Raw genomic sequence first — 288,358 nt, 5'->3', positions numbered from 1 at the left:
TTAATGTAATTGCATTAAAATAACATTACACAAATAGTCACATGAGAGAAATAATAGAAAAGCATACAAACCTATGCAAATGGTGAACAAAACTACAGTTGCATTGAAGTAGGATAATGGCAGACTGCATCTTTGAGGAAAATAGCATCCCAATATAGCTATTATGTCGATTTAACACTAGGCCAAAAGCCATTGACAAAGTTTCTGTTTTTAAGCGGTAACTGATCATTAAGGATACAGCTCCAGTTATTGAAACTGCGTTTAAAAATACGAAATTTCTCCGACAAGCCCACTTTAAAGTCATTCTCCTTTCTAAGGAAAATAATCATGTCTTACAGCATAATAGGGTAGTGTGCACATTGCATGAAATGCTCGGCGTAGGTAGAGGCTTAGACATTACTGCCTCCTTTAACCAATAAATATTCTTTGAATCTTTGACTGATCTCCCTGTCTGCCCTATATAAGGACAGGGCAATCTTTACACCTTATTTTATAGAAGCCAGAATGAGAAGATGGTTCATCACTACGCATTAAGTTTTATTCCAAGGTGGCAACCATATTTCTTAGTAAGAAGGCGGGTTATCTTATATGAAATGTTTCCTACAAATGACATGGAAAAGAAATTCCCTTTCTCTTTACCTTCTTTTTCCAGTTTCTACTCTCCTAGAATGGAATATTTTTGCGGTTTTCCTATCCAATATTTGGACTACTAATGATGGTTTGTAGCCGTTATTACTGGCTATAGCTTTAATCAAATTTATCTCTTCCCTAAAACTCTCCTGGCATAACGGAGTAACCGAAGTACGATAACGGAGTAACCGAAGTACGATAGATACGAGAATGAATAATGGCCACTTTTTGTGCTTGGGGAGAGCTCTGTATGCTTGGAGGAGAGCTCAATCAACCGGGGTACTTTCTGTCGGAAAAGTTTTACTTAAAACATATTCCGAATAAATTTTATCCTTTTTTGTGACAAAGTAAAATCAAGGGAATTCAGCTCTACTTGTGACGAGCATCTCATACAACTCGCACACTCCGCTACTTCATTCGAAGAAATGGGAAGAGAGCGATTTTAGAATGGACTTGCTGTAGGAATCTTAAATTCTTAAGCACAATTTCAATTATAGGGATATTATTCTTAATGACCAATTACAGCATAAAAGGAGAAACTTTTTCGATCGCTTACGGCCTGTTCTTAAATTGACATAGCAGCTATATCTGGTGTTCCGCGCTGTTTCGAGATGTTATTTTCCTATCTTTCATTATCCTTCTTTAATGTGCACTGTAGTTTCTGCATAGGTCTATATGCTTTTTTACAATTTTTGTTACTTACTATTTATTTTATGTTATTTTAATGTAATTTCATCAACTTATCAGGTGTTATTTGTGGTTGTTACCGCTTCTTATCTGAGCTCCACACGGGCGTAAGTTTCCAGCTGGCTTGTCCTCTCCGTCCTGTTAGTTGTCTGTGTGTGTGATGCACGTCTGCCTTAGATTTTATATGGATGATTTTTGTTGCAGACTGAGTCTTATGACTACCCTATAGCATTTATAAGAAACATTTACAATTAACTAAGCCTTACGAATACGTTTATCCTTTCGCTCAACATGTAACACTTAAGTTTATTTTATGTTTCCTCAGTATGTAATTTTTGATGTTTCTATTTGCTGCACATATTACACCCATGTGCTGTTTGTCATATTTCCTGTTTTTACGTATTATTGCTTATTTTGAGAAAGACATATGTATTATCCGCCGAAACCTAGGTAAAGGTTTGAATAAACTTTTGACATGCAATTTGTTGGCTGTATGATTTCCACGGTATCCGTGTTACTATTGCTGTTTTTGTGAATTGTTTATGTGAATAACAGTTGATGTGTTCAGTGTCTCTTATTCGAATATTCCTGCCAGTCTGTCCAACGTGGAGCTTGAGCAAGCTATACATGTGATTTTGTGAATTCCTGAATCTGGGAATTTATCTTTTTATATTTTAAAGTGTGCACTAATCCCTGTTGTAGTTCATTGTTTGTGGAGGAAGCTACTTTCACTTTATGTAGCCCACGAAAGTATTCTGTACTTTGAGAAATGTTACCCACATAAGGTATTCTGGCCATGCATTTGATTGTATTATCGGTTCCTTCTAAAAAAACGTGAATTTCTTCCTTTTTTATTATTTTTTCTGTATTTTTTCCACCATTGAGCTCGAGAAGTCATTAGCCACAGCAGTTTGCTTAATGGTGTCTACTTCTTTCTGTGCGTCCATTTTCTTCAAAAGAATTATTTTTGCTACGTGACTTCCTTGTGTACATCTTGGTGACATGATGTGGCAGGAACTGTGTTTCTAGAGTTACCTTTTTTCTGTATGTCTTGAAATTCTGCCTGTGACTGTGCTTTTATATGCTCAAATCTAGAAAATTGATGCTATTATTTTTTGGTATTCATCTGTAAAATTTATTTTCTTGTTCGCCTCATTAAAAAAAAATTATGATGTTACTGGCATCATTGGTGTCACTTTCGACTAAAATTTAAGTGGCATCTACACTTCTTTTGTAGTGCACTATCTTTTTCAAACAAGGTTCGTGGCTGCTAAATATTTTCTGGTCAAGGTGGTTCACGAAAATGTCTGCTATCGTCCCAGATATGAATGCATCCTGGCTGGCACATCTCGTTGGTGAGAAACATTGCGATTGAATGCAAAGTGTTTATAGAGGAGGTTTAGTTGTGGAAACTATATAAAGTCAAGAGTTTAGGCTTATGAACACCTCCTGTGCTTTAGTGAACTGTTCTTCATTAATGCAATGGCTTCTTTAACACAGATACTGAGGTTTGTGTGGTATAGCGGTATAAAATGGTCAACATAAAAAATGGTTCAAATGGCTCTGAGCACTATGGGACTTCACATCAGAGGTCATCATTCCCCTAGAACATATAACTACTAAAACCTAACTAACCTAAGGACGTCACACACATCCATGCCCGAGGCAGGATTCGAACATGCGACTGTAGCGGTCGCGCGGTTCCAAATTGAAGCGCCTAGAACCGCTCGACTACATCGGCCTGCTGGTCAACATCTGTACTGTTTATTTCCTTTATTTTAGTGGCTAGGGTGGCACTCTTCACACAGTATATGTTATTTCGTATGTGAAATACTCTTTTAGAAACTGATTGGTTTTGTGATGTACTTTATATATCTCATTAGACATCCTTCTATGTAAGCTTTAGGTTGGGATATTGATATGGGCGCCTTGGCGTTCATCCTGGTGATGTATTTCTTTTCATATTTTGTAAGGAAGAATTGTGTTTTTTAATAATTCTTGCCCACCGCTTACTAAAATCACGTACAATGGATTTAGTGGTGCTGAAGATTTTGTGCAACACAGAAAGTAAGGTGACAAATGATAAACTAGATGTTGTTGTTGTCTTCAGTCCTGAGACTGGTTTTATGCAGCTCTCCAAGCTACTCTACTAGATAGTGTATCAATTATTTTTTTCAAATATTTATCCTGTATATGAGAATTTTAGTAATTTACATAAATATGTTCATTTTCTCGTAGACTCTACTCTACATCTACAACAAAATATATTATAAACATAACCGATGATTTAACAGTCAGTGATTGTAATATAAATTTTATGGCCTACAACTTTATGTAAGTAATGTAATCCACAGAATGTGTGTAACAATACTCTCCTAATATTTTTGTAATACGTTTTGATTACAAAACCAAATAGTGCAAGTGTCTGGAATTCTGTGACTGGAGGAGGCATATTATTCTTAAGAAGACAAACCAATATACTATTTCCTATTTTTTATTATTCAAATCATGAATCACACAGTTGCATGCTCTCCAAAAATATCGATTATGATGAACACAATTATGTTATCAGTTTCCCAGACTGTGACTTTATTTCATCGCCAGTTTTCTGGAGTTCTTTGATTGAATTTCTGCATCTGTTGCCGTTTTCCATGTCCTTTTATTTGCTAAGAGAATACCTTTTGTTGTTCCTCATTATGCCTTACAGTTTGAATTTCCGATTTCACTTCTTTTTCTTTAAGACGTTTTTATCCGTTGAATTTCTGATACGTCTGTCAGTTTGGGAGAAGTTTTGCTGTTGACTTTAAGCCAACTTCCGGATCAGCTAGACACTTCATATTTTAAACACAGTTGAGAATTTCAATGCTGAATTAACTCGTTCTATTGAAAGCTGTTACTTATGGGTGAGGATAGGGGTGAAAACGGATGTTACACCTGATATCTACCCTGCACTGCATGATTTCCATGTTGTGCAGATAGTGTTGTAATGCATTTCAGGGGGTATATATGTGGACAGGCTTTGCTGAGTGGCGAGACAGAGATATAGTAAGTGAACAGAGGGTGAGGACATGATATACAGAGGCAGACAGAAAGAGGAGATGAATATATGGAGGTAGGATGAGGAGATGCAGAAAGGTGGAGAAGGATATTGAGTGAAGGGGAAGAGGGGATAGAGAGAGAAGCGAGTACGTGGCAGACTAATCAAGGGTGAGGAAGAGATGAAGAGAAAGAGTGTCAGAGGAAGAAGAGATAGACAGAGGTATGGGGTCGAGATGGAGAGAAAAAGGGTGAGGGGATGGCCCGAGAGAAGGTGTGAAGGTTGGAACATTGATGGGTGGCAGGAGAAGATGGGCAGAGAGAGGTGGAGTATGAGATAGACACAGATTTTTTAGATTCCGTCTATTTACCTCTTTCCGCCGATATCTGAGCTTTACCTGAATACCTGATTTTCCGACTAACTCCACCGATTTTAGCTATTTACCTCATCTTTTCGTTCACCAACCAATTTCTGGGTTCTCTATTTCATATAAAAGGTGAACATAAGAAAATAAATGAAATGAATTTGTTAACGAAGGTAAATTATTCGAATGTACATCGTGAACTCTATATCATGAAATTCACTATTTTTATTTTTAGGTTTCTTCATTCCTTTATAATTTCGTTTCATTTGTCCTTTTCCAATTGTTTCAAAATCACAATGAAATATCTATTTGGTAAAGTAACTTTTAAAATCATCATTAAGCTCCATACAAATTTTTTCTCCATATCAAGTATTTAAACATTCACATCCAGTAACATATAAAACATTTGTCTCTAGTTCACTTATTTTTTCAATCTCTTTCAAGACACTTACATTGTTGAGCTTCTTGATTAGAGTCTCCATTTATGTACATTAGATTAGATTAGATTATTTGATTCATATAGAAAAATAATTATTTGATTTTTATAATTTGTAATGTCCATATGGTAATGTCTTTTGTTGTCATGTGGGCTCAGCGCCTTCTTGTTTATTTCATATAGGTACGAAAATCACTTCACTTCACTTTCAGCTACGCAGTTTCAGATACTGGACAACATAGATTGATTGGACAACAAACAATGGACAAATCTTTTAATTCTACGATAGCTTCCATTTCCTTGTCGTAATCTGTAATTTTTGCACAACCATTTTTAAGTAAAACTAAATCCAAACATTCTATTTGTTGTTCTTCGTCTAACAAACCATTTAATTTTTCTCTCCTATCTTGGTAATGCATTCTATTCTTAAAAAATAGATCTATAATTTTAGCATTTCTGTCTTATTCCATTTACTACTACAGACTTTTAGTAAGTTATAAATAAATGCAATTAGATTAAATGGAGTGTGACGAAAAAAGTGTAGATTAAAATGTAAAAGTTAACGGGATTCGAACCGTTGCGTCGTCCTATGTCGTCTTGCAATGCACGAACGCTAACCGCTTTCCCTCATGATTTCATGCTGCCGACACCTTCGCAGAGACACAACAGTTACATAATAGATGCGTGAAGCTTCTCTTGCGATTTTCTCGGAATTGCCAAAGTAGTGTACCTTACTACTGCAAACCACGCTGTTTGAACGGTCCACAAAAAGTGTACTAAGTTGAAGTAAATCTGTCATCCCAAAGTCATGGCCTCAGCTTGCAGTTTGATTCTCGGAGGCGTGGATGATGGGGCGAGCGTAAAGACACTTCCCATTTACGGTAGCTCCCATCAGCTACCATGTCGAATGTCAACTTAATACGTGTGGTCAATACTCTTTAAAACTCTGGAGGCAGCTGCGATAAAATACAGGGAGCGAAAGGTAATATACGGTATTGCTTGTACAGAAAACACACTGTAGTTAAAAGGTTTGAAGGACATGAAAAGAAAGAAGTAATTGAGAATGGAGTCAGAGGGGGTTGTAATGTAACCCCAATATTATTCTACGTGTACGCTGAAAAACCAGTAAAGCAAACCAAAGGAAAAATTTGGAGAAGAAATTATAGTTCACAGAGAAGAAATTATAGTCCACAGAGAAGAAATAAACTCTTGACGTTTGCTGATGGCATTGTAATTCGGTCAGGGACAGCAAAGAACTTGAAAAGAGCAGTTGAATGGAAAGGATAATGTCTTGGAAAGAGGTTATTATAAGACAAGCATCAACAAAGGTAAAACTAAGGTAATGGAATGTAGTCGAACTAAATCAAGGGATGCTGAGGAATTATATTGGAAAATGAGACACTAAACGTAGTATAAAAATTCTGCTATGTGGACAGCAAAATAGCAAAATGTTGGCCGATGTACAGAGCGTATGAAAATGTAGACTCGTTGTAACAAAGAAAATATCTATGAGGAAGAGAAATTTTTTAATATCGTCAATAAACTGTAGTTTTAAGTCGTCTTTTACGAAGGTATATGTCTGAATGATTCGTAAAGGAGTACAAATAGTGAAATGTTACTTTCAGAGGAACAGATTTTCCATCGAAAAAATGTTCTTTAAAGAAACCCCCTTAATTATAAATCTACATAACTGGAAATTGGACATACGAGGAGAATTCATAAATTTATTATTGCTAATGAGAGATGGTGAAGCCACGTAATTAATTAACTTTTGTCTCGTTGTGTATGTATGCCGTCCTGTTACAAATTGAAAAGTGCGCACCACAGTACCGTAGCAGGCCCTGTGGGGCCAAAATAAAATTGCGGAGCACATTAATAAAGTACAGTGAAATGCGGTAGTTCTCTTTTTTGCATTTGAAAGGAGATAACACTGCAAGAATCCAGTCTAAGTTGATGGAAGCGTATCACAACATTGCACTATGATATGACGCAGTGCTAAGGTGCTTCAAATGCTTCCAGTGTAATCAAATACGTCTAAATGATCAAGAACGAAATTCCAGACCACTTCCAGCGAAGAACCAGGAACTCCCAATGAAATGGAGACCATAGCGCTCGAAGACCACTGTATGACAATCAGGTCTAAAGTAGAAAAATTTAAAATCAGTGATGGGTCAGTTTCTTGCATTTTAAAAGACTTTTGAATAAGACAGAGGTCGTCACCGGTAGGGTTCTGCAACCTCCCGCATCCATTCAAAACGCCACCAGTATGTGGGAGATGAATTTCTGCAGCTGTGTCGTGCTAGTCCAGATGACGTCTGTAGCCACCCAGTAACCAGGAAGAAGGACAGGGTATACCACTGTGACTCGGAGAAGAATGTACAAGGGCAGCAGTCGATACATGCTCATTCATCCCCACAGAACTCGAAGCCATCAACGAGCAACGTGATTCTAAGTGTTTCTTTGCGTTTTTTGGGACTGAAATGGTGAGAAACGAACAGACTATTCTCGTAAGGGGCACTGATGAGGAAATGAATGATCGTGGGGAGCCATCCCTGAGGGTGATTTGGCCCCACGCAACGAGCCAGATTATTTTGAACAGTAAATGGTGAGTGTGACGTAAAGTCAGGCAGGAAGAATGCAACCATACTGCACATTGATATGAGTGCTGCTAAATTGCTGAACTGGTCGCCAAATGAAATATTATTTAACGGATTTTGGGAGATACCCACCATCAGATAGTCTGTAAACGAATCTACAAATGACAGAAAATATAGAAAGGTATAGAAAGTAACATAACAAGAGTACAAGTGTTACAAAGTTTTGTCATATTGAGAGCTGACATACACACAATGGTCATATTTTTATTCAGATGCATAAAGACACGTTGTAACTGGTACAGCTGTCATGGCAGACAAATTTCAAAAGTACATCGTACTTTCTAAGTAGACAGTTTACTCCACCAGAGGGCGGTGAAGCACACGAAGGTGGTGCCGTATTGCGGCGAAAGCAGAATGATAAGTTTTAATTTATTTACATAGAAACTGTTAAATGTAAAACATGACTTTCAGAACTTTTGACGTCATTTTATACCAATAAAAATTGTTTTACGGCGTGTTGTCTTACTTTATTGCTCCGTATACCATTCCGAAACTTTTGTTTTATATTCAACAACTTTCATGTAAATAAATTAAAATTTATCGTTCTGTTTTCGCCGCTATATGGCACTACCTATGTATGCTTCACCGCCCTTTGGCGGTGCAAATTGGCTACCTAGAAAGCATTATGTAGTTTTGAAATTAGTCTGTTATGACAGCTGTATCACTTACAACGTGTCTTTATGCATATGAATACATAGGTGACCGTGGTGTGCATGTCAGCTCTCAATATGATGAAACTTTGTAACGCTTGTACTCTTGTCATGTTACTTTCTATATCTTTGTATTTTTTCTCTTATCTATCCTTTCGTTTCCATAATGTCGGACTATGACTATCTAGTGGCATTTTATTTAACGACCAATTCAGCAATTTAAAGTTTGAACAGAAAACGATCACACATGCTCCTTCTCTTTGCCTCATCTCTCTTATTCTCCTGACACAGCACCGAGTGGGTGACTTCTTCCATGCTCTTTGGATGGCGAAACCGTTGCTTCTCTTCAGACTTTCTACGATATATCTGTTGAGAAGCTCGTCCAAGCCACCATCGTTGTTGTTGTTGTGGTCTTCAGTCCTGAGACTGGTTTGATGCAGCTCTCCCTGCTACTCTATCTTCTGCAAGCTTCTTCATCTCCCAGTACCTACTGCAGCCTACATCCTTCTGAATCTGCGCTTCAGTCTAGAACCGCGCGACCGCTACGGTCGCAGGTTCGAATCCTGCTTCGGGCATGGATGTGTGTGATGTCTTTAGGTTAGTTAGGTTTAAGTAATTGTAAGTTCTAGGGGACTGATGACCTAAGATGTTAAGTCCCATAGTGCTCAGAGCCATTTGAACCATTTTTTGAATCTGCTTAGTGTACTCATCTCTTGGTCTCCCTCTACGATTTTTACCCTCCCCGCTGCCCTCCAGTACCAAATTGATGATCCCTTGATGCCTCAGAACATGTCCTACCAACCGATCCCTTCTACTAGTCAAGCTGTGCCACAAACTCCTCTTCTCCCCAATTCTATTCAATACTTCCTCATTAGCTATGTGATCTACCCATCAAATCTTCAGCATTCTTCTGTAGCACCACATTTCGAAAGCTTCTATTCTCTTCTTGTGTAAACTATTTATCGTCCATGTTTCACTTCCATACATGGCTACACTCCATACAAATACTTTCAGAAATGACTTCCTGACACTTAAATCTATACTCGATGTTAACAAATTTCTCTTCTTCAGAAACGCTTTCCTTGCCATTGCCAGTCTACATTTTATATCCTCTCTACTTCGACCATCATCAGTTATTTTGCTCCCCAAACAGCAAAACTCCTTTACTACTTTAAGTGACTCATCTCCTAATCTAATTCCCTCAGCATCACCCGATTTAATTCGACTACATTCCATTATCCTTGTTTTGCTTTTGTTGATGTTCATATTATACCCTCCTTTCAAGACACTCTCCATTCCGTTCAACTGCTCTTCCAAGTCCTTTGCTGTCTGTGACAGAATTACAACGTCATCGGCAAACCTCAAAGTTTTTATTTCTTCTCCATGGATTTTAATACCTACTCCAAATTTTTCTTTTGTTTCCTTTACTGCTTGTTCACCATCGTTGGGAAAAACGAAACCCGTTGAAAGACTGATACGTAGACGACTAGCACGATTTCATTGACGGAGCTTGATTTCTCGAGTTGATAATTAAAACTTTATGACTGCCCTCGTAACGTCATTGTCTCTTAATAATGTAAATATATTGTCATAACTTAGAAATACCGTTGGCGTCGTTGAACGTGGTGCTCAAAAGCGAGCTGCAAACTATGTCAGAGTAAGCTCGCTCACAACATCGATCAGTGGCCGCGGCAGCGTGCAAGACAGTGAAACTGCGCCGCAACCAGTAAAGGGGTGTGTAAACATGCCAGGGCGCCTTTCGCCGCGTCAAACGAGCCTGGTGCGCGAGAGGCGGGACCGACACGCGCAACTGTGTGCGACGGGCGCTTAGCAGAGACGGCAGGCGTGTCATTAATAATCGCTTTTAGCACGACGCCTGTGGCCTGGCGAGATACCGCAGGTAGCAGGCATCAATGACAGGTCACCGAAAAACGTGGCACTCGATTGACACATTCATTATGGCCGTTGTGTAACCAGCAACAAGCTGCAGACTCAAAATACATCCACATCTGTACCCTGTAAAGCATTATAAAGAGCGCTGCAGAGGGTACGTTTCATCATACAGGCTGGTCAATGGCCCAGAAAATATTTCTTTCAGATTATCTATCTGTCACTAGCGATGTGGTGTACGTACTGTAAGACCTTCAGTACACACACCATCAGATTATTTGACCTGTCGCTCTAACAAAGTAGGCGAGTGTCAGCAATATGTCTCGTGGTCTTATCGTGGCGTGTTTATCTTCTGCCATTAGGTCAGACGATAGAAATGCCACTCACACGCTTAGAGTAGCAGATTGACGGTGACCAACTTTAAACACAACTTTATTAATATTCACACACATTTATTAAAATAATAACAAGCATAAAAATTACTTAACTTAGTTCTGGATGCTATTTACAATTGACAATCTGAAGTTCCTTTGGTATTGGTACGTTAATCTTATTCTCACATATATCTCTGATACTTGACAAAGTGTCTATACATTTATCTTCATGACTATGCACAGGAATATGGTAATCTTATTAGGCGCAGACTGAAACTTCTCTATAGACTGGTACAGACAAATGTAGAACTCGTACAGACTGGTACAGACTAATGCAGACTGGTACAGACTGGTGCAGACTGACTAATCGGATGTCTTTTTTTTTCCTTTATTGAATTTCAATTCCCCCCGAAGGGGGCGGGCTGGCAGCAGCTTAGTATGCCGCTCTTCAGCCTACGGACTTCGTTAGAAAGATGAAGAGAATAAATAATAAAAACAGGCGATAAAATTGGAGACTTAAAGAGTAACATGGCGAAAAGAAATCGTGGAACTTAAAACAAAGAACAGAGGGATGATGACGGTAAGAAAATACATACAAAGCAGACAGGTAAAACAATAGACAGACAATTAAAAAAACACGGCGACAGTCTGATTTCTGTTCGCAAAAGACGTAAAATTCACACCCAGCGACAGCATGGTTTCTGTTCGCAACACGAGAAAGACGAACAACACTGAACAGTCACTGGAACACTGCACTACAAGTTGGCAAATGTGACATACCACAGCCGAGAGCAGGTGGGGGGAAACTGGACAGATGAAGGGAAAATAAAAAAGGGGGGGAGCCGGGAAAGGAGCTGATGGAGGATGAGGACCCATAAGAGGGGTGGGGGGCGCTGGGCAGACGCGACAGGGAGTGGGGTAGGCAGAGGAGGGGAATATAAATGGACTCGGGGGGGGGGGGGGAGGGGAGAAAGTCGGAGGTCTGTACACTCGTTATAATACCTCGTGCGTTCATGTATCACTGCGCGAGTGTGATCTGCGAGGAGAAAAGGTTCTACGTTATCAGCAATCTCATTGGCTGCGTTAAATATTAATACGCGGATTGGCGGAAGCAGAATTTGGTCCGTCTCTGTGACAGCGCCATCTCGTAGTGCGGAGACGGACGGGCGTTGCGCCTGTACTGTTGTGCTTAGCGGGGCGCGCTCTAGTGGGAAAGTTGTGTACGCGCTTATTACGTGGAACTATGTACACAACAAGCGAATATACACTAACGCGTCAAAGAAACTGGTATAGGCCTGCGTATTCAAACAGAGAGATAAGTAAAATGGCAGAAAACGGCGCTGGTGTCGGAAACGCCAATGTAAGCCAATAAGTGTCTGGCAGAGATGTCAGATCGGTTACTGCTGCCACAATGGCATACTATCAAGACTTAAGTGAGTCTGAACGTGGTGCTATAGTCCTCGCACGAGCGATGGGACACAGCATCTACGAGGTAGTGGTGAAGTGGCAATTTTCCCGTACGACCATTTCACAAGTGTACCGTGAATATAAGGAATCTGGTAAAACATCAAATCTCCGACACCTCTGCGGCCGGAAAAAGATCCTGCAGGAACGAGACCAGCGTCGACTGAAGAGAAGCACTCAACATAACAGAAGATGCTTCCTCCAGTTGCGGCGGATTTCAGTGCCGGGCCATCAACAAGTGTCAGCGTGTGAATCATTCAACGAAACATCATTGATACGAGCTTTCGGAGCAGAATGCCCACTCGTAAACCCTTCATGACTTGACGACTCAAAACTTTACGCCTCGCCTACACCCATCATCACCGGCATTGGACTGCTGATGACTAGAAAGATGTTGCCTTATTGGACGAGTCTCGCCTCAAATTGAATCGAGTGTATAGGCGTGTACGGGTATGGAGACACCCTCATGAATCCATGGATCCTGCATGTAAGCAGGGGATGGTTCAAGCTGGTGGAGGCTCTGTAATGGTGTGGGGCGTGTGCAGGTGGAGTGATACGGGACCCATGATACGTCTAGATACGACCCTGAGAGGTGACACGTACGTAAGCATCCTGTCTGATCACCTGCATCCATTCATGACCATTGGGCATTCCGACGGACTTGGGCAATTGTAGCAGGACAATGCGACACCCCACCCCTCCAGAATTGTGATAGAGTGGCTCCAGGAACACATTTCTGAATTTAAACACTTCTGCTGGCCACCAATCTACCCAGATAGGAACGTTATTGAGTATATCTGGCAAGCCTTACAACGTGCTGTTCAGAAGAGTTCTCCATCCCTACGTATTACTACGGATTTTTATACAGCCCTGCAGGATTCATAGTGTCAGTTCCGTCCAGCCCCACATCGGATATTAGTCGAGTCTCTACCCCATCGTGTTTCGGCTCTTCTGCATGCTCGCTGGGGCCACACACGAAATTAGGCAGGTTTCCCAGTTTCTTTGGCTCTTCAGTTTATACACCATTGGCTCGAATATTGTTTATTACTTTATTTACTATAAATGATCGATTCTATTTGTATAAATTTATTCACATTTGTATTTCTCATAATCATAAATATCATTTTTATGTTTTTAAGTCGACTGACTTGAGATATCAGCCTACAAATGACCAGTAGGAGAAATAAATTGTTAAAAAAGGAAAATTAGCACACCTGGACAGATGCATCGATTTTGATTCGATTTGGAGGATAGTAGACGTACACTATTTGATCAAAAATGTCCGGACACATGGCTAAAAGTGACTCACAAATTCGTTGGGCACTCCATCGGTAATGCTCGGATTCAATACGGTGTTGACCCATGCTTAGCCTTGATGACAGCTTGCAATCTCACAGACATACGTTCAGTCAGGTGCTGGAAGGTTTCTTGGGGAACTGCAGCCCACTCTTCACGGAGTGCTGCACTGAGGAGAGGTATCGATATCGGTCGGTGAGGCCTGGCACGAAGTCGGCGTTCCAAAACATCCCAAAGGTGCTCTATAGGACTCAGGTCAGGACTCTGTGCAGGCCAGTCCATTGCAGTGATGTTATTGTCGTGTAACAACTCCGCCACAGGCCCTGCACTGAGAACAGGTGCTCGATCGTGTTGAAAGATGCAGTCGCCATCTCGGAAATTGTTCTTCAACAGTAGGAAGCAACAAGGTGCTTAAAACATCAATGTAGGCCTGTGCTGTGATAGTGTCATGCGAAACAACAAGGGGTGCAACCCCACTCCATGAAAACACTACCACACCGTAACACCACCGCCTCTGAGTTTTACTGTTGGCACTACACACGCTGGCAGATGACGTTAACCGGGCATTCGCCATACCCACACTCTGCCATCGGATCGCCACATTGTGTACCGTGATTCGTCACTCCACACAACGTTTCTCCACTGTTCAATCGTCCAATGTTTACTCTGCTTGCACCAAGCGAGGCGTCGTTTCTCATTTACTGGCGTGATGCGTGCTTTATGAGCAGCCGCTCAACCATGAAATACAAGTTTTCTCACCTCCCGCTTAACTGTCATAGCACTTGGAGTGGATCCTGATGCAGTTTGAAATTCCTGTGAGATGGTATCGATAGAAGTCTGCCTATTACACATTACGACCCTTTTCAATCGTCGGCGGTCTCTGTCAGTCAACAGACGATATCGGCCTGTACGCTTTTGTTCTGCACGTGTTCCTTCACGTGTCCACTCCACTATCACACGGGAAACAGTGGATCTAGGGATGTTTAGGAGAGTGTAAATCTCGCCTACAGACGAGTGACACAAGTGACACCTTGGGTGTCACCTGACAATGTTCGAAGTCAGCCAGTTTCGCGGATCGCCCCGTTCTGCTCTCTCACGATATCTAAAGACCACTGAGTCGCTGATATGGAGTACCTGGCAGTAGGTACCAGCACAATGCACCTGATACGAAAAACGTATGTTTTTGGGGTGTGCGGATACTTTCGACCACATAGTGTACTTATAATGGTTTCAACGGCGTCCACCAACAGACAGCCTAGCGACAAGGCTACCACAACGCTATCTATGTCTATTATTTAATATGGGATGCTCACAGGCATAAGTCTCAATGCGATGCTGACATGTGAAGCAAGGGACAGTCATGCCACTGCAGCCAGTTGAGCGAGCTCGGAAAGGGTCAAATTGTGGCATTCCGAATGGATGAGTGGACCTCCCGGAGAATTAACGTACACGTTGGAAGTGCTACGTCAGTTGCGCAACGATGCTGATATCAGTGATCACGTGATCATTTCTCACACCCGCAGACGAGGTTCTGGACTCGACGCAGCATGGACGCCCGCCAGGAGCCTCGTACTGTATGTACAGCAGTGGCAGATAGCACAGATACCACAGCACAGAGAAGAGGGCTTGTGAGCACAGACATGTCAACAAAGTTGCCAATCGATTATCAGCAGTGGGACTACGGGTATGTGCACCTGTTGTCCGTCTTCCGTCACTCCACGGTCTCGACCAGCACGGCTCGACTAGTGCCGTCAGAGTATCACTTGGGAGATGGAATGGTGCGCTGTGGTCTTCAGTGATGGCAACAGATACTGTCTGCACTCAGGTAACAGTCGTTTGCGCATACGAAATAAACCCGTTGTTCACTGTCTCGTAGAGTGCATTCGTTCAAGGCACACTGACCCTACCCCAGGCATTACAGTCTGGGATGCCATAATGTACAACTCATGTTCACCTATGTTGTTTCTGGAGTGGACCATATACAGCGCTCGGTACGTGTAGAATACTGTTTGACTCTTTCGCCATTCTCGCAGCAGGAAGGTGATGTACAGCTCCAAAATAATACACTACTGGCAATTAAAATTGCTACATCACGCTTATGACATGCTACAACGCGAAATTTTACCGACAGGAAGAAGATGCTGTGATATGCAAGTGATTTGCTTGTCAGAGCATTCATACAAGGTTGGCGCCGGTGGCGACACCTGCAATGTGCTGGCATGAGGAAAGTTTCCAACCGATTTCTCATATACAAACAGCAGTTGCCGGCGTTGCCTGGTGAAACTTTGTTGTGATGGCCCGTGTAAATAGGAGAAATGCGTACCATCACGGTTCCGACTTTGATAAAGGTCGGATTGTAGGGTATCGCGATTGCGGTTTATCGTATCGCGACATTGCTGCTCGCGTTGGACGAGATCCAATGACTGTTAGCTGAATATGGAATCGGTGGGTTGAGGACGGTAATACGGAACGCCGTGCAGGTTCCCAACGGCCTCGTATCACTAGCAGTCGAGACGACGGACATCTTATCCGCATGGCTGTAACGGATCGTGCAGCCACGTCTCAATCCATGAGTCAACAGATGGGGACGTTTGCAAGACAACAACCATCTGGACGAACAGTTCCACGACGTTTGCAGCAGCATGGACTATCAGCCCGGAGACCATAGCTGCGGTTACCCTCGACGCTGCATCACAGACACGAGCGCTTGCGATGGTGTACTCAACGACGAACCTGGGTGCACGAATGGCAAAACGTCATTTTCTCGGATGAATCGAGGTTCTGTTTACAGCACCGTGATGGTCGCATCCGTGTTTGGTGACATCGCGGTGAACGCACATTGGAAGCGTGTATTCGTCATCGCCATACTTGCGTATCACCCGGCGTGATGGTATGGGGTGCCATTCGTTACACGTCTCGGTCACCTCTTGTTCGCATTGACGGGAATTTGAACGGTGGACGTTACATTTCAGATGTGTTACGACCCGTGGCTCTACCCTTCATTCGATCCCTGCGAAACCCTACATTTCAGCAGGATAATGCACGAACGCATGTTGCAGGTCCTGTAAGAGCCTTTCTGGATACGATTCTCCAGATCTCTCACCAATTGAAAACGTCTGGTCAAACGTGGCCGAGCAACTGGCCCGTCACAATACGCCAGTCACTACTCCTGATGACCTGTGGTATTGTGTTGAAGCTGCATGGGCAGCTGTACCTGTACACGCCATCCAAGCTCTGTTTGACTCAATGCCCAGGCGTATCAATGCCGTTATTACGGCCAGAGTTGGTTGTTCTGGGTACTGTTTTCTCAGGATCTATGCACTCAAATTGCGGAAAAATGTAATGACACGTTAGTTCTAGTATAATATATTTGTCCAATGAATACCCGTTTATCATCTGCATTTCTTCTTGGTATAGCAATTGTAATGGCCGGTAGTGTGCTTGACCACACCCTGCTCGTGATACTCAACTTGCTCCGCAAGACATGCAGCAGCTTCCCTGAACAGCGCCACATCTGGACCGGTTTCCAATCGAGCATGTGTGAGATATGATGGGACGAGAAGTGACTGTGCGACTCGTTAAACGACAACTCTTACTGTACTACGTGAACAGGTAGTTCAGGCGTGGCATTACATATCCCAGGACAGTACTCGCTATCAGTACGATCTAATGGATGCCAGAGACAGCTCCTGCATTGCCGCACGTGGAGGCTACACCACCTACTAATACTGGTGTATCAGCATGCGTCGATGCCTGATACCTCAGAACCGCTTAAGCTATTGATCTGTAAATGTAATCATTCTAAGTACTCCATATAGCCGGCCGCGGTGGTCTCGCGGTTCTAGGCGCGCAGTCCGGAACCGTGCGACTGCTACAGTCGCAGGTTCGAATCCTGCCTCGGGCATGGATGTGTGTGATGTCCTTAGTTTAGTTAGGTTTAAGTAGTTCTAAGTTCTAAGTTCTAGGGGAGTGATGACCACAGCTGTTAAGTCCCATAGTGCTCAGAGCCATTTGAACCATTTTTTTACTCCACATACAACAATAAATCTTGAGTGAACTGGAAACTTATAAAAGGGTGTACTAATTCGTTTTTCTGGCAGTGTATTTCCGATGGCCTTTGAGGCAATCGTGTTCGGAGCTGATTTTGTGTTCGAGTAGCATTTCTCATTTGTGGATTCACTCTTCTGATATAAACGACAGTAAGTCCTATTCATAGTAATATTAACTATATTGTAAACAATAAAGTCGATACAGTAGTGCATTGTAAGCGTATTTACAGGTAGATTACTTCCACAGAGTACTTCTAAGCAAATATATTGCCTTGAATTCATTTCCTATTTACTCCAAATTTTATCTATTATCAGTTGTGAAATGTTCGCTCTAATTAAGGATGAACAATGCAGATACTATTGTTTCACAAATTATCTCGAAGATGTTAGCCGCTGAGCTAATAAAAATAGTTTCCGATGAAGGTGTTCAAATGGTTCAAATGGCTCTGAGCACTATGGGACTTAACTTCTGAGGTCATCAGCCCCCTAGAACTTACAACTACTTAAACCTAACTAACCTAAGGACATCACACACATCCATGCCCGAGGCAGGATTCGAAACTGCGACCGTAGCGGTCACGCGCTTCCAGACTGAAGCGCCTAGAACCGCTCGGCCACATCGGCCGGCTGCAAGATAACAGTTACCGTCAAGCCGGACAACTGAATAATTATTATACGTGCAGGCAAAATAAGGCGTGTGATAGTTAATCAATTCTGGGACTTAATCGTCGTGATGTTGCATAGTCACGAACATTGAAGTATACAGCAACATATCAACCGACGACATAATCTCTAGAAATAGCCTTGAGCAGGTAACATCTACATGCTATCCTGAAGAATTCACAGGTACGCCGTGTTGTCGGAAGCTGTAGTCAATATCAGAAATGCTGATGCAAATAGCTTCAATTCCCTGAATGACAGATCGGTGTGTTTTCAAGTTCAGTAGTTAAATAATTCAGAAGTTCAATAAACTCGGATGTAACTTTAATGCTTCTTATCGGCTACATCATTTAATGGATCTTTACTGTACAACTGTGAAATTATTATTTCTAGAGAGAACGCCGAAGTTAAAGGTGATTTAGTGATATTATTAACAGGGAACAGTAAGTTTACATAGAAATACGACGCCTTCTGTACGTTGTTTAGAGAGTACCGTATCTCTGGATTTACGACGTAGGAGTTGTAGAATTAGCACCGTAGCGACGCCTTAACGACGCTGTAATACTTCACAAATCAACATCATCGCAAGACTATAATGTGGCATCGGTTTGATTGGTGGAACTTATAATTCGAGATATCATGTTATCTACGTTTGAACATTCATTTGCGAACCGGCCATAAAGAATTACTGTTATCAAATTTCGCGTAATCTTATAAGCCCATCGCGAACACGCGTAGGATATTTGGTTTATTGTTTCAGATAAAGGGAGTTGTTTGCGATACCGAGTGTTGCAGTCTCTGTGTGTGGCAGCGAAGGACACAGACATCCTTCGAGCACCATTTCATCGATTATAAGCGAGGGCCACTTACACATTCCGGCGTGGTGCTCCATTTATACGCGGATGTCTGTTAAAGGGAGATAGTATCTGATACTAAACAAACAAACCGAGGAGTTTGTTTCAACAGTTGCAGATCAGAGTTGTCGTGATCGACGTACGCCGACCTGTGTCAACCAGACTCGAACCACCTTCCCCATCGAGCCGACACACACACACACACATACACACACACACACACACACACACACACAAACACACACACCACATCATTTGTGGCGTGTGTTTACTGCTAGTAAGACGTATTTTGAAAATTTTAAATGGTTCAAATGGCTCTGAGCACTATGGGACTTAACATCTGAGGTCATCAGTGCCATAGAACTTAGAACCACTTAAACCTAACTAACCTAAGGACATCACACACATCCAAGCCCGAGGCAGGATTCGAACTTGCGACCGTAGTTCCAGACTGTAGCGCCTAGAACCGCTCGGCCAATCCGGCCGGCCTTGAAAATTTTAGTTATGTGTTTTGTTCACCCATTATTGCGTTCTATGACATGCGTAAACGTGCTGCCATAGATGCGTAAATTTGCCTGACATCTGGGGCACGTTTACGCACTCGACTTAAAAATATATAAAACTATTTTGCACTCTTAAATGTGCTGTTGACTTAGATGTATTTATGTACCATATTTTAATAACCATGCTGGAAGTATAAACACTTTTAATCACTTTAAGTATACCCAAAAATGTTACAAAATCGTAAAAGAAATCCACCTAATATGGCATGGTCACCCTACAAACTGTTATGTACTTCCTTGTTACGCTATATAAAACATTTTGTCACTGAAAGCGTGCAGACGATGTAAGTTGTGTTGTCTCTCTTAAGGTGCACAAAATATTGTCCTAGCCACTTTTATTTTTCCCGCCCTGTACCATACTTCGTTGTAAAAATCATGCTACAATAACACTGGGCGCTAAAATGTGGTGTAACATGCTACAACCGTTGATGTGTCTTGTCCGACACTAGGTGCCAAAATTGTGGTTAACTGAAATTACTCTGAGATGTAGAAAATGTTTAATTTTTCCTTTTTGCTCGGTGCCATGCATGAACCTTAATCAAATCGAAAGTCATCTCTTTGCTTAAATAAGACATGCAGAGCTGGTTGTGAACGCTAGATCTGACTCACTAAGAAGTGAACAGTGATGGTGCTTTAGGCATCAGTTTATTAAAATAAGGAAATACATTTAAAATACATAAAGGTTGTTGGGCCTCAGGGCACTTTGACGGCGCTGACAAAACACAATGACTACGTTGCAGGTCGCTGCGGGCTCTTTTATGACCTACCAAAGCAGTTTCAGCTCAATCACGCTTTGTATCCCCCGTCGACGGCGAAGAATTGGCAATCGGCGGGTGACGATGTGTGGCGGTTTGTGTGATGGGCTGCTGTCCCGGATGCATGTGGGCGAGCCGGCGGCGACTGGCGGATGATTGATGGCCGTCGGCAGTTTAACGATTCCGCACTTTTGTGTAAGTTAAGCGGATTATGACCCTCATACGTCGGACGAGGCTACTCGGCAGGTCCATCTCGCCTTTATGGTAGAAACGGAGTGGAATGGCGCGGAATTGTGTAAGGACCGCAAATGTAGAAATGACACCAATGTACTCGGAATCGAAAAGAATGAAAGTGCTCAAAAGAATGACCCATTAGTGGCTGAGTTGTAACTCGAGTCACTGCTGGATGGAAACGTTAAGAGAAGCACCAGGATCAGAACTGAAATTAGCATCACAAAAGGAGCATCATGAAATCCTGCATAGACTGGAAAAGGAGTTAGTGCCGCCGGGAACAGACGGAAATGAAGTTGGGGTAAGCTCAGCATAACGTACTGAATACGCAGTTTTCCAAGACTTAGATTAGGTACAGCTCCACTCTACCATCCTTATCTTCCCCTATAGTGCTTCCACAGAACCGAACTTTTGATATTGACTGGCTATATACGGGGTGATCAAAAAGTCAGTATAAATTTGAAAACTTATTAAACCACGGAATAATGTAGATAGAGAGGTAAAAATTGACACACATGCTTGGAATGACACGGGGTTTTATTAGAAGCAAAAAAAAAGTATTGCTAGACGCGTGAAAGATCATTTGCGCGCGTCGTTTGGTGATGATCGTGTGCTCAGCCGCCACTTTCGTCATGCTTGGCCTCCCAGGTCACCAGACCTCAGTCCGTGCGATTGTTGGCTTTGGGGTTACCTGAAGTCGCAAGTGTATCGTGATCGACCGACATCTCTGTAGATGCTGAAAGACAACATCCGACGCCAATGCCTCACCATAATTCCAGACATGCTTTCAGTGCTGTTCACAACATTATTCCTCGACTACAACTATTGTCGAGGAATGATGGTGGACATATTGATCATTTCCTGTAAAGAACATCATCTTTGCTTTTTCTTACTTTGTTGTGCTAATTATTGCTATTCTGATCAGATGAAGCGCCATATGTCGGACATTTTTTGAACGTTTGTATTTTTTTGGTTCTAATAAAACCCCATGTCATTCCAAGCATGTGTGTAAATTTGTACCTCTCTCTCTTCATTATTCAGTGATTGATTCAGTTTTCAAATTTATACTGACCTCTTTATCATCCGGTAATATATATATATATATATATATATATATATATATATATATATATATATATATATATATATGTACCAAGTGTCTATAATTAAAGTGCGCCTGCTCACAGAGGTCCAGTGTGGGCTGTAATTATCGTATCGCGGCGGAACTTGGTAGATATTCTAATACGTCAATTCTATACCTATTAATGCTGTAAAAAAATTAATTCCAATTTTGGCCACCAGGTGCAAACCTGGCGCTGTTAATAAAAGAATGACTTATGGAAATGTTTTCATATGTAATGTATTAGCAACGGGACGTGTGCATAGAAGATCAAACAAGTAAGAAAGGCATAATATTGACCTTAGTGTTAACCGGAGCTTGCACAGTTTGTTCGGTATGAGCACCAGAGACGTCGGCGAGATGCTGAACCCTAAAACGACGTAGTCAGCAGTTACCTGCTGCAGTTTTGGTGGAATATTAGCAACATATTCCTGTTTACGGCCCTTCATACCAAGTAAATACCGAAGTTGTCACTGGTAAACGTGGTCTTTTCGATATCCCCAGCGGCAAAAGTCACATGGATTCAGGTCAAGTGATCTTGCAGCCCATCCAACTGGAAAATCGCTAGTGATAAACGTTCGTGGAAGATTGGATTAATCAGGTCTTTCCCTGGGTTGGGGTTGGGTTGTTTGGGGGAGGAGACCAGACAGCGAGGTCATCAGTCTCATCAGATTGGGGATGGACAGGAAAGGAAGTCGGCTGTGCCCTTTCAAGGGAACCATCCCGGCATTTACCAGGAGCGATTTAGGGAAATCACGGAAAACCTAAATCAGGATGGCCGGACGCAGGATTGAACCGTCGTCCTACCGAATGAGAGTCCAGTGTGAGATCTTTCCCTGGTTTCCACACAGCTGTGCTCTTCCAGTGCAGGAATCACACAAGCACAAGGTGTTCTTGATAACGTGCAGACGTCACGGTACACCTGACAGGCCCTATCGGTGTATTCTCTTCAAAGAGGAAGTGAGCGAGAATAAAGGTGCTTGTGAATCCACAACACACAGTCACATATGCTGACTGCAGTGGCTCTTCGTGCACGGTGCGCGGTTGAACGGTACCCCAAGTTCTCTGTATTCATCGCAGCCTGTAGTGTAAGTATGTCTTGTCACTCCACAGAATATTGCCCGGCCATATGTCATCAACTCTGACTTGTGCAAAAACTGAAGAGCAAATTTAGAACGTTGCTGTGGATCGCGACGTTTCAGTTGCTGCACCGTCTGGATTTTGTACGGTTGTTGTTGTTGTTGTTGTGGTCTTCAGTCCTGAGACTGGTTTGATGCAGCTCTCCATGCTACTCCATCCTGTGCAAGCTTCTTCATCTCCCAGTACCTACTGCAACGTACATCCTTCTGAATCTGCTTAGTGTATTCATCTCTTGGTCTCCCTCTACGATTTTTACCCTCCACGCTGCCCTCCAATGCTAAATTTGTGATCCCTTGATGCCTCAAAACAGGTCCTACCAACCGATCCCTTCTTCTAGTCAAGTTGTGCCACAAACTTCTCTTCTCCCCAATCCTATTCAATACTTCCTCATTAGTTATGTGATCTACCCATCTAATCTTCAGCATTCTTCTGTAGCACCACATTTCGAAAGCTTCTATTCTCTTCTTGTCCAAGCTATTTATCGTCCTTGTTTCACTTCCATACATGGCTACACTCCATACAAATACTTTCAGAAATGACTTCCTGACACTTAAATCTATACTCGATGTTAACAAATTTGTCTTCTTCAGAAACGCTTTCCTTGCCATTGACAATCTACATTTTATATCCTCTCTACTTCGGCCATCATCAGTTTTACTCCCTAAATAGGAAAACTCCTTTACTACTTTAAGTGTCTCATTTCCTAATCTAATTCCCTCAGGATCACCCGATTTAATTCGACTACATTCCATTATCCTCGTTTTGCTTTTGTTGATGTTCATCTTATATCCTCCTTTCAAGACACTGTCCATTCCGTTCAACTGCTCTTCCAAGTCCTGTAAGAGTTGTACGGTTACCAGAGCAAAATAGATGGAGAAGCTTTCCGCACTGGTGACCATTGCATGCACAATTCCCATAACACTGCACGGGCTGTAGCACTACCCGGGGCGGCACGTGCCGCATGGTGAGTTGCAGCAACAGCACCTTCGTCAGTAACTTCCATTCGGGTAGGACGCCTTCCTCTCCCAGGCGCCACACCATACTCACTCGTATTTTCGAATTAAATTATCGACATCTTTAACCCATTTAATGACACCGGACGTCTCTCATCAGACCTCTAAGTCGGCGATGCTCTCTCAGCGCAGCACTTAATTCCTGCTGTTCACACAAAATAGTTTCACTAACAGTGCGACGGTCTCTCTTCTCGATAGCCATACTGTTCGCTCATGTTATATCTCGCCAAATGACAGCGTTAATGTCACGCCGTCAGCCATACTGTTTGCTCATTTTATATCGTGCCAAATGACAGTGTGGATGTCGCACCGTCGTACAAACTGTCTACTGAGTCACATATGCACCTGGCGGCCACAATTGGAACTAATTTGTTTTCCAGCGTAAATCAGTTCTCCATTAACATATTAGCGAATCTACAAATTGTTGCTGCCATTCGATAATTACAGCACGCGCTGTACCTCCGTGAGTGAGTAGCTGCACTTTAATTATAACCACCTTGTATCAGTGCCAACCAGTAAGCGGTCCCTTCTCCACAATTCTCGTCCTCTTCTTTCCTCATTTGAGGGCCTCACCTTTCTGCAAGATTGTCTTAAAAGTTCATTAAATCTAGAATTTGATGTCAGTTGTTGTGGTATCCTCGTGACTCTCAAGTGTCTCATTCCGTAAATCGCTCTTCTTCAAGCACAGGTTGATGAATGGACGCCTGTCTCTACCGAGTTGAAACACTTGCATGGTCTTGAGTGCCCACATCGTGGTTGAACACCAGCAGGAAGTAGCCCATTGTCACGTTTCTCAAGTAGGCTCTTACTTAGCGAAAAGATTTGCATTCCAGTGCAGAAAGCCTTACGTTCTCCTGAGATCCAGTTGTCACGAACTTGGAATGTGCTAAGCTAGCTGCGTGGGCCTTCGGTCAATAACCAAATCTTTCACTGTAAGATCTCTGCAGCGGCAAGTAGTAAGTCATCAGCGCCTCCATCCAGTCCATCACTCGTCTTTTGTGAAAGATTTCCCCAGCAGCAACAACAACGAAAACAACAACAAAAAGAGAGCGTGTGGCTGAGTGCTACGTCAAAAAGATTCAAATAAGTATCATTCATTTACATTCAGTAAAATTAATAACGTATCTCCTTATCCATTTACTTGTTAGGTCTTGGGAAGAATGCGCCATTGTAAACCTCCTTCTATATGTCAGTGGCTGTGAAATATTTTTAGTTAATACCCGCAAACATATGTGCATTTTCAACTTCTCGCGGCGTAATGAATAACCCATTAAATTTCGGGCATGCAGCCGCGCAAATAAAATTTCTTCTACTGATATTTCGGCCGCGTATCGTCCGGTCATCTTCAGAGCGAGTCACAAGACTGACGACAAGGTTTTTTTTTTTCTTTATTGTGATTTCATTCCCCTGCCCCATATGGGCAGGGGAGGGCTGTCAGCAGCACAATCCACCGCTCTTCAGCCGAGTGACATGACAACTAAAACAAGAATAAAATAATACATACATAAGGAGGTAAAAAAGGGGAACATAAAACAGAGTAAGGGGAGAAAATGGAGGTAAAAATACACTGACATGTAGACGTTCATTGGGGACAGTTAAAAAAGTCACCAGAAAGTTAAAAAAACGCAGTTGGCGATTCTTAAAACACAGAGAAGACACTGGATGCGTAATAACCGAAGATACACACGCTTATTACAACCAGACAAGTCAGCTGTGGCCGAACATTGTATTGATACGGGTCATTCCATGAATTACAGTGATGTGAAGATTTTAACATACACCTCTTCTTTTTGGGAATCTGTATTCAAGGAAGCTATAGAAATTCGATTAGCCAACAATTTAATAAACAGAGATAATGGTTTTAATTTGGACAAAGCATGGAATCCGGCTCTTGGGGTAATTAAATTGCAGAGAAGCCGTCATCGTGTCACCGCCGCCGATCAAACATCGATAAGCACATCGAATTTCCGTACGCCTTCGCCTCAGGCGGCGCATGTATAAGCGTATGTCTCTACCGCCGACCACCATCTGTGACCCGCATGCGCAGTACCGCCGCGGTGAAGCATATAAGGCCGCGCTTGGGACCTTGTTGTCAGTCTTGTGACTCGCTCTGAAGATGGCCGGACGATACGCGGCCGAAATATCAGTAGAAGAAATTTTATTTGCGCGGCTGCATGCCCGAAATTTAATGGATTATCCGCAAACATAGTTTCTGAACAGTTTTAAAATTTTATTTTCATACCAAGAATTCGAACAGTTTTTCTTAGCACATACACCATCAAAAGTACATGTACAGTTTGCTGAAAATGACTTACAAGTTCGTGGCACCTTCCATCGGTAATGGTGGAATTCAATGTGGTGTTGGCCAACCCTTAGCCTTGGCAACAGCTTCCACTCTCGCAGGCATACGTTCAATCAGATGCTAGAAGGTTTCTTGGGGAATGGTAGCCCACTCTCCATGGAGTGCTGCACTGAGGAGAGGTATCGATGTCGGTCGGTGAGGCCTGACACGAAGTAGACACTCGAAAACATCCCAAAGGTGTTCTACAGGATTCAGGTCAGGAGTCTGTGCAGGGAAGTTCATTACAGGAATGTTATAGTGGTGTGGTGTGGTATAACCACTCCGCTACAGGCCGTGCATTATTCCTCTTCAACTGTGGGGAGCAAGTAGGTGCTTAAAACATCGATGTGGGCCTGTGCTGTGATAGTGCCACGCAGAACAACAAAGGGTGCAACCCCTCCTTGAAAAACAAGACAACACGATAACACCACCGCCTCCGAATTTTACTGTTGGCACTACACAAGCTGGCAGATGGCGTTCACCGGGCATTTGCCGTATACACTCCCTGTCACCGGATCGCCAAATTGTGTACCGTAATTCGTCACTCCACACAACGTCTTTCCACTGTTCAGTCGTCCAATATTTACGATCCTTACACCAAGCGAGGCATCGTTTGGCATTTACCGGCGTGATGCGTGGCTTATGAGCGGCCGCTCGACCATGAAATACAAGTTTTCTCACCTCCCACCTAACTGTCATAGTACTTGCAGTGGATCCTGCTGTTTGGAATTCCTTTGTGATGGTCTGAATAGATGTCTGGCTATTACACATTACGACTCTCTTCAACTGTCAGTGGTCTCTGTCAGACATCAGCCAAGGCCGGCCTGTACAATTTTGTGCTTTACGTGTCCCTTCACGTGTCCACTTCACTATCACATCGGAAACAGTGGACCTAGGGATGTTTAGGAGTGTAGATATTTAACGTACAGACGTATGACACAGGTGTCAATTGCCTGACCACGTTCTAAGCCCGTGAGTCCCGCGGACCGCCCCATTCTGCTGTCTCACGATGTGTAATGACTACTGAGGTCGCTGATATGGAGTACCTGGCGGTAGGTGGCAGCACACTACACCTAACATAAAAAACGTATGTTTTGGGGGCGTCCGGATGCTTTCGATCATTTAGTGTATTTTAGAGATGTACGAGGTCTTTCTTAAAGTGCTTTCCAGTTACAATTCTTCAACATTAGTCTGTCTCTCTCACGCCAGCCGAAAAAACCTGTCACATTTCTACTTTCCCATCTCTGCGTTAATTCCTCGTCTCCCATCAGTGCGAACAATTATCACTGCCATGCATTGAGCAGTATTCAAGAGTGTACCGTACACGTGTTGTGCATTTGTGACAAACTGCGGTTCCCCGATATTTTGCAAATAAATCGAATCCTATTATTTACTTTACTCACATTTGTGTCCTTGTTAAAGAAAATCATGTTTTTACATTTTGAGGTAGAATATTTCGTTTTTCTCTACATTAAAAGCTAGTTTTCCGTCTTTGCACCAATCTGGTATTTTGGCAAGATATAACTGGATATTACTACAATGTTTATGGGACCGAAATTTCACAAAGACAGCTCACTCGATTAAAAGCCTGAAACCTCTGAGATCAAAAACAAAAAATGACGCTCCACGAAGTAATTATACGAATGAGATGGAAAACCGTAGATGTCATCTACATGCACAGACAAACCTTTGATTACAATTTCAGAAAAATTTGATGATTTATTCATGAGAAAGATCTGGACAGAACCCATTTGTTCTCTCTTCAGTCCACTTGATTTTAAGCGCCCTTCTATACTACCAAATCACGGTCGCGTCAATTATCCCCTTCTCCGGTTTCCCCACGGTCCGTAATTCACTCTCATACAATGTTTCTGAGCTCCAGACTGATATCCTCAGAAATTTCTTCCTCACGTTATGACCTATGTTTAACATTATAAGACATATCTTGACCACGTATGCCCTTTCCGCCATTCCTAGTCTGCTTTTGATGTCCTCCTTGCTCCCCCTGTCATGGGTTCTTTCTGCTGCCCAGGCAGCAAACTTCCTTAATTTCATCTACATCGTGATCACCAGTCCTGGTGTTAAGTTTCTGGCCGATCTCATTTCTGCTACTTCTCATTACTTTCGCCTTCCTTCGATTTACTCTCAATCCATATTCTGCACTCATTAGACAATTCATTCCATTCAGAAAATCAGGTAATACTACTTCACTTTCACGGAGGATAACAATATCATCAGCATATCTTATCGTTGGTAACCTTTCACCTTGCATTTTAATCTCACTACTGAACCTATCTTTCCTTTCCGTCACTACTTCTTCAATTACGGATTCAGAAGTACGTCAGAAGCACTGTCTCAGCCCCCTTTTTGTTCCGCGCAGTTCGTTCTTGGTCTTCCATTCTTACTGTTCCCTTTTATACATGTTCTGTAATATCTGCTTTTCCCTATAGGTTTTTGTGGGAAAATTTTCCGCTGTCGAAAGCCTTTTCTAGGTCGACAAATGCTATGCACGCCTTTTAATTTTCTTACGTCTGGCTTCCATTATCAAGCAAAATGTTGGAATTGCCTTTCTACTGCAGCAGCTCCCAACCTGGGAGTAGTTACCCCCCCCCCCCCCCCCCCTACCCACAAGGGTAAAACGAAAATTTTTGAGGCATAAAAACAGAAGTGTTCAGTTGAGTTTAGGTCACGAAACTAAGTGGTCTTTAAAAACCATTTCTGTTATAGCTAATTTGTGAGACTGTAATACTGGTTGCTTAAGTTACCAAAATACATGGTTTTTTAAATACTAGAATCGACGTGCGACTCAGTGTGGTGTAGATTACAGTGTGTGAAACGTATTTATGAACAAATTTTTTCTCACATAGTCCACCCATTACATACATAGTTCATGGGCCTCCTACATATCTGCAACAGAAAAATGGAGACTTATACATTACATATATATCAATATCTCATTAAAATTCATTTTCTGAGTTGCAGATAGTTCCCAAAATAGACCAGAAATTCATTATTCACTTCACAACAGTAAACCAACTAACTGAGAGCGCAACACAACAGTAACTATGTAATGGCTATCCCCCTGCTGTAGGGCCTACACTGTATTATTAATATTATTATTATTATTTCTCTTTCCTATCTCAGACGTTATGTCTGGTTAAAAATGGAAAGTGACGCGGACCTTGATCAGACGTGACTTCCTTTTAACTGTACAGTATATGTTACATTGCATTTAGGAACTTTCGGGTAATTGAACATGTATCAATAATTACAGATTTCTGTAGTTGTATACATACGTTTGGATGTATCTGTATTGCGTTGATGTACTGGTGGATATTGTGTGGTATGACTCCTGTAGTTGACAGTATAATCGGTATAATGTCAACTTTATCCTGATGCCACATGTCCTTGACTTCCTCAGCCAGTTGGATGTATTTTTCAATTTTTTCTCCTGTTTTCTTCTGTATATTTGTTGTATTGGGCATGGATATTTCGATTAGTTGTGTTAATTTCTTCTTTTTATTGGTGAGTATGATGTCAGGTTTGTTATGTGGTGTTGTTTTATCTGTTATAATGGTTCTGTTCCAGTATAATTTGTATTCATCATTCTCTAGTACTTCTGTGGTGCATACTTGTATGTGGGAACGTGTTGTTTTATTACTTTATATTGTATGGTAAGTTGCTGATGTATTATTTTTGCTACATTATCATGTCTTCTGGGGTATTCTGTATTTGCTAGTATTGTACATCCACTTGTAATGTGATCTACTGTTTCTATTTGCTGTTTGGAAAGTCTGCATTTATCTGTTGTGGTATTGAGATCTTTAGTAATATGCTTGCTGTAATATCTGGTGTTTATTGTTTGATCCTGTATTGCAATCATGAATCCTTCTGTCTCACTGTATATATTGCCTTTTCTTAGCCATGTGTTGGATGCGTCTCGATCTGTGTGTGGCTGTTTTAGTTGATACGGGTGCTTGCCATGTAGTGTTTTCTTTTTCCACTTTACTTACTTCGTATCTGTTGATGTTATGTGATCTAAAGGGTTGTAGAGGTGGTTATGAAATTGTAATGGTATAGCCGATGTATTTATAGGAGTGATTGCTTTGTCTATTTTGCTAGTTTCTGCTCGTTCTATAAAGAATTTTCTTACATTGTCTACTTGTCCATAATGTAGGTTTTTTTATGTCGATAAATCCCCTTCCTTTCTGCTTAATGTGAATCTTTCTGTTGCTGAATGTATGTGATGTATTCTATATTTGTGGCATTGTGATCGTGTAAGTGTATTGAGTGCTTCTAGGTCTGTTTTACTCCATTTCACTACTCCAAAAGAGTAGGTCAATATTGGTATAGCGTAAGTATTTATAGCTTTTGTCTTGTGTCTTGCTGTCAATTCTGTTTTCAGTATTTTTGTTAGTCTTTCTCTATATTTTTCTTTTAGTTCTTCTTTAATATTTGTATTATCTATTCCTGTTTTTTGTCTGTATCCTAGATATTTATCTGGTTTGTCCATCGCTTCTATGCTGTCGCTGTGGTTATCCAATATGTAATCTTCTTGTTTAGTCTGTTTTCCCTTGACTATGCTATTTTTCTTACATTTGTCTGTTCCGAAAGCCATATTTATATCATTGCTGAATCCTTCTGTTATCTTTAGTAATTGGTTGAGTTGTTGATTTGTTGCTGCCTGTAGTTTTAGATCATCCATGTATAGCAAACGTGTGATTTGGTGTTGGCATGTTCCAGTAATATTGTATCCATAATGTGTATTATTTAGCATGTTGAATAGTGGGTTCTGAGCAAGGCAGAACCAGAAAGGACTTAATGAGTCTCCTTGGTATATTCCACACCTAATCTGTATTGGCTGTGATGTGATAGTATTTGTTTGGATATTAAGTGTGGTTTTCCAATTTTTCATTACTATGTTTAGGAACTGTATCAATTTAGAATCTACTTTGTATATTTCCAATATTTGTAGTAACCATGAGTGGGGTACACTATCAAAAGCTTTTCGGTAATCAATGTATGCGTAGTGTAGCGACCTTTCTTTAGTTTTAGCTTGGTATGTCACCTCTGCATCTATTATCATTTGCTCTTTACATCCTCATGCTCCTTTGCAACAGCCTTTTTGTTCTTCATTTATAATTTTGTTCTGTGTTGTATGTATCATTAATTTCTGTGTAATGATTGAAGTTAATATTTTGTATATTGTTGGTAGGCATGTTATGGGGCGATATTTAGCTGGGTTTGCTGTGTCTACTTGATCATTAGGTTTCAGATAAGTTATTCCATGTGTAAGTGTATCAAGGAATGTGTATGGGTCTGCAGTGTAACTATTAAATAATTTAGTTAGATGTGAATGTGTTGAGGTGAACTTCTTTAGCCTTGCTATTTTATCTTTTCCAGGGGCTTTCCAATTGTGAGTAGAATTAAATGCTTGGGTGACTTCATGTTGCAAAATTATCACTTCAGGCATTTGTGGTATCATCTTGTATGTGTCTGTTTCTGCTTGTATCCACCGTGCATGTCCGTTATGTTGTACCGCGTTTGACCATATGTTGCTCCAGAAGTGTTCCATGTCTGTTATGTTTGGTGGATTGTCTATTTTAATGTGTGTGTTATCTATTGTCTGGTAAAATTTCTTTTGGTTTGTGTTGAATGTTTGGTTTTGTTTCCTTCTATTTTGACATTTTTTGTATCTTCTAAGTCGTTTGGCCAATGCTTGTAATTTCTGCTTCTTTTCATCTAATTGCTCTATCGCTTCTTGTTGTGAGATTTTACCTAACCTTTTTCGATTTTTGTCTGATATTTCATTTCTTATAAAATGTGTTACCTGTCCGATGTCTTTTCTCAGTTTTTCTATTCTGATCTGTAGCCTGTGTTGCCATGCTGGTTTTGTGGGTTTCTTCTGTGTGTTGGTTGGTTCTGATCTCTGCCTAGTGTGTATATTTAGTGTAGTGAGTGCTCCTATATAAATCAGTAGTTATTGTTGTTTCGACTTGTGGGTTATTTGGTGGTCTATGCAAGAATGGTCTAATGTCTGTATTTGTGTCTTTGTATTCTATATATGTCAGCTGAAATTTTCCTTCTATATCTAACATGTGTGTCACTGTGTTCTATTTGTGCTTGTTCTGGTGGCTGTCTTAAGATTTCGTTTTCCTCTGATTGTTTAATTGATGCGTGTTGTTCTTTGTTTGTTTGCTCTGGGATGTTTGAGTCCATTACTGTATTTTCTTCTTCTTCTGATTGCACATTATTTTGTTCTAGTATTTGTTGTACTTGTTGTTTGATGTTTTCTAATTCTGACTGGGGTATCCGGTTATTTTTGATTATTACACGGATCTGATCAGCTAGTCGTTGTTCTGTTAAAAATTTTAATTCTGGGTATCTGGTAATAAATGTCGTGTATACTTGTGATCTGTATCTAGTTGTGTTTGTTCCTAAGTTTGTTGCTTGGTAATAACAGAACATGAGGTGTCGGTTAACTTCATCTGACCATCTCATCCTCTGTCCTTGTTTTCCTTCTAGAGTGGTTGCAGGAAGCATATCTTGCAAAACACCTCTATTTGGATTTAAATCATTTTCCATGTGGCTAGCAGTGTCGTTACCATTGTGGACGGGCATAGGGTTCAAGCGTCGTCCCCGACCATGACAGCGCTTGTCCGAGGCTTCATTAGTTCTGTCCTGAACCAACTAATCACACTAAAAGGGGGTTTAGCCCTATTAGTGGTTTCTTCTTTTCGTCGCCTTTTACGTCTGGCAGAACATACCGGAGGCCTATTCTTTTCCCGGGCCTCCACGGGTATTATTATTATTATTATTATTATTATTATTATTAATATTATTATTATTATCATTAGCGCCAGCTTCACACACAAAGCACTCACAGCCGGAAGTGGCCAATTCAAAGGTAAGGAGACCAGCAACCACATGATTTTCAAGCTACAAGTTTAGTGTTCGTATCTCAATTGGGTTGCTTTTAAGTAGGGCTGCAGGGAGAGGATGAAGCAAGTGTCGCTAGGGGGAGAATAGTGTACAGTAGCAAAGTATCATAACAAGTGTCCACTCTCAATATGGATGGTTAACTTTTCTTCCGAGTTGGAGTTGTGGGTAGCAATCGCGGTGCACTGAAACTTGCTTCATCGTTCCATAAAAAAAGCAGTGTTAGAAATAAGAAGTATCAACTGTCTAATTGACTGATCAGTTAATGGTTTAATCAAACAGCTACGAACACTAAATATCATTTACCTACCATCATTTAGAAATAGAACTGTTCAAAGGAAGATTAGTTTGTTGATTGTTGATAGTGGTGGTGGTATGGTGTGCAGGAGGGAGGGGGAAGGGATTACTAGCTAAGATCTGATGGCACTAGCATGTAATGGTCTCAGAAAGGTTAGGAAACACTGTTATAGAGGCTTTACCTTTTCTAAGGCCGAACTAATAGCCACCCAAGAGACGTTCTCTTTCTGTTATATCAGTTTTGTCAATCAGTTAGATGCACGAGCTGTTAAGCTGACTGTACTGTGCTCAGAACTGTGGAGCTGACAGTATGTCTCCCGTGTTGTAGATTCTAAAGAGTCAATGAGTTTTCAAAATCCGAAGGAATGTTGTCTATGCCTTCTGCCATATTTGCCTAAAAGTTGACAAACCTCAATTATAACCTATGTCTTCCGAATCGACTTCCATCTCTTCTTCTGTCACATCATCAATCGTTTCAGCGATATCGTAGAGGCCTCTAATGAACTCTTTCAATCTAATCACTATCAATTCTACATTTAACAATGGAATGCTTTCCTGCATACCACACTGACGATTCAACACATTATGACCAAATGCGTAATATCTTGTTTGTCCGTCTTTGGAACCACATACATCACTGATTCTGCTTATCGGCAAACCGACAGTTTGTTGGTAGTTTTTTTCTGGGGGTATTTGGCGTTAGACGGCTACGTAAAGGTTGAGTAATTCGCGTAAGTAACGAGCCGCTGATTTGCGTGCGTTGTGATGGTGGCCGATAGTAACACATCTAGGTTTCATCGGATTTACATCAGGCGAATCTTGTCCCCGAGACATCAATGTGAAATCACTATAATGCTCCTCAAACCACTGTAGCACAGTTCTGGCTCCGAGACACGGACAAGTATACTGTTAAAAGATTACATCGCCGTCGGGAAAGACATCAAGTCCGAAGGGATTCAGGTGGTTTGTAGCTATTATTGTGTCTTAGTTTAATGTAAAGGTCCCATACAAATGTAGGAGAATGTCTCCCATAGCATAACACTGCTCCCACGAGTCAGCGTTCTTGGCACGCAGCACGTTTAGAGTCGCCGTTCACCTCGATTCTGCCGTTTGTGGGGACTACCATTGACCTAGTGTAGCGAAACCGTGATTCACCCAAGAGCCGACACGTTTCCATTGATCATAGGTCAAATCTCGATGGCCCCGTGCCCACTGCAATCATAATTGATAACCTCGTTGGTTAATAGGCGAACACGCAGGGGCGACTGCTGCGGAGCTCCGTGTTCAACAATGTACGACGAACGATGTGCTCCGAAACACTTGTGCTTGCAACAGAATTGGACTCTTTCGGCAGAGACGCTGCAGATCGCCGTCTATCCTACTTTACAGAGCAGACTAGCCTCCGAACGCCATGTTCTGTGAAGAATCGCGGACGTCCATCCGCTTAGCGCCTTGTCGTACTTTCACTGTTCTTACCTCTTTGTGTGTAGTCACGATAGTAACATGTGAACATTCAATCAGCTTCGCTGTTTTCGAGACACTGGTTCACAGGCTCTTCTTAATAATTATCTGACCTTTGTCAGAGTCCCTCATCTTAATGGATTTCCACATTTGCAGCCCCTATCTTTGGTAGGGTGATCCCTCCTCCGTGTCTGCTCCGCTTGCCTAGTTTTGTTATTGCGTCACGTGCCCACAACGTCATCAAGCAGCATCCAACGTCGCGGTGGGCAGTGGTCACAATATTTGGCTTATCTGTGTAAATATTTACCGTTTCGCTTTTCATTTCACCGAAAGCTGTTTTGAAATTTCTTTACGCTGAATGTGACCAACTGATGACCATTTCTTTCGATTTTCTTACCCTTTTTCTACAACAATTTCACCTAATATTCCACGAATTTCCTGTTTATTTTAGTCCCAAATTATTTACATTGCTATATTCCTTTCTTCTCCTGGGCAGTTTTGATGTCTCTTCTTTCGTCGATCAACTGAAGTATTTCTTCTGTTACCTAAGATTTATTAGCAGTTACGTTCCTTGTACTTACGTCTGTCCATCCAACTTCTGTCATTGCCCTTTTTAGAGATGACCAGTTCTCTTTAACAGAACTTCCTACGTTTGTATTCACTATCGCAGTGTCTACAGCCTTGTCGAATTCCAAAGAAGGATCATTATTGATGACTACTTCCTGATCCCACTTCTTTCCATATTGATTCTTCCTTTCGACGTGGTCTGAATCTACATCTGCTCCAGGACACGATTTACACTATCATATCTGATTCTGCGTCCACTACGATATAACCCAGATAATACCTGTCAGTGTATCTACGCCTTTTCCAAGTGCACTTCCTCCTCTTGGTTTCCTTAAGTAGCATATTCGCTACTGCTATCAGAATATATATATATATATATATATATATATATATATATATATATATATTTGTTAGAACTGATTTACTCTTTCTCCTCTCTCACTCCTACTACCAAGCGTATATTCTCCAGCAATTCTTTATGATAGTCATTCCCCCACAACTGCGTTCCAGTCCTCCATTGAGTATTAGATGTTCCTCTCCCTTTACGAATTGAATTACTCGTTCAATATACTTTTATACTTCCTCTGTCTCTTTACCTTATGCTTGCGACGTAGGCTTCTATACCTAAACTATCGTTGTAGATGTTGGCCAGCTGTCTAATTTAATGAAAGCAACCTATCACTGAACTGTTTACAGTAGCTCACTCTCTACCCTTCTTTCCCATTCCTAACAGATCTTACTGCTGGTATACAACTACCTGCTGTTGGTGGTATCACTCTGTATTCGTTTGATCAGAAATCTTTTCATTTAACCTCACTGGTTCCTACTATATCTACACTGAACCTTTATATTTTCCTTTCCAGGTTTTCTATCTTTCCTACTACGTACAAAGTTCTTGATATTCCAAGTTCCGATTTGTAGAATGTTATCCCTTTGTTGGTTATTCCATCTTTTCCTCATCATCACCTCCCACTTGACAGTCCCTTCCCTATGATCCGAATTGAAGATTAATCAGGAATCTTTTCCCAATGGAGAGATCATGATGATCCTTCAGTTACAGGCCACATGTCTTGTGGATACACATCATGTGTGTTTAATACAGTGATTTACATTTCCGTCTGCTTCCTCATGCAGTTGATCATTGATGATTCTTCCGCATTTAAGGCACAATTTTACAATATTACAACTCAGTATCAAAAGACTGCCATGAGCCTCTTTCACCTCCCTTGCCCTCGCTTGCGAGCTAGTTGGCAGAACCAAGTTGGCTCCTTACGCTGGAATTTTCGGCCGCTATTGCTAATGATTATTATTCAGACGTGTAGACAGTGACTGGTATGGAACCCAGGTCCCAGCAAGTTTTGATTAAAACTCAAAGGCGCTGCTGCCATAGACCATGACGACTGTCTAAGTTCAGTCTTTTGGCAATGGGATCGTCTTTCAAGACGATAATACCCGACTGTACCGCGCCCACCTCGTGAACACCTTCTTCCAGGAGGCAGAAAGCAACCGAATGGAATGATCCGCGGTATGTACTCTCCCATGCCTGAGATCTACTGGAGTCCATCATCTTAGGCACAATCCTCACACACTAGACTGTTGTAGACGACCAGCCGTCGAAAAGTAGGACAGGATGTGGCAGTAACATTGCGGCAGCGCTTGAGATCCATGTTGACAGCACACCATGTTAGAATGCTTGGGGGGAGTAGTTCAGTATTGACTGTAATACAGCAAAAGATTTTGATATCACAGACGTGTAAAGATGTGAATCTCCGATGAACTGACCACTATTATTTTGTAGGACTTCGGGATTTCACGCTAAAACATTGTCATATTGGTCAATCGAGTTTTCTGACTGTAATCTACGACGTACTTGCACGATATTTCGATTGCGTAACTCGCAATCTCCATCAACTGCTTCCTGGGGTTTAATTCAGTATTTGTGCCTATGTGAGGCCGGGAGCTCCGTCATCTGTCTTTTTTTTTCCTTGTTCTTCTCATTTTGTTCGGTGTTGTTCGTTGTTGCGTTTGGACTGGGCGGACATCACGAGACATTCGTTCAAGTTGATCGTTGATTCCTTTACTCAGTCTTTTTATTACAGAGGGCCACCGCCTCTATAACCGAACACGCTGAGCTACCGTGCTGGCTCGGTTCGGGCCGTGCCAGGCGTTCCACCCGAGGTACGCGCCAGTCAGGTTAGTAGCAACCGTAGTATTTTCCAGGCACAGCTTTTCCGACTGCTTGGCGCGTCCTTTTATTTTGGTTGTCGTATTTATAGTCCTCTGAGTGTTTCTGAGTCATAACTCGATAAAATATTATTTGTTATCAAGTAGCGTGAACTGAAATGAAATTGAATGCCGTTAAAAATGAAAATCATTTAGTTAAAAAAATGCAGCAGCTTCAGAATTGTATTAATTAGTCCTTCCATGACTCTCTGCTTTACGTACCGTACATCATCGTTTCCATATTCTGAAGAGGTTACAAAATATTCTGGTTAATCGTACAACTTATGCTAAATGGCAACAGCTGTCTGGAGTCATTTGTTCTTCGCATGCACCTTACTTGTTACACTTGTTATGGTTCGATTACTTTCATGGCAAGGAAAGCCCGGTTTAGACTCAAGATTTAGAAGCTTTTTCTTCCAATGTTAGGTTACGAAAGATGGACACAGCAATTAAAAAATTGTAGCTTCTCTGTGTACTGTCCTCGTTACAGCGTTACAAGATTTTTAAGCTTTGAGGATACATCAACGGAGAGGAGAAAACGGTATGGACCGAGTGTTATAGACAGAAGGAAGAAGATATCAACAACCAGAACTTGGTGCCAACTATGTATAGTCCGCAATGCGCTTCAGAAGGTAGAATGGATAAATCGTTGAAGAGCATTGATACGAGGATATTATGGTAACCGGAAGAAGACCCCTTCCTGTGTCGGCGAGGTAGCCCAGCCACTTTGATTGAATGTGGACCGTAGTGAATCTTATCAGCTTATCGGATGGGAGCGGTAAATTGAAGGATTGTTGCATGATTTGTGACAGGACTGGGGTATGCGTAGGTACCTACTGTCAGTCTCTGTCTGCTTCCATCTTGAGGTTAATCTGTAATAACGCATACATAACCTACACTCCTTAAGGTTGCATATACACTCCTGGAAATTGAAATAAGAAGACCGTGAATTCATTGTCCCAGGAAGGGGAAACTTTATTGACACATTCCTGGGGTCAGATACATCACATGATCACACTGACAGAACCACAGGCACATAGACACAGGCAACAGAGCATGCACAATGTCGGCACTAGTACAGTGTATATCCACCTTTCGCAGCAATGCAGGCTGCTATTCTCCCATGGAGACGATCGTAGAGAAGCTGGATGTAGTCCTGTGGAACGGCTTGCCATGCCATTTCCACCTGGCGCCTCAGTTGGGCCAGCGTTCGTGCTGGACGTGCAGACCGCGTGAGACGACGCTTCATCCAGTCCCAAACATGCTCAATGGGGGACAGATCCGGAGATCTTGCTGGCCAGGGTAGTTGACTTATACCTTCTAGAGCACGTTGGGTGGCACGGGATACATGCGGACGTGCATTGTCCTGTTGGAACAGCAAGTTCCCTTGCCGGTCTAGGAATGGTAGAACGATGGGTTCGACGACGGTTTGGATGTACCGTGCACTATTCAGTGTCCCCTCGACGATCACCAGTGGTGTACGGCCAGTGTAGGAGATCGCTCCCCACACCATGATGCCGGGTGTTGGCCCTGTGTGCCTCGGTCGTATGCAGTCCTGATTGTGGCGCTCACCTGCACGGCGCCAAACACGCATACGACCATCATTGGCACCAAGGCAGAAGCGACTCTCATCACTGATGACGACACGTCTCCATTCGTCCCTCCATTCACGCCTGTCGCGACACCACTGGAGGCGGGCTGCACGATGTTGGGGCGTGGGCGGAAGACGGCCTAACGGTGTGCGGGACCGTAGCCCAGCTTCATGGAGACGGTTGCGAATGGTCCTCGCCGATACCCCAGGAGCAACAGTGTCCCTAATTTGCTGGGAAGTGGCGGTGCGGTCCCCTACGGCACTGCGTAGGATCCTACGGTCTTGGCGTGCATCCGTGCGTCGCTGCGGTCCGGTCCCAGGTCGACGGGCACGTGCACCTTCCGCCGACCACTGGCGACAACATCGATGTACTGTGGAGACCTCACGCCCCACGTGTTGAGCAATTCGGCGGTACGTCCACCCGGCCTCCCGCATGCCCACTATACGCCCTCGCTCAAAGTCCGTCAACTGCACATACGGTTCACGTCCACGCTGTCGCGGCATGCTACCAGTGTTAAAGACTGCGATGGAGCTCCGTATGCCACGGCAAACTGGCTGACACTGATGGCGGCGGTGCACAAATGCTGCGCAGCTGGGCGCCATTCGACGGCCAACACCGCGGTTCCTGGTGTGTCCGCTGTGCCGTGCATGTGATCATTGCTTGTACAGCCCTCTCGCAGTGTCCGGAGCAAGTATGGTGGGTCTGACACACCGGTGTCAATGTGTTCTTTTTTCCATTTCCAGGAGTGTACATGGTGTTTCCGTAAGAGCGTGTAAGGTGTAACAGGGTATAGACAATGAATGCTCCACAGCACAATTTGACGTAGGAAACTGGGGTCGGAGAAGCCAGCTTAAGGAGATAATAGGAATAAAATCACATTACTGTCTACTTTCTTTATTTACATTAGACAACTGCAAATACCACCATCGACACAATGAACGTAACATTTCTACTGTATTTTACAAAATGTGCTGAAACTGATGGCCATCAACCTGAATGCAAGCATGACATTGGCTAAAAAGATTCTAATGCACCCTGACAAATATCGCTGGTTTGTTTCGGATCACATCGCAGGCAGCTACAACTCTAGAAACTAATTCCTTCCCCGTATCCACTGGGGTCTCACATATATCTGACTTTAGATATCCCCACAAGAAATAATGGAGGGGATTCAGGTCAGGTGACCTCGCAGACCATGGAATAGCACTGAGTAATGAATAGGTCTGTCGCTGGTTCATAGCACGTTCTCTCATTGGGCAATGTATACGATACAACAGAGCCCCTTACGAACAAGTAAAGTACGCAAAAACTTCCTAGTAATCAAGCTCGTCCTCCTTAGTTCCCTGCAGGAAATAAAAAATGTACATGTAAACAGACAGCACAGCTGCTATAAACTTGTTCGCATGTTAGTTGTAAATAAGCTGGAAAAGTGTAATGCTAGACTATGTACTTAAGCTGGCTTCCCCGACCCCAGGTTCCCTATCTCAAAATGTTCAGTGGAGGATTCTCTATGTCCTAATACATTTTTGCACGCTGTTCCGGAAACACGCTGTATAACCTACAGTCCTAAGGTTTGAAAGTACCAAATGAGAGACACTTTGAAGCCACATCACCAAATACGATCCTACCAAGAAACCTGCGTAATATCCGTTCCATTGTTGAACTTTATTATTCAACCCACAGGAACCAGTACTAATAACTAATAACGGTGACACTCTTAGTAGAACACGCAAATTACATAATCAGGGAATTAACTGCTGGGTTTCAACTTTACACTATCTTTTGGCGTTAACTCTAGGACGCAGGATAACGTGTTTTATAATCATCTGAACATGAGTTAGTCGCAATTGCCGATGAATGGTACAAAAAAATGCATTCTGAGATCTGCTTGCCAGTAGCTTAATTAAATTATCAGTTTCACAGACATTGCATTGTCTCTAGCAATTTGATAAAGGCATAAGACACTGTAGACCTTTCAGGCGGAGGTAAATTACATCGTCACTAAACAAACATTGCATGTATCTATCTCATATCAGATGGCTTGCAATGTATACTCGATTGTTTAATGACATGAATCTTTGTATGTTCTAGCATTGTTTCGAAACAGAAAAAAGGACTACATATTTAAGAAAGTTACACGTTCATACGAGAAAAGTCCCTAAAATAGATTAGTCCTGCTAGGTAGCTGATTGGTCAGCCTAGATGGCTGCCATGTGGAGAACCCGCGATCGATTCCCGGTAATGACAAGAATTTTTCCTTGGCGGGAGGACTGTTGCGGGGCGTACTCAGCCTACTGATGCCGAATGAGGAGCTACGTGATAGAGAAGTGGTGGCTCCATGATCTGGAAAGTCGGCAATAGGGCCATGGGAGCGGCGTGCAGACATCGTGCCCCTCCATACAGCTTCTGCATGGCGCTACAAGTCAGAGGATGGTATGACGGCCGGTCGGCATCCAGTGGGCCTACATGGCCGAAACGAGAGCCATATGAGTCTACCGTAAGGTGAAATACTACAAAGTTTCTCGCACGATTCCAGAGAGTGAAATGCAGTGACCTTGTCGCTCTGTAATCTAAGAAACTGATAGAAAAAGTTCATATCTTTCCACTGGAAAAGAATGTGAGACCAGTATTTCTATAATTATTCTAGTTCTGGCAAGAGGTTGTTCGTCGCTTAGTGCGTATTTTACTATTATTCAGCTGAGTGAAAACACAACTGTGATAGATGAAACGGTCCTACAAATACTTGAGGTCAATATTGCGCTGAATCATCATTTATTTGTGCCTCAGAAACGTGAGAGAAATTACTATTCCAGCAACTACATCAAAATTTAGTCTCCACAGTGACGGGCACAATCGAAAAAGTTCCACTTTTGTGGACGCCTTTCGCTCTTTCTAAGCGTCGATGCGTCGTCCTGGTTCACATGCGGCGAATAGTCGTTCCATGCTATTATTTATGGACGAATATGGATTACGACTGATGCTGCATCAGGAATATAAGATTGGAATAAACAGCGTTTGCCACTCATCCACATTATCACACTTTGGTTCAAATGGCTCAAAAGGCTCTGAGCACTAAGGGACTTAACATCTGAGGTCATCAGTCCCCTAGAACGTAGAACTACTTAAACCTAACAAACCTAAGGACATAATGCACATCCATGCCCGAGGCAGGATTCGAACCTGCGATCGTAGCAGTCGCACGGTTCCGAACTGAAGCACCTAGAAGTGCTCGGTCACACCGGCCGGCTGTCACACTTTAACTTAGATATTCATACACACATCAAAAAAAGGTTTGCAACACCCCGGCTCCCAGAACTCCTGAAGATAGACGTTGACTGTGTACGTTCTATCACAGACACAGCCTTTCACTGTTCAGAGATGTTACTAAACCCCCCCCCCCCCCCCACACACACACACACACACATAAACAACCATGCATGAGCAGCGCCTATAGAACGGATGGGGTCCGACAGCCGATCAGTTCCAGTCATTCCACCAGGAAAGTGCTAAATGGCTCGTGCTGTCTCTAGTTCAGCCATGCCTAGACGGTCAATACCGCGGTTAGATCGTGTCCGTATTGTGCCAGGAAGTGTCCAGGCGTCTCGGAGTGAATCAAAGCGACCTTGTTCCGAGATGGAGGAACTGTCGATTACATGCCTCGCTCAGGCCGCCCAAGGGCTACTAGTGAAGTGGATGACTGCTAGCTACGAATTATGGCTCGGAGGAACCCTGACAGCAATGCCACCATGTTGAATAATGCTTTTCGTGCAACCCTAGGACGTCGTGTTACGACTCAAACTGTGCGCAATAGGCTGCATGATGGGGAACTTCACTCCCGACGTCCATGGCGAGGTCCATCTTTGCAACCACGACACCTTGCCGTGCGGTACAGATGGGCTCAACAACATGCCGTATGGACCGCTCAGAATTGGCATCACGTACTCTTCAACGATGAGTGTCGCATATGCCTTCAACCAGACAATCGTCGGAGACGTGTTTGGAGGCAACCTGGTCAGCCTGAACGCCTTACACACCCTGTCCTGCGAGTGCAGCAATGTGGTGGTTTCCTGCTGTTTTGGGGTCGCGTTATGTGGGGCCGACGTACGCCGCTGGTGGTCGTGGAAGGCGCTGTAACGTGAATGCCATCCTGAGACCGATAGTTCGACCATATCGGCAGCATATTGGCAAGGCATTCATTCGTCTTCATGATGACAATTCGCGTCCCTATCGTGCACATCTTTTGAGTGGCTGCCTTCTGGATAACGACATCACACGACTAGAGTGGCCAGCATGTTCTCCAGACATGAACCCTATCGAATATGCCTGGAATAGTTTGAAAAGGGCTGTTTATGAACGACGTGACCCACCAGCCACACTGAGGGATCTGCGGCGAATCGCCGTTGAGGGGTGGGACCACGTGGGCCAACAGTGCCTTGATGAACTTGTGGAGAGAATGCCACGACAATACAGTCATGCAACGAGGCAAGAGGACGTGCTACTGGGTATTAGAGGTGCCGGTGAGTACAGCAATCTAGACCACCACCTCTAAAGGTATCGCTGTATCTTCGTACAACATGCAGTGTGTGGTTTTCATGAGCAATAAAAAGGACGGAAATGATGTTGATCTCTATTCCAATTTTCTGTACACGTTCCGGAACTCTGGAACCGAGGTGATGCAAAACTTTTGTTGATGTGTGTATGCACAAATAAATTTAGCATACACCACTTGAGTTACGACGGAGGTTGCTGATAAATTACAGCAGTTTAAATAAATATTTCTTAAACTACAGCTCAGATTACTTCACAACGCAAAGCTATTCGCAGAAGTTAATCTTGATGTAAACTCCGCGATGCAATTCAATAAAACATTAACTATCAGATTATACGTAATGATAGTTCAGTTATAAAATAAGGTACCTACTCTTGTTATTTCAAATCACTATTCGACGTACAGATGTAAATTACTGATTAGTGAGCTGGCAGCTGTAACAGTCTTTATGAATCCATAGCCATTACCACACGCATTTGCTGCATAATTAGCTATCCACTTACTTCTAGTAAAGCACGTCATTAAGCGTTCCACAATAGCCCCTGAGATTGTCTGAACTCGAAATCAGCGTCTCTGTCTCCGACTGAATGTGCTAATTACAAGGGGTGTGAACCAGGCCCTTGATTACCACCGTGTTAATCAACAGGCATTCACAGAAGAGGGGCGGGCGGTGAATCCCTTTACGCAAGGAACGGTTTTACCGGCTAAGGTGATCTTTCTTACACCTCCCGAATTTCGCTTTGTATTAGACACAGTACTAGCGTGTTAACCACAAAACGATTTACATTCCACCGACTATGAGAGTAGATTGTAAATGAATATACACTCGTCAGTCGGAGGCTATAACTTGTTGTTTCTATAATCAAGAACTACTATCTCCTGAGAGTATGTCCATGTCTGTTTTACTGTTCACTAGATGAGGTCCGTGACGATGTGTGCACATACAAAAAATTTAAACAAAGTAGCCCTTTCTATTTACGAGAAATATTAGGTCCTATCATCAAACATACTAGTGGATATTGGTCAAGTGATTGGAGTGCCCATTTCCGAAATGTTTATGTAAATATAATGTTGCTGGGGGTGCCCATTTTCCGCTGTGTTTCTGTAAATACAAAGTAAAATTAAAAAGGCCTTCAGCCGTCTATATTCTAAATGTAATTTACTCATACGACCAGTTACGGAGTTACTTTATGACATCATCAAGCCACTGGTTAAAGAAAACGACAATAAAGAGAAAGTGAACAACATAATAAAGAGACGGTGCAATACGTAAGAGATCCATTACCACTGTATGTAGCTGGTCTCTTAAATTTTACGGCCCCCCTTTTTGTGTAGTTCACACAGATATTATTGTTGTTGTCTTCACACAACGGCTTGAAGATGGCGTAGAAAAACACCGAAACTGGTTGCGTAAAAAATTACATTCATAATAAAGGCGGCTGAGGGGGTCTTTAATTTTACATTGTATGCTGAACAGCTGCAGTCCGTCAACCATCTTGTAGAAAGATGGGCTTAGGGATATTTATACACTCATGTTCAGAAAAAATAGAACACCTTGAACGACTAGATGTACGACGTTCATATTCACAGGACATGTACATTACCGTATTCAGCAGGAATTATTAGTAGTTCAGTCACCTCGGTTCAGCGCGTGTCCTGTTATCTGGTACGCACAGGGTCCGCCGTGGGCCCTGATAACTTATTTCACGCGTCATGGCATCGACGACTATAAAGCTCTAAAGGCGTCCTGTGGTATAGCTATCAAGGCTGCATTTACTTTGTTCCAAAGTTCATCTGGGATGGTTGGCACTGGGTCACAGCACGGCAACCTTCTTTTCACCATATCCCACATATTTTCGGTTGGTCTGGCGGGTCAGGGCAAAAGGCTGACATCCTCTGACACGCACACTTTTGTCCAGCAACATGCGCCGGTGCACTGTCTTGCTGAAAAATGGCGCCTCGGGTGCTGTGCAGAAAGGGTGTGGCTACGAGTAGCAGACTGTCATTCACGAAGGTCACACTGGTCGGAGTGGACACGCACCAACTGTGATTTGTGGTTTTACCCAATAGCAACCCACACTATAAGGCCTTGATTTGGCGCTGTAAATGTTGTTCGACTATACTCATTGTGGTAAAGCTCCCGCTGTCTGCGGCGAACCAAAATGATGCCATTGTTTCCAAACAAATAGACCTTGAGTCCGTAAAAAAGTATCTGAAGCCATTCCCGTCCACAGTGATGTCGTTCCATATACCATTAATGTCTAGTAGGTTTCTGCACATTCATCAAACGCAGGCGAAGAAATGGACGACGCGCACCTATCCCATGCTTCAATAAACGGCGACGGGCTGTCACCACTGATACTGTACGATGTGTTACACTCTTCCAGTCAGTGTTGCGCCAGAGCAGAGGAGTACGTAGATCAGTGCTGCAAAGCTATTTGGATGAAGTGCCGATCTTCTCTGACGAGGGGGGGGGGGTTTCATTGGAGCTCAAATGGCTCTGAGCACTATGGGACTTAACTTCTGAGGTCATCAGTCCCCCAGAACATAGAACTACCTAAACCTAACTAACCTAAGGACATCACACACGCCGGCCGGAGTGGCCGTTCGGTTCTAAGCGCTACAGTTTGGAGCCGAGCGACCGCAACGGTCGCAGGTTCGAATCCTGCCTCGGGCATGGATGTGTGTGATGTCTTTAGGTTAGTTAGGTTTAATTAGTTCTAAGTTCTAGGCGACTGATGACCTCAGAAGTTAAGTCGCATAGTGCTCAGAGCCATTTGAACCATTTGACATCACACACATCCATGCCCGAGGCAGGATTCGAACCTGCGACTGTGTCGGTCGCGCGGCTCCAGATTGTAGCGCCTAGAACCGCTCGGCCACCCCGGCCGGCGTGCGTGGAGCGATGTGACCCATCTCGTCGTGTTCTACGGCCCTCCGTGAACCGTGCTGCACACACCCGTTGCACTGCCGAAACACTTCGTTCCACACGAGCTGCAGTTACCAGATGGGTGCATCACATTCTTTCATACCAATAATGCGTCCTCTTTGAAACTCACTTATTCAACGCGATACAGTTTGCGCACACGTTTGCGAGGCATCCTGCACGCCTGCTCACGTCACACTTCCTATTACCTTCGGTTTACAGCGACAGCGGGAGAAGCAGGCACATTTTACCGGTAGGTGGCCTTGCTCCGTGATGTAGATGTTGACCTTGGACTCGTTGGCCGACAAGGCCGAATGCTAATCATTTCTGGAGGATATGCTTATGCACATGTCCTGTGGATATGAATGTCATATGTCTAGTTGTTCAAGGTGTTTCGTTTCTTCTGAACATGAATGTACAAATATTCGTGGATAAAAAATCATCTGTTACATCTTTCGATCTTGATATGCAGAGTACTAGAATCGTGTCGCTTCTTACATGAAAGGCAACATGAGAGGATGTTCTGAAATGCTGTGTCAATCTATACGTATTAGTTACAGATTTAAATCTATTCATGTCTAGATTTTTACAATTTTGCATCTCTTGACAATCTGTTTGTTTGTATGTAGTTCCTCATTCGAGACTATAAAATTTCTGGTGGCTATCTTATGAAATGATGAACATCTTAATAATGATGGTTATCAAAGAAAATTTACCAAACAGCTGTATGTTTTTAAAAGTTATTATTTTATTTACGCGACCAGTTTCCGCACCTCATTAAGACCACCTTCAAGCCTTTGTGTATTTCATGTATAGAGAATCAAACGAATAGGGGCCTGAAGATGGCATTAATGAGATGCCGTAATTGGTCCTGTGAATAAAATAATGACTTCCGAAAGCATACGGCAGTTTGATGAGTTTTTTTGGTACATATCTCACTCTGACAGGTAGGTATCCCGTATCCATGCTGGATCAACATGGAACTTGTTAATGAAATGTTTAAATATATGAAGTACAAGCAAAACAAAATCTGCAAGAAAGCAGGATAAGATGTGACCGTTGAAACTCTTCTGGAGCGGAACGTTGTTGAAACATACTTTTGTGAGAGATTGAAAGTGTGTACCTTAGCAACATCCGATGTGAGATATACCTTCTAACAAGAATTACGAAAATATGTCTGTCTCTCCGTTCGAGGCCCATGCTGTTGCCTTTCCTGTAATGTTTCAGAGATGTAGTCTTCCAATACCAATGTGCAGTCCGATCTGTGTGGCAGTGCTGCACCTGCTGTACAATGGAATGAACAATGCGTGTGACGCTCCAGATCGGGGGTCATCGGCCAATGACATCCGTCGTTCGTTTAATTTTTTGTGTCACGCCTTGATCCTTGCAGTGGACGTGTTGTGCTTTCCGTACACTTGTGTCACTCTTTTATTCTCAGTCCTCCTCCCACAGTAAGGAAACGCACCACACATTTTGTTCTTCTTCTGAAGCCTCCAACTGCTACTGAGTGCAGTGGACGATCGACGTGTGCAGGTGCTCGTTCCGTCGTAACGCTGGCATGCCTTCATGCCCCTTTAGAGGCGGGTGTTGGACCTCAATGCTTTACAGAGACCACCATCTTCCGCAGGCATATGCATTAAAATCCCTTCAGCCGTTTTCGTTTCACCACCTCCGGAGGGCATTCACCAAGTAATGCAATTCGTATTTTTCTTCGCCAGTTTCGATAGAAACAATTGTAAATGGGTTGTGCGACAACGTGGAATGTTCCCGCTGCAGCCCCAATAGTTTCATGAATTTCCGATTGGTACCAACCCTACGCATTACTTTCAAACTGCGTCGGTAACGAAGATCCGTTCCTGACAGAGGGCTGAGTTTCTTTCGGTGGAGAACAGAGCATCGCAGATATTCATAGGCGCTTGCAGAATGTCTACGGAGACATGGCAGTGAAGAAAAGCACGGTGAGTCGTTGAGCGAGGCGTCTGTAGTCATAGCAACGATGTCGCGCAATCCTGTCCAATCTCCCCCGTGCTGGCCGGCCTGCACACAGCCGTAACTCTTTCAATGTTGGAACCGGTGGACACTCTCATTCGAGATGATCGAACCACAATCAAACACCTCGCTGCGCAAACGGACGTCGCTGTTGATAGTACTGACACACACGTCCAGCAGTTGGGCTACTCAAAGGTATGTGCCCGCTGCGTTCTTCGCCAGCTAACAGAAGACCATAAAGAGCAATAAAGGACCGTTTGTGTGGAATTTCTTGGCGTTACTAAGCTGACCGTCACAATGTTTTTTTTTCGAACATCGTCACAGTCGATGAAACATGGGTTCATCACTGCGAACCAGAAACAAAACGGCAATCCACGTGGCACCACAGCATCTCTCCTCCGAAGATAAGCTTCAGTGGTGGGCCCTCCGCCGGTATGGTCATGGCGAGGGTCTTCTGGAATTCTGAAGCACAGTTCTTTTTATGTTCTCCCATACTGTGTCTCAGATGTGTGTTGTGGTTGTAAAGTCTGTATGTAGAGCTGTAAACGGATCCTAGTCAAGGCTCGACATTCGTTACGTACCAAGAATAATGGAGACGTAACCCTTGAGCCCAATTTCTGGTTAAGCCGCCTCATAAGGACAAATATAAATTTAAAACTTACAGGGTCGCCACCAGCCCAGGACCTTCCTAACAATTACGAAAACACCGAACTGGAAATTATCAGTTCAATTAAATTAAGAATTTAATTATATGAATGCAATTTTTATTAAAGACACTAACAAGATGGACAGCATTGTATGTTGTATATCAATGAGCTTGTTTCATTAAATTGATTTTTCCTCCCATTTTTGTTCATCGCAAGCAAGCAGATTAACTTAAAAAATCAGGGAATAGAAAATTAATTTTGAAATCTGGCTTCAATGAGAAATATAAAGGACGCTGAGTGTATCTTTTACGTATCACATTTCATTACTGAATTTGATGCTTTTCCTATGAATACACATCACGTGACTGAATGAAAAATTTAACTAAATAATTCGCCTAAAAATGGTAGAATAGCGCAATTAAAAAAGGAAAACACACAAAATGGAAGTTGAGCACAATAATTCAATCATTCCATCTACATACCCACGACAGAAATAGTTCAGAGAGATACCTATCACCATTATGCTCATGCACTAGCTTAGAAAGAGGTTTATCCGACTCGCAAGGTTTGTATAGTAGATATACGACATGAAATCCGCGCCTGCCGCTTACGAACGCCCGAACTTCAACACGTGGTAAACTTGATTACGAGTTAACTGTTCAGAAATTAGACATTAAACCAGGCACAAATCTAAGAAATTTTAATGGTGCAATAGCAGAATGATTTTGCCGTCACGAAATAAAATTAACTCGGCAAGGCAGAAACCCTCTCTAGGAGCTGCGAACTGTACTCACCAATCGCTAGCTGCAGAGTGTCCTTTCTCCACAGAGATTCGCCTAACTACCGGTGCAACGGAAGCTACCAGAAGGGTAGGCTTCCGCCATCAACCTGACAGACAAACCAGTCTCAGACTAAAAGGGGTAAACCTCTCTGCCCAGGTACCGGGATCCTAAGTTGGTCATCCTGTGATATCCTCCAAACGAGAAGTAAACATCACCTGCTCCTAGTAGACGACAACCAACTCAGTGTCCCCCACAAAAGAAACCCAAAAACACTCATTCAGTCACATTTATGCACACATAGGGAAGGGTGAAGCGAAAAACGTAGTAAATACAGGTCATGATTTCCTATGGAACACAAAAAAAACATAATATCATTTAATAAGCCTTACTTTGATTGCTCAGTCTTTCTGGGAGAATTAATAAATTAATAACCGCAATCAGGCGGTGGACAGAATAGGATGCACAGAACCCAGTGAGACAAGCGTCTGTGAAACGGTTCCACAGAGACGTTTCGTGATACTGTCAGAAAATCGAAGAAATGACTTCAGTGTATTCGTTACCAAAAAAATGACAACAAACCTCTCCTGTTCCAAGACAACCCAAGGCCTCACACATATCTGCGTACCAGAGAGGAGCTCAGAAAAGTTCGTTATACTGTTATCTCTTACCCATCCTACAGCCCAGATCTCGCACCTTCCTATCTCCATGTGTTTGGACCAATGAAGTATGCACACCGCGGGAAGCAGTACGTGCATGTTTGAACGATTATTGATGCAGGAAGATACTGGTTCCGACACCGAGCAGTAGAGTGGTAGCGTGTGAGCATGTAGGCCATCACATTAAGGTCTCGTAGGGCCATCACATTGAACGAAGGTTATGTAGAAAAATACGGTTTTGTCGCCAAAAGAGTGGGGAATTAAACTTTGTGTTGGAACCTTGAATAAAATCAATCCGCTTTTAGAAAAAATGTGTTGCATTACTCACTGAATTCACCTCGTATATATGGAGAAAATGAGGAAAATAGTCGCGTGGAGTTCAGCATGTCGCAAACAAGTCAGTAACAGTTTGGAACTACCTGTTGTGGTGCACGTAAAGTCAATAAAGAATAGAGATAGGACTAACTGATAATGGGCTAATTACTCAAGCTTAGGAAATATGTAATTCTTCTGATATTATACGGGAGGTTCTTCCAAACTTGAGTTATAGTAACGTAATAACAGCAGTGAAAGCGTTCTTAGAACGCTACGCATTCAAACAATAAGTGGAGCAGCAGTACAGTGGCAGAACTAAGCGAAAGCTCTAGAAATACGGAATTTCTTTATCAAATTGTGGCTGCATGTTTATTCAGGGGCCGGCACCGCCTCCGCATCTTCCTCGGGGAGTATGGTTCTTCGCTCTCGCATGGCGTCACAGCCCACGCGCTCACACGTGCCGAAAGGCTTCTCTTATCATGTAAATTGCGCCGCTCGGCCGAGCCGCTACTAAAAACTGTTCTGCATGCAAATTCTCCGGACCCGCCACACCCGTCGCGTCTCGAGTATTCGGTATCCAATAAATCAGAGCAGCATGGCAGGTCTCCCTAAGTCGCGCGTTCTACGCTTATCCGGTGCATATTTCACATAAGGAGCTGGCGCGGATCGTAACTGTCGCGTAGTGTAGCGTGGAGCATAATACTCCACCCTACAGTGAAGTGCTTGCAATGTTATCATTAACGCCGAAGTGGAAAATGGCAAAACTTAACACGGGTGAAGGTCACGAAGTCCTTGCTTCTATTCGGGCTGTCCTGACGTTGACTGTTTATAGACTAGTGCCAGAAAATTACGTATATGGACGACACCTGCGCCTATTTCCTGAACGGGATATCGGAAGGATTGTAGAACAGTAGAAACTTTAATTGCATGGCGACAGTGTGCGGGGTTGATTGGGAAGTCTCTTCCTTTCTTCTGTCCAAGCTGTTCACGATTTTTTATTTCTTCCAAATCCAGTATTTTATTTTTAAAACTGTTTATTTCTGCTATTTCTTATTCTTTGACGTTGTTTCTTTCTAGATCTTTCCTTACTTCTATAATCCATGTTACTGTCGATTTCCTCTTCCTGAAATATAGGAGTTTGTGTTTTTTTAGTCTATTTCCGTCCATTCGGTAGAGTTGTCCGAAAAAGGTTAATCATCGTTTGGCCATTACTTCAGATATTTTCTCTATATTTTTGTAGATCTCCTCGTTACTTCGTATTTTCCAACCATCTGCAATTTTTATTGCACCTATTATTTTTCTAATAATCTAATAATCTTATATTTCATAGTTAGGGATTCAGATCCATATAAACAGTCAGGTCGTACCACTGTGACGTAGTGTTTTAATTTCGTTTTTCGGAATATACATTTCTTGTTGTAAATATTTTTGGTCAAACCATATGCTCTTTCCATGTTGTTAAATCTTACATCTATTGCAGAATTTTCTAGTCCATTCTGTTGTATAGTTTTTCCAAGATATTTAAATTTATTTACTCGCTCTACTTTACCTATTTGCGGTTCTATGAATTTTGGCGCATTTTTTTATATTTGTCACAAATTTTGTTTCTTCAAGTGAAATGTTGAGACAATTCTGTTCGCTATTTTTTCCAGGTGCTTTATTTGAATAACTACTTCTGTCAGGTTTCCTGAAAGTGTTGCAAAATCATTCGCAAAAGCCAAGCAATTTACCTTAATTCCATTTGTTTTCCTTCACAGAGATATTGGTTCAATTTTGTGAGTTTTTAGCTCCGAATTGCAGATCCTTACAATTTTTTCTAGAACACAGTTAAACAGTAAATGTGATAAACACTCCCCTTGTCTAACACCAGTTTTTATATCAAAAGTCCGAGATACTGCTCCCAAAATGTGACTTTAAAAATTGTATTAGTTAGTGTTTCATGAATTATATTTGCTAATTTTTATTTAACACCGAATTCTCTAATGACCTTATTTCTTGCTTCTCTGTCTATACTATACAACGCTTTCTTGAAATCAATAAATTACACTATTATTGGTATGTTGGTTAACATTCAATGGCGAATTATTGACTTTAAGTTAGGAAATTGTTCTGCACAGGATCTTCCCTTACGAAAACGACCCTGATATGCTCCCAGTTGTTTGTCTAAGGTATCTACCACTCTGTTCAGGAGAATTTTTGATAATATTTTCTATGACACTGGCAGAAGTGATACTCGTCTATAATTATTGATATTTTGTTTCTCGCCCTTTCGATGTAGTGGGTGGATTAATGCTGTTTTTCATTGAACTGGAATCTTTTCAGTTTTCCAAATGTTCTCAAAAAGCAGCTATAGATCCTTTATGATTTTTGGTTCTGATCACTTTAATAATTCTGCTGTAATGGAGTCTTCACCATTTGATTTATTTTTGAATGCTTCGACAGCTTCATGAGTTTCTAACACTGTTGGTAGGAAATCCTCTCCAGAACTGCCAATCATATAAATTAAATAGCAAACAAAATAGTATCTTGAATACTTTTTATGTCCTTGAAGAGAATTTCAGCGTCATCAACACGTTTCAATTACGTGACTAAGTTTACGAAGTTAATGTGCCAGAGGGTGCAAGGTTTGCATCACTGGCTATGACTAGGCCTTACACCAATTTTTCAGTCACAGAAACTATTGCGACTATTAAAGATAATCTTATCAAACATAAGTACATGAATGTAGAAGAAATTTCTGAGTTCACTAAGTTACTCGAAAGTACCTTTGCCTTCAATTATTTTTATTTAATGGGAAAATTTAGATTCAGAATGAGGGCCTACCTATGGGTAACTCCCTGGCAGGCACAGTTGCAGATATATTTGTTAATTATATAGAAACACGATTTTTTAAACCAATGCTGGTGTAAGCAATAAATAATAAAAAATATATTGTAAAAGGTACACAGACGACACTCTCATTCTTTATGGTGCATCCCTAGAAGAGATGGAGGCTATCTACGCTGAACAATATTCACTCAAGTTTGCAATTTGCCGTTGAATATGAGTACATAAAAGCATTCATTTTTGTAGATTTTACTATTACTAATTATAATGGTAAACATCAGTTTTCTATCAACAGTAAACGAATTACCATGGATGTCACTATTAATTCGAAATCTTGTCGTTCGTTCAAGTATAAAAATATTTTTTAAGACCATGATTTTCATGGTTATAAGACTACCTTATAAACAGAAATAATTGATAAAGAATTGAATACCCTTTGACAGATAGCTATAGCTAACAATTATAGCACTAAATCGTCGGCTGATACTCGTATCCGAGTTTTCATTTCTCTCCTGAGATTTCCTTTGTCACGGTTCAGGCGTGGAAGTGTCGTTGATAGCTTAGCAATCCAATCCTAGCGTGGAACAGGCGGCCACAGACATTACAGCTGATGGAAGGTGAAGGATGTGGCTGAGCCTGGAGGGGTTTACGTCATCCTCCATTCTTCGACGTTCCAGCTCAAAGTTTTGAAGAGCATTTGAGGTAACTGCGCGCCAGCGACTTCGGTCTTCTGCTACTGTGGACCAGTTACTCGGATCGATGTTCAAGTTTTTCAGATTTTTCTTGTACTGGTCCTTATAACGTTTGACAGGGGCACCTCGTGGCCTTTTACCTGTGCTCACTTTGCTGTACAGCATTTGGCGAGGAAGTCTGTCATTTTTCATCCGCTGGACATGTCCGACCCATCTGAGTTGATGCCCAATGATAAGAGCTTCCATGCTATACGTTTTTGCTTTCTCAAGAACAGCCGTGTTGGATATGAAGTCATCCCATTTCAGGTTCATGATATATCTTAGCTTCTGTTGGTTGAAGCGTTCTAGTTTCTTCGGATCACAGCGATATAACGTCCAGGTTTCACAACCATATAGCAGGGTGGAAATGACTACAGCTTTGTACACCATCAGTTTGGTGTACAGTGTTAGGTCTTTATTCAGGAAGACACGCTTTGTAAGACGTCCAAATGCTACATGGGCAGCACGTAATCTATTCTCCACATATTTTCCAGATGAGCAGTTAGATGACAGTATGCTTCCCAGGTAGAGGAAATGGTCCACTTGTTCCAAGGGTGTATCATAAATGGATATGCTGAAGTCAGGAACGGAGGAGCCAGGAGTTGGCTACGCCATCACCTTTGTCTTCGGAATATTGATGGAGAGACCAAATCGTTCGTACGCCCTGCTGAAGGAATCAACTGACAGCTGCAACTCTTCAGGTGAATGAACTGGAGAAGCATTGTCATCAGCATACTGCAGCTCTGTCACACGAGTGGTACTGGTGAATCTTTTTGAAAGGAGTCTGGACTGGTTGGATAATCCTCCATCAAACCTGTACTTTAGTTCTATTCCTGAATTGTTTACGGTTGTCTCGTAGAGCATAGCTGCCACATACAATGCAAATAATGTTGGTGCAAGAACGTATCCTTGTTTAAGCCCACTTGTTATTGAGAATTCACCAGTCGTTTCATTCTGGCAGAGGACCTGTCCAGTCATATCATCGTGGAGAGCTTCAATCAGATCAACAAAATGTTCAGGGCAGCCGAAGCGTATTAAGACCATCCACATGGTTTCTCTGGGAACTGTATCAAAGGCCTTTTCCAGAACGTAGAAAACAAGTAGTAAAGGCTTTTGCTGTTCTCTGCACTGCTCCTGTAGTTGTCGTGCACAGAAAATCATGTCTATTGTCCCTCTTGAAGGTCGAAACCCGTATTGAGACTCAGGTAGTATAGTCTCTGAAAGTGTCTGGAGGCGATTTAAAAGGATTCTTGCAAAAATTTTGCCAGTGACAGAGAGTAGAGACATTCCCCGGTAGTTACCACAGACGCTTCTGACGCCCTTCTTGAAGATGGTGACAATTGTGGAGTTCTTCAAGTCAGGTGGTACCTTGCGGGTTTCCCACATTAATAGAATGAGTGAGAAGAGTCTAGTTTTTAGAGGCAAGCCGCCACCCTCAATAAGCTCCATCGGGATGCTGTCAGGTCCAGGAACCTTCCCAGGTTTCACACTCTTGAGTGCCTTGCAGAATTCTTGAAAAGTTGGAGGATCAGCCATCCAGGGTTTTGGAGGGTGCTGTGGGACATTTTTGAAAAAATCTCTAGCGGCAGTGGAAGGGCGGTTTAACAGTGAGCTGAAGTGCTCTTTCCAACGATTTAAGTCCTGACTTTCAGTAAGAATGGTGGAGTCGTCAGCAGCTTTCAGTGTTCCTGATGAGGAGCGGATAGGTCCATACAGCTCTTTAATACCAGCGTAGAAGCCACACAGGTTCCTTGCATCGGAAAGATTTTGGAGATTTGTGGCTTTCTGTTGCCACCATTTGTTCTTGATTACTCGTATTTCACTTTGACATTTCTGCTTGAGTTCTTGAAAGCGTGCTTTCTTTTCTGCGCAGGACGGATTTTGAGCAAGGGATTGGTAAGCATCCCGCTTTGCATTAATGATGGCTTGGATTTCTCCATGGTTGTCATCAAACCAGTCACTTCTTTTCCGTGCACTAAAACCAACAACATTCTCAGCAGTTTCTTTGATGATGTTCTTTAATGTGGTCCATTCTTGTTCGACGTCATCTGTGGTTGCTGGAGCTTTGTTAAGTTGTTCAGACAGTACGTCTTGGAAGTGTGAGCGAACGTTTTTGTTGTTCAGGTTGCTTATGTTGAATTTTCTGCGTGGTGGGTTTGAAAAGTGAGATCGTGGCTTGCGATACTTTGGTACTCTCAAACGGCTGACTAAAAGTCTATGGTCAGTCCAGCACTCATCAATGTTTAGTGCTGCTTTTGTGATGAGAATGTGATTCTTGTCACGCTGTCGCGTAATAACGTAGTCTATAAGATGCCAATGTTTGGAGCGTGGGTGCATCCATGTTGTCTTATAGCGGCATTGGAGATGAAAATCTCGTGCTCAGCACATAGACCAAGAAGTAACAACCCATTTGCATTGCATTTTCCCACCCCTTGTTTACCCATGACCTCTCTCCAAAAACGGTTGTCTCTTCCCACTCTGGCATTGAAATCACCAAGTAAAATTAATTTATCTTGAATGGGTATTTTAGAGAGAGTACTGTTCAGTTGGTGGTAGAACTGATTTTTTGTGTCTTCATCACTGTCTAAAGTAGGAGCATATGCAGAGACGAAGGTGATGAATCTGTCTGAACCAATGGGTACTCTAAGAGTCATCAGTCTTTCATTAATTGAGACAGGTGTAAGTCGAAGATCTTTCACTATTTTCGTTCTTACGGCAAATCCTGCACCATGGATGCGTGGTTCTCCTGCATCCTTTCCCTTCCAGAAGATGGTGTACCCTGAACGTACCTCACTAATGTGTCCCTCACCTGAGAGTCTTGTCTCACTCAAGACAGCTATGTCTATATCTAGCCGGGCTAGTTCTTTGGTGATAAGAGCGGTTTTTCTCTCTGGCCTGTAATTGTTCACGTTCAGGAGGGTCCTGACATTCCATGTCCCTCTTGTCATAATCATTTCATTCTTCTTCTGTTTACGTCCGCAGTATAAGGAGTGACCTACTGGGTGCGGATTCCCAGCCCGGTTCAAGTGTGACTTCCGATGTTTAGCCCACATTTTCTAGGGCCTTCCCCATTCAGGGTGGGCAGCGGTCATCCTAAAGAGGCCTGCCCAGTCGCAGATGCAGGACCGGATCCCCGAGTAGTCATACGGGTTCTCAGGAAGGCGACCATCACACACCTACCGCCAATGTGCAGGTCCAGACTAGTAGCTTCCAGCCTCACTCGGAGCCTGCTACCATCGTCCTTATCCCATCGCCATTGGTCTTTAGAGAAAATGACAGGAGAAATTGCCATTTGCGTGAATTTGTTTAAGGTGGATTACAGCTTGCGAGGAAGTGACCCACACACTATGATTCTGGAACAGTTCATCACGGCACATATGTATGTGACATGTGACTTCCAGTACCAGAACTGCAACGAACTGCCGCGAGCTCAATGATGGCTGAGCGGCGCCTTTACAGCCAGTTCGTCTGGCGTGACCTCTTCCGCCTCCACGATCGTTGAGAACCTGGGATATAAGATTCTTCTTCCGCTCGCTTCGCCGTTGGGTCGAAGAGTAAATAATAGATACTAGAGAGGAAAGTGGGACACCATTGGGCCTCGGAAACCTAATACCGTTGGGGTCGAAGAAACCAAGAGTTGGCCGAGGGGGGTCGGATGGGAAAGGAAACAGGAGAAGCCTGACACAAGTAAGTGGAAGTAATGCCAGCACTAAATACGTGTGTTCATCAGAGAGAGTAAATTTGTAATACTGGATATCATGAACTGATATATATATATATATATATATATATATATATATATATATATATATATATATATATATATATATATATATAATGACTTTTGAACACTATTAAGATAAATACACTATCCAGTATAGAACCTGGGGAAGATATTTAGACAGTAATTACCACTGCATTGTGATAGTGAACAGAGGACATAGTGTTACTGTGTGTGTGTACATTCTTGCTTGTTAGTTGCACGATTTTTTTTAACAAAATCAGAAACAAATTAAAGAAACACCTCAACAAACACGTGAAGATTTAACTACTGAATTACATAACATCGAATTTAAATGTCAAAAAGTCTGTAATGACGTAAAAACACACATTTGTGAGCTTTTTCAACGTATTTTTTCGCGGCATGAAAATGCATTACAGAATCACGAAGCAGCCATAAAAGAACTGCAAACTATTGTTCATGAAAATCACGAGACCTTGCGGGCTAAAACTGACTCAGTTGCATCTACCGATTCGGTTACACAACTTGTAAAACTCATGAAAACTTAAAGGACACAGCAGATACTCTGAAAATTGGTTTAGAAAGACACATGGAGGAAATTAGTTCATTATCAGAGAAAGTATTCGAACTTTCAAATCAGCTAAATAATTTATCTACGAAGGTAGATGATACTCTGAATGACACAAGAGCGGTAGTCATTAATGACACAGAAGAGTACGAATAAATTAGAAAATTCAAGCAAAATCAGAATCAAATCAATACACAGTACAAAAGAGAAATCCGGGAAGTACAAGATCAGTTAGCACAACTAATACAAGAATTACATATTCCAGAGGACACTCGCGCTCCAATACAGGAAGAGGGACATAGAAATACGGAACAGCCACAAAATAATAACACAGGGCACTTCGGAAATTATGAAAGAAATTGGCAAGGTACACCGGATTTTGAGATGGAGCCGCCGAAACGACGCAACAATGCTAAGTCATCTTTAATCTCACATAATGTACTTCAAATAAAGGATATCTTTTCAAGTAAACCAAAATGTTGCATTAAAATCTCATTAGCAGTATATGTTCTAAGTATATTCTTTACGTAATGCGACCGGCATGCGACTCGCTGACATGATGATTTTGACTATAATCTGTTTATTACTACACGTAAATTCAAAACATTTAAGAATTCCGGCAACGACATTCATCCACAATCGTGGCTTCATCAAGTCTCTCATTGCTTTCCTCGCAACTCGTCGTTAGAGCACGGATTAGAATTTATGTGTGGCTACTTAGAGAATGAACCAGATGTAAGAATGCGATCGGTCATTCACGATTGTCACAGTGAAGGAGAATATTATCATGCCTTCCTCTCAGCATATTGGTATCAAGCTACACAAGACCGAGTAAAACATAGCATCATAATGATGAAACATTTCGAACAATCTGAATTTTCCAGTCTTGTGAAATATTTTGAAGACATGTTGCATAAGAATCAGTACCTGTCAAACCCATATAGCCCCTCAGAACTCATCCGCATTTGCTTAATCAAATTGCCTGAACATTTATGACACATTATTTTGGCAGGACGTTGCAAAGACGACATTGAAGCTTTTCAGGGACTCTTACAAGAATTGGAAATTGACACTGACAATCGCGGGACGCGAAAACAGAAACATAACAAGTACAGGTCGCATCTGTCACAATTCCGCGATGACAGAAATAATAACTGGACACGACAAGGCTATTCTTACAACGTAAATCGTGACCGAAACAGACACCACCCATATGACAACCGTTGGCAGAGTAGAAATAATTACAGGGAAAGATCACCTCTCTGCAGTAATGACTATCACAGAGACAATCAGAGAAACAGACAATATGGGAACCAAAATAATTATTATCAAGGGAGACAGAATAGCTTCAGACGCAATGGTCCACCGTGCAGTTACGATTCCGGGAGAAATTCTCCACCACATGACCGACAAAAAAGAAACTATGTAAACCACCGACAAAACGCCATACCTGAATTTCATCAGAACTGGCGGGATCCAAACAGGTCAGGGCCCTCTCGACAAGGTGAATTTGTAGAAGTTAGGTCTCCTAATCCCAATAACGACGCGCTCCAACAAAGAGACAATAGGCAGTGACTCACACCGCTGGCAGCCACAAAACGTACTTGCGAAGCTGACGATGTAGCTGCCGTGGCTAGTAATTACGTAAAAATGGAAGACATTAGGAACATCTTACTCCAGGAACACGACATAAAACATAACAACATTGCATATCCCGTAATTCACATTGCAGTAAATGACGTGAAATTTACAGCAGTACTTGACTCCAGCAGTCCCATTTCAGTAATTAGTGAAACAGCCTTTAGCAAGTGCAACAAATCGAACGATTGCCCCACACTTCCATTACGTAAGATTAAATTACAAGGTGCAATTTTTGGAAAAAGTGTAGATGTACGCCAACAAACCAACTAAGAATTCTTTTGTCAAAGCCACAGCTTCTCTATGAACTTTCTTATTGTTCCATTATTGTCGACAGAAATTATATTAGAAGGAGACTTTTTGAATGAATACAAAGCAATCTTAAACTTTCGTGATGCTGAAATACGTTTAGAGAAAGAAGGTAAGTCAATAGTTTTGAAATTTGAAGATTGGCTCTCAAACCATGACGAGGAAATTAATCGGCTTTACATTCTGATAGACAACAGTTCGGAATTTTCGACGGAACTAGACAATAACAATCACTCTACAAGTACTGACAGGGATGATATCGACGGCGTATTTTGTACTAATGAGTTAATTCAGAATAAAATTCAAACAATTGAGAATTGTAATGACACTGATAGTCAGGACCTTTTTGAAATTTTACAAGCACATTCCACTGTTTTTACTCACAAAACAGGAACAATCAAGGGATTTCAATACCAATTTCGTGTTCATGTGCAAACTAAATTTTGTGTTAAACCATACGTAATTCCGGCACATTATAGGGACCATGTTAGAACAGAAATACAATATATGCTTGACGAGGGCATTATTGAGCCTGCAGTAAGCTCATACAACAAGCCATTACATGTTGTTGAGAAGAAAAATGGATCGCTCAGGCATGTCTTAGATTCGAGACAAATCATTACTATCATCATTCCTGAAACAGACAGGCCGCAAACGTTGGAAGAACTTCTTCAAAATTTTAATGGTGTAAAAGTGTTGTCTTCCATTGATCTCAGATCCAGCTCTTAACAGATCGAACTTCTTTCCTCATGACTCCACTACTTTACCACCTATTCTTGTACTGAAGAATGAAGAACCACCAAACAGAATCAGAGAGCTTGTACCTTTTCTGAATACACGTAAACTTCGACACAAAGACATAATTAATTTGGCTATTAAAAATATAAACTCTGCTGCAGACAAAAGGAGAAAACTACACTGTAAAACAAATGCAAAGAAACTATATATTGGTCAGAAAGTTCTCATTAAAGCTCATTCATTGACACATAAGAAGAAACACTTCAGTCACAAACTCTTTCTAGTTTACAATGGACCTTACAGAATCCGACTTATACCACATGATACTTGTGTTTGAAGTTGAAACTCTGCATACCATGAAGAGTAAAGGTTTACACCACATTTCACATGTAAAACCGTTTCTTGAAAGATAATCAGCTTTTTAACTTAGTCTTTGCCATAAGATTTTTCACCTCAAGCCATTAGTACGCTTTGTCACACTTAGAAACTGTTAACATGCAACAATGTTTTGAAGTTAACTATCCAGTATAGAACCTGGGGAACATATTTAGACAGTAATTACCACTGTATTGTGATAGTGAACAGAGGACATTGTGTTACTATGTGTGTGCACATTCTTGCTTGTTAGTTGCACGATTACGTAAAGAATTTACTTAGAACATATACTGCTAATGAGATTTTAATGCAACATTTTGGTTTACTTGAAAAGATATCCTTTATTTGAAGTACATTCTGTGAGATTAAAGATGACTTAGCATTTGGTTTCTTTGACAGCTGCACGATTATATTACGACACTACTAATATATGACACAATTTACATTGTTGCTTTTGCGGTGTATCTGTTTTATATCTGCACAGTTTTTCTGAATTGTTCTGGAAAGGAAAACATGTTTTAGTAGTATCTTTTGTGGTATAGCTACAATGAGGCAGCCTTTTTCGTAGCACAACAATACATTACAGTATAGTACTTTCTTGATCACGGTACTGTACGTAATAATTACGATATCTGTACGCATAGCATTTCACTTTTGTTTATTACGAGGTAAGTACATTGACTTCTACAGAACTTTGCTTACGGACGACGATAATTACTACACTTGGCACATTTTTACCGTTAAGTAATGACAGAGATTGTCTTACAACAAGACGCACAGTTTAGCGCTGCAGTACACGTATTTGAGTGATTAATTTTGTACTTAAAACATTTATTTTTAAAGATTTTTGAATTACAATGATACAAAGGTTTTCCGTGATACATTTCGTTCCATTGCTGTAATCTGTAACACCTGAGGGTATAATTACATTAATCCTCAGGGGCTACACTCTTACTTTGTGTACCATGTGTTTGGCAAGCACAAGGAGCCCTAGGTAATATGATATTTGCTTATAGAACTTTACACATGGGTACCATATTTCTCTAACACAGAATTACACAGCTATCTGATTATTTAACAGAGAAACAAACATTTTTTTAGTACATAAGTGACAGATGTTTACACAGTTACACAGTTGGATAACTTCACACTTATGAAATTGTACTTAGTCTGTACTTTGTGAACTGTTCATATTTTTTCGGAACCTTTGTGATACTATGAGGACTTTGAATGATGTATTTGGTATGAGATCATGATTTTTAAAGTACGTTTCAGGTAGATGACACTATTGAAATGAGCAGAGAATATTTTTTAGGTTTTGAAATTATTGGAAGAAGCTACGACGATCTTGAGATTTGACTGAGGTGTTATGATATTATTACGACGACGATGTGTAGTATGCTGTTGAGGTATGTTCATGATATAAGAGAACGAGTTGTGATGAATTGGAAGAAATGCATTGAGAAGCTATAAGAAAATGGTTTGGCCAAAAAAGTAGTGTACAGTGGAGAATAACCATTTTCAGAGAGGATATGAATAGAATACAGAAAGCATGCTTGGATAGGATTTTTCTTTGTGGAAACAAATGTTGAAATAAGAGAAAAGATCTATGGAATGAAGTTTTGGGTTGGACTGCAGTACCTGACGTCTCACTGAAAACAAACCCTGTCCTATCCTTTTGTGTTATTCCGCTATGTGTTATGTACCCTTGCGTATTTGTGTTTTTCATGTCTTTATGTGTTTAGCTAATTAGATTTATGTTGTAGAATTTTTCTCATACTAAGCTACATTCACTATGAAGAAGAATACTGTTATCCTCAAATATAATTTGCATTAATAATATGTTATTCACTTTGTAAGATGTTTAGATATTATTTACTTTGTTTTGTTGCTCATGTGTGAAGTTGATGTTTCAAAAGTTATTCTGATCTTTTATGTATGTACTTATGTCATAATTCCTGTAACACTGATGTGTATGTTTATTTCTATTCTTTTGTAAAGCCTGTGTTACTACAAATGTTATCTGTATTACTATGTTTTTAATGATGTATTTTGTACCTTTGTAATTGTATTCATGTGTTGTAAATTTATAATTTTATAGACACCAGTCCTTCAAATTGGGTTACATTTCGCTGCACACGTTTCTGCTGGCCGTAGTATATGCACAATAGATGAGAAGTTGGGACTGTTAGTGTTTGCACTTGTGTTGATAATTCAGCAAGGGACTGGTTAACAGCACTGCTGGTTCTAAGGAGATACCAAACAGTTTATGAGTGCACAAGTGGTGGTTTATGGACTTGCTATATTGTCCGCAAGACTCTCCGATGGTGATTGTGCACCTGCATAGTCGCAACACATGGCTGCTGGCCGTCTCTACAAGGACTGCAGTGGGTCTGCACCTTTGATGGCCCACCAGTACCATTATTTCTACAAGGACTGCAGTGGGTCTGCATCTTTGATGGCCCACCAATACCATAATCACTACCAGGACTACAGTGGGTCTACTCTGTGATGACCTATCTACCAATACTCTCCAAAACTTCGACTGACTCTGCTGTGGGTTTGCTCTGTTGTGGTCCATTACCTGTCTGCATGTCAAGAGTCAGCACTGTCTTTCTGTTGGAAGGACAACACTACTTTTTCAGGACTGCATGGAAATCCACTACTTCCGTGTGCATTTTCTTTTACTGCTCAGACTATGAGAAAAACACTGCAATTTTACTGTGATGAACGATCAGGACTGTGTTTATGGACTGTGAGAAAATTTTAGCTTTGACCAACATTGTATCAGTAAGTGTGTGCATTTGATTTCTTTGTTATTGTAATTACGAAAAATTTTTCAAGTCGTTATTGGCCACTGCCCAAAACAATTTCTGAAGTTTTTTGTGGGGAGCATGGGGGCTATGTAAGTAGGCTGATTAGGTTTTTATGTTGGTAACGCCACGTAGCGCTCTATATGAAAATCACTGACTGTGCTATGTGCAGTTTGTGGCTGGTTTGTATTGTTGGAATTCGTTATTGTAGTGTTGGGCAGTTGGCTGTTAACAGCGCGTAGCGTTGCGCAGTTGGAGATGAGCCGCCAGCAGTGGTGGATGTGGGGAGAGAGATGGCGGAGTTTTGAGAGTGGATGATCTGGACGTGTGTCCATCAGAGAGAGCAAATTTGTAATACTGGAAATCATTGTTTGTTCTCTATCAAAATCTTTCATTTGCTAACTATGCCTATCAGTAGCTAGTGCCTTCAGTAGTTAGAATCTTTTATTTAGCTGGCAGTAGTGGCGCTCGCTGTATTGCCGTAGTTCGAGTAACAAACATTTTTGTGAGGTAAGTGATTCATGAAACGTATAGGTTATTGTTAGTCAGGGCCATTCTTTTGTAGGGATTTTTGAAAGTCAGATTGCGTTGCGCTAAAAATATTGTGTGTCAGTTTAAGCACAGTCATTTATAATTTTTCTAAGGGGACGTTTCATAATACCTCACTGTTAGATTACAGCATCGTAAGCAGCAGAAACGAGATCAGCTAACATTAGTTTTCGACTCTGTCCAAATGACGACTTCAAGGCTATCGCATTAAACGGAGATTATGTTGAAAAATGGGGTTTTGTCGCCTAAAGAGTGGGGAATAATAAGATTTATTAGGAATCTTAAACGAAACAAAGCTTTTTTTATAAAAAAAAAGCATTACTTATTGAACACCCCTCATACATCAGTCTCATGACCATGATTTCCTCTTCTCTGCTGATCTAGTCATCTCAAGCTAGAACTTGTACAATAAATCTTCAGTTGTTTACCTCTCTTACCCTGGAAGGTATTTTTTCCTGTCTTAAAACATGACCTACCATCTTATCTCTTTTAATAGTGTTTTCTACGTATTCCTCCCATTAACAGTTCGGCGGAAAACCTCCACATTTCTTACTTTAAGTCCACCTAAATTGCAGCATTCATTGACACTCATGGAAATAAAATCACAGCACCATAAGGAGTTGTGCATAGTAAACAAAAGTTGGTAGGCGTGTGTCTTCATCTGAAAAAAATGTCTATTCAAATTTCGCACCAGTCGCGTAACAGTGGCGCTAATAGCTCCACTATGAGGACGCAAATCACGTTTGCCTTAAATACACCCAGTACTTGTCGTGAGCGTTAGCTGACCTTGAGTTTTGACGTGGTGACTTGACGTTAGTGAAGAATGCCTTTAAGACAACAAAGAAACCATTATCAACGTCTGACATAGTTTGTAAGAGGTTGCGTGATGGACTATGAGAAGCGGGATGTTAGGTCTGCGATATTGCTGAAAGACTTGGCAGGAATTTAGTCGCTGTACGTGACGCTGTCAGTGGTGATCACGAGAATGAACAGTCGCAAGACGACCGGGCCCTAGATGGCCACGTCGAACTACCGTGTTCAGCTTACGGCTCCGGCGCATCTTCCTGCATCTGCAGCTGCAGTTTGAGCAGCAGTTGGCCCCACACTGACACAACGAAATGTTACAAATCGGTTACTTGAAGGATAGCTCTGAGCTAGACGCTCTATAGCCTACACTGCAGTGAACCCATACCACCGTCATTTGTGACTTCAGTGGTGTCAAGTGAGAGCTCGTTGGAGGGCAGAATGGAGGTCTGTTGTGTTTTCTGATGAGACCTGGTTCTGTCTCTGTGCCAACGATGGCCGTGTGATGGTTAGGAGGAGGCCAGCTGAGAGGCTGTGACCAACCTGAGTGCGTGCTAGATACATTGGACCTACACCTTGAGTTATGGTCTACGGTATACGATTTCATATTACAGCAGGAGCACTCTTGCGGTTTTGCCACGCACCTGATTACAAAGTTGTACAACAGTCTGGCGATACGACCTATTCATAAACAGCATCCCAGGCGGTGTTTTCCAACAGGATAACGCTCGCTCACATACCTTTGTTATAACCCAACGTGCTCTACACTGTATCGATACGTTGCCTTGGCCTGCTCGGTCACCAGATCTGTCTCCAGTCGAGCACAAATGGGACATCATTGTACGACAACTCCACTATAATCCACAAATGACATTAAACGTCCCTGTATTGACGGAGCAAGTGCAACAGGCATGACCTCCATCCCACAAACTGACATCCGGCACCTGTACAACGCATTTCATGCAGGTTTGCATTCAACATTTTGCCAATTACACCGGTTATTAACGTACCAGCTTACCTGGCGCTCACTTTGACCTGCAATCTTTCAGTGTTAAATATGTTACACAGACAAATGTAGTCTCGAAATTTCACAACTTTATAGGAATTACTTTTTTTTTCTTCGGTGTATAATATCGTATCTCATGTAGTTCCTTAGCGCAGCCTAATGTAGGGAAACGCCATGCAGAATGGATGAGTGTGTCCGTTCAGTACGATACGAAAAAAAAACGCGGGATTGTTACGTGACGCCAGGAAGCGATGAATGACAGGCGCGCCGCTGTCGCGCCGCGGCGCGCCGCCAGCGAACACTTTGCGCTCGAGCATCTGCGGCTGCCCACGCAGAGCCCCGTGGCCATTATGTGCTCAGCTGGAGGACCCTCGGGCCCACCCGCCGCCTCCAAGCTGCACCGCCGTGCCCGGCTGTGTATTACGCTGCGGGTCACGTCTCGTCGGGGACCAGTTTCAGAACTTTAGCAGCAGAGCTGAGCGCTGTGCTGTAAGCAGGGTGCTATGCTGGATACAGCTCAGCATATAGGATATTTGGTTAACAGTTTGCAGCGGAAAATAACACAAGAACATTGAATTTACCCAGAGCATTATTCAACAGTACTTCTGAATCAAGCAACAGTAGTTAAGTGCACAAACACGATGAAGCGTAGCAGCTGCAGGTAATCGGAAGTAAGAGGACCAGAAATTAAGTTTCCTTTTTTTTTCTAAGTAAACATATTTAAGCCCGCCCGGTTAGCCGCTCGATCTAACGCACTGCTTTCCGGGCGGGAAGGAGCGCCGGTCCCCGGCACGAATCCGCCCGGCGGATTAGTGTCGATGTCCGGTGTGCTGGTCAGTCTGTGGATGGTTTTGAGGGCGGTTTTCCATCTGCCTCGACGAATGCGGTCTGGTTCCCCTTATTCCGCCTCAGTTACACTATGTCGGCGATTGCTGTGCAAACACTTTCTGCACGTACGCGTACACCATAATTACTCTACCGCGCAACATTAGGGTTACACTCGTCTGGTGTGAGTCGTACCTGGAGGGGTCCACTGGGGGCCGAACCGCACAATAATCCTGGGTTCGATGTGGGGCGGCGGTGGGGTGAGTGGACTGCTGTAGCCTGTTGTTGGGTTGTGTACCACTGAGTACTACTGCGAGGACAAAGCCTCTCCGTCGTTTCTAGGTCCCCAGTTCCATACAATAAAGTACAAACATATTTATAAATTATTATTTATGCAACATCCGGAACTGTTCTGCGACATGTTCATAGCAAACAAATGCGGCACAGTTGTAAAATGCTTTTATTGACCGAAATCTTACACGATCGCTTTTATTAATGGAAGTCTTATTGTGTAACAGTCATGGGACTACCGGATAAGTCTCTACTGTGGTCAGTATCGCTGCAGCAGAGGCGGAAAATGGCGTCTCATATTCAATCTCCAGCCGACTGCGAACTTCCCTCTGTAATTTTGTATTTTTTTTTTTTAATTCCCCAGACGTAGCACCGATCTGAATGGTCAGATCGGCCCAAAGGTCATGATCAAACTGATGATGCGTCAATGGTATAGGCAACTTCCCCAAGGTCGTCAAAATATCCATATTGGAGATGGCCATGGGCGACCAAACCATCATCAATTGCGACCTTGTGGAGCTGGCGTGTCAGCGCGTTATGGGGAGCCCTCGTTGCACAATTATAGATCTAAGCTACCATTTTTCGCGGATAATGTTTCTCGAATTAATTTGTCACTATGCACCTGCTCTTGAGCTGCCTCTTTCATTCGAGGTCCATAAACAAACTGAGGCCTCACAGAATACGCCACAGTTCTAGCCTTTGAATTTCATAACACGAATTAATTAACCTGGCTGCAGTCCATGCGTAGGAGTTTATTTCCAGGGTTCAGCTGTGCTGTGTTCATTGTAAGCCCGCCGAGCGAGAGAATTAGCGACTCCAGTGTGCACGCACAGATGAATGGTTAAGCCTTTACAGATGGCGGACCGATCGAGTCACGTGCTCATCCGTGCGCGCACTGCCTCTTCGTGAGCATAAGATAGTAGCTACCAATGAGACATTTATGTTTCATGTGGATATTGTACGTATACATGGGTAAATGCGAGGGCGTAACGGAGTGGCAAAAAGGGACCATCGTGTTTGGCCGCGCCCATAAGGCGTCTGAGATTGCTGGATTTTTTGGTATTCCGCGGTGAACTGTTCAACAAGCCTACAAGCAGTGGTGTAACACACGTGGCCACGAAACATGACGTCAGAATTTTGGTTGGAAAATTATCCTAACTGACAGGGCCTTGTGACTTAAAATCGTTTGCAAACCCGACAATAACTGCTGCAGGCAAGAAGGTCCATCCCCACCTGTTAGAGCAAGAGCATTGCGACGGGAACTACATGCAATGAACATTTGGAGTTGGCCGTCTCGCAAGAGCTTTTTCCTGACGCAGGCTCTCGCAGACGACAACAGCGAAGACCATCGTGCTGAAAGTATATGTGACCTGTTTCTTGAACACTCACCCACTCTACTACATCTCGACTGGCCTGCAAATTCATTTGACTTGAAAATCATAGAAAATCCGTGAGGTAAAACGCCAATATGAGTATCCACACAATTTTGCGGAACAGATCCATCAAATCGTCAGCGAGTGGCTTGACCTGGATGCGACTTACCTGCACAACCTTGTCGACTCACTTCCTAAGCGAATACTGGTAGTTATCAAGTACATGGAATTACACGGTATTAAATGATGCTTGTTGTTGTATTCTCCAACAGTTTATTGAACGTAACTTCTTCTACAATATAATAGTTGGCTGTACAATAGATCTAGACGTCCGTCGATCTAGCCGGAGATGTGGTCCTCTCGGTCGGCTGGTACTTCGATCGGCGGTGCAGTACAGCGGCTTCGGTGATATCTTCTCGGAGACTCTGCTATAGCGATTGCCATTAGCAGCGCATGAAGACTGGTCTGCCTTCGACCGGCCGGGCCTATATAGTGAACTGGGGCCAATAGAAACCCGGCGTAGGAATCCGTGGCCGGATATGTCGCGGCGACCTCTGCAAGGAAAGGATACTATTAGTCGACTAGAATCTTCGGCGTGTTTACCTGATGTCTTCGCCTGTTTGGCTGTTGATTTCTTTCCCTCATAGCGTGGCTGTTATGCGGTGCTGCCTGCCATTTAGAGGAACCCGATGGCAGACAGTACACTTGTAATGATTTCTCTAGAAGTGACTGATTTTTATTTTCTGGTGAGCTTACCAAGTAATAAGTCAAAACAATTTTCTGTAAATAAGATTTATTATGTAAACATGGTTCATTTTCACTATCTCAGTTAACAGAATCGGCTGTGGTTTACCATCAGTGCGAACCTAACTCATGTAGGCAATTACAAAAAATATACGTATTGTTGAACACACGACCTACTTCAGTGTTAACTCATTCTGAACTGGAAAAATCTGTATATATGCATGCCTCTCCACATCATTTTAGGGTAAACTAGGTCACACAAATGAAGTATGTTTATGAATTTCATAGTAGAAGTCACCTGCTGTTGTCTGGTATTATTTCAATTTATACCATTCTTTCAATAAAAGAGTCTGTCGTTTGCATATTGCAGTAATCTTAATGTATGTTAATACGATAACAGCAATATTTGAGTCACCTGTTCCTTCCACAAATCGTGCTGCCATCTTAGTGAAACAAAATAAATGTAATTTTTACTGAAGATCAAACTGACATTGAAATGATGTGAAGGCGGCTCATCTTGAAGGAATTTATATGCTGATTCCAAAACTCGTCTTACGTTTTGCGATTTTGTAATATTTCGACAGTTTTGGAGTATTTAATATCAGGATTAATAACTTATTAATAATGATTCACCTCATTCGTGTCGGTTGCAGTTGTTTGTGTAAGACATGTTCTTTTTTTTGTCTAACACTGGGTGCATGAACATTAATTTTCAAAACAGTCCTTTAATTTAATTTTGGAATTGCATCATGAATTCTCTAGTTGATACATGACACAATTTAGAGATTAGAGAAATAAACTGGTCCCTCATAAACCTATTACCCTGTTACTACGTATAGTCGTTACAGATGCTTAATTTTTGGTTGCAAAATATGTGACGCCATATTTAACTGGATTTAACATACGAAATACGGATTTCTTACATTAACCGTAAATTAAAGAATCACAAATATTACATGGTATCTATATAATCAGCAAGAGTTGGAAAAGTGTTACTGTTGTTATAAACGTATCTTATGTATAAAATTGTTTTAACTACGTATTATCAATATAAGCTAGGGTCAAAGACTCTCTTGATAATAGTAGTGATCGACTGTGCTAAATAATGGATAGTCGACTGTAAAATTACATCACTGTTCAAGAAAGCGAGTGTCAGATGGGTGCTGAAAAAGCAGACAACTGAACACATAATGAATCGTTCAGGAGCATCAATGACATTTCCACGGCGGTACTGTGATGACGACGACGGCTTCCTCTATCGGATCCTCACGCGCAATAAGGCATGGGTTGCTCATTTTATTCCGGAATCCAAGCAGCAGTAGATGCTTTGGCGCCACAGTGAATCTCCTGTAAAGACGAAGCTTATGTTGTGTCGTTGTGGAAAGTGACGTGCGCAGTGTCGCGGGACAGGAAGGGTATTCTGCTCATGGGCTTCCTATTCAGAAGTGAAACATGAACGCTAGCCGTTACTGTGAAACACAGTGGAAACTGCGGCTTGTCATTCAAGACAAGATGAGTGGTGTGCTCAGTGTAGGAGTAGTGCTTATCCTTGTCAATACTGTCCCACATATGGCTCGGTGCACAAGAACTATTTCAAAGCATTTCATCTGCCTGCTGTTTGATCATCCGCCGTACAGTCCTGACCTTGATCCGCGATTTCTATCGTCTCTTGCACCTCAGTTAACTACCGACCTCCAGTCAGCATTCCCACAACGACGAAGACCTGAAGACGATCATCACATACTGGTTGCACTCCAAGGAGGAATACTTGTAAGACACAGGAATATAGAAGTCGATCCCACGTTATCACAGGTGTCCTAATTCTACTTGTGCTTATATGAGACATCACTCTGTCTGTTATCAATAAAGATTTCCACGTCTTATTTTTTTAAAATTTAATGTGTATACATGATGTTCATCCAGAAATATATATGTAATACAGATAATGAATTTTTATCATCACACTTATAATGTCTATTTCGTCCAAGACTAGATTAAATTTTATTTTTATTTTTAGTACAACCCTTTGATCTACCAGAGAAACTGTTAGAAGTGTAACAAATCAAAATGGTTCAAATGGTTCTGAGCACTATGGGACTTAACATCTGAGGTCATCAGTCCCCTAGAACTTAGAACTACTTAAACCTAACTAATTTAAGGACATCACACACATCCATGCCCGACCGAACCTGCGACCGTAGCAGTCGCGCGGTTCCGGACTGAAGCGCCTAGGACCGCTCGGATACAGTTACCGGCCAGAAGTGTAACAGTTAACTGCTCAATAATACTCCAAGAAAAGGGCAAACTCAGAACGAATTTTCACTCTGTAGCAGAGTATGTACTGGTATGAAACTTCCTGGAAGATAAAAACAGTGTGCTTGACCGGGACTCCAAACCATGACCTTGCTTTTCGCGGGCAAGTGATCAACCAACTGAGCTATCCAAGCACGTGTCAAACGCATTCTCACGGCCTTTTCGCAATATCCTTTCATCTACGAGTGCTAGTACCGAAAGCTACACACGAGATTGTCTGTGAAGTTTGCAATGGTAATTACTACCGGAAGTACGAATAAAGCTTTGGGGACGGTCGTGTTCTGGTAGTTCAGCTGGCAGAGCATTTCCCCGCGGAAAGCAAAGGTCCAGACTCGGTTCCCTAACAGACTTTCAGTTGTTGTCCACCAGCAAGTTTCAAAGCGAAAACGCATTTAGAATGATTTAATGTTCATGTTATTACTTATTTCACTATAATTTGTCAAGGTAGCGTTGCCTTTGTAAATTTAAGTCCCCTGTCTTTGAGACTGGCTGTTGCAATATGACAGGCAAACTTGTTAAGTAAATGACAATCATCTGGCTCTTCTGGATTACAGTATCCTTTTATTTCGGGTTCTTCATGCAGGCGCTTGCTTGTTTGCTGCTTTCGTATTATTGTGTTTACGATAGTAATTTTATTATAGCTTATAGGTGTTTATGAGACCGTAACTGGTCCATCTGTTACCATGAACAGCTTTACAGTTCTGATCTGTGCTAGTGTATAGGATACTGTTTACATGTTAATCGAGTCACAGGATGTTCTTTCTTTTCTGCTGTTATTAAGGAGAAAGAAATTTACGTGCGTGCTGCGTCTCATTTCATTATAATTGACTTATCTTTAATTAGACCGTTACGTTATGATTTTAAATTCATGGTTATGTACAAATGAAAAAATGTCTGATTCGTGTAAGTGCCCAAAAGCTTTTATCTTTTTACGTTTTCGTATTTTTATCCAGAGGGTCTTTCACGGCTGCTATTGTTAAAGAGGAATATCGGAGACTCCATGCATACTTGTCCCGTATACGTTATAGGTTACGATCTAAAATAATGAGAGTTATAATACTGCCACACTTATTTATTATTTTTTATCATTTCATCCAGATGATCCATCACTGCCACCGCTCCTATGATGATGACTGGAAGATGCACACGGATCCGCTTTTGTAATGTAAAGTATAGTTTTCTCAAAAATGTTTTCACATTTCATTATTATTGTTAAAACATGAAGTTAGGATACTATCATTTACTTTTATACTACGAGAAATGCAGATATAGCCTCCGTGTGAAACCTGCACATCGAACAAAAGCGTATTAAGAATTTTGAGGCTACTATCAGTGCGGAAGATGTTGGCATTCAGAAAATTTGTTTTGAGAACCACATTAAAATTAAGTTATTAACACCTACTGAAATGATTTACTTTCCAATGCTGCTGATTGGATTTGGAGCGAATAAAATATAGGTATTAGCATCCAAATTCTTGGCGCAGCAACATTATAATTTCACGTAATAACTGACCTAACATCGTCTAGACCGCAGTCTTTCTATCAGAAATGTCTGCAAAACAACTCTCTGGTCGACGATATTACCTGGAGCATTTAAGGCCATCACAGAAATTATAATGGAAACTACGTACCGTCATTTCCATACAGTGTGAATATCAACAAAACCGTCAAAGTGCAGGGACGGAATCCTGAATGGAAATGGAGGAAAAATGGTCCTGTGGACTTCTGTACCGTTGCCACGGTAGACGGTGAGGACGATTGAAAATTCTCTGACCACGTGTCGTGTGTTCTTTGTGTGTTGCGAGCTACGTGACTGAAGCAGCGTGCTATAAGCAGCAGAACGGCCCGGTATTTATGTCGGGAACAAGCCGAGATGGTGTTTGTGTACGGCCAAGCAGATGCAAACGATCGAGAGGCAGTACGGCTACACCAAAACAAGTATCCTCACAGACGCCAACCACATCACACAACATTTGCAGTCCTTTTCGGGTGTTTGTGTGATCATGTGTCCTTTCAGACAGATGAACGGGGGGCAGGAGGCGGCGGACTGTGCGTACACCTGATTGGAAGGGATAGATTCTACAGGATATTGAGACGAACCCTAGTACAAGCTGCAGACAAGTTGCCCTCCAAAAACGTGTAAGCTAAAGTACGATTTGTGTATCCTGCATGACAACAGCTTCTATGCCTATCACCTGCAACGAGTGCAAGTGTAACAGCAGCGAATTTCTCTCTACGGGTAGGATTTTGTCGATGGTTCGTGCACCAGACCAACACCATTATGGGAATACTGTCGTCAGTCCTCTCTACCGACGTAGCAACTTTTAACAAAACTGGCATTATCACTCTGCATGATCGTCATCTTTGGGTTACAGACAATCCTCGGGGAATGGTTGAGATGTCTCATCAGCATCAGTTCAGCATCAACGTGCGGGCAGGGATTCCTTTCGACCACATACTTGGACCGAGTGTTGTTTCACAACACCTCTACGGAGGAATGTACCTGGACATCCTGCGGAATTCTCTGCCTGGGCTGCTTGAGAATTTGCCAATGGCAACACGACATGTTATGTGTTATCTGCATAACGGAGTGCCACCCAACTTCTGAATTACATTTTGCCAATATCTCAACAACATCTTCCCAGTATGTTGGACTGGACGCGGAGACCCTGTAGCGTTTCTTGGTAGATGACCAGACCTAAACTGCTGTATTTTTATCTGTGGGTGCATCTGAAAAGCGTTGTGTACACCTAACCAGTTCTTGATGTGCAGACCCTCCAACAGCGTGTTCACGACGCCTGTGACGCTATCCTGAGAGAAACCAGAACGCGCAGACGTGTGCATTGCATCCCATGGACACCATTTTGAACATCTACTGTGGCGCGTGTGTAATGCAGCTCTATACCGTGTTCCGGGACGATTTGTTGTCGTTGAACGCCCACCGCCCATTTCCGGACAGATGTTCACTGGACACTTTTTTCCGTGCCTGCAGTTCGTTGCAAGTCACAGTACAGTGTACAGTGCATAGCGGGCGGTATCTTGTACCCGTTCCTGTACCTATTACAAATGGGGTGAGGAATAAACAACTGTCTATATACTTCCATAGGACCCCTAATTTCTCTTATCTTGTCTTCGCGGCTCTTACGAGAAATGCGCGTTGGTGAGAATAGAATTGTTCCGAATTCCGTCTCTAACGTTGGGTCTCTAAGCTTTCTGAGCAACGTTTAGCGCAAAACAGGTCTTCTTGCCTCTAGGTATTCCCATTCGAGATGGTGGAGCATTCCCGTACCACTCGCGTGTTGATCGAACTTACCAGTGACAAAAGCTAGTTACATGCCTCTGAAACATATACATGTTTTCTTTAAACATTTGTTTGATGGTTTCTTCTGACTCTGAATTTTGAAACAGTTCATTTAACAAAGAATGCAAAATTCTTGATTTTCTGTGGTATGTATGTTCGACAATATTATGCAAAGTTTTCCATCACTTCAAACATTTGTTATAAAATATCCCTGTCCCGGGTGACGCTCACGTCAAGTACGAACTGAAGTTGTATTTTTTCGTGTTTTTCAAAATGTTCTTCGCGTACATTTCACTCGATCCATTTATTCAAATTCCTTACTGTCGGAGTTCTTTCTTCTGTAAGCATCAGGGACATGGTGCCCTGGTTAATGAGCTGTTGCAGCTGCATCATTACGCGGCCGTACTACTTTCCTTCCCCGGGAACTGTAGCTGCGCTTGGCTCATCCGAAGTCTTTCATGAACCAACCCACATAGTTGTAGCCCGAGAAACATTATCTGCAAGACTTGGTCACTTGAGGAAGTTTGCTAAATGCACCAAACGAAATATTATTCTCGTTCGAGGAATAAGGTATGGCGATAATGCTTTATAAAATCTATCACAACGACACGGCGTTTTGTAAGGCAGTTAATTTTAAGGAAGGGGCTAGAGAAGGGCACTATTATGTAAAGCATGTGTATAATTTATTTTACAATTATTATACTCCTCAAATAATCCTCTTTGTAGCCTTACCGACGTCGTTGAAATTAAAATAATTTTTGAAAAAATTACAGTACAGAAGTTCTGAAACTAATCATGAGGTGGATTTTATTCTCAGACTAAATATTATACCAGCATGCACAGTTGTGTGGCTTAGGTTACATAAAACTGACGTTATAAAACCATCAAAAAAGTAGCTGAGACACAAGCGTTACCTGGGTATTTATTTAGAGGTGTTCTCCAGACACGGTACACATGGAATTTATTTTTGACTCATTAATCTTCTTTGTATACAACATTTCAACTTGTATGATTTGGGACATTAACTAGGAGCTTGTTTGCTTCACTAACATCGGCGAGAGTCACTTAGCGCTGGACGTGCGAACAGCAATCGACACGAAAGTCCATACTTACCACATGCGGTGTTTGACAATGTACGTCGTGTTGATGGTCTTGGCATGACATAAGCTCATAGGGAATTGTACACGTTTAATGCGGAATGGTAAATTGTTACGAATAAGCAGGATTCGGGAAAGAAATAACTTAAAGCCTCTGTGATTGAAGGCTTCTGAGGAGCGAGACAATGCATGACTCTCTCGATTAGAGGTATGTAGCGCCTCGCTTTCGGAAGGAGTTTTCAAGAGCCAGTATAAGTCTGATGTTCTCGAGCTGCAGCAAGTCTCGCCTCGCAGTGTTCATCGGATTCTTGGAGCCGCATAATCCTCAATCATACAGTCATTCTAATGTATTCGGAAAGACTCGGCCATTTTCTAGGCACTTTCATTCATAAACAGAAAATAATATAAAATATAACGATTAGGCACCAAAACCATAAAAGAAACTTAATAAATTCGTTTTTCCTACCACAGAATATACGAGGCGTATTCCGGAAGTAAAGACCGATCGGTCACAAAGTGGCAACCACAGTGAAAATCCGATAAAGCTTTGCATAGATGTGTTGGACAGTGTCTCTAACAAGCCTGTTGATCGCGTCACGTCTGTATTTTCAGTTCTGTGAGCATAGTGACCTCGTAAAGATGCCTAGAAAACAATGTATCCAGCCAAGTATGAATGGCCGTGAGAGATTTCGCCTGATTTGATGCAGCCCACACAACCTAACTGTCACGCATTTCCTTCTTCATGACAGTTCTCGGCCGCACTGCGCATAGGCAATGGAGACCCTGCTGCAGCGTTTTCGGTGGGAAGTGTTTGATCGCCCTCCATACAGCCCAGACCTTGTTCCATCTGATTTTCATGTCTCCTGACATGGAAAAATGGAAATGAGCGTTTGGCGTCATTGGCCGGGAGGCCCTTTACAGGGCACGTCCACCGCCTTTTTGCAGGTCTCATTACATTCGACGCCACATTGGGCGCCCTGCGCGCCGGATGGGGATGAAATGATGAGGAAGACAGCACAATGCCCAATCCCTGAGCGGAGAGAATCCCCGACCCAGCCGGGAATCGAACCCGGGCCCCTTAGGAAGGCAGTACGTCAGACTGATCATTTGATCATTCAGCTATCGGGGCGGGCTCTCCTGACATGGGTATGAAGTCAACGTTTTGGTACAGACAATGAACTGCAGATTAGCGTAGAGAATCGGCGAAAAGTGCAGGCGCCGAGCGAAATAGCCGCGCGGTCATGGGCTCTCTGTCATGGTTCGCGCGGCTTCCCCTTTCGGACGTTCGAGTTCTCCCTCGGGCATGGGTGTCTGTGTGTTGTCCTTTGCGTAAGTTAAAGTTATATTACGTAGTGTGTAAGCCTAGGGACCGATAACCTCAGCAGTTTGGTCCCATAATACCATACCACAAAAAAGTGCAGGCGGCTATCTTCAATGACGAGGGTATTGGAAAGTTGGTACAACGCTACGACAAATGTCTCAGACGGAGCAGCGGCTATGTAGAGATGTTGCTGGAAGGTTTGACTATTACAAACAAAATACTTTTGATTTTCACTGTGGTTTCCATTTCCGGTTTGTAAATTGTTAAGTATTACCGAGGTGCTTTCATAACTCTGGCTGCCCTATATACAAAAATAGTATCTAATTTATTTTACTACTATCTTTGAGGTCTTGCTTTAACCAGTCCCGATATTTATCGTTACAGAAACTGTAACTTACCTACAACAAATATGTAACGCAGTTAACGTCGCTATAACAAATGCGCCTGTGTTCGTCTCTGAAAATGGACTTGATAAGCAACTGGAGCTATCAGTAATCGGAATCTAACCCGCATAACACTGCGTGCATGTTGTAGGAGTGTCAGTTTCACTGTCATTTAAGCCCTCAACGGATCGATACATGAAAAACTTGAAACTAACATTTGGACGAGCTATCTGACTGCGTTTTTGAACAAGAATTTACAAGTGATACAGAATCTGACATGTGGTGTGTCAGTGCCTCTGTTTTGCTCCTAAGTTTTGCACTCACCTCTATAGATGACTGCCTTTTTCCATGTGGTTTACAGCAATTCGCAGCAGCAGCAGCAGCGGCTGAAGTTATTGTTACTAAGAATGAATTTAATAAGAAGTTTGCTTGGGTCCTGTTAACTACTAACTGACTTGTAAGAAGGGACTTCGTACATTAAGTCTTCTTAAAAACTTCAGAAATCATTATGACCAAGTATTAACAATGGCGAAATGCCTCACAATAATTGTATAAGTATCAATAACGGCTGACAGCTAGATTAAAAAATTATTTCAATTACAAAGTTACATTAACATTTAATAACCACAGCACATCTATGAATGGGTTGTGGGGAATAATTATTATTATTAGGAAGATAAGGAGGCTTCTTTAACTGAAAGCCAAAACATGGGATTATTGCAAACTTGGACTAACAATGACGAGGGTAACCCTGCAATTGCTTTTGCGCTATGTTTACGAATTTTATTTTGAATTCCATCTTCAAACGTAGTTAAGCAATCTAAGTCTCTCCTGACTATATAAATGAAATCAGGCCTTCAGTGTGGTAAGATATGTCGCCACGGACGTGAGGGCAGCGTGACACGTCTTCTGTCTCCGAGTTTCAGAACGACGCTTCACCCTCAGATTGTTACTAGTCTCACAACAATGCTTAGAATCCCGCTCCCATGTTTCGCCCTCAGATTGTTACCAGTCTCACAGCAATGCTTAGAATCGCACTCCCATGTTTATCCCTAAGATTGTTACTATCGATATCTGAGTGCTTATTTATTTTCACTCTTACACAATGCAAAGAATGGCGTTAAGTTTGCTGTATTGTTTTCAATGTAATGGAGAGTTCTGACACACTACTTCCAACAGTACTGGAAACTGTCTATTAAGTCACTGCATTCATACTAAATCTTGGGGGGGGGGGGGGCGTCTTCTGGCTCTAAGCCAACAGCTTTCGTTGGCAGTCGGCAAGCAATATCGGTTCTTTGTTCAAAGTAAGTGATCCAATGCATCGCAGGACAGTTGGTTGGAGTGTTTCTTGATCCGGGTCGGGAGCTATTTTTGGAGGTTGCATGCTGTTCTGATGAAGTCATCTTGTCTGGTGGAGAGCCATGTTATTGATCAACCTTCTGTACGTGCAAGATGTCTGGTGAGATATATCCAATTTATATTCATTCCTGTATCATTATTTTCCGTTTGAGATTATCTGGTTTTTTACTGGTATTGATCTGCCGGCTAGTATTCTATTGCGTGATTTCGCGCAGTGGGGTAGGTCCATGGAGGTACAAACATACCTTTCTTGTATTCTGAGGCATGAAATGTTTCTCAATATGCGAAGTTATAAAATAATGCGAAAGACATAATATTTCGCATAAGTTAATTAGCGTGGCAAGAAAGCACATTCCAATGACGATGCGAAAATTATTTTTCATGGAATAACCCTGAAGTGCAACTAAATTGATAACGCTGAAAATGAAAGTTATTAGTAGTTAAATGCACCACCGCCAGTAGTGTATGTTAGTAACCGCGTAAGCTTCATGGAGATGCTCATCGAACAGCAGTAGAGTGTTTTGTTTTTCATTTTTTTACGGGAGCATCAGTCAATGTGCCCATCACCAATTCCTCTTCTGTGCCAACCTGCTCATGTCACAGTAGCACAGTTATTCGCTGGATCTATTTCGATCTCTGTTTTTCCTACAGCTTTTAATCTCTACAGCTCCCTCTAGTATCATGGAAGCTATTGTGTGATGTCTCAACAGATGTCCTATCATCCTGTCCGTTCTTATTGTCAGTGTTTCCCTTATATTCCTTTCGTTGCCGATCCTGCGGAGAACCTCCTCATATCTTACCTTATAAGTTACCTAATTTTCAATATTCTTCTGTAGCACCACATCTCAACTGCCTCGATTCTCTTCTGCCCCATTTTTCCCACAGTCCATGTTTCATCACGATACAATGTTGTGCTTCAGATGTAAATTTTCGGAAAATTCTTCCTCAAACTAAGGCATAAGTCTGATACTAGTAGATTTTCCTTGGCCAGGAATATGCATTTTGCTAGTGCTTTGTCTACGTTGTGATCACTAGTTTGGTGTTAAGTTCCTCGTCCTTCTCATTTCTGCTACTTCTCTTTACTGTCGTCTTTCTTCGAGTTACTGTCAGTCCATTTATCTGTAGTCATTAAACTGTTGATTCCAGCCAACAGATTCTGTAATTCTTCTTCACTTCCACTGAGTGTGGCAATGACACTAGGTAATACTTCTAATTGATACCCTTTCATCATGAACTTTAATCCCACTCTTGAACCTTTCTTTCTTCTTCGATGTAGAGAACAGTGCTGGGAAAAGGACTAAATACCTGAATTACGGCCTTTGTAATTCTATCACTTCGTTGTTGGCCTTCAAGTCTTGTTGTTTCTTCTACTTAACAACCACGAAAATACATGCGGGCAATATTAGAGAGTTTAAGTTTACATGAAAGTTTACCAATAATCACTATTCCCGCGCATCATTGGCGACTGGAACTAAATTACCCGCAGCTGCACACCTTAAGTAGGCTTGTGAAGTATAGATGTTGAGATATATGTGGAACGTCAGTACACGAGGTACACTGCCGAGTTCGCTGACTGCACAGCCCCGCCCCTCCCCTTGACTAAATTGATACAAATGATTTCAATCCCCCTGGAATGTCAGCCCTGAGTGACGGATGTCCGGCGCTGTGCCTGCTGTTGCAGACGGTGTCGGTGGCTGTGTCGGTGCTGACTCTGACGTTCATCAGTGTGGACCGCTGGTACGCCATCTGCTTCCCGCTGCGCTTCAACTCTACTACGGGCCGCGCCAAGACGGCCATCGCCATTATCTGGCTGCTGGCTCTGGCGTTCGGTGAGTACCGTTCCATGGAAACACAGATAGATATCCATCGTACGTGTCTGCTAGTTATCTGCCTTCCCTCCTCCTGCATTGTTCCATTTGTTCAGTACTAGACAAGACGAGTTAATTTTTTTCGAATGTGGTTACCAATTCCTGGTTCTGTTCGTCCTTAATCGCTACTGACGTGTTTCTGAAGATATTATAAAATTAATTTTTGTTTATTTAAGACAAACAGAATAAGAAAAACCATCTTCCGAAAGTCACTTCAAATCAGGCATCTGCAATCGCAGTTACATTCTATTTAAGCTTATTCGTAATGGATACTGATAACATCTCATTGTGTATTCTTCTTGTTGTTTTTCTTCTTCATCTTCCTTTATACCCTCTTTGGAGTACAAGGAATCAGTTTTTTCTTTGCATATTGTTCCTTCCTTTGTGGGCAGTATTTCTTCATTCTCTCTGATCGTCTTCTCTCCTCTTCCGAGATTATGGGATTGTACATTATTTGAAATGTGGCCTGGAACGTTATGTGAGCTGTTCTACCGAGTAATGACTTTTCCGTAATTTTCATTCGCTTAGTTCTTTTTCGGTTTCCACAAACTAGTTAAGTTTCTTTATGTGGTTATGGAACAGATCCTATTAGAGTTCATTATCCTATTAGAGTTCATTCTGAGACGACGTCCATAAAAATATAGTCACCTTTTTCGCATAGTATCTGAGAGTTTTTCAGTTTCATTACTGATGTGTGCTATTTTATTATCCTGAAATTTTGTTTTTGTGATTTTTCTTAAATTTTTGTATTACATTTAGTCCTAATTGTTTTATCTGACCTATGAGATTAGTGGTTATGATCTATGCTGAATACAATGCTTCTGTCGTGATCAACGTTATGTAATGCTTAATTTTGGACCCCCACGAAAAGAATTTATCGTTTTGTTTCTCTTTCATCAATAGGAAGGCTAATTCAAGTTTATTTCTCCTGGATTGTATTGCTTTGCATTCTGTTACAGTCTATCTAATCCATCCGCCCATATATATAAATTCTTTCAGTATTTCTGATTTCTGTTGGACTTCAGGTATTTATTCTGGTTTACATTGTTTGTCACGATTTTGATTTTTTAGAGGAAATATGGAGACCTATTTTACCTCCTTTTTTTCTCTAGTTCAAGGAATTGTTTCTTTGCTTCTTAACTGTTTCTGCAAATAGGACCATATCATCTACAAAAGTAGTGCAGTTTATTCTGAGATTCTTCTTTTTTGCAACCCAGTGTTATTTATCTCTTTATATTTCTGTTCCATTCTCTGATTCCCTTCTCAAATCTAACAATAATGGGGAAATCTCATACCTTGTCTAACTGCTGTTTTCATTTTCGATGTGTTTGACACTACATCCAGGGATTTAAATTTTGAAATCTTATTTGTAATAGTGGATTTTATTACGTTAGTTGTTTTCTTATCCAAATCCAGTTCTTCGCTTGCTGATATTTCTGGTTCTCGAGCAATAGAATCATAAGCTTTCTTGAAATAAATGAACGGAATTACATATGTCTTTGTCCTTGATTTCTGGTATTTTGTGTATTCGTTAAACATAAATGTACATAATTACTATTAGTCACTTTTAAACATTCTAGATTGTTAACAAAGTAATATGTTATAAAATATATGTCGGTGGTATACCACTCTTGCTTAATGGTTAGACAGAAGAAACTGAGAACCTTGCAAAAGTAATGAACAAAATATGTCTGAATATCAATTTCACTGTTGAACACCGGACCGTCAAAGGTTTAAATTTCCTGGATTTCTCCATAAGTAACTTCAACAACAAGAGATAATTTTCAAGTTTACAGGGAGAAACCAACATACGCACATGGCACAATCAGTAAAACCTTATGTCACCCCGATAAGCACATAATGGCTTCATACAGAGTAATGATCAACAGAATGCAAAACATCCCATTAGAAACAGCTACCCAGGCTGATGGAATAAACACCATTAAAACAACTGCTTACAACAGGAACACGATCAAGAATTAGTATTTGGGCTAAATAGCAAAATCAATTTCCGCAGTACCAACCACAGAGGCAACCCAACATAAAATAACACCATGGCACACCTAACAAAAAATATGTGAACATGTCATATTTAGGAAAACTGTCATATTAAGCAGCAAACCTTTAGGAGGAAGGGGTTTCACAATCAGGTTTTACTTAAATAACAAAAAAAATTACATAACCATCCTTAGTATTAAAAATAACAGCAACAGAAATGCACGAACTTACTTGAAAGACATGTTAGAAGATACACACTGGACAAACAGGAATAAATTTCAATGTATGTTTCCGAAAACACGTGGATGCTGTTCGCTTAAAGACCTTAACCAAACCAAACGTTGGCCTACACACCGCTGAAGATGAACATCAAGTGACAGACGAAGACACAACTTAGAAAGGAAATAAAATGAGCATATTCCAAGAAACCGAAATTCATTGTCACAAATGTGTATCTCCATAAGACACCCAAAATAACCAAACAGAATTATCCACAAAATTTTTCTAAAGAAATTTCCATAATTTACTTATACATCCATGCGCTAAGTACAGCCGTGAAAAATCATAACCCAGCATCAGCTCGTCCATCGATTGCACATAATAATTCTACTTCAAGTGAGTCAGTTGTTTGCACTTATTGTTAGGAAATGTCACTTTAGGAGCGAGTAAAATATGTAATATTCTTTTATATAAGATGTATTATATTTTTATAATAATCAACATAGTTTAGTCAAGCAGGTACTGCTACACTTATTACATGACCATACAAGCATTCAGCACTTCATGCTGCGCATTGATAGTTTTTTAGTCTTGCAGAAGTTTAATTTAGGAATGGTGCTTTCAGAACGTGTAAGTAAAATATAACTTCGACCATAGGTATACTTGTTCCTTGTCAATAAACATGGAGGTAAAAAAGGAGGGAGATGGCGCTACAGATTTACGCTTTACGTTGTTTTGAAGCCTTAGCGGTCTGGGCCTGTCGCCGTCTTAAACAGATCCAAACATTAGCAGACTCCTGTTTGCCACTGATTCTTGTTCATTGTTCCTGTCGTGTATGCACAACAGCTGCTTTAGAAACTAAAAAATACAGTACTTACATGAATAACATAGTGTCAGGAATGCAATTTCGAACGGTTTTCTGTTCTCGAATGTGAACTCGCTATAAAATACCATATATCTGGCCTCGTTAATATGGTTAACACGTATTTTGTTGTTCGAATAATAAAGAAGTGAAGGATTTGATATGAAAAGGATGCTTTCGTAATACATTCAGTTCCAGTTTTACTGTATTCGTAATGACAGAAAATGCTCGTTTTCTTACTAGTACCGTTACTTGTTCGTTACGGTTTCAGCTGTCTACTCGTATGCTTAAGATCCCCAATGTTCACGTTAGCAAAAAACATACCTACATCTTCTCTGTTACCCCATCAACGTGTGCAAGTAGGAAAGAACCAAGGTATGCTATAGTATCTTGTGCATGTCATGAAAGTGATCGATTTTTGAAATGTCAAAGAAACAGAACTGCATAGAGGTATACTCCCAAGCAGAATCGAGTTCTTGTTTCATTATATTGTCGCTGTATTAGTGTCACTGTAGATAACACATCTTCTCACTTTAAAATGTTACCTATGATGCGTCATTGAGGGTAGCCAATAATAGCAATTTACTGCGTAAGTCGATGATATAACTTATTAAAACGTATTTCAACATTGTGCAATTCAATAAATGCTATAAATGTGATTAAGGGAACGGTTTCAAACTCTTAGATCCCGTAAAAAGGATCTTTTGCTTTATCATGTATGTATCACATTTTTAGTAATGGTGACCTAAACTGTGTAATATGTAGACCCACCTTCCCAACAGTAGCCTATCTGCTTCTTTTCCTGAAATATCTCTCGCCAGTTGTTCAGCAATAACTAAACAAATCACAATTGGAATGTTCGTCTACTTTGATCATCTGCTTAATTTTAGTTCTCAACTTCATTTTGAGGTTTTCAAAGCTTATAAACCTATACCATGGTTTGCGATGCACCAACAGTCAGTCACATTCATGTTCCATGTGTCATTTGCATGATAAATCGTAATGATGTGGAATGAGTAATTCTGTATTAACCTCATTTGTTTAATATCACTCCATGGTGATCATTTATTAGTTTTTTGGTTTTTAATTAAAGATAGACGTTAATAATTCCTACTCGTCACCATTTACACATTACAATAATGGGAGCAGTTGTCAAAGAGAAACGTTTTCTCATTAGTTTCAAATGTTACTATGGTCCCTGTCAGACATTTTATGTCATCGGGCAAGTCATCAAAGCATTTCGTTGAGGCATTGTGAACTCCTGTTTGTGCTGCAGACAACCTTAATTTGGCGTAATGAATGTAATTTTTTCTTCCGCTTTTGTAATTATGTACATCATTGTTCCTGTTGAAGTGAAGCGGATTGTTTACTACAAAATTCATGAGGGAATAACTATACTCTGAAGCAGAGAGAATGCTTGTCACTCACCGAGCAGGGGGCAGGCATGACTAAAAGAGTGTTCACGTACGTTTCCGGCCAAAGTCTTCTTCAGAAGAATGCGAAGCACATACACACATAAATACAATCACACACACAAAACAGACACACTGTCTGCTGTACGCTGTCTCCGGCAGTTCTAGCAAGAAACTTTTTTAAAGAGGGAGGATATATGAACAATGAATAATTATCGGAATTTACGGCATGAGATATTGCACGAACAATCAACCCGGTCACTTAGACGAGTGTTGTGCGGTGCGAGACCGTTGACACAGTGTAGCTCGGATGTCGCAGTATCCGCGATTTGGAAGGAAAAGAAAAACACAGGAAATAAGAGAAAGACCGGACACCGAGTGAAGTAACATCTTAGAGGATAGTAACGAAAGAAAACATCACCGGTTTGTGGGATAGGACAAAAGTAGTTAGGCAAACTCAAACAATGTGATATCCAGGTTGGAATATGATCAATACCCGGCGATTCCGGCTACAGCAGCATTATATACAGCAATAATGTATGCGTGGCTTTTGTGTGCATGATTATTTGAATGTGTTATTGTGTGTTCTGGCACACAGCGTATGTGATGAACATTCTTTTCGTCGTGCCTGTCTGTTGCTTGACTGTGTCTTCATTGCGGTGCATAGCAGTCTGTTCTTTCCACAATATTGTTGATATTCCAACCTGTACTTCCCAATCGTATTTCTGTAGGCTTAATATGGGTTTATACAATTATTTTTGTTGTAATTACTACGCAAACGCGAGCGAAGTAGCGGGCGCGAATCTAGTGAATAATATGACATGTGTTACGTGGTGTGAAGAAAGGGAAGGGGACACACTAAAATGATGAATGAATACTTGAGGACATGAGGAAGATTAGGATCTGGCTTGTAGTTTTCGATGAGAAAGAACGAAAAGAGAAAAGGAGACGGAGAGAGAGACCAAATATTTCCACATTATGTATTCCTCCTTGCTTGCTATCTATGAAATTAACTGACTGTCATGTGTCAAGGACCACCGTTGCCGTGGACACGTGCAAATTAACTACTATAAACCCATGACAGGCGGCGGCTAATTAACGTCAAACGAGGCGCGTTGCGGGAATAGATATCCACATCGCTTTTGTCGAAAGAAGACTTTCCCCTCCATCCCTCCCACCACCCCCGCCCCTACCTGGGCTAACAACGTGTAGTTGTCTGCTTTGCGAGCAGGGTGCAGTAGCTGGTAACACGACCTGCCCTTCTTGTGCAAGCTGCTCCGAGAGCAGTAAGGGGTGGTGTGTCAGCAGTATAAGATATGACACGTTTATCGGAAGAGCCACGGAAGCGAGACGATGTATGCGTGAAGAGATGCTGTATCGAAAAAGATAGCAGCCACGAAATATCCTGCAACATCGATAATTGTCTATACATATTCTTAAAAATTCTGTATATATAAATACTCAAATTAAAAGTTTCTGTACAGCTTGTAATAGACCTGGTTTGTGAATAACTACGGGAGCTGCTTAATTTCAACGAATCATGTTTTTTGCATTTATTTCTATTCATCACTGTTAACTCTTTCAATTAGTTCCTCCTTTAGAACCTCTAAAAGTTTGATAGAAAAAAAACGGAAATGAGCGTTTGGCGTCATTGGCAGGGAGGCCCCTTACGGGGTAGGTCTGACCGCGTTAATACTTTCGACGCCACATTGGGAGACCTGCGCGCCGGATGGGGATGAAATGATGATGAAGACAACAGCCAGTTCCTGAGCGGAGAAACTCCCCGACCTGGCCGGAATTCTACCCTGGCCACTGAGGACGGCAGTCCGTCACGCTGACCATTTTATAAAATATTTTTATTTTATTTCTTTAAGTTTTTTTGTGTGATATGGATTAGGTAGTGGGGTGGCGGAGGCAAGGTGGGCAGGGGTCGCAACCCGAGGCCTGGCCACTGTGCTCCTCCCTCTCATCCTGGGGATGTGGTACAAAGGATGCAATTGGTGTATTATTGTGAATGTTTTTTGTTACTTTATTTTTCATTTTTTTAAGAGTAAGTAACTTAAAACTAGTAAGTGCTGGGGATGTGGTACAAAGGATGCAATTGGTGTGTTATTGTGAATGTTTCTTTTTTGTTACTTTATTTTTAATTTTTTTAAATTTTTTTTAACACTAAGTAACTGAAAACTAGTAAGTACACTCGTTGCGCCGAGTTGGGGACACACATAACTACAAACATGCTTATAGTTGTAGTGAAGGGCATAAAGAAAGAGAGCAAAGTGCGGGGCTAAGGAAGCCATGCCGCAAAACCTAGAGGTGGAATCCATACCACCATTAACCGGTGCTACATCTTGCACCAGATGGGAAACAAAATCTGTTAAGACCTTTTCACACCGGGGACAAAAAGAGGAAATGGGGCAAATACTGCTACAGAGTACGAGGGGTCACGACGAAGCTCTCCATCTGCTGTATCATCTAGGTATGACTTCTCGTAATGACCAAGGTAGAGCCCACGTTGTACCGTTTAGTGTTCTATCATCGTCTTGTAATTTTAGCATCTATTACCCGTGATGTTCCAGCTACGTGGAGAGTCGTGGAACGCAATCCACAAATAATTGCAAAAATATTGTCGATACTTTGGGTTACGGAGGATCTTGCAATGTCGTTCCTGCAAACAGTTCCAAAAGTCTAAAGTGTCCTTAGTGCCGTCTTGAAACAAATAATTAACTGCATGTCCACAAAGCCACGTCATGGCATTAGTTTTTGTGCGTGGGTAATACGTCTCATCCGGGAATATGATAGTCTTGGGGTCGATATGATTCGGCGTCACTAAAAGGAAGTATGCTGACATTTGGTTCACTAAGTGCCACACTGCCGTAGACTCGCCACAGCTAAGACGGTGTCCATCGTCGTCTTGAACGCCACAGCTCGTGCACGTGCGTGAGTCTACCATATGGATCGCATGTAGCCTTTATCTGGTCACCTGCTTACCGTTAACAGTGATATACCACATCGCCGTGACGTCAGTGTCCAGTGTTACGTGGTGAATTGTCCTCCACACCACTCGCCGGTTGACGTTCGGGTGCTTCCTCTCCACGACATTATCGGGTCGTCCACGTTGCCGGACCCGATTAACCGTCTTTGCCGTCGCCAGTTGAGTCGGTGGTAAGTCAAGTCGAACGTAACTGAGTTCGAGGTAAAAGACACCGATGTAGAAGAGCGAGGAGGGGACGTGGTGTATCGGCACAGGCGGCAACAGGGAGGGCGGTGCTACTGCTTCTATTACGGTGCCATAGTTTGACTAATGTGCTCACAAAGAGGGCGACCGCTCTGTCATGAACGTCATAAAGACCAAGCCCTCCCCGATCCGGGGTAAGGGTGAGAGTCTCATATTTGATATTGAAAAGCATTCCTGGTCTCACGAAGGACCCAAAAGCCGCAAGTATACGGCGAGCTAACTTCTCCGGTATAGGTAATATCTGGGCGATGCGGGAATGCGTGACGCTAAATGTGTGTTGACATACTGGGTCCGTTGAACGAAGCCCAGGGCTCGTAGGCGGTTGTTGGCAATCCTAGTCCGAATATTTCGTAAAAGCCGTCGAAAGTTGTGAGCAGTGGTTCGTCGTATATCGTCTATAAAATCAATGCCGAAACATTTCAAAGCATCTCTGACCTGTAAGGGGGTGACGCTGTCCTCAGACAATCCGACCCCGATGTTCATCGCCACAGATTTTGCTACTTTGATACGCCTACCAGCGGCCATGCTATACGTCGCTATCCAATTCAGTGCGCTAGCGATGTCGATGCCGTTGGGGATGACAGTCACCAGGTCGTCAGCGTACCCTTTACATCGGAAAGTGTGGCCTCGTAATGTCATACCCGTTAGTCGTTGGCGCAGGCCGAATAGGAATGGTTCCATGGCCACAGCGTAAAGTAAAGTGGACAGAGGGCAGCCTTGGCGTATCGATCGAGAAATGGTGAGGGGCGGCGTAGGTCGGCCGTTGACGATGACCTTGGATGTCGTCCCACGAAGTAGTCGCATGACGAATGGCTGTGGGTACCGCATATGTTGGAGGACCGCTTCCAAATAGTCGTGGTCCACTCGGTCAAAAGCTTGACTGAAATCGATTGCACCCTTCAGACGACATGTCCTCCTCGCCAGTGAGATCAAGTCACGATATTCACTGAGTGCTGTTTGAATATTATTGTCGCCTCCTAATGACGTTTGATCGAGTGAGATAATGTTCCGTAAGGTCTGGTGTATCTGCGCCGCCAACAGTCGAGAAAAGATCTTAAAGACGTAATTCAAGAGCGTCAATGGGCGGTAGTCCTGCAGTCGTGAGCCACCGGATGGCTTATGAAAAGGAATAATCATCCCTTCCACAAGGGCCGCAGGGAGCGGCACTTCCGGGGATGGTAGTTCGCGACAGATGTCCGCCTATCGGGTGGCTAGTAAATATTGAAAAGTCCAGTAAAATTCCAAGGGGAGGCCATCAGGACCCGGAGACTTGTTGACAGCTCCTTTTCTAATGGCTTCGATCACTTCTTCTTCCTTAATTTCTTCCATCAAGGCCGCTTCCATTGTCGACATGACGGTGCCGTAAATCGTCTGAGAGACGTCCTCCAGTGCTGTCGGATCAGGGGTCTGAGCGGAATAGAGCTGGGAATAATGATCGTAGAACGCTGTGTTTATGTCCTGTTGCGTGGTGAGGCGACGACCGTCCTCCGTGATGGTGAAGCGTATCAGCGCTCGTTGGCATCTTTGACGTTCACGAAGTACGTGGAACATCGATGGGCGTTCGCTCGGTATCCGACGCTGCGTCATCGAGCGGATGACCAGCCCCTCTAGGTGGCGTCGCATATTAGCAATGATCTGAGCCTTAGCGCGATGGACCACCGTTTGTCGTTCCGGACACGGCGCCATAGCTAGCATCGCACTCGCGCAGTATCCTGAAGTAAAAATCAAGTGCATGCGTACGCCAAGCATCGGGTTCGCAGCGTAGGTTATCAACGTTCGCCTCAGAGCCGGTTTGGCGCAGTCCAACCAACAGCTGATCGTTGTGGGATATGCACGGAGGCGATTTTCACACGAATACCACGTTTCCTCAACGGCTTGGCGGCAATCCGGGTACGACAGGTGAGCGATGTTTAATTTCCACGGGCTGCGGCTTCTCCACACTTGTTGTCGCCGCAGGCTGACGGCACAAATGTAAGATGAGTGGTCCGAGAAAGCTGCAGGCCACAGATCCGCATCATGCGTTCCAGCGGCGAGAGAGCGTGAGGCATAAATCCGGTCGATGCGACTTGAAAAGTGACTCGTGAAGAGTGTGAATTCCGGTCGGTGGTCGTGAAGATGTTCCCAAGTGTCCACCATCTGCAGGTCTCGAATTAGCGTCTCGAGTTCCGGGCACGGATTGTGTCGTGGGAGGTGGTCTCTGGGCGCCAGTACGCAATTGTAATCACCTCGAAACACCAGACGGTCGTGGCGGCCTTGGAAGAGCGGGGTGACATCTTCCTCAAAGAATTGTGAACGTTCGCGGCGTCTGTCCGTCCCGGAAGATGCGTAGATATTGATAAGACGGACACCTAGTACTGTGGGTACCATTCCTCTTGCCCCAGGCAGAAAGAGGATATCGTCCGTCACTATCCTTTCCCGAAGAAGTACGGCGACATCTCTGCCTGTGGAGGAAGCTGGAGAGACGCAAGCATCGTAACCGTACATGCCTGGGAAGTTGTCGACGTACACTTCCTGGAGAAGGGCTATATCGATGGAAGCAGAATTCAACATATCCTGAAGCAAGGATAACTTAACGCATGACCGTGTAGTGATGATGTTTATAGTCGCAACGCGATAAGTTTGAGGTTATCTGTAGCAACCGTGTTGGCCATCAATACCCTTGTAAGGCTGTCTCGTCACTGTATCTGATGCTGGGAAAGGATCAACACTGGTGGGGTAAATTCCCCGAGTGTCGTCCGACACGATGGGCAAGGAGTTTTCCTCACTGTCGTCCGCCCAGTCGCCATGAAATAGCATCAGCCCGTTGGTGGCTGTTAGTGGCTGCTGCGGTACTCGGTGCTGAGTCCGTCGGCTCTACTGGCTGGGAATCGGCAGCGGCTGTCTGCCTTTGATCCTGCTGTTCTGTGGGGTCGGAGAGATAGAAGCCGTCACCATGGCGATCTGTTGGGTGGGATGTTACTGCGGTCTCTGTACCGCCGGTACCGTCCTCGGAATTTCCACGGTCCATGTCAGACGATCGCTTCAAACACTCGTCCGATGGAGCACGCCGCCGTCTCTTGTGTTTCCGCGGGGAACACTGTTTACGGACGTGTGTTTCAGTATCCGAATGTGGGTGGATTGCTTCGGCTCCTCCGGTGTCTGGAAGAAAATACGCTGTCGGCACAACCCGTGGTTCAATCTCCGTCCTGGCATCCATGCTATCTTGCAGGGTCGGTCTGTGATTATCTTCAGGTGGGGGCGCCGTTTTAGGGGCCGGATCCGGTACTGCAGAATCAATCATGGTCTCGCCATCACGGGTGGCTATCAGACGAATGTGGTGAGCATCGGAAAGGTTTGCTGCAACCTCGGCATAATTGAGAGGAAGGGTCGTCACCGTAGAAGGAGGCATAGATTCACCTGTCGGGATTTGAGTAAGCCGTCGTCGGAGACAATCCGACCGGACGTGCCCTTCTTGGCCACAACCGGAGCAAGTGCGTGGCTGACCGTCATATATAATGATCGCCATACATCCGCCGATGACAAGATATGACAAGATATGATGGCACATGTTTGGTCAGTACAATTTTGTGATCTGTCGTACCTCGTTAAGAACGGGGTTCGTTGTAAAGGTGGTCCATTTTTCGGCCATATGGCTGACCACTCTGCCGTAAGGCTGGAAAGCCGTGGTGACTACGTCCGGTGGCACTTCGAAAGGGAATTCGAAGGCGCGTATCGTACGGAGGCCAAGCCCTGCGTGATCGATATAGACCGCCCCAATATGGCCATCAGAATGTTTGAATCTAAGATCGTTCGCATGCGCGCGCACGATTCTGTTGCACACCTCGTTACTTACTAACTTGACGTAGACAACACTGCTCGTGACAGAGAGATGGATACCAACTATGTCCCGCGGTTCAATTTTAACGTCGTCACGTAGAAAACGTTCCACATCAAAAGCTCGCGGTCGTGCATGATCTGGTTGAAAACTGATCTTGAAGGTAGTTTGACTCTATGAATGTGCCATGTTGCGTCGGTAGCGATGGACCCTAAACTAGCGACGACGAAGTAGTAAACAACTGCGAGCACTCACGACCGCGCTGACGGAACGTAAACAAGACGTCCTCGCCGCAGCGCTGCGGAAAGCAGACTGCCCATTCAGCTATTGGGGCAGACGGTTTGATAGACGTGTACTAATAGGGAAAGACGTCCAATATAAATACGTTGGAAAATGAAGAAGGAAAAATAAGAATTAAAAATCAAGAGCGATGTTCACAGATTAGAAGGACTGTAATAAAGGACTGTAGTCTTCGACCCCATTTTTCAAGTCACACATGGAAGAAGAAAGGACGGAAGTACGAGGGTGGTTTTAAAAGTTCTCGGAATGGAATAGAAATAAGTACTTACATCACTGAAACTTATTTTATTTTTCAATGTAATCTCTTTGTAGATTAATGCACTTGGTCCAACAATGTCCAGTGCCTTGATTCCATCTCGAAAATGAGTTTCCTCCAGGCCTGCAAAATAGTTGTCAATTTCGGCTATCAATTCTTCGTTTGAAGTGAATCTTCGTCCACCAAGAAACATTTTTAAGTTTTGGGAAGAGATGGAATCCTGAAGGAGCCGTATCAGGTGAATAAGGCGAGTGTGGCAATAATTCATACCGTAGTTCGTGCAATTTTGCTAGATCGACGGCACATGTTTGCGGGCGCGCATTGTCTTGTTGGAAGATGACTTCATTCCTTGCTGAACCTAGCCTTTTTTCGCGTATCTTTTGTTACAATTTCTGCAGGAGGTCTGCATAGTTTTCTCCGGTAATTGTTTGCCCAGTGGAGAGATAATCTACAAACAGAATCCACTTCGCATCCCAGAACACTGATGCCATGACCTTTCCCACCGAAGAAATTGTCTTAGCTTTCTTTTGTGGAGGAGAATCAGCATGTTTCCACTGCTCTAACTGTTGTTTTGTCCTTGTGGTATAGTAGTGCACCCAAGTTTTATCTGCTGTCACAAACCGGCGCTAAAAATTTTGTTCGTTTCTCGTTATACGGACCAAATTTTGTTCCGATACGTCCATTCTCATACGTTTTTGATCCAGCGTCAAGAGTCGCGGCACCCATCTTGCAAATAATTTTTTTTCATTTATAATTCTTCAGTTAAAATGTGTTACACCCTTACAGATGACACCTGGCAAGCGTGAGCAGTGTGACGCACTTTCAATCGGCGATCCTCCATGATATTTTATGCACTTTTGCAATGATTTCTGGAGTAGTGACACATCTTGGCCTACTACTGCACTGATAATCATCTAAGCTCTCCCGACCAAATTTAAATTCATTTGTCCACTTGGCAACAGTTGAATACGAAGGAGCAGAGTCCCCCAGTGTATTGTGGAAATCTAATACCCTTTGCTTTCGTACCTTTCTTTACAGAGTTCTTAATCACTGCTCGAATCTCGATTTTTTTCATATTCGCGAATCACTTCGCGGGAACAACCACAAAGCCATGTCACCGCCACAGCTCCCTTCCAAGAGCTCTGGCGTGGCACGTGTTTACAGGCAACAGTCCAATGAATATCACCTGAACAACTCGTTGCGCTAGCACTGACCTCTCGTCGTGATTCCCAGAACTTTTCAAATCACCCTCGTAAAAGAATGGTTAGGTAGCAAAAAAAAGTGTGTGAAATCTTATAGGACTTAACTTCTAAGGTCATCAGTGCCTAAGCTTACACACTACTTAACCTAAATTATCCTAAGGACAAACACACACCCATGCCCGAGGTAGGACTCGAACCTCCGCCGGGACCACCCGCACAGTCCATGACTGCAGCGCCTTAGACGTTAGGTAGCAGTATTAAAACACAGGTTGAAAGGGTATCAACCAGGTAACGACAAATCCATATCAAATAAAACTGAAATTATCTTATTCTTTGCTAAATACCGTACAAAGTATCATTTTAACTTTATTCGCAACAACGGTGCTCAGTGGTTGGCCACATAACAAAACTCATGTCCATCTAGAGTCGTCAAGAGGAGACTGCATATTTAAAGAGAAAAATATTGTTTTTCATTAATTCCTTTCATTATAAAGTTGTAATCGCAACTGGAAATGTGGAATGGCTTCAAGCGCCTGGCTGTGGTCGACTGCCGTCGGTGATAAACTCACGTCACATGAAAAGTACCCTCTTTATGTCATCTTCTATTTGTGTAGTCGCCTTGTTTACCTGAACATGTACTTGTTGGCGATGGTTAGGTTTGATTCTAAAGTGCATAGTATTACTATCGCATAAATGCACACAGTCATTCAGTTACTGCTTTATCTTCCTGTTCATGACGAATCCTCTACCCTACATTCCTCTGCCCAAATATCTTTATCTTTTTCCCGTTTAATGTAATCGACCTCCCCCCCCCCCCCCCCCCATTTACATCGAGATAGAGTATTCTTATTTCCTTTTTCCCATTTTTCTGCATCCCATATAATGATGGTGATGATGATGTTGCTTTGTGAGGAGTTCAACTGCGTGGTTATCAGCGCCGGTACAAATTCCCAATCTTTTCGCTGTCCGGTCTCACTACTTCCCCGAATGATGATGAAATGATGAGGACAACACAAAAACTAAGATCCAGGGGGTGAGAAAATCCCCAGCCGACCCCGGAATCGAATCCAGTACTCCCAGATCCTGAGGCAGCAACTCTAGCCATTAGACCACAAGCTGCGGGCTCTCCATGGTTTTTACACCTCTGGTATTCGACGCCCCTACTTATTCAATTACATGTCACATTCCTGTGAAAACATTGTAGTCGGATATGTCCGCCTGCTTAGCTGGGTGTTAACGTGCTCGCCTCCCATGCAAGCGGGCCCGGGTTCGATTCCCAGTTGTGTTGGAGATTTTCTCGGGGTGTGTTGTCCTCCTCAACATTTCATCCTCATCGCCGGAGCGCAAATTGCCCAGTGTGGCGTCGACTGAAATAACACTTGCACTTGGGGGCCGAACTTCCCAGGGTGGGGCCTCCCTGCCAACGATGCCAGACGCTCATTTCATTTCATGTCGGCAATAAGGTTACACATTATCAGCAGCTTATTTTTTTATTGCTATCAGTTTCGAAGTTAACTAATCATCATCAGACACATGACGTTTCTCACTTACAGCATATTTGTAAATATAAACATGGCATTCCACCTCACTCTCAATATCGTTTGAAACACGAACTGAGTAATAAACTTCAATGTGTAGACTTCAAACCATGTGCAGACGATTAATCATGAGTATTTAAAAACCATTCAACAGCCACATTTAAAGCGGATTTGCTCCCTTTAGAATATGCCCAGCGTATGTAAACAGTTATGCTATTATGTATCGTGTTTGTGGAAAGCAACAAGCAACTGTGAGCAACATGTGTATGGGCACAGCCTATTGCATAAAGTGGTTTACTTTTTTTTTAAAATATTTTAGAGGTGACAAACCTTTTATCATGTGCTATTTTTAATCACTTAACACCATGTACGTGAGGTCAGCGTAAAATGAACGTGTTTTACAAGAAAGATTTTAATACTTGAAGATGACAGCATAGTATGTTGAAACCGGGTGCCCTGAATAAAAAAAATATTTTATGCGGTCCTCGCTGTTGCATCGTTTTAACTCTTAAACAGATCACCCTTCAGTTCTCGCAAAAGAAGAAAAGTCAATTGTCATTAATACACTCCTGGAAATGGAAAAAAGAACACATTGACACCGGTGTGTCAGACCCACCATACTTGCTCCGGACACTGCGAGAGGGCTGTACAAGCAATGATCACACGCGCAGCACAGCGGACACACCAGGAACCGCGGTGTTGGCCATCGAATGGCGCTAGCTGCGCAGCATTTGTGCACCGCCGCCGTCAGTGTCAGCCAGTTTGCCGTGGCATACGGAGCTCCATCGCAGTCTTTAACACTGGTAGCATGCCGCGACAGCGTGGATGTGAACCGTATGTGCAGTTGACGGACTTTGAGCGAGGGCGTATAGTGGGCATGCGGGAGGCCGGGTGGACGTACCGCCGAATTGCTCAACACGTGGGGCGTGAGGTCTCCACAGTACATCGATGTTGTCGCCAGTGGTCGGCGGAAGGTGCACGTGCCCGTCGACCTAGGACCGGACTGCAGCGACGCACGGATGCACGCCAAGACCGTAGGATCCTACGCAGTGCCGTAGGGGACCGCACCGCCACTTCCCAGCAAATTAGGGGCACTGTTGCTCCTGGGGTATCGGCGAGGACCACTCGCAACCGTCTCCATGAAGCTGGGCTACGGTCCCGCACACCGTTAGGCCGTCTTCCGCTCACGCCCCAACATCGTGCAGCCCGCCTCCAGTGGTGTCGCGACAGGCGTGAATGGAGGGACGAATGGAGACGTGTCGTCTTCAGCGATGAGAGTCGTTTCTGCCTTGGTGCCAATGATGGTCGTATGCGTGTTTGGCGCCGTGCAGGTGAGCGCCACAATCAGGACTGCATACGACCGAGGCACACAGGGCCAACACCCAGCATCATGGGTGGGGAGCGATCTCCTACACTGGCCGTACACCACTGGTGATCGTCGAGGGGACACTGAATAGTGCACGGTACATCCAAACCGTCATTGAACCCATCGTTCTACCATTCCTAGACCGGCAAGGGAACTTGCTGTTCCAACAGGACAATGCACGTCCGCATATATCCCGTGCCACCCAACGTGCTCTAGAAGGTGTAAGTCAACTACCCTGGCCAGCAAGATCTCCGGACCTGTCCCCCATTGAGCACGTTTGGCGCTGGATGAAGCGTCGTCTCACGCGGTCTGCACGTCCAGCACGAACGCTGGTCCAACTGAGGCGCCAGGTGGAAATGGCATGGCAAGCCGTTCCACAGGACTACATCCAGCATCTCTACGATCGTCTCCATGGGGGAATAGCAGCCTGCATTGCTGCGAAAGGTGGATATACACTGTACTAGTGCCGACATTGTGCATGCTCTGTTGCCTGTGTCTATGTGCCTGTGGTTCTGTCAGTGTGATCATGTGATGTATCTGACCCCAGGAATGTGTCAATAAAGTTTCCCCTTCCTGGGACAATGAATACACGGTGTTCTTATTTCAATTTCCAGGAGTGTATAATAATATACTGCACCAAGTATCTGCAGACTCGCGTAGGGGTTCGAATATAATCACCGCTAGGCATTTGAATGTCGACTACTTATTGTATACCTCCATGGGTTTCCATTGTCTTCTGCATGTTCTTTATGTTGATCATTCCTGGCGTGTACGCTTTTACGGCCTGTTTCCTGACCTAGAGCGAGACGTTGCCCTGGTCCCATATCAGCTCCCCTAAGCTCTTTTGACACATTCGTTTACATAATGACAGTAATTTTTCACAGTGGAATCCCAACCAAAAGTGACGATTTGCGTTTAGAAGTGGCTAGGGTCGAACCCACTTCCGCAGTACTTTGATTTATTAGTCCAACTCGCTGCCCTCTGACCAGTAACCTTTTATTGGAAGAATTCAATTGATCAACGATAGAAATAAATACAAAAATAATAAAAAAGAATACAGTAATATTAGTTACTTATTAGTGAAATCAGTAAGAAGTGCAGGGAGGATAAAGCGAAATATCACTAGGAAAAACGCGAAGAAATCAAAAGCCAATTTATTCGGCCCATCGAAACCTTACAGGTAAAGTAGCAGTATAGGTGTCGAATGGGAAAGAAATTTGACTGTTGAGTTACAGGAGGAAGACGATTGAGGGAAAGCGTGGAATTAGTGCCTGTTCGAAGACTTGAAAGAAGAAGAAATGAATGTTGATTTGAAAGCATAGGAGATCTAATGTTTGACAGAGTAGACGAAATGCATAAAATTTTTAAAATCACTCGGGAAGTGCCAACAAAGTAATTATTAAATTAAAGTATGACGTAGAAGAAAGGAGTCATGTCATTGGACTTCAGAAAAAATTATCGTATACTCGATCCCAAAGATTGTGCTGCCAGATACATGAAAGAACTTCGCAGACTGAGCCTCACAATTCATGAGTGCAATTTGCTAATCAGAACAAGATACGTATGAATGGAATAAGAAACTGAGGATCTTTCACGTGACGATCAATTAGTTGGCTTTGGGAAAGGAGAAAGCACCGGACATCTATGTTACACATGATAATGAAATAAATACAGAAAAAATCAAGACACTGTCAAAGGATTTGTTGCCCTAAAGGCAGCGGTCGATATTAAAAACTGGTTAAAGATATCTGAAATCGACAGAAAATTTGACACAGGACAGGTGTGTAATACACAATTTGTACAAGAAACAATAAGTAACAATAATAACGTAAGGCAAAGAGGAAAGTGCCCTGAATGAAAAAGATTGTAAAGTTCAACCTCTTGAAAGATGTCTGTAAGTTTTATGATGAAACTGTGTGTAACTGAAATTCTCGCTAATAATCTGAGAACTGTCTGACTTTTAAATTCCAATTACAGGTAAAGATCTAGAATCGTTATAGTTAACATACTTTTGAACATGAAATTATTTATGCAAATTACCTAATAGGAATATTGTTTTAATTAATACGAAAAGCATCTGCCTGTGTGTCAACAAGATTCCATAAAAAATCAGTCACAAGAATATTCAGAATGACTAACTGTTATTCAATTTAAATGTGTCATATTACAAAAACGCATGTGTTGAATTTACATGAAATTTCACTAATTGATGAATGTTCCTATATTCTGTCGAAAATGATCGTTTAATTTGCAACAAATTCTTACCACGCAACAGATAACCTGATACAGGCAGCACCCACAGAATGAAAAGGTAAAATAAAACATTGGGATGCAGTTTGCCTCATTATTCTTATTTGTTTTAAGTTGTTGTTTTAGCGAACTAGTTTTTGATTCTCTCATCAGAACTACAAATTATTGTTCACGAAAATGTGTAAGGCGCGACAATGCAAATTTTACTAAACATATTTTCTTTAACAGTGGTGAAATGGTTTCGGAAATATTTGTAAATGGTAAATGAACGTACTCCCAAATTGTATTCACTACTTTTAATAGTACAATAGCAAATTCGAAACTGCTAGGAAAACTGGCATTGTCTTTCTGCGAATCGTCATTAACCATTATTTCAGCTTCTACATTTGTATTACATAATTTGTTTTCTTAGATTACTAATGCAATATTATTTACATTATGTAAGTCGGGGAAAACTAATTACAGTGATTCATAATCCTCCCTGATTGCCAACCCGTAGGTATTATCGGACACAATAACACTTTTCTTACTGGTTTGATGCGGATCGCCAAGAGTTTGTGCCAAACGCTTCATCTCAGAGTAGCACTTGCAAGCTATGTCGTCAATTACCTACTGGATGTATTCCAATTTCTGTCTTCCTCTACAGTTCTTGCCCTCTACAACTGACTCTAGTACCACTGGAGTCATTCCCTCATGTATTAACAGATGACCTATCATCCTCTCCCTCCTCTTATTATTTTCCACATATTTCATTCCTCTCCGATTCTGAGCAGAATCTTCTCATTCCTTATCTTACCAGTACACTTAATTTTCAACATTCGTCTCTGGCACCGCATCTCAAGTGCTTCGACTCTCTTCTGTTCTGCTTTTCCCACACTCCATGTTTTACTGCCATACAATGCTGTATTCCAGAAGCACAATCTGAGAAATTTCTTCCTAAAATTAAAGCCTATGTTTGATACTAGTTGACTTCTCTTGGCCAGGAATGCTCTTTTCGCCATTGCTAGTTTGCTTTTGATGTCCTCCTTGCTCCCTCCGCCGTTGGTTACTTTACTGGCTATGATGGAGAATTCTTTAACTTCATGTACTTAGTGGCCATCAGTGTTGATGTTAAGTTTCTGACTGTTCTCATTTCTGCTACTTCTCATTACTTTCGTCTTTCTTCGATTTACTTTCATCCATATTCTGAACTCATTAGACTGTTCATACCGTCAGGGGATCATGTAATTCTTTTTCACTTTCGTTCAGAATAGCAATGTCATTAGCGAATCGCATCATTACTATCCTTTCACCTTGAATTTTAATTTCACTCCTGAAACTTTCTTTTATTACCATCATTGCTTCTTCAATGTACAGGTTGAATAGTAGGGGCGAAAGACTACATCCGTGTATTACAACCTTTTCAATCCGAGCACTCCGTTCTTGGTCGCCCACTCTTATTACACCCTCTTCAAGCTTGTACATATTGTATATTACCCCTCTCTCCCTTCAGCTTATCCCTACTTTTCTCCGAATTTCGAGCAATTTGCCCCATTTAAGTCTCCGAACGCTTTTTTCACGTCGACAAATTCCATGAAGATGTTTTGATTTTTTTTAGCCTTGCTTCCATTATCAACCGCAACGTCAGAATTGCCTCTCTCGTCCCTTTACCTTTTCTAAAGCCAAACCGATCGTCATCTAGCACATCCTCAGTTTCCTTTCCTATTCTTCTGTATATTGTTCTCGTGAGCGGATGCATGAGTTGTTAACCTGATCGTGTGATAAATCTCGCACTTGTCAGTTCTTGCAGTCTTCGGAATTGTGCGGATGATGTTTTTCGGAAAGTCAGATGGTATGTCGCCAGACTCATACTTTCTACACACCAACATGAATAGTCGTTTTGTTGCCACTTCCCCCAATGATTTTAGAAATTCTGATGGAATGTTATCTATCCCTTCTGCCTTATTTGACCGTATGTCCTCCAAAGCACTTTCAACTTCTGACTCTAATACTGGACCACTATCTCTTCTAAATCGACTCCTGTTTCTCCTTCTACCACATGAGACAAATATTCCCACTCATAGAGGCTTTCAGTGCATTCTTTCCACCTATCCACTCTCTCCTCTGCATTTAACAGCGGAATTACCGTTGCACTATTAATGTTACCATCCTTGCTTTTAATTTCTTGACTTCCCTGTACGCTGAGTCTGTCCTTCCGATAATCATTTCTTTTTCGATTTCTTCACATTTTTCATGCAGCCATTACGTCTTAGCTTCCCTGCACTTCCTATTTACTTTAAACTTTAGCGTTTTTTATTTCTGTATTCTTGAGTTTCCCGGAACATTGTTGTACTTTCTCCTTTTGGCGATCAACTGAATTATTTCTTCTGATACCCATGGTTTCTTCGCAGTTACCTTTTTTCACCTATTTTATTCTTTCCAGCTTGTGTGATGGCCCTTTATAAAGAGGTCCATACAGTTTCAGAAGTGGAGTTAAAATTCAAGGTGAAAGGATATCAGTGATACGACTCGCTGATGACATTGCTATTCTGAGTGAAAGTGAAGAAGAATTATATGATTTCCTGATAGTATGAACAGTCTAATGAGTATAGAATATGGATTTAAAGTAAATCGAAGAAAGACGTAAGTAATGAGAAGTAGCAGAAATAGCTCTGAGCACTATGGCACTTATCTCCGGAGGTTATCAGTCCCCTAGAACTACTTAAACCTAACTAACTTAAGGACATCACACATATCCATGCCCGAGGCAGGATTCGAACCTGCGAACGTAGCGGTCACGCGGTTCCAGTCTGTAGTGCCTAGAACCGCTCGGCCACCCCGGCTGGCAGTACCAGAAATGAGAAGAGCGAGAAATTAACATCGGGACTGATGGCCACTAAGTACATTCAGTAAGGAATTCTGCATCCTAGAAAGTAAAAGTAACCAACAACGGACGGAGCAAGATGGACATCAAAAGCAGACTATCAATGGCGAAAAGGGCATTCCCGGCCAAGAAAAGTCTACTAGTATCCAAAATAGGCCTTAATTTGAAGAAGAAATGTATGAGAATGTACGTCTGGATGCTAGTGCTACTCTTAGGTTAAGAGGTTGGCACAGGAAAGGAGTTCATGGCGGTTCGCATAAAAGACTTCCTTATCTTGTTCAAGCTTCTAACATATCACGAACCGACTCGTAAAACTTTGTGTTTTCGTTGTTTTTATTCAGTCTTTTCTTGTGTTTATCTCCCCCTTACTTGTCCCCTCCCGGAGATCTGAATACGGGACTATTCCGGAATCTTTTGCCAGCGGAGAGATCATTATGACTCTTTTTCAATTACAGGCCACATGTCCTACCGATACGCGTTACGTGTCTTCAATGCAGTGGTTTCCATTGCCTTCTGTATCCTCATGCCGTTGTTCATTGTTGATGCTTCCACCTTTATGGGCAGTTTCCCATCACAAGGACAAGAGTGTGCCCTGAACCGGTGTCCGCTCCTCCTCCCTCTTTGACAAGGCCGTTGGCAGGTTGAGGGTGACTGCTTATACCGGAAGTCTTCGCCCGCCAATGATGATTATCAATGGAAATTTATGCAGTGGCGGTTCTCTGACCTGGGGCAGACAACATTTTGATTATTAATCAGAGACGCTACCCCTGCACTCATCAACTACTAATGCACAAGACTGCGTCTCTCGTCAATTCGAGTGCTTTACTCAACAGCACACCGTCTGGAAACGAGAGACTGACATCGCTGATGTGTTCAGCATGCAAAAATGTTTAAACTTATAAGATTCCGACTTAACTGATAATCTTCATTGTATTTTCATTAAGAGATGCGACAGTTGGTAACATGCTAAACAAACTGTGAATTACTACAATTTAACTTCATGTCACTCTTTATCGAAGCAATAATGAAGGGCATAAATGAAAGTATCAGAAGTTCGTTTAAATTTCGGAGTTAAATGATATCGTTGATCAGATTTCTTCTTGACATTGCTGTCCTCTGTGAAACGGAGACTGAATTACAGATGAATGGAATGGAAAATTGAAGATCTTCCACGTGCCGTTAGTTATCTTTAGGAAAGGTGAAGTTACCAGACTACTGAAGTTACATACGATAATGGAACTTTTAACTTTCGATCGTCCAAAATCATATTGCTCAATCTCTTGATGCAATCGCAGTGGTTGCAATTTTGAGATATCCTTGATGAGCTTCGGGGATTCAGCCCTGTTTGAAATCGATTACCAATGCGTTAATTGTTTATAACGATTATAGTAAAGTCCTGTAAACCATCACCAGGTTTTCATGAGTTTCCTTTGCAGATAAAACGTAAAACAGTTTTATCATTGCAACGTATACTGACTTACTCATTTAAAGGGACCTTACAAGATACATCTATTAAAAAAAACTTTGCGAGGAAAAGTGACCTATGAGAATTGGATTTATTTTGTTAATAACTTGAGCCGTTGTGAGCAATTTATGTAGTATCTCGAGAAGAAATTTTCTGTGCTATTGGATCTGTTATGTTATCCATCTTAAGAAGATAGGTGAAGTTAATCATATTTATTAATTATGGACAATGCATTTAAGTAATGCATTTTCAGTGAAGTATAAAGTACGTTAGCTGGAAGAGAGGAATTGAAGTGGACCATAACTGCCACAATTTGCACGATATTTTGATTGTGGCTCAATTATTTGTAGTTACCGTTCATGGAACGTATTATGAATCAGAACTTCCCATCACGCATTGCGGCTGAAACGCAACCATTACATACCTAATGTACTAGCAATTATCTCATCGTTATTTTACTGTAAGTTAGTAATTTCAGACGAAGGAAACATTGCCACTCAGAGTTTTGTATTACTTTTGTTGTGTTCTGCCCACTCGTCTAATTTAGGGTGCCTAGGGAGGCTGCTTTCTCAGATCGGTTGACAACAATACAAGCAAATAGTATTAACAGATTTTTACTACAGTAAGGTAATTGACAGGATGTAGGTTGCAGTAGGTACTGGGAGATGAAGAAGCGTGCACAGGATAGAGTAGCATGGAGAGCTGCATCAAACCAGTCTCAGGACTGAAGACCACAACAACAACAACAAGGTAATTGACAATACTTAACTTTGGGAATTTACAGTGGGATGTCGCAAGTAAAGGGCGACGTGTAACATAAGCAGTCTCTTCAGTACACACAGTTCGTAACACAAGAGAAGGAATACACTTCCTAAGTCATTGCTGACTGACTTGACTTAAACTGGGCCGCGGCAAGGCGGCGCGGCGCTTGTGTTCTCTTCGTATAGCGGCCGCTCCTCTCTCTGGGTCGTCCTAGAGAGGGGTCGGTCAGCGTACAACTGGATGACGTCGTCTCGCAGCCCTCTCTGTTCTTCCGGTCTTGACCGTCGTGCAGGCGCTTCACGTTACGCCGGAACGTTCCTCGCTCCCCCCCCCCCCCCCCCCCCCCAAAGCGAAGGACCGTCTTTGTGTAGGGAGCGCGACATCGGCGGGGGAGGCACGACTGTGGGATGCTACGCTGGACCAGAAGATGTGGCTGCAAGGGATGTCAGACTTCCGGTCGTACTCCGCCATCCGGCTTTCGGTCTGGCGGAAACGCCCGTCGGAAAACGACCAGAAAGTAGGGTACGCGTCCAACTCCTGAGGCCCATAGCAAGATGTCGAAGGCGTAGGCTAATGTAGCGTGGGCAGGTCCTGCTCCATCGGTAGAACGAGAGGAAGTTGAGGGGGCGAAGGCTCCGTCTCCATGGGGTCGTCCCGCGTTGTCGTGATGGCAGCCTCTGGCGGCGGCTGTGGCCGCGCTGTCCACGGGATCCGTGAATCTGGGGGGGCAGGAGGGGGGGGGGGGAGAGACACAGAAGGATCACTGTGTATGAAATTACATCGACGAACGATCTCGCCTCGTGCCACCGTCTGCTGCCACTAAAAACACTGAAAAACACAATAACACGCGGCGTGAAGCGATACTTGCGGGATTCTTTCAGCGCCGGATACTGAGGAGGATGGAGCAGGTGGAGCAGTGTCCGATGGCGGCGTCTGTGAAGCAGTTCCAACGCCCGTGGTCCATCTCGTGGATGGAAACTGTAAGTGGCGAGAAACAGTTGCAGTACTTGATCCCTGTTGTGTGCGGTGCCAAATTTGCCCATCTGCTTCTTGAAGTTTCTGAGAAAACGTCCCGCTTCGCCGTTTGATTGTGGATGGAACGGTGCACTAATTAGATGCTGTATGCCATTGCGCTCACAGAATGTTTCAAATTCATTTGAAGTGAACTGAGGGTCGTTGTCGACACTATAACTTCGGGTAAACATTAGACGTAGAAAATAGAGAACAACACCTGAATTGTGCTTCGTAATGTTGTCGAGTTCATTGTCACAGCAAAAGGAAACTTGCTCTACAAGTCAACCACAATCAACCAACGAGTGTTTCAAAAACGTCGCGTAACGTCCACGTTGGCATAGTGATTGCGACATAGGCCAAGCAGAGGCTTTTTGTGGCGCAGCGAACTGATTTTCCGCACATGTGTGACACTGTGACGTCGTATGTTTTATTTGGGCGTCCATCCCTTGCCAACTACATTGGCGACGCGCTAACTGCTTCGTATGAACAATCCCCCAGTGTCCTGGTGAAGTAAGTGCAACAACACTTCGTTTACCAAAGCTGTAGGGATCAACACACGTTCTGTCCACTGTAGTTTTGAACAAGAATCACACCTTGCTGTGCAGCGAGTCTATGCCGACGTGCAAAGTATCGGCGCACTACAGAGTTCTTTATGCCATTCGGTGAAAAAGGCCAAGACGTCCGAATGTGTTTTAGCAAAATGTTCAGATCTGAGTTAGCTTCCGTGGCCTGTGCAATTTTCCTATAGTTCACCGGAAAGAATTGAAGCAATTCTAAATGCTGAGCTTCGTTGTGACAACATTATGCAGCAGAAGCGTCAAAGTCTGTGTCAGGCCAATTGGAAGACTTGATAGTGCGTCCGCATTACCACTTTGTGCTGTCGGACGATACACAATATCGTACTAGTGCTGATATAACAACAAAGTCCATCGTTGCAATTTTTGGGCAGTTCGTGCGGGTACCGGCTTCGTTGGATGAAACAAGATCTGCAAAAGCTTGTGATCCGTTAGTAAGAGGAATTTCCTGCCATACAAGTAGTGGAGGAAGTTTCTGACACCATACACCCTAGCTAATGACTCTTTCTCTATTTGTGAACAGTTACACTAAACTTTGGACAATATTTTCGATGCCAACGCAATAGGCCTTTCTTTATCACCAATTCTGTGCGAAAGCACTGCACCGATTCCGTAAGAGGAAGCGTCAACTTGCAACACAATCGGTTTGTCTGGATCAAAGTGAACTAAGTAGCGATCACTGAGCAACGTATCTTTAAGATTTTGAAAAGCTTCTTGGCCCTAATCTGTGCAAACAAAAGGAACATTCTTGAGACGCAAACGATGTAATGGAGCTGCGATTTGTAGAGCATTCGGTACTAACCGAATAAAATAGTTCATTTTTCCTAAAACTTGCCGGCCGCGGTGGTCGTGCGGTTCTGGCGCTGCAGTCCGGAACCGCGAGGCTGCTACGGTCGCAGGTTCGAATCCTGCCTCGGGCATGGGTGTGTGTGATGTCCTTAGGTTAGTTAGGTTTAAGTAGTTCTAAGTTCTAGGGGACTTATGACCTAAGATGTTGAGTCCCATACTGCTCAGAGCCATTTGAATTTGAACCCTAAAACTGACTGCAATTCTGGGACATTGCGAGGAACTGGCAAATATCGTGCGGATAAACAAATGTGACAGAAGAGGATGTACACCTTAACTGTTTAGGATATGACCTAGATACTGCAACTCAAGTTTAAAAATATCATACTTGTCTGTTCTACACTTTAGTCCTGCAGCAGATAACACACGAAACAAAGCACGAAAATTTCTGTATAATCTTCAGGCGTACGACCTGCTAAGGCAGTATCGTCCAAATAGTTTGAACAGTTTGGCACTTGAGTATTCAGCTGTTCCAAATACCGTTGGAAAATAGCTGGTGCAGAATCACTGCCAAAAGGCAAACGCAAATATTTAAACAAGCCCAAATGAGTATTCACTACAAACACTTTTTGAGATTCATCATCGAGTGGTATTTCAATATATGCGTTGAGCAAATCAATGTTTGGAAAGTAGCGAACAGCGCATAATATGTCCATGAGATCATCTGGGCGTGGCAATAGGTAAGTATTAATCACTGTTTGTGGCTTGACCATAGACTTAAAGTGACCACAGGGCGAATGCGACCTGAAGGTTTGGGGAGCAAAACGAGTGGACTTGCGCTTTGACTAGCTTCTATGGGCGCAATAGCTCCGCTGTCTTGCAATACTTTAAGTTCAGCAGCGACGTTCCCGTAAGGTAATGGGAACAGTTCTGGTCCAGCACAATTTCGGCTGAGCATTGTCTTTAAGGGTAATATGTGCAAAGAAATGTTATTCTTGCCTAAACCTTCAGAAAAAAGTTCAGGCAATTCTTCCAGCAAGCTTGCTACACTGTCTTTTGCATTGACTGCAGACACTGACAACACATTGTTCTGAATTCGAAAGCCAAACGAATCAAAAGAATTAAGGCCAACTATGTTCTAACAATCACGTGATTGTAGCACAGTGAAAGTTGCAGTTCGCGTATGCAAGCGATGCATGGCAGGTAATGTACATTTTCCAAGAACGGAAATGTCTTGACCATTATAAGCCATCAGGTGCGTGTTACTTTTGGACAGGCATAGGGAGCCTAACACTTCATATGTGTTATGATTCAGCAATGTAATAGAGAGAGCCATGTCCAACTGAAATTTCACACGTTTTCCACAAAGAAGCAAAGGATAAAATGTTTGTTGGACTGGCGTAGGAGTGAAGAAACTGTTCGCTTGCTAGGTTTACTAATGCCTATTGCAGGTGTTGAATACACTGCATTTATAACATGGGCCTTGTGACTAGATTTTTGTGAGTGGGAAAAATTCTGATGTTTTTTCCGTTGTAACAGGCATAACATTGTGCTTGTATGGGTGGGCCGTCTTGAAGTTTGTGCCGTGAATAGCACTGTGGGCATGACTTAATTCTGTTTGCCTGTGTGGAGAGCTGTTAATGCGGCATGGAGTGTCGCTTACACCAGGAGGGGCAAACACGCTGCCGTTGCCTAATAGGCTGATTGCGAGCAAGGGACGCAACCTGACAAATTGCTCTGCTCATGTTTATTGGCTAACCTGAATCAAATGGTTCAAATGGCTCTCAGCACTATGGGACTTAACTTCTGAGGTTATCAGTCGCCTAGAACTTAGAACTACTGAAACCTAACTAACCTAAGGACATCACACACATCCAAGCTCGAAGCAGGAATCGAACTTGCGACCGTAGCAGCGGCGCGGTTCCGGACTGAAGCGCCTAGAACCGCTCGGTCACAGAGACCGGCCAAAGAAAAGACAAGAGCGAATTAAAGCGCCAGTAAGGCAATAGCTCACGAAAAGTCAACACAGGGAAGCAGTGTTGGCTGTCGGCTCGTGGTTCATGTGACACTTCGTCGCCAATGTTATGTTCTGCCTGCTCGTTCAACATAGAATGCCTCGGAAGCCTACCTTCCCGGATCACTAGACAACAATTCAAGCAAATAGTATTAATAGATTTTTATTTCAGTAAGAAAATTGACTATACTTTGAGAATTTACAATTGGATGTCACAAGCAAAGGGTGACATGAAACGTAAGTAATCTCATCAGTATATACATTTCGTAACACAGGAGAAGAAATACATTTCCTAAGTCCCTGCTGCTGAACTCATAAACTGCCTGGACTTCAACTGGGCCGAGGATTTCGTCTCACAACCCTCTCTGCTCTTCTGTTCTTGACCGTCGTGGCGATGCTTGAAGTTGTGCCTGAACAACTTTACCAAGCAATGATTACACAGCATGCTGGTGTTGAGATTTCATGACACGTGAGACAGCAGGCAGTGACGTGTTTTCAGTCTGTTGAAAGTGTTTCAGTCGATATCATTAATGAATCTGGATATTTCTCATCACTTAGCAAAGGCCAAAGTCTCGAGCAGCCTTCCAGTACATACTGAACTCAGCAGCGCAGTCTTTTCTCTACCCAGGTGTTCTACTAAATTCGTCCTGGACGTGTTCTCATGTTTCATTGGCCAGACAAGAATCATCATCATTATCATCACCATCATCACCGTCATCATTGTATAAAAATATTAGGCATTTTTACCTGTTCCAAACTCACAATTGTTCACATAATCAGTGTATGGGATGTCCAACTTTTTTCTTACCCACGGATTTACATACTACTGTAGTAATCTATTATCAGTCATATATTGGACACGGCCTTTCCAGCTCATTCTGTGTTTTTCAGTTAAAGATGTAATGGATTCAACGTCTGGTTCATTTCTAATTCGGTGTTTATTTTACGGTCTAGTAATGAATATCCTGCAACGAAGGTGGGGAATTTCTTTCCTGACGATTCATTTCTTCGCAATTTATCAGGTGTTAGGGTACAACCTTTGCTACTATATAGCAGCAAAGGCAAGCCATTACTCTGTAAAGTTTCGTGGATAGTTGTTTCTGTATGTCGCATTTTAATGCACGTTGTGTGATTTCACAGAAATGTCTGAATCTGACCAATTTTAGCTCTGAGTCAACTGACTTCAAAAATTTAAAATTACCCCTAGGTACACAAAATCTCCTGTTTGTTCGATTATTTTATAAAAATTTTGCCTCTTATGGTTTCCAGCTCTTGAATTGCAATCGCTTTAGTTTCATCTGTCGATATCCACATTCCGTACTAGTGGCAATCTGACTCAGTTTATGCACTGCAATTTGAAACTTTTCTTCAGATTCTCCTATCGTAAGCTACTCATTAAGACATGGTCACGTCATGATATTCAAAGCAACATCTCTTCATCAGTCAACCATTTATGAATGATATCGTCAGTGTAAACATTGAAAATGATAGGAGACACTGGACAGCCTTGTCTAACTCCTTGATTATAATCGGCAGATTCTGTCCCATTTCTTGCAGTGCTGATGGTTATTTTATTAATTATTTTATAATTTGTTTTTGTAATGACCGAATTACTGAAAAAAGAAATGCTGGATCTCCCATTTCCTCTATTGATTCCAACACCAAATGATGGTCTGCCTTGTCAAACGCCTTTTTATAATCCATAAAAATAATAGAACTTGGTATTCTAAATTCTCTTTTCTGAGTTACTTGTGCGAAAGTGAAAGTAAGTCAGAACATGATGTACCTTTAACATACGTGCTTCCACTATTGGTGCTAATAACTTACTTATAATTTTGGTATACATTCTGTAACATGAATATAGCAGACGTATTACTCTGTAATTTGCGTATTATGTTTTATCCCTTTTCTTGTAACTACCGCATAACAAACCTTCAATTCATTCATCTGGCATATTTAATCAATCCCATGTTTATATTAGCAGTGCCCGGTGACATCTAGTTTTTTTGTTTCATGGGTCACTTATTGCAGTTCTTTCATTTTTATCAAATCTAAATAATCGTTGGTTCTGGTATTTATTTCTGCTTCTGTTTTATTATGTAGTCCATAAACGTTTCAAGTACTTCAGGCATAGCTTTCCGAATATTATATTTAGATGTGAATTGTCTCTTTCTTGTTTATTCAAGTGCTTCACAATTCTGTATGCTGTGTTTTTCTTCCATGAATATCGTTTTCTATTTCACTAATATATCGGTCCCAACTTTCTCATTGAATTTTTCGAATTCTTTCTTTACTAAAGCAGATCTGCCTTTACAATGCTTTCTGTAACTCATGTTCTTAGGTGGTGATAACGTTTTTAAATACTTCTCCTTTGTCTTTTATTAATTTGCTAATATGTGCATCCCAAATCGTTAACATAGTTCAGAATATATGTTATTCATCGTTCCTAACGCTTCAGCCGCTGCTTGCGTTATAATTTTTAAAGTAGTATTCCATTCTCCATTTTTGTTGTTACTTACTTGTTTCATTTGACACATCTCATTTAATCTCTTTTGATGTAATAGTTTAATATTATAGTCTTGGAGTAATTGCACCTTGTAAGTTCTTATATCCGACTGGTAACTTATGTGGAGTTTCTTCAACCTTTTCAAAAATGTGATATCATCTCTTAGTAAAAATGATTTGATTATGCATCCACACTTCTTTACGTTCTTTTGTCTGTTGTTGTTCATAATTCTCTTTTTACTTACATTATTGAAATGGTACCTCGAGCTGCTGATATAAATTTATGGATGATTAACTTTCCATTTCACGTTAACAAATTTATAATTTGACTATGATCGGTCTTTCACGTTGAAGCGTTCGTCATAATGATAAATGCGCCACACTTCTATTTTCAGTAAATAATTTCTTTCACTACATGTCACTAACTCCTTTTATATTTGCAATTGCCAAGGAGTAAAGTAGTAAAATCCATACTGGTACTCTTGATTCTGAGGAGTGTCAGTGACGCTGCTTAAATAGACACTGAATAAAATGGGTGAGTTGTTGCCTTCTGCACCAATAAATGATATTTTCAATTTTACTGTTCGACAGGATTAATTCCCAGATAATTTGAATGTGTGTTTTTAATTAACATATAATTTATACCCCTTTCCTATCTTAAAGAACCAATGCATGCTTTTCTTAATTCACCTCATCAATATGTTACAAGACAGAGGTAATGGATTTCTGACTTTCAACCATTCTGAAAATTGTGTAACTTCTACAAGACAGAGGTAATAGATTTCTGACTTTTAACCATTCTGAAAATTGTGTAACTTCTTCACAACATTCAACCAGTTAATTGAATGCCCATAATAGATAAAAGTTATATTATGTGGAGAATTAGGCAGTTAGTATCATTTATTGAAAATTCATTATCCCAGTTGGCTCACGAAAAATAAGCCCCTCATAATTGACTGCTCATTGTTGTCCGCCTTTTGTCATCTATTGTTTCGAAGTTGTTGCGATTGCGTTTTGGATTGTCAGTACGGAAAAAGTGCGAAGTAAATATCTCAGCGAGATGTATCCTCTTCAGGAAAGAAACTCAACAGTGCAGGCATTCGTGTCTACCGGTTCATTTAAGGAAACGTTGACATTTTTACAAAGGTGTTTCCCTTCTACCAAAGACCAGTACACAGGATTTGGTAACAAAGTGACTTACTACAGTGTCAGTTGCAATCGCAGAAAGGAATCGATCTCCATTCGTTCGTACGCCTGTTGTGATCACGGATATTCGAGCACAAATGATCCAGAGTCCAAAGAACTCGACACTTAAATTGTCACAATAACGGAACGTTTCATGCAGGTATTCCCAATAAAATGTCAAAATTTGACAGTGGAATGATACATCTGCTGCTGTATTTAATGAGTGATGAAGTTTAGTTCCATCTGACCGGATATGTGAACTCTCAAACACTAGATACTGGTTAACCAACAATCCCTATCTGGTTAAGGAGGAAGCTCTTCGCGGTGTAAAAATCGGAGTGTGGTGTGTCCTGCCAGCAACTTGAATTGTGAGTTCGATATTTTTGGAAACAACAGCAACCACTGCTGTAGATAAGCGGATCTTTGAAGAATTTTAGTCACAATTGACACCAACCCCTGTCTTTCAACAGGATGGGGCGACCTGTCACACTTTACACTAGCCAGTCTTACGAATTCACGAAAAGTAGAAGAAAGTACTGCCAGAAAAGGATTGTAGCAGTCGCTTTCGCAGGACCTAACCACTTGTGACTTTTATCTGTGGGGCACTCGAAAGGTGTACGCAAATAATCCAGTGACATTAGAAGACTTGAAGAACAATATTCGTAATGTAAATCTGAGACTTGATGTGGCGGAGTTACGTAAAATGTATATTCACATATTAGGGCGTGCACAAAAGTGCACTGAAACACAAGGAGACATTTGCAGCACCTGAAGTAATGTAATGTAAAAGACAAGATCAATTCAGTAGATACAGACCTTTGCGTTAGCTTATTTGTTATTTTTTTACTATCTGTTTATGAGTTGATTATCTATTTGCTGTAATATTTGTTCGTGGGGGCAAGAATTATTGCGTAATTCGCGAGCAATCTGCACTCGAAACCGGTAGTTCGTGTGTCACCCTGTATTATAGTTGCGGAAGTAAACCTGCTAATTTGTAAGAATAAACTACTGAAGAAATTTCGATTAAATCTGGTATGGAGGTAGTTTGAACCCTTAGGAAGACCATAGCGTACGTTAGAAAGAGTGCAGTGCAAGGTATTTAATGATGTGAAGAATATTACGCGGTGCAAGCAAAAATGTACACTTCGAGAAAGCTACCTACTCTTGGGACTTTTGAACATTATCTCATTTGTGAAAATCTTGTAATTGCTGATATGATCTACGTGATATCAACATAATTAATACAAGGCCTATGCAGTCCGCAATTTGTCTAGTCCATTTTTCCTTACTAACACTAAAAACGTGGAAGAAATTCTGTGTGTTACGTTTTCACGACTGAACCGCTGAACTGTTCCGATGAAATTTGATATGGAAATAGCATGGACACTGCAGAAGATGATAGGCTACTCTAGAACGCAAAAAATGGACAGAATAGGCCCCTAAGATGTTGAAGTAGAGACTAGAGCATACTTTTCTTGCAACGATGAACGTAAACTATGTTGAAAAATTGTAAAATATGTTACCTAATGTACGTGCTTTACAGTGTACAGTTACCTCGACAGCACAATGCAAAGACGGGTGCTTCTGCCCATATCTTGCACGCACCACTCGCCAATGACTCGGTGCATGCCACCAAATCGTGCAGTGGGTGGTTTGCGGGGAGGCACACGTACATCACGAGCTATGCTTACCTGAACAGGCAGAAACAAGGGGGCAGCTAACATTATTACATGTGGAATAGATTATTTACTCACCATAACTCCTCATAACAAAAATCCTCGTATGTGAGCATAGCTACGGTAACAGCTCGTGCCCCATTACACACTTAACTTGGTTTATTTAATCGTATGGTGATTTTATATAATATACAGTCTATATATGGCAAATGATTTTATACAATGTACATATGATATAAGACAAGATTAAAGCTTAAAGTCCGTGTTTCCAACCAGTTAATTAAGCTGGGTGTGAGAGTGAACAAGTCATCGGGAATTCCAGGATATGAATGAAGTGGACAGCGTTGGACTAAATGTTCAATCGTCTGCTCTTCTCTTTACATTCACACATCGGCGAACTGATCCAGCCCCATTTGTACCAGAAGTAGCTACAACAACCATGTCCAGTCCTAAACCTGCGCCGGCCGTAGTGGCCGAGCGGTTCAAGGTGCTTCAGTCTGGAACCGCGCGATGGCTACGGTCGCAGGTTCGTATCCTGCCTCGGGCATGGATGTGTGTGATGACCTTAGATTGGTTAGTTTTAAGTAGTTCTAAGTTCTAGGGGACTGATGAACTCAGATGTTCAATCCCATAGTGCTCGGAGCCATATGAACCTTAACCTGCTGAGGCGGCACCAAAGTTTCCTTGGTAGATCAAAATCTTTTGGCTTCTTTGTGGGATCAAGATGATGGACTCTTGTTCCCAATGTTTTTGTTGACCATTCATGCTTCCGGTTTTCATTTAGATCAAAACCATCCGCGATGAGTTGTCCTGCAGTAACACTCCTGGTCTTCTTGATTGCAATCGTTGCTGTGGCGGATGAGAGACTTCCTGGAAGGGTGTGATGTATAAACGTCAGTTACGTAATAAAATTAAGTTATACCATAGTTGAATAATTTTAATATAGACGTTTTGATTCTAGTGTACCACATACGCTTCAGCAAAAGCCGATTGTTGCTGTACCCACTGCCTTCTCATGACATTTGTCCAGTCTGGTAACTTGGCACGTTGCCCTCCACAGCCTTGGGTGGTGTGAAACCTCGGGAAGCTGGTTAAGATGGTTCAAATGGCTCTGAGCACTATGGGACGTAACATCTGAGGTCATCAGTCCCTTAGAACTACTTAAACCTAACTAACATAAGGACATCACACACATCCATGCCCGAGGCAGGATTCGAACCTGCGACCGTAGCGGTCGCGCGGTTCCAGGCTGTAGCGCCTAGAACCGCTCGGCCACCCCGGCCAGCTCAGGAAGCTGGCTCGAGTGCCTTGAGAGTGCTGGTGGGAGTGTCCCTGTTGCAGACATCCCCGAGCTGGTGGTGCTGCGCGCCCGGGGCCGCGACTGGGACTCGGTGCTGCTGACGCAGTGCGAGGGCAGCTGGAGCTACGACTCGGAGATGGTGTTCCACGGCGCCAAGAGCCTGCTGCTGTACACGCTGCCGCTGCTCTTCATGTCGGTCGCCTACTTCCAGATCGTGCGCGTGCTCTGGCGCTCCGACAACATCCCGGGACACGACGACCACAACGGCGACGTCATCAGCTCCAAGGAGGCGGGGCACCACGCCACTTTCGGTATGCGGCCACTTCGCAGTTACCAAGCACATCTCTTTGCTGGTGTAACGCTTAAGGAAACATCAAAAATAGTACTGGTAGATAACTACATCAACATCTGTGCTGTGCAAGCGGTTTTGTGGTGTATGCCAGAGGTGGTAACACAATCTTTTCGACCCATCCTTGTTCAATGCGCAAATGGCACAGTGGTAGAATGACTGTGTAAGGATGTGGTTTGTTTTCTTTTTATTCTTGACTTTAGAACACCTGTGTGAGGTGAAATGACAAGTTTAATGTCGCACTATTTCTCACCAAATGACAGCTTTTGACACAGTTCTCAACTCTCCAACATGAAAACAGCGCAATGGATAACGCATCTTGCCTACATCAGAACGTGAAATAAGTTTATACACTACAATGTTAAATATTATCTCTCTGAAAGCACATTAATCCTAAACACAATATATTGAAAGTCTAATTGGAAGTTCCTTTACGTTAATCCTAAGCCCAATAATATGAAAGTTTAATTGGACGTTTCTTTACAAAACTGCTCGTAGACATACTTTATAATGTTGGTAGGTACTACGAAAATCGTCCGATTTTCGGTTCAAAGTTCGGTACTATTTAGGATGACAGTCAAGTCTACGGTGGATGGTTAGTCAAGTGACAAATTTGAGCGCAAGATTACCCAAGGCGGCTCGAGTTTACAGTGGACGCAAGCTGGTGAACCAACAATGTTTACACCTCTGTACGCAGTACACCTTAAGCTGTGACGTGCTGCTGTCTGCAATGCCGCTCGCTCCCACTGAAATTCCTACAAAACTAATCTGGCCTTTGCTGAACTTTCCAGCAGAAACTTTCCCTATGTTTCTCGTTATACGAAAAAACATGTACTCAGCCCTAGTCTTATTATGTAGCGATATACACGTGCGTTGTTGTAGCGTCCTGCATATTATAGTGTCCTCTCAGTTCTCACAAGAACAGTTAACTAATTTGGCTGGTTCGTTTCTCCACAGTTGGAGCTAAACATTGCTACAGCTAGTTTTAGCTGGAGTGCAGCCGCTGTGAACGCAGTGTCCACACCAATTTCTTCTCTGCGTTGTACGGAGCGTTAAGCGCTCCGTTCAGCACTTGACACCAGTTCAGAGAAGAGTCCATGAAAATTTCTCTATTGTCCTACTCATCACAGAACCGCCTCCCTCCACTTGGGTTCCTTTTTCATGCCACGGCTTTCTTTGACCAGTAGGAGCGTTCCTCTTATTTTGTAGAAACACACTCTACCAATTGCAACGCCCCTTCTATCAAACTGTGTCGAAATTTCAGTATTTTTCTCCTTCCTACTGCGTATCCACCAATCAGACATTTTGTGCCCATTCTAGGTGCCTAAAGTACATTGAACTTTCCATGTGTCGCACTCACTGGACGAAAATGCGTCACTTTCTTTTGTTCGTATCCCGCTGAGATTTCGAAACACAGTTTTCTAAAGCTTCTTCTCTGCCTTGTACCGATGCCCCCGCTACAGGCGGTCCTCCGGCTTGAATCACCTGGCCTGGGGTCGCTTTCCTCTTTCCCGCTCCCCTTTAAGTGGTTCCCGGCATAACTTCCGCAGCACGGCTACGCTACGTCATTGTGGAGCTGACTTTTCAAAACTAAAAGCAACTCAATTCACATTCCCTGTTATACCATCAATTGACTGTCATCCCTTTTGCATTACATATTGATAGGCAAATGTTCTCATAACTGTCGATTTCATTGCGATTCATAAAGGTCTCATGTAAGGTGCGAATCTGACCATTTATTCTGCTACCTTACAACTGTTTGCAAAGTAACGAATTAGCTCTAATTTCTATGATTTCTTGTTGAGGTCACTTCATGAGATGCAAGTGCAAGGAAATAAAATCTTTCCCTACTCTTCCAAGGACATATACTTACAGAATTTCAGTGAAAAAATCTGTCAACGATACATAACGACTTTCTCGTAGCTTTTTCAACTACATTTATTGTTTGACTCTTACGTAGAAGACAACAGCAACCAGCCACTTTTTATAACGCTATTTATTTATTTAAATAGCGCCGTTATAGGCTTCGAACCAAAAGGTTCACGTTAACATAGATTTTACATTAGTTTTCACTCTTTGTTTTCTCAAATGATGGAATTTCCTTGAGGTGGTGGTGATTCATTTCGGAAGACCAAAAGTGAAAGTTACGTAAAATGCATCTTAACTTGAACTACTCGTCTAAAGACGAACCTTCCGGTATGAAACCGGTAACAGCGCTATTTAAATAAATAAATAGCGTTGTAAAAAGTTGCTTGTTGCTTTTTCCTTCTTTGTAAGAGTCAACCTATATTTTTTTCAGAGCCACGTTCTCAGAATGTCAGTTCTTGACCAAATAGCATTTTTTCACTACAGTTTGTTGAGCATCTCGATAATGCTCTCGCACCAACCAAATGATCCTGTGACGAAACACACTGCTCTTCGCTGGATATTCTCTATCGCTATTCAGCTATTCTCTATCCTACTTGGTAAAGGTCCCACTCTGATGAACAATAATCGGTTAAGCAAGTGTTTTCTCAGCCACTTCTTTCATGGATGTATTGCAATCCCTTGAAATCCTTCCGATGAAGCCCATTCCGTGATCTGCTATTTGCTCAATTTCTTTTATGTGGTTATTCTGCTTTAGGTCCCTCCAGGCGGTAACAATAATAATTTCGTATGTCTCAATGGCCGAATGCAAGTCTTTCAAATGGACGCCGCGTCGATGGTTTACGTGTCGCTAATACATCCCTGTTATCCAACTGGGCAAAGGGAATCTACACTTTGAAGTGGAATCCGAACCATGTAGCGTTCCTCATGACTTGAGACCGTTGAGAGATGATTGTTAGAACAAAAGGTCACTGAAAATTCCTCTGATCTGACCAGGTAGCGATCCCGCAACCTCTTGGTTTCTATGCATGTATTTTACTGCTAGATCACCAGGCTGCGGTCCATATGGTTATTCCGAGGTGTTTTACTGAAGCTGAAGTTTCCTGTGATCTGCTACGAATAGTGTGAGAATACAGTATTAGGCTTCTTCTCCTATGTAAGCGTTATGTTTATTTATACTCAGGGTCAGCCGCCAGTCACTGCCCCAGTCATCTATCCTGTACAGGTCTTCCTACAATTCGCTGCAGTCTTTCGGCTTTGCTACCTTCTTAGAGAAAAATGTATAATCTGTCTAACGGTTCGTTGAGCTTCCGACGCTTTCCGCTAGATCATATACTGGGTGGCTATAATTCAGCTTTCCTATTTAACACGTTATAACACGGAACTCATTACCATACGGTGACCAAACTTGGTAGCATTAATGTCAACGATATGAGGAAGAGAAACAAGGCAGAATCAATTCAACTGAAACACTTTTGATGTGCAGCTACTGTACATCGTACCATTACATATCGATACCATTATTGCTACTAAAGAGACTCAATACGCCGCCCATCAGTGACCCGAAGACTGAATGCGGAGGATTGCATTACGCACAGTAGAAAGAAGCATGTCCGTAGGTGTGATGGATACCTGTCTTGATATGCAGATCTTCAGATGAGCAAATGTGTGAATGTCCCCCTCGTAAAGCAAACGATAGGCTGATAATTCGAACGCTTCCAAATTTCTTTTGGGGAAGCAGGTGAAATTCGCGAGCAATGTGCGGTGGGTCCCCATCTCGCATGAAAACTGTTGAGTTCAGTGCGTCTCTCTCCTGTAGGGCGGGTAAGGCATGCTGGTAAAGCATATCGCAGTAACGCTGGCCTGTCACACTGCACGTCTTTGGCCCCTGAGCGCCGACCTATTCAAAAAAGAATGGGCCAATGATGAACGGAGCCGTGAAGCCACACCCTACGGTGACACGTTCACAATGCAGGGTGCACAGTGACTGGAGGTGAAGATCTCCACATGTAAGGGGTCCGTAGGCCCTTACTATAAGTTTTGCGACAGCACAGGTCGACAGGACAAACAATCGATAGTGTGTGTCGGGTTGCGAGAGCGAGTGTTGAGATAGTAGAGTGGGACCCAGGCTGCGGGCCGGGCCGTGGGGCGGCCGGTGGCCGTCATGCAAGGCCGTACCGACAAAGGGGGTGGCCATCACCACGGTTTAACCCCTTTTGTGTTAGAAATATACGGTAAAGTGAAAAAGTATAGTTACTAGTGTGATTCAGTGATTTTTTGTGCCGATATTTGTAATTACGCGTCTACCGCGCCGGCATTATTTGGATTGCAGTGTTGGATTGCAGTTTTGGATTGAAGTGTTGGATCACAATGATTGAAATTGCGTGTGACGATAAGGAATAACGAAAGGGCCTGTGCTGAGATTAGCCATTATTAATTCTGTACGACGAAGGCAGTGGCTGTCTCCTTACTTTGTGTTTTTGTGACGAATATAAGTTGTTGATTAATGAAGCTGTGTTGTCGATCTTCTTGCCACCAGACAATTTATTATTACAGCATTCGAGAAGGACCAAATGGAATGTAACAACTCCGTAGCAGTCCAATCCGATTGCCAGCCCCATTAGGTACACGGTCACATTAATTATTATCTATTTGGGCTGCTATCAGATCCCGATCGAGCGGGATAAGTCAGTAGATCAAACCGGAGTGTTACACCCGCTCGGAAATTCTATGTGTTCACCTCACCCATCAGAGGAAAATGAGCTTCGTCTGTTCATCGGATGGTCCAGAGCCAGCCCTCATCAACTTCAGTCCTTACAAGAAAGTGGAGATCGAAGTCAACACGTCATGGTGCGTCCTGTTACGTACCTAGCGAAGTGGCGCAGTGGTTAACACACTGGACTCGTATTCGAGAGGACGACGGTACAGTCCCGCGTCTGGCCATCCTTATTTGTGTTTTGATGTGATTTCCTTAAGTCGGTCCAGGCAAATGCCGGGATGGTTCCTTTGAAAGGGCACGGCCGACTTCCTTCCCCCTCCTTCAGTAATCCGATGAGGCCGATGACCTCGCTGTGTGGTCTCTTCCCCCAAACAATCCATTTCAAACCTTTGAGGTAAGGTGCTGTAGGATGTGGATCCTGTATGCGTACCATTTGAGAATGGCTCGAAGCACCTTCCTTACAGTGGACCTCGGGATGTTCAACTGTCGTGAACGTTCGACAATTGCGTGCAGCAGCTTTGATGCAACTGGTTGTCGGCCTCTTCCCTGAGCAACACCCAGTTCTCCAGTTGATTCGAAATTCTTCATCATGCTCCGCACAGTAGATGTCGAAAGAGGACCCTTCCGTAATCCTTTCAGCTGGCGATTTTCTCGAAGTGCAGCTGTAGGATTGCTGTTGTTTTGATGACAGAATTTCACCAATAATACCCTGCTCCTTTGATCCTAGCTCGTTTGACACAAGTACAAGGTCACTGGTAAGTTGTGTGAGACTATGTATCACGATGACTGATGACGGAGCCTGGTGGTCACAGTTAAACTGGACGGTGGCACAGTGACCTATCGAAATCGTGCACCCCTTACTCTGGACATTAATGCTATCAAATTTGACACTCGTACTGTAATTAGTTTCCATGTTGTAACGCGTTAAATAGGGAAAGTTTGACTATAACCGCCCAATACACTTTCCAGTCACACAAATGAGACCACCTCTCGAAAAATCGAATAACCATCTCTTGCAGTGCGACCGTTGCATCAGACGCAAGAAGAGGGTAAATGAAGCTCTGGAAAGTACCGACAGGGATACGGAGCCATACCGATTTGAGTGCCGTGGCCAGCTGCGTTAGGTTCTCGGTTGATGATCCATGGCGCGAACAGTGCTATCGAGGTAGCCCCACAGATTCTCGATTGGGTTTATATCCGGGGAGTTTGTTGGCCAGTGCAGTACTATAAACTCACCCTTGCGCTTTCCTAACGTCGCACGTACACTCCAAGCTGTGTGATACGTTACATTTCCTGCCGATAGATCCCATCTGCCGAGGAGAAATAAACTGAATGTAGAGATGGACATGGAACCAAAGAATAGATTCATACTTCTCTTGATCCACAGTGACTTCCAGGATGGCGAGATAACGCTCAGGCTATAACGTGATCCCAGAAGGCAGTACCATTTTTACAAACTTTTCTGTAAGAGTCAAATATAAAAATATTATGTGTATTAATATGTTCTTCACGGAAATTTTAAAATTTTTAAATATTTCTAGACATAATACCTGAATCACCTAGAAGCTAATATTTCCATCGTTTGTTACCTTGAACCTTGCATATACACTGAAGAGCCAAAGAAAATGGTACACCTGCCTAATATCATGTAGGGCCCCCGTGAGCACGCAGAAGTTCCTCGACTCGGCGTGGTATAGAATCGATGAATGTCTGAAGTAGTGCTGTCCATAAATCCGCAAGAGTACAAGATGGTGGAGATCTCTTGTAAACAGCACGTTGCAAGGCATCCCAGACGTGCTCAATAACCTTCATGTCTGGGGAGTTTGGTGACCAGCGGAACTTTTTACAGTCAGAGTGTTCCTGGAGCCACTATGTAGAAATTGTGGACATGTAGGGTGCCGCATTGTCCGGCTGGAATTGTCGAAGTCCGTCGGAACGCACTGTGGACATGAATGGATACAGGTGACCACCGAGCGAGGTTGCGCAGTGGTTAGCACACTGGACTCGCATTCAGGAGGACGACGGTTCAATCCTGCGTACGGCCGTCCTAATTTAGGTTTTCCGTGATTTCCCTAAAACGATCCAGGCAAATGCCGGGACGGTTCCTTTGAAAGGGCACGGCCGACTTCCTTCCTCGTCCTTCTCTAATCCAATGAGACCGATGACCTCGCTGTTTGGTCTCTTCCCCGAAACAACCCAACCAACCCAACAGGTGATCAGATAGGATGCTTACGTACGTGACACCTGTCAGAGTCGTATCCAAACGTATCAGGGGTCACATACCACTCCTATTGTACACGCCCCACACAATTACAGAGCCTCCAATAGACTGAACAGTCCCCTGCTGACATGCAGGGTCCATGGATTCATGAGGTTGTCTGCATACCTGTACACCTACAACCGCTCGACACAGTTTGAAACGAGGCTCGTCCGACCAGCCAACGTGTTTCCAGTCATCAACAGTCCAATGTCAGTGTTAACGGGATCACGTGAGTCATAAGGTTTCGTGTCGTGCAGTCACCAAGGGTACAGGAGAGGGCCTTCGGCTCCATAAGCTCATATCGATGATATTTCCTTGAATGGTTCGCACGCTGGCACTTGTCGATGGCCCAGAAGTGAAGGGTTGCACTTCTGTCACGCTGAACGATTTTCTTCAGCAATTGTTGGTCCCTTTCTTGCATGACTTTTCTCCTGCCGCAGCGACATCGGAGATTTGTTGTTTATCCGGATTCGTGATATTCGCGGTACACTCGTGAAATAGTCTTCCGGGGAAACCGCTATTTCATCGCTACCTCGGAGATGCTGTGTTCCATCCCTCGTGCGTCGTCTATAACACCACGTTCAAACTCGCTTAACTCTTGATAACCTGCTATGGTAGCAGCAGTAACCAATCTAACAACTGCGACAGACACTTGTTGTCTTATATAGGCGTTGCCGACCGCAGTGCAGTATTCTGGCTGTTTACAGATGTCTGTATTTGAATACTCATGCCTGTACTATTTTCTTTGGCAATGCAGTGTATTTTTTATCGACAATCTTCTAACACTGACGGCTGCTGTAGAAATCTTTATTATTGCAACCACTTTCGACCATTAATATTGTCGTCGGGTTCCTAGTCACATCCGTGAAGAGACCACGGCTAAATAACTTGGGACATAAGTTTTTCAAATATATGGAATCGGGTAATGGCATTATAACAATATTTTCAGTCACAGTAACCGTGAGGACACAAACATAATTTTCCATCTCACTGTACATTACTTCAAAGACATAAAGTGGTCAACAGAACTCAATAAATATATTTCGGAAATGTTACGTGTGAATACTGTAGTTGTACAACGCTTGAAACCTTTGAAATGTTGGAAGAATATCATCGTTAGACGTCTCATTCATTGGTTTTGTGGAATAGTTCACAATTTTCGAAAGTGGATGTGCTGTACAAGTAATATTATGTTATTGATACACTGTATCTTCTCAAAAATGTTTGTCCAGCTTATGTTTTAGTTCCTGTGAAGAGTGGGTGGGACATCACGCAGATACTGTAATTGAGTAAATTTTGTGCTTCGTGATGATTTCTAACAACTGAAACGGGTGGCAGTAATAAAGGTTTTCATACCAACAAGCGGCAGTACAACATGAATTTTGATGAACAAAGAAAATTACTAATAGAGCATTCTATTTTGACACAGTCACGTAGCAGTTATGCATGAAGATTTTGACGTTAATTAGTCACATTCAGACGCATTACTGTTATTTTTCCTAATAGTGCTATAAGCTGCCTTCCTGAAATGCTCGAGATGTTCGCTAAAGGGATCACATAACACACAGAAATCAATGAATGAAATAATACTACTGAGAAATTGATGTTGACTAATTCTGATTTTGTATTTCATGGGTTCTGAGAAAGCTGTACCATAGCCGTTGAGAATTAAGGTGTTTGTTCAATGCCATTTAGCACACTAAAGAATCTAAACTATAGTGCTATCGCTTCCACTAGACATGATAAAGTTGCAGAATTCTGTGAGACACTGGGACTCGAACCCAGAACGTTGCTTTTCATGGGCAATGCACTTACTGACTGAGTGATTTCCTTTTTGTTTTACATTTTATTTTTTTCAATTTTTTTTAATTTTCTATGGTCCCCTTCGTACGTTACAGCCCTGCATTTTGCTAGCCATTATCGCCACTTTCGGTATTCTGCTTGATCCAGAAACAAACTACACTCCTGGAAATGGAAAAAAGAACACATTGCCACCGGTGTGTCAGACCCACCATACTTGCTCCGGACACTGCGAGAGGGCTGTACAAGCAATGATCACACGCACGGCACAGCGGACACACCAGGAACCGCGGTGTTGGCCGTCGAATGGCGCTAGCTGCGCAGCATTTGTGCACCGCCGCCGTCAGTGTCAGCCAGTTTGCCGTGGCATACGGAGCTCCATCGCAGTCTTTAACACTGGTAGCATGCCGCGACAGCGTGGACGTGAACCGTATGTGCAGTTGACGGACTTTGAGCGAGGGCGTATAGTGGGCATGCGGGAGGCCGGGTGGACGTACCGCCGAATTGCTCAACACGTGGGGCGTGAGGTCTCCACAGTACATCGATGTTGTCGTCAGTGGTCGGCGGAAGGTGCACGTGCCCGTCGACCTGGGACCGGACCGCAGCGACGCACGGATGCACGCCAAGACCGTAGGATCCTACGCAGTGCCGTAGGGGACCGCACCGCCACTTCCCAGCAAATTAGGGACACTGTTGCTCCTGGGGTATCGGCGAGGACCATTCGCAACCGTCTCCATGAAGCTGGGCTACGGTCCCGCACACCGTTAGGCCGTCTTCCGCTCACGCCCCAACATCGTGCAGCCCGCCTCCAGTGGTGTCGCGACAGGCGTGAATGGAGGGACGAATGGAGACGTGTCGTCTTCAGCGATGAGAGTCGCTTCTGCCTTGGTGCCTTGGCGCCGTGCAGGTGAGCGCCACAATCAGGACTGCATACGACCGAGGCACACAGGGCCAACACCCGGCATCATGGTGTGGGGAGCGATCTCCTACACTGGCCGCACACCACTGGTGATCGTCGAGGGGACACTGAATAGTGCACGGTACATCCAAACCGTCATCGAACCCATCGTTCTACCATTCCTAGACCGGCAAGGGAACTTGCTGTTCCAACAGGACAATGCACGTCCGCATGTATCCCGTGCCACCCAACGTGCTCTAGAAGGTGTAAGTCAACTACCCTGGCCAGCAAGATCTCCGGGTCTGTCCCCCATTGAGCATGTTTGGGACTGGATGAAGTGTCGTCTCACGCGGTCTGCACGTCCAGCACGAACGCTGGTCCAACTGAGGCGCCAGGTGGAAATGGCATGGCAAGCCGTTCCACAGGACTACATCCAGCATCTCTACGATCGTCTCCATGGGAGAATAGCAGCCTGCATTGCTGCGAAAGGTGGATATACACTGTACTAGTGCCGACATTGTGCATGCTCTGTTGCCTGTGTCTATGTGCCTGTGGTTCTGTCAGTGTGATCATGTGATGTATCTGACCCCAGGAATGTGTCAATAAAGTTTCCCCTTCCTGGGACAATGAATTCACGGTGTTCTTATTTCAATTTCCAGGAGTGTATCTTCTCTAGGAACTTTTATCTTGTGACATCTAAGGCTCTGTTCTTCTAAGTCAACGGTTATTGTATAGTACATATAAAACACGCTCTACTGGATTTTCCTCTACGTCCTCTTATCCGTCCCTGGATGGATTGATATAAGGATAGGTAATAGCCGGCCGGAATAAAGGAAGAAATACAGTAGAAGAAGAATGGGTAGCTTTGAGGGATGAAGTGGTGAAGGCATCAGAGCATGAAGTAGGTAAAAAGACGAGGGCTAGCAGAAATCCTTGGGTAACAGAAGAAATATTGAATTTAATTGATGAAAGGAGAAAATATAAAAATGCAAAAAAGGAATACAAACGTCTCAAAAGTGAGGTCGACAGGAAGTGCAAATGGATAAGCAAGGATGGCTAGAGGACAAATTTAAGGATGTAGAGGCTTATCTCACTAGGGGTAAGATAGATACTGCCTACAGGAAAATTAAAGAGACTTTTGGAGAAAAGAGAACGACTTGTATGAATATCAAGAGCTCAGATGGAAACCCAGTTCTAAGCAAGGAAGGGAAAGCAGAAAGGTGGAAGGAGTATATAGAGGGTGTATACAAGGGCGATGTACTTGAGGACAATATTGTGGAAAGGGAAGAGGATGTAGATGAAGATCAGATGGGAGAAACGATACTGCGTGAAGAGTTTCACAGACCACTGAAAGACCTAAGTCGAAACAAGGCCCCGGGAGTAGACAACATTCCATTAGAACTACTGACGGCCTTGGGAGAGCCAGCCATGACAAAACTCTACCATCTGGTGAGCAAGACGTATGAGACAGGTGAAATACCTTCAGACTTCAAGAAGAATATAATAATTCCAATCCCAAAGAAAGCGGGTGTTGACAGATGTGAAAATTACCGAACTATCAGTTTAATAAGTCACGGCTGCAAAATACTAATGCGAATTCTTTACAGACGAATGGAAAAACTAGTAGAAGCCAACCTAGGGGAAGATCAGTTTGGATTCCGTAGAAATATTGGAACAGGTGAGACAATACTGACCCTACGACTTATCTTAGAAGCTAGATTAAGGAAAGGCAAACCTACGTTTCTAGCATTTGTAGACTTAGAGAAAGCTTTTGACAATGTTGACTGGAATACTCTCTTTCAAATTCTAAAGGTGGCAGGGGTAAAATACAGGGAGCGAAAGGCTATTTACAATTTGTATGGAAACCAAATGGCAGTTATAAGAGTTGAGGGGCATGAAAGGGAAGCAGTGGTTGGGAAGGGAGTGAGACAGGGTTGTAGCCTCTCCCCGATGTTATTCAATCTATATATTGAGCAAGCAGTGAAGGAAACAAAAGAAAAATTCGGAGTAGGTATTAAAATCCATGGAGAAGAAATAATAACTTTGAGGTTCGCCGATGACATTGTAATTCTGTCAGAGACAGCAAAGGACTTGGAAGAGCAGATGAACGGAATGGACAGTGTCTTGAAAGGAGGATATAAGTGGACATCAACAAAAGCAAAACGAGGATAATGGAATGTAGTCGAATTAAGTCGTGTGATGCTGAGGGAATTAGATTAGGAAATGAGACACTTAAAGTAGTAAAGGAGTTTTGCTATTTGGGGAGCAAAATAACTGATGATGGTCGAAGTAGAGAGGATATAAAATGTAGACTGGCAATGGCTAGGAAAGCGTTTCTGAAGAAGAGAAATTTATTAACATCTAGTATAGATTTAAGTGTCAGGAAGTCGTTTCTGAAAGTATTTGTATGGAAGTGAAACATGGACGATAAATAGTTTAGAGAAGAAGAGAATAGAAGCTACAGAAGAATGCTGAAGATTAGATGGGTAGATCACATAACTAATGAGGAGGTGTTGAATAGGATTGGGGAGAAGAGGAGCTTGTGGCACAACTTTACTAGAAGAAGGGATCGGTTGGTAGGACATGTTCTGAGGCATCAAGGGATCACCAATTTAGAATTGGAGGGCAGCGTAGAGGGTAAAAATCGTAGAGGGAGACCAAGAGATGAATACACCAAGCAGATTCAGAAGGATTTAGGTTGCAGTAGGTACTGGGAGATGAAGAAGCTTGCACAGGATAGAGTAGCATGGAGAGCTGCATCAAACCAGTCTCAGGACTGAAGACCACAACAACAACAACAGTAGCCGGGCGCTGCGGCCGAGCGGTTCTAGGCGATTCAGTCCGGAACCGCGCTGCTGCTACGGTTGCAGGTTCTAATCCTGCCTCGGGCATTGATGTGTGTTATGTCCTGAGGTTAGTTAGGTTCAAGTAGTTCTAAGTGTAGGGGTCTGATGACCTCAGATGTTAAGTCCCATAGTGCTTTGAGCCGTTTTGATAGGTAATGTATCTGAACACCTAAATCAGACAAAATAGGGCCCTGGTCGAGATTTAAATAAGGGAGGGATAAATGACACAAAAAATAAAATTCTGATTTACCTTTTTGAGGACGTTAAGAAATTTATAAGGTGTTTAATGTGAAGTCTTTGTTATCATCTGTCAGCACTATTTGCAGATAGTTATGGAAGGTGACATTATATAAGGTGTCCCACAAATGTTGGGAAAAACTGCGAAAGGCTGTACAGGCTGCCTAGAGGAACAAATGGAAGCCGTGTCCAGAAAGGTCATTCAAGACGCCACAGAAGGTCGATATTAGAGACGACAGCGCCTGCCATCAGGTCACCCCTTCGGCAGCACACGTGAATTTCTACGCTGACAGTCCGCAGGCGTCACGTCTCCCTATGTTGTTTGTTATTCAGTAATTGCAGCAGATTGCCACTTTCGGCAGTGGAGAAGGAGGAGCTGCATAGACAGGCCTTGTATCCCATGAATGCGATGTTCTGTTCCGTCGATGTATGACGGTTTCAGACAAGGTTTCTGTCGTGTATAGCGAAAAACGCAGGAGATTTTGGAGGTTCCCAGGAAAAACATAAACTGCAGATGGAAACCTAGCGGTACGGTTGTTTTCCACTCTTTGATTATCTTGTCCAGTATACCGTTGAAAAGCAATGGAGAGAGCAGGTCACCTTGTCTCACTCCTGTACAGATTTCAAATGGCTCTGATAGTTCACCTCTGAAGTTGACCTTTGACACTGTGTTATTTAAAGTGGCGCTTATTAGATTGATTGTTTTCCTATCTAGACCAAATTCGGCAAGGGTGTTCTTTATTGTTTCTCGATCAATTGAGTCATATGCTTTTTGAAAGTCGACAAAGGTCACAACAAACGTTTTTTATCTTGATTTAGCGTATTATATAACATATTTCAGGTTATGATTCTGCTCTGCACAGGATCTTGATGTCCTGAAATTCGCCTAATTCTTGATCTAAGACTGATTCAGCTCTCTTTAACAACAGTCTAGAAAAGATCTTGTACGTCGTTGGTAGCAAAAAGATTCCTCGGCAATTACTCACATCACTCTTATCACCTTTTTTATGAAGTGGGTGAATAATTGCTACGGTCCAGTTTCCCAATTCTCCACTATGATAACATGGAGGTATTTTATTGTATCATGATCTGCGTATTTCCACATTTCTGTCAAGATGCGATCCTCACCTCCAGATTTGTTATTTTTCGAGCCTTGTATAGTTTTCATGATTTCATCTAATGTGGGAGGGGGACTATCTGCAGGAGGAACAGTAGGATAGAAATCAAGCTTTTCATTTGGATTTTCAGCATTCAGTAGGGATGAAAAGTAATTTCCACAAACTGCAGCACATGATTTGTCATTCAAATTTAGTTTTCCATCGTGTCCTCTTATACGTAACGTAGGAGGTTTAAACTTCGATAGTTGTGATTTAAAGGCTTTATAAAATTCCCGACTTGTGATGTCTTCTAAAATTTGCTTCTATTTCATCGATTTGGTTTTTGTTGAAGAGTCTCTTGGTTGTTCTCAATACTTTTGATGGATCTTTCCTAACCTTCAAGAAGTGTTCGAGATTTTCGGAGGTTTCCTTGATATTCCATTTTATCCAAGCCTGTCTTCGCTATTCAATTGCTTCATTACAATCTTCGTTCCACCACTGGTGTTTATATTTTTTATTGGTCAGTATAGTTTCAGTGGCTGATTGTACCAAGGCTTCTTTAATTCTGTTCCAGGCTGTTTTATTTGGTTTGCTGTGTAGGGTTTCTGTAAATTTATTATTGACATCTTTCAATTTACTTATATCAAATTTTGGAGGTCTGATTTTTCTTGAAATATTGGAAAGGTTCTTTCGGCTATCTGGGATGATATTCATTTTTACCAGAGACAAGTAATGATCAGAATTAATGTTGGCATTCCTCAAAACTTTAACATTGAAAATTTCCCTGGTGGATTTTTTAGAAACAGCTACATGGTCCCACTGAAATTCTCCAAACATTGAGTTAGGGTGTTTCCAAGCTTTGGCTTTTCAAGGTAAACGCTTGAAGGCTGTGGACTTTAAAAGAAAATCAGAGTTCTTACAAACATCAATTAGTCGCTCACCATTTTTATTTGTTCTTTTATGTGCAGGTTAGTCACGAGCAATTTGCTTATACTTTTTACTCTACCAATTTGTGCATTAAAATCGCCCATCAAAATTATGGAATGGTGTTTTGGAACTTTGTCAATTGTTTCTTCAAGTTTTTCGCAAATTTTGCCGACCGATTCTGATTCTACTTTTTTTTTATTCATTTGCGGGAACATGGAAATATACTATCGCATAAGCTTTATTCACAGATTTGAAAGACAGTGTAGACATTCTTCCATAACTTGAAGAGAAATCCTAGACTGAATCGATCATTTTCTTGTTGACAATAAAGCAAGTGCCTAGATGTGGTATATTTGTTGTCATTCTTTTGCCAGGTTTTCCTTTGAATATTCTAAAGCCTTCTGAGTAAAAAAAAAAACATTCATCTGTGAATCTGGTCTCCTGTACAGATGATATCATTACATTTTTTCTCTTAGTATGTCCCATGAACGGGAGTGCATTGGTTACCACCTGGGGTGTGTAATCCAAGAGGTTGTGTTTTCATCATGAAAACAGAATAAAAATAAGTAAATTTTGGATTATCTCGAAGGATAACGGGGTTTTGACTAATGAGGTAGTAAGCCCCACAGCGTGTGAATTTCAGCCGCTCATTCTGAGACAGACGCTACAGTTTACTAGTTTTGCTCCATAGTGGCTATTTCATTTCATCAGTATCACCCACATCTGAGAGATATTCTCCTATCCGACACCCAGGGAGGCGCCCGATGGGGGACTAGTAAACCCCACAGATCATGTGTTTAGTGATGGTGGTTCTTCCGCCCTTTCTGCCGTTGAGGTGTCACTAATCACCCTCTTCCGTCTTCCAGGCTGTTGACCATCCCAGATGAGAAGTATAGGTTGGAAATGAAAGACCCCTAGCCCTCGAAACCTAACAGCATCAGGGTGGGAAAGAAACAAGTGGTGGCCGAGGATGGCCAGATAGGAAAGACAAAAGTGAGGAGCCTGGAAGCAATGCCAGGACTCAGCTCGGGGACCCATGGGCGCCAGCCACGTACCCACTACGTGTGAGTCCCCGGGGGAAAACAAGCCTCTTTACTGTATACAATTCCTAACACAGGTAATGGACCTGATACTTCTATCCAGGCAGTTGGTCTTGACGCTTCTCCTCGACTGGGCCGTGACTAGTCGGGCTTGGCGCTTATGTCCTCTTCGCAGAGTGGCCCTTGCTGTCGTGTTGCCGTGCTGAAGAGGGGTCGGTCAACGTGCAATTCGCTGACCTCTTCTCACAGCCATCTCTGCTCTGTCTTTCGCGACTGGCGTACCGGCGCTTGACTTTACGTCGTAAGACACTGACCAACGAGCCAGATTGTAAGGCGTATGCTTCGCCGGCGATGGGCGAGGCATGACAGAATCTCTGACCAGAGAGTAGTTTATTGTTAGTTGTTGCTTGTCGCGAGTCTGCGCGAGTCGACAGTAGTAGTCAGTCGTCTGCAGTAGTAGTCGGTCAGCTTTAGTAGCGAGTGGACAGTAGTAGTCTGCGGGAGTCGGCATGCGTCGGCTGTGTGTTCTGCTCGCGACTCTGGTCAGGACTCTGGAGGATGAGTATTGTTGTAGAAGGTAAAGAAGCAGCCTTGCGCATATTTAATAATGTATGTTAATTGTAATTTAATTTGTTCCAAAAAGATGCCCCAATAATAATTTTCATAATATATACTAATTTTTTTAAAGAAAAGCATTCATTTCAATTTAAAGAATATTTTCATTGCATGATCATTCCTTCCAAGAATTAGAAAAAATATACGCCAGCATTGCACGAAGTTGTGCTAAAAATTTTTACATAAGAGCAGATATATTCGCAGTTTTATTGTGGTAAGAATTTTTGCTTTTTTATTCAGAATACAGGGCCGAAGGCGCAAGGCTGCTTCTTTACCTTCTACAACAATACTCATCCTCCAGAGTCCTGACCAGAGTCGCGAGCAGAGCACACAGCCGACGCATGCCGACTCCCGCAGACTACTACTGTCCACTCGCTACTAAAGCTGACCGACTACTACTGCAGACGACTGACTACTACTGTCGACTCGCGCAGACTCGCGACAAGCAACAACTAACAATAAACTACTCTCTGGTCAGAGATTCTGTCACGCCTCGCCCATTGCCGGCGAAGCATACGCCTTACAAGATGTAGCTGTGACGTGTTGCGTTAGAGAAGAACATCCCACATGGTCGTAAAAAGGTCGTGGTATCAGTCTGTGTAGAAGTCGTCCTTGTTACCATTGCAACTTCTTTTTATCTCCAAATAAGAACAGATTCGCGAATAGGTTGCTCACAATAAAACTAATGGGCAATAATGACTATTGTTTAAAGGAATTACAAAATGAAATGTCTGTTAGTGTTAGTGAAGAAAGCATAATCCATGACCCACCCTCACAGCTTCCTTTTCGCAAGTAACATCTCCTCTAACATCCTACCTTCACAGAAGCTCTCCTGCGCCCCTATCTGGACTATAAAAAGGGGTGTTTCGGATTCAAGTCTCGACCCGGCACTCAGTTGTAGACTATGATTACTAGTGTCCTTGTCTTTTCAGAGCTTCTGCCATACACCTCTTCTCCAGCAGTTTTATTGTACTTCATGCGCGACAGCGTAATGCTGCATATTGATTGCAATTCACGCGAGCTTACCACTTACTCTGTTGTTCCGGCAGCGCCGTCTGGTAGCGTCGGCAGCCGTCGGGTGCCGATGGCCGGCAACTCGACCACGGAGGCGCAGCTGCGGTCGCGGCGCAAGGCCGCCAAGATGCTGGTCGCTGTCGTCGCCATGTTCGCCATCTGCTACCTGCCCGTCCACCTGCTCAACATACTCAGGTGGGTGCGAGGCGCGCACCACAACAGAATGTGGTTCCTCTCATACATTTGTCAGACTATTGCAGAATGTTCTCAGTGCGTTCATTTGGTGCCTTCTAAGTATTCACAGGAAAAAAACGAAAAAGGATCATTAGTCTCTGAAATTTATACCTCCTTACTTGTGTTCCTTCCAGTTCTAGAAAACTTTTTGCGCTGTTATGTTGGTACCTGACTCCCGAGATAATAAAAGTCGATGACTACGCATTGTATGGGGACAACAGGAAGCCGTTTGGCTATAAATCTGGTGAGCTTGGGCACTGAGACGTTAATTCTGTGTTTTGTGCAACAAATTGTAACCTCCCCTCAGAAAAATTTGAAAGTCCCACAAAAGTGAATAATAAAAATGAGCCAAGCGTAACCTTCTTGCAAAATTAAAGAATAATAATGGCCCAAATATAAACACTCCACACACATTAACGAATGAACATTGCTCATAAAACCCACAATAAAAGTTAATTAAATAATGAAGCATGAACTGAATGTAACATCTGAACAGAAATAATTAAACCTGATAAATTTTATAAGGGCAGCAGCGCTGACCTTCGGACCTGTGAAATAATTAAGCCTGATAAATTCTTACCTCAGTAAAACTGCATCTATATCTGCTCTTATTTTTCGGCATAGCTTCGTGCAATGCTGGCTTATATTTAATTTTGATTCTTGGAGGGAATGCGTAGAAAATATTATTTGGCTTGAAATGGATCTTTTTCTTTAAATGAGTTACTTTATAAAAAGTTATTATTGGGGCATCATTTTTGAACAAATTAATTACAATTAACATACGTTTTAGCTGAGCGCAATGCTGCTTCATTACCTTCTACAATAATATACATATCGTCCACCACATTCCTGACCAGACTCGTGGGCAGAGCACACCACGGACGCATGCCGACTCGCTACACACTACCACTGACTGAGTACAACTGTCCTGCCTACTCCCTCTGCCGACTGACTACAACTGCAGACAGAGTGCAACTCGCAACTGAACACTCGCGCGGTCAAGCGCAGACTAGCAACGATAAATAACTCTCTGGTCAGAGATTCTGTTATGCCTCGCCATCGCTGGTAATGAATACATACGTGTTTCATAACCCTCCACTGCGGGGGGCAAAAATTTCGCAGCGATGGTGTGTCATTTGGACTTGCCATGAGCAACAAATTTTTTCTTAACTAACTAACTTTACAATTACAGAATATACAGATATATAGGTGTAGAACATGAAGTAAATATAGTGCACATGCACTGAGTACAGAACATATCAGGTAATGACAAAATATATATACAGTGAGTACAGAACATATTCACAAAAGGCAAAAGTGCAAATGCACTGTAGTTGAGAGCAAATCACAAAAATGTATATGCAATGAGTAGAAATTACAAATGAAAAAGTGCACATGCACTGTAGTTCAGAACATATTTACAAATCACAAAAATGTATAGGCCATAAATACAAATCATGATAACAAAATGATTTTTTCACTATGTCACAAGAATTAGGATAGTAAAGGGAAGGATTGCGTCATGGTTGTAGCACTTTAGGTTGCAAGCAGCTGCACTGGAAGTCCATATCTTTCTACAGAAGCACAACACCAAGTGAGGCAATCTAAAGTTCTTTTCCCAGAAGTATTAATCAGCGTAGCCAAGACACTGAAATGCCATAGTAATATTCCATGTTATCCTTTTGGTAGTACATTAGGTACACCAAACAGTGGGACCATAATATCATCTTCATCGCTTATGGTGGTGGACAGCATGTCGTGTCAACACCACGTTCTTGTCTGTTACAACAACGTAGAATTAGTGCCAAAACCAAATATAGTGCTCCATGATCATGAGGATATACAGGACAAACGGATATTGCAGTAATTCCAGGTAATTAGGTTAGAAGGTAGAGGACATTAAGTCACATACTAGTCTTCATTGAGAATTACGCTAGTAATGGGTGGCACTCATTGCCCAGTTATTGAACATTTCTGTACCATGTATGTAGTATTACATAATAATGTTCATGAGTAACTTTACAGAGAACATTGGTACTCATTGCCTAATTACAAACCATCAGAAGTCATTTACAGAGAACATTGGCACTCATTGACTAATTACAAACCATCACAAGTCATTTACAGAGAACACTGGCACTCATTGACTAATTACAAACCATCAGAAGTCATTTACAGAGAACATTGGCGCTCATTGCCTAATTACAAACCATCAGAAATCATTTACAGAGAACATTGGCACTCATTGACTAATTACAAACCCTCAGAAGTCATTTACAGAGAACATTGGCACTCATTGTCTAATTACAAACCATCAGAAGTTATTTACAGAGAACATTGGCACTCATTGTCTAATTACAAACCATCAGAAGTCATTTACAGAGAACATTGGCACTCATTGTCTAATTACAAACCATCAGAAGTCATTTACAAAGAACATTGGTACTCATTGCCTGATTGCAAACCCTCAGAAGTCATTTACAGAGAACATTGGCACTCATTGCCTAATTACCATCAGAAATCATTTACAGAGAACATTGGCATTCATCGCCTAATTACAAACCATCAGAAGTCATTTACAGAGAACATTGGCATTCATTGCCTAATTAAAAACCATCAGAAGTCATCATTGAAAATGAGTTAATAAATGGCATAATTAATCTAATTATAGTAAACATTGTCCTCATAGTTCATCTTATTACATTAATCAGTGGCATTCATTTGCCAGTTACAAAGCATTTTTTTGTGCTAGCAATGCATTGCGTTGGGATCGATAATTAATAACAATATTTGCTTTTGAGTTATTGCTGCAAATGAAGATGTGTAACGTCATTCGTCATGAGTCAGCTGTATCAAGATTATGAAACAAGTAGAGTATATGTAATCACATTCATAAATGACATAGGGTTAATGAATAACTGCTTATAGTACATTAATTTCATGAATAATTTCTCCTGCAAAATATACAAAAATGGATTATTAGACTGAAAGAAGAAACGCACTTTATGCTGAAAAGTAGTGAGCTTCGAATTAACAGTTAGTGAAATGTGTATAAAATGTGTTCCCTAGCTGTCCTTTCCAAACCCTTCAGTCATCATACTATGCAATACAACACATACTGTCAAAACGAACTGCAACAAATACTTAAATAACTACAGAGCGTAAATACATAAACTTCAACATCATCCTCATCTGCAAAGAAAAAACTTTATTATTCATCACTTCATTATCATAACTCCATTATTATCATCACCTGTAAAGAAAAACTTCATTATTCATACCTGCATATTCTTCATCATTATTCATCACCATTCATCATCATCTGCAAAAAAATCACTTCATTATTCATTACACAACTATACCTTATTTCTAGCATATTTCATCACTAAAACTAAGATGTGAAGTTCTGTCTGACAGCCTGCATCAATCGCTTCGTATTCTGAAAGAAAAAATTAGTTAAGACTGCTATTCTACGATGTGTATAGTATATTATTGTGAATACTTGTTAATCCTGATCCATTTACTCTTCCTCATAAGGTTTTTGCATCTTCTTTCGTTTATTCCGTAGGTGAAACTCCATTTCTGTTTAATTTATTTCCTTTACACGTTATTTCTTTCTGAAAATGATGAACAAAGATTAATGTCTTGTATTTAAATCACATACCCATTAAATAAAAACTGGTTTATAGTAACATAACTGAGCATACAGCATAGCATGACAGAAAACGTAATATGTCAAAAACATCGACAGTGTTCAGAAGCAAAAACGTACAGTGTATCACAATGTAGCAGCAAAAAAAAAAGTAAAGTAGTCACGATGTTGAGATATGTCAAATGTCAAAGTCAACTGGTGTTTGTTATATCTTAACTATTTCATAGTGCATACAAACAAAACAGGAAAACAATCATACATACATCAAAAATGGAAAATATGCACGGTCTGATGTGTAACGACAAGAAAAGCGACCTGCTAACCTTACCTTGCAGGGCACTTGCCAAGAAAAAAATACGACAATCATCAGTAAGTAGTCACATAAAAATAATTGCATAAGTGGTCATAAAAATGTGTAAGTTCATCTGAAAAAAGATGCACGGTCTGATGTGTAACGACAAGAAAAGCGACCTGCTAACCTTACCTTGCCGGGCACTTGCCAAGAAAAAATACGATAATCATTAGTAAGTGTTCATGTGAATATAATTGCATAAGTGGTCGTAAAAAAATTAGGAAATGGCATTACAGTGTGATAAATCATAAAGTATGTTCATTCAATAAAAGGTTTGATGTTGGATACGTGGTGGTTCCCTTTGGCTTTTCTGGTTTCGACGTGTACTACATTGGGGTGAGGAATGCTGCGAATCCGATATGGACCTGCGTATAGAAGTTCAAATTTACTGCACCTACCTTTTATTTTGTTGGATAAATAGTGTGTACGTACTAATATCTTCTGTCCAACGTGAAAGTCACGGCGTATACGAACCTGTTTTTGTTGTCTTCTCCGGCGCTCTGCGGCACGTTTGATGTTGTTCAGCGCAATGTCAATTATTTCATGGTGTCGTAGTCGACGAGATGTAGGAAAGTTTACTAATTCTTTAATTTTGTTATGTGGTTCAACATTTTTCAGTATAACAGACGGAGATAGCATAGTGGATTCATTTGGTATGGAATTAATTACATCCTGGAATGAGTGTATGTGTGTGTCCCAATCAATATGTCTTTTATGGCAGTATATTCTACACAGTTTACCAATTTCTTTCATTAATCGTTCACAAGGGTTCGAAGAAGCATGTACCTGGATATATAGATCGGAGAAATGTTTCTAGCTCGTAACATACGTGTCCATATAGCAGATCGAAACTGTGGTCCATTGTCGGAAATTACTTTCAACACATGCCCTACATGAAATAGAAAATGTTTTACAAATGCTTTCGAAACAGTTTTGGCAGTAGCTTTGCGTAACGGAGTGAAGGTAACAAATTTTGAGGTGAGTTCAACAGCGACAAAGATGTAGCAAAAACCTCTATTAGTTCTGGGAATCGGACCAAAAATGTCTACAGCGGCCAAGTGTCTCAATTTAACAGGTACAATGGGATGTAATGGAGGAATATGCGAGGTCGTATCTGATTTAGCTTTCTGGAAGATTTTACATGACGCTAAAACTCGTCGTATACGTTTCTCCATGTTGGTAAAATAACAGTTCTGTCTCAGTATAAGAAAACATTTTCTTGCTCCGTAATGTGCGTAACTTAAATGAGTATACCAGATTAATTTGTTAACAAGTTCGTCAGGAATGCATAATAACCAATTGTTGCTGTCAGGATGAGAGCGGCGAAACAATGTCATTGCGTACAGTGTAATGGTTTCTAATCGTAACATTTTTTTCTATCTTGCCAAAGGTGTTTAATCTCTTTCCATACGTTGTCTTTACTTTGCTCTTGTGCTATGCCCTGTAATGACGACGAAATAAAATTTTCAAATGCAACTTGTAGAATGTACATGACGCTGAAATTTGCTTTGCAGAAGTTGGTTGCGATGTCTTGCTAATTGTTGCCGAGAGAACGAGATAGTGCGTTTGCCACAATATTTTGTGTGCCGGGAATGTGAACAATTGTGAAATTAAATTACTGTACATAAAGTTTCCATCTACTTACTGTCATGTGTGAATTTAGCCGAAAGTAAAAATTGTATCGCTCTGTGGTCTGTGTAAACGGTGGTGTGTCTTCCATAGAGAAAATGCCTAAATCTTCTAAAAGCCCAAGCAACACATAATGTTTCCAGTTCTGTAACAGAATAATTTCGTTCAGCAGGTGACAGAGTGCGACTTGCAAATGCGATGTTTTTAATTACTGTACAACCATCTTCTTCAATTTCCTGAAAAATATGTACGCCTAAAGCGGTGTTAGAGCTGTCGGTAGCAATGGAAATTTTTTTAGTAAGATCTGGGTGCGATAATAGCGGTGCATTCAACAAAGCATGTTTCAGGTTCATAAATTCAGAATGTGCTTGCTTATCCCAGGACCAAATAGTGTTTTTCCCTGTCAATTGGCATAATCTAGGGGTGTCTAAAGCAGAGTAATGAATAAATTTATGAAAAAAGTTAATTAAACCCAAAAAAACTGCGTAGTTGTTTCTTCGTCGTAGGAACAGTAATGTCACGTAAAGCTTGAAGTTTTTCCGGGTCAGGCGTAATGCCTTCTGCTGAAATTACATGTCCAAGAAATTTTATAGAAGTTTTACAAAAGTGCGATTTACTGAGATTAACTGTAAGTCCTTGTGCACGAAAAGTTTGCAACAGTTGTTCAAGAATCAGATTGTGCTCAGACCAGTTAGCTTCTGCAATAAGAATGTCGTCTATGTACGTTGTGATTCTGTCTTAAGTTCTGTCGGAAGTATCGTGATCAAACCGCGAATAAAAGCTGCTGAAGAAATAGTTAAACCGAATGGTAATTTACAAAATTGATAACAGTCACCAAAACAGAGAAATGCTGTGTACTTTCTGCAGTTCGGATGGAGCTGAATTTGCCAAAATCCCGATTTAAGATCTAATGTAGAATAAATAACAGTACCGTGAAATTTCTGTAGAAGTTCTAGTGTCTGTGGTTGATTTGTTTCATTAATAATTATGTCACTGATGTGACGTGAATCAAGCATGAGGCGAAGTGAGCTATCTTTTTTCTTAGCAATATGGAGCGGGTTTATGTACGGACTAACTGCCGGTTCAATAATTCCTTGGGCGAGCATATCTTGCAATTCCTTCTTAACTTGTTCTCTATGGATATATGGAATGGGATAATGCTTGGCTTTAAATGTATCGTGCTGTTTGACTTGAAATTCATACATAAAACCGGACATAGTACCAGGAATATTGTCGAAAACTGGAGCTTGCTGTAAAAGAATTTTGTGTAGTTGCGTGCGTTCGTCGTCTGTATTTGCACTGCTTTGTTTAACTTTATCAGAAATCATCTTCATAACGTTGTAGTCAGCTTCGTCTGGAGTGTTATAGTTGTGTACGTACGTATCCGTGAACAATGTGGAATGACAGTCTATGTTACGTGATGCGGAAATGACCTCTGTACAATTAATTGTTTGTTCATCTGCAGATAATGAGTGCTGAAATTCTAAAGTCAGTTGTACATTTTCATCCTTTAACATTAAATAAGAATTTTGAAAATCAATAACTGCGTCGTGTTGTACCAGAAAATTCGTACCTAAAATAACGTCTGTTGACAATAAAGGAACAATCCAAAAATTTGAGTGAAATGTGTGACCTGCAATACAAAATGATAAATGTGTCTGTAATTTAACATCTACTCTTACTCGATACTGCTCCTTTCACTTTCGTTTTGCCTAATGGTAACGTACGATAGGTATTCTCTTTGTTACACTCGTTGAAAGTTTCTTCATTTATAACTGACAGGTGATCCAGAATCGATTACTGCTGAAAATTTCGATGAACCAATTTTAATTTCGATGACAGGATGTGAAATGGTTTTCTGAACAATTGGTCTTTCCTGCAAAAGAGTGTCTCTGATGTCGTCAAAAGTAATTACATTTTCGTGAACAACATTCTGCGTGTCAAAAGTAGTGCTTGTGTTACTGGAAGATGCGACCTGTACAGTATCTAGTTAAATTCAGTGTGACATGTTATTATTTTCTGGAGGATTCTGTGGCATTTCCACTATTTGAACTGTTCTGTCAATTCTTCTAGACGTATTACGTTCTGGATGATATCTACTATCTGGTTCGTTCATGAGAATATGTTCTTGCGGATGATTTTGCTGTTGGTAAGACCGACTGTCATTAAATGTACGTTGAAAATTGTGCTCATTGTTTTTACGTCTGTCGTGATACTCATTCCTATATGGTGCATTGCGATAGGAATTGAAGTACGGTGTTTTCTGCACATAGCTATTTCCTTGCTGCCGTGCGTTACTATTTGTTGGAGCTGAGACTATATGTGCACGCGGCGAAACATTAAAGCTTGGTTGGGCTTGTAGACTGCATTGTTGGTTAGGTATGCTAACCGGCTGACTTTCATGCTGTTGTGGTGAAGAACGTCTATTGTTACCAAAATGTGGTTCCTGTTGCTGATAATTTTGACGATATTGATAATTAAAATTTTGTCTGTTATTAAAGTTCTGGTGGTTGTCGTTCCTAAAGCGTCTGTTACCTTTGCTATTGAAATTACGTGATTGATCGTAATTGCTGTACGTTTGTTGACCTTGGTTATTATAAGAGAAATTTTTGTTTATAAAGGAATAATCCGATTACTGTACTTCCAAAAGCTGTAACAGATCTCTGAATGCCGAGATATTTTCTTTTTGCTGACCCGTTAAAAGTGACACTCTTAATGATCGTGGCAATTTAGAAATACATAATTGAATGAGTGCAGATTCACTATATGGTTCACTTAGGTACTGGCTTTGTTGGACCATATGCTCAAAAAATTGCGTGACACTGGGAAAATTTGAGTTCTCATAATTCGGTAAACTAATTAGTTGATCCTTCATTCCGCGCTGTGTCGTCTTCGACCAATACGCTGACAGAAAAGCATTCTGAAATTCTTCTACCGAGTAGCATTGTCTCGCGATCGGTCTCATACGAGTTGCCGCTTCGCCTTCCAAAAAATTGCATATAAATTCAAGTTTGTGCGTTACAGGCCAAGTCGGAGGAAAAGGAAAGCTAAATTGTTGTATCCAGTCTAGTGGGTGAATCTGTGTTCTGTCATTTTTAAATACTTTAAATTTTCTCACTGATAGAAAATGTTTGTAATCAAAATTATCGTTTCTGTATGACGTAACAGGTTCAGGATTGTATGAGAATCTGTTTGTCTGTGACTGTTTGGAATCTAATTCATGTACTCTTTGTAGATTACCTAAATTATACTGGCTGTGTGAGTGTGAGAAATGTTTTTAATTCGCCGTATGCTGTGACGTGTTATTAACTGAAATATTTTTTATCTCTGTTACCTCTTGCTGTAAGGTTGACAACTTTATACGTAATGTATTATTAGACGAATCTATCTCACTGATTGTCTGTTGTAGATTCTGCAATTCAGGTGTTTGGTTAAACAAAATCGGTGAAGTATCGTCTGATTTGCTGTCATTATTACTTTCGATAACATCAATACGACTGGCCAATTCATCATATTTTTCAGTCAGTATTTTTATCTGATCATCGTTTTTAGTGTCAGAAACATTAATTTGTTTTTGTATTTTACGTGTAGCTTCGCTCAATTTTTTAACATCAGCTTTGATAACATTGGAATCCTGTGTTAGTTCTAATTGTTCGAGTCTGTCGGTCACTGTATGAAAATCTACTGTGTGTGTATCTGTTTTTGATTTAAGATCGGAAATTTCATCACGCAATTCGGTGTTAAACTGTTAGGTGGTATTAATTTTGTTCGATACTGTAGAAATATTGTTGTCTACGTATGTTTTTGCTTTCGCCAACAATTTACGTTTGTCTTCCTGTCTCTGTGCAGTAATTGTTTCCATGACTTGTCGATTTGCTTTATTCTTATTATTAAATTTACAGAAACGCGTATCACTGTTTTGTAGGTGTTGATTAAAACGTTCGTCAATTTGACTGTTCTGTTGTTCGAATTTCTCGTCTACTTTTGCATCCAGTGTGCGCGAAAGTTCTGCTGTCATTAATTTAAACTCGTCGCGTAACTGTGTTGCTTTTCAGAGCATTGTTTACCGACTGCACTAATTTCGTCTCTAAGTGTTTCTGTTGTAGCTGTTTGCATATCCCTTAATTCTTGAGCAACAGATCTAATTTCTTCGCTACTTTTCCTAGCACAAGCCTCTATTTCCTCACGTAATTGTTCTTTAGTATCATGACACTGTGCGGCAATGGCTCTAATCTGTTCACTAAGCTGTCTAGAATTGTTGTCTATTTATTCATTTAACTGTCTGGAATTGTTGTCTAATTTTTCATTAAGCTGTTGTTTGAGATTTTCGTTATTTTCATTAAGTTGTTGTTTGAGATTTTCACTAAGTTGTTTGTGATTGCCGTCTTGTGTTTCATTCTGTTGTTTGGAATTTTTATTAAGTTGTTGTTTAAAATCTTCTTTAAGGTCGTCTTGTTTTTCATTAAGTTTTTGTGTGAAATTTTCATTAAGTTGCACCAACAATGCCATAACCTGATCCATGCTAATATTAGCCGCTGTATTCTTTGTACTGTGTAATGGTGTACCTGCAATTATCACTTTTTGTGTAACCATTTCGTCATTCTGTGATTCTCGAAAAGGTTTCCCAATCAGATGCGTACTGTTAGTTACTACACCGGAATCACATAAATCTGTCGTACTTTGAGTACACTGTTCATTCTCATTAAAAGAAATCTATCTGTTTGTCATGTAAATCTTGCAAACCGGTTGTGTTAAGCTGGGCAGCGCTCATTGCAACAGAACGCCCCGCGTCATCAATTGTCGTCAAATTAACAGAGGACACAATTGAGTTCATCTGTTCATCACTAGGATCAAAATCAACATTAGTGGTCGGTACACACTGATTGTCCGTAAATGGAGGATTGTCATCATTACACTGTGTGTCGCAAGTACTATCGGTCAAGTTGTTTAAGTCGGTTATTTCACTCATTATACCTTGCGATGTACTATTAACAGTTTTTCGCGGCATTTTAACACAAATCACAATTATTCAATAATACAAAATGCAACAAACACAAATACAACAAAGAGCAACGAATTGCCGATGATCTGTGAAAGAAAGTGACAAAATTAGTAAAAGCGTTGCGCCAAATGCTAATCATATTTAAGTAAATAAGAGCAGATATGCGACTACTTATCAGAAGATTCTCAAAGAAATACGATCCTGGCAGGGTCGCCAAGAGTAACCTTCCCTCAGAAAAATTTGAAAGTCCCACAAAAGTGAATAATAAAAATGAGCCAAGCGTAACCTTCTTGCAAAATTAAAGAATAGTAATGGCCCAAATGTAAACACTCCACACACATTAACGAATGAACATTGCTCATAACACCCACAATAAAAGTTAATTAAATAATGAAGCATGAACTGAATGTAACATCTGAACAGAAATAATTAAACCTGATAAATTTTATAAGGGCAGCAGCGCTGACCTTCGGCCCTGTGAAATAATTAAGCCTGATAAATTCTTACCTCAGTAAAACTGCATCTATATCTGCTCTTATTTTTCGGCATAGCTTCGTGCAATGCTGGCTTATATTTAATTTTGATTCTTGGAGGGAATGCGTAGGAAATATTATTTAGCTTGAAATGGATCTTTTTCTTTAAATGAGTTACTTTATAAAAAGTTATTATTGGGGCATCATTTTTGAACAAATTAATTACAATCAACATACGTTTTAGCTGAGCGCAATGCTGCTTCATTACCTTCTACAATAATATACATATCGTCCACCACATTCCTGACCAGACTCGTGGGCAGAGCACACCGTCGACGCATGCCGACTCTCTACACACTAGCACTGACTGAGTACAACTATCCAACTGTCTACTCCCTCTGCCGACTCGCCACACGCTACTGCCGACTGACTACAACTGCAGACAGAGTGCAACTCGCAACTGAACACACGCGCGGTCAAGCGCAGACTAGCAACGATAAATAACTCTCTGGTCAGAGATTCTGTCATGCCTCGCCATCTCTGGTAATGAATACATACGTGTTTCAAAATAATAAATTTTTATTTCACATTGTATGTTACTTCAGACACGCACGCATGGCTGAAGGAACAGATCTTGCAAAATAAAAATTACTATTACAAGCGTAGAAGGGCAAAACGAAGACCTCGTAGTCTCATTCTCCCTACTGCGGGAAAGTAATGTTGTGAGCATTGAGAGACGTAGTCATTGTGTGGGATATGGGGGACGGGATCGTTTCTCGGAGCTTACATGGATAGCCGAGGTGGTTAAGGCAACCGCAATAGATAAAAAAAAAAAACCGGGTCCGAGTCAAGTTTCGGCACAGATTTCCATGTCTCACTAAAAGGTTTTATACGCCTGATACGGCTGATGTCAAAGTTTTGAAATAATAGCTTGACGTGCTGCGTAACAGCCGGTTTTGACATCATGATGTATGATGCGATGTTTTCTGTAGCGTTTCATGATTCTGCTTTGACTTATAGCCAAGAAACTGTTGAATACCACTCTCTATTAATTTTTCTTAGATTCTCTTCAGCAACAATCGCATCATGTCTAGTGTAACTAAATAAACAATCACTTTCTTGGAAGTGCTTAGCCGACCAACTATTCTCATTGTTTCGGTTCATCTACATCTTTATCTACATACACACTCTGTAAGCCACCGTGTAGTGCATGGCGGAGGGTAAGTTGTGCCACTACTGCCCATTTCCTTTTCCACTCGCAAATAGAGCTCGGAAAATCGACTATCTAAATAGCTCCTCACGTGCTCTAATTTCTCTTACCGTGATTTTGTGATCCTCACGTCAAATGTATGTTGATTTCCGTAGAATTAAAGAATGATTCAAATAGCTCTAGGAACTATGGGACTTAACATCTGAGGTCGCTTCAGTAGAATCGTTCGCAGTAAACTTCAAATGCCGGTGCTCTGGAGTTTGTCAGTTTCTCGAAAAGGTCGTCGTTTACTCTCCAGGCATTCCCATTTGAGTTCAAGAAGCATCTTTGTAAGACTTGCATGTTGATCGAAGGTACCTCTAAGAAATCTATCAGGCCAATTCTGAACAGCTTCGACGTCTTCCTCGTCTTCCTTTAATCCCATCTGGTGGGGATCCCTAACAGTCGTATTCAAACATGAGTCGCCCTAGTGCTCTATACGCGGTCTCTCTTACAGATGAACCTTATCTCCCTACAATTTTCCCAACGAACCGAAGTCGACCTTTCGTCTTCTCTATCCCACAACTAGACATTTGACTACTGTTGAGTTTAATGCTCTCACAAATACATCCAAATTTCATCTCTTGTTGCTGTTCTGTATACTGGTTTCCAGTACATAGGTCACCTTTTGAGCATTTCCTTACAAACACACAAACAAATGTAGTCAAATCTTCTATGAAATGATAAGATTGAAAGCAAGAAATCAAACTGATTAGAGAAATAGCGATGCGATTTTGAATGGTGCTCGAAATCCTGTGAATAAAATGGTGCGCTGACTGAGAACGTGCATTCTGTATCTTGATATCTGAAAAATTCTCTATTGCAAAATTTTTTAGTTTGTAAAATTGTTGGTACATTATGCAACTTTGGGTGTAGATGATGGAAAAATGTCAAGACCACACAACACCTGACTCCACGGTCTACATAACCCACAAATATCCTCTAGACTTTTTTAAAATTCTAATATTGAGCTTTAAATTCTAAATCACCACCTCATGATTCAAAGGCGTTTCAAATGTTTGTTAATCTATATAATTTCATACCTTTAGAGAAAGCATTTCACAAAACATTTGCGGGATGTATTTATCTCTATTCTCAGATTTTCTTCAGAAAGAATGACCGTTTTGACACCTCATTTGCTTTCACGGACTATTCTGTTCTGCAAATGTGCTGAATTTAGTACTAGATTCAAACAAAGCCATTTCTGACAGTTAAGTATCACTCCACTGTAACATTTTATGCGCAAAATAGCTGGTCTTGGAGATGAATTTTTGAAATTTCATTTTCACAGCTAAAAGCACCTGTTCTTGACATATATTTATTTTCTCTCAAACCTGTTACTAAGCTTTTCTTAATTACGCCGATTACTTTCTAGCTAAGAAAGTTGAGACAAAAATCCACTGCGAAATTTCTAGCGCATCTCATTTTCGCTCCTCTCAAACATTTAACCAAGAACTGACAGGAGTTCTTTTCGGGGCTTGCTTAAATAGTCATGAATCCTTAATAAGTTTTCAAACAATAGCGAATGCACTGCTGTCTTCGATTGCATAACGTTGTCTCTATTTCGAGGTGAGTAACGTACCGATCCCTTTCCATCATCAATGGTTTTAGGAACATCAATCGATTTTGATGGACCTTCAGGAAATTTAAACTTCCTGGCAGGTTAAAACTGTGTGCTGTGTGCCGGACCGAGACCCGAACTCGGCCCCTTTGCCTTTCACGGGCAAGCGCTCTATCGTCTGAGGTACCCAAGTACGACTCACGCACCGTCTTCACAGCTTTACTTCCGCCAGTACCTCGTCTTCTACCTTCCAAACTTCCGAGTTCGAGTCTCTGTCCGGCAGACAGTTTCAATCTGCCAGAATGTTTCATATTAGCGCTCTCCAATGCAGAGTGAAAATTTCATTCTGGAAATTTCAGGAAATTCATCGCTGACGGAAGCAAGAACGCTACGAAATTCTGCGAACCAGTTCTGTATATAATTGACTCTGACAGTTTATGAGTTGCAATTATTTTAACGGCCGGCCGATGTAGCCGTGCGGTTCTAGGCGCTTCAGTCTGGAACCGCATGACCGCTACGGTCACAGGTTCGAATCCTGTCTCGGGCATGGATGTGTGTGATGTCCATAGTTTAGTTAGGTTTAAGTAGTTCTAAGTTCTAGGGGACTGATGACCACAGATGTTAAGTCCCATATGCTCAGAGCCATTTGAACCATTTGAATTATTTTAAAAATAACTAATGAATGACGAAACAGCGCCATCAAGGGTATAGGGCGTCCGTTGAGCCGTATTCATTATTGAACGATGGTGTATATTTCAGAAATGAATAAGGCGCAGAAACTGCGTTGCATTACTTCATTCGCTTGGGCTTAGCAACGAAGCTTGTATAATGCTAAAAACGGCAGTAAACGCCGATTTCAAAGCCAGAAGACGTTAATGTCTTTTGCTAAATGTTACGATCGTTTTCTCCAGTTGAATTTATCGACGGCACCAGCTTCAAGCAGTACAAGGAAGAAAATATTGCTAAATATCAACTGCTTTCCGTTGCAATAAACTCATTGTATGTGGACCAAGTTCACAGTTTTGCGGAATTACGCTAACTGTAGTATCCACTTCAGCGATGCAGAAAAATATTTCAAAGTCGCAAGACTCACATCCGACTCAGAGTCCTCACACATAGTCCCCAATAAGAAACTATACCTCTGTGGAGCACGAGTTTCAGTAAACTAATGTAGCGAAGACAGTGTACCACTGCTCTTTTTAGCCGGAAAATAACGAGCTGACTTATTTGGCTCTGTAAATACACTGCAACAGTAATTTCCAGTGTAAGCAATGCATACTAAGTGCAGAGTTTAATAGTGCTATGGCTTCCAGTTCTGTGTGTTCCTGACCTAAACTGGCTCGTACTGTCAGCTACATTGTTCATTTTACTTCTGCTTGTAATCGATTCTGCCAGTAATCACTTCGCGAATTTCTATTTAGTGCTGTTGAAAGTATTTCTTTTAACATTGTGGTAGGTGAAGGAATTTAATCTTAAAACATCTTGAGCAGCAACGTTCACAAATTTACCGAATAAGAAAATCTTTTTGTCCAGGTAGGAAAAGGTTTAAAAATAAAGTCTGCGCAGTCTGGATCAGCTCGATCTTTACGTTTGATAACATTGCGTTGTAGTTTCCCTAAGAGGTAACATAGGTTGTCTTCCTATAACTGTGCAAATCATTAGTTGAAATCGAATGTAACATATAAGGGTGCGTTACTGCTGAAACCACAAAACTATTAACAAACGAAAGATGTGTTCCGCCTCAAACGGAGGAGTATTTATAACAGAGAGACCAGGGGAGACTATTTGTCCTTGCCTTATTCCGAGGAGCAATTGAAGTCATATACACAAATGTTTACAATACGACAAGTACTTTGAATGTTACAATTGACATTATTCTCCCAAACTAACAATTCTTGCTTACATGGAATTAAAATTTGTAGAACCCGATAACAAGAAATCACTAACTCACCACTTCACCTAATCCACTATACTGCTTATTGCAAATTTTTTAACACGGGAGCGCATATCTCTTAATGTCAATTCCTTTCCAAGGCAGGACCCTTCACCATAAAATCATACATCAGCAGCTGAGCAGTTCTGTTGATATACAATAAGAGTAACTCGCAAAAACTCGATTACTGTATGAAGTGCTATTACAGACTTCTATTGAGTAATATGTGACGTAACACAGTTGATTATAGTACAATAGCGCGAGAAACATAACCTGAATCATAACGTGAATCTAAATTTTACGTTTAATCTCTGAAAGTGGTGTCATTATTATTATTACGCATGATTTTTAGAAATAAATTACATTTTCACGATTCTCTGCACAGTACTCACAAGGAACTAATTTATTAAATCTTTTTTCAAAGCATGTAATCGGGAATGAATTTGGCTGCTGAGGCGAAGGAAGTGCTCTCCACCTTGTATCGCATTTCGTTTCCTGCTGCCTTGTCAGAAGCTCTTACGTGTGAAATGTCAGAAACTGATAAAGATCGCAATCTAGCGCTTTATGAAGATGTATACTGTATCAGCGTCATCTCCCTGAGATACAACAAACATACGATGCAGTTTTGGGCATAGAGAATGGAAGAAGGCCACTACCACTGCCGTGATGAAGGATATTTCCAGACTAGCACAGAAATTAGGAACATCCTCCAGCCGGACGAAGTGGCCGTGCGGTTCTAGGCGCTGCAGTATGGAACCGCGAGACCGCTACGGTCGCAGGTTCGAATCCTGCCTCGGGCATGGATGTGTGTGATGTTCTTAGGTTAGTTAGGTTTAACTAGTTCTAAGTTCTAGGGGACTAATGACCTCAGAAGTTGAGTCCCATAGTGCTCAGAGCCATTTGAACCATTTGAACATCCTCCAGTGTGAGCAGGTTGACCATTCATCGTCACCTCAACGAGAAAGGAAGATATGGAATAAAATACTGATTAACGATATGTTGAAAGAGCAACTTCAGGCTGCCATAATAATGTTCGCACAGGGATGCAGAAGGAAACTGCTTTCGTACTGGGACCAAGTTTTATTTACAGACGAAGAGGTATACAGTCCATGTATATCGACCAAGCAGAGCTAGATTAGAAAGCAAATATGTCCATCAGAGGCAAAGGTGTGGCTGAATGCTGTAACAATTTGGGTATTATATCAACAGGTGGTTGCAGCAGTCCATGGCAAGAAGACCGTCAGCTTTCTAGTCATCACTATTGCTAGTGTAGCACTTCCTTCTGTTCGTCAGAGATTTTCGGAGACAGAATAATCTTTCAACATGTCCACATCGTGAACTGTGTCATTAGTTGGCGTGGGTTGTCCTGTCATTGGTCGGCGCTGTAGGATCACCGTTTTCGCCACATGACGCACGTTTCTGAGAGAGTAGTGAAGCGATACCACTAGCATGACTGAGGTGAGGAATCAGTTGTCTAGAACCATCATTCTTGTGTCTTCCAAATCACAATCATCATCGTCGTCCTCTTCCAGGCCAGACGTCTGAAAGAACCCGTCGCCGTTTCTTGTGGCGCCGAGGTGACGGTTGTTTTTGGGCATTGTCGTCCTTAGTGCTGTGCAGTGGACGTTCCGCCGATACCTCGTTATCCGTCAGGATGGCCGATGTTGGTACAACCCTAGCGTCGACGTCCATCTTCTCCTGACATACACACAGGTGGCAGGTTGTCTGTGGACACAAGAGAGCCGTCGGAGTTGTCGAAATCTCGAACGTCGTAGTGTCCTGCTTTCCTGCACCTTCTGCTTGCTTTGGCATATCGCTCCTTTCGCCGCCAGCCGAAGACGGTGTGGGAGGCTTGACGTAATATAGGAAGAGGTCTCCGAAGGAACGACAACATACTGTAGTGGAGAGCTCGTAAGACGATGCTGAAGGTATGCCGGCCTAACATGGGCTTCTAGTTCGCAGTCGGAGCACTTTCGACGTTGGGCATTGTACATAATGATGCCACGACATCCACGTACGTTCAAGTAAAACGAAACATGGTTTGAGCGATCGATTTTCACCTGACGTACTCCGTCGTAGACTTTTAGACGTTGATTCGAAAGTATGCAGTTTTTTTGCCATATGGATGATCACATTGCCATACAGTCAAAAAGCTGCCATAACAACATCTTCCGGCACCTCAAAACGAAGTTCAAACGCTCGCAGTGTCCTGCGTGGTCCACCGTGACGCGTCCGATATAACTGCTGACGGAACTTAGGGGCATCTCCAACGACCTCAATGTCGACAGGACGCTAAATCTAATCTTCCTTCCTTTCTTTAACTTAGGAACGTTGGAATACTTATTGACCACGTCAGCGCAAGCGGCCGCAGATGACATCTTACATATGCGATACGGGCCGTGACGGTAAATTATATGCGCACAATGACCCATGTACGTAGTCTGAGTTGCTCTCGAATGTACTGCTCAACTCTGTAAGCACGTGGTCGGACGTAGACAGGTGACAACTGATCGTAATCATGATCTGCCTGTAGCATTGTGCGGTGGAGTGCTGAACGTAAAACCAAAGTAACCCGTAGGCGAGGAGGAAGTAAACACAAACTACTCGCGCGCGGACCCACTGGCGGAACGCAGCCGATTTCCTCGTCTCGCCACTGCTAAAAGCTGACCGATGTTCTCCCTTATTGTTCCAATGCTGCCGGACAGACAATCTCGCAACGAAAAAGACAGCCGGCCGAAGTGGCCGTGCGGTTAAAGGCGCTGCAGTCTGGAACCGCAAGACCGCTATGGTCGCAGGTTCGAATCCTGCCTCGGGCATGGATGTTTGTGATGTCCTTAGGTTAGTTAGGTTTAACTAGTTCTAAGTTCTAGGGGACTGATGACCTCAGTAGTTGAGTCCCATAGTGCTCAGAGCCATTTGAACCATTTTTTGAACGAAAAAGACGAGGTTAACTGCTATTTCCACGTTGAATAACTTTCCTAGATTTAATACCATAAAATGATAACGTTATTTCACACCTTATGTGGAAATCAGTCAGATTAATTAATGGAAATAATACGAATATACAAGTTAATTTTCTAGGCTAATTCTGTGTCGACCAGGAAGTAACTCGTAGGTCATAGGCTTGCCGAAAGTATACTATGTTGCAGACGAGGTTAAGTAATACTTCTAGCAGGAAGAATACCAGCCTTGAGCGGTGTAGGAAGTGACTACAGATCGTGCCTCAAAGACGAGGTGGCCGAGCGACGAAGTACCCAATGTGTGTATCAATGAGCCTTATTGATATTCAGTATTGAGTTTAGGACCTACAGGGCGTCAGTAGTAATTGTCAGATGCTCCTACTGCAAACTAAACAACACAAATCGTATATTGTCACAATCATTTGTATTATTCTGTCTTAAGTTTACTGAATCTAAAGAGCTCACATGATGGAGACTACGTGGAAAAATAGGTCTTGGACAAGATATGTAGATGTATTTTGTCACAAAATTCTGACTCTTAACAACAAATATAGTCTGAGAAAAAAAATGTGGGGCATTACTTACTGAGCTGTTACCAACGCAGAATTTGGTGACAAAATACATCAACATATCTTGTCCGTGTCCTATTTTTCCAGGTGGTCTCCATCACGTTCTATGGCTGTACGCTAACATTGTGGAAGAGCATGTATTTCCTGCTGGAAAAAGCTCTTGTCCTGTAGGCGTAGTCATGTGGTCACTGCATGACTGGCACTCCCGTCATCTTCACAGTGCGTTCTCCGTAGAGAATCTTTAAGTGTCCCGAAGAGATGGAAGTCCGAGAGTGCCAGGTCTGGACTGTAAGGTGGACGACTCAGCATGTCTGGAGCAGTGGCTGTGACAGGACGTCCCGAACATGGCTGATCTCGGAGCTCTGTTTTTGCATTTACTGAGGCTGTATCTTTCTTTACCCATCGCTCAACTGTACTCCTATCAACCGCCATGTGCTGCACACAAACGTTTGTGGATGTTGACCACGGTTTCTTTCTCTGCACACAAGAATTCAATAGGAGCACGCTGCTTGTAACGTCAGTCGCATGAAGACGCCCTTTTGACGCTGTATTACGGCCCTGCCACCTACCAGAACGGTTCAATACTTCACCGGTGCGCATAACAAGCATCAAATGTGAAGCACCAACAATGACGTTTGTCTATGCATATTAATGGCTTTAAAAAAAATGCGGGACATTACTTATTGAACGATCCTCATAGTTCTGCAGCAGTTATCGTGCTGCGGTATCATTTGATCCGTTTTTCATATGTCAGATGTTCACTTACGATTTAGATTTCCCAGACTTTATTTGTTTTTTGGAACTCTGGAGCAACTGTATTTAACATTACACTGTTGCAGTACTTAAAGTAACGCCAATTTGGTCGTAATTATTCCACAGAACCCTGGTTCCTAAACTTAGTAAGTGTGGCAGAAATTGATGAACCAAGAAGCAGGTTTCTCACAAAGTAACTTACGATAGGCATTGTAACTTTCCATTTAAATAACCTCCTTTCAGTCCAAAACTTAGTTTCCAACCCATGTTACGTATTGTGCACAAATTGTTTACAAAAGATAGTCAAAATTACAAGTAAATATTTAGTGAACTGACTAGTATAATTTAGTACTAGTCCTGGAAGTCCGTTGACCCTTAATGAGTGGCCAAATATTTCTCGGATGGGATTTTATATGCAGCTGTTTTCTAAGAAAACAAATTATTTGTCAACATTTGTTTTGCAGTCTGTGTAATGGGGCTGTAACGGCATCCGTTTCCTAGTCATTGTTTTGTAATGGCGCTAAAAATATTCGATACATGTGACCGAGGGTATAACACGTTAATAATGATCAGTATATTTTAGAACAGCAGAAGCAAGCTGATAACTTAACTAAAGGTAACAAACAGAACCTTTGAAGTGGCTGTCATTCCAGTTGCTTGTTAGCAGATTGTGCTTTTATTAATTGCTTCTTCTTGAGAGTAGCAGGAAGCGACATATCAGGGCAGATGTTCTTCGTCACACATGAATGCACAGTGTGTGCTAACTTGCAGAGCAGGATGATATACACTACTGGCCATTAAAATTGCTACACCACGAAGATTACGTGCTGCAGACGCGAAATGTAACCGACAGGAAGAAGATGCTGTGATATGCAAATGATTAGCTTTTCAGGGCATTCACACAAGGTTGGCGCCGGTGGCGACACCTACAACGTGTTGACATGAGGAAAGTTTCAAACCGATTTCTCATACACGAACAGCAGTTGACCGGCGTTGCCTGGTGAAACGTTGTTGCGAGGCCTCGTGTAAGGAGGAGAAATGCGTACCATCACGTTTCCGACTTTGATAAAGGTCGGATTGTAGCCTATCGCGATTACGGTTTATCGTATCGCGACACTGCTGCTCACGTTGCTCGACATCCAATGACTATCAGCAGAATATGGAATCTGTGGGTTCAGGAGGGTAATACGGAACGCCGTGCTGGATCCCAACGGCCTCGTACCACTAGCAGTCGAGATGACAGGCATCTTATCCGCATGGCTGTAACGGATCGTGCAGCCACGTCTCGATCCCTGAGTCAACAGATGGGGACGTTTGCAAGACAACAACCATCTGCACGAACAGTTCGACGACGTTTGCAGCAGCATGGACTATCAGCTCGGAGACCATGGCTGCAGTTACCCTTGACGCTGCAACACAGACAGGTGCCCCTGCGATGGTGTACTAAACGACGAACCTGGGTGCACGAATGGCAAAACGTCATTTTTTTGGATGAATCCAGGTTCTGTTTACAGCATCACGATGGTCGCATCCGTATTTGGCGACATCGCGGTGAATGCACATAGAAGCCTGTATACGTCATCGCCATACTGGCGTAGCCTATTACCCGGCGTGATGGTATGAGGTGCCATTGGTTACACGTGTCTGTCACCTCTTGTACGCATTGACAGCACTTTGAACAGTGGACGTTACATTTCAGATGCGTTACGACCCGTGGCTCTACTCTTCATTCGATCCATGCGAAACCCTACATTTCAGCAGGATAATGCACGACCACATTTTGGAGGTCCTGTACGGGTCGTTCTGGATACAGAAAATGTTCGACTGCTGCCCTGGCCAGCACATCCTCCAGATCTCTCACCAATTGAAAACGTCTGGTCAATGGTGGCCGAGCAACTGGTTTGTCACGATACGCCAGTCACTACTTTTGATGAACTGTGGTATCGCGCTGAAGCTGCATGGGCAGCTGTACCTGTACACGCCATGCAAGCTCTGTTTGACTCAATGCCCAGGCGTATCAAGGCCGTTATTACGGCCATAGGTGGTTGTTCTGGGTACTGATTTCTCAGGACCTATGCACCAAAAATGCGTGAAAATATAATCACATGTCAATTGTACGAGGGCAGTTCAGTAAGTAATACATTTTTTTTCTCGGCCAATTTTGGTTGAAAAAACCGGAAATTTCTTGTGGAATACTTTCAAACATTCCCGCTTCGTCTCGTATAGTTTCATTGACTTCCGACAGGTGGCAGCGCTGTACGGAGCTGTTAAAATGGCGTCTGTAACGGATGTGCGTTGCAAACAACGGGCAGTGATCGAGTTTCTTTTGGCGGAAAACCAGGGCATCTCAGATATTCGTAGGCGCTTGCAGAATGTCTACGGTGATCTGGCAGTGGACAAAAGCACGGTGAGTCGTTGGGCAAAGCGTGTGTCATCATCGCCACAAGGTCAAGCAAGACTGTCTGATCTCCCGCGTGCGCGCCGGCTGTGCACAGCTGTGACTCCTGCAATGGCGGAGCGTGCGAACTCGCTCGTTCGAGAAGATCGACGGATCACCATCAAACAACTCAGTGCTCAACTTGACATCTCTGTTGGTAGTGCTGTCACAATTATTCACCAGTTGGGATATTCAAAGGTTTGTTCCCACTGGGTCCCTCGTTGTCTAACCGAACACCATAAAGAGCAAAGGAGAACCATCTGTGCGGAATTGCTTGCTCGTCATGTGGCTGAGGGTGACAATTTCTTGTCAAAGATTGTTACAGGCGATGAAACAAGGGTTCATCACTTCGAACCTGAAACAAAACGGCAATCAATGGAGTGGCGCCACACCCACTCCCCTACCAAGAAAAAGTTTAAAGCCATACCCTCAGCCGGTAAAGTCATGGTTACAGTCTTCTGGGACGCTGAAGGGGTTATTCTGTTCGATGTCCTTCCCCATGGTCAAACGATCAACTCTGAATTGTATTGTGCTACTCTTCAGAAATTGAAGAAACGACTTCAGCGTGTTCGTAGGCACAAAAATCTGAACCAACTTCTCCTTCTTCATGACAACGCAAGACCTCACACAAGTCTTCACACCCGAGAGGAGCTCACAAAACTTCAGTGGACTGTTCTTCCTCATGCACCCTACAGCCCCGATCTCGCACCGTCGGATTTCCATATGTTTGGCCCAATGAAGGACGCAATCCGTGGAAGGCACTACGCGGATGATGAAGAAGTTATTGATGCAGTACGACGTTGGCTCCGACATCGACCAGTGGAATGGTACCGTGCAGGCATACAGGCCCTCATTTCAAGGTGGCGTAAGGCCGTAGCATTGAGTGGAGATTACGTTGAAAAATAGTGTTGTGTAGCTAAAAGATTGGGGAATAACCTGGTGTATTTCAATGCTGAATAAAACAACCCCTGTTTCAGAAAAAAAATGTGTTGCATTACTTATTGAACTGCCCTCGTAGTATAACATATTTGTCCAATGAATACTTGTTTATCATCTGCATTTCTTCTTGTTGTAGCAATTGTAATGGCCAGTAGTGTAGGTAAAGCTTAATCAGAGTTGGCCATAGGAAGCAACCCACCATCTTTACTTAGGTAGGCAGCGTTAGATTAAGTGCACCGTCACTAATGACATTCAAAATAGATGGACCGCGTACTACCACCACATTCTCTGACCGCCCATACCATCCTGATCATACAGTTGTTACTATGATCTACTTGCGATGATTACAATAAAATTACTGATTCTATGTCAACCCACCCAACTTTTCCCTAAAACATCGCGTACTATTTTCCTTACGGTATCTCTGACGCAAACATTTCGTTAACATCTCAAATGTACTTTCCTTCCTCAGTATCCCACGGTACATCACGTATGTCTTGACTTCACCCGTAAGCCGTGAATTGGGCATCCGCAGAGCAATTTCATGTGACCAATTACAGGTTTTGGGTGTAGCCAATACCTCATTAACGAATGCCACGTCCTCTGCTGTTTTGCCGGACAAGGGCTTGATGAGATTAGCTATTGAAGAATACGTGAAATATGGGGCATTGCTACTAGCGAGTTGCCGGCCGGTGTGGCCGAGCGGTTCTAGGCGCCTCAGTCTGAAACCGCGCGATCGCTACGGTCACAGGTTCGAATCCTGCCTCGGGCATGGATGTCTGTGCTGTCCTTAGGTTAGCTAGGTGACTGATGACTTCTGATGTTAAGTCTCATAGTACTCAGAGCCATTTGAACCATTTGAGCTACTAGCGAGTTAAATGCACTCGAACCAGGGCTGTGAATCTCGCGTGACCAGTGAAGATTGTAACTGTGATACCAATTCCTCATAACTTCTGTTCAGCATTTCCCTCTAACCATGGTAACACTTGTTCTGTGAAAGCGGCTATATTATCCATAGTAGTAACTCACTTTGTGCCAAGCGTATTTGTGCAATTTACCATTATCTTATTTCTATACAAAAACATCTGTGCCAACACATACCAGAGAGGAAAAATATACTTACACTGTACGAAACGAGACTCAGTTACTTCTCTTGCCTGATTATCGTCCAGTGACACTCAGTACAGTCCTGTGCTGCATGACCATAACGTTTACAAGTAGAACAAGTTACCAGTGCAAACTTAGTGAACGGTTCACTATAACCAGCTAAATTACAAACAGCGCATGTCACAGGTACCAAATACATTTCTTTACAATTGCCTCTGAAGTCTCATAAATCAACAGGCTCAGCTGATTATACAAAAAATACTTGTGACGTAACACGTCCATCAATTCGCCAAAATTCTGCCGTTTCACAAAGAAAGAAAAATGTTTTTTGGGCTCAACACATTGCGGTTCCTGCTGCTTAATATGGACGCTTTAGAGACACGTCACTGCGTCCGAATTCCAGGCGCTGGAGTCTGACTCCTCCGATGCCAAATCCTCCGATGACGGCGTCGAAGTGCACACTTTTGACAACAGTTTACAGGGGGTCGAAACGGAGATATCTCTGCATGAAGTCAGGATAGCAGTTGGAGAGACCTGTGGAATGAGACTGACTCTAGTAAGACATTATGAAAGTTCTATTATTTTATTTATTAACCATTTTTACAGGTATCTTGTTACACATCGGCCTGTAGCTGCGTGTTGGATTATCGCTGACGGCTGCCGAGTCAGCTCCTCGTCCACAGCCCCAGACAAAGAGTGAGTGACCACGCGAAACAGTACGCTGCCGGCGCGACTGTGGTCTGGCACGAATGTCTCGTACTAGCTGCAGGAGTATGCTCAATCCCACTCGAATTCTATAGTGACCCTTCATGACCCATCCGCGATGAGGTGTTGTCGGGTCGTGTGGTCAGTCGATCTCCCTCCTACTGGCCAGCTACGTTTCGGCACCCAAAAGCGCCATTTTGACCCGGAACTTGGACCCCACATGGTGCAGCTGCCAGTTTCCTCCCTGAAGCCAGGTGTTGCCAGCACTCGGCGATGTGGCGTTGTCGAAAGACAATTTCTCCATCAGCAGTGGTATGCGGCGAACAATATGAAGTCAATCAGGCGAAGACCGTCTAGTCAGGTATATCTGGCTTGGTTATAGACTGTTCTAGAGTACTTAGTACATAGATTCGCTACAGTGTCGTAATAATGGAACTGAGTGCTATTATTGTGAACGTCATTGATCCCAGTGATGAACTCACTGAGAGCTGGAGAACTCGAGTATTTTAAAGGAGTTAAAGTGAGGCTATGACACGATGCTCGGCTTGTAAAGACCGCATGTGTTCTTATTCTGCTATATTCGCTTAACAGGCTTGTAACTGCTGTGTAGGTTCTCGGATACTGGTTCTTATGAAATAGGTACAGTTTCTTTCGACATCTCCTAAGAGCTAACGAATATGCATGTCACGTTTCCGTTGGTTTTCTGTCCCATGCTATTTTCTCCTGTGCTAGTCCTCTCTCTCTTCGGCAAGGTGCTGTAATGTGCTAAGGCCTGACCCAGTTGCGACGTACCGCTTATTTCCTGGTTCTGTCTGTGCCTCTGGCGTGACCGCACTTTGCTTGTAGTAACGTGAATGAGTCTTAACAGTATTTTCTGGTTTTCAACCCCTTACTATTCTGTGCCATAACAATACGATATTGCGTTGTAATTCTCAACGAGCCAGCTGCTTACGATCAAACAAAAATGCATTAATAATCACCCTTTTGTTTATTTATTTATTTTTTTTTTTTAATAGTGCATACAGTAGTATTGCTCCCAACTTCTGAACCTTGTTTGTTGAATGCAAATGTCGCACGACACTATAATGGTCATACTTGTTTCACATACTTCAGGGCTTCCCGAATGTGTGACAACACTTATGCCTGAACAATCTTTTTCGAAGCAAAACACCTTTTCCAGACGTGTTTTGTCCTAAAGCATTATCCACACACACAGTACAAAGGTCCCGAGCAGCCTCTGCTACATTCACACCTCTGCTAAGCGGACAATATGTCGGAAATGTTATACCTTTTTTCCATTTGAGGCTGTATTTTATCACAACAACGTGCATAAGTTTCAGGCATGCAAAATCCAAATCGTTACTGCGAGCTAAAAAAGGGAACTCCAAATAAGAAAATGATTGTTAGTAAAACATGAAGCATACCTCCAGATCACGAGTCGATAAGTCTCCAGAACAGCTTGACAGCTTGAGAAGACTGATAGAACTTTCTCCATGCACCTCTGCATCCTACAGTGTTGCCAGATCGTGCATATGGCTCACGTTCTTAGAGATGGCCAGAAATATTGACCACATTAAGTGGATGGACCATGTCCTATCATTTTTGATGTCACAGTTGCTGCGATCGCATAGCGGTGCAGCAAGTGGAGGAGAGTGCTTGAGTAATCAGGTATTTATAAAAAGAGTCACCAGAATCTCTTTACATACCATCAGCTACAGGGTAGAACAGGTTAGAAAATCGGTATGCCTACATGTGGGAGGTGGAGACAGAGAGGGGGCGGGAGGGGGGCAGGTTAGGAGTTAAGACTGGTTCTAAGCTGGTCAGTCAGTATCCGCACGAATGCTGTCACTCTCTCCTGGGGAGATTTTTTGGAGGACAGTTTTGAGCACCCTCTGGTGGATGTGTTGTGGACTATTGCACTCAGTCTTCAAACTGTACAGTAAACACTGACACACTCACACACACACACACACACACACACACACACACAAACACACGTATGATCAGAGAAAGTGGGAACTGCGTACCGGTAGGGCGAAGAACACTCGAGTGTTATGGAGATGCTTCGGGAACTCAAATGGGAATCCCTGGAGAGGAGGCGACATTCTTTTCGAGAAACACTACTGACAAAATTTAGAGAACCGCCATTTGAAGCTGACTGCTGAAGGACTCTACTGCCACCAACATTCACTGCGCGTAAGGAGCACGAAGATAAGAAATTAGGGCACATATGGAGGCATACAGACAGTCGTTTTTCCCTCGCTCGATTTGCGAGTGGAACAGGACAGGAAATGACAAGTAGTGGTACAAGGTACCCTCGACCACGCACCGTACAGTGGCTTGCGGAGTATCTGTATAGATGTAGAAGTAAATGTCCCACTACTTACCGGGTGATCAAAAATTCAGTATAAATTTGAAAAATGATTAAATCAGGGAGTAATGTAGATAGAGAGGTACAAATTGACACACATGCTTGGAATGACATGGGGTTACATTAGAACTAAAAAAATACAAAAGTCCAAAAAATGTTCTACAGAAGGCGCTTCATCTGATCAGAATAGCAATAATTAGCATAACAAAGTAATGCTCAATATGTCCACCATGATTCCTCAGTTATAGCTGTAGTCGAGGAATAATGTTGTGAACAGCTCTGTAGAGCATGTCCGGAGTTATGGTGAGGCATTGGCGTCGGATGTTGTCTTTCAGCATCCCTAGAGATGTCGGTCGATCACGATACACTTGCGACTTCAGGTAACCCCAAAGCCAATAATCGCACGGACTGAGGTCTGGGGACCTGGGAGGCCAAGCATGACGAAAGTGGCGGCTGAGCACACGATCATCACCAAGCGACGCGCGCAAGAGATCTTCTCCATTCTGACGATACAGCCTCACTAAAAGCGCCTTTTCAGGGAACGTCATCATGCTGCGACTGCTGGCACATCTGATTCTCTCTCTCATTACAGTTCCTTTTATACACGATTGCCATGCGCAGTCACTGACGTTTTGCTGTCCAGCGCCATCTGTCAGACATTTTGTGAACTTTGTTTTTTTTGTTTTGTTTTAATAAAACCCCATGTCTTTCCAAGCGTGTGTGTCAATTTTTACCTCTCTATCTACATTATTACGTGGTTTATTAAGTTTTCAAATTTATACTGACTTTTTGATCACCCATTATATTACCGTATTCACCATATCAGTATAGGCAGTGGTGAGTCATGACACTAACGCTACTAACGATGCAGATATTGCAGCGCATAGCCTGAACATCATTCATGTAAAGTTGGTTACCTGTACAGTAAATAGTTTTTCAGTCTATATTGGGTCAAGTATCGAAAGTTTAATTGTAACCACCCCGTAATCTGTTGCTAGCTATAGCGCGTCAGTGGATGCCACATGTGAAATAAACCGAATTGTAGACTTCAATCCACAGCTGTGTATGAATATGCATATTACTATTTCTATTCCAGTAGAGCCTCACATTACATGAGTCTAATGTGGTCCAATAAGTCCTTGGGGACCGTCACAGACAGAACACTGTAGAAGCCATGTGAATAAACAGATGTAAATAGAATTTCAAATTCGAATAGTGTAATTGATCCCCTAGCTGCTTTTGGCACATCATCAATCATTAGGACACAGCAGTTTTGGTGCAAGTGGAACCAAACATTACCGTGTAAGCATTTTTGTTGCCTTTTCCACAGGTACACCGTCGACATCCCGCAGAATGACACCACGAGCGCCATCTCGATGCTATCACACTGGCTGTGCTACGCCAATTCTGCAGTCAACCCTGTCATCTACAACTTCATGAGCGGTGAGTTGTCCACCATCTGAAGTACGCTAGATTAAAACAGAACGTCTAAACTGTCATTGTAATTGCGCAACAATTTCAGGATACAATAAAGCAAAAATAGAACCCAGGAAATCATTTCCCGAAACAACCCCTGTCTGATTAATCGAAATTTGTTCGGTCGTCAGGAAGTGAATCGTATTAACAGTGACGGAAATGAAAGAAAAGTGTAAGTGCGGTATTAAATTAGGTTGCAACTGTATAATAATAAAACATTCAACGTTGTATGTAAGTTCATGGCCTTCGATTGCACCGGTGGACTGTCCCCACATTGGTCGCATCGCCCGTTTTCTGGAACTTGATTAAACTGCAGCCAAGACATGACTGGTGGAAAGTAAATATCCTTAAAACAGTTTGCCTACAATTCTATAAATTAATTGTTATATTTATTACAGTTAATATTTCACACGTTCATAACTGTTATGATGGCAACAAGGGATTGTTTTGCTTCCCATTTTTATCCACAGTACATCCTTCGAGATACATGTGCAATACATCTCGAAAATAACCTTTCTTGTTCTTTTCACTCGTGGTATTCCATGAAATAACCAAACATTCATTATACTCACTACGGAAGAATTAAGTTTTCAACGGCCGGCCGGAGTGGCCGAGCGGTTCTAGGCGCATCAGTCTGATGACCTCAGATATTCAGTCCCATAGTGCTCAGAGCCATTTGAACCATTAAGTTTTCAACACCACAAGACAGTTCAGAATTTGAGTTCCACGAACACGCGTAAAATTTGAACACTGTTAGAAGCTACTGAATGTTGGACACCTGCATGATGCCACTGTATTACTCGTTTTACTTCTTCCACCGCATACAACAGACTGACCCAAGGCAGTGTGGACTCGCATTCGAGAGGATAATGGTTCAATCCCGCGTCCGACCATCCTGATTCAGATTTTCCGTGATTTCCCTGAATCGCTCCAGGCAAATGCCGGTGTGGTTCCTTTGAAAGGGCACGGCCGACTTCCTTTCCCGCCCTTCCCTAATCCAGAGAGACCGATGACCTCACTGTCTGGCCTCCTCCCCCAAACAACCCCACACTGCTTCTTATGTACGAGTGTCTGAATTAATTGTTCTACGACCGCGAACATGGTTTACAATCGAAACCGGTTGGAATAAAATATAAATAAAGTCAGCAATTATGTGTCATGCATTTTATATTGTCTGCGAATGCTTGGTGATGATTCTGACGGATGTCGCATGAAAAATGGGCCGGTGCACCATCATGCTGGAACAACATTGACGGATATACAGTGGCACATGCTGGAAATGCTGCACCAATGCGTACTGCAGGAAGGACAGGTAGCTGTGCCCATTAGACAGGGTAGTAGTGTGCACGGACCAATCAGATGATCATGGATAATATCAGCCCATATATTAATACCGAAACGATACTGAAATCCATGGGGTCGTATAGCATTAGGGTTTCCCTCATCTGAAATGTGGCTGTTACGACAGTTGAGCAGACCTTCGTTTGTGGACTGCGCTTCAACTGTGAAAATAATGATCGGAGGAAAGTCTGGAACATCCACATAATGGTGTGAGAATCACACACACTAATCGAGACATGACGCCGAAACAGCTAGACCCAATGTGTGCACCCTCTGGAGATGGTATCTGTGAAGTTCCTGTTTGTGGAGAACTCGCCTCTGGGATACGTCCGCGGAGTCTGTGATGTTGCGGTTACTCATCGACAGCTATTGCTAGACAAGTTGGAGGGCTTCCTCTTCCACGTCAATAGTGCAGTGACCCGGCCACGAGCGCCGTCGCCCTATGAGCCTTGAAGATGTTGGTTTCTCGAAGCCGTTATTCCAATCATGTGAAAATGGAATTTGGTGGATGGGCACAACAAGTAAATAGTTCGTAATATAGGCTTTATACTGGTCCAGCATTTGGGCTTCTTTCACGATAGATGAGGAACATGTCGGCGCACTCGGAATACGTATGCTCTGCCAGTCTGAAATGTACCATCTTTCTCGATCACTCAGTGCAACTTATGTACATTCGCTTCGGTTTATTGGGCTGTTCTCTGATGACACGTAACGTGACCGCACACAAGGCAACACATGACAAGAGATACCTACCTCCGTCAGCCCGCCTTCGTGACCCTAGTCTGACTTTCACAGCCGTGCAGTGCGAACGTGCTTTATGTTACCGTCTCTGTAGCGCGCGTGCTAGCTATTGTTTATTTTCAGTAACCATCACTTGCGTGTCACGTATGTGTACTAGAACCATTGCCAACAATTTCGAAACTCCACATTACGATTCACCTTCTGAAATGATTACACCCGACCATTTGCTTTGGACGTGGAACGCTTCCTATGCGATTCAGTTAAGATCCAAGCTTCCGACATTTTGCTCATCAGTCTGTCAATCGTAAGCAGTACTGTGTACGTCAAAGTTGTCACTGACGCCGCGTATGAACGAATGCTCCTGACACCAACCACTACGCTTCTGCCACGCCAACGGTAATATCGGTGCAGACACTGTCGAGCAGGCAGGCTTGGGCATGCGCGCCATTTGAGTTTTCGAACTACCATTCGAGCAGCCAGAGGAAGACATTGCGACTTTCGGCCCCTGTGGCAATATACATGACGAGATTGCTGAACGCTGCGCGTAATTCAAATGTACCCTCTCTAACGGTGTACGATAGATCACCATTTCCGTAGCTTCGTGCCATCTTATTTACAAATCAGCGGATAGCACTTAGTCGTTATATACGACGGCCAATCTAAAACCTATTCTGGGTGCGGAAAATAAGGCCACATCAGTTCTGTCATCAGCGGCGCATCACCCAATTTCCGGCTGCTACCATAGCGCCTCAGACTCCAACGACGGTTTTACCGAACACCTATGCATCTGCGCTCTCTTCTCCTCCTACCGGCAGTTTCAGTCGGACTACATACCAGTGTCCCTTCGAGATGCCACAGATAACAGCGGGGTTGACGTACCATGCTCACAACCATATGAGACTCTGGAGCCACTACCAACAACGATGGCTGCCGATCCGCTCCCAGGCGATGACATGAGCGTCACGTAGCTTATCGTCCACGCGACGGCCCTACTTCTAGACCGCTGTGACTTCCTCCCATTTTCCGACAGAGAGAAACGGACATGCAAACAACATTCACCTATACGGTGCAAGAGGAGGCGTAGTACAGTCTCGGAAAGAGACAGCTCACCTTCCCCTTAGCCTCCATAAGCCTCGGGCAACCAGCACAACGACAAGAATGACAACACGATGCCGGATCTGGCTGCACCGATACATACTCCGCCGGCACCTGTACAGATGAACTCCACCATGACGACTGCTGCCAAGATGCTCCCCGGTCCACTGGATGAGAGGGAACATAAGAATATCACAACGACAGCGACCTAGACGGCATGGACTGACGACGTTGATAATGATCTGAGCCACATGCTAGGGACAGAGTTACCGCAGAGACCTAGTCACGCCCATGTCGATGCTGTCAGTGGCATACGGCACCGGTCGCCACTGCCTTGCCCCTCTTCACCCTCCGATGATTGAGTTCCCCTCCACTGTGGTGCCGGACTCCAGGTATACCAAATAGCAACACCAAACAACCAAAACAACATTACCTCCCACGCGAAAATTCAACTGCTGCATGAGATGATATGGGCATCGGACGTCGAGACCGCACTACTACAGGACACCTTGGGCTATAGCACTTTCCCCTCCATCCAGTAGGGGATGTCACATACCAGAAACATTGCGATCACAGTTATGGGGATGCATATTGTCAACATTTATGCTCCGTCTAACTACACCAGCAGACAGCACAACACACTTCTCCTCAGAAGCAATCACCCCTTTATTTCTTGGCTGCTGTGACCATTACTTGCTTGACGGTGATTTTAAATGTGTCCTGTTCCCTAAAGATCAAATGCTCCACTGCCGCACCTGTCAAGTACTGCACCTTGTCGTCCATGATCTTTTTCTCCGTGAAACTTCAGCACCACGTGCGTGGGCATCCTTTCCAGACGGATTATTTTGCGATCCTATGTGACAAGATTTACATCTCTCAGGAACTCACATCTGCACTCCGAGCAGCAGAATTTCGTGCCTTGGCCTCCCCTCATATGACTCTGACTGCATTTACACTATTCTCCGCCTGCAACAAGTGCTCCGGCGCAATCGTGCACTGTGAAAGATAAGCACCTCGCACCTCCACGCTCCCAAATGTCTTCAAAGAGTTACTGATACATGGGCCACCTGTAAACGCTGTTTGCTTAAATACAGCACAACCTTGAGTTGGTGGCTGGAATGTGCCAAACGTGTCATTCGACGTACCTTCATTCAGTACAACACGGACTGCCAACTATTTCTATGCCGTCCTCCATAACCTGGACGCCCAGCAGCCTGCATCAGAAACCCAGAGGCCACACAGCAGGATGAAGACACAAGTCATTACGTTAACACGCTATACACTGCAATGGGCGGTGGTGAGGATCAGACCTTACGATTCGGCAGAGCCTGTCCCACCAAGTATATCACTCCCAAACCAAAATCTCCAATACCTTTGTAGAACGCTTCCTAACAATGTACCAGGAGGAACCTAACAACACACGTACTGACGAGCAAGTGTTACCACATATCACAAGCGCCCTCGCCAGCAATGAGGCCTCGTTAACGGAGCTGGTCGCGTGCGACGAGGTCCACGATGCAGTCAACAAGAAACTTTGAACAAGTCACCTGGCGTTAACAGATTTCTGATACAATTTTATTGCACCTTGCATGTAATAATTGCGTCATGGTGAAGGACAATGTTTCGTGAATTGTTGACGGTGGGCAACGCTGCACCGCCGGCCTTTGTCATGGGAATTGTGATACCCGTCCACAAACTTACAATGGGAGTGATATACCACAATACACCCCCCCCCCCCCCCTCCTAACTCTGCTTAATGTAGACTGTAAAATTTTTGCATGCCTCCTGGCGACGCGTTGGTGCAATATATTCCGTTGCATTATATCCCCAGAACCACAACAGCTTTGGGTGGCTCAGTTAATATCGAAGCGGCCACAGGGGAGTGTCGCTATGTAATGGTACTGGCAGTGGCGTGCAGACTTCGCGCCGTTATGATTGTCGCTGATATTAATAGCACATTCAACAATGTCTGGCATCTTTTTCTACTCTCCGTAAGGGGCTCAAATGGTTTTATGCCCAACGTTATTGCTATCATCCGGCGCCTGTAAGGCAGTGTCGAAAACCTGATTCAGATCAATGGCCATATGGCGGGACCAATGACAATACGTCACTTCATAAGGCAACGTTGCCCACTTACGACTCTACTCTACATCATAACCCTGGACCCACTCTTCAGGTCCCCGACCGCCCACTTTTCTTGTCTCACTTTGGGACAGCACACTTTTACTTGTCAGGAGGTTGCAGCTGACCTCCTTGTCTTAGTCTGCTGGCAGACTGGGACACACATGGTACCCAGATTGATATTAACATACGGAACTGCATTGGGCAGTACCATGAATGTGGCTAAATCCTCAGCAGTGCTCATTGGACATCGCCTCTCACACAACATATTGCCACTGCTGTGGTACATAACCTACTACACCTTGGAATCATTTTCGCCTCCACTATGCGCCACTCCGTTGCCATCAATTTTCGGCATGTTCACCGAACTTATCTGCATGGCAGTGTGACAAAATCTCCTATGGCGACTCGATCCTCTACGGCGTGTTGTCTATCTCAATGAACATGTGATGTCCGAGATGGTCCACATACTACCAACAAATATGAACCCAGCGTTCAGGCTGTGTTGGGATGCTTCCCTGTGACTGGTATGGTCCTCAAGGTCCGTTACGGAACACTCTCCCTCCCCACGCAATCAGGGGGCCTCGATCTTGTCAGTGTGCGACTTTGAGTGACATCTTTATACATGTCACCATGCACAAGCAGTGGAAATGGGGCTCCTTCCTTACGCGCAGATTCTTGGACGTTCTTCTTCCCACAGCCATTTCCCACTGTTGACAATAGGCTACATCGTGCACTATTTGGAACACATTCCTGATTACATTGTTGGTATTAGTTACGCTCACACTCACTTATGGAGCCTTTCTTGAAGGAAAGATTTGTACACCCCACTACTTCACTGCATATCCCACCACAGCGTAGAACTAAAACGTCCATTCGGGCGGTGATCCACGGTTTGCCGTCACGCCCACCAACCTCGAACATCCTGGCAACCTGGTAACATGTCGCGACGATGCCTACCACCTGAGTTATGCTGCCATCAGTGATGTCTGGTCATTTGGTCGACAGTTCGATGCTTGCTAACAGCTTCCATTGACCCATGTTCTTTTGTCTATCCTGAGGGTAATCGTTTGCACACCACCAAACATCATGCGATTGTATGGGTCAAGGGATGGACGATCACTTATTTTTATACTTATGGCGATCAGTCACATCTTTAGTTATGGCAGTATTTACAATCTACCCTCAACGAAATCGAGCACCACCCCTCCATCTTCGCCAATGACCTTCGTGCAATCTTCACGTCACACCCGCTCAGCTGAATGGTGCCACAAGTGAACGATAGTCCTGCTTCTCTCCCTCCCCCCCTCCCCCCCTCCCCTTTTTCCATGTGTGAGACTCCCTGCAGTACATTTCTATCTCGTATTCTACAATGGGGTCAGAGCATGGACATGCTCCCTTTTCTTTTATTCACAGTCCCAGACCAAGGCGGTTATTCCACGAATTCTACTGTCCCCTCTCCCTTGGCTTCCACCTTCCTTTCGTGAGCTTCTCTGGAACACAGTGGCCAGGCCTTACAAGTTGACCTCTGCTTCATCAGCCCCAGACCCCATCTGCTGAGGACGAGGATGCCTGAAAGTTTTACCGTGCACCCGGCCTTTCTTCAATCTTTGTCGATGGCCTCACACCTCTAACCTTAATTTCAGTGTTCCTCTTTCCAAAGCCTTGGTAATGACGATTTTTGCATGCCTCCCACGAGTTTCTCTGAAAGGACACACTTTACATTATATTTCTATATTTATGCTTGGACGAATAAAGATATTTTGTTTAATCTGCTTTGTGCCACCCCTCCCCCTGTCCCCCCCTCCGCCAACAGAAATTGAGAATGGAGGAAAGCGGTTCAGGGACGAGAAGTGGGAGGCATCGTGGTCAGGCCTCGGATTTTGATCCTTGACAAGCCTGTGGTGACCCCTAGCATAAAGCGGGAATTCTGGGTTCAGCTCTCGGTCTGATTCAAACTTTCATCTGTGCCATTGAGCTCGCTCAGTGTTCACTGCAGCTAAGTGTCTGAGATTTTGTTCATCACGTACTGAATACAGCTGCTGATCAAATCAATTACATCTGTTTATTCGAACATTCACATCCGAAAGAACAGACATCATTACCAGATAATTTTCCCCATATCGACTATCTGCTTATTCTTAGCCATTTTCTGTCCTAATCTTGAGTTACTTCTCGTTCTCAATCAGATAATTAATTAATGACACCCATTTTTTTAAAAAAAGATAGGTCACTAATGCACGCTTGTGCGGTGGCGCTTGACCTATGGCTAAGTCTGTTCAAATCCTGATGGTGAAAAAGTTTTCACTGCCAGAATCCGGCTGGCGTGGGAGGGGGATTGGTGGCACTAAATTACTGATCGCCTAGATGGTTCAAATGGCTCTGAGCACCATGGGACGTAACATCTGTGGTCATCAGTCCCCTAGAACTTAGAACTACTTAAACCCAACTAACCTAAGGACATCACACACATCCATGCCCGAGGCAGGATTCGAACCGGCGACAGTAGCAGCAGCGCGGTTCCGGACTGAGCGCCTAGAAGATCGCCTAGACTTTGCTTCAATGCCCTGGTTTAAATACCAAATCTCTTCGCACTGTCGCATGAAGTGAGGGCATGTAATACCGTTGATGGAGATCCGTCCGTCGTACGGGGACTCTGAACTTGAAGGAAAGCCCTCCTGGCGCTATTCGCAGGAGTAGGCTATGTGCCGGCAGCAGTTTTCACCCTTTCCCTTCCCTCAACATCAGCATCATCATATTCATCACCGTCACCGTCACCGTCATCATCATCATCATCATCATCATCATCATCATCACGGAACATCAACATTACCCCACTTCACACACACACACACACACACACACACACACATACACACACACACACACGATACATGTATGTAGTATTGAAAATAACGTAATGGAGAATGTTGTAAATAAATAAATAAGAAACGGACTATGCCAACCAGTATTGCCTTCCATCGTTCAAAGTCTTTTATCTACCCAACGTCACATTTCCAGACATCGTGTTATTCCTTAATATTGCTGTCCTGAGACCTCTTTTCATCACTTACAGTATTAAAGTGTAATACGAATTATGATGGACCGACTATACCCGTTAGTGTAACATTGGACAACTCACAAAAATACTTTAACTGGACATATTTTAATACAATTGTAAATCTACGCATATCACACAACAATAAATGAATTTTTCATCGGTGTTTGGGAGAACACAATTGTTATATTTGTTTGGTCACAAACTGGCATTTGCCTTCCTATACCATCTTCAGGTGACAACTGAATGTCACAAACAACAGTACAATGACGTGCGACTTATGCAGATATCATTTACACAAACGATATAAAAATTATGACTTGTAGAGCATTTACATAGAAGGGGATTGCATTATTTGTTATGCAGAAATGATTACGTGAACTGAACAAGGAAACAAAGATTTTGCGGAGGTACTTTCAACAGTCTAGTAAAAACTGTTCTGAATTTACAATTTCAATCAATTATTTGTAACTAAAACTTAATTTAAAAGAGGGGGAAAAAGGAAATAGAATCTGATCATTGAATACTGGCAAGCTGCCATTCTGTGTCATATGTTTGCTGATTTCTATTATTTCCAACAGAGTCTACTTTTCGTTACATAATTAAACATTCCCATTCCATATCATAGGAGTGGTTGTCTGTTAAAAGATGATCGGCAAAAGTTGAATCTTTCCTTCATAATATCCAGCTTCTTTCATATTCAGATAACCTAATTATCACAGCTCTGCCTGAGTGACGAATGTGTGCTTCCTCACAGTGCTTGTATGTGATTTTACATACGAGTTTTGGTTATAAAATAATTGAACTGACGCCGTTAGAGAGTAACGCATGGGCCGAAGATTAACGACCAATAGCTGTGAAGTGCGAAGTCTTCTCAACCGTATGCGGCATCTCTGGTGTCTGTAGGCAAATCACTGTGGCCGCAGCCTTCACTTGTGTAAGAGCAGCTATTTTGTTTTGACGGAAAAATGATAAGCGTAATAATAGGGGTATAACTGTCATAACGTTTCACATTAAACTTCGAAAAATTGCTACTGAAACCTACATTTCACTAAAAGAAGCGTATGGCGAAGGCTGTTTATTATCTACACAATTTTTTGAGTGGTTCAGGAGAAAGAAGCCGTGAAGATGTTGCAGGTGAATCACTCCCGGGACGTCTTTCAACACCAAAAAACAAAAACAAAAATATGGCTCTGAGCACCATGGGACTAAAACTTCTGAGGTCATCAGTCCCCTAGAACTTAGAACTACTTAAACGTACCTAACCTAAGGACATCACACACATCCATGCCCGAGGCAGGATTCAAACCTGCAACCGTAGCGGTAGCGTGGTTCCAGGCTGAGTATTCTGTCGACCGCTGAATCTTTAGGAATTGACAAATATTGTGCAAGGCAAATTTTACATACCATTTTAACATGAGGAAAGTATGTGCGAAACTGGTGTCGAAAATTCTCATTATCGAACACGAAGGAACTCGTGAAAATGGTTGTAGCGGCACGTGAGAATGCACCCGAGTTCTTGAAAAGAGCGATAACATGTGACGAATCATGGTTTTTCACTTATTAACCACAAACCAATCGCCAATCCATGCACTGGGACGTTCCAGGTCCACCAAGAGCGAAAGAGCTCGAATGAGCAAATCAAAATTCAAAGCAATGATGATCGTTTCTTCCGATATTCATGTAGTCGTGTATCTTCACTGGGCTCCTGAACGTCGAGCTATTAATCAACATTAGAAAGCTTGAGGTTCTTCCTCATCTCCGTGACAAATTAATTGAAGGGAACAAGATGCGAATTATCGAAGAACAAGTCATGGATTCTACATCAATACAGCGGCTCATGCCGCATCATATGTTCAGAGATTTATGGCGAAGTATAACATCCCGGTGTTAGACACCCACCGCATTCGCATACCCTACAACCGTGTGAGTTTTATGTATTCCCCAAAGTCAACTCTATATTAAAAGAAACAAGATTTTAGTCATCGAAACAGTGACAGAGAAATCGGCACTCGTCAACAAGGAGTTCACAGAGAAAGATTTCCACCAGTGTTTCTATCAACGGAAAATTCGCATGGAGCGTTGTAGGGACAGAGAAGAAGAGTATATTGAGAGTGGCAACAACTCAATATGTATGTTTTTGAACAAAAATGTTTTGCGGTAATAGCAATATTGTTATATATCCACACCTCATACGCCACTCAGTGCCCAGTTTGCAGTTTGTCTTCAATGTTGAATAAAAATTTTTATATGCTGTTGGTATTAAAAATGCAGATCTGTAGTTGTGAGACGTCAATATTTACTGAAGGTATCTGAAATTAAATTGAATGATGCGCCAATTTTTGTGTGTACTGGCTCATTCCTGAGCCCTGCATGCAAAAGTGGTGTAATTTCATGCACTTTCTTTTTTCGTAGTATATTATGAATCAGGGCAGAGCTTTAGCCATTACTCGAAGTGATATGTTTGATGGTCTGTTTGAAAAGCGGGCTCAGATAATGGAACAGATAAGAGGCAATGCACCATTGAATGGAATGCTGCATTGTTGTGTCTGTGAGAGTGCTTCTAGGAGCTTTCAGGGTTTACTGTGTCTGTAGCTGTGGTTCATCAGTTAACGATAAATAAATGTCTCTTTGTGCTAATATCTACATTGATGTCAAAGAAATTCATAGATTCTCGTATATTCTGTGTCAATAATATTCATTTAATTTAAACACATTTCATCTGTGTCCCGACATTCATTTATCACCTGAAGATGGCCGAAAGGAGGTTCGTGTTCAAATAAATATAATATCACAGAACAACGGGAAGTGCTCCCCTTATTATACTAATATCACACACCGTTTACCGGCCAATACCCGTATTACAATACGCTAAAATAACTGTGGTATCAAAAATAAATTGTACACATTTTTACATATATCCCTCATCCGTCGCCCGCATCTCGTGGTCGTGCGGTAGCGTTCTTGCTTCGCACGCCCGGGTTCCCGGGTTCGATTCCCGGCGGGGTCGGGGATTTTCTCTGCCTCGTGATGGCTGGGTGTTGTGTGCTGTCCTTAGGTTAGTTAGGTTTCAGTAGTTCTAAGTTCTAGGGGACTTATGATCACAGCAGTTGAGTCCCATAGTGCTCAGAGCCATTTGAACCCTCATCCGTCACTACCACAAGTGTTATCTATTATTCTGGACTAGAAGTTTGTCAGCTTTGAGCTGGTGTCCTTGGCTTGTTGCTGGGGTACTAACTTTGATATTTATTTGCGATATTTGAGTATTAACTTTTTTTTTAGTCATCAGTCTTCTGACTGGTTCGATGCGGCCTCCCAAGAACTTCTCTCTTGTGCCATTTATCAGAATCTCTTCAGTCCAGTAACACAGTTGGCTTGATATTCCCTACATTCTTATTTACTTCATTAGGCAGCAATGCTGAACTGTATCTACTGCTTTCTGGATAATATTGACCAATAGTGCGAGCTGTTTCCCACACGGTCATTGTTTTCGGAGTCCACGTTGATACCACTCAGTTTTTCTGTTTCCCATAATATACGGGCATAAGACATGTTCCAAAATTCTACAGCAGACTGATGTCATAGTTGCAGGCCTATAGTTCTGTCTGTTCGACGAACATTCTTGAATGCAGGAGTAACTTGTGCTCTTTTCCTATCACTAGGAACGCTTACATCCTCCAGCGACCTACGGTTCAATACTGGTGGAAGAGTAGTGAGTTCTTTTGCATTCTTTCTCGTGCCTATTCCTACGTTGCTTTTCTATCCCATGAGTGCCTATTTTGATAGCCGTCATTTTGAAGTTCGAACAACACTTCACAAGTGGAATCACGCTACGCTCTTCCTGAATGAAACTGTTTTGAAAATGTCGTTTGGTATTTAGGCCTTCTCTCTGTCATCCTCCGTGTCGATGACGTGAAGGTGACAGAGTATATGTCTTCGATCTGTTTATTATTGAATCTTCCAATGGGTTTTGTGACAAGTCGGTAGGTTCGTTATTTCCTTTTTGAGGCTTTGGCTACGTTTAAATTCGCACTGAGTATCTCTTGGTTTTTGAATTACCTTCCTAACACGGATATCGAACATAGACGAGTCTTTCCAATTCCTCACAACTTTCCGTAACACGTATTTGTCTCTAATGCTTATTATACAATATTTCTGAAAGTATGTATACTTGAATATTTCTGGTATCACAGCTGCAGATTTTTCAGCGCTCATTTAACTTTAGGACTCTGTATTTCAGAATGAACAAACATGGACTAGTACCACTATTGAAATAAGCCCTTCATATGTGCCATTAATATCGGACAACAAAATGCTCTCTCTTCTTCTGTACGTATATGGCGTTTCACCCAAGGAGTTATCCGTTTTCGACCTCCACGGCTCTCTTTCATTCCAGCCATCAGCCCTGTATTTCTGTCCTCCATTGCTTCCTGTATGTATTTTCCCCATCTTAACTCTGGGCTTGCTCTCTTTCCTCTTCCAGGGGGCTCCCATTTTAAAGTCTTCCTTGGAGAACTGTATTTGGACGTTCTCTGTATGTTCCCGAACTAGTAAAGCGCTCTGTTCTCCAAAATTTTTGTTAAGGATCATGTTGTCTCCATTTTCCTCCAAACTCCTCATTTCGTATCCTACATTGCTTCGTATCCACGGACATCTCATATGCTCCATTTCCACTGTTCTACATTTTTCCTTAACTTTCTTTATTTGAGGCTCCATATTGAACCTTAATCTCCACCACATTGTTAAAATATTCTTTTGCTGGTATCTTGTCAAATATTATTATTCCATACTTTCCCATGCAAAGCTCTCTTCCCCTTTGCTATTCTGCAACAAATATCCTTGACGCATGGACAGGAGTTATCTACTATGTTCCCTGCTTCTATTGGATTTTATTTCTCCTCCCTCTGAGGAGGAAAATCTACCAGCTGCTGTGACATTATCGCACTTATTCCTCTATGGAGAGTTCCATCAAACCAGTCTCAGGACTGAAAACCACAACAACAACAACATTTCCCTATAATCTGTGTAGGCTTTTCATACCTTTTTCTATATCGACAAATGTGTGACAAATTCAGTTCCAAAGGTTGAATGTCCTCCCTCCACTATTTTCACAAAACTTTTCTGTACATATCTCATCACTCCGTTTCCTACACACCTTAGAAGTTCCATTAGTTTATTTGCTGGGGCTGGGGCTTTACTTATTTTTGCTTTAGACAGCGCTATTTTCACACTCTCCATCGTTATTTTCCGTGACGACTACGTTATGAAACATGAGCATCAATTTGGGGAATATGTGACTGACAATGGACCTCTAAAGCACAGAAATGTACAGAAGTGAGTAATGGACTGTGGGGTAACCAGAAAAGAAGGGAAGCTAAACGTTTGAAATGTAGTGTGCTTAAAATTAAGTAAACTGATAGATAAGAAGTTAGGAGCTTCTCCACGGTATTACTGAGGAAATGAATATGCGGAAATAACTGACTAGACGAAGGAATGTAATGTAATATGTATTACGAATTTAGGAAATGACTTATGTTAGTAGAGATGCTGTAGGAAGCAAAAAGTCTAGAGGAAAGCACAGACTGGGATATATCCTAAAAGTAGTTCAAGGTCGGCTTAGGAGAGTCTGTAGTGGCGGGCCACGTCAAACCAGACTGTAGACGACCCAACAAGAGGTAATGAAGATAATTGTCAGGGTTTCCCCTGATCTCTGCTTTTACATATCAAATTGTAGCTAGAATATCAACATTACACACTGTTGTGAAAAACGTAAGAATGAAAGTGACTTTTGTATGATGTGCCACTGCTAAGTAATACACCCAATGAAACTGGGACCTTATATAGAGAACGAAGAATAAAATTGGCAATGGAAAGAAGAGAAAGGGGAAGGCGAGATGCTCTCGCTAGAATGGCTGGAGTTAGTGGGCAGAAACCGTTAACTCAGCTGTCATGGCGATCTTAATCCATTGAAGAATGGAATGAGAAACGAAGGTCTTTTATGTACAAGGAAAGTGATATTTTACGAGATTATACGATACGTCGCGTAGTGGACGAGTCTTTCAGCTTAGGCAGAGGGAGCCGCCTGGGGTCTGTGCCATCAGGATCAGCAGACAGCCGTCTCCAGAGCTTAATGGCCACACGCCGGAAGCCAGAGACAGATCTCGGCCGAATGCACGTATAACAATGATTGATTACTGAGCCGTAGTTGCACAAAAGATCCATTCGGTAGCAGTAGCAACAGTTCCATCATTCATGCGTGACAGGAAACGTAATGCACTCCCCTACTTGAGAGCTCTGGACTTTATTATTCATCTGCCTAATGCTCAGTTTATGAAGTTATCTAGAATAAATGTTCCCTCTTTTACGCATCAGTTGAAACTTGGTACATAAATTCCCCTAAAAAAGTTGATCACGTGTTAAACTTAGATGTGGCACCCACGGCAGGAGGTGATACGAAACGACGGAGAGATTATGGGAAGCATAGGGCGTTCTCAAGTTCAACTTTATTCACGAGACGATGGAGAGATTATTGGAAGAATAGGGCATTCTCAGTTTCAACTTTATTCGCTTTAGATAAACAGCAAGCACTACAGTAGAAAGTTACAGCTTGACTATTGTGTTGTAACTTAGTGCCCATTTTATTCCCTAGGAAATGGGTTGAATATTCTATAACGAAATATATTTTTAACTTGTAATATAAATAGCGTTTAGGAAATAAGCATCGTTTTAAAATAAAATAACGAGCAGAGATGTTATTACAACTTTGTTTTTAAAGGAAAGCCCAGGCTTTAATCTTCTTTCCACCATAATCTCTCACCTATATTAACTCGCATGTTATCCGGTATAACCATCCTCTGAAACCTATCCTCCTACAAATCTGCCGACAGACCTTTTAACCAGTCCTGTATTGACGTTTTGATGACTTAATCTTCACGGCAGCTATGAATAGTGAAGTGTATCATTAAGTGCAGGAACAAATGATGGGCACTAGGTGCTAGATCACGGTTACATGGAGCATTATCAAATTGTTCCCAACCATACGAAGCGGTGAGATCTCAAGGGCGATATGCCACATGGGGACAGGCATTGCTGTATCGCGAAGCAAAATGATGCCTCTCCTAGCACGCCATACTTTTGTTTTCGATTGCTCTGCGGAGTTTTAGATCTCACAACAACTGTCTACAGAGACTGTATTAAACAGAAACAAACAAATGACAACCGGAAGACCCCATCCCCCTCCGCAGAACACAGTGCAAATGTTTTCTGGGGCTGATATTGTTTGCTGAAACTTCAATTTCATGGGGATACTGAATATTTGCATTCCAAGTTTTTTCTGTTGTAACGTGAGCTACCCATGATTCGTCCCCACTGACAATTTGACTTAAGAATTCATGGCTTTCGACACGGTGGCTCTGGGGAAAAGTCACTGCACAGTCTAAAAGATTCGTTTTGTACAAGTCAGTCAGAATTACTGGAATCCAGCCTGCGCACAACTTCAGATACTGTATTCGTTCTATAGCAATTTAATACAAAATACTTCTTGCGAGGAAAGACATGAGATAATGATCAAATCGTGTTGCGTCTTTCTTCTCAAATATTATCATGCACTTTCTGCGAGAGGTCACCAGCTATGACAAACGATCGCCAGGCTCGTTCCTCATCCTGCAGATTTTGGTGGCCAATTTTAAAAATATTCTTACTATTACAGTGCGCAAAACGCTTTCTGCACACACATAATCTGCAGATTAATTACATCAGCTTCCTTGTCTCTTGCAGTTATAACATGAAGAACATCGCGTATTTCGTAATCGTTGGTATTTTCAGTCAGTTGACTTGTTTTAAATTCTTTTAAATAAACGTTCGTGCGAGCGCAAGACAGCGAAAGACATCGCTATGGCGTTTGTGAATAGCCGACAACTGAAAGTATCTTTCGGGCATGCACAATACGGCAACCAAAAACCTCCAAAGGACATAAGTCAAAATGATACTTGCTTACGTGCTGGAAAAATGACGGCTCAGGAATTCTCGTCAACGTGGCAAAGTTACACCATGGCAATTATTCCATGACGCGTTAATAAATGTCCCATCGTACTGCCTGTATTCTTGTCTGTGTTCTCCTCATGTTCATTTCTTCACCACTTCTGCTGCGAAACTCTTCACTCATTATCTTATCAGTCCACCTAATTTTCTACATCCTTCTATATCTCCACATTGGAAACACTTCGATTCTCATCTTTTCCGATTTTCCCACTGTCGATTATTCACTGCCATAAATCCTGTGCCCGAAACGTACATTCTCAGAAATTTCTTTTTCAAGTAAGCCATATATTTGATACTAGCAGACTGATGTTGGCCACGAATGCCCTCTCTGCATGAGATAACCTGATTGTTATATCCTTTTTGCCTCGTTCGTCAGATACAAGGCAGAACGACTCCTAAACTTCGCATACTTATTGGTCACCAATTTTGATGTTAAGTTTATTCTTTCTCTCATTTCTGCTACTCTATGCTACATTCGCTTATCTCACTAGGGGTAAGATAGATACGGCCTACAGGAAAATTAAAGACATTTGGAGAAAAGAGAACCACTTGTATGAATATCAAGAGCTCAGATGGAAACCCAGTTCTAAGCAAAGAAGTGAAAGCAGAAAGATGGAAGGAGTATATAGAGGGCCTATACAAGGGCGACGTACTTGAGGACAATATTCTGGAAATGGAAGAGAATGTACGAGGGGCGTTCAGAAAGTAAGCTCCGATCGGTCGCGAAATGGAAACGACTATGAAAATCCGATAAAGCTTTGCACAGATGTGTTGGGTAGTGTCTCTAGTATAACCCCAGTTAGCATCACGTCGCTCTTCTCATTTCTGAGCTCGCAGTGAGTGCGTAAAGATGTCTGAGGACAATATTCTGGAAATGGAAGAGAATGTACGAGGGGCGCTCAGAAAGTAAGCTCCGATCGGTCGCGAAATGGAAACGACTATGAAAATCCGATAAAGCTTTGCACAGATGTGTTGGGTAGTGTCTCTAGTATAACCCCAGTTAGCATCACGTCGCTCTTCTCATTTCTGAGCTCGCAGTGAGTGCGTAAAGATGTCTAGAAAATAGTGTCTGCCGCCAAGTACGAGGGCCTGGTGAGAAATTTCGCCTGAAGCTATGCAGCTAACATTACATAACTGTCGTGCTGTTTCTTCTTCAAGACAATTCTCAGCCGCATTCTGCAGGGGCAATGAAGATGCTCCTGCATCGTTTTCAAATGGAAATGTGAGATTACCCACAATAGAGTCCGCAATTGTCTCCCCCTGAGTTTCATCTCTGGTCACATGAACCGCTGTCTTTGAAGACAACATTTTGACACAGACAACGAGGTGTAGGGCAGCGTGGAGAATTGGCGGAAAGCACTGGCGGCTGCCTTCTATGATGAGGCTATTGAAAAGTTGGTACAACGCTATGACAAAAGTCTAAGTCAGAACGGCGACTACGTAGAGAAGTAGCTGAAAGGTATAGCTAATTGTTACAAGTAAAACATTTCTGATGTTCACTGTGGTTTCAATTTGGCAATCAATCGGAGCTTACTTTCTGAACAGGCCTCGTAGATGAAGACGAAATGGGAGATACAATACTGCGTGAAGAGTTTGACAGAGCACTAAAAGACCTGAGTCGAAACAAGGCCCCGGGAGTAGACAACATTCCATTAGAACTACTGACTTCCTTGGGAGAACCAGTCCTGACAAAACTCTACCAACTGGTGAGCAAGATGTATGAGACAGGCGGAGTTCCCTCAGACTTCAAAAAGAATACAATAATTCCAATCCCAAAGAAAGCAGGTGTTGACAGATGTGAAAATTACCGAACAATCAGTTTAATAAGCCACAGCTGCAAAATGCTAACGCAAATTCTTTACAGATGAATGGAAAAACTGGTAGAAGCCAACCTTGGGGAAGATCAGTTTGGATTCCGTAGAAATATTGGAACACGTGAGGCAATACTGACCCTACGACTTATCTTAGAAGAAAGATTAAGGAAAGACAAACCTACGTTCCTAGCATTTGTAGACTTAGAGAAAGCTTTTGAAAATGTTGACTGGAATACTCTCTTTAAAATTCTAAAGGTGTCAGGGGTAAAATACAGGGAGCGAAAGGCTATTTACAATTTGTACAGAAACCAGATGGCAGTTATAAGAGTCGAGGGACATGAAAGGGAAGCAGTGGTTGGGAAGGGAGTGAGACATGGCTGTAGCCTCTCCCCGATGTTATTCAGTCTGTATATTCAGCAAGCAGTAAAAGAAACAAAAGAAAAATTCGGAGTAGGTATTAAAATCAATGTAGAAGAAATAAAAACTTTGAGGTTCACCGATGACATTGTAATTCTGTCAGAGACAGCAAAGGACTTGGAACAGCAGTTGAACGGAATGGACAGTGTCTTGAAAGGTGGATATAAGATGAACATCAACAAAAGCAAAACGAGAGTAATGGAATGTAGTCGAATTAAGTCGGGTGATGCTGAGGGAATTAGATTAGGAAATGAGACAAAGTAGTAAAGGAGTTTTGCTATTTGGGGAGCAAAATAACTGATGATGGTCGAAGAAGAGAGGATATAAAATGTAGACTGGCAATGGCAAGGAAAGCGTTTCTGAAGAAGAGAAATTTGTTAACATCGAGTATAGATTTAAGTGTCAGGAAGTCGTTTCTGAAAGTATTTATATGGAGTGTAGCCCTGTATGGAAGTGAAACATGGAGGATAAATAGTTTGGACAAGAAGAGAATAGAAGCTTTCGAAATGTGGTGCTACAGAAGAATGCTGAAGATTAGATGGGTAGATCACATAACTAATACTGGGAGAAGAGTAGTTTGTGGCACAACTTGACAAGAAGAAGGGACCGGTTGGTAGGATATGTTCTGAGGCATCAAGGGATCACAAATTTAGCATTGGAGGGCAGCGTGGAGGGTAAAAATCGTAGAGGGAGACCAAGAGATGAATACACTAAGCAGATTCAGAAGGATGTAGGTTGCAGGAAGCACTGGGAGATGAAGAAGCTGGCACAGGATAGAGTAGCGTGGAGAGCTGCATCAAACCAGTCTCAGGTCTGAAGACCACAACAACAACAACATGTTACATTCGTCTTACTCTCAATCCATATCCTGTACTCATTCAGCATGGCCGAGTGGTTTGAGGCTTCATGTCACGGATTGCGGGGCCCGTCCCGCCAGAGGTTCGAGGCCTCCCTCGGGCGTGGCTGTGTGTGTTGTTCTTAGCATAAGTTAATTTAACTAGTGTGTAAGTCTAGGGACCGATGACCTCAATAGTTTGGTCCCTTATGAATTCACACTCATTTGAACATTTTTTCGTTCAGCAGGTCCTGTAAATCTTAACTTTCACTCAGCTCATTAATGTCATCAGCTAATCCTATCGTTATATCTTTCACCCTGAATATCAGTTCTACTCTTAAACCTTTCATTTATTTGCGCCATTGCTTCTCGGATGTAAAGTTGGTTGATTGATTTGGGGGAGAGGACCAGTGAGTGAGGTCATCGGTCCATTCCGATTTGGGGTGGAATGGGAAGGAAGGCGGCCATGCCCTTACAAAGAAGCCATTCCGGCATTTGTCTGAAGTGATATAGGGAGATCACGGAAAAGCTAGATCAGGATGGCCGGACGCAGGTTTGGATCGTCGTCCTCTCTAATGCGAATCCGACGTAAGGATTGAACAGTATGATCAGATGGCTGCCTTACACCCTTTTTAATCTGAGCACTTCGTTCTCAGCTCCCACTCGTATTCTTCGCTCTTGGTTCTCGCGCATGATTTCAGAAATTCGGAGGGAACGTTATCCATCCCTTTTGCATTGTTTTATCATAAGTTTTCAAAACCTTTCTTAAACTCTGACTCTTACATCAGAAGCCTTTGTATTCCCTATTAAATTCTACTTCCTCTATGAAGTCGTCACGCAATCCTTGCCTGCGTGGAAGTCTTCAGCGATTTTTTCCTGCTATCCACTCTTTCCTCCGCTTCTAACAGTGCATCCTACTCTATTCCTAATGTAGCAACACTAGCTTTCAATTTCAGCAATGGTTGTTTTGACCTTTTGGACTGCTGAATTACTCCTTCCAACGACCATTCTTTTTCGATTTGTCAACATTTTTCCTGAAGTCGATTCGACTTAGCCTCTGTGTACTTCCCATTTATGTCATTCCTAAGTGACTTACTTCTTTATTCCTAAATTTCCCTGAGCTGTGTAGTAATTCCTTCTTTCGTCGATTCATCGATCTTGTGATGCATATCTTCAGTTACCCAACGTTCTTCACGGTTTCTTTCTTTGTATTTACGTTTGACTTATCTGCCTGTGTGGTTTCCCGTTTTATATGTGTATATTCCTCTTAAACTGAACCGCCTAATTTGAGAATCGGGAAAGCATTATCTACAGTGCTGGAGAAACTCAAACGCATTTCATCAACACGTCATTATCCCGCTTCTTTCCACGAAATGGAAACCACTGCGCAAATCCGATGAAGCTTTGCTCATATGTGTTGGACAGAGTCTCTAGTATGCTCGGCGATCACCTAACGTTGCTCTTTTCAGTTCAGAGCACTCGGTGAGCTAGTAAAGAGGCCTAGAAAATAGCGCCTCACTCCAAGTATAAGTGTATTGTGAGAGATTTCGCCTGATGTCAAGCAGCCCACGTAACATAAATGTCACACGGTTACTTCTTCGTGAAAACTCTCGGTCGTACTTTGCAGTGGTAATGAAGATGCTCCTGCAGCGTTTTCGATTGGAAGTGTTTTATCACCCACAGTAGAGCCCGTAACTGGCTCCCGCTGAGTCCCATCTCTCCTCACACGAACGTCTAGTCGTGAATAAACGTTTTGGAACAGACACTATGCTGTAGATCAGTATAGATAATTGGTGGAAGGAACAGACGGCTGCCTGCTATGGCGACTGTCTGGAAAGTGCTAAAAAGCTACGACATATGAGGTGACTATTAAAGAGTTGGCAGGAAGGTACGGCTAAATGTACCTAATAAAACATTTTTGGTTTTAACAGTGGTTTCCACTTCCCGACCGATCCCAACTTACTTTCCAAATAGTCCTCGTCTGGTCCTCTGTACGCATTGTAATCCAATGTTTGATTTCGAAATTTCTATCTCACCGTGATGTAATCACGCTGGAACCTTTCCGTGTCTCTGAGCCTAGCCTTAAATTACTGTTGAACTAAATCCTTCTCCTCTGTCATTCCTAACATCTTGCTGTACCTCTTAGTTTTATTCCTTACCCTGTATAATCCTTTCAGTACTCCAAGATTATTAGATTATCATCTCCCCTTTACGTTCTTAATATATTCTTGTATGCAGAACTCAAGGTCGAAAGCTACTTACGTATGTTGTCACTGTCAATTAACATAGCTCAATGGAACTTGGATCATAGACGGAAAAATGCTACTGCATAGTACAGAACGTAATTGAAAGAAACATGCAATGAGACGAACTAAAATGATATTTTTATTCGAAACAATAATTACATTGAAGTCACGGCTATCTGCGATGGTACCCTGGATCATACAAAAGGCGGGACATAGTTATTAATAGGGTGTGTAATCACCACGGATCTGCAGCTCTTGGTCTCGCGGTAGCGTTCTAGCTTCCCGAGCATGGGGTCCCGGGTTCGATTTCCGGCGGGGTCAGGGATTTTCCCTGCCTCGAGATGACTGGGTGTTGTTGTGTCGTCTTCATCATCATCATTCATCCCCATTACGGTCAGAGGAAGTCAAAGGCTAACCACCTGCACTAGGACCTTGCCTAGTAAGGCGGCGCGAGTCTCCCGCATCGGTCCCCTACGCTCTGTAAAGAAGTATGGGACTCATCATCATCAATCACCAGGGACAGCAACGCTTGCTCTGCAACATGCTGGCCACAAGGTTGATAAAGATTTTGCGGATGATGCTGTGGTATATCGAGAGGTTGTAACAATGGAAAATTGTACTGAAATGCAGGAGGATCTGCGACGAATTGACGCATGGTGCAGGGAATGGCAATTGAATCTCAATGTAGACAAGTGTAATGTGCTGCGAATACATATAAAGATAGATCCCTTATCATTTAGCTACAAAATAGCAGGTCAGCAACTAGAAGCAGTTAATTCCATAAATTATCTGGGAGTACGAATTGGGAGCAATTTAAAATCGAATGATCATATAAAGTTGATCGTTGGTAAAGCAGATGCCAGACTGAGATCCATTGGAAGAATCCTATGGAAATGCAATCCGAAAACAAAGGAAGTAGGTTACAGTGCGCTTGTTCTCCCATCGCTTGAATACTGCTCAGCAGTGTGGGATCCGTACCAGATAGGGTTCATAGATGAGATAGAGAAGATCCAACGGAGAGCAGCGCGCTTCGTTGCAGGATGATTTAGTAATCGCGAAAACGTTATGGAGATGATAGATAAACTCCAGTGGAAGACTCTGCAGGAGAGACGCTCAGTAGCTCGGTACGGGCTTTTGTTGAAATTTCGAGAACATACCTTCATCGAAGAGTCAAGCAGTATATTGCTCCCTCCTACGTATATCTCGCGAAGAGGCCATGAGGATAAAATCAGAGAGATCAGAGCCCACACAGAAGCATACCGACAATCCTTCTTTCCACGAACAATACGAGACTGGAATAGAAGGGAGAACCGATAGAGGGACTCAAGGTACCCTCCGCCACACACCGTCAGGCGGCTTGCGGAGTATGGATGTAGATGTAGAAGATCTCTTCTGGTAAAAAGTTCCATTCCTCCACCGGCTTGAGTCACAACTCGTGGATGTCGTTGGGGAATGTGGACGTGCTACAACACGAGTCCCCATTGTGTCTCACACATACTCGATGGGATTTAAGTCGGCGGTACGGGCAGGCCAGTCCATGGGGCAAAAGCCTGTCTTTCAAGGAGCTACTCCACTTGCACAGTTCCATGCAGTCGCACACTGTCATCCATAAAAATGAATTCAAGAGCGAATGCACCCCTGAAAAGACGCATATGAGGAGGGAGCAGAGCGTTACAATAACGTTGACCGGTGACTGAAACGTTTTTAAGATTCGGAGCTCAGTGCATCAATCCAACATTATGCCTTCCCACACTACAACACCTGGACCACCAGAACGATTATGTTCGACAGCTTTCCTAGGTGCATTACGGGTCCCCCACTTCTCGCCATATTACGATACTCCCAGACTCACAAACTGAATCTGCTCTCACCCGAGAAGAGCACTCACTGGTGGTGCAATTCCTATGCTGTTGCCACAATCACAAATGCTGCTGTCGATGTGCGGGTGTTAACAGAACACGAAGTACTGGATCCTGGGCAAGGAGGCCGTCCCAATGCAGTTACCGTGTCACTGTGGAGCGTGAGATAGGGAGCCTTTCAGTCCTGTTAATAGTGATTGCAATTGCACCAGCTGTTTGACGTGGATATCTTCTTACCCGTGGCACAATGTAGCGGCCATACTATAGTTGACAGTGGTCGACCACCTCTTCTCCTCTCCACTTGGCAACAGTGCCTGTACTTTCGGATCGTACTACAAGCGCATGAAGCACTTACTCGATGACTGCTCCCGGTGTTAAGTGGCTCAAACAACCAGTTTATTCATTCAAACGTTATCTACGGGCTATGCTGTAATGAAGAACACAACCATAGTACAACGTAACTGCTCGCTGATTGATACACATGGTACATCACCGTTTCTTCAGTTGCAGCTAGCCAAATTTTGTGCTTTAGCCAAGTTGAGCTCATGCCACTTGACGTGCAACTTTCTCTGCAGAACTGGGAGAAATCTGACAACATGCTCCCCCAGTTTGATTCATCTCCGTCGAGTAGTTAATGCGTTTTGTTAAGAGTTATGCTCTACCAAAGATACTGTCCCGCAGTTTTGGTACAGACGTAAATGACGTAGATGGTAGGATTATCGGCAATACCGGTAGCATTGATAGTTACAGAAACCTAAATGACTATGTGAGAGAGCAACAGGGAGCCAACAACTTTTCTTGATTTGTTTGGTAGCATTGATAGTTAAAGAAACCTATATTACTATGTGAGAGAGCAACAGGGAACCAACAACTTTTCTTGGTTTGTTTGTTTGTTTGTTTCGCACATAATTACAACCACACATACTTCAGTGTCAGTCCATTGTGTACTTTATATCCATACAAAATATAAATTCCATTTTATAAGTAATAAAAATTAGTTGATCGCTTAACTTCTGCGCTTTCGCGAAGCCACATCAATTACTTTTGATGCAGGTATAGTTTACATGCAAAAACAATAAAATTCTATGTTATTATTGTTGTTGTTGTTTTGTACTCAACAGTACGTTCTTCATCATGGCCACAGACTTTGATGTTGTTACTGATGGTTCCCGGGTTCGATTCTCGGCGGGGTCAGGGATTTTCTCTGCCTCGTGATGGCTGGGTGTTGTGTGATGTCCTTAGGTTAGTTAGGTTTAAGTAGTTCTAAGTTCTAGGGGACTGATGACCATAGATGTTAAGTCCCATAGTGCTCAGAGCCATTTTTGTTACTGATGAGTGCAAATAAATTATTGAAGCAATGTTTCACATGTGATTCTTCTCCTGGCGTACCTCATGCCGAAGAAGTTGCGGCAAACGACCATGTTACCATCATCAGGAGCCTGGTCGTTCGCCGAAATATTGTGCCTGTTGGACAGTGATATCCGGAAGTTCATCTGCGAAGTATTTCGAAATGTTTGATATACTTTTTTTTTTGAGATATTTGATTATAAAATTTTCTGCCCAGATTGCGTTTTTTAACGTTATACACTGGAGAGCCAAAGTAGCTGGTACACCTACCTGGTATCGTGCAGGCCTCCCGCGAGGACGCAGAAGTGCCGCAACACGACGTGGCATGGACTCAACTAATGTCTGAAGTAGTGCTGGGAGGAACTGCCGCCATGATCCTCAAGAACTGTCCGTAAATCCGTAAGAGTACGAGGGGGTGAAGATCTCTTCTGAACAGATCGTTGCAAGGCATCCCCGATATGCTCAATAATGTTCATGTCTGGGGAGTCTGGAGGCCAACTGAAGTGTTTAAACTCAGAAGAGTGTTCCTGGAGACACTCTGTAGCAATTCTGCAGGTGTAGGGTGTCCTGCTGGAATTGGCCAAGTCCGTCGGAATGCACAATGGACCTGAAAAGCCGCAGGTGATCATACAGGATGCTTACGTACGTGTCATATGTCAGAGCCGTATGTAGACGTACCATGGGTCCCATATCACTCCAACTGCACAAGCCCCACACCATTACAGAGCCTCCAAGAGCATGAAAAATCCCCTGCTGGCATGCAGGTTCCTTGGATTTATGAGGTTGTCTCCATACCTGTACACGTCCATCCGGTCGATACAATTTTAAATGATACTCGTCCGACCAGGCAACATGTTTCCAGTCATCAACAGTCCAATGTCGGTGTTGACGTGTCAGGGAGGGCGTAAAGCCTTGAGTCGTGCCGTCATCAATAGTACACGAGTGGGCCTTCGTCTCCGGAAGCCCATATCGATGATGTTTCGTTGAATGGTTCGCACGCTAACACGCTGGCCCAGCATCGAAATCTGCAGCAATTTGCAAAAGGGCTGCACTTCTGTCACGTTGAACGCTTTTGTTCAGTCGTCATTGCTCCAGTTCTTGCAGGATCTTTTCCCGGCTCCAGCGATGTCGAGATTTGATGCTTTTCCGTATTCCTGATGTTCACGGTACACTCGTGAATTGGTCGTACTGGAGAATCCTGAGTTCATCGCTACTTCGAAGATGCTGTGTCGCATCGCTCATGCGCCGACTATAACACCACGTTCAAACTCGCTTAAATCATGATAGCTGTGCGGGGTATCCCCGCGGTCTTGGGCTCCTTGTTACGGTTCCCGTGGCTCCCCCCGTCGGAGATTCGAGTCCTCCCTCGGGCATCGGTGTGTGTGTGTGTGTGTGTGTGTGTGTGTGTGTGTGTGTTGTCCTTAACGTATGATACTTTGTTAGATAAATAGTGTACAAGCATAAGGACCGATGACCTCAGCAGTTTGGTCCCATAGAACCTTACCACAAATTTCCAAATTTTCGTAAAGTCTTGATAACCTGCCAGTTTAGCAGCAGTAACAAATGTAATAACTGTGCCACACAGTTGTTGTCTTAGACAGGCGTTGCCGACCGCAGCGACGTATTCTGCCTGTTTGCATATCTCTGCACTTGAAGGCACATGCCTGTATAAGTTTCTTTGGGGCTTCACTACATGATAACTTGCGAATAAATAGAATTAAACATCGATAATTTCGATTTTATTATAAATACTGTTTATTTTCAAGTAACAGACAGAGGGATAACTCTGCAGAACAAAAATGCTCGTCAGGTTACGCAGCCCATCCTACACATTCACTAAGTTTTGCAGAAGGAGCACCGCTTACGTTTCCTGGAAGAATATACTAAGACACTGGTAGGAGACAAAAAGAAGGCAATGGAAATAAGGTAACACCCGACAGATACGCAACACGATTAACGCGGATGCGACCTTTACTGATCACGGCTACTGGGAAAGCAACCATAGTGTACACTTAGTTATGATGGTGTACGGTAGCCTACGGTAGTCTAGCAACTCTAGTTATTTTGCTTTATCTAACTCGTCTTTGAGTTTTAAAGAGGAGTGTGTATACAAGAGAAATGGTGACGTCTTTTGCCTGCAGGGAAGTTCCGCGCTGAGTTCCGGCGGCTGTTCTGGACGTGCGCGTACGGGAGCAACCGCTACTCGCCGGCGCCCGGCGCGGCCCCCTCCGCTGCTATGGTGGCCCGCCACGGCGGCGCGCGCCAGAGGCCTGGGGGCGGCGGCGCGGCGTCCTCGGCTGGCCACGAGATGCGCTCGCTGTACCGGCGCGGCCCCGGGCCCTGACCCGCGCACCGGGCGGCCGCCGAGCGCTCCTCCTGCTGCGCCGCCCCCGGCCGCCTGCGCGTCACCTGGGCCACCCCCTCCTCCGCCACGGCCACCACCACGCTCGCCTCCGTCGCCCCCACCTCGCTGGTGATGCACCGCTAGGCGCCATCCCCCAGCTACTGCTCTCTGTCTGGCAGGACACCTCCTTACCCGCAGCCGCCACACGCCAGGAAGTGAGGTACTTCCGGGGCACTTCGTATTGTGGTCGCTAGTGGAATGAGACTTCAATGATACTTTGTTGCCAAAGAGGAAATAACCTTATGTGAATACAGAGTGATGTTTATTAAATTTGTTCTCGGAGAACTTCCAATAAATCAGTTAATAATAAAAAATGGTTTTGCAATAGCAAGATGTTCATGAATGTCCATCTTTGCATCGTCTGGGGTGCTTTCCCACACGAACATCATCCTACATCCCTTTATGTTCAAGAGATCTGCAGACAAAATATTTTTCAAACACCTTCCCATTTGTACATATACCGCCTCTCAAGATGGTAGGCAAGATAAAAAGATATTTCAGGAATTCGTCCGTTACATTTCAAGCAATAAATTCATTAACACCGAATCCGACAAACATGACAGAGGCACCTATTAACATATGACAGATTCACAGGGAGATTACCGAACAACTCGAGCCGCAAGTTGATCTAACCCGCCCCTACTCCACAAGGGGAAGATAGACCACCCAATTCATAAATAACCACCTTCCCGCGGGTGGGCAAACGGAGAAGAATGGTGGGACGACCCCAAAACAAAGTGGCTGATGACCACACCAAGAAAACAAGTAGAATTTAACAAGTAAATGACAACAACATATCTCCAATCACTTAACTCCTAATAAACTGCGATTTCTGGTGAAGACCTGGCGCAGCACCCCCAAAACGCTCTCCCGAACAGTCCGCTGCCAGCCGCTTCAACGGACGCAGGAAGGCGCGCCGATGTCGCGCCGATGTCGCGCCGATGTCGCGCCGGCCAGACCGATGTCGTGGTTTGACTCCTGTTGCTCTCGTGTCTGCCACGAAGCCACTGCCCCTCGCTAAACGCCGCGGCCCACTGGACTCTCATGGCGACCTCACATGCGCCCACGTTCAAGGCGGACAAGTCATCTGGTGTCTCAATGCGCGACCGACCAACCGATCGATCCAACCGCCAATGACCATTGCCTGAGCAGACTGGCGGCCTAACGCGCAGACTCAGATGCAGGAACTCAGTCCCGACCGGGCGACCACTAGCAGAGTTCTGTTACTGGTGGAGTGGCAAGACTCATTTTGCCGGCTTCAAAGTTTGATCCAAACGACAGACATACTAGCACTCGGAATGAGAGAGACACTAACTGCCCCACAAATGCAAACGAGAGACAGACCAGCAACAGGTGACGAGTGACTGACCCAGACTCACTCCGACTGACCAACTGACCGACTGGCGAGCTCATAGCGCCCCTTAAATTCACGTGAACAGGCAACCTTTCCCCTTTCCCACCATAGGGAGACACCAAAGCTGCGACTGCCACAGCGGCGCCACCGCCAGAAACGGAGGGCGACTGCTTCACACAACGCGCTGCGGCGGGCTCTTCAAAATAGAAATTTCTTCCCCTGCTCAAAATGATAGAACAATTTTGTACCAAGGTAATTATTTGTAACTGGTAGCGCGAAACTGTGTGTCATACCACGACTCAAACGTGGAACGGTGCATCTGGGGGCTATGCTCTTACTGACTAATCTGTTTTTAATGGCCTCCTTCATTCCTCATAGCCCTATGTGTCTTGTCAGTTTTGCTCTCTCTGGTTGTTTCTTCATCATTTCTTTGCTATAAATTTTTCCTTTCATTTTGTTCTCTCCTTCATATGTCTCTTCTCTAAGGAACCTCGATTGTATCTCTGAAATAGTGAGACCTCTGTCACGTCCCGGCACAGCCTCACTATACAAGAATGAAGTAAGTGCGAACTGCGTAGCGCAATCGGGACGTTAACGACAATGGGTTAGTTATAAATTTCTGTCGACCTTTATATCGGAGATCAGAGGGAGAGAATCTCCTTGATTTGAAGTAAATAATTTTTCAGAAAATAGGTTACAGAATTGCAATAGGCAGAAAAGATTGGTTAGTATCTATCAAGTTTATTCTCACATATACTTATGTGAGGTGTTGGACCAAAAACCCCTTAGTAAGATTCAGTCTATTTATTCGGACTTGCTACTTCAAAGCTAATTGCCGGTACATATAAGAAAAAAGTACAAAGCAATCACTTGTTCTTGGTTAGCACGGAAATCTCTCTAAAAAATTGAGACAAAGACTGACAGCCTCTGTTCAACACTATTCCAATGAAACTCTAAAAATCTTACTTGACCTGCAGTTCCTGAGTGTCCACCAGAATCTATCACCGTCTTCTCGCAGCTGATGTCTTTATCAGCTGTATCGGCTGCTATGGGTCTACTCGGGGCCGCTGGCGTCTCGCTGCGGAATCTCCAAACTGCCGGCACTGGCTCTGAATATGCATCTGAATCTGCATCTGAATCTCTGCTTCTAGCAATTCCGCTGCCTGGCCTTTTATTTCGTTTCTCATGTATTTGGGTGCACACGAGTTAATTTGTTTCACACGACCCTTTCATTTCTAAGCGATTGGATTGCACAAGAATGCCTATGGTTCCACAAGACACCCTCGTTTCAAATTGGTCGGCTTGCGCAAGAATGCCTTCGGTTCCACACGACACTCTCGTTTCAAATTGGTCGTCCTGCGCAAGAATGCCTTCGGTTCCACACGACACTTTCATTTCTAGCTGCACACAACTTAATTTGGTTCCACACGAGTCTTTTCTGCACGTGACTGACACTCTCTCTTGCTGTATTATTGCCGTGGTGTTTGCGTCTTCCACTAATCAAGTTTGATTAATGCTGCTTTCTCTGGCAGGAAGTCAAACGCTAAGTTATTTGATCAACAAGCCATGCTTGGTAGACTCCGCCGCTTATCTTTTCCTTACGTCCTGGTGGACTATTTCTTTATTTCAGCTGGCTGTTAGCCTATGGAGCCTGGATTCTTATTATGGTCACAAAAGCAAGAATAAAAATTAAAATTTTTCTACGGTAAAAACACCTGTTCGTGTTGTCACTCATACACCTTAATGACCGACGTCAAACTTAATAAATAATTTAATACTGTAGTGAATCAAACACAAAAAAGAACTGCTGAACTAGCGTTTTACCTTTCCTCTTCTTAATATACATATCTTTTTAAATAAAATTAAACTTAAATCTGTTTTTTGAAACGCTTTATTCGAACCAACTAAGATAATGTCTTCTTAGGTCTACAGTTTAAGATTCAAGGTACAATTTCTATGAGAGGTTTTTTTTTCGGAGTACATTTCCTTCATGCAGTGCCCCAGGCCTTTATCTCTTTCTACTAATTTCTGTTTCTGAGAAGTTTGTGTGTAACATGCTTGTTTGTGTTTGTTGTGCACCTGTTTCTCTAGCAGTCCCCTTGTACTGGGTAACCGAGTATATAATAAAATAATTTCGGTCGTCACACGTTTTTTATTGGCAATAACGAATAAGAATTTTCCCATTAACCACAAGATATAAGTGTTCTTTTTTCTTCTCAGAACAGTATTTTTCTTCCGGCTTTATCAGAATTTTCTGCTCTTATGGAGATCAAAGCAGTATTTTTGCCACCTCATTTCCACATTTAGTTGTTTCTCGTTACATAGAAATCTATGAATTAGTGTGACTTGTTTGTTTTATGTATTCCAGACACCAAATCCGAATCTTACAACTGTGTGTGAAGTATTTGGGTACCGAACAATGATCCACGGTTCGCTCATACAGCTTCTACTTCCGAGAGTTACCGGTTTCGAACCCCCATCCAGCACAAAGTTTTGATCCGCCATGAAGTTTCAGAGCAGCGTAGTCCACTGCCAAGTGAAAGATTCATTCAGTATCATGAAGCGACTTTGAAAATCGGCTCACTTCCTTGTCCATATTAGAAGACCTTCGACAAATTTTTAAATAAGTTTCACCATTCAAGAAATTACACCTGAGGGTAAGTGCAGAGCAAGGAAAAATGCGTCGAATATCCACACTCAAAGCCGTATACACACACCAAAAGAAACTGCACATTCACAGATACACATACTCGACCATTTTTGATGCCACATGGAGCTGTAAGTATGTCAAGATTTCTCGACAACTCTAAAGTGAATTTAAAGTACTACCGCAAAGAAATACTTAACGTAATAATCAGTTATGGGAAATATCAATGCATTCATTGCGTGACAAATAAATGAATGCAAGTAGCTCTTAATCACATATTTTAATTTAGGCAGAATTACCACCTAAGTCTGCCATTATTATCTTCATCCGCGAGCTATGGAAATCGTATGGAATCCGTGTTGATTCCTGAAAAAAATTGAGAAACCGTTAAAGTTACATTCTACGTGAATATCAACAGTCTGAATCTGATAGAAAAGCTGTAAAATCTTAGAAGAAAAATGAAAAGATTCAGACTAGATAATGTAGGGATTACTGAAGTGAAAAGGAAAGAGATAAATACACATAGCCAGTAATATCAATAGTCTCATTAAGATTCGTTATCAGCAGAAAGTGGTGCGAAGATGATGATTTTGGCATACAAGCAGAGATTTGACCATCCATGTGTCAGAGGATACACACTATCCTCCCCTTCCTCCTCTCGAACCGTTTAGGCCAGTTTTCCTATTGAAAGGAAGTTCAAGAACACCTATCCTATTGTCTGAGACGTATAAGCACAGTTTGGGCTATGACCTGTCACCCCTACCTTCCTAACCTATCACACTTAACAGTGATTTATAGCGCTCTTCCCCCTTCCTTACTAGTGCACTTGTTCTGCTGGTTGCGATTTTGGCACAGTAATTTATGACCTGTCAGCCTTATCTCCCCAGATATTACCGTTATCACCGATTTAAAAGCCCCCCCCCCCTCCCTCTGCTGGACCTCGTCCTTCCCCCTTCCAGACCCCTCTACCCTATTCAAGAGTAGCTATCCTCCTGGTCCTCTCAAGGTCAAGATGGCTGTGTCCATGATCTCACAATCAAAGATGGCTGCACAGGATGGTTACCTCATTGAACTGTTGCAAAAGGCCAATGAACAAATGGTGGTAAACAAAAGTGAGATAGCTTTTTTTAAAAACAGTTACATACAGCATAGACTACTTTTTTAAACATTTAGGAGCATTTGTAACCCATTTTACCTTTTAAGGCTATGTGTGTATCAATATTGATTATCGAGACACTACAGACACTGCAGGTCGCATGAGTTCTTACACTTACAACAGCACTCGAAGGAGGATTTATTAAAGGGTTTTTATGCAGTTTTGCTGTAGTGTACTGCTCACGTCATACACTGGCTAGTGTTGGAACAGATAGTGTCTGTGATCCATCACGCCGTCGTTATGACGCAGCATCTGGATCGACCACTGTACGGAGGGACTGACTTCCGACAGTTATATACGTCGCCAGGCACATCAACGAAGGATTTAGTGTCTACACTTCATACAAATACAGTACGCTGAATAGTAGTTGCCACACAAGCCTAGGTATTAAAAACAGAATTCGCACATCATCAGATTAAGCGCTTTCTTTCTTTTTGTTTTCACAAATGTGGGCAGACATTTTAGCTATAGTAATGTTAGATCTTTTATTGTTTCAATCAGCTGACTCGACAGCAGGCTATCATATGGTATCACAGGAATCTTCTGTTCAAATAAGAGATTTTCCTGTCATCAATGTTGCATGTATAGTAACTTCCTCGTCTAAGTTAGTAATAATTACACATTAGACATCTCTTAGTAACATCTAAAAGTCATGTGGTAACTCACCGAAAAGAGATGCTGCAGAAACTACAGTGTCATTGTTGTGCGATTGCTTCTAAAATCAAGGTAACTGCCAGACAAGGAGCTGAAAAGATGCAAACATCTGGCAAATCGTATATGATTTATTACCAGCCCCTTTTAAATGCTCATGTAGCTTAACATCAAGCATGTCATGTTTTGAGACAAGAAGATGACGTGCACACGAGATAGGTGACAGTTTTTTGTGGTACAAAGGTCAGCATGAGTCTTTGTTTGAATGTTTTGTGACGCCCACGTATGTAAATCCTGGACTGGCTTAGCTCTAGATTATAAATGATGTTTGTACCTCTCATGTGTTTTGTTTCGAAGAAGTGTAATGTAATACTCTTGACGATTCTCTTGTAATCCTATCACGATGCGGCAGTACCGTTCCATTAGATGTAAACCTGTCTCGGCCTCAACCTGTGACTGACTATGTAAGCCGCTATCGCAAAGAGAAAATAAACTGCTAAAACTATGTACAAAGTTCACAGTCATGGAGGATTTTCTATCATAGTTCAATAAACACAACACACATGAGCTCACCAACATCATAAATCGATATAAATACAGAGACTAAATAACCGGGATACGAATGCCAATAATAATAAGAGAACGATGGTTAATGCTTAACAATTTCGCATTTAATTACAGTGTTACAAAACGAATCTCTCCTATATAGAAATCGTTGACTGATTCAGTAAGTACCCCCGGCTGATGTAGACGTTCCAAAACGTGGGCCGTATCCGGTTTTGGGTCACAAATCGGTGTTATAGAGGGTATCACATTTTAAAAAGTAGTTAGAAGAGTCGAAGTGAACCATTCTAACAGTACGTATTATTTATGTACCATTGCCACCCTGCACTAATACTTTCGATTGTAAAATAGTGACGATTCCATTCATAAGAAGGGAGGTGATGATGACTTATTTTTTTAAAAAAATCCTGTAGTTACCATTGCTATTTAGTTTCCTTTCAACGTGTAACGAAACAATTGTAATTTCCCAAGGTGACAGTATTCTACAATAAATTCCTACGGTTTTAGAACTAAAATTTTACTTGTAAACGGATGAGAATTGTCAGACAAGTGACAAACGTCAAGACAGTTTTCCACAAGTTAGACGTGGACAGATTTTCACAAGGTTAAAAAACATTATACCTCTGCAATTTTATTCCCTGCATATTTATGACGTCAAGGTACTAGCACAAATATTACCTCCAAACAAGAGCCTCGTGATGTGAGATATTCCAAATACATATGAGTGGAATTTCGCCGATGTGAAGAAAGGAATACTGCAGTATTCAGAACCCAACCGAAGCATACCTGTAGGAGCCACTTTGCACCTGACTAATCACATTCCACTAACGTAACATCAGTAACTACTCCAGGGAACAGGATCGATGTGATGGATACCATGGAAAAAATCGTCTCTAATATATCAATTAGCAGTATGCATCTTTTTATATGCCAGGCGTCACTCCCAAGGGGACATTATGTTCCACCCAGGCAACAGTGATGATGATGATGATGAGCGTTTGGCGTCATTGGCCGGGAGGCCCCTCGCGGGGCAGGTCCGGCCGCCATATCGCAGGACTTATTACATTCGGCGCCACATTGGGCGACCTGCACGCCGGATGGGGATGAAATGATGATGAACACAACACAACACCCAGTCCCTGAGCGGAGAAAATCTCCGACCCAGCCGGGAATCGAACCCGGGCCCAGAGGACGGCAATCCGTCACGCTGACCACTCAGCTACTGGGGCGGACAGGCAACAGTATAGAACTGCCAGGTAGAAAATGCTAAACAGCTGCTTACGTTGAAACTTATCCTAGCATCAGGACACCATTATGTATGCTATTGTGCTATAACTTTGTTGTAGGATGATGTGTGGAGCAATATGTTACAGTTTCGTTCGATGCTTATTTGTAACCGGGAATACTATTTGTGATTTAGTAACTGACACTGTATGGGGCATGTTTCCTCAGTTTTGCTATAAAGTGTCGAACTGTCACGTATTCTTCACTGTGCAAGAGAATTATCAGCAAAAGGTTACAAATGGTTTGTACTCCAAGAATATTTTTCTTTTACCTCAGCATGGGGTTCACTATTTTAGATGCGGGAATAACATCCAGGTCAATGTGCGTCGTAAATTTCGTGAACATATTTTCGAAGAAGTCTATGTGACCATAATACCGTTACCATCGTATATCTCTCGCAAGGAACGTAAGATAAAATTATGCCACAGTCACTTATGCCCCTGTTCAGCATGGATACTAAACGAGAGCAAATCGTCAATTAATAGAAGACAATTACCACGAATCTTCTAGGGACACATAGAGATGCTGTATTTTGTATTACGGCTGAAATGCAGCTCATAGGGAAACTTCGTATTCTTGTCTTGTGCCAGAAAGCGGTATCTGCTGCAAAGCTCCGTGTCGGTGACATTTTTGATAATACTGATTCACCTTGTTCCGTGGTACCACCATGCGCCACCCCGAAATCCAAAGACCACAAAACAATTGCATGACATTTTTCTTTCTTTTGCAGCATGTATTGCTCCATAGACAGAGGCTGTAAATGATGTCAGTTGCTTCCATGGACATATCGAAGACATATTCAAAAATATTTCTCCTGTACTGGATGAATATCATAGAAGGCAAATGTTGGCAAAATCTCATTAAAAACAAAGAACTGGTTTTAAAATATATTGCTTTTCTCGACAATTTTCCTATATATACACTATGTAACGATTTTTTAACTTCGTGGAACTAGACAACAACAACTTGAACCTTTCTATATGCTGGAGGTACAACCAACATGGTGAGAGCCTGGGGGCATAAGAAGATACCAATTCCATTAAATCAAGATGGGACACAGATTCTCATCAGGTATTGGATAATAAGGCGTACTCGCATCATAATTTAATAATGGTGATTAGCAAGCTGAAATATCGACGATACTGATGAGACTTCGAAATCCTCCGAGGCTGTTGCCGCTGCGATAATGAAGTAGTAGAAGTTCAGATAAGGAGGAACGGACAACTCCGAAAAGAGTAATGACAGAAGTTGGGTATACTAACATAGGTAGGAAATAGTAGGTAACAACCGAAATACTTCAGCTAGTCGACGAAAAATGGAAATATATAATTGCTAAGGAAAAGACAAGAATACAACAATATAAAGCGCTCAAAATGAAATGGTACTATTTCAAGGAATTTAATGTAAATGGCTGCTGGAAATACGTCAAGAGATCAAGACCGATATCTCCCAGACGCCAGAAAAGTCAAAACAGCTTTAAGAATTTGGAATAGAAGGTAACAATAGAAAGAGTGTGAACACAGTTCCACTGTTAACAACCGAAAAGAGACCAGTTAGATGGAAAGAATATACTGACAATAAAATGTGTGAGGAGACACATTCTCATGAAGTTCGGATATCTACGGTACCACATACGAGTATTGTTGCCTTGTCTTATGCACGCAAAAGTGATACTCAGTGACATTCGTCCAATAGGCCTGAAGATGACGTGATTATAACTTCGAAACTGGTTGCATAATATAACAGCCTACTAAAACACTATCAGAATAACGGTTGTTGATACGGTATCATTACATTTCATCCACCAGCCGCAGTCCCACCATCCTGAACACTGGATGGAGTTACATTTAACTGTGCGAATAACAAATATTAACATCCAAATTGCGGACTATATGTTGGTCAAATTCAAGGAATTCAGGAACCCTAGATACAATGGATGGCTGACGAAGCAATAGGGGACTTTTAGAAACACAGGGAGAGCATTTTTCACCAAAAGGTGCTTGCTAGTACAAAAAATAGGTAAATATTAAATGGAGCATGGATCACAGAAAAACTGCAAATGAAGTGAATTGAAGCGCTTTAGATGTGATACTCCAGAAACATTCTGAAAAATAGCTTCACTACTGAATTACGAAAATCAATAGGTTCTCGGTACAATCGTCAGAGAAAGAGTGTTTGTCTTTACGTTTTACGGGCGTTTAACTAAGACGTTATCAAAGGCTTCACTGAAATTAGAAACGAATGCCCCTGAAACGTATAAATCATTTCAAACTGGTTCAAATGGCTCTGAGCACTATGGGACTTAACATCTCAGGTCATCAGTCCCATAGAACTTAGAACTACTTAAACCTAACTAACCTAAGAACATCACACACATCCATGCCCGAGGCAGGATTCGAACCTGCGACAGTAGTGGTCGCGCGGATCCAGACTGAAGCGCCTAGAACCGCTCGGCCACCAACGGCCGGCTACAAACTGGTAACATATAATCTAACCTAATATTGCATTCACTCTCTCCCATTCTTAACTTTACCTGCTCATTCACACTAACACGCAACCTGAAAGTTATGCAAAATTCAGATTTCTTATTAAAACATGGATGGCTAAATGAACCACAAAGGGCTAAGTGGCCGACTGATTTACTTAGATAGATGTTCACGTGCTAGCCATCCTGATACTTTAAAAATTTCTCCCTCACATTTTACGGAGCAAATTGGAAATTTCACTCTTAAACGTGGTTCAACAACCGTCTCAGTGTCACATAAGGTAGAACACAGATATGCTGGCAAATTAACCGAAGCCTCTTCTCAGGAACACAGTAAACAATCATCCACGCTGTGGCGCTCTGCGATGTGTACGTTACGCGCTTCATGTACTGGACACTCCTCTCGGTGAAACATGAAGCCTCGTGACCCAGAGCAGTGTTGTATACGATTGAGCAAGAGCTCATCTTGACTTGTGGCTAGAAGAAAGTAGTGGAGTTGCTAACTTTACCAGCCTTCGCTTACTGTCTGTAAGAACAGGTTCCAGGTGCTGTCTGTGGCTGACACTGTCGCTGAACCAGATGCTGTCGCCTGTCCTGTTTCAGAGGAAATCACTCAACCTGCAAGATCCAGGCAATCGCAGAGGGTGGGATTATTGGTAGTTGGGAGTCCCAACGTTAGGCGCGTTATGAGGCCCCTTAGGGACTTGGCCGACAAGGAGGGTAAGTAATCCAATGTGCACTTCGTGTGCACACCGGGTGGAGTCATTCGAGATGTGGAAAAGGTCCTCCCGGATGCCATGAAGAGCGCAGGGTGCAGCCAACTGCAGGTGGTGGCTCACGTCGGAACCAATTATGTGTGTTTCGAGCGGCAACAGAAGTGGTAAAGGCTGCCAGTCATGCTTGCAAGATGAAAGCAGAGCTGACCATTTGCAGCATAGTCGACAGGACCGATTGCGGACCTCTGGTACGGAGCCGAGTGGAGGGTCTGAATCAGAGCCTCAGACCGTGTAGGCTGCAGATGACTTGCGCCAAAGGGTGGTTGGGTTTCGGGTTCCGCTGAATAGGTCAGGTGTCCACTATACGCAGGAGGCGGCAACACGGGTAGCAGGGGCTTTGTGGCGTGGAACAGGCGGTTTTTTAGGTTAGAGGGTCTGGGAAAACACAAGAAGGGCTTCAGTCACAAAGGGTACAGGCTGAACACAGGAAAAACGTAGATACAGGAACCATTGGTATAACAGTTGTAAATTGTCGTAGCTTTGTTGGAAAAGTACCAGAGCTCCAAGCGCTCATAGAAAGCACTGATGTTCAAACCGTATTAGGCACCGAAAGCTGGCTAAAGCCGGATATAAGCTCAGCCGATATTTTTACGAAGAACCTAACAGTGTTCCTAAAGGATAGGCTAAACACGGTTGGCGGTGTCGTGTTTGTTGCTGTCAGAAGTAGTTTAATTTGTCGCGAAATTGAAATAGATACTTTCTGTGAGTTAGTATGGGCAGAGGTCATTGTCGGCAACCGGAATAAAATAATAATTGGATTCTTTTAGCGACCACCCAATTCAGGTTATACAGTTGCTGAAAGGTTCAAAGAAAATTTGAGTCTGATTTCAAACACGTACCCGACTCATATGATAATAGTTGGTGGTGACTTTAATTTACCGTCGATGTGTTGGCGAAAATACATGTTTAATTCCGGAGGTACGCATAAAATATCATCCTAATTTGTGCTAAACCCATTCTCTGAAAATTATTTCGAGCAGTCAGTTCATGAGCCCACGCGAATAGTAAACGGTTGTGAAAACACACTTCACCTCTTAGCAACAAATAATCCTAAGTTAATAACGAGCATCAAAGCGATTCAGGGATTAGTGAAGACAGGGTTGTCGTAGAGAGATTGAATACTGTAATCACCAAATCCTCGAAAAATAAGCGAACACTGTTGCAGAAACAACGAAACAAACATGCCAAACTTAAACAGACGCCAAATCCACAAGATTGGCGATCTTTTACAGAAACTCGAAATTTAGTGTTGACTTGAATGCGAGATGCCTATAACAGTTTCCACAACGAAACTTTTTCTCGAAACTTGGCAGAAAATCCAAAGAGATTCTGGTCGTATCTGAAGTATATTAGCGGTAAGAAACAATCAATGCCTTTTCTGCACAATAGCAATGGAGATACTGCCGAAGACAGTGCTGCCAAAACAGAGTTACTGAACACAGCCTTCCGAAGTACCTTCACAAAAGAAGACGAAGTAAATATTCCAGAATTCGAATCGATAACAGCTGCCAACATGAGTAACGTAGAAGTAAATATCCTCGGAATAGTGTAGCAACTTAAATCACTTAATAAAAGCAAGTCTTCTGGTCCAGACTGTATACCATGTAGACTACTGTCGGAGTATGCTGATGCATTAGCTCCACGCTTAACAATCATATACAACCGTTCACTCGACGAAAGATCCGTACCCAAAGACTGGAAAGTAGCACAGGTCACATCAATATTCAAGAAAGGCAGTAGGAGTAATCCACTAAATTACAGGACCACATCGTTAACGTCGATATGCAGCAGGATTTTGGAACGTACATTGTGTTCGAACATTATGATTTACCTCGAGGAAAACTGTCTATTGACACACAGTCAACATGGGTTTAGAAAACATCGTTCCTGTGAAACACAGCTAGCTCTTTATTCACATGAAGTGTTGAGTGCTATTGGCAAGGGATTTCAGATCGATTCCGTATTTCCGGAAGGCTTTTGACACTGTACCACACAAGCGACTCGTAGTGAAATTCCGTGCTTATGGAATATCGTCTTACTTCTGTGACTGGATTTGTGATTTCCTATCAGAGAGGTCACAGTTCGTAGTAATTGACGGAAAGTAATCGAGTAAAAGAGAAGTGGTTTCTGGCGTTCCCCAAGGTAGTGTTATAGGCCATTTGCTGTTCCTTATCTATATTAACGATTTTAGAGACAATCTGAGCAGCCGTCTTTGGTTGTTTGCAGATGACGCTGTCATTTATCGACTAATAAAGTCATCAGAAGACCAAAACAAACTGCAAAACGATTTAGAAAATATATTTGAATGGTGCGAAAAGTGGCAGTTGACCCTAAATAACGAAAAGTGTGAGGTCATGTACATGAGTGCATAAAGGAACTCGTTAAACTTCGGTTACACGTAAATCAGGCTAATCTAAAAGCCGCAAATTCAACTAAATACCTAGGTATTACAATTATGAACAATTTAAATTGGAAGGAACACACAGAAAATGTTGTGGGGAAGGGTAACCAGAGACTGTGTTTTATTGGCAGGACACTAAGAAAATGTAACAGGCCTACTAAGGAGACTGCCTACACTACGCTTGTCCGTCCTCTTTTAGAATACTGCTGCGCAGTGTGGGATCCTTACCAGATAGGACTGACGGAGTACATCGAAAAAATTCAAAGAAAAGCAGCACGTTTTTTTACTATCGCGAAATATGGGAGAGAGTGTCACAGAAATGATACAGGATTTGGCCTGGACATCATTAAAAGAAAGGCATTTTTCGTTGCGACGGAACCTTCTCACGAAATTCCAATCACCAACTCTCCCCTCCGAATGCAAAAATATTTTTTTGACACCGACCTACACAGGGAGAAACGATCACCACGATAAAATAAGGGAAATCAGAGCTCGTACGGAAATATATAGGTGTTCATTCTTTCTGCGCGCAGTACGAGACTGGAATAAAAGAGAATTTTGAAGGTGGTTCGATGAACCCTCTGCCAGGCACTTAAATGTGATTTGCAGAGTATCCATGTAGATGTAGATGTTGATGTAGATACAAGCGTTTTAGAGAGGAAACTCTGGAACTCCTAACAGCTGAGGAATTATGCAGACTCGTCATATATCTGCTCCAGTGGTTGATCTCAAAATGTCTGTTTGCTTACATGATAAAAGAAAATTTGTTCCACAGTCGGACAAGCACAGTGTGGTGCGGTGATGAATTTGTAACAGCGAGGATCTTGTATCTCCGACTCACCATTAGCAGTTGCCGCGCAGCCTACACACATAGACTGGATATGGGGCTGGTCCTGCAAGCGCCTACCGCAAGGCTGATACCTTCATGTTGGATAGTGACAATCACCTTGCGGTAAGCAGGCGTCACTGACCTATATACTGTGTATCCATAGTTGAGATACCCCCATACAACGTCGTCTATGTAAGATAGCAGAATCAGTTTGTCGATAGTCAATTGACTCTTGCTGAAAGCACACTGAGAGTACCTAAGAAGCTGCCTAGGCTCCAATGTTCCGATCAGACGACCGCTGCTAATTCACTCCAGGGCCTTTCCTACAAATTTCTTTGAGGTGATGCTTCAGTAGTTATTTGAAATCAAGTCTTCCGGTAGGAGAAATCCCCGGTCACTTGAAGTATAAAGTCAGGAGGGCTTAGTAATCTAATGCCTCTTGTTGTGGTGAGTACAGTGGGTCTGCTGCGATCTTTGTCCCGCATGAATTTAAACAGCAGCTGCTTGCAGGTTAACACCAATGTATATAGTGGAGTAATAGTATGTGTTATTTACGAACTCATCAACCCCTCCTCAATACTGTCCCCATTAACGTCACATTAGCACAGGAAAGTCACTAAGTTTAAAATATATTCCTAGCAAATACAGACACCGGAGACACCCCTGCACAAGGAGTTTCTTTCCTCCACAAGCATCCTTAACTCACTGATGTCCCACTGTAGTGTGAGAACGATCTAAATGTACATCTGCCTGACTGTTACGCACGTGCTTGTGAAGATGTATCACCTGAATGCGTTCGGCTACCACCACAGTCTATATTGGACGCATATCTGTTGGTTTAACCAGTGGCCCAGGTTTGCAGCTACATTTACAGTTGCCTGTTACCATTTAGTTTCCTTTCAGGGCATGATCATACAACAGCTCTGTATAAGAAATTACATACTACCACTCGCTCGATGAAAGATCCGTTCCTAAAGACTGGAAAGTTGGACAGGTCATACCTATACACAAGAAATAAAAGTAATCCGTTGAATTACAGACGGTTATCACCGACATCGATTTGCAGAAGAATTTTGCAACGTATACTGTATTCCAACATTATCAATTACCTTGCCGGAAAGAATCTATTGACACATACACAGTACAGGTTGGAAAAATATAGTTCTTGTAAAACATAACTGGCTCATCATTCACACGAAGTAATTAGTGACATCGTCAGGGATCTCAAGTTAATTTCGTATTTTTAGATTTTCGAAAAGCTTTTCACATCGTTCTTCACAAGCGGCTCGCAATCAAATTGTTTCTGGGACTCAGTACTGAGAGATACAATTGAAATACGGTTGGTGATGAATTTAATTAATAGAGAAGGCGGCTTCAGCTTGGACAAATCAAGGAATCCGAAAATTTCTGTAATAAACTCACAAAGACGTTGCGATAGTGCAGCTCACGACGATACATTGATATCACTGTGTGGATCGAGCGCGCCACCATAGATCTAATTCCATGCATATTTCATACCTCTTTACCGCCGTCAAACGTCTCTGGATCCTTGTACATCTGTGGCTGCATGCGCAGTGGTCCATTCCATAGGTTTAAAAGGACAGAGCAAGTGCTGGAGCGCCGCCACCCTCCATGATGACCTTGTACCTCTCCCACAACACACCTGTCGTAAAAGTAACCCCACCCCTGATGTTATCCTCGCTTCCCCCAACCTCGTTGGTCGTATCACCGTGGACGTCCTCGATCCCATTGTTCATGACCACCTCCCAGTCCTTCTCACCATCTCCTCTGCCCATGGCCCCCTACAGACCCCCCCCCCCCTACCCTGCCCTGCTACCCCTGTAAAGTCCATCCATGAGTACCTCTGTGCTGACTGGGATGTCTACTGGGAATCCATTGCCTCACAGGTGGAAAGCCACCTCTTACCTTTCACCATCCCGCTGACATCACCCATGCCTCTTCCTTCCTCCAGAAGACCATCACTGATGCTGCAGAGTCCCATGATCCTACCAAAATCATCCACCCTCATGGCCCTCCTCTTCCCCCACTCTTCCTATGCACCTCACTCATACCCTAAAATACCTTGGCCTCATCCTTGACCGCCACCTCACCTGGCTCCCCATCTCCTTACAATCGAACACAAAGCCTACACTAGAGTCTGTCTCCTGAAACTCCTGTCTGGCTGGACATGGCGACTGCATCCTTCCACCATCCTTCACACCTACAAATCCTTTATCCACCACATCCTTTTTTATACCAGTGTCACTTGGATTTCCACCCCTCCCAGATTCTATAAAGCCCTCCAAATCCTAGAACGCGATGCCCTCTGCCTCGCCTTCTGTATCTGCATCCCATTCCCCACACACATCATCTACGACCTCATCCCCTTTTCCTCAAACACATCCACACCCTGTACATCATCTGCTGACTCGATCCCCCACACCCCTGGTGTCCCCCTTCCTCTTCATCCCTAGTCTGTTGCTGCGCCTTTACCGTTGTGTCCTGGCCTCTCTCATCTCTACATCCTTCACCTCCTTTCCCACTGCAACATCCAGCACCTACCCCTCCCGGATGATGAACTCCACCCTGACACCTACCCCTCCTACCAACTCTAACCGCTCCTTCCGCCCCCCTACTCCTCAGGACTCCCCATCCCCTCCCCTTCCCTTTCTCTGGGCGGCTTTCCTCCATCCTACAGCCCCTCCCTTTCCTGTGCCCCCCTTCAGTGTCTCTGCACTCCCTTCTACCTTATCTTTCCTCTTCATCTACCACCTCGCCCATCTCCTGCCTCCCTCACCTCAGACAGCCAATTTTTTCTGCAGTTGTCCTTTACTAAGATAGGAAGTCTCAGTGAATCCTCTTTAATCCATCACCCTTCACCTCTTGATCGTTTCCTGAAACAGCAAACTAAAAACACAGTACTCAATAAAATTATTCTACCCTACCACTACACAGGATCAGAACTCAAGCATTACCACGCTTTTGTATAATTTAAGCAGGTGGGAGATGGTTGGAAGGTGGAAAGATAGTGACACCAAAAATACAGTCTACTATAAATGTAATGTATTGAAACATAAACTTAAACCTTTTATAATTAGAAAATTCAGAGTTAACTAATAACAAGTTATTTAAGAACGTCAATTGTTAAAACTTAGATGTCAAAATAGCTTCAAGTTTTAAGTAACTATATTACAAGTGTTCATCGAAATGTGAGAAGTCCAAATCATGGAAACAGCTATTCTTACAAAATTTTTAAATACATTAAGACCCAATGACATCATCTTCCATGGCAAAACCAAAATAATTTAAATTATTAGGCAGTTATATTTAAAAGACGCCCATACAGGACAACGGAATTAATGACCGGTGACCATGCAACAAGCTTTACAATTAATTGGTGAAGTGGCTTGAGAATCTGCCTGAAATTTTATTAAAACACCAAGCCCAACAAGGCGAAGAAAATAGACAGAAATTATACTAAAGATCGCCTTTCGGCAGTTTTGCTTAAATTCACTGACAAAAGGGATTAATTTAAAAGAAACCGTTTACAGCAAAGGATATACAAAAAAATGGCTCTGAGCACTATGGGACTTAACATCTGAGGGCATCAGTCCCCTAGAACTTAGAACTACTTAAACCTAACTAACCTAAGGACATCACACCATGCCCGAGGCAGGATTCGAAACTGCGACCGTAGCGGTCGCGCGGTTCCAGACTCTAGCGCCGAGAACCGCTCGGCCACTGCGGCGGGCAAAGCACATACAAAATAAATAATTATAAAAAGTGAGGCCAACCCTTAAGCTCAGGAGCAACAGGTAAGCAGAGAACGGCAGCAGACGATCAAATAGACGGAATGGCCAGGGCATCAAGATAAATAAACAAAATAAATATCACACATGCTGCTAGTTCGAGAAACAGCAAATGACAGATAAAACGGACTTCATGTAGTCAGCTGGCCAGCTGCCCTACCAAAATCGATACCTTTTACATAAAATTATTGCAAAATCTGTTTGGTGAAACTCAAAAGGTCAACTAAGGTGTACAGTGAGGCCCATGATGAATAACGCATTAAGTAAGGGTTAATATGTCCCGCAACACGCACACACATACATTGTTAAACACTATTCTAGTTAAATTTAAAGCCAATCCGTAAATTAAGTTTAACAGACACTATCAAACTAAAGCCAACTGGGCATATGCTAACGTAGGAAATGCCATAACCATCAAAAGGCTGACAAACATTGAATGAATACTATTTTCATAAAACAGTAAACTAAGTAATATCTACGACAGGTAGATTATAGTTAATCTTAACTGTAAGTGCCTTGAACACTGTTCTGATTAAAAACAAAACACCTTAACCCTTTATTTGGAAAAGTTGCCCTCACGCAACATCAAAATCGCAGACTGTTTTCAGCAACTTGTTTCAAGGTCGTCTTTGTACCGTCAGTGGTGCTTGCAAGCAATATTTCTGTTGAAAAGTTTCCAAATAGCGTGCAACTTAAGCAGACACCTTGCAAGGTTATGTGAGCGTCAGTTACCGGTGTAGGAGTTTCTTCCTATTTTGTGGCGCTGTTTTCTTTTTTCGTTTCGTTTTTCCGCATGCAATGAAAACTACTTGTAAACGGAGAGATGAAGTCTTGAAGGTGAGTTATTACACAAATGTGTTAGCCAATTCTTACCTGGGGCATTGGACTGATCTTCCTTGCGAAGAGGAAGCCTGGCTTTGACAACTGTAGGCACAACAAGTCCAGAATAAGAAGCAAACAGCAGCTCCTGAACCTGTGAATAACGTACGATACGACAGTTTTGGTCACTGGCCAGCGTGTGGGCTAAAAGGAGAGCTGTAGACTTTGCTCTCATGGATGTTCGACAGTGAAATGTGGAAAACATGGAACCGTTCTTTGCTTTATAACGCGAAGGAATTGTTGTAGGACATTTCAGGTGAAAGTCTGCAAAATGCAACCATTTTTCAGCCAAGGGAACATCACTGTAGTGTTTGTATTGAAGCATCAATGCGCCTTTTGTGAGCCATGATAGTTAGAGGCATGCACAGTATTTTGAGAAAAAGGCGTGTAAAATTGTTCAAGTAATCGTTTACATCTAATTTAAGTATCTTACTTTTCTTTCTTCGCTATATTTCTATGTGTGACGACTAAAGTGTGAAAGATAAATAGAAAACATTACACCAAATGACAGGGCAGGTAATGTACGATATTATATAACGGAAAGCACCTCATGTGCACAAGGCACACCCTGCGCAAAGCAAACCGAGTAGAGAAGAGAATTTGATATTCAATACACGTTCACCACACGTAGCGAATGTGTGCCTCGCATAAAATCACACATCAGCGCGGTTAGCTCACAACACTAGACCGGAGTAATGACACAAGTATCAAGTAGACGCAAAGGAAACCAGCATTCAGTAGTTCACAAATAAGGTAAGGACAAAATCAATACTTGTTACGAAACAGTCTTACCATAGTCCACAATACGGGCAGGAAATAGTTTCTAGAGCAGGTTCGCTTCTTCCAACGGTTTTGTAGCTGACAGTTAAACTCCGAACATGGTAACACATCACAAGAAAGGCCTCCACTTTCCAGCTATGTTCAGCCTAGCAGGTCTCTCAGAAGCCCTCGGTAAACACGCAGCTCTTACTGCCCATGGCTCGCAGCAAGTCACCTCTTCGCTTGCTGGGCATGGCCCAAATCTGATTGCGTCACTGCTAGCGCGGCTTCCTCCAATCGAACGTCAACTGGCCCCCCAGCAACCTGCCAGACAAAAACACAGGGCATTTACCGTTGACACCAGCATCCCAAAGACATTGCACGTGCACAGCACAGAGACCTCTCCTTGTGTGTGTGTTATCCATCGCAGAAAGGTGTCAGGCATACAATGTACCTCGTGGTAAGACCATAGAGTGAGCATTGCGTTCTGCGCATGTTGTCAACATTAAACCAGGATTGTCACATGTTTTCGGGACTTCGCTGTGCGTGTGTGCTTTCTGCAGCGTTTGAAGTTTATAATATCAAGAATTTTTGTTGTGTTTCACCGTTTGTTGATAGTGTAATGGCGAGGGTGAATTACTGTTGTTGCTACGGATGCAAAGAAAAATATGTGAAAGGAGGGATAGTAACTTCTCATGGGTACATACCATGTAGCTCTAATTATAGTTATAATATTAGTAAGAGACATTGTATATGTTCAAAAATTTCGAGACGCCTTATAGTTAAGGCTTGATTCTGTAGAACTATTTTTCTACGATTTTATGACTATATAACAGATATTACGGCTCGTACAAAAGCTTACAAACAATCGCTTCTTCTCGTAAATTTGCTAGTGGATCAGGAAAGGGAATGGTTAGTTGTTTCAGTAAATACTATCCTCCATGCATTTATCAGTGACTTGTCGATTATGTATATAGATTACTCAGTCAACTATTTATTTAATAAACTGGGAGCAAGTACTTAAAATGCGTTAAATAAATACCTCAAAGTGCCACCAGTAAGAAAAATTGTGCTTTAGGTCGCAAAAACGAGAAAATAAATGCGCAGAAATACAAGAAGAAAAGACGAATTATCAGGGATATAACCGCTAATGTGTGGCAAATTCGGTGTTTTTCGGACACTTGCAAAATTTCTAGCGTACTGTCAAGTCGTTTTGCAGTGCTATCACTGCAAAAATGTACTTCAGGCCCTGTAATACTATAAAGGGCCCTATCATACCGAAAACTACCAAAAATCGAGAGCATCTGAAGTATGACACCTATCGCAAAGAATCGGAATGTAATATCACTTGCCCTTAAAAGTTACGTAGCTAGTTTATTCCCGGTATAAAATGGATAATGTTAAAATGTCTGTGCAACATATACAAATAATCCACGACACGCACGAAAAGAATCCGTCTTTACTAGGGATGTAATGACATTCTAAATACACAAGGCGCTATACGGACAAACACACGAGTCCCGAGATCACGTGACCAGGCCGGCAATGTATGTTGACAACACATAATCTGTTCTGCGCAAGTGAATGCTCACTCCAGAGATATATACTCTATGGGTAAGACCACGACGATAGTATTAGAGAGATTTGATTTCACACAGAGGCTTACCAGCAATCGTCCTTTCCTGAAATCATTCATGACTATTACAACAGACGTAACAGTCAAACTGAAAATTTATAACAATTGAAGAATAAAAACTCAGTGTCCCTTAATTCGAGATCTGTCACTATCTAGGCAGTACGGGCTGTATTGTCACAAAAAACCTCACATCTGTGATCCCACGCAGAAGTAAGCCGCACTTACTGATATAGGAAGACAGATAGATGTACAGGGCGAACCCAAACTCCACCATCAAAATTTCGCAGGTTGTTCGGAGTATTTTTTATAAGTGATTTCTTAGTCTCCAATGCTCATTGTGGTTATGATATGATTATGATTTAGTTACTTCATTAAACTAGCTACCATTGTTTCTATGGAAATGTTTTCACAACAGTGAAGAAAAAACCAGCAGTATGGCTCACCAAAATGTGCAACACGAAACACGAAATAATGCAGCAGCCCTCTGATGATGCTACTTAGGTGTTTGCAAGTGATTTGGGAACAGTGTCGTACTGCCCTTCATCCATTGTAGTCAGTCACTGCTCACATCCGGCAAAAAAACAAATGCGAGGCAGGACTGGGTAGTCCTTTAAGCAATATTGAAGGTGAAGTATAAAGTGGATCTTTCTGTTCTCAACAGAAAGTAGCGTGAGTTTTCTTCCAGACCGGACACGCAGCGCAGACCGTCGAAATTATTGCTGTTTTGGCGATATTAGCAGTCAGTGCAGGACATCTACACAGATAAATAGGGACAAAAAAATCAAGCGATCTTTAATTTCACTGCAACGAGTCGACGCCACAGGCCCCATATACTAACATACTCAGGTTGGTTAAAAAAAATGGCTCTGACCACTATGGGACTTAACTGCTGTGGTTATCAGTCCCCTAGAACTTAGAACTACTTAAACCTAATTAATCGAAGGACAGAATTGGAAGGAAACTCAGCATTGGCCGTATTTTGTTGTTTTATTGTCAGCAAAATCGATTTTCGGTCACTTAGTGACCATCCTCAGTGCTGTAATACACAATTAAAATTGGTAGCCACTGGTATCAAGCTATAACCACAAGTTTAGAGCGAGTTTATGTGATCGCTATAAGCTTGTGGTTATAGCTTGATACCAGTGGCTACCAATTTTAATTGCATATTACAGCACTGATGATGGTCACAAAGTGACCGAAAATCAATTTTGCTGACAATAAAACAACAAAATACGGCCAATGCTGAGTTTCCTTCCAATTCTATCCACTATTTGGTAGCGGTGCACACATCACGCCATTGAGTCGCCAATCAATAACCGAAGGACATCACACACATCAATGCCCGAGGCAGGATTCGAACCTGCGGCCGTAGCGGTCACGTGGTTCCAGACTGTAGCGCCTAGAACCGCTCGGCCACACCGGCCGGCAACATACTCAGATTATATTCACCTGAAGACAGATATTTTTATGGTGGAATTTGGGTTCGCGCACTATGGTCGGACTGTGTTTGACGGGTAATGGTGTCATGCAGAAAGGAGTGGATGAGTGACTATCTTCCAGAGGCAGCTGGAGACTTACACGACGCAGGAATCCAAGGTAACCATAAACAGATGTAGTGAAGCACATCTGCACGAAGCAGACAACAGGCGACGGCAGTTGAGCGCTGGACCCAGGCGGCCTGGTGTGGATGTGTCTCTCTAAGCACCTCTTGAAGTGGCAACCTGATGCTGAGCAGCACATTCCAGCGGCCGGTTGGAAATTATGAAAGCTTCCTGGATCAGGTGGCCGAAGCAAAGCCACACTAGCTGAAGACAATGGTGACATCTGGGTGACAAAGGCTGGACTTATGGCTAGGGTGCCGCTTCTTTCAGTGTCTGACCCCGGCGGTGTGGGTATGGACCATAGTTCTTAACACAGGGCACGACGCAGCTGCAGGATCGTCGGCGGGCAGTCCGATGGTAACAGAAGCTAAACGATGTCAAAATTAGCGTAAGGAGGGCTATGCGTGAAGCGTTCAGTGAATTCGAAAGTAAAATTCTATGTACCGACTTGACAGAAAATCCTAGGAAGTTCTGGTCTTACGTTAAATCAGTAAGTGGCTCGAAACAGCATATCCAGACACTCCGGGATGATGATGGCATTGAAACACAGGATGACACGCGTAAAGCTGAAATACTAAACACCTTTTTCCAAAGCTGTTTCACAGAGGAAGACCGCACTGCAGTTCCTTCTATAAATCCTCGCACAAACGAAAAAATGGCTGACATCGAAATAAGTGTCCAAGGAATAGAAAAGCAACTGGAATCACTCAACAGAGGAAAGTCCACTGGACCTGACGGGATACCAATTCGATTCTACACAGAGTACGCGAAAGAACTTGCCCCCCTTCTAACAGCCGTGTACCGCAAGTCTCTAGAAGATTGGAATAGAGCACAGGTAGTCCCAGTCTTCAAGAAGGGTCGTCGAGCAGATGCGCAAAACTATAGACCTATATCTCTGACGTCGATCTGTTGTAGAATTTTAGAACATGTTTTTTGCTCGAGTATCATGTCGTTTTTGGAAACCCAAAATCTACTATGTAGGAATCAACATGGATTCCGGAAACAGCGATCGTGTGAGACGCAGCTCGCTTTATTTGTCCATGAGACCCAGAAAATATTAGATACAGGCTCCCAGGTAGATGCTATTTTTCTTGACTTCCGGAAGGCGTTCGATACAGTTCCGCACTGTCGCCTAATAAACAAAGTAAGAGCCTACGGAATATCAGACCAGCTGTGTGACTGGATTGAAGAGATTTTAGCAAACAGAACACAGCATGTTGTTATCAATGGAGAGACGTCTACAGACGTTAAAGTAACCTCTGGCGTGCGACAGGGGAGTGTTATGGGACCATTACTTTTCACAGTATATATAAATGACCTAGTAGATAGTGTCGGAAGTCCCATGCGGCTTTTCGCGGATGATGCTGTAGTATACAGAGAAGTTGCAGCATTAGAAAATTGTAGCGAAATGCAGGACGATCTGCAGCGGATAGGCACTTGGTGCAGGGAGTGGCAACTGACCCTTAACATAGACAAATGTAATGTATTGCGAATACATAGAAAGAAGGATCCTTTATTGTATGATTATATGATAGCGGAACAAACACTGGTAGCAGTTACTTCTGTAAAATATCTGGGAGTATGCGTGCTGAACGATTTGAAGTGGAATGATCATATAAAATTAATTGTTGGTAAGGCGGGTACCAGGTTGAGATTCACTGGGAGAGTCCTTAGAAAATGTAGTCCATCAACAAAGGAGGTGGCTTGCAAAACACTCGTTCGACCTATACTTGAGTATTGCTCATCAGTGTGCGATCCGTACCAGATCGGGTTGACGGAGGGGATAGAGAAGATCCAAAGAAGAGCGGCGCGTTTCGTCACAGGGTTATTTGGTAACCGTGATAGCGTTACGGAGATGTTTAACAAAATCAAGTGGCAGTCTCTGCAAGAGAGGCGCTCTGCATCGCGGTGTAGCTTGCTCGCCAGGTTTCGAGAGGGTGCGTTTCTGGATGAGGTATCGAATATATTGCTTCCCCCTACTTATACCTCCCGAGGAGATCACGAATGTAAAATTAGAGAGATTAGAGCGCGCACGGAGGCTTTCAGACAGTCGTTCTTCCCGCGAACCATACGCGACTGGAACAGGAAAGGGAGGTAATGACAGTGGCACGTAAAGTGCCCTCCGCCACACACCGTTGGGTGGCTTGCGGAGTATAAATGTAGATGTAGATGTAGATGGAAGCACTCTGATGGTCAATCAATAACCAGTGGCCCGAAACTCATCTGTGACAGTGGTTTCTGCGTCAAATGGGTGTCGGTGGCCTCACAATAGAAATCGACACACTCTGGGCATCGATGCATGGTCCTGTCATGCCGATCACCTGCTCGGCTAGCCTGGGCTATATGCACATCGCAACGGGGCCTGTCACTGCGGAAAACAAGTGCTATCGTATATTTCAGTGCCATTGAAGCTCCCTAAAATCTGGTCACTGTCCGGAGAACAGAGTACTTACCGAGGAAGATGTTGGGATGGCGAAATGCCGCGTCAGTTATCTGCAGCTCACACACCGATTACAGCCCCCCTCCCCTCATCTCGGCGTGTACCATTGTGTTACGGTGAATGAAGTCGGTAAAAGTGTGTAGTTACGCACCAACATCCTTGTCATTATTGTTAAATGTCCTACCTTCAAATTTTCATCTCCATTTCTCCCAATTTTCCATGACGCAGCGATCTTCATAGTATGCAACTGTTTCTGTCCTAACAAATCCTCAAGTAACAGGAATATTCTTCTCCAAATACGTAATATCTTATTGTCTCTTTGAGGACGCTGTAGAGCGCACATTTACTTCTTAAGCGTAATCCAGTTATCTGCCTTCTTGCTAGTCAGAGTGAATGGTAATCTTTCTTTCCTACCTTTTCGAAGCACATCTTCCCCGTCTCACTGAGTTTTGCTGACTGGCTGGTCAGACGTCGGAGTGTGACAGTACCGCGAAAAGAGATGCGGGGAAAGATCGTTAGAAATAATCTTTGTCAAAAATAAAACTCAACTATGGAACTGTCGTATGTCAAATATAAAATTTATGTATCGAATCTGTAGGGCTAGTACACTGTCCGGCCACGTTAATGTAACCACCTGCCAAAAGCCTGAATAACCCCCTATTGAGCGAGGACTGCTGTGGGATATGCAGCAATGCCGACTCCGATGCCATGGCCACCTGCGGTAGTTTCTCGGCTGAGAATCCGTTTCGCGAACAGCCAGACTGAGATGGTCCACTAATTCTCGAGAGGGTTTAAATCGGAGGAGTTTGGTGACAAGAGGAGTACGGTAAACTCATTCTGATGCTCTTCGAACCACGCACGTACACTACGAGCTGTGTGACACTTTGCATCATCGTGGCAGTGAATCCCATCATATCGTGGGGAAGCAAAGTAAATATAGGGGTGGACGTGGTCCCAAAGGATAGATGCATACTTGTGTTGATCCATTGTGCCTTCTGGAACGACGAGATCGCCCCGAGACCATTACGCTCCCTTCCTTCTCCAGTCTGGACTCCTCCTACGACTGTTGTAGAGCGGTTTCTTTCAGACGATTCACTCCTTACACACGAACTGCCTTCTGTGCAACGGTTAACGAAAAGACATACATTCTCAAAAGCCCACCTTTCGCCACTCAGTAGACGTGTCGAGAAAATTTCAGCCTTTCTCGGAGTTGAACATGTGGGGTTGGGTTGGGTTGTTTGGGGAAGGAGACCAGACAGCGAGGTTATCGGTCTCATTGGATTAGGGAAGGACGGGGAAACAATTTGGCCGTGCCCTTTCAAAGGAACCATCCCGGCATTTGCCTGCAGCGATTTAGGGAAATCACGGAAAACCTAAATCAGGATGGCCGGACGCGGGATTGAACCGTCATCCTCCCGAATGCGAGTCCAGTGTCTAACCACTGCGCCACCTCGCTCGGTTTGAACATGTGAACAATGGTGCTTGAACCAGATACCTGCTACGAAGACCCATAGGCAGCAGTGTTTTCTGATCGGTCGTTGAGAAGACACTGTTGGTAGCTCCTTGTCTCATTGGGGCAATCAGCTGCTCAACAGTTTCCAGTGTATTGGCGCGTACATGTAGGGTTGCCATCCATCAAGATAAATCGGGACCTTCTCTGTTATGGACCTTCTTGTCCCGACCTCCCGACAAGAACCTCTTTTTTTGTCCGATTTTGCAAGGTGCTGATGCGATCTTATCTCAAATACCGAAGTAACACCATCTGTTAGCACAATATGCAAATTCAGCCTCAGTTAGTTTTATTTATGCCTACAAGTTTACGTCAACTCACAGATGGCGCTGCATGTTGCGTATCCTTATGAAGACCTTTCTAGAAACTAAGCGTGACTCGAAAGAATAGAAATATTAACACTCCGTGGAAGGAAGGTGGATTTACTTTATTAAGGAATCCGAAAATCCTGAGCGCAAATTCCAACTACTAAAATTATACATTTGCTTTCTGTTCCCGCGTGCAACGCCACCATACAATGAATATTCTCGCTAATGTAGCTGATGGACTGGACTGATCAAAGAAACTCATTGTTTCCAGGGACTCTGGAATGAATCTTACAGTGCCAGTATTGCTACGAATTAACTTGCTTGGAGTTTTATAAATACGTAAAAGGGAAAAAGTCTTGCTGGAAAAGGTGAAATCTACAGAAAAATATGGTGTACCAACTGCTTCTGCTTCAACAAGCTTCAGCTAATTGTCTTTTAAATGAAAATTAATTATATTAAACAGATTTTTAAATTCACTTCTACACCCCCATCTCAAAGTCTCGATGAGGTGCCAGATATGGCAAACCTACCTACCCATCTCCGCACCCGTCGTTCACCCCTGACATCTACGGCTTGTGGTGCATCGCAGTTGCGTCGGCGCTGTTTTCGATAGCATCGTTTAGCCATGCGTAATAATCTTAACCAAGAGTACAGTTTACAAACTTAGCCGTTTCGAAAATGCTTCCACCCTGGGCCCGAAAGCCTTTTGGACGTCAGGTAAACCGCTACTTTTCCCCATGATGGCAACGACTGCACGGTTTTCCACGCTTCCCCGACGCTCTTTATCCCTCCACTTCAAGTGCTGCCAGCTGGAGTCTGCAGGGGTGACTGCGCGTAGGCGTCGAACACTAGCGATGGTCACATTAGTATGACTGATCCGTGTATATTTGCCAACCAAACTCCGTTCGACTTGACGCCCAGTGTTATCAGAGCCGTTGTTCCTGTCATAGGAAGCACACCTGTGTGTTAATTTTTTTTACCATGTATACCCCAGAATCACCTACAAATGTAATACTGTATTATTCATAATATAATGAATACGAACAACAAGTAAAATTTCGTTATTTACTACGTTCCTGGTGATTCAGTCTTATTAGCGAGCACCATGTTAGACTTGCTTTGCGAAACAGTTGTGCGAGTCTGATTCACGAGATGGCCGTTTCACACTTCCATTTATGTGGAGGAAAACGGTGCACGAGAGTGGTGAGCCGGTAGTTTGGGCGAGGTAATTTGTTGGCGTGCTTAGCGTACCTCGGCTGCTTCAATCACCTACGGCCTCATGCTGTGTTAGAAGAAGAAATAAAAAGACGAAATCAGGTCGCCACTGGTAGTCCAGTCAGCTATGTCAATTTTGGAGCCATGCAATGAAAGATGCAGTGGAACCCCTTGTGTACCGTCAAGAACTTGATTCACGTGAAATTTTGAATATCTTATCGCCGACTGGCCCGAAACCTGAATGAGTGCATATTAGGCTCAGAGAAGGAGCAAACAAGAAAGGCTGACTCTGTCGTAGTTTACGCTGTCAGGAATCATCCCATCCCTTCGATAAATAATAGTTTTGAGGCGGATAATATCACACGGTTTCACTGTCTCGCGCGCAACAAGTAATAATGTTTCGGGAAAAAAGAGACGTGACGCTTTCTGACATGTACTCACAGTGGGGATGTAATTTACATTACGGACTGTTGAAAACACATCTGCGACTGCCTCCCAACGGCTCTGTCACAGGAATACGATAGGCTGCCAGTTTAGCACGTCAACCAGCTCACAGAGAGCATCTCGCGTCGCTGACAAGCATTTGTGCTGTGATTTTCGTTTCGCTATTTTTTGTTACACAATTATTTTCTCTGTCAGGACTTACTAATTTACATCTCTTAGACAGTGCTGACTGCCTCTGAGCCACTAAACTGCACTTTAACGTCTTCTCTGACGTCCCTGACATCCAGTTCAAGATATATGCAAGCATTAATTCATTATTTCATATTTAGAGAGAAATTTATTTATCATCAAAACATTAATCGCGGCGCAGGTACTTACAGAAAGGAATGTCACAACAGTAATGGAGCAAAATTGACTCAATATCTGCTGCTTCGTAAATGTAGCTGTCTTTACGCCTTTCCAACAGGACTGTAAAAGATCGGCATGGGCTGGCTCGTTAAGTTTTACTGCATCCTGCGACTCCACAGACCTTATAGCGGATTTACTGTTATCCTACGATCGATGCAGACACACTCGGTGCAAGGTCTATCGCTGTGTCTGTCGCTTATCGCTCACGACGGACTACCCACCTAATGGTGTGGCCACCAATAGCGCAATGTCGGTTGTTAAACATTTTGTTACTCAGTGCATCATGACGTGACTGTTTCAGTATACAAACGTAGGTTCTGTAAGCAACTCGAAACAATCAAATTCTTACATTGTACATGCATGATAAAATTGAGATGTTCGGGTACACAATGTTATCGAGGAAATAAGGAAGGTGATTTGAATGTCTTCAACACGTCAACACGTTCATGAGTTATTTGCAAAGCACAAATACCATTAGACATGGGACATATTACAACGTAATTTGCGCAATAATTTATTTTAGATTTTGTCCATTTGGCACGGGATGATTGGTAATTTTCTAGAGGACATATTAATGGGAACGAAATATAAGAGAATGAAAGCTCACTCTTGACTTTCGGGAAAACATAATGCTAACTAATAAGTAATAAAATGGAAAGGAGTCGGATATCTTATCAAATGAGTATAGAGTGACAACAGCAGCTGAAAATGTTATAAAGGGAGTAGGAGTCGTTATGAATAGGAACGTAGGGCAGATAGTGAGTTACCGTGAACACTTCAATGACGGAGCAATTCTCATCGCAGTCGACAAAGAACCAACATCGACAACAATATTTCAGGTATATATCCCGACGTTGCGAAGAGAAGATAAAGAGATAAAGAGAGTATATGGGTCTACTGAAAGTACGCAAAGGGAGATTAATGTCTAATATTTATGGGGACTGGAGTGCTGTTGTAGGAGTAGGCATAGATGAAAAAGTTACGGGAGAATATGGGATTGGTGGTAAGAATGAGGACGGAGAAATGTTACAGTGAGTGGAAGGGGTAGGATGAAGTAGCTGTGACATTCATTTAAGACAACATCCATTTATCACAATATTAAATTCAAAAAAACATTTGGTTAAAATAATTTTGAAAATTTCCATTAAAATTTCTGTCTTAGAATTTTAAAATCTCAAATTTATTGTGATGATTCCGCAAGCAATAATAATAATAACAGTAATAATGCATCTGAAGACATTATAGACAATTTCTCACACAATAATATCAATAACAACGTAGAGTTTCAGCGTGTTTAAATTACAAATAATTATAACGAAGCACATTTTAAACAATTACTCCCAACCAAAAGAAACCCTGCATAAATTTATGACTTATGTCGAAGGCACACAACATACATGATTTTGAAACTGCCCCCCTTTCACAAGAGAAAAGTTTTAACTGAACGGTACATAGCCAAATACTCAGTTTATGAAGAACGTGCTTGGATAACAATTCTGCAAGGCAACAGGTAACACTACCTGTCTAATTTACTAAATGAGAAAACAACTCAACACAATTCATACTTACCAAAATTTGTTCTTTTACAGTAACTTCTGGCATCTACAACCCAGGCAACATTATGTGCTTCATGATAAAATCGGCCTCTCTTTACGTGCCATAATCAGCACGGCGACCGCACAGACATGTCATCCACGTCTTTAGCGGCACCCAACGAATTTAAAACTCAGCAACAAGCTTTCTTGATCGCAGGCACCAAGTATTACATCAGTGACAAGTGTGATGGAGAGCGCTACCGTCACCGATACCGACCAAGTCGGCCAGCTGCGTCGGCGTGGCGAATGGCGTGCTGCAGAGGGAGCGAGGCGAAGTTGACCCTTCCAGGTTGCCGACACCATCCAGACAGCAGCTCCCGCGATGTGCCGACACCCCCGGAATAACAAGGCCGTCCAGCAGTGTTAGTGACGTCACACTAAGCGGCCCACAGCCGACGCAGCAGTCCACGAACACCTCCGTACAGACGCGCCTGATGCTAACGATCTTCTGTCCGTCATACAGAAAGGAGCGAACTACAATTCGAACCAAAGACCAAATTATATATATTCTCGTAAACAGCATGAAGGTTCATAACGAAATACCGATTACATATACGGGCAGGATTAGGTTCCAGAACTCCTCTGAAATGTGTTCATCTTCAGTACCAGAATGAACATCAAATTGTCAGGTTTTCTAAATAGAAAAGCAGTTTGTTAGTAGCAGACAGCAATAATGAGACTTGCAGTTGGTGATTTCTACGTGGAAAAGCTGTATAGAGATTGAAAATGGTAAGTAAAGAGAGCCTCAGCCTTTTGCTCACATTCTTACATGTAATGCACTTGGTTGTTTTTCATTTCCTTACCTTTCATAACATTTTTAATATTGTTTCAAGAAGTGTATCTTCAATAGCAGAGTGAACTTCAAATTGTCAGTCTTTTCGTAAAGGAAAGAGCAGTCCCTTAGTATCACAGTGCAAGACAGAATCTTGTGTTCAGTGATATCTATGTTAAAAGGAGAATATTTGATATCTATCTTTTGTTTCCATTCTTTATTACTGCGGATACACTTGTAAAAATTCTTGAAAAGAGCTGTCACCATGAACATATGAGTAAATTCACAATAGTCGTGTGTTTTATGAGGTAAAGCAACCTCTTGTTAGCTTATTGTAAACGAAAGTTGTGAGGCTTTTGCTATGTATGACAGTGTTTAAGATAATTTACTTTCAGTGTAATAAGTTGAAAATGTTAAGTCCTGCTGTCAGTTGGCATTTGTCACCATCTGTATGCGAGTTTTAAAGCTGAATAGTGTTCTGACAATTATAAAATTGTGTCAAAGTTCCTCAATCGATTAAACTTATTCCTGCCCGTATATGTAATCGGTATTTCGTTATGAACCTTTATGCTGTTTACAAGAATATATATAATTTGGTCTTTGGTTCGAATTGTAGTTCGCTCCCTTCTGTACGACGGACAGAAGGTCGTTAGCATCAAGCGCGTCTGTACGGAGGTGTCCGTGGACTGCTGCGTCGGCTATGGGCCGCTTAGTGTGACGTCACTAACACTGCTGGACGGCCTTGTTATGCCGGGGGTGTCGGATGTGCCCTGTAAGCCGTGGCTGTAACTAGACGACGACAAGCTCGGCGCAGCTCGCGGCGCTGCACTACGGCGAGTCCAGAAGAGGCAGGAGCGCGAATTCGAGACACTGCAACTACATTTGGCATATCCTCTCCCGCCAAATTCGAGCCCAAGGGGAGTGGACTGTGGCTGAAAATTCGCACTTTCGCATTAGTAACAAATCACCACTTTGCTTACAGTAAAAGGTAGTAATATCACAGTTCCGTACATCACTCTTTAGATAACAACAGTTCAACTCTAGAAAGAAAATAATTGTGACCTGAACGTAAAACATCATCAGTTACGACACCGACAGCAAAGAACACCACACAGTTCATAAGGCAAGGTCCATTAACTGAACTGTACACTCTTATTTGAGTGCATCCCCTTCTACATAAGTTAACTTGAGATGTATGTGTCCCAAAAGTCCTTCCGTTTTGGGGGTTCCTCACCAACAAGGTGACCGGGATGACGGGCAGGTCCCACAAACCTGGGCAAAAGTTTTCCCATAACATTATATGCCCCATGATTTGCGGCGCCAAAGTTTATCACCCGAACTTTAACTCCTGTCTTAGCGAGATCGGCTGTGTTCCCGCTGCATAACGTTTTTTAAATTTTTTTCATTTTCTACCTTCAAATTATTACTGGCGCGTCCGCAATTAGCGCAGATTTGAGCAGCGTCCACCTTCTCCGGATGCAAGTCAGTAAGTGTCCACAAATTCGCGAGTGGTAAGTTAGGTTTAAACGCAAAGTTCAGGCTAGCTTATGTAGCCTTGTGAGCTTCGTACATGACCGCACTGAAAGCGAACCCTAAACAGAATAAGTAACTTTTCCACAGGATATGATCGCTATGATGGAAACCGATCAAAGCTGCCCTTAAATTACGGTTGACACTTTCCTCAGTGGAAGGGTTCGGGTAATAGACCGTGGGAGTACTATGAGCCAGCCCCACTTCAAAGCAGAAATTACGTAATGCTCCCGATTTAAAGGATGTGTCACTATTGGACACAAAATACGTAAGGACCCAAGGTACTGAATATTCCTTGCAGACACCTTACATATGTTTGGGTGGTAATGTTACGGGTAGGAAGTAATTAGCAGAAGCGCGTGAACGCATCTACATCAATGTAGACATACTGGTTACCCTCTCTTGGTCGTGGGAGCGGTCTCACATAATCAACTTATAATTTCTGCATAGACTCAGCTGTAATTATCGGAAGTAAAAATTCAACGTGGGTCTACTGATCCAGAAAATTTTACACCCTAACACCATCTCCTTGATCTGTTTATCCATGCCACTCCACAAAAAATTTTCTTCAGTTTTCATGCGCATTTTTAACCCACCCAAATGGCCCCCGACTACGGCTTCGTGATAATAATGGAACACGAGGGGAACCAGGTCTCCCGGCAGCACAACTTTCTGGCTTCATTTTCCATACCCATTGCAACACATTACGTTTTCCTTTAAACAACGAGGACCGTCTCTCTCTCCTTTTTTTATCCTTTCCTTAATACTCCTTAACACAGGGATTCAATCATGTTGTAAGGCAATATCGTTAAAGAAATGCGGGAACCGACTAAGAATAGCACTACTTTGATTGGCTAACAACGCCGGAACAGTCACCCATGGAGGTTCATAATGCAGTTGTTCCTCCGAGCCCGATCAAACATTTGGCTAAGGCCATCAGCCACATTTTCTTGACCACGGATCTATTTGAACTTAAATGAAAATCTGAAACATGTACGGCCCGTCTAGCAATTAACCCCACCTACTTTGATCCCGCCAACTCTCAACTGAGAGCGTGATTTTCGATCTCTGACAGAAAAAGTTGGAGTTCTAAATATAACTTAAAATTTTCAAAAGTAGACAGGACTGCCAAGGCCTCCAGCACGTATACTGAATAACGGGCTTCCAATGGTGAAAGGCAATGATAAGCGATAGGCTGTCTTCCTGACTCTCCTTCCTGCAAAAGGACCGCCGCAGTACCTGACGTGGAGGCGTCTGTCTGGCCAAACTCGTTACCGAAATTAGCCACAGCCAACGCACGGACAGTGGCCAAAACCTTTTTTAAGGCCTCAAAAGACGTTTGCTGTGGCGGATTCCCTCTCTTTTTTTTCTTCTTTTTTCCGAAGATCATTTAGTGGCACTGTTAACTGGGCGAAATTAAGCACAAACTTTTGGAATAAATGTACGAGTCCAGTAAAACGAGCCAATGATTTAACTTTCTTAAGAGTGGGGCACTAATGAATCGCCTCTGTGCGGTTCTGATCGACGAAACAATGTGACCTAAAAAGGGAATTTTCACGCTGAGCAGAGTTCACTTTTGATGATTTAACGGTTAAACATGCCCTTCGCAATCGTTGGAGCACCTCCCTAACGTGGCCGACATGCTCTAGGAAATTTTCACTAAAAATGACTAAACCATTAAGATAATGATACATACACTCAAATTTAAGATAAGAGAATACCCTATCCACGATACCGGATACCACTGCTATCCCAATTGACAGTCCGAGAGGAACTCTGTTACACTCATAAAGTGCATAGTCAGTAGCAAACGCCGTGATGGGTTTGGACCTCTCAACGAGACTGATTTAGTAATAGGCTTGACGTAGATCGAATGTCGTAAAAACCTGTGCCATTTGGAACATGAGAAGCATGAATGCAAATCAGGAAGGTGTATGGATTGAGAAACTGCTATTTTGTTAAGGACCCAGTGATCAACCCCCCTATGGGGGTCACTAAAAATATGGAGAGGGGTACGGTGATTTGGGTGGCCTCCCTCAGCGTTTCATCAATAGTGAGCCGTAACGCTTTCATTCGACAACTTGTATGGTAGACGTTATCCGTTTATTCAATTTAATACTCGGTTTCTTTAACCTCGCCTAACCTGTCACTGAGTACATCACTGAATTCTCGACGTAACTTGACAATCTGCCCCCTTTGTTCAGACGGTAAATGCGTGATATCACAGGTGGTGAGATTAGTGTCTACCGAGTTAATTATGTGCTTCCGGTGGTCTACACTGCCATTCAGTACACGCTTAAGAAACTTGAAAACTTCCCGGCGGGCAAACTCAAAATAAAACCTTCTCTTTCTCCACTGTGCAACTAACCCAAACTTACAGATAAAATCTGCACCCAGTATAGCCGAAATAGGTAGATTACGGGCCACCTTGACTGCGAATTGCCGTGTAAAATCACCAGTGCGAATCTTAATCTTAATTGACCCTATTATTGTTTGGAATTGGCTAGCTGATAGGACTCAATTCCGCAAGACAATTCGGGTAACTTGCAGTGCTCTCGATGAGTTAACACTCTAATACAAGTAACGAGCAGTACACAAATAGGCTCCTCGTTTGTAGACATACGAGCCCCAGGGATCGCCACAATTCTTCTACAAAAGGCCCTTTTTCGCAATCCCCACGTAAGATACTGTCATCTGTCTTTAAAGCTTGACTACCCTATACAATTCTTCGCAATATATCGACCTCTTGCACTTAAACCACCTTACCCATGAGTAAATCTCATTTTATGCCCCTTGTCAGCGTACGCTACAGCTTTCACACAGTTCAACTCTTGTAACTGGTGAAAAATTCTGTGGCCGCCCGCAAAACAATAGAGCGATCACTGGGTCACAATCCTTGCAAAATGTTTTAAACTATTACTCCTTCGTTATTATTCAAACACAAACTTCTAGCACTCTTTTTTAACCTGTTGACGTAGCTCTCTAATGGTTCATTAGAATGCTGCACCGCGAAATAATCTTTGGCAACAAGCTCACGTCGGGCACTGGTGCTCAAATAATAGTGACAAATTAACTTATGAAAAGCAAAGAACGACAGTCTAAGGTGCGTTCTGTCTATCAATGCCTGCTCCAATCGCCCACTCACTATAGGACTCAGTTACTTGTAACTGTGTTCCGTGCTTAATCCAAAACATTATACTCTCTCTAGCATTTCGAAGATGAGCTTTAATGGCCTCACTATCTCATCGCTTGAATTTAATGACAATGCCCCAGCTCCCCGCAAGAATTACTGTAACAGACTGGGTGAAATAACATACAAGTCATATATCACTACAGAAGTGAGTGCTTTGCTCTCCTGTTGGTTCCCACAGCTCCCCTCTCGCAACGTCCCGCACACGAGCTAAAACATCCTGGGTCTGAACTGCCAATTCATTCATTTGGTCATACCGTGGCTTCCACGCCGAATCGGAGTGTTTGACGCTACACAGGTCCTGTGCTCTCCCAACATAACGCATAACACGAGCTCTAATTCTGTTCACTTGCGAACGAGACGTTTCTCTAACCTCAAGAAAGGAAACTATTGATTCTAATTTCGCTAACGCAAGTTTGATTCTGAAAACGGCGTCACTCACATGTGCTTCCTTCTAGTCCAGCGGGGCCACTGAACGACGGACAACCTCTTGCAGACTCTACCCTAACTCGGCCACTGTGCCCGATGTATGGGTCCCAAGAATCTTTAACTCATAAACTAATTCTGCCTTTCGCAGTTTCGCCATCCGGATCACCTACCTGGCAGCAATCCTGAAACAGAACCTCGACAAGTAATAGCTACTAAACTGAAAACACATACGTGAATCAAAAAAATGATAATAATATCAAACTCACTTCACTAAAGCCACACCAAGCTAACTGCTTCCAATGTGTTATAGTTTCAGTGAGTGGAAGGGTTAGGGTGAAGTGGGTGTGACATTCGTTTAAGACAACATGTAATTATTACAATAATAAAAGCCAACAAACATTAGGTTAAAATAGTTTTTAAAAAGCCCAATAACTATTTCTGTGTTGGAATTTTGAAATATCAAGTTTATTATAATGATTAATAAGTTACACATTTATAGAAAATGAAAGATAAATAATTAACTTAATAGCAAGGGTCCTGTCCTAACGTCTGTAATTGATTTAGAAAACAGAGAATCATATTGATTAATGTACGGCATCTCAAAAAGTTGTGAAGTGATCCAACGACATTCGGCTGACCATCGGATAAACTAGGCTTTACATTAGTTATTTCTTAGTGAGCTAATATTAATTATTCACTTAGATTATCATAGTACCGTCTATAAAACAATTAAACTATACATGCGTGAATGCAAGTGAGCAATAAAAAATGGCGATTTGGTATTCCTGTGAATCTTTATTTTTGTAAAATCTTTGTAAACCAATATTGCATGTAGGAGCTAAGATAGCTAGTTTCGATCGTTCCTGGTCATCTTGAGATCATGGTATAAAAATCAGTGTGTAAGTTACGGGGCTATTAACAATGCAAGGTAGTTCGTTGCTAATATTCCCTTGTGTTGTTAACAGCCATTTGACGAAGTGTCCTCTTGTCTTCAACGCCGCTCTTTATATTCTGAACTAAAGATGACTGGAAACGGTTAAAAATAGTTTTCTGGTCTCCTATAAGCGATGTCAGATAGTTAAAATTTTTTAAAATTCTACATTTATTAGTATGAATAATTTGTATGCCTGGACCTGCTCCTCACTTTCCGTTATCAACCACAACAGAAGAGTCTCGACCAGCATACTTTAACAGTGGGGGAAAATTTGAACAGCGCCGTCAGACACCGAAGACAAAAATGAAAAAACTACAGTGTGCTTGTAGAGCCAATGGCTACGAAAAAGGGCAGTACATTAAACAGCGCATCGTCGTTCTACAGTGCTGGAAGGCTGTGAGTTAACGGCACACCATAAAGATTATGTATGACTAGTGTGTTTGTACACAAGATAGCGTACATAATAACATTCCATTGAGTAACGACTGGAGCCGATTAGTTACAATCTGACTACATTAGGTCACGAGCTGTCCATCGTAAGCAATCGTATCAACATTGTACATGATTCTGTAGCTGCATGGAATCCATGACAGACCAACCAAGGAGCACATCAAAAGCAGACAAGCACTGGCAAAAAGGCTATTTCTGGCCAAGAGAACTGTAATAGTATTTAACATAGGCCTTAATTTGAGGATGAAATTTCTGAGAATGAACTTTTGGAGCACAGCATTGTATGGTAGCCAAACATGGACTGTGGGAAAACCGGCACAGAAGGAAATCGAAGCTTTTGAGATGTGATGATACAGAAGACTATTGAAAATTAGGTATACTGATAAGGTTAGGGATAACGCAGTTCTGAAAAGAATCAACGAGGAATGAAATAAATGATAAACACAGGATGATAAAAGTAATGAATCAAGGCTGCCATCACCCCACTCTGCATTGTTGCCAAATGTATCCAAGATATCGGATCCAAGATGCAGGCAGTAGATACGGCGAGGTCGCAATGATGTCATGACGGGAAGTTCAAATTTTTGTGGGAAAATAGGTCAATTGGGCTAGCTCCATTAACCTAACCCCCTCCTAGAATGAAATTTTCACTCTACAGCCGAGTGTGCGCTGATATGAAACTTCCTGGCAGATCAAAACTGTGTGCCGGACCGATACTCGAACTCGGGACCTTTGCCTTTCACGGGCTAGTGCTCTACCAACTGAGTTACCCACGCACGATTCACTCCCCGTCCTCACAGTCTGGAAGGTAGGAGACGAGGTACTGGCGGAATTAAAGCTGTGAGGACGGGGCGTGAGTCGTGCTTGGGTAGCTCAGTTGATAGAGCGATTGCCCGCGAAAGGCAAAGGTTCCGAGTTCGAGTCTCGGTCCGGCACACAGTTTTGATCTGCCAGGAAGTTTCTAACCCTCTCTTGTCCCCCCCCCCTCCCGCGCCTCTGTGTATGTGCATGTGTTACAGACTGCTCCCAGGACCAGGTCCTCCCGTTGGTGGACCCAACTTTGAACACAGAACACATCTTCAGACTTAACACATGGTTGGTCCACCTGCTAGACCTATCACAGATGGGATGTGTGATGGACTCACCTCTGAACATCGGTGTGGATATATAGTGCACAGCAGATCCACACTCAAATCTGAACTCGGATGTGGTATATGGTAGATCAGCATCCCAACATCACTTCATACATTGTGCATGGCGAATCCAGCTTCAAACCCTATCCTGTACGTGGAAAACTGTGGATCTGTATCTGCCGTGGGGCCGAACGGTTCTAGGCGCTACAGTCTGGAACCGCGCGACCGCTACGGTCGCAGGTTCGAATCCTGCCTCGGGCATGGATGTGTGTGATGTCCTTAGGTTAGTTAGGTTTAAGTAGTTCTAAGTTCTAGGGGACTGATGACCTGAGATGTTAAGTCCCATAGGGCTCAGAGCCATTTGAACGATTTTTGGTCTGTATTTCAACATCGCTCCAGATATAATAGGCAGCGGATCCACACACTAACCCTAACTCGGGTCTGCTGTGGGTTCTGGGAGTCATCTGTGACACATGCACATACACAGACATACAGAAAACTGAGCCGACACCCTGCGAATGTGGAATATGTGGGGTGGAGACGACTGGATACAATTGAGTACAATGCTATACTATGCCTCCCGAACAGTGCATTTGCACTAGGTGTTGGCAGCTGTACTACATTTAAAAGCAATCTTAGAACACGGAATGAAAGGTTATGTCATAATCGCAAGGTTAGAACTGACATAAAATCGATAGAATTGCGAAAATTACGTATAAATTGATGGAATATACATCGAAATGCAGGGATGTTGAGGAAGTACTTGCGTGTCTTCTGGTTTACGCAGAACAATTTGTATATGGGAACAAGTATGCTACCGAGAAAACGTCGACATGGAAGCAAAGAGAATCAGGGAAACACTTTTTTTCTGTCAAAGCAGCAGTCTACTGTACGTCTATATGTCTGTATGTCAATGATACATGCGAGTTGACTATTGTAACTTTTCAGGAAGACTGAGATCCATCTGCCTCTAAACTTACTTGCATCTGCGTTAAAGGATGACATAGAGTAGATGGAGAGTAGTCGGTTGAGATGGAGTTGTAATAAGGTATGACTTAAGGCTATACTGATGATGCATTCTAGAGAGAGAGAGGGAGATGTTACTGCAGGTCATTTGACCATTTGTCCCTGATGTTCTGTCGGGATGCATCAGTTGTGTGACATAGCCTGCATTTGACTCGTATACAACCGCGTGTTCTGTGTGGGTCTTTGAGCAGTGTCTATTTGTGATCGTTAACAGTAAACCTCTTGGTCATCAGAGGACTTCCATTTCATGTGTAATGAAATGTGACACATTCCTCTAAACGAACGTTAATGTGATACACTCCATTCCCCTGTCGCATCTTGGGTGTAAAATCAATACTTCAGTTTCATAACTAAGTTAGCGATAGGTGTTTGTGAGACACTGCAATTCCCATGTATACATACGCTTGTCAGGCGTGCTGTTTACAGAGTTAGTGGCGGCGTGACTTGTAATTTCACATGTCAGACACTGTTACTATGCATTTATCTGTTTCCTTGTAAGAAATATTCTCTGTTACTAATTATCATTTTATATGGGATTGATCTGGGCATAGTGTAATTTCTGAATCGTGATCAGATGTGAACTGTGAATGCTATGCATCTCTGGAAAGCTTTATTGTGCATGTATCACACAGAGCCGCTGATTTAAGGAATTAGTTTTCTCGTTTTACAGTTTGTTACCATAGTTTATCGCACAGAAACCTGCAAGAAGGATATACGTCATGTGATGGAAAAATATTTCTTACATTGGAATATTAACAGCGCTGCATTCCACATGACTGGTAGGTCGGCAACTCAAGCGATCTGACATTATAGCCTGTTTTAAGTGCTGAACCGTGTAGCCTTAGCAGTGCATGTGTTTATGTTCTCTCTTACCAATACCCTACTGGTACTGACCCCAGACACTAGAACAATACCTTAAAATCGATAGCATAGTTGATTCACATAAAATGCTTCCAAATCCGTCCGTCTGGAGGTCCATCATACATAAAAATCAGCCGTTTCTTGTACTTCTTAACCGTCTGCTATTACAACACTTTCAAATCTGTTACTATACATCGATGAGGAGTGCTAACCTCCTCGACATGGGCGCATCTGGAGAAATCTTGTGCACTTGGATGGGCGAGGACACGACAAGCTCCATTCATTCACGAGACGCGGACTATAGTGGTCTACTTCTGGTCGGCTGCAGAGTAAATCGGTAATGGTGCTGCAGGATGGGTTAATCTAAGACTGTGCGACGGGACCTTTCAGTCTCTGATTTTATCCTAAGCCTGTGAGAATGCTCTGTGACTCCCATCTGCATAGAGAGAGATCGTAAATTAACCACTATGCTCGAGGTGCTAGAAATATGTAGAGCGGTGTCTGGTATACTTTGATGATGTATGTGTTTGAGAATTCTAAATGAATGGATATTCCGCACAGTCATCTATCTACATTCGCAATGATACTCGCAAAGTAGAGAAGGGACGGTTTATCTATGATTTTGAAATAGCGAAACATGCTGTCGCATCATTACTGCAAAATTTCTAAAATTGTCCACACTATCAACTGTGATGCTTATTATTACAATAAATGGATGGTGTCTTTCCCATCCCATCTGCACACTCGTATACTGTCGGTAACCACATAATGATTAACTGACATCACTTGTTTGAGTTGGAGAAAAAGTTTTGGTGGAGGGGCAACACTTTCTGGGGATGGCTAGCAGCGAAACAGTGATCGCGTTAATGATTGCAATAAGAGGAATCAGTCGAAACAGAACGCAGAGCCATCGGCTGTTCCGTCACTGTGAAAGATGAGTTTAAATGCAGAGGCCATCAACCACCTTCGGAAAGCAGCTTGGAATCTCTCCACAACACCGCCAAACCCTTCCAGTTTCCTTACATTGTAACTGTATTTTATTTAAAATCATCCAGTGTGTATGGTGTGTTATGGTCGCAGCAGTAACAGCCTGACATATACTGTGCAACGTTAGTTTTCTGTGAGAAGCAATTGATCAGAACGTGTTAATGTCAGTTTAGAACCTGACACAGATCTCGAAGTCGTGGCGGAAAAAAACAAAATATATGGTAGTGTACAAAACGTGTTACAGCAGAAAAAAGAGAATAATGTTTTAAACAATGACACAGGTTCACAGGGAGGGTCTCTTCAACTTATAGTATATTTTGTGCGATACCTTCATCCTACTACAGTACAGGCAATGCAACTTTACACTGGTCCATGCAGTGGATCAATATCTGTATATTTCATAGGATTGTCACATTTGAGCGATGCCAGCATGCAGATGGTATTTGTTTTCGGCATAAGGGAGGATGGAGATGCGTAAAAATCTTATCGAGTTCTCTATCAGATGAAGTTAGTGGAGCTTTTATAGTTCCTAATTTTTCCCTGTTGTATGGTACAGAATAATGAAGATAGCATGTTGGGCTGATAGACATGAATGGGACTTGAGTGATGCAGATCTGTTTCGGACAGCAATACTGGTATGTAGTTTGGGTATGCACCAAAATGTAGTAGCAAAATCCTCATCATTCCCGCAGTTCCTGTACTGAATTTTATACTACCTCATGATGTGGGAGCAGGCTTCGTTTGGCGATGACCTTACACATCGTACACTGTTGGCAGAGCTACGACAACATGTTCACATTTCCATTGAATGGTCAAAACGTGGTCTGTTGCACTAATTCAGGTCACTCTATTTCTACATCGGTTGCAGAAAGTGGTAGATATAGCTCTTTCCGACTTGTGCTCAGCTCAGACTTGAACTGGAACTATCACATGCGCAAAGCTGCAGAAATGGCAGCAGTTGTAGCTGATAGGTTCGAAAAAGGTGACTCGTTTCGAGATATGAGAGTGCCAGAAATATGATTCACTAGTGACAGTAATCATTAAAGGAATTCTCCATCGGATCCAATGCAGGTATATGGTTGAATGAAAAGACTTGATTCCTAATCCCAGTCAGCATTTCTACAGGAGAGTGTAACACTAGAAATCTGAAAAGCCTGTGTACATTTATAATGACCTCAGTCAGCACACCATCTATAGTTTGTGATTCTTCTCAATCAACTTTCGCATATGAGATATATCGCAGAACTTCTGACATGGCATCAAGACAAAATATCTTACAAATACTGGAGAAATACCTAGCTGCGGCATGAGGGAGTTGCAAATACGAGTTTCATACCACGTTCCTTAGCTGAATTACTTTCAAAATTCCGTGATTTTATCACGAGGTTCCATCATGGCTACGTGTAACTGCACTGTTAGTCTGATAATATACACTCCAACGATCACTGTCTATATTCAGTGTCGTGATATTTGTCTGGAAAAACCATTCAGAGGTAATCCCATAAGTCGATTTACATTGCGGATATAGCTTTTAACATGAATACTTATGTGCACCTGTAGAACCAAGACTGATTGTCATAGTAATATGGTCGTATTTTTTTATAACATATACCGGTTTGTAAGACGATTACAACTCTCTTTCTAAGACACAGTGGTCGCACTCGCAGGAAAAACTTATGAAACATGTCCACACATAGCTGATTTTCTCTCAGTATTATTTTGTATCGCCAGCAAACAGTTATTGGCAGAGTGTTATACTTAGTAGTAGGGGCTGCACGATAAGTTCGCCGTGAGCATCAGGCTTATAAACTATTTGTGCATGTTCCAACATGTGCAAAGGAAATGACTATGACCAGTTGAAAGGAAGGTATAGATAGCAAAGGGGATAGTATATCAAGTAATAAGAATGGTGCAGATATTTCTAATTCCAGAGCCACAGCCGTCAGTAGGGTGTATTTCCGATACTTCGCTCATTGTCGAATGTCATCCACTTGAGACCACGATCATAACATTTAACTGTAAGTAAAGTGATCAAATATGTCTGTCACTGGTTTCCTAGGATAATTCTGTCTAGAGGTGCGTGGTGCGCTGGCGATGGCCTGTGGTAGGAATGATTCACGTTTCTGGCTAATGGTAGGAGCTGTCTGAATGAAGAGGAATGTTCGGATGCAGGAATGTAGCGGACTTAACTGTGTCGTCCTCTAGAGGGCCGAATAGCGAACTAACGCCTAGTATGTGTTGGGTAACCTTCGTGATAGTGTGGAAATTTGAGAAGATTCAATATGGATGTGTGTTTGTGCTGCACCGTTATTCTCACCCATGTAAACTGTCTGGTTGACTGCTTCTGCACACTTCACGCCTTTATTTAGTTAAGGGAACATCGATTGTGGTGTGTGCATCTAGCAGCTGAAAGACAGTTGGAAGACACATTTCCCGGTTCTCTAGACATGAGAAATACATTAGATGACTTAATAATTATAGGAATGATTTGGAATCTGTCACATCACCGACATCAGCATTCGCAAGTGGAAATATTAGTTTCCTCTTCAGAATTATAGCGATACTGCTATGCGAGCAATATTGCTATGAGCTTGATATCGAGAAGTATTGGGTAAATTGTATAAAATTCTGGCAAACCATATGAAAATACATATGTTCTTGTAATCCCAGAGTCTGGAGATCGGTGTAGAAAGCAATGAAGCAAGCAAGCATGTCAGGGCCAGAAACAGTAATGCCTTTGTGCCGAGAGGAACTGATCCCAGCTTTGTACTTTGCTCCACTGAGGGCACTCTTGTCATGTGTCATGATTAGATGACCACCCAATCTCATGGGAAATATCTAGTGCAGCGAGGAGTATACCTACAGCACATGCGCTTAGGCTGTCTGTCTTCGTGGTGTATGTACAAATGTCTGGCAGTCGATAGCTACATGCATGAAGCAAAAGTGGGTGGTTTTGTATGGCGCAGGATACGAGTTTTGTGTTTACTACATCGTCAAGGTATGCAGTGAATGTAGTCGGGTTGGAGATCGGTTTCATGCTCTAATATTCAAGCTTCCATCCTCAGTGGCAGAGCCATGTAACTGAGTAAGAGTTTATCTGTATTTGACGATCTGTAGGCCACTTTGTAGGGTTGCTGTACAAAATAGTTTGTTGCCGCTGAAAGTATCGTCTGTAGAAAGTAAAAAATGGGAACAGTGTTGACACAATGGCGGCATCACTAATTTGGCGCGTAAATTCAGCAAGTGCCAATCTTAATGCTCCATTCATTCACAAGACATCCTTTGTGCTGGGGCATAGGAGTCTCTACATAGTGGTGAGAACATTTACGTTTCGGAGATGTTTGTTGGAAGCAGGACTTAACGATTTCCAGGAAGGGTAACATGTGATGGACAGGACCACATTATGACCATCAGGAGGAATGCACTCGGTGCTATTCTGGGTTATTTTCGTGAACAGGTTCTGATAGGACAAGCATTTCCATGTGGACGAGCTGAGACATCACAAAAGCTCCTACAAAAGCGACTGTTAACTATTTCTGGGACACTACACAATTTCCAAGAGGTCGACTTGGCTCTTAATTACATAGCCAGGTGACATCAGTATAACACTGAGAATCTTTCAGATGTGCTTGCGATGGTAAGTCACTACTCGAACATTTTATGGCAATGCGTCAGTCACACTGGGCAGGTATACACAAATGCATGGCTGGATGCAGCTCGCATGTCCCGTTAGGAACGATAGGTACAATGCACTCTGTGCTATTCTGAGAAGCATTGGAACGGACTTCTATAGCCCAACCTGTGATGTCAGTATCCATAGGTAGAGACGTATCGTGCCAACAATGGTGAACACATGCATGTCCAGAGGGTGACTTGGCTCTTATTTACATAGATATGTGATGCACTCGAAGAACTCTAACTACAGAAGTGACTTTCACCTGCTGGCTGCCATCAGCAGTGGCGCGAGAGCAATAGCTCGCACTCCGGTGCTGGCTTGGGTCTAGTGCAGGTTCACGGTGGCATGTGCGGATCTTGGAGCTTCTGGTACATTGAGGGTGGCGATAGTTCGAAAACGTTTTCTTACGTGAACTGAGTGTTTGTATGCTACTTTATTTTCGGCTTTTTAAGCGTTGTGAGCGTGTTGGTAGAGCGTTATATATACATTATTTATGTGATTTACGAGTTGTTTGCATGGCTGTACACTACGGTGGCTCACATCGGCCACATACGCGCTGGAACCTTTTTTGGGGATAGATCACTGATTGTTTCAGTTGACAATAGTTCCAAAGCGGTTTTTACGTACAATGAGTGTTTGTGCACTGCATTATCTTCGGCTGTTTAAGCATTGTGAGCGTGTTGGCAGAGCATTATACCGCATTATTTCGGTAATTTACTATTAGTTTGCATGTCTGTATGTTGTGTGGCGAGTGTTTTGCATCAGTGTAATAAATAAACTACGAGAAATCCGTCCCTAATCCTCTGATGGCAGTACTGTGCACTCAGTTGGACTCCAGACCTCATGGTGAACACACTGGATGGAGCTACTGCCCGCCAATTCCTAGGAAGAGGAAAAAGAAGAGGTTATTGGAGGCAGCCCAAGTGACCTGTTTTCCCACCATTTTCTCGGGTTAGTGGAGGTAGACATGGTGAGGTGCATTGAACTTCACGCCATTTTCTGGGGGAAGGAAGGGGGAGGGAATGGGGATTACTTTAGTGGAGATAGCCCAATTGAGGTATTTTGCTGCCAAAATTTGAACTTTCCGCCAGGATGTCATTGCGACATCACCATATACATCTCCGAGATCTTGAATCCTCCATCTTGAATACATTTGGCAACAATGCAGACTGGGGTGACGCTGGCCTTGTTCAACTATTGATATAACATCAGGTAAGACATTATGGAATAACCTCCATGTAACTAAAGGTAGGTGTAGAGGGTAAAAACTGTAGAGGAAGACAGCAATTAGAATGAGTCCAGCAAGTAATTGAGTATGTAGGTTACAAGTGTAACTTTGAGATGAAGAGGTTGGCTCAGGAGAGGAATTTATGGCGTACTATATCACACCAGTCAGAAGACTGATGACTCGAAATAAAAATAAAGCAGTCCTTAATTACAATTCTGTGTTGCGACAATGTCTGCCTAGAGGAAAGGAAGTGTCGACAAATTTACTAATGTAACTTTTCTATTTACTCAGTAATCTACGAAAGCATATGTCATTCTGGAGAACAACTTCCTTGTAATAAAATGTTTACAAGCTTCCAAAGGTAGTTTGGATAAAAACAGCGAATGGTTGGCAATGACTTGTACAGAAACCAGACCGCAGTTATAAAAGTATGACATCAAAGATGGACAGTTACGAGAATGGAGTGAGGCAGAGTAATAGCATATCTACGATGTTATTCAACCTGTACATTGAAAAAGGAATGAAACAAACAAAGGAGATATTTAGGAGTTAAACTTTATGGACAAAAAGTAAAATCTTTGGGGATTAGACTTGATTTCTTTTAGAGGCGGTAACAGTTATGTAACTGCAGTTGAACGGAATGGATAGTTGTTTTCATTCGACAACGGAAAAACAAGTGTAATAGAATGTAATCGAAATAAATCAGGCAATGGTGAACGAATTATTTAAAAAAATAAGACACTAAAACAAGTAGATAAGTTTTACTATTTGGGCAGGAAAATGACTTACGACTGCTGAAGTAGAGCGGCAATAACAGGAAAAGCGTTGCGGGAAAAGTAAAATTCGTTATCATCGAATATGAATTTAATCGTAAAAATGTCCTTTCTGGTTATATGTGTCTTGGTTCAGTCTTGTACAAAATTTTATTTTTATTTTATTCATTTATTTAGCGTATGGCAAGTAGAGACACATCATAATATTAAATTACATATACATATGTACATATTGACACAGAAGAATGTTCGTACCTGAACTTTACACACACAGAAGAGAGATAACACGCAATATTAATTATGTATAATATTTTACAAACTTTGCTTTTTTATGTGCTTCGGGATGGCATCTTTGTTCGTTATCTTAATTATGGCCGCGCTCTTGCAGATTCACCTTTTATCTTTTATATCGGACTCCGTATTTCAGATCATGACCCAAAGACGTCGATGGTTCGTTCTGGATGACTGTCATTTCAATTTACGGATCAGTTCTTTGCCAAGCCCAGACACTCAACAATCTTACAAATAATTAGTGACACAAAATAAAAAATACATCGATTAGTAATAATTATATTCTGAGATAGAAACATAGTTTAAAAATACACTTACATCATGTGACTACGAGTGCCGGTGATTGCAACTCGTGAATAAAATATTGAAATAATACAATGTTGATGGCGGTGTGCCACACACGTCCGATCTGTATAGGTGCTATCCAACAAAAAGTAACCTATACTTTCGTCATCTGACGATCGTAATTCTTCCTCTGTTTTCCAGCGGCTGCTGGAAATGCTAGCATAGCCGTGGATTTCATCTGTGGGTTTTTAATGTATCTTTATTTTTCAACTTATAACTACGACTTTTTGCTAAATAACCGCTCAGCGTGCAAATGTGCTTTTAAACTGACCCTGAGTTGCGAGGCTAAAGGTCGTATCTGTAGGCGAGTAACTCACGCTAAAGCACATTTCATTAATACATTTGCAAATAGAAATACGTAACATATACAATATACATGACATATACATAATATTTACAAGAAATATGTTTGCCTTTGAATGTGGCGGGTGCGCCTTCAACAGTTTTATGTTGGTATCGCGCTTGTATCAGTTCTATGTTGGCACTGCCGGATATGACTTCACTTGAGATACAACAGTCACATGTTTTACTATCGTTGTTCGTGCTACGTCTTTACTCGAGGTTGCTGTATTGCAAGTTCTGAAAATTTGGAGCTGTGATCTGACACTTGTGTAGTCAGTCGTTCGTTTACTTCTTCATCACGCCTATACAAAGCATCATTTGTTGTCTTTAGTGTATTTAAGTCTGTTTTCATTTAATCACGGGTCGTTTTCATTTCATCATGAGCCGTTTTTATATCATGATGATTCGTTTTCATTTGGTTCATGATTGCTTGAAACATCGCAAAAATAGTTAGTATGCGTTTGTTCCGTACCCGTCACGTCGCTTGACATGACGTCAGATATTAAAATCGGTTCGGAATTGGCTTTTGATATGTTACTGGTAGAGGGTCTGTTACCCAAATTCGCGTCACCAGAATCGTCAATGATATGTTCTTTGTCAAAATTTACGTCAACTGTAACATCATTTTGAGTATTTGTTAAGATGTCCGAGTCGAATTGTGTCACCGTTTGTCGTTTCTGGCTTTCCATTATTACAAATTGCATCCTGGTTACTGCCATGTCACACGCAATATCGCTTGCACACGTATGTATATTGTAATGAATGTAAATATTAATTTCGCAGTGCGACAATGCATGAGCAAAAGATTTTGATTATCAAGCGTATTGATTAAATTTTTACAGCTAATGGCTGCTTGCCCATCTTAAATCGCACAGAACTGAAGTCGGCCATATTTTGTTCCGATAAATTCCTATTGTTGTACATTATGCCCGATAGAAAATAATTTTGTGACCGGAATTTAACTTGAAATTCGGAATTTAACTTGAAATTCACGCTTTCGAAAACGGGAAATTTTGATCGAGTGTGTAAGCAAGCTACTATTACGCAAAGCTCTTCGTCAAATTGCTGATGTGCATATGCGGTGTCTTACCTTGAATCTGCGATTGCAGCATAATTTCAGGTACAGGCATCGGTTCCAATTATTGGTATTAGTTGAATAGCGTCTCGAATCGAATTTGTTGTTTCCGATAAAACATGTAACAAAGGATGAAACAATGTAGTATATACAGTAATTGGTCCAGACACGAAGTCCCCAATATAGATGAAAATTGATCTTCTTCGTATCTGAACTTTACAAACACAGAAGAGAGACAACACGCAATATTAATTATGTATAATATTTTACAAACTTTACTTTTTTATGTGCTTCGGCAAGGCATCTTTGTCCGTTATCTTAATTATGGCCGCGCTCTTGCAGATTCACCTTTCATCTTTTATAACGGACTCCGTATTTCACATCTGCACCCGAAAACGTCGATGGTTCGTGCTGGACGACTGTCTTTTCAATTTACGGATCAGTTCTTTGCCAAGCCAAGACACTCAACAGTCTTACAAATAACTAGTGACACAATATAAAACATACATCGATTAGTAATAGCCGGCCGGTGTGGCCGTGCGGTTCTAGGCGCTTCAGTCTGGATCAGCGTAGCCGCTACGGTCACAGGTTCGAATCCTGCCTCGGGCATGGATGTGTGTGATGTCCTTAGGTTAGTTAGGTTTAAGTAGTTCTAAGTTCTAGGGGACTGATGACCACAGATGTTAAGTCCCATAGTGCTCAGAGCCATTTGAACCATTTGATTAGTAATAATTATATTCTGAGATAGAAACATAGTTTAAAAATACACTTACATCATGTGACTACGAGTACCGGTGATTACAACTCGTGGATAAAACATTGAAATAATACAATGTTAATGGCGGTGTGCCACACACGTCCGATCTGTACAGGACCTAACCAACAAAGAGTAACCTATACTTTTGTCATCTGACGATCCTAATTCTTCCTCTGTTTTCCAGCGGCTGCAGGCAATGCTTGCATAGCCGTGGATTTCATCTGTGGTTTTTTAATATATCTTTACTTTTCAACATAACTGCGACTTTTTCCTAAATAACAGCTCAGCGTGCAAGTGTTCCTTTAAAGTTGCGACAATGTCTGCCTAGAGGAAAGGAAGTGTCAACAAATTTGCTAATGTAACCTTTTTGTTTACACGGTAATATGGGAAAGCATATGTTATTCTGGAGAACAACTTCCTTGTAATAAAATGTTTACAAGCTTCCGAAGGTAGTTTGGACAAAAACAGCGAATGGTTGGCAACAACGTGTACAGAAACCAGACTGCAGTTATGAAAGTGTGACATCAAAGGAGGACAGTTACGAGAACGGAGTGAAGCAGAGTAGTAGCATATCTACGATGTTATTCAACCTGTACATTGAAAAAGGAATGAAAGAAACAAAGGAGAAATTTAGAACGGGAGTTAAGCTTCATGGACAAAATGTAAAATCTTTGGGGATTACATTCGATTTCTTTTGGAGACGGTAACGGTTATGAAACTGCAGTTAAACGGAATGGATAGTAGTTTTCAGTCGACAACGGTAATACAAGTGTAACAGAATGTAATCGAAATAAATCAGGCAATGGTGAGCGAATTATATAAGGAAATAAGACACTAAAAGAAGTAGATGAGTTTTACTATTTGGGCAGGAAAAAAGTTACGACTGCTTAAGTAGAGCGACAATAACAGGAAAAGCGTTACGGAAAAATAAAATTCGTTATCATTGAATTGGAATTTAATCGTAAAAATGTCCTTTCTGGCTATATCTGTCTTGGTCCAGTCTTGCACAGAGTTTTTATTTTTATTTTATTTATTTACTTAGCGTATGGCTAATAGAGACATATCATAATATTAAATTACATATACATTTGTACATATTGACACAGAAAAAACTTAAGTTTGTCTTTACATATGAATAAACAGTCCTTCAATGCAGCGCACTGCATCTGGAGTTGGTAGCAGGAAGACATCTTCAGCAGCGTGATAGGCTTGAATCCTGCATTCACTGACCATGTGGCGAACAGTCTGGTATGGAGCCCCGCAGTCACAGGCTGGATTAGGCAGCTTCTTACACTTAAAGAGAGCATCCCTGCATCGGCCATGGCTGGTACGGATTCTGTTAAGAGTAGTCCAAGTCTTGGGTGGTAGGTCGAATCCACTTGGAAGATGGCACCTGAGAAGATGTTACGCAGGCGCACATCTATCACTGATTCCCACCGACCTTTCCAGTCTTCGAGAGGTTTGAAATCCTTAGCAACCACGTCAGTAGCATCACAGAGTTGGGTGGCGTGATTTCAGTCTCTTACGATTTAAAAGTGTCAGGTCGCTACGCACGTGTAAGTTAGAATTCCTGGAGATCTTATGGAATTCTCTCGTAAGGACAGTATATCTGCGTAGATGAGGAGGCATTATACCGGTTAACAGTGGAAGCTAATAAAGTGGAGTAGATTTGATTGATATTATGTGGATCTTCAGCAACCACCCTGTGATCTTCATCTTTGGGCTTGGTGTACTCAAGTGCTGAGTATTGTGCACCTGTTTGGATGAACAGTCGTCATACAAGGCTTGTTGATACCTAGCTGAATACGACAACGTACAGAGTTAAACGTGGACGATAATCATTTCAGCCTTGAAGTGAATATCAGCTTTTACACAATGGTAGTACGAAAGTATGATGAAGGTAATTGGGATGAGGAGATACTGAATGGAATTCAGGAGAAAAGAAATTTATGGCACAACTTGACTAAAGGAGGGGATCGGTTGATAGGGCACACTTTGGGACATCAAAAGATCACAAATTTAGCTTTCGAAGGAAGTGTGTGAGGTAAAAATTGTAGCATGAGACCAGGTCTTGAATATACCAGGCTCTGCACTGGAAACTATAGCAAATGGAACAAATATTGAACCTAGGAGGTAATTTGTGGTGTCCAGAAGCAAAATGCAGTGAGTGCTCCACCACAAGTGCTCTACCAAAGTTTGGAAGGTAGGAGACGAGGTACTGGCAGAAGTAAAGCTGTAGGGACGGGGCGTCAGTCGTAGCTCAGTTGGTAGAGCACTTGCCCGCAAAAGGCAAAGGTCCCAAGTTCGAGTCTCGGTCCGGCACACAGTTTTAATATTCGGCTTTTCTTTCATTATTTACAGCCTAAAATAACTTCGATATACCGATTTTTGCTTTTGTTCCTACGGATCTACAGAATTTTGCTTTTGTAGAGAAGGATGTGCATCTGTTATCACGACTTAACAGTAAAAAGACACCTTAATACAATACACAAAGAAGGAAAGAAAAACAATTGAATGACTACAGTCGACTGTTATTACGATGTACCATAACCCTAGTCGCCAACCGGTATCCACCACTGACGGCAGAACAGAGGAATGTCCTGTGAGCGGCCGATAAGCAACCCACAGAACCACAGAAGATGTGGCCGGCTTCCGTCTGGCACCCCCGCCAAGCGCCCCCTCATCATGAAGAAGTTCAAAGAGTGGACGACAGCCATCTTCACTGTGAGGGATGCAGGAGACGACAATGTGTGAGTCCAATTCTCAACTGTCGAAGACTTGAGGAAAGTCACAAGCTAGGCAGCCAGAGTTCTCTCTTCCTTTCCAAACTTATGCTGTTGTTCAAAAAATGGATCAAATGGCTCTGAGCACTACGGGACTTAACTGCTGTGCTCATCAGTCCCCTAGAACTTAGAACTAATTAAACCTAACTAACCTAAGGACTTCACACACATCCATGCCCGAGGCAGGATTCGAACCTGCGACCGTAGCGGTCGCGCGGTTTCGGACTGAAGCGCCTAGAAGCGCTCGGCCACTCCGGCCGGTTTATGCTGTTGTTCCTGACAGTCCCATCGAGGCGGTCTTCAAAGGTTTCCGAAATGCGCAGACCCTGACGTCCTAAAAGAAGCCCTGGAGGACTTCGGATTTGGTGTGCACGTAGTGATACGCATCAAATCCACCCAGACGCAGAGAGAATCACCTTCACTCCGGTTGATCACCACCAACAGCGAGGAAAACAAGAAGCTCGTTTCAATGGATAGGGTGGCTCACACTCAACGGAGAACGTCTACTGCTGACGAACACGCAAGCTCTAGATTCCTGGTACCCAGTACGTATCACCTCCGCCCTCCTCCGCCCCACCCCCACCCCTACATGCCCCACAAGTGGCATAAATGTGGCGGCTCGCAGTTTTTAAGGCCGAGGTAGTCCTCCAACGCAGTGTCCCACTAAAGAAGAAAGCCGACCGTCCCGTCAGACATCCGCGTCCAGACGCCCAGACATCAATTAGGACAACCATCGCTTGGAGAACCTCACACACCACGGCGTAGATTCCTTTTTACAGATCCGCTGATATTAAAATTATTATTATTTCCATGCAGAAAAAGAGCACGAATTAGGAGATACGACCCTTGAATCCTACCTAATACGCTACATTTTGTTGCTTCTCCAATCGGAAGTAGCTGCTGATCTTTTACAGCCATTCACTTTTGGAACTGATTACACACGGTATTCTATCACTAATGTTCATGATTACGGACAAAATGATAAAACAGTCGGATATTACTTCCAACAACAAAAAAACACTACAAATGTTCTCCAGACACTCACAGGCAAACGCAGTCAAGAAAAACGTACCAATACGGCTAGGTTACATCCGGCGTATTACTGCTTTTTGTTTTTCGGTCCGCTACGGTCGCAGGTTCGAATTCTGCCTCGGGCATGGATGTGTGTAATGTCCTTAGGTTAGTTAGGTTTAATTAGTTCTATGTCACTGACAACCTCAGAAGTTAAGTCGCATAGTGCTCAGAGCCATTTGAACCATTTTTTTGTTTCACGGTCGCGTGCAGTTGGAACTACTTGACGGAACTGCCCTGACTAACGTGTACAAAGCGAGTTTTGCGTCTTCAAACTTCTTCCATAATGCCACTTGCTAAGATAAATCAAGTGCTACTTCACCATGCAATGGTTTCACACAGTTCTGCTTGGAATGGGAAGTGGATACACCAATTTTTGCTATTGTAGGCTGGTTTTCATGTATGTTTTAGGGCAGTCACCAACTGTTTTGATAGTGTTTTAAAAGCGTGATAATTAGACGGCAGCATGGAGAACAAAATGGTGACAACAACTCGTTTTGGAGAAAAAGTCGATTTACTGCAATTCTATTCTGGACTTCTTTTTTTTTTTGTGCAAATGAAAACTTGTTTGAGTGTCCGTCAGCCAAAGGTTGGTATCAAACCATCGACATTGCAGATTGTTATTACACATCAGTCTTTTTTAACATCATGATGGAGACCTGTCGCATGAGTTGGTAGTAAAGTTGTTTTGTAATATGAGTATCTCCTTAGGGTGTTTTTGTTTCGTATGCCTGTTTTCAATTTCTTGTGACTAGTTTCGGAGTATCAGCTCCATTCTGCAGTGCTCTCTATATAAATAGTACATAAAGAGTTAGTCTCATCAGAAAGATACAAATTTTTCCACAACCTGCGTCATGATCGCTGATTAAAACAGTGATCCGGGAAGTTTAGAACAAATTTCTTTTATTTCAGTCAGTTATCACAAGACGTTTGATCCTTAGAATACGGGTTTTCATCACCAATGACCTCCTTCAGATCTTCAGCGAAAATGGGAAACGAAGTGCAACTAGTGGACAGAGTATATGTTAAAACAGTAAAATACACTTTCATGGATACAGAAACATGCCCTTCAAATGTGACGTGGCATACCTGTTTTATCACATGTCCTAGTACAATAAAGCCACAGTGGCATCGTCACAAAATACACACGAAACCAGCTTAGTGCCGTCGCACATACTTAAAATATAGCGTAAACTTGGCCACAGCGCCGGCCGAGTCACATTGTCAATAGCGCTGTTGTCCATAACAAACTGCAGTACAGTGGGTTCAATGTTTGTCTGTGCCGTAATCTCGTTTTCCTTTTAACAACTTTATCTTTATTCTTGGTTTTAATTATTACATTTTATCACTCTAACAACCTATACGTTTGGCAAGCCCACTATAGACTTAATTGTACTCTCATTTAGTGCATTCTGCACAATTTTATAACTATCAAATATGTGTCGAGTTACAGTAGCGTCACCTAACGAGCTTACGGCTCAAACAAATATTGTGGCTAGTGCACTACAGTTTGTTGTGAACAGTAGCGGTATTCGCAGTAGGACTCCACCGGCACTCTGGCCTAGTTTACACTATATTTTAAGTATGAGCGACGATACCTTACAGTGGCATTACCTCACCATTAATTTTAACCATTCACAATAAAGACTTAGGGTACGAATAAGTACGTAACCTGTATGCAAACAGCTTTATTTCGGCATAGGGATAAAACAGGAAAGGTAATGAAACTGCCGAGAAGGAATAAACATTGTAAACGACATAACTGGAATAAATTTTTGTTCAGAGAACAACTTACCTCGTGGACGTGTGCTGCTGTCATCCCGACACTGGCTGCTAAAAACGATATATAAAGTGAAAAACAATGTAAAATTTTGGGAGTACGAAAAATTGTGATAAAATGTTCTGAAATGTTATTTTACCCTTATTAAAACAGCGAGTAATAGAGTAAAATTAGAATATAACAGTGATAAGTAATCCGTCGTGAAATACAATAATTCAAATCGTCCTGGTGGCTAAGAGGAGAGCACATCTCCGTATCTTGACAGTTAAATAACTTAAGAAATCAGTTGTTGTAAAATTAAGAAACCGTTCTTAATCAACATGTACATTGTATTACGGCGGATAAGAGCTTCCAGGTTCGTGAATCGTCTACCTGCGTTCACCAGCGCGAATATTTGACCCCCTTAGCACGATCCGGGTGATTATGCTGTAAACTCACATGCATGATTGATCTTTGCAGTCACTGCGATGTAGTAACTGCAGAATGAGATTTTCAATCTGCAGCGGAGTGCCCGGCCTGTATGGCCGAGCGGTTCTAGGCGCTACGGTCGCAGGTTCGAATCCTGCCTCGGGCATGGATGTGTGTGATTTCCTTAGGTTAGTTATGATTAAGTAGATCTAAGTTCTAGGGGACTGATGACCTCAGAAATTAAGTCCCATAGTGCTCAGAGACATTTGAACCAATTTTGCAGCGGAGTGTACGCTGATATGAAACTTCCTGGCAGATTTCCTGTGACTAGTTTCGGAGCAGCAGCCCCATTCTGAAGCGCTCCCCTGTAAAAATAATACGTAAAGAGATAGTCTCGACACAAAGATACGATTTATTTTACAACCTGCGTCATGGTAGCATATTAAAAGAGTGATCCGGGAAATTTAGAAAGAATTCTTTTTATTTCTGTCAATGAACACAAGACGTTTGACCCAAAGGCTACCGGTTTCCGTCAGCAAAGACGTTCTTCAGATCTGCGGCAAAAATGGTAAATGAAACTAGTGGACAGATTACATGTAAAAACAGTAAAATATATCACATCGAAAAATTATTGCTTTCGTGGATATGGAAACATGTGCTCTACAAACTGAGCTACCCAAGCACGACTCATAACCCCTCCCCACAGCTTCATTTCTGCCAGTAGAGCACTTGCCCGCGAAAGGCAAAAGTCCCGAGTTCGAGTCTCGGTCCGGCACACAGTTACAATCTGCCAGGAAGTTTCGTGTAATAACTGATTTATATACGAGCCACTATTCGATTATACTGCTGTTGATCTTGTTGTTGTTACAGTTGTTGTAGTCTTCATTTCAAACGCTGGCTCGAGCAGTCTCCTCGAAGTCTCTCATGTGCTGGTTCTTTTCATCTCTGCATTGCTCCTACAACCTGCAGTCATCCGAAACTTGTTACTGTGGCCACGTCCTGGTCGTCCTCTATAGTTTTTATCCCCCACAAGTTCTCCCATTACCACACTGACAATTCTTTGATGCTTCACGACATATCAACTGCTACCTTCTCTTAGTCAGATTGTGCCCCTAATTTCTTTGTTTCCCTATTCATTGCAGCACCTCCTCATTACATATTAGATTTATCCATCTGAACTTCAGCATTCTGCTGTGGCACCACATTTCAGTTGCTTCTATTCTCTTCTTGTCGGAAATGCTTATCCTCCCCTTTTTAATTCCATGCAAGACAGCTCTCCTGACAAATACCTTCTGAATAATCGTCCTAACATTTAATTTCATTACAGATGTTAAAAAGCTTCTCATTTTCAGTAACACTTTTCTAGATGTTGGTGCTCTGTATCTGACATGGTCAGAAGAAAACTCTTCCAATTATCTACTGTGACTACCTCGGTGATTGAGGGTTCCTACGCCTGCATCATTGGCAGCATAAATGGTACATGTATAGGGCTTAACTTTCAAAACGCTGTCGAAATAACACCACTGGTCAGAATGACTTCAAATTGCAACGGAATATTATCGGAGAAGGCTGAAAAATATGTCAGAAGAAAAAAAAATAGTATGAAAATTGCTAGATGGCGCTGTATGTGTCAGAATACGTAAATGGAAACAGCTGTCATGCGGACAACCCATTGAAGATGGTACACACACGCCAGGTACACGGCTTTTCCTTTTTTCGCGTCTGCGACGTTCGTCATGACTGTCTGAAAGCAGAATCCCTCTCTACTTGTAAAGATGTATTACAAGAATTGATGACTGTGCACACGTCGCTCTGCAGAAATTCAGGACAGTGAATGGTTTGAAAAAAAGGCGTTGGTCCGTTGACTGCCATGTGTCTGGAGAAAATGATTCGGAAATTCGAAAAGACGGGTTCTCTTGGTGTGCAGCTTGGTAGAGGGAGGAAACGAACTGATTCGACATCAGTGGAAGCAGTGGCCACAGCAATGCAGAAGGAGACGAGTGGTGGTGTGCGAACGTGTAGTGCACGGAGAATTGCCCGAACATTGGACACTACCCGTGAGCATGGTGCTTAAAATCCTACAAAACATCCTTCTTTGCTATCCATTCAAAATTACCCATGTGCGCTAGTTGTTTCTTGTTGACCTGCCAGCAAGAGAGAGTTTTGTTTTACAATTTCTCGCTCGCATGGCAGTGGACAATGATTGGCCGTAGAAGATTTTGTTGACAGACGAAGACCACTTCTGGCAGGATACGTTGTAAGTAGGCTGTTTAGGTTCTTATATTGGTAACGCCACCGCCACGTAGCGCTCTGTATCAAAATCACTGGCTGTACTGTGTGCAGTCTATGGCTGTGAGGTAAGTGATTTGTGAAACGTGTAGGTTAATTTAGTCAGGGCCATTCTCTTGTAGGGATTATTGAAAGTCAGATTGCGTTGCGATAAAAAATATTGTTTGTCAGTTTAAGCACAGTCATGTATAATTTTTCTAAGGGGACCTTTCATATGTCGACCCTTAGCCGAGGATACCTCACTGGAATCTTCTGATATTTTCTTGTAGTTTGTGTAATTAGTGTAGCTTCTGTTTATTGCTAGCGTGTAATTGTACAGAGAATCTCCTTTGTAGTTGTAGTAAAACAGTTGTGGCATGCATGTAGATTTGCACCAAGTATTTCGCAGCTGCGCTTGCAATTAACTAGATATTATTTTCAGTGCTACGTTAATGCGTTTTCTTATTTTGCTCTTAAAATTGTGCTTTTCTGTGTTATCGTGTGAAACATTGTTACAATAATGGCGTGTGAAAAACGTAATACTAGGCTCCAAAGTAAACTAAGAAATGACAGCGAAGACGAAAACAGTGTGTTAGCGCCACCGCGTAATGAATTAACTAATTTTCAAAGTAGTAGTTTGGTAACTGTGCATAGGGAAATGGAGCGGGCTGCAAATAATGGCGTAGACAGTGTAACAATTAGTGAACAGGGAAGCATTATCGATCGATCGATCGGTTGGCAACAGCTCGCCTCAGGAATCCGAAATGACAGGACACAATCTTGCAAATACTGCAGATTCAGGTTTTGGGACCTCACCGTTTTCTCAAATAAGTCAAGACACATTTTCTGCTTGTCTAAATGTGAATGTTTCCGGTACAAATTCACTGCCGAAAAGCACTGAGGAACATGTTTCAGATACCAGTGCATTGTTATTACAGTTAATGCAACAAATGGGACAAAGGCTACAAAAGTTGGACACAATGCTTGAACAAAATCAGAAACAAATGGGACAAAATCTTCAATAGACACCATGGAACAAAATCAGAGACAAACACAGCAACAGCTTCAAAAGTTAGGATCATTGGAACAAACGCTTGAACAAACACGTGAAGGTTTAACTGCTAAATTACTTAAAATTGAATCGAAATGTCAAAAAGCCTGTAATGACGTAAAACCACAAATTTGTGAGCATTTTCAACCTATTTCTTCACGTCATGAAAATGCATTACAGAATCACGAAGCAGTCATAAAAGAACTGCAAACTATTGTTCGTGAAAATCACGACACCTTGCAAGCTAAAATTGACTCAGTTGCATATACCGATTCGGTTACGCAACTTGCAAAAACTCAGGATAGCTTAACGGACACAGTAGATACGATTCCAACACAAATGGACACTCTGAAACTTGGTTCAGAAAAACACACTGAGGAAATCTGTTCACTATCGGAGAAAGTAGCCGAACTTTCAGATCAGTTCACTAACTTATCTACAAAGGTAGATGATGATCTGAATGACACAAGACCCGTAGCCTTCACTGACACAGAAGAGTATGAACAAATTAGAAAATTCAAACAAAATCAAAATCAAATCAATACACAGTATAAAAGAGAAATCCTGGAAGTACAAGATCAGTTGAATCAGGTAATACAAGAATTACATATTTCAGGCGACACTCGCGCTCCAATACGGGAAGAGGGACATAGAAATACGGAACAGCCACAAAATAATAACACGAGGCACTTCGGAAATTATGAAAGACATTGGCAAGGTACACCGAATTTTGAGATGGAACCGCCGAAAAGAAGTAACAATGACCGATGTGCAAATCGCCGACATGATGATTTTGACTATAAGCTGTTCATTACTACATGTAAATCAAAACATTTAAGAAGTCTGGCAACGACATTCATCCACAAGCATGGCTCCATCTATTCTCTCATTGTTTTCCTCCCAACTGATCATTAGAGCACAGATTAGAATTTATGTGTGGCTATTTAGAGAATGAACCAGCTGTAAGAATGCGATCGGTCATTCACGATTGTCACAGTGAAGGAGAATTTTATCATGCCTTCCTCTCAGCATGTTGGTCTCAAGCTACACAAGACTAAGTGAAATACAGCATCATAATGATGAAACATTTCGAACAATCTGAATTGTCCAGTCTTGTGAAATATTTTGAAGACATGTTGCACAAGAATTAGTACCTGTCAAACCCATACATCCCCTCAGAAGTCATCCGCATTTGCTTAATCAAATTGCCTGAACATTTACGACATATTCTTTTGGCAGGACGTTGCAAAGACGACATTGAAGCTTTTCAGGGACTCTTACAAGAATTGGAAATCGACACTGACAATTGCGGGACGTGAAAACTGGAACACAACAATTACAAGTCACATCCGCCACAATTCCGTGAGGAAAGAAATAATAACTGGAGACGACAAGGCTATTCTTACAACGTAAATCGTGACCAAAACAGACACCACCCGTATGACAACTGTTGGCAGAGTAGTAATAATTATAGGGAAAGATCACCTCTCCGCAGCAGTGACTATCACAGAGACAATCATAGAAACAGACAATATGGAAACCAAAATAATTATTATCAAGGGAGACAGAATAACGTCAGACGCAATGGTCCACCACGCAGCTACGATTCCGGGAGAAATTCTCCACCACATGACCGACAAAAAAGAAACTATGTAAACTACCGACAAAACGACAGACCTGAATTTCATCAGAACTGGCGACATTCAAACAGGGCAGGGCCCTATCGGCAAGGTCAATTTGTAGAAGTTAGGTCTCCTAATCCCAATAACGACGCACACCAACAAAGAGACAGCAGACAAAGACTCACACCGCAAGCAGCCACGTGTGCCGGCTGGCTCAGAGAAAAATAACATGGACGCTAACCTTCAGAAAAATTTGAGTATTCTTTACCGATGTACCATATACCACATGATAATTCCGTTGAAGCTGGAGCTGTGCATAGCAGGAAGAGTAAAGGCTTGCACCACATTTCATATGTAAAACCGTTTATTGAAAGATAATCTGCTCTTTAACTTAGTCTTTGGCATAAAACTTTTCACTTCACGTTACTAGTATGCTTTGTCAGACTTTGAAACTGTTAACATGCAACAATGTTTGAAGTTAAATATCCAGTCTGGAACCTAGGGAACATATTTAGACAGTAATTACGAATACATTGTCATAGTGAACAGACGACACAGTGTTACTGTGTGTGTACATTCTTGCATGTTAGTTGCATGATTACATAACGACTATAAGGCTTACATACTTAGAACATATACTGCTAATGAGATTTTAATGCAACATTTTGGTTTACTTGAAAAGAAATTCTGGATTTAAAGTACTTTCTGAGAGATACCAGATGACACAGTGGTTAGTTTATTTGACAGCTACACGATTATATCACGACGGTACTAATGAGTGACACAATTTATATTTTTGCTTTTGTGCTGTAACTGTTTTATATGTGCGCAGTTTTTCTGAATTCTTCTGGAAAGTAAAACATGTTTTAGAAGTAACTTTTGTGGTATAGCTACAATGAGACAGCCTTTTCCGTAGCACAACAATACGCTACAGCACAGAACTTTCTTCATCACGGCAATAAGCGTAATAACTAAGATATCTATACGCAAAGCATTTCACTTTTGTTTATGAGGTGGTGCGTACATTGATTTCAGCAGAACTTTGCTTACAGAGGGCGATAAGTACGACAGTTCCACAGAATTATCTTACAGCAAGACGCACATTTAGCGCTACGGGACACGCATTTGAGTGATTAATTTTGTACTTAAAACATTTATTTTTAAAGATTTTTGAAGTACAATGATACAAAGGTTTTCCGTGATACTTTTCGTTCCATTGCTGTAATCTGTAACACCTGAGGTTATAATTATATTAATCCTCAGCGGGGTACACGCTTACTTTGTGTACCATGAGTTTGGCAAGCACAAGAAGCCCTAGCCAATATAGTATATGCTTATACAACTTTACACATCGGTACCAAACTTCTGTAACACAGAATTACACAGCTATCTGATTATTCAACAGAGAAACAAAATTATTTTTTTTACTATGTCAGTGACACACGATTTACGCAGTTACAAAGTTGGATAATTTCACACTTATCAAATTGTATTTTGTCTGCACTGTGTGAACTGTTCATATTTTTTCGGACCATTGTGATTCTATGAGAGCTTTGAATGTCGTATGTGGTAAGGGAGCATGATTTTTGAAGTACATTGGAGGTAGATGACACTATTGAAATGAGCAGAAAATTTTTTTTAGGTTTTGACATTATTGCAGAAAGCTACAACGTTTTTGAGATTTGACTGAGGTGTTATGATGTTATTTTTATGACGAGGATGTGTACTATGCTGTTGAGGTATGTTTATGATCAATAAGCTGACGCTAAATGAGGAATTTGATTATGCTACATATTTATAATGATGAAATATTGAAGAATGTCGACGAATATGTATATGTGTAAGAAGGTAAGGAATAATGAGTAGTGGTTAGGGACGCTGATTTGTGAAAAAGGACGTTGGAAACCAAGAATCGTACTTTAAGAGTTATCAAATGTGTGTAAATGCGTGAATGTATTACAATACCTAAATTTTTTGGACACTGTTATATTTATAGGATTTTGTTTCTACACATTTGTAACGCAAATTCTAGACCTGTGAAATTTTTTAATTGAGACTGTCACTGTAGTGCAAACTGCTGTCGTAAATATTTCGGTAAGAAAGCCAAGAGACCTTGACGTAATGCGTTGTGAGCAGCCAGCTGTGTCAGCCACCTGGAGAAAAAGCCATTAGATGGAGAAAAAAGAGGCCATTAACCTTGCTATTTACATTCCTTTGTAGAAAGCATCGCAAGTATGACACCCTATTACTTGGAAACTTATGATTATACTGTAGAGCATGTACTTTGTGCTGGTTGCTGATATGCTTATGAGTTGATGGGAAATATTCTTGCATCTGCACACCTGATTATGACAAGTGTCTTTCTATGAGACTTGAGAGAATTTCTACTGACTTATGAAATGCCACATGGCTATTGAATAATGTTTTTAAGCATTGCTTTACATAGTCCTTATTTCATTTGATGTCTGGTTTCCAGCTGTGTTGCAGCGTTGGTTATATAAAATTAAATTAAATACATTTGCTATTGTGAACACCTTCTGTCAACAGATCAATTAAATAATAATTTTATGATACACATTCTTCGAATAAGGAGCACTTGGGAAGGAAAGAACAACAAAAAGGGACTAATAACATTAACTGCATATATAATTTTCTTTTCAAGTAGTTGGTAATTTTTTGTAGAATAGGTTTTTGTGGTGCACCACTTTAATTGCATAGACATTAAGATGTGAATATACATTTCCCTTATCTGCACTGTTGTCTTTAGTATGCTATTTCTTCTGCTTGTGCGTTTGTCGTGTTTAGATATAAGTTATTACATTTGCTGCTGCTGTTTGCCAGGCATAGTGCTACTGAATTTCACTTTGTATTACTCTGTTAAGCCAGTTTTACTACTGATTTATTTTTCTTATTTGCTGCACATTGCCTTATATTAGTTGTAATGTTGTATTTGCTTTGCTAATTTAGATATACTGCTGCTTGCTTTGCCAAATTTCATTTTTTGTCATTACTGTTTGTGTTAATTGTTTTATGCTGCTGCATTGCCTCATCCCTTAGTTTAGCATCTAAGCTCAGTAGATTTAAGTTAGCTTAAGATGGGGTAGGCTATATAAGAGAACGAGTTGTGATGAATTGGAAGAAATGCATTGAGAAGCTATAAGAAAATGGTTTGGCCAAAAAAGTATTATGAAATAGGATATGAACAAAAAAGTAGGGTTTAGGGACAACAGGCTTGGGTAGGATTTTCTTGGAAATAAATGATGAGGTAAGATAATGGAAAATAAGTAATGAGGTAAGAAATATGTGAACATATAAAGACAGAAAGCATGCTTGGATAGGATTTTTTTGGTGGAAACAAATGTTGAAATAAGATGAAAGATCTATGGAATGAAGTTTTGGGTTGGACTGCAGTACCAAATGTTACACTGAAAACAAACCCTGTCCTTTCCTCCTGTGATGTTCTGCTATGTGTTTGTGTACTCTTGTGTATTTGTGTTTTTCCTGTCTTTATGTGTTTAGCTAATACGGTTTATGTTGTAGAATTTTTCTAGTACTAAGCTACATTCACTATGATGAGGAATGCTGTTATCCTCAAATATAATTTGCATTAATAATATGTTATTTTCTTTGTAAAGATGTTTATAGACATTATTAATTCTGTTCTGTTTCAATGCTCATGTGTGAAATTAATGTTTCGAAAACTATTCTCATTATTTTGTATATTTACTTATGTCATAATTCCTGTAACACTGATGTATATGTTTATTTCTATTCATTTGTAAAGCCTGTGTTACTACAAATGTTATCTGTACTATTATGTTCTTTAATGATGTATTTTTTACCTTTGTAATTGTATTCTTATGTTGTAAATTTATAATTGTATAGAAACCAGTTCTTCAAATTAAGTTTCATTTCACTTAACACGTAATAGTATATGCACAATAGATGAGAAGATGAGACTGTTAGTGTTTGCACATGTGTTGATAATTCAGGAAGGGACTGGTTAACAGCATTGCTGGTTCTAAGGACAATTCCAAAAACTTTGTGAGTTCACAAGTGGTGGTTTATGGACTTGCTATATTGTCCGCAAGACTCTTTGATGGTGATTGTGCACCTGCACAGTCGCAACAGACGGCTGCTGGCCGTCTCTACAGGGACTACAGTGGGTCTGTATCTTTGATGGCCCACCAATACCATTATTTCTAGAAGGACTGCAGTATGTCTGCACCTCTGATGGCCCATCAATACCGTAATCTCTAACAAGACTACAGTGGTCTGCTCTGTGATGACCTATCTACCAATATTCTTCAAAACTTCGACTGACTCTGCTGTGGGTTTGCTCTGTTGAGGACCATTACCTGTCTGCACGTCAAGAGTCAGCATTGTCTTTCTGTTGGAAGGATAACACTACTTCTTGAAGACTGCATGGACATCCACTACTTCCATGTGCATTTTCTTTTACTGCTCAGACTTTGTGCGTAATATTGTAATTAATACTGTGATGAATGATCAGGACTGTCTTTATGGACTGTGAGAAAATCTTTGTTTTTGACCAACAGTGTATCAATAAGTGTGTGTGTTGGATATCTTCGTTATAGTAATTATGAAAAATTTTATCAAATCAATATTGGGCACTGCCCAAAACAATTTGTAAAATTTTCTGTGGGGAGCATGGGGGCTATGTAAGTAGGCTGTTTAGGCTCTTATATTGGTAACGCCACCGCCACCTAGCGCTCTGTATGAAAATCACTGGCTGTGCTGTGTGCATTGCTATTGTAGTGATGGGCAGTTGGCTGTTAACAGCGCGTAGCGTGGCGCAGTTGGAGGTGAGCGGCCAGCAGTGGTGGATGTGGGGAGAGAGATGGCAGAATTTTGAGAGCGTACAATATGGACGTGTGTCCATCATAAAGAGTAAATTTGTAATATTGGATATCATGGACTGATATATATATATTATGACTTTTGAACACTATTAAGGTAAATAAATTGTTTGTTCTCTATCAAAATCTTTCTTTTGATAACTATGCCTATCAGTAGTTCGTCCCTTCAGTAGTTTGAATCTTTTATTTAGCTGGCAGTAGTGGCGCTCGCTGTATTGCAGTAGTTCGAGTAACGAAGGTTTTTGTGAGGTAAGTGATTTGTGAAACGTATAGGTTAATTCAGTCAGAGCCATTCTCTTGTAGGGATTATTGAAAGTCAGATTGCGTTGCGCTAAAAAATATTGTTTGTCAGTTTAAGCACAGTCATGTATAATTTTTCGAAGGGGACGTTTCAATGTCAGTGCACAAAATTGTCGAATATGGACAATGGAAAATCCGTACGCAAATCAACCAGTACCACTTCATCCTGAAAATTTCACTGTGTTGTGCGCGGTTATGGCATCATTTATGATAGGTCCATATTTTCTCAAAGAGACAGGTGCTTCCGGTCCTGTTACCTGTACTGTCACTGGTAAGCGCTGTGGGTGTTTTCTGCGCAACGACGTTATTCCAGCTTTCCAACAGCATGGATGTGTTGATGGGACCTCCGCACATTGCAAATCCAGTAATCAGCTGCTGAAACGCCAATTCGGAAATGCTAGAATTATCGGCTGCCATTTCCCTACAGCCTGGCCGTCCCGTTCATCTGATCTTAATCAGTGTGACTTCTGGCTGTGGGGCTATCTGAAAGATGTTGTGTTCAGCGTTCCGATCGCAAACTTAGCTGCATTAAAGGCACACATTGTGCAACAAATTCAGAACGTGACTCCGAAAACACTTGATCAGTCGTGGAACATGCTGTTTCTCTATATCAACTTGTTGCCGAAAACGGCGTACAGCATTTTGCACAAGTTTTACGCCAATCGTACGGGAGTTAATAATCCGATTAGGTTTTGACTGATGCTTTTTATGTGGTTTTTGGCCTCAGGACAATTAAAAACCGATGTGAGTGATTCTTTTTATGTGGTTTTTGGCCTCAGGACAATTAATAAGGAATTTTTCTCGTCCGATGTGATATGGTGGATGGGATTAAGTACCTAAAAGTATCACACCTGTACGCCTATGCACATTGAGTAGTACAGTTTGTTTAAAGTCAAACGAACACCTTAGGCCTTGCTATATGATTCATCTGTCGTTTATAGCCGACCACTATTAAATTATAATGCCTATAGCGCTCTCTATTTTTCATTTAGTAACTGTTTATTTATATTTTTCTGCCGTAGGTTATCTCCTTTCTCCGATAATATTCCGTTTCAATTTGGCGTCATTCTGACCAGTGATACTATTTCCACAGATGTTTGAAAGTTTAATTATAATCACCCTGTATATAGCTACTAAATATGATTTTACAGTTAGGGTGACGATATTTTCTTCTGACAAAAGTGGAACTTTCATACATTTTCTTGGCCAAAAAGTGGGACATCACTTTTAATGCTAACATTTCTTTTTCCTCTGCAAATATAGCCTTCACTGACATTGTGTGTGTGTGTGTGTGTGTGTGTGTGTGTGTGTGTGTGTGTGTGTGTGCGTGTGTGTGTACAAAACCAAACAAAGAATGGAAAGAAGTACATTTAAAGTTTTCAGAAATTTACTTATTATGAAATTTAACATTTATAACACAAAATGTAGGAAGACATACAGTAACAATAACTACAAAAAAAGTTCTCAGTGAACACAAGGAATTTATGGTTTTGTGGCTTTCACATTGCAATCAAATTTCTTCGATGATGAAATTTCATTCAGTAACTCAGGTTTGCCTAATAGATATGAATAGAAGTCAGTGCAACTGTATTTACTGAATTTTAAACAGGTCAGTAAAATACACTTAAAACTCCTCACCGTATATCTATTCCTCTCATCTGTCCACTGTGACGATAGTAAGCTGAAAACTCTTTCAACATTTGCATTGTGGGCAGGGAGTGAAAGGATGTACCGCGCTATATTAAGCGAATCTCTGAACTGTTCATTACACTGGCAAGATCTGAAAGACCTACACCATTTTTCATATGCCATCAACTGATTCCATTGTTCACCGTCTCCTTTCACTTGTTGTTTTACAAATGACTGTATATGAACTATTTCATCAAATAAGAGGCTGTCATTTACTAGAATGCCCTTTTCATTTAGCCACATTAAAATATTTTCAACTACTGACCATTCTGGTGGTTCTGTGAGCATCATCCATGAGAATACAGAAAACTCAACTATTCCCTGTAACCTTGAGGATAAATAGTCTACTGAAGCATCATAAAACTTTGATACTGCTATGTCAAATTTCTTAACAGACTTGTCATCACAATCATTCAGCAGTTTTTTTTTACACTTAGTGGTACAAAATGTTCATGTTTCCTTGAATTTAGACTTGTCAAAGCTTTATTTAAGACTGCTAATACTTCACATACGGAATTATTCTGTTTCTCAATGCTCAGAATAAATTGTTGGAAAACACTCATTTGTGAATGTACAAAAAGTCAATAACATTCATTTGTAGGATCAATGAAAAAACTCTTTAAGATTGCAGGGCACTTTGAGTTAGACTGTGACAAAAAGTAAGATTTCAAAGGTTAATACATTTTCAAGATACTTTCTATGGCTGGCAACAATGAAAGCCACCTTGTTTTGGAAAAGGAAAGTAAATTTTTGTAAGTGACACCAATAAATTCACAGAATTCAGTGAGTTCTGCAACACAAATAGAAAAAATGGTTGTACAACTTCATGACAATGCAGTCAGTGTCAACAGGTAAAACATCACAAGCCCTTTGAAGTGTGTTATGAACAACATGTGCTGGACAACCTATGCCAACAATGTTAGAGTTTTTTAATTTTTCTTTTAGATGTGTGAAAACATTATTACCCTCTTTCTTCATAAACCCCCCAAAATTACAGTTTGTATTGTCTGCACAAATGCAACACACTTTGAGATGATACTGTGTAACATGAGAAAGATAATTGGAAATTGTTTAGGACTTTTCGTTCTGCAATTCATCAAGATCAAGGAATTTCGTCTGCAGTCCACCCTCACTTACAGAAAAATACTGAACTATCACAGGAAAAATTTTCTGATGCCCGTGGTTGCTAGCAACAGTAGATATTGAAAAGTATTTTGCACTGTTTACAGCAGCAATTACCTGTTTCTGGGAATGCGGAGCTATAACATTGTTGATAACTGCTTCACACTTTGCTCTTCCACACGAAACACTTTCTGCAATCTTAGAAATTTTTGTTTAGTTGAACACTGCAGTCACTAAAACGATAGCTTTGGTGGTGTTTAACAACATGGAATGACAGGGTTTCTTCGGCTGCAGCTACGTTTTTCTGTTCCTGTGTATTTGAAGTTACAAAATATCTCGTCATTTTTTGCGAGGAACCTCCCGATCAAAGGTTCTTCCTGTGTTCCTCTGATTTTATATGATGGTTGAGATCTGCAGCACCACCATGAGACATGGATACAGCACAGTTACATGCGTTACATTTTGCTGAACAGTCATTGTCTGTAGCAGTGAAGCAAGGAAATTTCCTCTGAAGCTCTTCCGAAAACTTTTATTTTCGTTTCGGTATCGCCACGACGTGCTAGCACTTCACGAAACTGATACTGAGTGCTGAAAACAATGGCCAGCAAAAGCAAAGAAAGTGAGACTACGCAAGAATTATAGTGCTTAAGCTGTACAATATCGGGGGGTACCAATGTACGGAATGTCAGTTTCAATTGATAGTTTAAAAAATCGATACTCAGAAAATATTTTAACCACTTTGTAAATGTCTGAAAATAATCCTTGAAAATCGGGACTAAGTGCCTGTTTTAAAAAAAAAGTCGGGACAAATTTTTGAGCCTCATAAAACGGGACAATCCCGATTAATCTGGACGTATGGTCACCCTATTTACAGTTCCATGTTTGTGGATCTATTTACATTTAATGCAGTTCTACATCAGTATAGGAGGATTTTAGAGTCGGTTGTGTATTGTTGCAATGTTGAGAATTGAGTAATTACTTGGGTGAAACTGAAACGTCCCCTTTGAACAATTATACAAGACTGTGCTTAAACTGACACACAATATTTTTAGCGCAACGCAATCTGACTTCCAATAATCCCTACAAAAGAGTGGCCCTGACTAACATTAACCTATACCTTTCACAAATCACTTACCTCACAAAAATCTTCGTTACTCGAACTACTGCAATACAGCGAGCGCCACTACTGCCAGCTAAATAAAAGATTCAAACTACGGAAGGCACTAACTACTGATAGTGATAGTTAGCAAATGAAAGATTTTAATAGAGAACAAACAATGTATTTACCATATCATCAAAAGTCATAATTCATGACATCCAGTCTTACAAATTTCAAAACTCCGCCTTTTCTCTCCCCACATCCACCACTGCTGGCGGCTCACCTCTAACTGCGCAACGCTAAGCGCTGTTCACATCCAGCTGCCCAACACTACAATGGCGAGTATTACAACAATGCAAAGCTGCCACAGACTGCACACAGCACAGCCAGTGATTTTCATACAGAGCGCTACGTGGCGTTACCAATATAAGAACCTAAACAGCCTACTTACAAAACCTTCCAATCAATCTGTAACTGTTGCACTGAACGTGTATGAATCTCGAGATCTCGGTCTTAGTGTCGGAAAGAACATTTCTGCCCCCAAACGAATATTTTTATTATAACTATGGAACTGACATGTAAATGACTCACATGAGTCTTACAGAATTTATGTAATTTAATATGCGTACTATAGTTATGCGGTAGAGTTGTACTGATGCTATCTACCTTATCTCACGCTACACGTTTCTTCAAGTAGATAGCATCTTAATATATCATCCACTTTTCTAGTGTCCGCTGAGATAACTAAATTCTAGTGCTTCTCGGAAGGTGAATCCCATTTGACCTTCTCCTATAGCAGCACCTGATTGCAACGCATTAGCACCATTAATCACATATATTGCAGCGTGCGGCTCGGAGCAGGGCGAGGTGGGGATTAATGGACAAAGTTATCCGCGGACGCCAAAGTCCTCGTTAACTAAGATGCCGCATGGGAACAGTGGCTCTCACAGCTCGGCGACTGCGCTGCTGAAGAGATGACAACAGCCTGACCAGTCTCTGTCACTTCACGACTATGAGTGGAAAAAGTGGATACAAACGAGGTAGGAAGGAATACTAGGCACTAGCACTGTAACACAAGAACAAGCACATAAATTGAGGACCACGGTTAAACAATTTACACTACTGGCCATTAAAATTGCTACACCAAGGAGAAATTCAGATAATAAACGGGTATTCATTGGACAAATATATTATACTAGAAGTGACATGTGATAACATTTTCACGCGGTTTGGGTGCATAGCTCTTGAGAAATCAGTACCCAGAACAACCACCTCTGGCTGTAATAACGGCCTTGATACGCCTTGGCATTGAGTCAGACAGAGCTTGGATGGCGTATACAGGTACAGCGGCCCATGCAGCTTCAACAGAATGCCATAGCTCATCAAGAGTAGTGACTGACGTATTGTGACGAGCCAGTTGCTCGGCCACCATTGACCAGAAGTTTTCAGTTGGTGAGAGATCTGGATAATGTGCTGGCCAGGGCAGCAGTCGAACATTTGCTGTATCCAGAAAGGTACGCACAGGACCTGCAACATGCGTCGTGCATTATTCTGCTGAAATGTAGGGTTTCGCAGGGATCGAATGAAGGGTAGAGACACGGGTCGTAACACATCTGAAATCTAACGTCCACTGATCAAAGTGCCGTCAATGCGACCAAGAGGTGACCGAGACGTGTAACCAGTGGCACCCCATACCATCACGCCGGGTGATAGGCCACTATGGCGATGACGAGTACACGCTTCCAATGTGCGTTCACCGCGATGTCGCCAAACACGGATGCGACCATCATGGTACAGTAAACAAAACTTGGATTCATCCGAAAAAATGACGTTTGGCCATTCTTGCATCCAGATTCGTCGTTGAGTACACCACCGCAGGCGCTCCTGTCTGTGATGCAGCGTCATGGGTAACCGCAGCCTTGGTCTCAGAGCTGATAGTCCATGCTGCTGCAAACGTCGTCGAACTGTTCGTGTAGATTGTTGTTGTCATGCAAACGTCCCCATCTGTTGACTCAGGGATCGAGACGTGGCCGCACGATTCGTTACAGCCATGCGGATAAGATGCCTGTCATCTTGACTGCTAGTGATACGAGGCCGTTGGGATCCAACACGGCGTTCCGCATTACCCTTCTGAACCCACTGATTCCATATTCTGCTAACAGTCATTGGATCTCGACCAACGCGAGAAGAATGTCGCGAAACGATAAACCGCAATCGCGATAGGCTACAATCCGACATTTATGAAAGTTGGAAACGTGACGGTACTCATTTCTCCTCCTTACACGAGGCATCACAACAACGTTTCACCAGGAAACGCCGGTCAACTGCTGTTTGTGTATGAGAAATCGGTTGGAAACTTTCCTCATGTCAGCACGTTGTGTGAATGCTCTGAAAAGCTCATCATTTGTATATCTTAGCATCGTCTTCCTCTAGATTAAATTCCGCGTCTGTAGCACGTCATCTTCGTGGTATAGCAATATTAATGGCAGTAGTGTATGAACCTCACACATATCAACGGTAGGTCCTGTTACTAGGGAAAATATTTCTTTCTGCATTCACAAAGTTTGCAAAACTAAAACGAAACCTTTTTAATATAGGATAATTTAACAAATAAACCTAGATTCACAGTTATGAACGAATAAGATTGCGACGAAGGCACTCAAGCCAAGATTCCCATACTGCACAGACTCATACAGGGTGTTTCAAAAATGACTGGTATATTTGAAATGGAAATAAAAACTAAACGAGCAGCGATAGAAATACACCGTTTGTTGCAATATGCTTGGGACAACAGTACATTTTCAGGCGGACAAACTTTCGAAATTACAGTAGTTACAATTTTCAACAACAGATGGCGCTGCAAGTGATGTGAAAGATATAGAAGACAACGCAGTCTGTGGGCGCGCCATTCTGTACGTCGTCTTTCTGCTGTAAGCGTGTGCTGTTCACAACGTGCAAGTGTGCTGTAGACAACATGGTTTATTCCTTAGAACAGAGGATTTTTCTGGTGTTGGAATTCCACCGCCTAGAACACAGTGTTGTTGCAACAAGACGAAGTTTTCAACGGAGGTTTAATGTAACCAAAGGACCGAAAAGCGATACAATAAAGGATCTGTTTGAAAAATTTCAACGGACTGGGAATGTGACGGATGAACGTGCTGGAAAGGTAGGGCGACCGCTTACGGCAACCACAGAGGGCAACGCGCAGCTAGTGCAGCAGGTGATCCAACAGCGGCCTCGGGTTTCCGTTCGCCGTGTTGCAGCTGCGGTCCAAATGACGCCAACGTCCACGTATCGTCTTGCACCAGAGTTTACACCTCTATCCATACAAAATTCAAACGTGGCAACCCCTCAGCGCCGCTACCATTGCTGCACGAGAGACATTCGCTAACGATATAGTGCACAGGATTGATGACGGCGATATGCATGTGGGCAGCATTTGGTTTACTGACGCAGCTTATTTTTACCTGGACGGCTTCGTCAATAAACAGAACTGGCGCATATGGGGAACCGAAAAGCCCCATGTTGCAGTCCCATCGTCCCTGCATCCTCAAAAAGTACTGGTCTGGACCGCCATTTCTTCCAAAGGAATCACTGGCCCATTTTTCAGATCCGAAACGATTACTGCATCACGCTATCTGGACATTCTTCGTGAATTTGTGGCGGTACAAACTGCCTTAGACGACACTGCGAACACCTCGTGGTTTATGCAAGATGGTGTCCGGCCATATCGCACGGCCGACGTCTTTAATTTCCTGAATGAATATTTCGATAATCGTGTGATTGCTTTGGGCTATCTGAAACATACAGGAGGCGGCGTGGATTGGCCTCCCTATTCGCCAGACATGAACCCCTGTGACTTCTTTCTGTGGGGACACTTGAAAGACCAGGTGTACCGCCAGAATCCAGAAACAATTGAACAGCTGAAGCAGTACATCTCATCTGCATGTGAAGCCATTCCGCCAGACACGTTGTCAAAGGTTTCGGGTAATTTCATTCAGATACTATGCCATATTATTGCTACGCATGGTGGATATGTGGAAAATATCGTACTATAGAGTTTCCCAGACCGCAGCGCCATCTGTTGTTGAAAATTGTAACTACTGTAATTTCGAAAGTTTGTCTGCCTGAAAATGTACTGTTGTTCCAAGCATATTGCAACAAACGGTGTATTTCTATCGCTGCTCTTTTAGTTTATATTGCCGTTTCAAATATACCGGTCATTTTTGAAACACCCTCTAAATGTGACCATCAGCGAAGTTCGACGTCAGCGTGCAGTAACCACCAAAAGACGGCGAGTGGCAATACTAGCAGTGGTCGAGGATTATTAATTGCTTCGGGGGGACGTGGGAAACAGCGTAGTCGAAATACAGAAACGATGCGATTCTCTGGCGTCCGAAACAGTACGGTTATTGACGTCCGCAGCCCGTGTTCTAGTGGCTAGCGTTGCTACCTCTGGATCACGGGGTCTCACGTTCGATTCCCGGCCGGACTGGGGATTTTCTCTACCCAGGGACCGAGTGTTTGTGATGTCCTCATCATTTCACCATCATCGTCATCGCCATTTGTGACAGTGACTAGATATGACTGTGAAAAAAAATGGACTGCGCAAAAATGGGATTTTGTACAGGCGCTAATGATCGTGCCGTTGTCCGCCCGTGGTAGCTGAGTGGTCAGCGCGACGGAACGTAATACCTAACGGCCCGGGTTCGATTCCCAGCAAGGTCGGAGATTTTTTTCCACTCAAGTATTGGGCGTTGTTTTGTCCTTATCATCATCATTTCATCCCCATCCACACGCAAATCGCCGAAGTGGCTTCAACTCGGAAGACTTGTACCAGACGAACGGCCTACACGTCGACAGGCCCTAGCCACCCGGCATTTCCATTTACCGTGCAGTTGAGCGCCCCATAAACCAAACATCACGGTCATTGACTTTCAGTCCCAGGGTAAAAGCAATTCCGAAAGGGTTAAGTCTATAAACTGTTCTCATAGCGTAATGCTTAAGTATACTGTTCGTGTGAAAATGGCGCTGACGAAAACCAACAACTGACTGCACAAGAGAACTAAGGGCTACCTACGACAGCCCAGCTTTTGCGATGGACCTCCGCAACAGGCGCCTCGTTTATGTACTCATACTGACTGCTGTTCATCGGCGATGAAGGCGGAATCTGTACTCCAAAATCACAGCCGAACGTCCACTGAGTGGCTACAGTTGTCCTTTCAATATGAATCACGTTTTATTTGCCATCATATGGGCACTGGCGTGTACAGCGTGCCCGCGTGGTTTGGGGCGCCATGTCACGGATTGCGCGGCCTCTACCACCGGAGGTTCAAATCCACCCTCGGGCATGGAGGTGTGTATTGTTCTTAGCATAAGTTAGTTTAAGTAGTATGTAAATCTATGGACCGATTGCTTCAGCAGTTGGTCCCTTAGGAATTCACACACTTTTGAACATTCGTGTAGGGCGTGAAACGTCTAAAAGCAAATACCCTGCAACAATTGTCGGAAGGATCCAGACCAGAGGCCGGAGCGTTACGGTCCGGGGGATGTTTTCGTTGCTTTACACGTGTAATCTCGTCACAATGGAAAGCGCAGTGGATCAACATACTCATGGATCTATCCTTGGGGACTATGTCCACCCCTACATACTGTTTTGTTTTCCTCAGAACACTTGAATCAATTAGCAGGACAAAGCCACAGGTCACGCAGCTTACAGTGTACGTGTGTAGTTCGAAGAGCTCTCTGATGAGTTTGGTATACTTCGCTGACCTCCAAATTCCCCAGATTTAAACCCTATGGAGAATCTGCAGTAACAGCTCGATCCGGCGGAGTCTGCACCATGGATTTTCTACCGAGAAACCTAGCGCAACTGGCCAAATGCACTGGAGATAGCATGGTTCCCTGTCGATACCTTTCAGAACACATTCACTATCTTCCTGCAAGTGTCGCAGCGGTTAGCTCTGCAAAAGGTGGTTATTCAGGTTTTTGATAGGTGGATACATTAACGAGACTGAATGGTGCATGAAGGTATTAAAAAGTGTAGGAGTAAAAATAATATTTTTGGTGTGAACCACTGACCGCGAAAGTGGGAAAACAGTACAACGTCTCAACGATAAGTGGCATGTAAATTTCAGAGCAACAACTGTTCAAGAATAGGGCTGTACTATATTCTTTAATCTCCCACTCCGTCATCAAATAGTTGGTCTGCCAACATCAATTTGCATGACGTGCCTCTTACACACGTCTGATGTCTCATACCATATGACGAATGGCCGGTGACTCTTACACAGATAGTTGCTAAACAACGTTTCCGAGTGAACCTGTGGGACAGCACATCGTATGTTTTCTGTTGTGGTTCCCGGTTGCGACAGCAGGGTGGATTTGTGTGAACGCCGAAGTCAGATATCATGACTAGAACACAATTTACTCTCACTGCTGGCCATAGAAATTCTGGAACTAGGAATATCAGCAAATAAGGAAATTTAACTTAAGTGCGTATAGAGTACAGTAGTCAAAATAAATGCTTAAACTTGTTCTTTATTTTATGACGTACAGGGTGCTTACACAAAGCTGGTCAAAGACAAAAGTGAAGTGCAAATAACTGAACCGGAGGAGCAAAGGAAAAGATGGAAAGAGTACTTTGAGAAACTACTAAGTGTGATAAATAGTAATGAAAAGGGAACAGAAGTACAGAGAGGGAAGCTGGACTTGGAAAAAGTGGCAGATATTACAATGTTATAAGTGGCACCAGCAGTTCGAATGAAACCAGAAAAAGCAGTTGGGATACATAAGTAAATGTGGAGATAACACGGGAAGCTGTAAAGGTCAACCGGATTGGTAAGACGCATATGGACTGTGAAATGTTTACCTGAAGAATGGATAACGGAAACAATAACTCCACTGCTGAGCAAGAAAGATGGAAAATTATCAGTTAAATATCGAGTGATCACACACATGTATCAAGTAGCACAAATAATGTAGACGATACTGGAAAGAAAAGTCACGCAAAAAGTGGTAGTCGACAAGAGAAGTTGTATATGTGTCTAGATGACAGATCAACTGTTAACCCAATATTTAGTATGAGACACTTGATGGAAAGGCATTAGGAGTGCGGGAAATATCTGGTATTGACATTTAATTACTCAGTGCAGGCATACGATAGTCTTCCCGAAAAAAGCTCCGGGAAACCACAAAGAGAAAGGGAGATGGAAAACAAGCATTTGAATTTCTTGAAGTAATGTATAATAGAAGCTGCTGCTTTGTCCAGATCCAAGTTTCAAGAACTGGTTGGTTTAGGAATGTTAGAGAGTTGCGACAACGGAGTGTGGTGTTACCATTACTACTTATAACTGTGATGGACGAGATCATGAAAGAGACAAAAGCAGCTCATGGCGAAAGGGAGATGAAGTTAATGCTATTTGTTGACGATGCTGTGTTTTGGGGATTAAGCAGTGAAAATGTAAAATAATAACTACATATATTAAAAGAAAAATCGAGAAATACTATTCTAAATGCATTGTGGAGAGCTGTAAGACTGTGGCAGTAACCAGAGGAGACACAGGAGGGAAAGGACACATTCATACCAAAAGACAGGAAATTGAAATTGCGGACAATTTGAAATATCTATGAACTGAACTATTTCGAACTGCAACGATGGAGGCTGAAATTAGCACACGGGTACAGCAACAATAAATTTTACCAATGTGCAAGTGGTTTAGCCTGGGGAAGGAACTGATGTACAAGACGTATGGTTCAAATGGCTCTGAGCACTATGGGACTTAACATCTGAGGTCATCAGTCCCCTAGAACTTAGAACTACTTAAACCTAACTAGCCTAAGGACACCACACACATCCATGCCCGAGGCAGGATTCGAACCTGCGACCGTAGTGGTCGCGCGGTTCCAGACTGACGCGCGTAGAACCGCTCGGCCACTCCGGCCGGCTACAAGATGTACTTTGCACATACAGGGTGATTCAAAAAGAATACTACAACTTTAAAAATGTGTATTTAATGAAAGAAACATAATATAACCTTCTGTTATACATCATTAGAAAGAGTATTTAAAAAGGTTTTATTCACTCAAAAACAAGTTCAGAGATGTTCATCAATGGTGGCTGGGAGAGATGGCCGTAACACCATATCCTTAACATACCCCCATAAGAAAAAATCGCAGGGGGTAAGATCAGGGCTTCTTGGAGGCCAGTGATGAAGTGCTCTGTCACGGGCTGCCTGGCGGCCGATCCATCGCCTCGTAGGACTCACTATACAGTTGATTGTGGAATCTGCAGCTCTCTGCTAGTTCTGCGAGTCGATTTTCCTGGGCTGCGAACAAATGTTTGCTGGATGCGTGCTACATTTTCATCACTCGTTCTCGGCCGTCCAGAACTTTTCCCTTTGCACAAACACCCATTCTCTGTAAACTGTTTATACCAACGTTTAATACACCACCTATCAGGAGGTTTAACACCATATTTCGTTCGAAATGCACGCTGAACAACTGTCGTCGATTCACTTCTGCCGTACTCAATAACACAAAAAGCTTTCTGTTGAGCGGTCGCCATCTTAGCATCAACTGACGCTGACGCCTAGTCAACAGCGCCTCAAGCGAACAAATGTACAACTAAATGAAACTTTATAGCTCCCTTAATTCGCCGACAGATAGTGCTTAGCTCTGCCTTTTGTCGTTGTAGAGTTTTAAATTCCTAAAGTTGTGGTACTTTTTTTTAATCACCCTGTATATTGACATATGCAGTGGGAGAATTTTAGGAAAGTGTGGTTCATCTGAAAAGGAGACCGCATATAGGACACACGGGTCGTTGTTGATTACTGTTTGAGTGTTTTTGGATCCGCACCAGGTCGGATTAAAGGAAGACGTCGAAGCAGTCCAGAAGTGAACTGCTAGATACGTTACCGGTAGGTTCGAACCACAAGCTAGTGTTACGGAGATGCTTCAAGAACTCAAATGGGAATCACAAGGGAAGGCGACGTTCTTATCAGGGAGCACTGTTTCGAGAACCAGCCTTTGAAGCCGACTGTAAAACGATTCTGCTGTCGGGAACGTACATTTCGGGTAAGAAACACGAAGATAAAATTAAAGAGAGTTGGGCTCGTATGTAGGCCTGTAGATGGATGTTTCCCCTCGCTCTCTTTGCGAGTGGAACAGGAAAGGGAATAACTAGTAGTGGTACAGGGTATTCTTTTTTTTGTTTTAAGAAGAGGCCCAGAGGAAGACAAAGAGATAGATGGGTGAATGGAGTGAAGGAATGTGTGACGAGAAGAGGAGAGAACTGGACGAAGGTGGAAGAGGGGGAATGATGGAAAGACAGAACACGATGGAGAGGCTTGTGTTCCCGACAGACCCAGCCAGAGGCTGGAAACTGTCCAAGATGATGATGATGATGGTATTCTGCGTCACGCACGATACGATGGGCTTGCTGACTACTTGTGTAGGTGTAGGTGCATCACAGACGTGGACACCAACAAGGTGAGGGAATCAAAGCCAGTGGAATTTATTTTCTAAGAAGTCATTAGGAAAAACTGGGAAAGAGAGAGTGAGACACGAAAGTGTTAGGAAGGAAAATGGAGTAGAAAAATTGGGTGATAGAATTGAGAAGAGTAGAATCAAATGTTTTGAACATGTGAACATAGTGTAAGGTAGTGGAATACAAAAACGAATGATGGAGGCCAGTTCCGAGGGTAAGACGGAGACCCAAAGGAAGACAGACTGATCAAGACCAGTTTAAGAAGGAGCAATCTGGGCTGGTACCGACCAGTTATAGAGGAAGAATGGAGGGGAGAAAGGCGAAAGTGAAGAAATAGGAGAGACTAGGGATCGTTTACACCGATTTCTTCTTAGAATATTAAGACTTTTTTGTCGGATTCTTCATGTTTGATATTGTTTAATCTTATGGTTATTATAGTATAGCTTGGTATTCGCTGAGATAACAAAAGTCATGAGGTAGTTATATGCACGTATACACATGGCGGTAGTATCGTGTACACAAAGTATAAACAGACAGCGCATTAGCGGAGCTGTACTTTCTTCTCAGGTGATTCATGTGGAAAGAGTTCGACGTGATTGTGGCTGTATGATGGGAAATAACAGACTTTGAACGTATAACAATAGGTGGAGTTAGACGTATGGGACAATTCATTTCCGAAATCATTAGAGAATTCAATATTCCAAGATCCGCAGTGTGAAGAATGTGCCGAGAATACCAAATTTCAAGGCATTACCTCACACCACGGACAATGCCGTGGCCGACTGCCCTCACGTAACAACCATCGTCAGCGCCGTTTGCGTAGATATGTCAGTGTTAACAAACAAGCAACACTGCGTGAAATATTCACGGAAATGACTGTGGTAGGACGTAAGACGAACGTGTCTACTGGAATGGTAAAACGGAATTTGGCTTTTCGCTGTTCCGCCTCTCCTGTGTTAGTGACGACATCGATTGGAACCTAGATGACTTGAAAACTGTGGCTCGGTCATATGAGGTGTGATTTGAACTGAGGTTCGTGATTGGTTTAGACCCTACGAAGCCATGGACCCTAGTTGTTATCAAGGCACTGTACAAGCTAGTGGTGATTCTATAGTGGTGTTGCCTGTGTATTCATTGAGTGGACTAGATCCTCTGGTCCAACAGAATCGATCATTAACAGGAAATGTTTATGTTCGGCTACTTGGAGACCATTTGCAGGCATTCATGGACATCTCGTTTCCAAAGATGACAATGCGCCATGTCACAGAGCCATTCTTGTTTGCGATTGGTTTGAAGAACATTCTGAACAATTTGAGCTATTAATTTGCCCAACAAGATCAGCCGACATAAATCTCGTCGAACATATATGGGACATAATCGAGAAGTCTGTTCCTGCGTAAAATCCTGTGCCGGAAACACTTTCGGAATTACGGAGCGCTATAGCGGCAGCTGGGCTCAATATATCCTGCAAAGGACTACCAACGGCTTGTTGAGTCCATGTTACTTCGAAATGCGGCACTACGTCGGGACAAAGGAGCTCTGACATGATATTGGGAGGTGCTCCACGACTGCTGTCACGTCAGTGTATCTGCGTCTAACTGAACATTACACTGAACGGTGTAAAATAATTTTATATAAGCTCAAATTGAAATCATAAACATGTCCCAGGCCTAGGTAAGGTTTACACATCCATGGGAGGTCGTCTAAGTATACCATAGAACTCACCAGTGAGTAAATTAAACGTAATATTCATATTTCCAAAATATGTCGTATTGTTGTGATGTTTAAAGCTTTCCCGGCGAACTGATTGTTCCATAAAATCACGGGAGAACTGCCGGATATCAGTACAGTTCTGCCACGATATTTCGGCGCAGAGTCTTCTGGCCATCTTCAGGTGAATGTACGCGCTGATCTCCGCTATTTAAAGCCGTTCTGAGGTAACATTGCGCATGCGCTGCTCAGCGTGCGCGTTCATAACGGCTCCGTGCGCTGCGCCTCGCGCCCTCCACTGCGAAAGCCTGGCGTATCGGTGTCAGGTCGATTTCCATCTTTATGCAGATAACTACGTCGACTACCAAGTTTCTCTATAACAGGATTCCAAGCAGAGCTTAGCTGATAACCGCTATCTCGATTGATGAGAGTCTCGTTGTCAGACAATCTTATTTCCACAGATTCATTGATAATCGAGCTCCAAAAGTTTGATGTATGGGCCAAAATTTTTGTGTCATCGTAGTTCATGGAATGGTCTGTGGAAATACAATGTTCGGCGATTGCGGACTTGGTGGGTTGTAGAAGGCGAGTATGCCGTTGGTGTTCCACAATGCGTTCCTGCACAGCTAGTGTCGTTTGCCCTATATATGATGTTCCGCATTCACACGGAATTTTGTAAACACCTGGTTTACGCAGGCCCAGGTCGTCTTTAACGGATCCCACCAGTGATGAAATTTTCGAAGGAGGACGAAAGATGACTCTCACTTGATACTTTCTCAATATTCTGCCTATCTGTGAAGAAATATTCCCAATAAATGGTAGATAAACAGTCGACCTGAAAGCCTCTTCCTCTTCCTTGTTCCGTCGTTTTACTCGGCGTGAATTGAATTCTGTGTCAAAGGACATGTTACACACACATTTGGAATTGGCAGAAAGACTATCTTCTCTGTCGTGGGACTGGGTGGATGGTGTGACATGGGCTAAAGCAGACTGGAGCCATGATAAAGCTATGACGAGGCAAACTGCCAAGATTGACAGACTTTCTAAACAGATGCAGCAGGAAGTTCCAACTCGACGATCTGTTGTTAATTTGACAGAGAACACTTTAGATGACGCGACTGTTTCTGTGCTAGCAAAAGGACTGAATTTTGCTCCCGCACCTGTTTCACCGCCACTAGTGGATGTCATCAGTGCCATCAAAGAAGCTGTATGCGTGGTGTGAATACTGAAAGTTTGTCAGAAGTAATAAATTTCGCTACACTCTGACTTAATTTAGCAAAAGAATTAATAAACCGGGAAAATTGAAAGATAATTTAGCGACTGAGATTAATAGTGAACTTTGTTTCTGAAGCATATCGAAATTCAGTAAAATACAGTTAGTCTTGGGCTACCTCAACAATCATTTCAAAAGCTACTTCAATCTACGCAATTTAGAAATAAGAGATTTAACTTCGAACTTGAATTAAATGATTCTGAACAATTAACAATAGTAAAATTTAGTACGTACCAAGCTGAGCTGCAGTCACAGGTAAGCTAAAATATGCTAACAAAACTCGCACTCTTAATTTGTGCTCGTGTAATCTAAATATTGTAGCCAGCTATGAATACTTTAACTGAACCTTGAAATTAAAGCAGTGAAATCGAATTATATTATTTTAATGCTGGCGTTTGAATTTCAACGACACTCGGGTTCATTTCGGAAAAGGAAGGGACCCTGCTTGGTAATGCAATTGGGACAATGAGCAACAAAAGTTCATGCTAAGTTGCTGTAATTTTGTGATGCAACAGTTTTAAAAGCTGAGGTCTGGCATACAGTTCTGAAACTTTACGTGCTCTTAGTCTTCCTTGTTGGTTGATTGAAGGTCTGAAGTCGTCGATCGAGGAGGTGGCGACAGTCACTCATTGTCGGCCGTCGCTGTTGCAGAAGCTGGATGCTGGCACGCCTTCTTCTCGACACGGTCACCAGGCGAAACGGGCTCTTGATGTGTGCCAGCTAATGCTTCCCGTCCGCGACACCGTGCTAGAAACTATTATAGCCAGTCGAGCGCAATGACATGCTGTCCAACCCCGAACGCGCGGCAACTCGCGGGAGCGTCACACAACACACCTGCTCCACTGCACCACCCCAGCCAGACTCCCCTTCTGCCCGCGTTCCACGCGACAGAGTTCACACTACCAAACACTTGGGTTCTCCACACGACCTATCGATGTATTCGTTCGATAGCATACTTTTCCCTAGGCCAGACCCAGCGTATAAATACAAATAATATTCACAAAACAAACCAATTATAAATCGACATAAATGCATAAATATATACAAATAGTGAAACAATTACAATATATAAAGACACAGAAATGTCATATCTTCAGTTAACAAAATAAGGAAAAATCTATAGTACAATAGATGGAAACAGAAGGATATGCATTTCCGGCGTTACACGTGCCCCACATTGTCTGAGGATGTTCGTGTAACGTAAACAGACTCAGAAAATGTCCCAAAAAAGAAACAGCGGAAATGCATATGCTCAAAACATCAATAAAATTTAGCATTCGTCTAATTAACCATAAATAAATTTTTAGACCATAATAATTGAGTGGAGACACTCCTAATCTTATTCCACTCTGCCATCTTGCACAAAATAAAACAGGTTGACAACACATTAAAATTCGTAGAAAATATAGAAAATGGTTTAGATATTCCAAAATCATTAAAATTCGCAACACTATTAAGAAATGTGACACTATTTACAAAATTAATCAGAGTACATGGTCATAAACACAGGTAGATCAAAATACGCCAATTAATAATTAATTACATAGAATACACATTTTATATAACCTTTTCATAATCAATATTCTCGTCATGAGAGTCCACTTAACGCTAAACAAGAAAATAATATACAGCAGATCGAAAAAACATAAATATTGACAGCAGAATTCTTTCACATCAGCTGTCCGGAAAGAAAAACAACTCCGCCTTCACTACTCGCAAGTACAAAGAATGCCGAGAGCGGCACAAGAGCCGACAGCGGCTCCGCCTCGCCAGTATTGTTGCGCCCGCCTGTGCGACACGCTTGATCTCACTCGCCTGTGTAACGGCATTTCCAGAACGTCCGTTTCACTGAATTCTTTCGGAAAAACTCACTCCCGAGTAATCTCAAGGAGTCCATTAACACTATCACAGTGGATAACTCAACACTGCCCATCATCACACGCATGTACTAGCCTGAAACTTAAAACAGCGTCTAAGTACATCGGCAATGACTAGTAAATCACACGTTTATGAAATCTTACAGCTTGTTAGAAAAATCATATTTCCATTCCTTAATCTACTGTGACTCAGCTGAAAACTTAAACTAGCAGCTTGGATTTTTAAATTGATTGATATTCAGTAACTCTTAAATCATTTCATCAACATTAATTACTTATTAATTACAACTTCTTTAATGACCTCTAGGTCAGGCAAAAGCATCGCAACATGGCACATCCTTAAATCTTACACTCTATATTTACATACTGTACAAATTACCCTTTCTGTGGTATTAATCAATCCTTGGTTGGTACAATATCAGGTCTACAATGTTCCGTATACCTAATAGTTTTCCAGAGCTTGGATACTCTAAGCAATAAGCATTTGTGTGAGGTATACCAATGACTTTATATGGTCCATTATAAACAAATTTAGAGATTTCATTGTCTATCTCGCTCGGTTTCTCATGAGCTTTTACAAGTATTAAGTCTCCGATTGCAAACTTAGCAAAACGCGCTTTAGCGTCATGACGACGTATGCGAGCATCGGCTTTTAGCTTCATTACTTCTCGCAAACGATCTTTTTTCACACCAATACTAATGACAATCCGTGGAGGGAATTTGATTATCTCTTACAATTCACTTTCTACACTTTTGTCAATGCCGAGATTCCTTACGTTACGGCAGTTCAAATTCATTCCTACGTCAATGTCATCCGGCCAGTTAACAATGTGTATAGGCTGGTATTGCCTATGCACACCGTCTCCTGCCTCGTCAAAACTAACTACTATTACTTTATCTTGTGATGTAAATGTCAGAGTTTTGCTTTCGCAATTAATCACTGCACGGTACTTTAATAGCCAATCTAACCCGATAATTACTTCCGTAGTTAAGTCTGGCACGACGACAAACTCTTGTTCAAACCGTGCCCCACATATCCCGAAGTTGACAAAAATCTGTTTTGTGACCGGCTTACTGGCCTTCCCAGTAGCACCGATAATTTTCACTCCTGTTACTGGCATAACTACGATGTCAGGTCTGTCTTTCAGTAACTCAAATATTTTCCCAGATACAGCACTCAATTCTGCACCGGTGTCAATCAACACGTTTAGTTGTAGGTCGTGGATATTAACAGACACTACTATCTATCTAAAATTGTCCTCGACTGTTTCTTTATTTTCCCACAGTAAATCCTCGTCTATATCCAGGTCATTCCAGAAAAAACCATCCGGCTTTGATCCTAAATCCGGCTTATCAGGCGGCTTTTTCAGCCTCTGTTCACATACAGTTTTAATTTCAATTCGTTTGTCCTGAGGCTTAGTCTGTAGCTTCGCCTCCAATACCGAAACCTTTTCCTGTAACTCGTCAACTAGTGAGTGTTGCTTTGCTATCAATTCTCTAATTGTCACCTTCGTTGATTCTTCTTTGGCCAGATTGATCTCATGCGCCAATCTACCTGGAGGAATGTGCCCAGTAGTCTCTGCAATTACTTCCTCTGGATCTGCGCAACCCACACTGCTATGTTCCGACCGTATAACGTCAGCTCTGACCTCATACACGCTGTAATCTGCGTGCCTTTCTACCAGTCGTGTCCGGCTGACACTAAAATTCTCGTAATCTTTCTCCTTAATACTTTCGCAATGTTTAAACTGGAATTTTGCGTCGGATGGGTCGGCCACTTCTCCCACTATAACTTTCGTTAAAGTCTGCCGGTCAGGGCCAGAACTTTCCGTTACTACTTCAACATCCAACTCTTGCGGGACGAAACACGACGAATCTTGCTCGTGCTCCCCATTAACATCAACTATTTCTGGTAAAGTCTGCCGGTTTGGGCCAGAACTTTCTATCACTTCACAAACACTACCTTCCTGCGGGACGAGACGCGGCAAATCCTGCCCGCGCTCCCCATAAACACTTCTCCCATACAGGCCCCTATAATCTCTTAGTTCGTCGTATAAGCGACCGAACTGCCTTAACCAGACCTCATCCCTCTCTGCATCCCCTCTCTCGATGACGGACGTATTAGCCGACATCTGATCTTCTCTCAACAATTGCGAATCATTCTTAAACTCAATCTCCATTTCCACTGTGGGTGTTACAGCTGCCACTTTATAATCGATTTCCGGAACACTATTTAAATTGTTCTCACTGACGGTGAATGTATTTTGTACTGCTGTGTCTACAGCTGATCTACTACTTGTGGGAGCACTCCTTTCTCCTAACACTGGCACACTCTCCCGCCGTTGATTATTCCACACGGAATTTGCATAACGACGACACCTGGGTTTTCTCCTGTTATTGGGCCGCCAAAATTTCTCCACGCCCGGTCGGCCCCTCACCGGCGCTGGTAATGGTTTCCCTGTCTCGTCCCAGCAGATACGCTCCCCGGATGCTGCTGAGGCGGCTGATCACACCCTCTGGCGTTATTACTATTCTGCGAAGCCCGTATCACGCTAGTATGATACTGGTTTCCGTCATTCCTGTTATTATTAGCATTGTACCGATTGTCATTACGGCCCGAACCACTATTGTTATTGCTGCCAAGATTATTCCCATAGTTGTCGTTGTTGTGGTTGATGTGGTACCCGTTGTTGTTACCACGGCCTCTACCACTGTCGCGATTATTGCGCCAATTGTCCTCGTCCTCAACTCTTTCCAGGAAATCATTGATTGTCGCGTAATTGCTTCCTACGTAGCGTTTTGTATTATCTGGAAGCTTCTTGTAGAGTTCCCAGACTATTTCGGATTCCGTGCGGCGATCACACAAATATTCCAACTTGCGGATCCAGCCCTCATAAAATTCCTTCATCGAGCGCGCGAATTCGCATCGAAAGGCCTCGATACGACAAATTCGCGCCCGACACTTCGCTGTTTTTGCTCTGACCAGCACTCAGCCAGAAACAAATTTTTAAACTCGTCAAAAGTCAGGTTCGTAATGTTGAGGTTTAAGCCCCAACGCTTGGCATCACCAGTCAACACGTAAATAACGGCATTAATTTTTCTCTCATTAGTCCATGATCTGGGTAAAACTCTTTCAGAAATTTTAATGAAATCCGTCGGGTGTATACCGCCTTTTTTTCAAGGGGTCGAACCGCTGCTCTTCCGTCAACAATTCCGAACTATGTGCACAGATTGGCACATAGCTCTGTTTTTCGTCAAGTTTCTTTTCTAATTCCGAAACTCTCGTAATTACTAGGCAAGTGGTTGTCGCAAGCATTTCTACTTCCCTTTTTTTCTCTTCGCAGGTATTAGCCTGCTTCGTCACTTTAGCATCAACCTCGGACACTAAAGCCTTTAAAGTTTCCACCTTCTGTTGATCCTCTTTTTTCACTAATTGAATTTGTTCCGTCACCTTATTCTCGATGATCCGAGTAACTGCTTCTCCTACACTTTTCTCGATTCTGCTAATTTCCGAATTAAAACGAGTATTTATGCTCGCAATTTCCGCCTGAACGCTTACCATTTCCTGTTTAAGATTACCGATTTCGATATTAATTACAACAATATCTTCTTTGATTTTATCAACTTTTGTGTTAACAACTCCAACATTGTTGTTAACAACATTAATAGCTTTGTTCTGATTGTCTAGCTTCCGTTCAATTTTTTCAGCCTGAGGTTCTTGCTTGGCAGCCTGAGCTTTAATTTCTGCCGATTGACTCTTGATTTCATTAATCAAAACATTCCATAAATCTGTTAAATTCCCGGAAACTACCGGTTTTACTTCCGTAGCAGCTCCCTCTTTAATTTTTCCCCCGTATTCGTCATCAAGGGATTCACATTTGATTTTCACTTCCGATTCCGAAACATTTTCTAAAGTTTGGAATTCCATTTCTGCTCTTTGTTGCGTTTCGGCGGTCGCGTCTTTCATGCTAGCCGCCTGCCGCTGAACAATGGGTACCGCGGTGTGCGTTTCCCACTGTTCTACCGATTGTTCCGTATCCAAGTCTACCAAATTTTGGTAATTGTTCCCTTCACTCATTTTAATAATTTTCAATATAAACGCCAAATCGCAAATCTAATTAGGATTCCCCCCACTACTTAATCTCGCTGACATAACTACCAGTTCATAACCAATACTTTGTTACGACATCTGCACCATACGAATATCGTGTCCAGAATAACCTCAAATCTGAAGATTGTCCTGTCACCAGGTCGCCACGGGTAACCTCCCCCTCACTTATCGACCTTAATGGCAGTGAAAAATTAAACCGCGTGTACCTAATGGAAATTTGGGAAGAGCAATCGTCACCGAAGTTAATCTGTCGGTAAAGAGGGAGGAAAGTGTTACATCTAAATGAAAGAAAAAATGCAAATGAAACTGGTGGGAATTAATTTTGAAAAAGGGTAAAGTTAATAAAGAAAGTAAATGTGCGGCCGTTACGTCAACAATTAACTAGCGGTAATTAGATATTTGGGATTTGGGGGAAATTACGGTCGCCAGCCCAAAGGACAATTACTATAGTAACTGATAAAGAAAGGTTATTACACATATAATTAGCACTATAAGCGTGGCAACTGAAGGTTGACACGTGTGGTGTGAAAACTGAAAGTTTGTCAGAAGTAATAAATTTCGCTACACTCTGCTTAATTTAGCAAAAGAATTAATAAAACCGGAAAATTGAAAGTTAATTTAGCGACTGAGATTAATAGTGAACTTTGTTTCTGAAGCATATCGAAATTCAGTAAAATACAGTTAGTCTTGGGCTACCTCAACAATCATTTCAAAAGCTACTTCAATCTACGCAATTTAGAAATAAGAGATTTAACTTCGAACTTGAATTAAATGATTCTGAACAATTAACAATAGTAAAATTTAGTACGTACCAAGCTGAGCTGCAGTCACAGGTAAGCCAAAATATGCTGACAAAACTCTCACTCTTAATTTGCGCTCGTGTAATCTAAATATTGTAGCCAGCTATGAATACTTTAACTGAACTTTGAAATTAAAGCAGTGAAATCGAATTATATTATTTTAATGCTGGCGTTTGAATTTCAACGACACTCGGGTTCATTTCGGAAAAGGAAGGGATCCTGCTTGGTAATGCAATTGGGACAATGAGCAACAAAGGTTCATGCTAAGTTGCTGTAATTTTGTGATGCAACAATTTTAAAAGCTGAGGTCTGCCATACAGTTCTGAAACTTTACGTGCTCTTAGTCTTCCTTGTTGGTTGATTGAAGGTTTGAAGTCGTCGATCGAGGAGGTGGCGACAGTCACTCATTGTCGGCCGTCGCTGTTGCAGAAGCTGGATGCTGGCGCGCCTTCTTCTCGACACGGTCACCAGGCGAAACGGGCTCTTGATGTGTGCCAGCTAAAGCATCCCGTCCGCGACACCGTGCTAGAAACTATTATAGCCAGTCGAGCGCAATTACATGCTGTCCAACCCCGAACGCGCGGCAACTCGCGGGAGCTTCACACAACACACCTGCTCCACTGCACCACCCCAGCCAGACTCCCCCTCTGCCCGCGTTCCACGCGACAGAGTTCACACTACCAAAGATCCTAAATACTTGGGTTCTCCACACGAGCTATCGATGTATTCGTTCGATAGCATAGTTTTCCCTAGGCCAGACCCAGCGTATAAATACAAATAATATTCACAAAACAAACCAATTATAAATCGACATAAATGCATAAATATATACAAATAGTAAAACAATTACAATATATAAAGACACAGAAATGTCGTATCTTCAGGTAACAAAATAAGGAAAAATCTATAGTACAATAGATGGAAATAGAAGGATATGCATTTCCGGCGTTACAAATCGAGTTATCGGTTATCAGCTGAACTCCGTTTAGAATCCTGTTATAGAGAAACTTCGTAGACGACGTAGTTATCTGCATAAAAATGGAAATCGACCTGACACCGACACGCCAGGCTTTCACGGCGGGGGGCGCGAGGCGCAGCGCACGGAGCTGTTATGAACGCGCACACTGAGCAGCGCATGCGCAATGTCACCTCAGAAGGCTTTAAATAGCGGATCTCAGCGCGTACTCGCGCCCATCTTCGGCGGTAATCCGGTAGGATACCGCCCTTCGATTGACTATTCGGTTTAATCGAAGCGTTAGGTATTGCAGGTGCCAGCCAGCCAGCCAGCCAGCCAGCCAGCAGTCCAGCCAGCCAGCAGTCCAGCCAGCCAGCAGTCCAGCCAGCCAGCAGTCCAGCCAGCGGCAGCGGTCCAGCCAGCAGCAGCAGCAGCAGCAGCAGCCGCCCCGGCCCCGTCCGCGGCAGCAGCAGCTGCGGCGTTCCTGCTCCCCGCCGTCGCCATCGCCGTCGCCGTCGACGTCGCCGTCGCCGTCCGCCCCTGGTCTTCGGCCGTCTTCGTCTTCCTCCGTCTTTGTCTGCGTCTGTCCCCAGCTTGTGTCCTTTCCTTTTCGTTCTGTGCGTTATTGTTTCTCCCTGTCGTCATCTCCGCCCCCACCACCACCGTCACTACTACCACCACCGCCACACATCCCCTTCCGCCGCCTCCACCACTATAACGTGGTGTGCCCAGTCCCACACCCCTCCTTCCATACCACCTCTTCTCACTCTCCCTTCGCCCTCGCTCTTTGTCGCCCCCTCTCCGACTTCTTCCTCCCGCTCCTCTCGATCTGATCCTTTCCCCCCACTCCCCCAGCCTGTCATTGCAGCTCCGGCTAGGGTGGTGGCCCGTCGGGCCACTGTCCATGCCCAGCTCTCCCCGTCGCCTTCGCCATCACCGCCGCCACCGTCATCGTCATCGTTGCCATCGCCTTCACCGCCGCCTTCCCCGTCACCGTCACCGTCACCATCTCCGGTGCCGACTGCTGCGTCCACGCCGGGACCTGTCCCTTCCCACCACCTCCCTATAGCTCCCATCCCTCATATCACCACCCACCCTTCTGCCGCCATAAAACGCCCTAGTGGCACCACCACCTCCTCCGCTCCCAGAAAGGCCCCGCCCCACCCACATTCACCCCCCCAGGATGCCAAGGATGTCTCCCCACCTGGCCCAGCTCCCTCCACCTCCTCCTCCTCCTCCTCCTTCTCCCCCCCCCCCCTCTTTATACAAATACCTCCTCTCCCGTTCCGATCCTTCCCTTCTCGAGGCCCGGAATCTCTCCCTCCTCCTCCGCCAACACTTCCCTGGTGCCCCCATCTCTCTCTTCACTCCCAGACGGGATTTTGTTCTCATCTCCTCCCCCAGCCCAACCCTCCATACTACATCCTCTCCCGCCTCCCCATCACCCGTTTTGGCCCCAACGCCTCCCTCACCCCTGCTCCTTTTCCATCTCCTACCCACCAACCCCAACCCCCGCGTTGCCCGCCGACCCTCACCGCCGTGATCACTCGGCTCACTCCGTCGATCACAGAGGAGGAGGTGTTGGCGGAGCTCAAGGCGCATCCCACGCTGGAGGTGCAGGCGGTCCGCCGCATTTTCAACTCGGCCGACCCCACTCCCCTTATGTGGGTTTTCTCTGAGGACGCCCCCTCCATTGACCATCTCCTGAAGGAGGGTGCCCTTGTCTTCCACCAGCGCTACAAGGTCGACCCCTCCCATTCCCCTCCTCAATCCCTGCACTGCCAGAGGTGTCTGCGCTATAATGCACACCCAACAGCTGAGTGCCGTGAGGCCCCCACCTGCCCGCATTGTAGGCAAGCGCACTTCCTCTGGCAGTGCCCTAACCTTCAATCCCCTCCCTCCTGCAATACCTGCAATCTCCCCCATCCCACCTACTCCCAAAAGCGTAAAGCCCGACATCCTCCAACCACTCCTGAACTCACCGTCCCTGTCTGTCCCCTGGACGCCCCCACCCCTCCTGGCAATTCCCTTCGTCCCCCCCCCCACCGCTGAGGACATCATCAGGTTCCTCACCATCGTCCTCCAAAATGTTCATCCCTTTCAGCGCCCCCACACCCTCCAGCAGATCTCCCTCGCCGCCCGTTCCATATTCCAACTCAAGATGTACACCACCTACTCCAACAACCAGGCCCATTTCACCTTCTCCCGTCTTGACACCCTCGTCTAAATCCCTGTCATGGCGCGACAGCAACGTATCCTTTTCAACAATATCCGCTCCCTCTCAGCCAACAAGAACCTCTTCCTGCACACCCTTGCCACCAACCGTGTGGATGCCTTCCTCCTCAATGAAACGTTCCTCCAACCCCACCACTCCATCCACACCTCACCCTATCTCCTCCACCGCTCCGATAATCCCCTCCAAATTGCGCGTGGCGGAGTTGCCATTGGTCATCACCCCCAGATCCCCGTTAGGCTCCAACCTCTCCTTCCCGACCCCACCGAACACCTGATCCTTAGTCTCTTCTTCCCCGGCTGTACTGTTACCTGCGCCACCATCTATGTCCGCCCTAACGCCTCTATTCCCTTCAACTTCCTCTCCCACATTGACCGTACCTTCTCCTCCTACATGATCGCCGCCGACCTCAACATCCATAGTCGTTCCACCGCCCAGTTACGGCGGTGGCATCGGTTCCTCTCCTCCCTTCAAGGCGACCTCATCCCCATCCCCCAGCACACCCATCCCAAATCCAATTCCACTCCTGATGTTATCCTCTCCTCCCCCAACCTCCTTGGCCGCATAACGGTGGATGTCCTGGAGCCTATTGGTAGCGACCATCTCCCTGTCCTCCTCACCGTTTCAGACGGTCGTCGCCCCCGCCCCGACCCTCGTAATGACCCTCCCCCTAAGTATGTCCATGACTTTTCCCGTGCCGACTGGAATGCCTACCAGGATACCCTTTCCACCCAGGTCGTTAGCCACCCCTTCACCTACCACCACCCTGACAATGTCACCCATGCCGCCTCCTTTCTCCAGCAAACCTTGTCTGAGGCTGTGGAGGCCCACGTCCCTACTGTCGCCATCCACCCCCACCGTCCTACCTTACCCCCCACAGGCCATCCTCCTCCTCCGTGAATCCCATCGTCTCTACCATGCCTTCCTCCGCACGTGTGACCCGGACGCACTACGACGCCACCGGCAACTCCAGTGACACATTCGTAATTTGCTCGCGGCTAAGAAACACCGCGACTGGTGACAGACATGCACCCGTTTAAATGCTACCCTACCAATCAACTCGTCCAAGTACTGGTCAGCCTTCCGTCGCCTTACCAGAACTAAACCCTCCCCCTATTATCCTCTTCTCCATGATGATCACCCTTCCCCTGACACCCTTAGTAAGGCCAATCACTTTGCCTGCTACCTCTCCGATGTATTTTCCATCCCCGATGATCCCCAGATCGATTACTCCCTCTTCTCGGATATCCGCGATCGAACTGACACCTCTGTCCCTCCCCTCGCTCCTGGTTTCCAGTGCTTGGACAACATTGCAAACACGGAACTCAATGCCCCTATCACTACACAGGATCTCATTGATACACTCCGCACAAAACGCAACACCGCTCCTGGTCACGATCGTGTCACCTACCGTCACCTTTGTGAAGCTCTCGTCTCTTTCCTCTCCACCCCGGCCAGGCTCTACAATGTAGTCCTGTCCACCAGTTACTACCCCGACCTGTGAAAAACCTCCCGTATCCTCATGTTCCTTAAACCTGGCAAACCGCCGTCCGCCGTTTCCTCCTACCGTCCCATCAGCCTTACCTCGGTCTTCAGCAAGGTCCTGGAATCTATCCTCACCCGACGCATCCACCAGCATCTCCGCCAGCACCGCCTCCTTCCCGTTAGTGTGGCTTTCGGCCGTCCTTCTCTTCCGACGACCTTCTCCTTCACCTCACTCATCTCATTTCCGAACAGCTTAATTCCCGTCGCTCCGCAATCTTCCTCTCCCTGGGTCTCGAACGTGCATATGACCGTGTATGGCATTCTGGTCTCCTCTTCAAGCTCCAAACCTTCGCCCTTCCCATTAACTACGTCCGTCTGATCGGCTCCTTTCTCTCCCGCCGTCCTTCCTATGTCACCATCCATAACACCGATTCCTACACCTTTTTCCCCTCTGCCGGTGTGCCCCAAGGCTCCGTCCTCTCCCCCCTTCTGTACCTTTTGTACACGGCGGACATGCCGCCGCCGTCAGCCCCCGTCCACCTTCTCCATTTTGCCGATGACACTGGCTTCGTTGCCCTTGCCCCCACCCTACTGCGCTCCCAACACCTTCTCCAATCCCATCTTGACCGGTTCACCACCTGGTGCAACCAGTGGTTGCTCAAGGTCAATCCCTCCAAAACCTAGGCGATCATTGTAGGCAAAACCACCCCTTCTTTCCGCCTCCTTGATTTCTGTCTCACCATCTATGGCCGTCCTATCGCCCTCACTCCCACCCTTACGTACCTTGGTGTCATCCTCGACTGTCGCCTCTCCTGGACTCCCCACCTCCAGACAATCCAAGCCAAGGCACGCTCCTGACTCAGTCTCCTCAAGCTCCTCTCCGGCCGTACGTGGGGTCTGGACCCCTCCACCATCCTCCACACCTATAAGTCCCTCATCCGCCCTATCCTTTGTTATTCCCATCCGGCTTGGATCTCTGCCCCCCTACCTTTTATAAATCCCTCCAAATCCTTGAACGTCATGCTCTCCCCCTCGCCTATCGTATCCGTCTCCCCTCCCCCACGCGGCTCCTGTACAATCTCATCCCCTTCCCCCACCTCCTCCTTTTCCTGGAAAGAATACGGCTCCTGTACAGCTCCCACAAACTCGATCCTCCTCACCCGCTCGTCTCCCCGATCCTCTCCCACCCCCGCCCACTGCCGCGCCTGTATTCTCACGTCCCCCCCGGTCTCCATCTCTCCACCCTCCTTACCCTCTCCCAAGGTGGCTTCCGCCAGCTCCCCCTCCCTGATGATGCCCTCCTCCCCTCCATCTACCCCACCTACCAACTTTGATCCTCCCGCCCTCCTCCTGTGCTTGCTCCTCTGGGCACCCTCCCTCCCTTCTCTCCCTTTTCCCTCCCTCCTCCTTTTCTCCCCCCTCCTCCCCCGGGCCTCCCCTCCCCTGTCCCTCTCCTCCTGCCCCCGTCTCCTAAGCCATTGGCATCCTTTTTCTCCCCTCTCCCCCACCTCACCCCTGTTCCCTGGACTCGCACACGCTAAGTGGACATTCGCGCGCCGGAGATCACCGCCATCAGTGTTTCGTGTGTGCTGTCGTGTTTAGTGTTCAGTGTTCGCCGTCATACTCCATCGTTCACCAGTGCCATCGTCATCTTCAGTGTTTGTGCGTCGTCTCATCAGTTAACAGTGTGGATTATCGACGAGTGTGAACGGCTCCGTGTTTGTCTCTATGTGTCTCCTGTTTTATTGCCCACCGTTCTGTAACTTATGTGTTTTCTCACTGTTTTTGCTCCTTGTATCTTCTATGGCTGAAGAGCAGCGTAGTGTGCTGCTGACAGCCTGCCTGTTGTACAGGTTTTAAAATAACAATAAAGTAAAAAAAAAAGCGTCCTCGCCAGTACTACTACAGTGGCATTCACCTGAAGATGGCCAGAAGACTCTGCGCCGAAATATCGTGGCAGAACGTTACTGATATCCGGCAGTTCTCCCGTGTTTTTATGGAACAATATGTCGTATTGGCAGTAAAAACGCTTTACATTGACTTACACAATGAACATGGTAAAGTACAATAATTTATTTTCAATAAACAGCCTTTTTTGGGTGATTTCCATCTGCTGGGATTATATGCTAATTAGTAGCCAGTCCATCGTCATTGCACGACACACAATTTATGCATACAAAAAATGTTTTTCCCGTGGCACAATGGTCGTGAGCCCACAGTTTCCATCTAAGGCACAGAAACGCCTCCAGATTTCTTCTTGACTGGTTGAATCGTTTCAAGTAGTAAGTACAGAAGTAATTTTAATCCGCTTTATCAGACTGCTGCAGGTTATAAGAGAAAGGTGAAAGAACTGGATTGGGCATTCGTTGAGACGGGAGTGTTAGCTAACAGACGCTTTACAAGGAGTAGTTTGTGAAAGGAGACTGAGAGGAAGGAGGACAAAACATGATAGACGACATAAAGGAAAGCGGAAATTACGTGGATGTGTAGAGAATGCCTTAAATTAGGAGAGCATGGAAAGACCTCTAGTAAAAACCTGCCTTCTGGGAGAACACTAAAAATGACATCAGATGTAGGCCTAATCACATTTTCCTTGTTATTACTCTTGCAATTTCCTACCCTTATCAGCCGTTTCTCACTTAGAAATAATTCTTTCTGCTTGAGATTCGTAGATCCAAATTGCTTCTTAAG

The 288,358-nt window shown here is 42.7% G+C and overlaps 1 protein-coding gene across 1 annotated transcript; it reads left to right on the top strand.

The window, feature by feature from the left end:
- Nucleotides 1–67,504: 67,504 nt before the first annotated feature.
- LOC124803138 (orexin receptor type 2-like) lies at nucleotides 67,505–191,186 on the top strand. Its single transcript, XM_047264318.1, has 7 exons — nucleotides 67,505–67,684; nucleotides 81,942–82,089; nucleotides 116,767–117,036; nucleotides 134,429–134,588; nucleotides 163,650–163,762; nucleotides 190,851–190,977; nucleotides 191,018–191,186. The coding sequence occupies exons 1-7, from the start codon at nucleotides 67,505–67,507 to the stop codon at nucleotides 191,184–191,186; spliced, it is 1,167 nt and encodes a 388-aa protein (XP_047120274.1).
- Nucleotides 191,187–288,358: the final 97,172 nt, after the last annotated feature.

The sequence above is a fragment of the Schistocerca piceifrons genome, chromosome 6 (assembly GCF_021461385.2).
Source record: "Schistocerca piceifrons isolate TAMUIC-IGC-003096 chromosome 6, iqSchPice1.1, whole genome shotgun sequence".
Taxonomy (NCBI): Eukaryota; Metazoa; Arthropoda; class Insecta; order Orthoptera; family Acrididae; genus Schistocerca; species Schistocerca piceifrons.
Note: the sequence above shows the minus strand (reverse complement) of the source record. Positions and strands in the feature narration are given on the sequence as shown.

Coding starts and splice junctions, on each gene's coding strand:
- LOC124803138 (XM_047264318.1), top strand. CDS start 67,505: ATGAATGACAGGCGCGCCGCTGTCGCGCCGCGGCGCGCCGCCAGCGAA. Junction 134,589..163,649: donor CACCTGCTCAACATACTCAG/GTGGGTGCGAGG, acceptor CCTTTTCCACAG/GTACACCGTCGACATCCCGC. Junction 190,978..191,017: donor CACGGCGGCGCGCGCCAGAG/GCCTGGGGGCGG, acceptor GCTGGCCACGAG/ATGCGCTCGCTGTACCGGCG.